Here is a 288,358-nt window from a genome sequence, read left to right as displayed (position 1 = left end):
ATTTAAAGTGTTGGGTGGGCAAGTCCTGAGAGCTTTAGGGGTGTGGCAGATTGGGAGGTGACTTTACATCTGAGAAAAGAGGGCCTTGTGAAAATACATGTTGATTACAATAAGACTATATTTTTTATGATGGAAAAAAAAGATAAAGTTTATGATAATGCTATTAGTGGCAATGTTTTACTGCTGGCCGACATGCTTGACGGAATTCACGGTGATGAGAGAAATGAAAATGCTATTTGATGATACCACTATAAGTTAAAACACACATTTCTGTAAGTGGAATTATTGTAAGTGTAATAAAGTGAAATTTAAAGTATTCATTTATTTATTTTTATTCTTTCAGGCTATGTAATCAATGAACTCAACAGAAATATCTTGGCATCAAATTAGCAAGAGATAAGTTATTTCTTTCTTTGCCTGAAGATTCCAACAGCAGGTATGTATAATTTCTTATAATGTCACAAATATGAGGACGTTTGGCATTCAACCCAAAAGTATGAGGGGTGAGAGTTCCTCGAAAACTATGTACTAAATACAATAATTTTAGAATTGATTTAAGCTTAATGTTTTCTACATGTGAGATGTATGAAGCAGCAGAAGGATTGAGTGGATTGCTGAGTTTCCCATGTATTTCCAGCCAACCCACCGGGTGAGAGGCAAGCTGCATCATGGACAGTATTCGTCTTTTATGTATGATAAATCTGAACCTGCTTATGATCTCATTAGTTTGTTTTATTTAAAATCAAATATTAAATCTAACTTTTTATCAATTGTTTACTAGAGATATTGCATAATAGTAATATATCTATTGATCGATTGATCTATCTATATATATAAAATCACCTGTGCAGAACATTACATTAGATGTACTGAATGTTTGATATGAATAAATATTGACAAGGGCAGCTGTAAAGATTTGTCTTTATGTCCCTCTGTTCCAACAAACTGATAACACCACATATCGGTACAGTCCCTCCTCAACATTATTTCAACTTGAAACTTTTTGAATGTCACATATCTGGACAAGCGCACTATATATTCTGCTGCTTCCTGCGACACTGAAATACAAATCTTTCATAGCAGTTGGCAAGTGTGACTGCGTCATTGTGTTTGACCCTGGCTGCAGGATTTGTTTAACTGTGTGCATGCTAGTGTGCATGTTTGTCTCTGATATCATTTGAAAAATGCTAAAGTTCATAATGTTTCTATTTTCTTGACCTGAATATAATGTAGTCCATTGGATTGCACCACTTTTGTGTTGAAGAATCTTCTCCGAATGACTGACATCTTTTTAAGGCTGCACTGACACTCTGCCAGTCATCTACCTGTGTCAGTGCCCATCAAACAGTGCGCTCCATCTGGCCTCTTAACCTCGCCAACCTCTCCTCCTCCCTCAGGATTACTCGTACAATTTCTTCATTTGCATTCACAGATTTTTCCAAATTCTGTTTCGCAATAAGCACTTCATTTTGGACACCCTACTCTCATCAATACCATATATTCTCACACTTTCAACTTATTGGATGTTTGAGTAATTTTCAAACTATTCCAAAAAGAAAAAAAAAACAAAAAAGTGCTAAAAAGGCCAGGGTGATAGATAATTTCAGATATACCCGAGTCATGGCTGAATTTGCTACAATCACATTCTTCAGTCATTTCTTATGTCAGATGTGAGCATTAACAGGCTCATCCTGACCTGCATTCCCACAATTTGGATTGCATTGCTCTGCTCAATGACTCGGCGACTGTGTAATTGCATGAATAAAGAGGTGTACAGATGGCTCTAATGAAGTGCTTGCTCAGAGTAAAAACAAATAAATATTCCCACTAACCATGGCTGTTCATTGAACAGTGGCATGTGGTGCTCAAGCATATGTTATCACAGGTTACTCGATGTCATTACAAATTCTATAATAATAATAATTTGACTTTTTGCTGACAAAACAAAATATTGTTATTACTTGGGTGGGAGTTTGATAAAACTCTTTAGATTAAATCAAAGTGAGGATTGAATTAAATTTCCATAAAGGTTGTCTTGTAAATGCCAGGTCACCATAACTGTAAATTAATTTCTCAGGTCCTTTTATTTTATTTTATTTTTTACTGCCAGCCCTGCTGATCTCTCATATCCCTCCCTCTTTTGTACTGCAGAGAAATTCAAGCTTGTTCACAACATCTTTTTTTCAGCCTCTCTCCTGCATATGCCTTACTCTGCCAGCAACTGATTTGGTGTCAACATGCAAAGAGGACTTATTAGTAAAAGCTGAATATGTGGTGAACTTTGAAAGCCTTGCAAAATATTGCAGCATCAAGTGAGCTGTACTGCTTATTTATCCAGCGTGTGCAGTTTGCATGTGTTGGAATGTCTGCCGCTGTGGCAAACAACATGGAAGTCAGATTAGTGTCATGGCGGGATCACTTATTAATCATAGAGATTAAAGTACAGCAATGAACATTCCATTCAGTTATTATCACTCTTTATCATGGCGGTTGCTCAAAATTAGCACTTGATTAGTTTTCAATTAAAATAGAAGATGAACTAGTTCTTTGAAAAGTAATGTTTCAAAGGTACGCAAAGCTGTATAATCATACTGTTTGTGTGATACATTGGTTAGGATGTCAGGCTGATAACCTTTGTGAGAGCTCATCGTGTGACTCTGAACACTATTTTGTTCGATGTCGATCCTTGATATCACCTTTTGCTCATCACAGCTCATATCATAACGTACAGTATTGTGTTTCAATCTGACTCTCTAAAAGAAGGCTGAAAGGAAAATTGCCTTCACTTACTTACTTTCAAGGTTTCACAGACATTTTTCCCCCGTGTCCTAAGTTACAATCAATTCTCTGAAAATGTACAAAAGTTATGATTGTTGAGTTCTTATATATTGTACCAATGCACTACCATGTGTATATGTATATATCGTCCTCTCCCCAAAACATTATATTGTCCTGTTGCTTTTGTTTCTTTGACACTGTCCTGTTTTGAATTAATCAAGAGGAATACTAACTCCCACATATCATGCAGAGCTATGCAGAGCTGTGCATTACGCCTGTTCTTTAGAGAAATAGACTCCAAAGGCACCACCAATGACAATAAGAAGAAGCACTCGAAAAACAAGCTAGGATAAATTCTATAAAATCGTTTTATATTTTTTATACTGCTATGTTTCCAGCCTGTGGCCCTCCTTTCAACCCTGGACCTCTCCTCTACATTCCTCAGTGAACCTCCCCGTACCTCTCACCAACATCCGTGAGCGTCCACGAGAGCACAGCACGGCGAGACTGTAGTTGTCCTTCAGACAAAAAATCATATTGTTGCAGGACGTAGAAAGAAAACTCCCATTGTTTGCTCCCAACTCTGTGTTTTCTTGAAGCACGACTGGGTGTTGTGTGCAACTGCAAGATATTGAAGCATATGGTAAAAGAGGCAACTTGGTTTTCTCTCAATTGTATTGCTCACCATCCAGACTGACGTGTCTTGCCCTCCAGCACAACTACCAACATACAAACACCTATTATAAAGGTCTTTAACAACCAGTAATGTAGTAAAGGCCAATAGTGTTAATGAAATAAGTGTGCCAGCATTTTCTCCCCAATAATCTACTAAGTTATTCGGGTTTCATTAAAAAAAAGAAAAGAGCAAACACACGCACACATATATATATAATTTCTGATAATTTTTTCAATACTGTAATTTTACACAAGCAAGACTGAATTTCTTGGAAATCAAACACTTTTAACATGGACAGTGAAAGTCACAGTCATCATACTGATTCCCCGAGGTCACATAATACATACCCTGTCATACCCTCTAGTTTACTCTTCTATTATATTAATTACTGCTTCATTACACTAGAAATGGACAATTATTACATTACTGTTTGCTACATGGTCAGCTAATGTTTATTTCAGGGCTACACTACGAGTCAAACGTTTTTCATGTTGCTGTTCCTCCAGTAAAAAAGTGATTTGTAAAGATGAAGTTGAAAACGTTACACAGACAGCAGGACAAAGAGAAACATCAGCTCCATAGCTGTTTTCATGGACAGTAATAAACAACGACCTCTCAGAAACACTTTTAATTTTATATTAGTAATTAGTTTATACAGGTTAAAAATAGCCTCTCTGAACAAAATGATATTTATTTTGAGATCCATGACCTGCATGAACTGAAGGGATGTATTGAAAAGCAAAAAGTGAGATAACAAACATCAAATTACTATCTTTTATGAAAACTTGTATTGCAGCCATCATAATGACCAACTTCCAAACGGTCTGTCATACCCCTTCCATATCCGCTTAATCCTTTGTGTGGCTCATTTTGTGGTGACCTTCCAGTGAATGTCTATAGTAGTGAGCAATAATAGTCAAGGCTACAGCAGAGGGGACTGGGAACAACAGCATGGATGAAGTGGAGGTTGTCTTTTATTTGCTGCGAGGACCCCAATGCTCTCAATAAGGTTCTGGTAAGACCGAGATTATTAGAAAAGCTCCAAAATGAAGGCAGGCCAGTGTCACTTGGATTTGCAGGGGGCACAACCAATCATTTTCAGCATTTTTGTGTGTGAATGCGTTTGGAGTTTTAGTGCGTGAGAGATGTGGGTGTTTGTGAGTGTGAAATCTCCACGTTTACTTTTGTATGTCTGTGAATTCATATATTTATAACTGTATGCATTCTGAGAAATGCACCGATGCTTCCAGGACCAATTTACTGACTGAGATGACTGGACGTGTTGTTGACCTATAATTCATGCTGAATAATACGATATAGAAATCAGGCACATTAGACCAGATTTACACTGAGGGATGCCAGATAAACGGATGAACAGTCTGATGACTCCTCTTTCTGACATAGCTATTATTAAAGCATATCATAGCACCCAAAAAAAACAAAAAAAACAAACAAACATCTGGGATTCATACCATAACGCTGTTATGAATGTCACTCACAGCCAATTCCCGCCTTTGTTCTGATTCTAGCTTCATGACTCACTTCACGTCGTCTGTACATGGTGGTTCTGGATGCCTTCGTTTGTCCTCATGTTAACATGTGGAGTCACCTCACAACCCGCTTTAAAGGCACAGCTCGGGGCTCGCAGCAGCAGCAGCGGCGGTGCTTCATCCAGAGTCTCTGCAGGAGGCCTGGTTTTCTTTTGAATGCGACGCACGGAGCACTGATAATAGTGCTGATAGTAACATTGATATTAAACCAGGAAGGTGACGTCGTCAGATGACAGTTTCAGTGTCTAAGCACTACTTGTGCATATTTGTGAGGACTTGGAGGCCTTTCTTTGTGCAGTTTAGATGTTCTCCCCATGCATGTGGGAGTTTTCTACAGAGAATTCTGTCTTCCTTCTACAGTCAAAAAACATTTATTCAAGGTTAATTTATGGCTATAAAGTGATATGTGTGTGATTGTGTGTCTTTGTATTTGCACTGTGATAAAGTGACTGCATTCACCACAGTAAGCTGGGGTCAGCTCCAGATGGATAAAGCTGTTTAAAAGATGGATAAATATGAATGTGAAAATTTGCAGAATATAATCAGAATGCTGGCATTCAATAAATGACATAAATATTATAAAGAGACACAGACATGTATGGTGGCTTTCTGTGTCATGGCGACCAACTGGCAGTGTGAGTGAATGAAACAATAATAGCTCACTTGAACCCCAAATGTATTATACCAAGCCTGCCAATCACTCTGCTTTCTGCCAGTTACTGGTACTGAAATATTCCCAGCTGTGCTCCATAGTGATTGGTCAATGAGGAAAGGGGGCTTGACTGGGCTGGATTGGAGGGTCATGAAGTTCTGTTGACGTGGTGCATATGCTTGTAGCCAATATCAGTTGCGAACCAAAGAAAAAGAGGATTGGCTTTTATGCAGGCCTGTTCAGTTGAAGAGATTCGGAGTAAACCATATGCATAACCATCGTTGTCTGATCCGACATGTAACTCCCTCCTGTTGCTGTCTTTTTGGCTTATCACTTTTCTCCAACTTCTTTTCAGTCCTTTTCCTCTTCTCTCCCTCGTCCTTCCCGCCACATTCCCGTCAAAGGAATCCAGCATGGCTGTTAATTTGTCCTCTACCTTGCGACAGCAGAAAATGTTAGATGTCTGCACTACAGGGAAACCATCTCACAGAGAGGCACCAATCTTGTGTTGTTTTTTTTATTTCCACCAGTTTGTTAAGAGACTGATAAAAGTGCTTTATAAAGTTGCATTTGACATTGTTCAGAGCTTCAAAATGTGTGGCCAAGGAGCAGCAGTGGGCAATGTACCTGCCCCTGCGTCTGATAAAAAGTTACTTTTATTGACACCTTGCATGCTGACCGGCGGCGCTGCAAAGCTATGAGAAGTTATTGAGACACACAAACATATGCACTCATAGGACACACACATACAAGCCCTTGTCGGCTGGTGAGATTACATCTTCCTCTGATCTGTGAAGAAAGTGCTGTCCCCTCCCACGGGCCAGACGGTAAACAAAAATCACAAAATGCTATGCTGTCACACAACAACAAACAGATGCCACATTTGACAGACCAAACAAGAATCAACGAATTGTTTATGCTCTCTGGTTTAGATCTGTGTTTTTTATTCTCTCATTATCGGTTATTGCAGAAGTGATTATTAACCAGCGACGGGTGATAGATGGTAGAGAGGGATAAAGGCGGAAAAACAAACAAACCCGGAACATGGGAAACAGATATGATATAAGATAGCGAAGAGAGAGTAAGAAAGAGAGACGATGATGACGACGACGACGATATGAAAAGAGAAAAAGAATAAAAAAAATGACCAGGTTCCGCGAAAGTGTGTGGGTTGATAATGAATGTAATCTCCATTTAGATGATATCAGGCTATGTGGTCATCCCTGATGTGAATTTGCCAGCTGTGATTACATGGTGGTGATTGAAGATATGCTTCAAAGCGGGGCTTGAAGCAGAACTGAGAGGTGTGATGGACATACCTGCACATCAGCACTGTGCATAATGTGCAGTCCTGTCCATTAAGGTAATTACAGACAATGCACAAATAAATGATCACGTATAGTTTGTATACTTGCATACAGACCTCCTTTTTTAAAGACAAAAATATATGTATAAAAAAAAAAAAACATTGTAGAGGTGGGATTCTTATTACATGTACATTATGAATCTAGTCTACAACTGATTTATGCAGTAATCCGACCAGTCATGTGATCATGTCATAATATAAAGCATCATAATGAGATATGCTTCATCTAATAACTGGAGTCACTTGAATGAATCCCCCCCGATTTTATTTCCCTCCAATCTGCTGATTGTGTTTGTGCAAGTACAGTTGTGTATCTGATTGAAGTCATTCTTTCACTTTTGCACACGTGTAAATGAAACATGAGCACAATGCAGGTGTGCAGTTTGTTGTCGCAAAATGACAAAGAGCCATATCAGTAGACGTTAAGTTGAAGGAAACGTTTCAAAAATAGTACAGAGTTTGAGTCTTGATGGAACTATGCCCAAACTCCAAAGGATATCCTAAATAACAGAATGAAATATGTAAATTATGGTTTTAATGAATATGTTTTTAGAGTGCATGTAAACACATCAAATACAAACGTTACTATTATCTGAATACCCCCAGGTATTGAATTCTATTTAAATGTAACTGGACCTGAATAACAGAGCAGGAAGGCCAAAATCATTCTTCCCAGGTTCAATGGATTAAACATTAAAAAAGAACAATATGAATAAACCAAAATGATATTTATTTTTCTTATCAAACCAAAGCCAGATGTTGAAAAAAATAAATACAGAAAAAGTGACTTGATAAAAACTGTTAATTCTAGATTAAATATTACAACGTGTTAGTGAATATTACCGACCGTGCAACAAATGCTCCTTTCAATTGAGTCAGAGCAGTTTTCTTTGTAATACTCATTAAATGTTGTACACCAGCGGCCAAGAAATTGGTTTTTGCTACAGGTGACTTTTAATGGAAAACTTGTCATATTTTTACAATAACAGAAGTGTTCAGGTGCAAAATCATTTAAATGACACTTTTCATTGTAGAGGGTTGAGGTTCACAAAGCTGACAACAGTTTAGAAAGAAGAAAAGACAAAAAAACAACACAATTTGGAGCAGTCGGTTGTGTTGTGATACCTGGCCATCTGATCCAGTGAGGAGGGACTACGAAGAAAGACTCGGTTATTTATTAGTGCCTTCACATACGAATGTGAAGACGGGTTTAAAGCTGGTTTTGTTTGATAAATCTAATGTCAAGTTCTGCTAGTTTTGCCATTTATAATCTTACAAAGCTCATCCCAGTATGGAGTGGGAGTGTTTAGTCCAGAAGTTGCTTTTGCCTTTGGATGTGGACATTAAATATCTCCTTTGCTTTGGTGTAAAAGAGCAGCGTGGCTTTATCTGTATCCACGCAACTGTAATCTGGTAAGATTCATGATATTTAGGACGTTATTGCCAACATTTAACAATTCTAATACATATTAGAAGCAAGATTGCCATCTTGAAGTGTGCTTTTTGAAGGATAGTATCAGTTCTTTGCAGTTGCATTTCCCTTCAGCTTAGCATGATGGGAAACGCTCTGAGAACTAAAGTGACATTAAAGATCTAGGAGCCTCTTTTTGGCAGAAGACATTTTGTGATTCTTTTAAGTAAATATATTGGGATTTTTTTTTTTTTATATATATATAAATAAACAAATTTGACAGTTAATTGCCTTGAGCTGATGTATTTTTAATCTCAGTGAAAATGAATGGAGTATTAAAATCATTCTTGCTTCTTGAACAAAGCAGTTTATTTGTACTGTTAATGTAAGAGTGTCCCTAATGGGCTCTTTTAAACAACTGAATAATTCAACCACTTGTCACCAGTAATACTTAATTTACTAAGAAGAAGAATAATCACACATCTGTTTCTGTTGAAGCTTTGTTTTATCACAGTTTCATTTAGTCCATTTTAAACATGACAACTGGACTCTTGGTATATGAGAGTATAGTTATTTAGAAACAAAACATTAACATTTTATTTTGCCTTTCTTTAGTCAGGAGAACCACACTGAGATTAATAATCTGGCGAGGGTCTTGCTCAGGGACCCCCAATGCACGTTTTTTGGACTGTGTGGGGAAACCGGAGAAAAGATAAAAATTTACTCTGTTTTTCTAAATTGATGACATAATTATCTCATAAATATGAGAAAAAATTAATTATAACACAAATTTGGCTCTGTTTTTCTGAATTTATGAGATAACAGTTTTCTGAAAAAATAATCTGTTTTTTCTGGATTCATGAGATAATTATCTCATAATTCTGAGTTCATTATCTCAAAATTATGAGATAAAAAAAAGAAAATATATAAAAAATAAAATGTGGCTTTGTTTTTCAGAATTTATGAGATAATGTTTTCTGGAGAAAAAAAAATGGTTCAGTTTTTCTGCATTAATGGGACAGTGGTGTGTTATTCCAGGCAGAAGCTCTGCTAGACCATTGTAGGAAACCGGCATGACCCAGCTCTCAAGTTTAATCAAATTTCTTTTCCATTTGGTTTGAGACATTGGGAGATACTCTTCTGTTTAAGTATTGTTGATGGTATTGTTATTAGTTTGTCAACTTTGGACTCTGCCGGTTTATAACTCCAAACTGTAGTTAGGAGACCTGGTTTATTACTGAGCTTCAATTACTCAGCCGTGGCTCGCGTCTGCCGGTAACAAACTTTCAGTCAGGGTATTTCTGCGTGTGGAGTTGGATGGAGGGAAACAGGGAGGACATCCGTAGCTGATGAACACCGGTCTTTTTATTCCTCTTCTGACACTGAACTTAACACTGATCTCAGCACGTGCACACACATCTGCCGCATCGCATGAGGAACAACCCTAACCCTAACACTGTGACCAAGGTGTGTTTTGGGACAAAGCCAGGGCGGGAGGTTATTTCTGTCGGGTGGTTGACTCTGTGGTGGTTGATGTTTTCGCTCCATAATTTATACTTTGACATTCATTAAAAAGAAACGAAAAGGACTAAGTTCAGTTTAAAATGGATTTCTTTTCATTGAAACGCATCTAGAACCGAATTTAGTATATATGTATGGAAAGTAAATTAAAATGGAAGTTAAACGCCATAATCAACAGTTCCACTGGTTTAAATGAGTTTTTATGACCAGAGTAGATCTGGTCGTTGTTTGTTTTGTCCCGTCTACTGGTGAATTAGCTTTACAATCTATTAAGGGCCCATGTGTTTACCCCAAATCCATATCAGCGAAAATAACATTGTATGAATTCAGATAGATGGATAATTTTCAGGCAATACTTTGATGACTATATGTTTGCAGTGATGGCCGTAAAAATAATGTAACATGTCTCTTTTTCTCTGTGGCAGTCTGAGGACTTTTCAGGTTATCCAGCAATAACTCCTTTTTGTGAGTATTGAGGGATCAACCCTTGAGGCTGCGCTGTCTCTGATCCTTTCTTCTTTTTTTCTTTTTTTTTTAACTCCCTCACACTTTAAAGACGTGCTTTCTTTGTCAGGGACTCAGTCTTTCTTGCTTTCTCCCCTTGTCATGCTCATTCTCAAACACAGGCCCGATCCTTCTCTCCCCCTCTCTCTCCTCACATTATTGCTCCTGTCCACTCTCTCTCCCGTAGTTGCCAATCAGTGAAAAGAGCAGACCAGACACACGGGCATCCTCAGAGGGTCATGCAGCGAGGTCATTGCCAGCAGGGCCTGTTGACAGCTTGACGCTCGTTATCCAGACCCGGTACTGGGGACAAATTAGATCCCTGCAGTGGAAAAGGCTTGGTCGGAAGCTCCAGAGGCTCCAGGTGTGGCCGCACAGTGAGGGCGGCCATTCAATCTACACCCATTTAGCTGGACAGAAAACTGATGGGCAGTTCTGCAAAATGACCCATCTTCAGTTTCCTATGCACAAATAATGTGGAGTTGCATATATGAATCCTCGGCACGAGGTAATTCAACTGACCATTAAACATCAGTCACTGTAGAAGTAAACGGTTATTACTCAGGAGCAGTATTTCACATAATGCGCCGTAAATTAATGAATCACACTCCACTTGATTACGATTATGAAACACATCAAGCAATAACTGTGGTTTCTGTGAGCACATTACTTTTGTCTTACATGGACACAGTTGTGGTGCTGCTGTCTCTCTCTCTTCTTCTTTTTTTCAACCTCTGTATCTGCAGTGAGCTTTAGCTGAGGCGAGTGTCTTTGTCAACTTCTGCTTCATGATGGATCCAGGCCTCATTATTCCTGAACATCTCCAGCTGAAAGTAGTAGTGATATTAACTTGTAACCACAGTGCCTGTGTTGAATTAATGAAATTAATATTAGCTACACACGTCTGCCTGCATATAGGGAGTTTCTCTCAGCTGGTCAGTTTCTGCTTCTTAGATCATCAGAGCACTTCTTTCTTTCAAGAAGTGTTTTACTGACCAACTGGAACTTGAGCTTACTTTAAGAGTGACTCACTCATCAGACTGACCCCCACCTTCACTACTTTTCATATCACTGTTACTGTACTCATCTATGAATAGCTTTAACATTCCTGCCCAGTACTGAAACCAATGTGTGACTTTACTCCTTTACTCCTTTGTTGACAAAGTGTTGTGTGTGCTATTACAAAAACTGCATTTCATCTGGCCCTCACCAGGCAAGTCTATAAAATGCAGATTGAGCAGAGTAAGCCAGTTTTGTTTTTTTTACTCACCATGCATATATCTTTTGTTTTTAGTGAGAGCTTATCGTTCAAACTCTAAAAACAGAGTACCAGCAGAACACCATCCTGTCAGTAGCATTGCAGGATAACCTCGGCCTTGTTTCAACTGAATTCAATTCTTGTAAAATTGTTTTATTGTGTGGCTCATTTAAATTATTAGATAGAGAAATAGGATAGAGCACGGATGTAGTCGCTGCATTGGCAAGGAAAAGTGAGGATTTTATTCAGGAAGAACACTAAAAACTAGAACAATAGGCAGTGCATAAAAAAGTGATTTAGTTAGAAATGCTTTCCTGCCATTCACATGGGAATAAATCTCTTGTGTGTCAGAAGGAATTATTTGAATATATTTGAACAGGAGACTACGTAATCCAGCTATACAGTATATGATCACTAAAAATGACTTACATAGAATCTAATTTAAATATCAGTAATGGGCACCTCATTCAACGCTTCAAAAGTGGTTTTTAAATGAACACTGCCAGTGTCTTTGTCTCACTTTCTGTTTATTCAAAACAAAAAGGAAAACAGCAATAACTTTGTATGAATAGTATAAATTATTTACCACACCTGGCAAAGTGCAAAAATGCACGTGTTGATTTATGGCAAGATGAGGCTTCCATTTCATGAGATCCAAACAGCTGACAGAGATGCAACACTTCTGCTCCTTCTTAGGGCTGATATGGCGTCCTCCTGTAAATCTATCTTTGATTTACTGTCTTCTTTCCTGCAACCAAGTTTGTTCTGAGATCAACTAACATCCTTGTAGCTGCCTAGAAGTACCAGAAGAAAACATTTCTCTTCTCAGAAAGACAGAGCATAGTGCTAACATGGTATGGGGAGACTTGAAGAGCGAAAACAGGACAGAGAGCAATGGGTACACCATTAAGAAATAGCCTCTAAACTACATCTGACAATAGCCAAGATTGCACTTGAACCCAATTCATCGAGGTAAAGTGGCCATTTGAGGTGGTGTGGTGGTGAATCGGTGCTCCTGGATTGAGATGGAGAAATACAGAGACTGTGAGTTGCTTTCTATATCTATATGTCACTTCTGTTCATGGCTGCACACGAGCACTGCTGCCAAGTCGCAGGGTGGGGCAAACCAGCATCCACGCAGATGGAGACAGGAGGTTATTGAAGGTAAGAGAGGTCAGTGTATGCTTATCAGATTATGGCTTCTGGTGGATTTGCAATTGAAACAGAGCCGTACTCAAGTGAGAGCTGCCTTAACCTTTGTCTGTGAAGACCCATGGCAGAGTTAGCATAATTTTTCATTACAACTTATTGCAGCATTTGCCTTTTTCTACATTTAGAATTTGATGTAGGTGAAATTCAGAAAGTGTTTTTTTTTTTTTATGTCTTGTGTAGATATTATTTTCATGTTTTAGAGTTCATTATGCAAAATAACTTGTGAAACAACTGAAATGATGACACCTCTGTCACCACCATTTAAATCTGATACAGATAAGTACAATGCATTAGGTCATACGGAATGTTATACAACAGCAATAATAATCAGACTCTTCCACTTACACTAGCTCTAATGGAGGATTATGCAAATGTTGCACTAGTTCTCTATATGTTAAACAGTGTATTATCTCTAATGGGAATGCTCATATGAAGATACTGACACTTCACCAATGTTTGTGCCTATCATTTCAATGAGGCCAATAACTGCCACCCTCGAGCTGCGGCTCAGTTGGTAGAGTGGATCTTCTTTGGGGTTTCAACCCCTATAATAGCCTTGTCCGGATAACGATCTGAGCATATTGCATGGCAGCTGCCATTATTGGTGTGTGAGTTTGTGTGAATGGACGAATATTTAACAGTACTGAGCTGGTGAAGCATTATAAATTAGTATGTACAGTAGCTTTGACTCTGTACCTGAACCCTTCCTGCAGCAGCTGTCCATCATGCTTGTTTTGCCTTTTATGTTATGCCTTTTGTGGTTTTGAAACATTACAATCCAAGATTATCACAATACAGCAGTTCTTAGTAAAACAATAGTGATGCATGGTAATTGAAATCCCCACCACCACCACCCCCCCCGTGTAGTGTTGAAAATGAATATGTATCATGCCTAACTCTGCAGCAAACCTTTTATTAAGTTGCCAGACTTTGTTTTTTGCTAAAGTTGATAAATGACTAAACGGCATATAGTTTGAGCAAAATGACCAGTCCATCCCTCAGGAGTGAGGGATTTATTCCACATTTTAAAATAACCTTAACTTGGAAAGATTGAGCAAAGTGAGTCTTTCTGGGTAGGTAACTGAGTTGCAGTGCTTCAAGAGTATGTGGGCTCGCATGCATTTGCAAGCACACAAATTGCTGCTCTGATGCGACTTTTTTCTGTGTGAGCGCATTTCCTTTAATTTTGCTGGCTCTAAGGCATAACAAAGACCACTGGAGCTAGTATATTGGCAATCACACAAATCTGCCTTCACCTCAATATTTAATGAGCTGCGCAAATTAGCCATACAAAGCAATCTATTGAGCCTTTCCTCCCCACTTTGCTGATACACGCGCGGAGGAAAGCACCTCACAGAAAGCTTATTACAGCTGAGCCAACACTTCGAGGACACTGAAGCCGTGCAAGGTTTATGTGACACAGAAAAAAATCCAGAGCCTCATGCAGAGATACACTCAGGGAAACACTGCTATGTCTCCATTACTTCAAAAGCCATTGCGAGTCGGTCTCAATAATGTGAAGGTAAACAGATTCAACCAGAAGTCATATGTAGCACACCTATATTATACCATTACAAAACATACAGTTTCCATTAGTTCTAACGTCAAGTGTCAATCAGCATCAGCAAACCAGCACAAGGCCACAACGCTGAATCGATGCCATAGCACTCTGTTCTTCTCCGTAAAATAGAGAGCCTTAAAAAGATAATAATGATGATTAGTTGAGTCAATCATATCACAGCAGCCCTGATCAGTGATCCAGTGTGATGCTGTGATTCTTCACTGTTAATTAAAATGTAGCCTGAACCTTGACAAGCCTCTGACTTAAATGGCAAGTTAATTAGCTTGTTAAAAACCGAGCTAAAGAAACATTTATTGGTGAGTGGAGACAGGATTGTTGTTCATGTTGTAATGCTTGTAGGACCACTGCAGGTCATCACATGTGTTTGCTGAATCCAAAGAGATGCTCTGACTCAGAACAATGATGTGGTGCGATGGAGCCGCTCATATGATTCAAATGTTTCTCTCATTTGGGGGTGACTTGTATACCCGACTCAACAAAAATAAACCACAATACTAAATCTAGTATTTAAAACATCGTATTTGGAAAATGAAGGGAAAAGTGTCATAATGACTTTTATTTGATATATGTATGTATAAAAGAGCTGGATAGATGAAGTGTTATATATTCACAACTTCTAAAAGTTGTTGGGGAAAAGCCAAAGAGGAAGTATATTATTCTGTATGCAAGATTATGCCTTTCATGCCATTAGCTGCCTCTGGCATTGCCTCTATACTGTTCCTCTGAATGCATGTTTTCTTGCTGGAGAGTGTGGTCTGGCATAGAGATCCTTCTGTTTAAATACGATATCCCTGTCTAAACAACTACTCCATTTCAGCCTGCAGCGTAATCCCCCACACTCTCTCGGTTTAAACTAATTCACAAAGCTCGGGGGACCTTTGCCTCACTCTCCACCACCGTTTATTTTTACTCAACTTCTCAACGCATTTTTGGATCCTTGTGCGGCAAGATTATATATTTTTTTATTCGAACGAAGACCGGAAGGATCGATCACGAGGGAGACTGACAGACGTTTACTGATCGATTACAGTTTTTTGTTTTTTTATCTGCTCTGTTCATCCCTTAAACAACAATAGTTTCTTGAAATTTGTCCTTATTTTTCGGCGACTGCAGTCAGGGGGACTGCTCTTTGGCCTTGGCTCACACAGACAGAGCCTGGTAGATTACCGCTGGGTGAAGAGAAGACGAGCAGGTGGCAGAGTTTACTTTGGGGCTTGTCAGGTTTGGCCTGTCTGCTGCAAACTTTTCTTTTATTACTGAGCATCTGAGTGTTTCTGACTTCATGTGTGTAAACACTTTCACGGCACATTTATGCTGACTTTTTGCCACAAAGACATCACTTCAACAAGAGAAAAACAATCCGATTTATTCTGAAATCACATTTTGATTGCTGAAAAAGAAGACACTTGTCCCACACTCAAGATACTTAAATGATACTTAATGATTACATAAATATGCCTTTCTAATCTCATGCATTCAAAGTTTGCCATTTTATATATGATTATGTTATGACACAATGATTTGTCTGTAATTCACTATGCCTAAACTATCATCTTTCCTTGAGAATCAATCATGCACAATTTACTTTACACGTACATTATGAAGTAAAATGAAGTAACGATAGAAATAACACATCTTCTGTTCAAATACAAAGCAAAACTTTATCTTTTGTGTGCTTTGCATGTCCTGCATGGCATTTCTGTTTGTGTGCACAGTAAAAATAAAATAGTTGTAGCAGTTCCTGTAACGTTGGCATTGTGTATGCAGATTAGAAGTAAAGTTGCTCTGACGTCTGCTCCCTCTGTGTGTAGCAGAGTCACTCCTTGCAACAAAGAACAGTGTTATTCTATGCAAAACACATGTCAATTTATATATGGCGAACCTGAAAAACCGTGAACTGACAGGGCTTGAAAAGTGAACATTTCCAAGCAAAACAAGACTTTTAGAAACATTTGACACTAATGTAGCTTCGATGATAGATAATCTAAAGATCAGACAGATACAATATTTAGTTTAAAGTGAATTTTTCTTTCATCATAGCAAAAAAGTTGGCAAGAACCCTTAATTTGATGATTTTCAAAACTGGGGTTCAATTCAGTGTATTGTTACAAACTCAATGGGGTTAAAGTTCCTTTGTTCTGACGTTTAGGCATTAAATGCCTGAAGATTCTTCACGTGTTTTTATAAAATTAAAAATTAAAATGGTATAGTGTACATGACCTCCATCTGACCAGTAGAGGACCGGGCTTTATGAACACTGGTTCAGCGGATATTAATTCTATTTAATCTTTACTAAATGTGGGAGAACTGGTTAATGACAGATAATAACTGTGATTATGAAGAACGCTGAAGTTTTCATGACTACACAGCATTGGGATTGCTTTTGTTTGCCAACTACGAAATATTCTTCTATGTTTTTTGATTGTTACCTCCCCACATTTATTCACCATCCAGCTCAATGATGCACCATTCAATAGAGTAAATCTCTAAAACTCCACCTATCAATGGAAATGCAGACGTACACATAGCCGCATCACTTTATATGAACTTGCACCCAATAAAACATCCACATAGTTTTGATTAATGTAAAACATTGAATGAAAGGATTTGAAAGTGAGGTTGTTTTTTTTGTGTTATGTTCCTTGTATTTTCTCCTCACTCCTTCATTGTTCCTCATCTTCATCTGGCACTCTCTTTACCTCTGTGCCACCCCTGTTCTTGGCAGTGGCTCTGCTCCCTGTCTCACCCATCTGTTTCCATTCATTAGGACAGGATTCGCTTCTCTGCTCTTCTGACACCTTTTCACATCGAGCTGCACAATGTAATTAAACAAGGTTGCGGGGGGATGATTTCTGGGCCGAAGCTCCCTCTTTCCTCCTCCATCTACTTCAGCTCTGCCTCGTTTCTTTCTCACAGGGTTGAAACGACACTGTGTGACTGTTGAGACTATCATGCGCCTCCATGTGCTGTCCCCATATTAACATGTGACACACTTTGTGTGTCGTAGGACTCATGTTCCAGTTCTCCAAATACTTGTTTTTGAAGTCATTCATATTTAATACAAAAACCATGCCACCCAGTTGGCAAAAGACATCTGATGAGCGTTGGAAAAAGTCCTTTGAAATCCACCAAATACAACCCTTTGTTGTGTAAATCAGATGTCAAAAATGACTATACAGTATTTGCTTTCAAAGATTTATTGGAATAATTCACACAGGTATTGACTTAACGTGATCATAAGTGTTCATGTTGGTTGAATACGTTGAAGATTCTAACTATGGTCGACTTTGAAATGCTAATTTAAAGGGTTCATTTTTGAAAGTACGTTTTAAAAGTATACAATTTCCAAATGAACACTTATATGTACCATTTATATCTAGTAAAATAATTGTGGCTGATAATGGCCTCAATACCAATTAAATGAGATGATCACACCTGATCATGAAGACAAAAGAGAAAAGAGCAATATAGGTCATATGCAAGTCTTTTGGACAATGGGAGGGAACCTTGGTACCTGGAGAAAACCAACACACACACACACACACACACACACACACACACACACACACACACACACACACACACACACACACACACACACACACACACACACACACACACACACACACACACACACACACACAGGGAGAACATGTAAACTCCACACCCTCCACACTGACGGTGATCATCTCACTGTGAGAAGAGTGCAATAACCACTGCTCCACTGGGCATATTTTAATTGACAATATTAAACTATCTGGTTTAACGTGAAATTCTCTTTATCAACATGTTTAGAGATGTCATAGAATTCCCATAATTCTACATCACTTTGCTACAGGAAGCCTCTGCCAATTAGCTGCAGAGCTCCATGTTGCTCCAGGGCAGCGGGTTGTGGACCTCCGCTGGAGAAGCACTTGGGCTGATAGGTGTGTCACCTGGAGACATGATTATGAAATTACAATGAGCTGCTTTAGAGCTGCCCCCTCTTGTCCCTGCTTGTTCCGTCACACTGTGTCAGGTTGTTCACTAGGAGGTCACGCTTTATCGATTAAGAAATAATCAGGGAACCCGGATACATTCTGATGCGTCCGAGAGAAAGTCAGATCCTAACTTGGAAAGACGCTTGCATCGCTGGAATGTGAATAAAGTTTTTCCAGCGAATTCTTCAGAGTTTACCCTGTCGTTGACCCTGTGTGTCCAGTCGGCTCCAGTTGGCTAAAGTAGGCATAGGTTGATGTATGGATAGATATGTGTGGCCACAACTCCAAAATTGCACAGTATCATCCATGTGCGCTATGGCATTTCAATTTCTGTACATAAAGGAATAGAGTATGAGATGGAAATTGATTCTGTTCTTGTTGTTTTCAGGAAAAAAAAAATAACCCCTATGAATACATAAAAAAGCTGAAATTAGGTGTTTTGACAGTGTTTTTGTTGTTGTTATTCAGCTTGTCCCGAACATTAATAATTACTGCGTAGGTATGTACAAACTGATTAACTGCCATTTATGCCTCGTTTTTATAATGTACGGTATATGTATTCTTTTTTATGTCCAACTGAATGTGTGTGAATTTGTCGAGGTCAATTTGCGATTCGAATAAATTCGTAGAATGGAGCACTGCTCATGCACACCATTCGAATACAAAATGTGGTGGATTCTACTCAATCTCAACTCCCAGATGAAGACTGATCACTGTCTGGAAAAGCAACATTTGATGTGCACAAAGCACACACGGCCACACACAAACCCACAGGGAATAGTCAGATATACAAAGAGAGCAGAAGTGACAGAGAAAAGAGAGTGCTTGGATCTGAGACTGAGTTAATATGAGTGACCTAGCCAGATAAACAGAGACGGACAAACACAGAGGGAAGCATATTTCTAGTCAGACTGTGGGCATTGAGCGGTGACTAGCAGCCAATATGACAGACTGGAAAGAAAGCCTCCTGGGGTAGGAGGGCAGCTTGCGACCATAGGCAGATTCTCTGTCTCGATTTCTTCATCAGCAGGTGACATGGTCCCCTGACACTTGGACACATGCAGCCAGCATGCACACATAATTACACGTATGCATGCATGTACACCGAAATATTCAGTTTTACCCAAACAGGCTGCGGCTGAGACCTCGCGCTCTGGTCACATGCTGAGGCAACACCTGAGCAGTCCATATGAGGATTTGGAGAGACACCTGACCTCTTTAATCATTTCTGCCCTAAGGTGAAGCTCCTTTAATTGTATTGACATGTTTTGATTCTGTGTGTTCCTTCTACTGGTGAGGCTGTGAAATTAGCTTCCTATCAAAACATGACATTAAACACACGGGACATTTATATACCCTGAGGTGTCTCTTTCCTCTGGTGAGCTCACAAATGTGTGTGTGCGCTTGTTCACACCTCACTTATATGTATGCATGTAGTTCTCCCAAGGACTGACCTGACACTTGATTATATCCTTCCTCCTCCGGCCTCTTTGTCACACACAGCATAGGAAGTGGTGAGGGGCACAGGGAGTCCCTCAAGTAAATGATACAAACCATGCATTATGGATCATCACGTTGGTAAACAGGACTCAATGACCTTTTTGGACCACAGAAGGGGCAGCAAATAAAAACTCCCATAGCAAAAAAAAAAATAAAAATAAAAAGGAGAAGGCAGCTTTATCTCTCTCTTTTTTTTTTTTTTTAATTCCACCTGGCTATAGGTGCACAATGGATATGGGCTGATAATATCAATCTGTAACTGAAACAAATAAATACAACATTAAAAAAAGAAAATGATATCACACATATCAACATACTTGCATTACCTTCTTAATTTACTGTGGATTCGAAACACAATATCACTATTTTACATTTACTTAACCATCAATGTCAGTTTAAACTTCAACAGTTATTTAAGTAATAGTTTTTTGTTTTTTTTTAATATTGGAGCTGGCTCAGTTGATGTTGCATCTGATGAAGACACTATAAGAATGAATTACTTTGATATCGACAATGAAAAGATCTATTGATTATAAAGTAATAACTATTGATGGTCACTTCACTGTGCTTGTATGACAAACATTAGGAATTTGACAGTAGAAAAGCAATCTGAACAACACACATTAAGTAAACTGCTACTTTATTCTAGGAATCAACGAAAACCTCAAAACTAAATTTGATGACAATCACACTCGAGGAAAAACGATCTGACGTTGTCGGTATCATTCAACAATCTGTAATAATAGACACTAAGTCAGTGTAATTGTAGAAAAGCAACAAATATCAATCAACTCTCCATCTTTCATGAACAATGACGACTTTTAGATAAACCAGAGATGAAAAGTTAACGAGAACATTTGACCGCAATTTTGAAGTGAGTGATCTTAGAGTTCATTAATTGAGATTTACGCAGCCGTCGCTCACTGCGTGAGTGATGTCAAACGGCAGCTGATGTGCCAGACGCAGACCTATAAAAAGGCACTCACTGATTTTCTGATTTGAGATGAACACACACGTCCGTGTGGAGGATCCACAGTAACAGCTGGGTCTGACTTGTTAGCCTGCGAGTCCCTCGCTTTCTTCTCTCTCATTAACACCGTCACTTGTGCTTGTTGGGACGTCGATCAGAGAAGTGTTTTACATGATGTTCAGACCTAAAAAAGCTACAGAGCAATATTTCACTGTAATGAGGGATTTCTTTTTTTTTCTCCCTTTTTCCTTTGGCATGCGCACACCCTACATAATTTCATGGATGGTCAACTGCCAGTATTGGGTATCTATCGATGTCAGTCTGCACAGTCTCATTTTTTTTTTTTGCTATATTGGCTGTGCCTTTTGCAGGATTATGTTTTCCTGAAATATGACTCTGACTCAAACTGGAAAAAAGAGAGTTTATTACACTGAACAATTATGGTACACATTGATTTATGAACCTGTGTTGACCTGAATAGTGTTTTAGTCGGTAATAGTAAATTAAAGTCAATACCAATTAGTGGGTTTTTTTTGTAAATTGTACACATTCTAAGCAAAGGTTGATCCAACAAATGTATTGTTCCTGCTGTTCCAGAAGAAAACTTGGATAGAAAGCGTGAAACCGAGCCAGTTATCATCCCTTCCTTTGTGGCTCCTTTGTGGATGACTGTGTTGTGTATGACACTGCTCCGAGCAGCTTTGTTCACAATTGCCCAAGTGCCTTTGCGACATATCTGTTCTAAATTAATCAGATAAGAAAGTAAAGAGGTGTGTAAGTCCTAGAGGAGTCACATAAATGCCGCTGAAGGGACGTTGGAAAGGCATTTTTAGCTTTACCAGCAGGTGTTTTATAACCCTTAAGTTGGACTGGAATTTCCAGTGTTGCCTTTATGGCTCCAAATGTAAGAAATTGCAATGTTAAAAGCAGGTGAAATTCATCCGAGGCTTTGAAATGGACCTGGACCAAATCCGTGTGGACTACTAACCCAGTTTCTAAATACATACAAGTTTCTGAGGCAGGTTTAGAACAATGGACCCCAGATTAGAATCATGAAAGGAAAAAAAGAAAAGAAACTAGCTTTGGGTATTTGTCATTGTCATCTATGAGGAGGGCTCCAGATTCAGGGGATTCATTATGACTGTAGAGTATACATTTCCAGTACATTCATCCCAAAACCCATCCCACGACTATGTGATTTCAACTCTTTCTCCTCACGTTGACTACTAGTAGCAGAGGCTAAACCCTTTTTGTGATGGTTATTTTTGACTCAATTTTCTAAACAATTTACATAACCGTGATGCATTCAATAGAACAGTGATTCATGCCAGATGTGGAGTTAGCTACCAAAATCTGAGAACATAACAGGCTGTGTGTGTTTTCATGCAAACAAATTACACCTTTGGTTTGTGTTTATTTCTGCAGGTAGCCGACAGAGAATTATAGTGTGATTGAGAGCACGAGTATTCAATCATGCTTTTGTGTGTGTTACTGCCTGCATACAAATTGCAAACATTGTATGGGGAACAAATTAAAGTTTGATAACATGGACGAAGCAAAGAAATTGGAGAATTACAAAAATTTGGCACATGAAAAAACCTATTATGAGAAACGATCTCTCACAAATTCTGTGGAAGAACATCAAGAGGAAGTTGAACACAGACACAATCACACATAACATAACTGCTTTTAGGCATTGTAAATCATACTGAGTAAATGAATCGATAAGCATATATACTCGTCCCAGCATTCTGGGGTAAATTCTCAGAATTGCATTTTCATGACTGCGTCAAACTCAGATCCTCGAGGGCCAAAGCTCTGCATGTTTTCCATGTCTCCCTCCACGGAATGTCCTGATGGTTCATCACCATGTCCAGCACAAAGCCAGATAATGAGCTGCTCATTGCAATCAGCTGTTTTGAAGCAGGGAGACATGCAAAACATGCAGGGCTGCGGCCCTCGAGGACCGGAGTTCAACACATGTTTAGATTCAGTCATAAGTGTGCCTAGTTTGTATTGTCACAATGGGTAGGATGCTTCACATTAATATGATAACCACATTACAATAGAATAGAATAGAATAGAATAGAATAGAATAGAATAGAATAGAATAGAATAGAGTCTAAATACTCTATAAATCCCAAGGAGAAGTTCCTGTTAGCATTGGTCCAAGGTAAATTGATTACAACAGGAAACACTGGTACAGTATTTAGTGCTCTCATCTTTCTAACAAGAAGGTTCAAATACCAGCCAGACCTTTCTGGGTGGAGTTTGCATGTTCTCATGTGTGCTTGGTTTCTCCAATTTCCTCCCACAGACCACAAAACACGTGTGTAAGCTGACTTGGTGACCCATCCGTGTAAATGCTAATGTTTGTGTGGTTGTCTGCCTCTTTGTGTTTGCTTCCCATAGTTAGCTGAGAATAGCTCCAGCAACCCACAACCCTGAACAGGATAATGCAGTGTAGACGATAAATTAAATACAATACATACAGAAGGGCTTGACAGTAAAAAGATTATATAGAGAAGTTGTGTAGTCTGAGCCCTCTCTGCAGAATGCAAGTGCAAATCGGCCCAGTCTTGATCAAAATAGAAACAAAAACTGTCGCAATCAAACAAGGAAAAACCTTTTCAGACATAGTAAGTCACATTGCATGATGTATATTCATCCGCATAAACTTGTGCCAGTATTTTATGCGATACACATCTGACATTCTGTATTCCTGAAGGCAAATGTGCTAAACAGGTTGTGTATGTTATTTGTGCGTCTGTCAGATGTGATCCTCGGTGTGTCCCGCTAGTAGATCAGATCTGTGTGTGTGGGTGTGTGTGTGTGTGTGTGTGTGTGTGTGTGTGTGTGTGTGTGTCTGTGCATGCCATCTTGCCATTAAACCCCTTTTTATAAACCCGTAGATTATCACCATTGAGTCAGCATCCAGTAGTTGTAACGCGTCTGTGACAAGAGTATCAAGCACAAACCACCATTTCACCAAAGTATAGGTCTACAATCTTTTTGGAATAAGACACTTTGGGAAAGCAATATTTACAGAAGTCTGTGTGAGCATCAGCACGTCATGCAAAACTTAAACATGCAGCACACACAACATCAGGCTCCCATCGCAAGAAAAGTACGTAGCCCTTTGAACAAAAGTATTCACTTACTATCGTGTCGTCGTTTAGTTTGTCTGCTGTGCTGGTTTTATCCAGGACAGGTAAAAGCTTCTACACATTAGGTGCTACCGGCCCGTCGGAATAACAAATATTTGATCATGTAAATTTTAGTACAATCTAGTTGTGCAGTCCTTGTATTTTTTTTTTTTTTTTTTTTTTTTTTTTTTTTATCATGCTACAGAGCTGTGTGCTATATTCTAGGGAATAAAAACATATTTGAAATTCAATGAGAGCGTGTTGATAATCTTGAGTAGCAAAGGCACTGAAATCTGACAGTGAACTTGACAAGCACTTTTGTAACCTGCCGCTTTCTTTTAGCTTTCCTTCAGATCCCAGGATGACCCTTATGAATAATGAGGTGCTCCAAAGGTAACCGTGACAGCGGGTCTACTTTGGAGGCGGTAAATAGGCGCTGGGACGAAGTAATTCAACACCTGACAAGGAAGCTCTGTGTGTTCGCCTCCTTCTCCTCTAAAAAGAAGGATGGAAAGTCTCCTGATTAACGCTGACAATCTGAAGAGCACATTGTGCAAGCACATTAATAATAAACTCTTAAAATGCCTGAGCATGCTTTTAAAGGAGGTTTATACCGCCATGAAAGCAAGGTAAGATGTAGGAATGAACGATGAGAGAGGGATGACAACAAGGTTAAAAGATAACTTGGCTTGGTTTCACACACTTTATTTGCACCGCTTGTCCTATTTAAAGGTCTTAAGAAGAAAAATTACACATTTTTCAGGGTACTAATTAGCTCATTTTTTTTAGTATAGGAGGATATTTTAGTATGTACAAAGTGCATAATTAATAAACCAAGAAACTTAAATGGCTTCTGGGGTGTTCAGCATTAATTGCCTCTGCGAATTAACATATCCGTCCCGTCATTTTCTCCCACTGTGACTTTAACGTTTTAACATTCTTGAATACTCGGGGATAAAAAGAGGTTTTCTCACAGGGGATTGGAGGGGTCATGAACTTTCAAATGTTTTTACCAGATATTGAGTAGGTATGTATGTGTAAAAGATGGTTTAATGCTTGTGCCATTATACTGTTGTGGAAAATCTAAGTTTTTTTTCTGCTTCATGGTGTCACTTTAAGACATTGATGTCTGTAAATACATAAGAGTACATTGGATATCTTGGTCTTTGTGATTACATGGAAAATGCATACCTGAAGCAGAAAAGCTCACTGTGGCATTGTAATGCTTTCAGTTGACATATGAATAACAATGAGAAGAGGAAAAAAAGAAATGACTGGCCCTAATGCTGAGGGTTTGCCCACTACATGTCTCAGATCATAAAAGGTCAGCTTTTAACTGCCTACTTCATTGTACTGTACTCCACAAGAAGCAATAAAATGGCTCAACCCACTCCTACCTTTTCACTGCATTTAAACACAAGTGAAATAGGCATTTTAAAACCACTCAACCTTATGGTACCACGGCTGGTGAGCATATTTCAAATTTGCATTATCCAAGTTACAAAATGTATTTGTTCCATAAAATATTGCATTAAATCTCTGCAACTCAAACGGAAGCAGTAGAAACTACTACAGCCCCTCAAACAAAGTAACAACAATAGTTTACTAATTGACATTATGGACACAGATTTATGTGCATAACTAACATTTATTTTTTTACATAAACACCCTGAACCTGTTGCAAAAGTAGAGTTAAACTTTTTCACAAGATGATCAATAGAAGAAACTGTATCACAGAAAGAATGCAGGCAACCACTTTCAAACTACACAATAAACTTAACAGACAGCAAACAACAAAATGTTTTATCAGCTTCGTAAGTGAAAATTGTGAAAAATTATTATTACATATTTTCACATCATAATATTTGATAAAATAATATAATCTAATTGTGACCATCCAACATGAATTTTCCCCAATAATAATGTGTGGATTAATCCACTGCCATGTAAGTAAGCAAGTAGAAAGCTGTTATTTGTGCTTTTTATCATGGTAGAAAGATTTCATTGATAATTTTTTTCCCCTCCTACAGCTATTTAACATTACTTTTTACGTATCTGCACATCGGTTGTGACCGGCTCGCTCGCAAAACACACAACCTCCACTGAGATGTTATGAGATGGGAGAATGAACCTTGTGTTTGAAATGCAAACTGATCTCGGGAATGTGTGTGTGTGAGTGTGTGTTTGTGTTTGTGTGTGTGTGTGTGTGTGTGTGTGTGTGTGTGTGTGTGTGTGTGTGTATAATATACATTTTCCATACTGTGCATTGGACATGCATTTATTCTGTTTACATTTTACATTTCAGTGCCTACATTGTGCAGTGAACCTTTAATTTTCCGTTCTTTTTATATTAGTATAAATATTAACATACGAGTAAGTAACAGACAAATAATCCAATGTGCATGTATTCTGCTGTGTGTGTATATATATATATGTTGTGTATGCAGCTTTCATAGTCTGATCACATATTTGGCATTTTCAAGTAGAACTGTCGAAATGTTGAATATATCTGGAAGTAACTGTCATCCTACATTTTCTGTTGTCTCCCCTCTACTCTCATGTATTTCTACATAGCACTGACACCAACACTGTATTCATCCTTTAGCTTAGCCAACACACAACTTCAAAACTCCAGATGATATTCGATAAAACCCTAGTTAAACAACTGACCCTGAATATTCACTCAGAAATAGCAGCAGCGTGTTGATGTCACTAAAGCTACTAACATAAGGGCAGAATAAAAGCCAATCAAAGTGAGAGCTTCTTGCCTGGCTTTGTAAATATTTACTGAAACGATAGTTTGGATTAGAACTTAGTTGACTTTACTCTGCGTAGACGCCGTGATGTGTGCCAAATGTGTGAAGTCAATGTGCGAGCACAGTGGGTGCAACTCCCCCATTGTCAGATGACCAGGTTGTGAATCATTGATCTGAGCAAATCAATAGTCAGCACGTCCATCTCCCATCCACTCGCAGTGGGTCACCATCTGTGTGTGTGTGTCCATATCCTGTCCGAAGCCATCGCAGGAGCCCATCAGCGCACTCCAGGTGGCTGCCATCTGGGTCCCGCCGCTTAACACACAGCATGGCTCTGTGTAGGAGAGTGTTGTATGTATGCATGTGTTTGTGAGCGAGAGAGTGACTATTAAATGTCACATTTGTGGGAGTGCATCCACAGTTACAGTGCTATTAGTGTTGGAATGAGTTTGCACATGTGAGGAGATGAAGGTGCACAGCGTGCAGACAGACACGTGCAGACAGCTTTGCGTGGAAGTGGAGGAGCTGTTGGCCAGCACTGAAGAAGGCGGGGGAACAATACAGCAGTAACAAGGTGCTGCTTGTTCTGGCATTACGCCGTCATGACCGTTGGCCTTGGATTATTTTAAAGCACCGAGGCCTTGTGTGTACATGTTTTGTGAGTATACAAACCTAGAAGTTTTGCTGTGTTGGTGTCAGGTTGTGACACTCGTTGACTTGCTCATCTTCACACTGCAGTATCACGGTGCGCTCTGTAGCTGTGGACTTGAGTCATGAAGCTCTCGGCAGTCACTGCTGATGAACTCATACTTTGTTCAGCAAGTTTTCCCTTTTTGTGTTAATCTATTATTCTTTGTGCCTTCTTCAGTTTTAAAAAGTATCTTGCTTGAAATCTTCGTAGTGGTAATAATACTTCTGCAGTTAATATTTTTGGAAGTTGTCCATGCATCTTTGAACCTTATCTTCATTACAGAGTCAAATTTTTTTGCAGATTGATTTTGTGTCTGGATATTAAGTGTGATCTCAGAAAATCCATGTCACAATTTTTAACTAGTATTTGGAAATGCAAAGGATACATTGTAGCCTTCAGCTTAACTTGCTCTACAGGCACCACACCTTCCACACATGAACCACAACATTTTGCCCTGATGGCTGATGGAGTCAACCTCTAACCATGGCTCCATAGCTTTATATATCTTTATCTTTATCTATATCTATATCTATATCTATATCTATATCTATATCTATATCTATATCTATATCTATATCTATATCTATATCTATATCTATATCTATATCTTTATCTTTATCTTTATCTTTATCTATATCTATATCTATATCTATATCTATATATATAGGCTTTTCTGGTGCATGGAATCTTCCTTCCGTGTGCAAGCTTCTTCCTGAAGGTTCACGTGTAGGTGTATACCTTTGCATCGCTAAATGTCTGGCTCTTTACGTTTGCCTTATGACCTGATCAGTACATATCTGCCACCTGGGACTAGCGTTTAGTTCAGACGCATTGGAGGTTGCTCATTGATGGACCAGTGACCAGTAGAAGATGTACCGTGCTTTTGTCTATTGCCAGCTGGAATCGGCTACGTCGCAGTGTTGAAAGCCTTTCTTTTTTTACTTTATTCTTGATAATAACAACAAAACTAAACAAAATAAAAACAAAACAAAAACATAGACTGAAATAGTTTTAAGAAGAATGGGCTTGTCTAAAAATATATGTTTTTAGGTGAGTTTGAAAAGAGTCCAGGGATTGAATGCTTCTTCTGTTGGGTGGGAGGGAGTTCCATAAGGGGCTGAGTGGCTGAAGGCTCAGGACCCCATGGTGGCCATGCGGGCCGGTGGGACAGTGAGAGTGAGAGAGGAGGCAGGTCTGAGCGTGTGACCAGATGTGTGGATGTGGAGGAGGTCAGTGAGGTATGGAGGAGAGAGGTTATGGAGGGCCTGGAATGTCAGGACTAAGATTTTGAAATTGATGCGCTGTTGGATAGGAAGCCAGTGGTGTTTATAAAGCACTGGAGTTATGTGATGAATGGAAGAAGTTCCAGTGGTGATGTGGGCAGCAGCGTTTTGGACCAGCTGGAGTTAATGAAGACATTTGAAATGGAGACGAGACAGAAGGGAGTTGCAGTCGTCCAGGCAGGAGGTGACGAGAGCGCGGACTCGTGTGGCGGTGCTGCTGGGTGAGAGGGAGGGGCGAAGGCGGTTTATTATTATGTAGATGGAAGTAGACTAACCAAGTGATGTTATTGATATGAGCTTGAAATGATAGTGAGTTGTTAAGGATGACATCCAGACTCTTAACCTGAGGTGAGGAGAAAACAGAGGAGCTGTCAGTGGTGACGGAAAAACTGTGAGCTTTAGTGAAGGTGGACTTGGAGCCAATGAGGAGAACGTCTGTTTTGTCACTGTTTAGTTAGAGGAAGTTGAGGGAGAACCACGATTAGATGTTGGGAAGTTGGTGGGAGATAAGAGTAGGAGATATTAATACCTTATATGTGATGAATTCACAACGATCAAAAATACATATCTCAATCAATTGTAGAAAGAAAGAAAGAAAGAAAGAAAGAAAGAAAGAAAGGATGGAAAGAAAGAGAGGAAGAGGAAAATGAACCTATAGCAAGGTAAAAAATGTGTTTTTGTTTGACGTCAAGCTTCTGTATGTCGATAAAATGTATTTGTTATTCTGAATAGTGTGTCGCCTACAGTATGTGCATTACTTATACAAGGTCATACAAATTGTTGGAGCAAATTCAGCTCCTGGCTGCAGTCTGATGTACGTGCATGTGCAGGTCATTGTACACAAGCCAACTGCATGTATTTCTTTCTCTGCAGCATCTATCATTGTCGTAACCACACAAAACATTGATGCACCACACATACTCTTATCGGTGTGTTTGTCTCCATACATACCGTACATGTGCATACATGTGCACATGTGATCTCTGCTTGTGAAGAGTCTTTTCTTTTTTCCCCCCCTCCAAATCCCCAAACAGTGCTACCTGCTATCAGGGTAACAGTTACACAGGCTGCACTGCGGAGCAGAAAAGTAAACACGCTGTGAAACACTGTGAGTCCCATGGTAAAACTAGCAGCAGCCATACATCACAAGAAAATAACTTGAAAAAAAAACCTCACATAAAAACCTGACAGATTCAGGTTCATAGGCAGAGCTTGTTTCACGGCTAAATGGGAGGAAATGAAGCTTCACACTGAACTGTTAGTACAGGGGGAGAAAATGGAAACAGAAATTATGAAAACTCTTCACGTACGTAGTACTGCAGTTTGATTTTAACTCCTGGAGGAGATTTTGGAAATGTGAGCAACATTGCTCTGTTGCGATAACAATAGTGGCTTATACTGGTTGGTCCATTTTCATCAGGACTTTCATCTCTGAGGCATTGTAGACATCTTTGAGCGTACAGGTCTGCTCATATTCTTGCCTGTTGCTGTCTAGATCGTTCACACTGCTGGCCGGCTCAGCTCGGGCGATAGGAAAAGTCAACTTCTCGTCCCGACGTTGGGCTTTGGATCAGTCACCTCTCCTCTGTGTGTCGAAATTAATCATGAGCGAGACATCAACCCCCACAATTTCATCCCAATGATAACTGAGTTCTGAACTGAGTATTTGCAGTTTTATGTTGGCCAAAATATACAGCATGTTTTATTTTGCATTTATTTAAACTCTTTAAATCCCTCTTTGCTGTACAGTTTGCCATTTATCATGTAACTTGTTTGTTTTCTGTGCTGGCACACTGTCATGTTCTGTTTCACGGTGTCAGACTCAAACCACAACTTATTTTAATTACTGAATTTAATGAATTTAGTTAAACATATTTCTTGAGTTGGGTATGGGTTTGCCTTCAAGGAAGCACCGAGGGCCCCAAAGCCGGACCTGTTGAGAACGACTGCTCTCTAAGATTCCGTCTGGTAAAGAGATTACAGATGTGTCTTTAAAATGAGTTATATTGATAAAAGTGGGTTTACTGTATGTAGACCACTTTACTTTAACTGCAGTACTTTACAGAACAACAACCCAAATCTTTTTGAGAACTACTGGAAAGTACTTCTGGTATCACAGATCAAGGTCTGAATAAGATCAATCCTACTTTACTCCTTTAACTTATACTGCATCATGCATCGGATCCTCTTACATTGTCAGAAAATGTCATTCAGGCATTCTTCATTATCTGAATTTGTCGCAATTTATCACCATTGATGTTAAGATGCTTCAGTTTTTCAGTGACAATCATAAGTTTACAAACTAGGATACTGGTTTTTAACTGGAGGTTGGTACCGACACGGTTTCTCCATCCGTCCTCTCAGGGTTACTGTTTAAAGGTTGGAACTTAATAATATGCAAAAATATTTTTTGCATTTATTAGAGGTATTTTCCGCTGTCATGTCAGCTGTGCATTTGTGCAGGTTGGCCTGTCCTTCCCGTCTGACTGGATTCCGGAGGATTTGGGCCCCTCCTTACTTCTAAAAATGAGCATAAGTCCTCTAAAAGCAGGTTGATGATTCACATGCATACATGTACAGTATGCAACTGTGTGCACGTGCATATTCATGTCGGTGGATACTTTGTGTCATTCCTCACTTTCACAAGCTGTTCTACTCTGTCAAGCTCAGCTGACGGGGTCGTCTGTCGTCCCTCTTCTCGCCCTTCTTCAGGTGTCAAACTTAGACAGGAAGTCAGAGGATTTAAGCGCCGCGCTTCCTGCTACAGTGTGGCTCGGTTATCGTTCAAGCACAGCTGTTTTAGCTCACAAGTGTTGTCGTTGTCCTTGTTACAGGATCATTTCGATTTAGGTATCTGTCACCCATACCAGTGTACTTTTTTGATGGTGGAGTTCAAAGAGGGCTGCGCAGAGTGAAAATTCTGACCTTCAAAGTGAATATGGAGTCATTGCTTAACTGAGCAATACTTTATTGAATGCTTCCTCAGGAATGTGACTAATCCATTGACACATCAATATGTGTTTTATTTTGGCGCTTTCATTAATAACGTGTTAATTTAATTAATTGATTTAAAACGCTTAACTTGTTAAAAAAAAAAGGCAGTGCAATTAATGCAGTTTTGTTTACTCCCATTCTTGTTTTTTCACTGCTTTACCGGTACAACACAACTATCTATCTATCGATCTATCAGTCTACCTTTCTTTCTTTCCTAGTTACTTACTTAGTTTATTTATACTAAACAGCATTCAGTCAAAGCTAAAAGTAAGTTGTAAGAATAGTGTTTGATTTAGTTTTTTCTTTAGTTTCTGTGTGTTGCGTCTACATTGACTCCATGGTTTCCCATGAATAGATATGCATTACACACTTCAGTCTTAAGCAGAAAAAAATGTCGAACAGAAAATTGTGTGATTAATTAGTTGTTTTTTAAATCAATTGACAGCACAAGTTCTGTTGTTAGAAATGCTGAGGCACATTGATATTGTAGATATTCAAATGATTCTGACCATCGGGAGGGTGAGTACTGTAAAATACAACACCAGTGCAATATCTTACTGGACATTATAGCTCCTGCTCAAGGTCTGCTTGGCCTTGTTATTGAAAAGCAGAGCAAGAAAAGACTACAAGGACAGAGAATGCAGAGAAAGAGCATATGGTGAAAGCAACAAAGAACATGAAATAAACATGCTTTAATTCAATTTGGACCTTGTAGGTTATTTTCAAACATTTGGTCAATGTTTTAGAGTCCTGTAAATATCTCCATCCTGTCCTGAATTCCCACCTTGTACAGTATTGAATGTTGCCAAACACATTTCACTGGAATGTTTCGTCCTGTTGCAATTAAAGCAGATTTCATATTTGTTCTTGTGATTCATGTGTGTTGCATCCGATTTAATTCACTCATAGATGCTGACCTTTTCCTACTGAATGCATTTTGCATGCAGTTTTTGAGCGTCACAGTTTTGCAGGATTTTGAAGTTATTATAATGATTTTATAGCAGAGCAGAAGATGTGACTGTATTTTCACTGGAAAACGGGAGGTCCACTAGTAATTGACGTTGTGGCACAGCGAGAGAATTCTACCAGGATGTGTCACAAAATGTAAAAATTCAAGGATACATATATTGTTTTGTGGAAAGTTGAGTCTACATTCACTTCACTGTTTGTGGATGCATAATATTCAGAATCACAGATTCAGAAAAGACAAAGATGATACGATGATGAGGTTAAGGCTGGACCTTGATGGTGTGTGAGTTTGAATCTGGGATGCAGCAGAAAGGCCATCTGGCCTGAAAACTTGCCAGGTCGACATCACAAGTTGAAATAACTTTCTAAAACAATTCTTGGTTAATGCACTCAATCTCTACTTCTGCAGGGAGTATCTCCTTCCAGATTCAGCATGGACAGGAGATGATCGCCACAGAGTCCTTTAAGGTACGGCTCATGTTGTTTTGTGGACAGCCATTGTTAATGTCTGAGTCGACGGCGTAGTGCTCAGTTTATAATGTGCTCTCCCACCCTCACCACTTGTTGTGGGTCCTCCCTATTCCTCACTGTTCAGCTGGAGAACCGCACAATGAAGCAGCAGGTCACCTGGTTCTCTGTGGGGGACGGAAATTAATCATGAGTGAGGCGAGCTTGTTTCAGAAGAAGGAATTGCATTGCATGTACTGCATTTGGTTTAAACCTTTCCTTTTTTTTAAGATCTGAAAACTGAGAAAGAAAACATCAGTCCCTACAGAGTCAAGTTTATTGCTGAGTCCAGAGACAAGCTCCAGTAGGTCACCAGCAAGAAAATGTCCAGAACTGGCTTGAAAGTGCTGGAATCATAAGGCTTTTGTTTATCCTTGACTGTTTGACCTTCACAGTGTCGGCTGATTAATGTGCAGTTTGACAGTAGAGTCTGTTTTCACATCCATACTGGAGGGGAACAACATTATACCTGATTCCCGGTTAAATTCAATCTGATTTCAACACATACTGGTGGGAAATTTGCAGCCTTCAATCACAATCAGAAGAACTGCGTTCATCCCCGAGGGGTAATTAGCAAGACAGCACGGCGGCCAGATCGTCACAACATAGTATTGTTAAACATTAAGGACGAGTATTAAAAATGATTAAAATATTGAACGTGTTGAATACTGTTGTGAATTTTATTTCAGATATCTGCCCACAGTACTGGATAATTTGACATTTAGCAAAATGGAATGGGCTGTGTTTTCCTACGCACATTGGAAACTGGTGGTGTTTAAGTATTTTAATGTTCAAAATGCTAATCATTTATTAAATTTAAAGGCATACATCGGTAATTTTCAGTGATATTTGTGACTCCATCGTTAAAAGGATTCTATCATAACCTATACTCAGATGTACAGATAAACACTTTGTTTCAAATAATTCCATTTGAATCATCAGATTATAAAGAACTATATAAGTTTAAATGTTTAAATCCTAAAGTCAATCACTTCTTTACAGCAAAATACACAATAAGAAAACCCATCAAAAGTTTAAAGGAGAGGACTTAGTGGAAGTTTTTAGATGATTGGTACCTGTCGCATTATATTTCACCGTTTGAAACACTAATTCAGGCTCGTGGCCAGAACACATGTTAACTTTAGATGACAGCCATATTTCTAAAACGAACAGGTGAGTATGTACACGATCTAAATAAATGCAGAGGCATTTGAGTGTGCGTTTTGAGTTGTTGTTTTTTTTCCCCATGCAGCTGCCTGCAGCTCAGATGAGAACGTTTCTTCAGGTATTGCCAGCAGCCCTCTTAAGGCACCATTTGTTTCTTTGCTTTAAGCGGATGGGTTATCATTATCAGTATGTTTATCTAAGACAGGCCATTTAAAACTAGCACAAAGTTAATGTATTAATCAAGCTTAATGGAGGACCTTAAGTTCCCCATGAAGAAGTATGTGTTTTATAAGGGCTTTAATGAATGTAGCTTTACTGTTTGCCAGCGGTTTATTGATTGGGAAACCTCATTCGTTTTAAGGGTCTAAGTAGGTTTTTAAGAAGTCTGTTAAATTTGCTTGCTCTCCCAGAGGATACCCGGTGCTTGTTTACCTGATAATAGGAAACTACATAAATGTCACATCTATGTTACATTTAGAAAGAAATTTAGACAGCAGTCAACTTGTCAACGTATGCATCATTCCTTCATAACACTTCTGCTGGTTGCTGGTTCTGGCTGCTGTGACGTGGACCCCCTGGTGAGGTGGAAGGTTCAGACAGTGCCTTGTGGCGCTGATGCTGGGCTCTTCCTCTACCTGGGTTGGGATGTGTCTTCTTGGTGGGCAGCGTGAGCAGCTTCTTCCTGTTGCTGACGGCTCTTTCGCTCACATCTTGATAAATGTTTTTACCATGTAAAGGATTTTGTACTGCATTTCGTTTTACGGAGAGTGCTCGTTAACTAAAGGTTGAATGGTTGCTTTAATCATTCTAGCTCCAATCAATCCATCCAACTTCAAGACCACTTTGTCCAACTGGGTAACCCAAGAGCAGACCGGATGTCCATCACAGGTCAAACAGAGAGACAAACATTTATACCATATAAACAATTGAGAAACCCCAAACTACCCAATACAGGTGTTTGGGATGTATGAGGAAACAGAAGTGCCCGGAGAAAAACCCACACATGCATAGGGAGAACATGCAAACTCCACACAAAAATCCCCCCAAGATAAGAATCAACTTGGGGATAATTCTGGGGACATTATTGGAGCAAACCTATTCGTCAATGGGTACGGAGAGTTGCGGTGACGGCTGGTCAATAGAGGGCGCCGGGTCCGAGATTTGGGGCGCTTTTAAAATCGCCCTTTGCCAGACCTGCTTGGTGATTGGCTTAAAGTCAGTTCTGGTTTGTTCTTGCATGTTTCTACGAGATGTTGAGACGAAGACAACAAGCGGTGAGTCTCTGATTACTAACTCTGTCACATCTCTGCTGCAGGTCAAGTTCAACTTTCTCCATTATAGTTATTTTTAAAAGCACACAAACAGAAATGTGTTCAGAATTTTCCAAATGTGTCCAGGTTTGTTAATGTTTCTAAATGATTAGATATGCTCATATTTATTAATGACTCAAAATCTAAGAGCTAAAAAAAAAAAAAAAGCTGTTTATTTTGCACTTCTCTTTTTTTGAGCATTTTAAAATGTTTTGAAAGATGAATTGATGTGTTGTTTGAAAGTGTACCCGATATACCTTTTTGTTTTCTCTAAACTCAGATTAACTGTCATTTCAAGTAAACCAGCCCCAAAACTCATGTATTGTATTTGTTTACAAGTATGTTTATAAAAGAGTCTTAATAAGCGCTCTCTATTCACTAGCCGCTTCAAAGAACTATAATGCTTCATCACTGGGGGCCTCTCTCAAACTGAAAAAGGCAAGCTTGTTGTAATGCGGTTTCTAAACGCACTGTATTTAAATTAAGTTAACAATAATGAAGAGCCCCACCGAAGAAATGTATCACCAGCCGCCACTGGAGAGTTGTCTGTCTGCGTTTCAACCCGTCTATCCAAAGTTAGAATTGTCATGTTGTAAAAAAGAATTTGTCAATGTGAACCTTAATCTGCAAAGGTCATCTTGTAATTTATCTGTCTGTAATTAGGTATTTAGATATGTACAAAATTAAGAATATGTACATGTAATATGATTTGTCAATACATACAAAGATATTTGTAGTTGAAAAGTCTGTTTTCAGCTTCAAAATGCTGAGGATACAGACAACTCACCAGTCAAGCAGTTTCACAATTGGCTGATTCTTTTTTTTTTTTTTTTTACACATAACCTTTGCTACAGTTCTGCCGTGATAGGATTGGAAGCTGTAAAGCCTGGGCTTTTGCTGCCCATCCGCATTGACAAATAGTTTGGCTGCAATAATGCCCCCATAGATAATCATGCTTTGAGATGGGAATGCCAAACACTTCACCACCATGCAGCCTAGATATAACAGAAAGCTACTCTTCCTTTTTATCTATTGTCTCAATATTTTTCTTTTTAATCGAGATCTATTTGTTTTAAATGAGCTTTTCTGGAAGATGGTCAATCGCTCTGAGGAGAAACTTCAATTGATCCTCTCACTTTGAAATGGATGTATTAATCAAACTGAAGTCAAGGAATGAAATCTCATTTCATTTGGGTAATGGATGTCATCTCATGGTTTTCAGATATGTTGCGTCTGTGTGAACAATAACTATACACATTGTTTTACGATCATGATTCCTTTACTATTTAGTTACAATATTTCTCTCAGTTTCTCTTTTTCTGTACACACGATGAAATCGAATCATTACACACCATTACACACAGCACCTGAAGCACAGTTTGCTCTGACATCGTTACCCTCTCAACATATGACAGACGAAAGAAATGCAACGCATCATTTTAAAACACGGCGATGGAAGAGGAAACAATCTGCCTGCATGTCATTGATGTAGTGAAAAGTTAATTCCACTCACAAAACATAGAATTATTGAGCCCGAATGATGCTTTAGTTATTTAAGTTGTTCTTAAATGTTTATAATATGATGTTTATCAAATGAACCAAAACATATTGGTCAGAAAACATTAAAATATACGCCGCCAGTCCATTGTTTAGTGTTTTATAGAGGCATAAAAGTAGCCGGACACTTACAAGTCAAAGGTAAGGTGAAGTTACCTTTCTTGAGGGGCTTGTTTAAAATCATCTTTGACAACACAAAATTATCTGAGATTGTTTTTTGGTTGTTTTTTTTTTACAGTAAAGAGAATATCTGTCTCAATTCAGAAAGACTCTTTACTGTAGAAGACGCTTGCTCACTGATCCTGGATGTGATTCACTCCTCCTGACAGACAACATGAGAGATGTCCCGCTGTAAGTAACATTAACATTTGGCCATATCCACAGTACCTTTGATGCATTACCAGTCCTTAGTGATAAATGTTACTCTTATAAGACCTTCCTGGTGCTGTCTGGCGTTTAACTCTGCTGATTTGTTCTTGTAATCAGTTTCTTTCAAAAACTGCTGACATTATTATAGAGCATCTTCCCTCAAACAACAGATTAATGCGGGAATCAGTCATGAAGGTGACCCACACGGTGCCGACAACTCAGTCAGCACAGTGATGATACAGCTATTGTGCAGGAAGTAGGCCTGCCTGCAGGAGACAGTTAAAAGTATCTCTGCAAGTAATCGCTTAAGATTTAGTTACTTGAACGAGAAAAGTATCTTCACCCTCTTTTTTTATGAAGCGGCTAGTGAATGGAATCAAATGTTCTTTTCTTAACTAGCACATAAATATGGATTCACAATATGTAGGAAGACGTATACATTTTTATTTTCTTCCAAACGACACTGTCAATAGACTGCGTCAGCCATGACCCTCGTGCTCCATTCTTTGTGGCGATCAAGGTCATTTCAAAACATGGTGACGCAAGGATGGATTTTAATTAACCCCATTTAAAACACGATTGTGTTTATGCCCTACATGTTATAAAACTAGATACATTTTAAATGAGACATTATCAAATGCATGCATTTGAATCTATGAGCTTAATCACAGTTAGCCATTCAGTTAGCTTTTAATAGCTCAAATTTTTTAATTAATGAAATTCTAGTCTACAACGACGTGTAAACGATAAATTTTTGTGGCGCTACCTTGATTGAAGTCGGCCATCCTGGTCTGAATCCCCATCAGTCAGACCAGTTCTCAGCTTTGGGAGTCCATTATATTACATGATGTTAAAGTGCTTGAAGACTCTGTAATTCTTAACTTGGGACATTGTAACAGTGTCCTACCATGTTTTCTTTTCAGATCATCATTTGTTGATGTGGATTGATAAAAAAAATTAAAATGGAGATGGTGTCTTCCCAAACGACCTCGATCGCCTCTTTAGAATATCATGTGACCCACCCTGATGACAGAGTCAGTCTGAGAATGAACTATTTACTATATCTGTTGCTCTTCCAATAATGTATCCTAATATTTGAAATACTGGCATAGTGTGGTAAAATAATATTGTGGCTAAAAACATGCATATTTATGCATATTAGACTGTGTATCCTAAACCATCCTTCAATATGTGAAAAACAATCTTAAAGCCAATGCAGTGAAATTAAATCGTATAATTAAACTGCTAAAAAACATGACATTCAAGAAATGTGTTTTCAGCACCATGTAGATATTAAAACGTGTCGGACATTGTGAAAGTGTAGCACATGTTACGTATCTTATAGCAGGACGCTCACGGTGGTTTCATGAGTTGTAATTATGGTGGATCTGTCCTACTGTGAGTCCAAACACAAGCCTCCCCACAGTGAACACTAAGAATAACAGCTTTGTTGTAGTTTGTTTGTTCCAGTTCCTTAGTTTGCAGCAAGTTATCAAATTTGGTGAATCTTTGCAAAAAAGGCTTTTATATTTGTTGATAGAATATATTTAAATAAATACAACCATGTCCTCTATACTTCATTGCTCACTGTTTTTTTGTTGTTGTCTTTTACTCAGCTTCAGGTGTTACATTATGTGTCATTACCTCTAGATTACGTTTCAGATGCTATAAAGCAGGTGTGTCGAGCTCTTTTAGCTCAAGTGCCACATAATTTGATCTTAAGTGGTTTGACTACTAATAAGATAGAACGCTTACCTCTAGACAACATTCTTTAAGACAAATTAGTGCAATTTTCTTAAACATTTTACTATTTTAGAAAGAAGAAAAAGAGAAAAAAAGAAAAAAGTTTTATGTCCAATTCAAAATAGACTTGAGCTATATGCGGCTCAAATCTGCTGAAAGATCTGAAATCATGTCAGTTCATATCAGAAATCTGTCGCTCCCGGGCCACTCAACTCCTGCTGCCATCAGTGTGTTTATTTGTATAGACTCACTGTCACAATGTGGCTTTAATGCTAATGCCACTTCACTTGTGATAAAGCAGCCAACTTAAACGGATGTATTCCTCATCTCTCAGCTCTTGTGTTGGTTACTCTTTCTACATCCGTGCCATTCCAGGTGAATACCTCACAAAGAGCAGTAGCCTTTTAAATGAAAACAAACTACAGCAAGTGAAAAAACAAAAGCGCAGTTTGCAGTACAATCTTGATTAATACAGCTTCATTATGTGTCAACTTTGCTCTGCGTCTATTCCCTAAAATATGCAGACTTTTCAGCATGACTTATAATTAAAAATCATAAATAAATAAATGACCAAGTGCTCTGTCCCATCCCTATTACCAAACCCCAGTCCTGCCTGAGTTATAGGAAGCTGCCTTCACTTGTTTCAGAAAGGTTTTTTGTCAGCTGCAAGATATTCTTTCAGATTTAGTAAGTAGCTAATTAAGCTCTGATGCTAAAGAGACACACATCATCCTCGTTGAATGCTTTGGCAGACACACTCACTTGTTTTATAAACAGAAGAGCTCACCCCACCGTGAAATGAAAAGGTGTCTCTGCTGGTAAATGTTTGCTTTATTTTGCATATTAGCATGCAAAGTGTAATTAAAAATTGAGGGGAAACTACCTGCACGTGGCTTGTGAAATGGAGTGTGCTGATGAAGCTGCATTAAAGCATTGATTTTTAATTAGCAACTCCCAGAAGAGACATGAGCTGAAACGTGAGTCTGATTAAATATGTTTCCTGATTTTAACTCTTTACCTACAGTATTTGACATTTATTTTTTTATATTTAATCCATTATTTTTTTTGAGTGTTAATAAGGGTCCTGGTCATGATTATGTTACAAAATATTGTTCACACTTAGATATTAATTTTCTTTTCATTTTAATAGCTCACCCTCCATAAGCTTACTGCATTCTTACCAGCAGTGTATTAAATATACAATAGTGACAACATAATGGAGCATATTATTCTTCCTGCTTTCCTAATATCCATTAGCGTAATATAACTGTTGAACTGTTGTGATAAAAAGGGGATCCTGGTAATGAGAAAATCATACTATGCAGCAAATAGCCATTGAGCAAATATCATATGTCACTGTAATTCACTTTTTGCATTATTCATATCATTATAGCTTTGGTAACAGTGTAATGCTGCCTAAGCATTAACAAAAGTGCTTTTAACCTACAGACATTTCCAAACAATGGGCTTGCTGCTTTGTTAAGCCACCAATCGGTTCTTTTTCACTTCTCGGCTTGTGTGAATGCCAGTGTTTTTTTTTGTTTTTTTTGTTTCTGTCAGTTTTTTTAACAGCTCTGTCTGGTCCTGTCAAATGCTCAGCTGGCTTGTATTTTCAAAGTTGTTAGATGGCCATACATTTCAAGCATTTCCCTTAGAATGAGAAAAGCTGTAACTCAAGCAAATGCTTTGGCATAATGGCTGACTTTGAATGAATATGTCCTGCACGGCAGCTTTATTTGCAGAGGATAAGAAGAAAAACAAAATGCTACACTGAAATTAAAATGCACACTTCATTTTGCTCTGGTTTAAATATATTTGAGATTGTGAATTAACAGGGATAAGATGAGGATCATTACAGCAATGACTGTAAGACTGATAATAACCTGCTTAAACTGAAATCAATTGAAAACTTCAAAACACAGCAAGTAATTCACAGTGTTACAACTTGTGACTGTATCCCCACAGTGGCATGAATCCCGTCTTGATGGGTCAGTCTGCGATTGGGTCTTCACCAGTATAGAAAAACAACAACACACACACACACACACACACACACACAAACACACAAACAAATGCAGTCAAATGGAAAATTGTTTGCTGCTGATGTACGACGTGTGGGCAGAAGCACACTGCTTGAGAGACTTCAAGAAAATGTGAGAGTAAGCAGCTGCTGTCTGCTTACAGGTTGATCCATGACACTCTAGTTGTACCCCCCCCCCCCCCCCCCCCCCCCCCCCCCCCATACATACAGTGTACCTTTATAGATCATTATATATTTTACTTAAATGGGAGTATTGATTAGATTTGTATTCACAATCACCTGTTTCCCAACAATTTAAATAATAATTGAACGTCGACAGATGAACAGCATTTTCTGGGGGGTTTTGTTACTCCTTTTTTTTTTTAATACATTTTTTGTCAATTTTCAGATAAATATTCAGACTCTTAACTTATGGCGCACCTTTATTGGTGACAGCAACCTCCTCATGGCTGACAAAGGCTCTAGCAAGCTTGGCCCACATTTTCTTTGGCGTTTCCTCCCCTCCTCCCATTGCAGGACTGTTGAATCACACCCAGGTTGGATGGGCAGCATTCGTGCAAAGCCATGTTTCAAATCCCACCAGAGACGTTTCACTGAATTCAGGCCCAAACTCCAGCTGGGCTACTCTTGGACTGTCAGAGTTTTCCCTGAAGCCAATCCCATATTTCCTTGACCGATCACATTTGATCTTTGTGTTGCTAAAATGTCAACATTCATCCCAGCACTCTTGTTATTTTTCCCACTCAGTATTGCTCTGGATTTCTCTTCATCAGTCTTTAAACTTCTTGCCCTTCGAGCAGGGCAGACCCCCCCCCCCCCCCCCCCCCCCACCCGTGCGATGGCTTCTCCACTGCTCAGTTTCTCACTGTAGCAATAGCATTAATGAGGCTATGCTCAATGTCTTTTTACTTCCACACATTATTTGTTGTTCAACTTTGTCTTCATTGGCAAAAATAATTTGACTTGTCAGTGTCTGAGGTTCATTCAGAAAACTCTTGACGGGCTGTTGTCTCTCAGGGAAGAACCGCTTTCATGTACTCTCTCGACTTCACTGAAAAACTTGTTCAACCTCATGAGCTTTGGAATTTTTAGGACTGTGGACATTTAGAGAAGTTTGTGCATTTAAGTGCAGGTGGATCCCAATCAAAGTGTTACCATCTCAGCCATCTTTAAAATAAAATATCAGCGCAGCATCGTCATCATTCAACTCACTGATGCACTCATGCATTCACAACTGTTCTGTTGACATTAACAGACTGTTTAAAATCAACAGTTGAAAGTGGCACAGCTTCAGTTAACATGCTTACCATAGACTGATATTCATAGAGTCTACGTGCTGATGCTCAGCAAAGCTCATTTTGTTTACTCAGCGTGTGTTTTCTAATTATTTCTGACATGAAATACACCTAATGATGGGGGAAAGATTTGTCGTTATTGTTTTTACCTACCATTGGAGAAGTATTTTTTTTTTTTTTAATCTCACGATGATGGGAGTGCCAGTGAAGAAACAAACACTCCTGTGATAGAACTTGCAAGCATGCCCCAACTGAATGGAAATAAGCATCCATTCACTGATCATTGGGGCATGTTCAAACAACCCAGACCCACTATTCACTGTGATGCATCACATACGATAGTGTTGGTCTTCCTGATAGCTGCTAATATGACTCATCACAGAGTAAATTGCTTCGTCTCACTTGCTTGATACAGTATAAATCCCACTGTCAAAACAAGCCTTTGATAGCATCGCCTCCCCCGCTGGAGTTTGTGTTTCTGAAGGCATGAGTGAGAATGGTGATTTTGTGTTTTTTAATTACGACCGTTGGTTATGTCTTTGGCTTGATTATAACAGAGTGGCACAGCTCTGTTTGCGATGCAAGAAAGAAGCAGCTCCCTCACATCGCTTCTCATTAGAGACACTCCCGGGGCCTCATCAAAGATCTTCCTCCCTCCTTTCTGCCACTTCCCTCCCTCACTTCTTCCATAATGCACGGTTTTCCCAGTACACTGCTCCTTACAGCTCCAGGACATGCTTAACAAACACACCAGCAAAACACTCCTTCTGACGCCAACTTTTCACCGTTTTGCTCCACGATAGAAGGGGGGAAACAAAGACCGCAACTCCTTTGCACTGTGAAGTTATTTTTTTTTTAATAAGGCTCCCAGTAAGTGGGAGAAAGTGCATACATGGTTAGGCAAGGTTTTTATGTATTCTCACACAAGGTTGAGCACGAGTAAAATTTGACCCTTTCAATCTGCATTTTATTGGCATGATGAGTGTGTTTGTCAGACAATAACCCATTTTCCATATCGATGCAACAACAAAAGAAACATTTTTTTGTTAGAATTTATGATGGTAAAATTATATAGTAAAAGTATGAAGCAATTGTTTTGCCAGTCTTGATGAGGGTGCGAAATTTGGTGAACCTTTGAGCGTGTTTAGGGGGTCAGATTTGGGCTCAATCACGTGTCCGCAGTCAAAAAAGAAAAAAAGAATAAGAAGAAACATTACAAAAACAATAGGGTCAGACTCGGTCCCGAGATACAATTATTCACCAACCTTTCTGACTGTTCAATAAACTGTGACAAGACACTGACTGAGTCCTTGTTCAATTGTTTTCTTGATGAACAAGATGTCTGCCTGGGATCATACAACACCTGCTATATTTATTATTTAGGTGTTGAGCTTCACTGAGCCATCAGAGTAGTTTGACACGGGGTTAAATGTCCCAGCTGACTGGGGAAACAGGTAACTCACTCAGTAAAGCAATTCACCGCCTAAACTCAATCCAGCTGAATGTTGTGTGAAGGGGAGTGACAAACAGCACATAATCGTTGTGCATATAAAGACAAGCACACGCCCAATGTTGTGCTAATGCACGTATACAGTAGAAACCGATCTACAAACCGAACAAACTGTTTGCATGGAGTGGTGACCAGCCCGGGGATGTACCCTGCCTTCGCCGATAGTCAGCTGCGATTGGTTCCAGTATCACACAGTCTTCAATGGGATAAAAAGGTTTAGAAGATTGATGGTTGGACAGATGGATGGATATGCCAATAGCATATTAACCTTCATGAATATGGAATCTCGGCCGTGTGGGATGAGTTCATGCTAATAGATTAATGTACAAAGCATAGTGTGACTACAAATAGTGTTTATGTTGTTTCCGATTGTTTCTGTTTTTAATGATTTTAAAAGAACGATCAAATCAGTTCAGCTTAATGTAGAGATGCTTTTATTGTGACGAGAAGCATTTCTTCAGCTGGTTCTTCAGCTGTGGAGTTTATCACTAGATATTTTCTAATGATTTTGGAATCTCTTTGGTTGCTACTACTTTTCCCAAAGTTCAGTATTTAAAAATGATCATCTCCTAGATTATGTTTTTTGGTTGTGTTTTGGGTTTTTCATGCCAAATTCCAATCATTTTCTATTTAAGCTCAATGACTCCATTTCCCGCAAATGAGTCTTGTTAAAAAGGACCAAATTGGATCCATAAAAGTGGATCAAATTCAAGGTTGGATGTATTTGAATCTTAAACAAAGAAATTCACAAACAAATAAATAAAAATTGGGATATAACAATTACAATTTAATGCTTTTTAGATTTTTCCCCCCTAAATGTGTTAGATTGGTGGCTCTGTCTCATCTTCCACCTGTGATGTTATGGTCACATGATATGTCCTGTTGAAGTTGTCTACTCACACACTTATAACATGTAAGCATGCTCTCAATGGAGCACAGATAAAAGTACACCATGAAGTACAAGTTTTGCTCGGTGGAACAGACCAAACACAGGCAGTGTTTTGGCGGCTAAAGCCAGTTTGAGTAGCGGCAGCTCCATTTCAGTCCACTGTTTTAACCAACAAGCTTCAAATCGTCATTTCGACAGTCGATTTTCCAAAAAGACGGCCGGCAAAATAGCACTGCCATAAAGCGGTATAGGTGTCGTGGCTTAGGTGGCAGTTTTAAGAGTATGCGTACAAGTACTCATGCCTGCTATCGAACCGATCCCTAGTTTTGGTGGTAGTTTTCTATAACAACCATTACATTGTGAACAGACGTTGTGCAGATATCATGCAAACATAGTACAAACATTGTAAATATACTATAACAAACATGGTGCAGACATTGTTCACATTGTCATTATAGCTGCAGAAGATTAACTGATTCATTTACTTTCGTTATCTTCACATTAAATTTGTGTTTTTCTCTTATTCACACGTATCAATAACCGTAGTGCTTTGTGTGAGCTTTATTTGCATACTGTGACTCTCCAAAGTTAAAATACTAATATAGTGAACAGATGATAAACATGACTTTAATATTTGTCTCCTCAAATTAAAAAGCTGGCACTATTGTTATGAGAAACTTAAAGGCTGATATGGATATCAAACCTATTAAGATAGGATTTGTTTATTCTATAGTATGAAGTGGAATGTGTTATTACTGCATAGAAGTGCCCGGGGTCATTAAAAATCCATTTGGTGAATATAACATTAAGCATATAGCTGGAGTAATAATGTCGTACGCTTGAAATGATTACTCTGACCACAGTTATTTTCTTAAAGCAATTTAACCAACAGCTAATTTCATTGGTGGTTATTTATTCATTTATTAAGCTTTTTACAGGCAGGTTGCATTACTGTGTGTGTGTGTGGTGCGTGTGTGTGTGCGTGCGTGTTTTGTGACAACAAAGCCAACACAAGAAAAAATTATACCGTATATATATATATATGCACATTTCATGAGCAAAGTCAACAATAGCAAAGAAAGACAGAAGAAAGAAAGCAGTATAAGACTTCTGAGGGTCGTCTCTCACAGTCTGGTCGTCTAATTCTCTTCAGTTCAGTAGTTTGGCTATACGTAAGGAGTTGGAGGGAAAGGGGATTTGTAAGCAGCCTATAGAAGTTTTAAGCAAATACATCACAGAAAACATGGTAAGCCACTCTTTATCAACACTCTCTTGCTCTCACCCCCTTTTTTATATTCCACTCTCCATTCACAGTAAATTGCTCTGAGACTTATAAAGCTCCTCCAGCAGCGCTCACCTGGGAACCGGCCCAGGTCTACGATCTATGCCTCATGCACTTCTAACTTTAAGTGTGTTGCCATCAGCTCAGCCAATTAAGCCTCTTGTTCCCCTGAAGTCCTGCCTTCCTCCTCCAACAGTAGTCATTGGAAATGAAAATAAGGTAGATGGTTTTCCCCAGGCGACAAGAGGGCGAATAGTCCTTCCAAGTCTCTGGCTGCTGTTGGACATATCAAGCTTCTGATATGCGGCTAATCTTCAGCTTTAAGAGTAAGAATAATACCCCCTTGAAAACTGTTCGTTTTTGATCATATGAGGTTAATAAATATCTTGTCACTGAGGCTCGTCACTGCACCCGCTGCTGCTATCAGTAGTCTAATTATGTCTTTTCCCAGGTCTTGCATGGAGATGAGAAGAGAACATTACAGAATACTCGTGTTAACCCCTTGAATGCTCAAACATTTACTACTGAATTGGTGAAGTGCCAAGAGAAGGATGAGAGAGCACATATATTAGGCTCCAGATTTTAAATAGTATCCTCCGAGAAAAACCTGGTATTCCATCTTTGACTTATGAGACGCAGCCGCCTCAGGTTATTCAAAAGAAAACATGAACGAGTATGAAAAATGTGTTGTAGGGCCACATAAAGTATGCATCTTTTATTGACCAACACTGTACATCTGTAAAAATGTTGATTCAGCTGAAGAAAGGAATCTTGAAAATAGGTCCCCTGGGGCACAAATATAGTAGCAGTCGTCTTCCTTTTGTGGTGGTCCCACCGTAGCTGTTTTAATTTTCCCTGTATTATGCTGTTTATTTGAGCTAGGAGAATTAAATGCCCACTTTAATACACCAGTTTTTTTTGTTTTTTTTTTGTTTTGGTGTGTTTTTATTGTTTTGCAAATATAATGTTCACAGAGTGGGAAAATAAAATATACTGTATATAGCCTTTAAGGCTATGATGTGTCCACACATCCAGATAGAAATACACATTCAGGGTGGACACTCAGCAGTATATCAAGGTGAAGCATGTATCATGTACAAAAGTAATTAAATGTCATTGATTTAAAATCAATTAACAATTGGATATTATACATAAAAATCTACTAAGATCTTCCATGCAAACAGATATTCAAATGAAAGCAGTTTTTCTTTCTTTCTGTGACACCATGGAGTTGGACACAGTAAATCAAAAAGTCAAAACTTCAGGCATCACTCACTCCTCCCAATATAACACCGGCGTCTCTGCTAAAGGCTGAGCTGATTTCAACTGCTTGTCGAACATGTCAAACACAGATTTGATTGTAAACAGCCAAAACATTTTCAGACATATTAAATCACATGGCTCATTGCACATTAACCTATTGGGATGTACCCGTATGAGTAGACTGCACTACCGGGTACACACACAATTTTCCATGAAGTCAAACACGATAAATCAAGTATGTGTTATTTTGCATGTCTGCCAGATGCGCGTCATCATCGCTTCACCTTGTACACGAACAAGTTCTCATATGCTACCTTTAATAGATCAGGCCCGACATGTGAAGACTCTTTGGATGTGTGGAATTAAAACGAGCATAATGAGTCATGCTTTTTAAGGTCTATCGTCACAACATCCCAACAATTATACCTCATAATACAATGAAAGGTATTACTATTATTATTATTATTTTGAGGAACAGACAGAAGTCTGGCATTCCACCAATAAAGAAGGGGTTTAATGTGGTTTGACACACTGATGCTCTCGTGACTCTTTGAAAACCCTTTGAATACTAAAACGCCATCTTGTTTTGGAAAAGATCCCAGTCGCGGTCGAAATAGGTATCGATAACGTTATCGTCGTGGTTACACTTATACATTTGGCCAATGACGAACGCGCACAAAACAATACGTTTGACAGGTAATCTGATCAACGGGACCAATTTTTGTGTCTGGCAAGAAATGTGTTGCAGCAGTGCGCGATGGCAGTGGGAGCTTTTCTCTACATGCACATTCATTTTCTCCTTTTTCTCCCTCCCGTTGCCATGATGTTCATTTACGCCCTGTAATTAACTCAGCATATCTCTGTCACGATGTGGAAATAAACCGCAATTTAGCTCACAAGGCAATTTAAACGTGTGTGCGGAGGGGCAATGGTAAAACAAACGATATCAAGAGGTTAATAGGAAGAGAATTAAAAGTGAGATTAGAGCCTGATTAGCTCGTATAGTGTGGCGGGAAGCAGATGAAAGAGGGAGCGAAAGAAAGGAAAAGAACGTCCTGAGGAGGCTTGGGGGGGGTAATGTAGCTTTAAGCAAGCAGAAACTTGTTCTGGGAGGAATGTAGAGCCATGAAGAAGCTCACAATGTAGAGGCTGTCTTTATTTAATAAGAAAAACCCACAACTTCTATGGAAGATTATTCTTAACCACTGTTTGTCGGCGTAACATTTTTGCATCATCTTAAAACAGTGAGAGCAAGCATTAATAACTTGGCGAAAATGTTGTCAAGTGGCATGTTGCAGCTACAGCATCATGTGGCTTCTCTCGCGTCTCATCAGATAATGTTTTTGCAGAGTCAGCTCTAATCACAATGAATAGACACAGCATTCAAAGATGACAAGTCTTTCCTTCCCATGGCGATGCTCTAACGTGTTTGTGTTGAGGAAACGCCTTGGATTTCGGTTTGCGGAGGATTCGTTCTGTGAATTGTGTTGATGCTATCAGGTTTCAGAAGTCTGCCCTGTACGGAGATCAGCAAATGTAAAAAAAAAAAAAAAAAAAAAAGAACCTCAGGGTCCATACTATGTGTCGGTAAATAGCTGCTTTTTAAATGTAGACATCCTTTTAGGAAAATAAATCAAAATATCTGGACATAAACAGTCTGGATCTAAACAACAGACAGCATAGAAAAACAAGGTGCCAAAGCCAAACTATCTCCATTGTTGATCCAGATTCATGAAAGGGGTCATTAAGACAACATGAAGAGACTATAGCACCTTTCTCCTGTGGAATACCTCGTTAAATCGCGCTGTCTCATGAAAGCCAATAGAAAGACAGTATAGACCTGGACCATGAACTCTTCACTCTCCTGCCCTCGGGGAGACGTTACAGAAGCACAAGATACAAAACAAACACAAAATAGTTTCTTCCCCTGAGCTAACAAAACTTAAACTGAAAGTACTTATAGCCAAACATGAATTTATTCCTACTAGAAAAAAAAATAAAACAAAACCTGTTATTTATAGATATTTATTGATTTTGTGATGTGTGTGGGTGCTCTTTTTAAATGTGGTAGCACTGTGTACAATGAAAATCTATCTAATCTATTCTATCCTGTTCTGTTCTACAAGAAGCTCACACTTATGATAAACATATGCTGCACATACTCAGCAGCAGTGATGTGAGTCCAGTAATGAGATGTATTACAGCGCTTTTTCATCTGCAGATTGCTGTTGAGTAGTTTTGCATCAAGATGATTTTAAGCATCTTGGATCCTTTCATGATTTCCTTTGCCGTCAAATTTTTAACGTTGCAGTCTGCCTTATAACTATATATACATTATACAATACTAGCTGGACTTGCTTTCTCTTGCACACAAATGCACTTTCCTCACTTCTCGTCTCCTCCTTCTTCCTCCACTGTGCCTCTGTGCCTCTGTGTGTACTTACTGACTGAGCGTGGTGTGAGTCCGAGCTCTCTTCATTTTCTGCTTCAGCCTAATAGAGACCACTTTCTCTTTCTCATGTCCACCAGCAAGATGCAGAGTAAGATCAAATGAATCCCACGGTGCACAGGTCTTGCAGAGGCTTTCTCAGGTTGACTTGAGTTAAGATTTGTCAGCATGAGCTCAAATGAAGTCTCCATTAGTTGTGTCTGAGTAGCGAAGCTTATTTGTAAGTCTTAAAGTAACAGAGAAAATAAAGCCAGTGAAGGGCTCCATTTTCATGCTGTCAAAGGAGCGCTGAAATTGCAGATGTGTAAAAAAATGGCAATTTTCTGTCTGTGCTTGCTGTGCCTGTGCATATATATGCCAGGGATTTTTTTTTTTATAGGTTTTGAAGTTATTCTACCATGATCCACACGGGAAAAATAGAAAATTGAGGAGCCAGTTTTAGTTCTCGATGTACATCTCTAATACGTTGTCAATAACTTTCTCAAAGGAATTCTTCATTACACCGAGACAAACGTGTATTTACAGCATTTATATTTTGTGAAATATACGCGGGTTTGTTGAAATCTCAGCATCATGGAAATGCCCAAATATTCCCAAAAGCAAGATTCTGTTTGTACACTTGATCTTGCAAGATCACAGAAGCTTTTGCCCAACCATAAAGAATTATTTTGTTAAATGACATATTTTAGTCGGATCCTTGATTGAATAATGCAGCCTTCTTTCTTTTACTGATGAAAGCTCAACGTTTTAAAACCAGCTGTGACTGAGCACTGAGCACTGAGCACTGAGCACTGAGCACTGAGAGACCTTTAAACAAGGTTGTTCAAGTAATATCACACAAGAATGGAATTTTTTTATTTTTTTTTTAAGTGATCAGTATGTTGTTTTTGGTTCCTTTTTCAGAACCTTCAACAGTAATCTGGGGAAAATGTACCACATTATAACACAGCGACTTCTGACTACCTAGGATGAACTGCTCTGTGTCGATATAATACAATCTTCTTTGAAACAACAACAAAAAGACAACAAATTCAAATAAAACAATTATATGGTTGTCTTGCTGGAATATTCTCTACAGTTTCTTCTTGTGTTAAAAGGTTTGAAAAATGTATCAAAACCCCATAAACTTGAATCAAACCTCTTCATTTTCAGCATGCAGAGCTGCAGTCATCTTTTTTTCTTTTTTTTTTTATCAAGCACATCTGAACACAATCAGCCCCAAAGCAGATTTGTTCTTCTTGTTTTATGCATGCACCCCACTTGTTTGTTTGCTGTTATTATTGATGTTTTCCTTTTCTTTTGTATTACCAGAACAAATTTAATTAGAGCTGAAGGAATACAAACCAGAGTTCACCCACCACATCCTATTTTGTCCCCTAATGAAGGACTTTGAATGAGAGGAAGGATTTACAAATGAATTCCTCGAGAAAGAGCTTTGCTTGAGGAATGCAAATCTTTTAACAAATGAATATAATTTTACAAACTGGCCCTCTTGGCCAAGAAAATTGAGCCACAGAGGAATAAAAGGATTGTGTCTCTTCCTCTTGTGCTCTCACATATGTATATTAATATATACAAGAGTATCTATATCGAAATGATCTCCATTCTCCCGTCTTTCCTCTCATTTCCCCAGTTCACACTTTGATCCAAGGTCTTTCCTCTATTCTCCCATCACCAACATTAATTTGTTCATTTCAGTCGATCATGTACAATCCCTATGAAACACATTTACATTTGTGGGGGTATTGTGACAAAATGTAAAAAAAAACAAACAAATACTTTTGCAAGCCACTGTATACCAGAGCCTGGTTGGTAAAACCTTTACATGTTGAAATAATTTTTTTTAACACATATTCTATATTTCACAACAAGCCAACAAAGAGCGAACTAATATAGTTGATATGTGATCTCCCCTACTAGTGCTATTGCAGCATTTAAAACCACTAGGAGACATTTTACAAGAGCTTTTGCACACCCTGATAATAATTAAAATTGTCTAGTCTAGAAGTAACAAATGCAAAGATTAATTTATCCACGTCACTCTGATCCAACATGTTCCTGATTTTCGGGACATCACACAGATGGAAAAAAACAGTCCAGCAGATTCATTTAATGTGGTCTGGGTCAAAAAATACCTCATCACTTAATGGGTAGAGTACACAATTTGTCAGAATCAGTTAGTCAATAATAAAGCCTGGTACTCTCAACTGCAGTCCTGTAAGTGAGTAGCACTTTCTTCAGCACAACACCACTTCCTGACACAAGCGATGACAATGAAATGCAACAACAACACAACTGTTATAAACTACCAACATGCAGTGAGCTCTTTTAAGTCGGCTAAGATTTATTTAGCCCAGTGAACAAGGTTATTGAAACTTTTGTCATTAAAACGGTTTCATTTTAATAATACTCTAGTGTACTCCACCTCACTTTTTGACACCGAACCAAATACCATTCAGGGTCCACAGTTAAACAGTGTTGTTGTTACGCCTTGAGCCCCCATGTTTCCCCCGTTAGTTGTCTTAATGCAGTCATTGTATATGAAGCAGTTTGAGACAATTGGTGGTGGTGGGTGAATTTAGTTTTTGGGAGTATTGTCTTAATTAATTGGCTGGGCTTCGCTCTCGATCATTCGTTTCATCTCTGCTTCCTGGGACGCGCCTCGTCTCCACGCCGCTCCAGCTGTCAGCTGTTGTAAGTCGCTCGTTATGACTTCCTGGTAGCCAGTAGGCTTCCTGGGGTAGTAGTAGTTTTTTGGCTTGGCTCGACCTGCTGTCCTGTTTTCGCTTTTACTTTGATCTGGGTTGAGTCTGTTTGTTTTTTTTTGCCTTAGCCCGGTGTCGGTACTGGCTTCTACGACCCCGTACCGCACCTGTTTGTTTGTTTGTTTGTTTGTTTGTTTATTTGTTTGTTTGTTTGGCCGGACTGTCACACCCATCTTTCAGTTTATACTTTTCCTGTTTTTTTGGGAAACAGGTGGACAAGGGTTTTAGTGTGTACTCCTCCAGTGTACACTCATTTCAACAAACAAGAAGAAAGCAAACAAAGTAAGTTTGAAAATAAATTGAATAGTTAAAAATCCTCCTCTTGTCTCTCGTGTCCAGAATCGCTCTTTCTGTGACAGTAACAGTTGTTTTAGTTGTATCTTATAAGATCCACTGAACACCGGATTCTTTTCGCTATTAATTCATATCCACACCTTTTCTGGCTTTGCTTCAGTTGTTGATGTTGTTGATGTGCACAGCTGATTTTTGAAAAGAAACTGAACCAACTATCCATACAAAGTTGTACATGTAGGTGTAGAGGAGGGTTGTGATGTTGTTGATTCCACATCTCATTTACAGTCCAGCAGACTGGCCAGCAGACAGCTTGACTTTCTCTGCAGTGCTCACCTCGGGCCTCGGCTATATTTACGGACGTGGTCCTGTGTGGATGATACTATTTCCAATTCATTACACAGGGTTTTGTTTCATCAGCCTGCAAATTAAAGTGCCGGACGTGAGTTTGTTTTTTTATTTTATTTTTTTAATTTCCTCCTTGAACCTTTCATCTGTGCTTTTCCTCCCCGGTTCTTACACAGCTGTGTGTGTGTGTGTGTGTGTGTGTGTGTGTGTGTGTGTGTGTGTGTGTGTGTGTGTGTGTGTGTGTGTGTGTGTGTGTGTGTGTGTGTGTGTGTGTGTGTGTGTGTGTGTGGACGGACTCCTTTTCACTTTGCCAAAGGAACTAAGCCCAGCTGAGTTCTCTACCGTTCATTAGCTCCCTGCCAATGCAGCTTTCTACAACAAGTGAAAACACTCTTGTTTGCCATCCAACCACTCAACATGCTTCACAGTGAAACTGATTCAGCAAATAACCCTACGATCTTTTATTCGGTTCTATTCGATATCCTAAACCTTGAGATTTGACAGGTGAATCAATGAATCCAACGAAGCAAACATTTGGAAGCAGATTTCTTTTGTTTTGTTTAGTTTTTGTTTTAGATACTATTTTTTTTTTCTCAGTATCTATAAACTTACCTTTATATGGTGTCAAATGAAAAAAGAAACTTTTTCACATCTTGATCCACCTCAGTGAGGCGCTGGCGGTGATCCCTGCTGACTATGGACGAAGACAGGAGGCTCCTGAACCGATCACAGGTCCATCAAAGGACAAACACAGACTGCAACCTTCTTAACATGACACACCACTTCAATATCCTCTGGTCAATGAGTGTGCCATAACAACAACAACAACAACTAATAATTAAGTCTGACTCAGAACTTTGCTCAGGTGCACTGAGAAATCATCCCAATACACCAGACACATCAGACAACAAACATAGACATGCATGATTAGAAACCTCTCCGACTGCCTCTAGTGTGTTCAGTTTTATTGAAGAAAGAGGTCCTAATAACACACATGAGTTTACAGCACGTTTTCACCAGGTTTGATTCGCGCTCAACACTGCAAATCTCATCTGCTGTTACTGATGACAAATGGAATCCACATGCAAGGATGTAAAGAAACCGCACACACAACACAATCAGTCATGCAGAATTTGAAAGACACTTTACCAGCTCGCTCTCATGTGGTTTATTTTTTTTTGGCAGGAAGTGAATGGAGCAAGTCATCATTGTATCCTGATTGGTTGAAGTTGTTGTCTCTTGTGATTTCCTGCTACCTGTTTGAAATGCTGTATTTTTCAAAATGAAGGTTGTGGAAATACTTCATGCGTGTAAGAGAAAACGTGTTTGCCATTGCAATATCTATTTTCACGAGCATACTTGTGTTTTGCTCCATAAACCAGCACCATTTGGACCAAACTCCATAAACACAAGCTATTCAGAACAAAAACAATTATCACGATTGTGTTGGTCAACCTCAAAGGTTCACTAAATGCCCTGTTCCCTTGTAAAGAGCCCTAGATTTGGGTGACACGTCTCTGGTTGAAGATGAAAATGTCTCTGGTGTTTCGCTTGACACTTTGAACGAGGCGAAGTTTGCTCGACAGACTTCTCCTGACTGGCCATGGCAGAAGAATTGTGGCCTGTTGAGAAATGTCAGCACTTCCTTTAATGTCAGAGACTGCTTGGAAACTATTGACAGATTTACAGAATGGTCAATTCTGATGACTGTGTAACACATTCATGCTATCAGCTTTATTTATTTTCAAAAAAATGTTGATGCTATAAAATTGTGGCTGTTTCTTTCCAACAACTTTACTGAACAACATTAGGTGAACGTGCGATATATCTCTATATATTTTATTGGCTATATTAGGTTTCTTATTATTAGAATTGGCAATTCCATAAACTTTCAATAATTATGAGTTTCTTTAGTTCAAGGCACAAGCATTTTTGGCACAACAATGCTGGCAGTCGTATTGTTCGTTGAGTGTGAACTTGTGTATTTTGCGAGCTGGCACTATGCCTGGGTGTGTGGGAAAGATGAAGTGAAAGCAGGCATTGTATTTGATATGGTATTGATTGTAACATGCAATGTGTCTGTTTACCTGAAATGAAAGACTAATTAATTTTATTTTGCCCTGCTGTAGAATATGAGAGAGTATCGAGAGTGAGCGAGACGAGGCAAGGGAGGGAGGAGGGGGAGAGTACAGAAGGGCAAACAATAATAAGTGAACAGTGAGATGGGAAGAAGTAGTGAAAGAGTAAAGTGTGGGAAAGAAGTGAAGAAGGGTTAGGAAAATCCCCGAAGGTGGATGAATTTAAGAAGATAAGAAGTGAGACACGGAGAGGGAGTAGGAGTAGATGAGAAGTACGACTCTGTCACAGAAGCACAAATGCCATTTTACTCACAAAATCCAGGAAGAATTTCCATTTCTATGCCCCTGTGTCCAAAGCCAAAATGACACAATGGTCCTCTGCACAGTCTGCAAGTCTTGCTTTTCAATTGCTGGTGGAGGTTTTTCTGTGCTCCAGTATCAGCAGGCCACGATGCATAAAAATGCTTTTTAGGAAGAAATCATTCACTTACTACTGCTTCTGTTGCTGAGGCATGAATGCAGAGGCTCCTGGGATATTTCAGAAAAAGACGTGAACAGAACCACAGCGACGTCTCCCATGTGTTTGCTCCCTGGAATATGTGAGGCTTAAACTTTGCTTTATTTCCTTTAGAGCAGTGATAGTAAGAAGTAGGATTTGTAACTCGATTTAGGAGTAGAATTGTTTCAACTTCTCAATATGAAACACTGTCTGGAATGCGTTCAAAAATATTTTGTCCACCTTTTTTATTTTTTACTTCACAATTAAACATTTAATCATTTATGAACAACGCACTGAAAAAAAATGTCCCTGGTTTTCTTTGATAATTCCTGTGACGTTACAATATGGATACCAAAAGCAAACATGATTACTCATTCAATTTGGAAAAAAAAATATGTATTTACTGAACAGGGTTTTTTACTCAACTTCACAAAAGAAATCCAGTTCTTATGTGAAAACCAAACACAATTTGAGTGATTACTTGCTTCTTTAGATTTGATGTGTCATGAAAACAGTACATCTACACTATTTTCATTACAGAGCTATGGTTTCTTATCTTCTTTACGCTGAAACTACCTCATTTATTCCATTCATTGATATACATTTTTGTATGTAGGTGAGCATGCGGGTGACACTTTTACCAGCTGGTGGCGTGGCTTCTTTACATGGGTGGATCTCATGTGTACTCATAAATTTTGACTGAGGTTTGTCCTATGAGGGGGGCCTCTTGCCAGTGTGTCAATGATTGCGCTGGGTTGTGCCTGACCCCTGGGAACCTTTGGCCAAGAGCTTAGAGAAGCGAGCCTGTGGTTGGAGAAGAAGCTCCCCAGGTGCTGCACTGCATCAGTCTTCTTCCGCTAATATGTATATTTCAGGTAAACGATATACAAAGTTGGAGAAATGCAGAGAAATACATTTCAATTACAGATCAATGCAGTATATTGAATTTGAAAAATTAAACCTAAACTGGAATCAATCTAAAGGCTTTTTGTTTATGGCATTGTCAGTACATCTGTAGACTAAGATGAATGTTAAAAACACAGAAACGGAAATGTTGACCTGATGAATGTTCAAAAATCATTGATGTTCAAAATCAGCTGATGTGGGTGAAGTGCATGCTTTTAAAGTAAGATTCATGGGTTATAAAGAGCCCGAGCTAAGTTCTTGTTAGGACAGACAAATCACCGAGCTGTACCAGTAAATCCTTGTAGACCAGTATGTTGGCCTGTTTATCCAAACCTACAATCAACCAAATACGTTTTGTGATCATTTGGTATTTGTTAAAGTGGCCGACTCACTCATTGACTGACAAAAACATAAATCTCATATTTCTGACATTTTGCTTTATTATTACAAAAACAGGTTTTGACCTGGACACAATAACAGGTCGCAAATACATTTTGACTCAAGCTACAGAGAAAGCCAACAATAAATATTGTAGCTTTGACTTTACAGGCACTCTTCTCAGTTTATAGATATATTGTTATTTTTAAACATACTCCTGTGTTTCAGATGAGAATGGTGTTTTTAATATCAACCTCCAGCTCTCTTTTTCCCTCCTCACAATTTCCCTCAATAAATTTGTACAAGCCGTCCAGCTCAGAAAACTAAATAAGCTGGTTCCTGGTGCCACGGGGAGGACGGAGGCAATAAAGTGAGAACTTCAATTTCAAAACAAATGTGTTTTTTTCTTTTGTGGGGGTTCTGCCAACAAAGTCATTTTTGTCTCGGTCCAAGAAGAGCAACAAAGAGTTTTGGTTCTCTAATGAAAGAAGAGCACACAGCATGTTTTACCATGGAAGGAGAGAGAATCAATGGTAGCATGAGGCCAACGGGAAGCAGGATGGCCCACAACATGCAACAAACCTGAGTTTAAACAGAAATGAGAAAAGAACCCACCAGGGAACTGAGCAACACAAAGAAAAACAACAAATGAAAACCTATGAATTTAAGCCAGGAAGGCTTTTCATATCATATATCTTGCTGTATACATGATGATTTGGTGACAAATCAGATTTCGTTTTTAATGGTTTCTGTTCTGGTAATCAAATGAAGAGTTTAAACTAAAGTTGAACTGTGTAACTTTTACAGCAACTTTTCAATAACGGAACAGAGAGATAAGCCAGTCACATTGGTGATTGTAATATCTGTTATCTAGAAATTAGCACCAGTGGAGAGCAAACATACTTAGTAGGGTGTTCTCTATCTGGTCCAGGCTGAGGCAGACGACACAGTTTGTACTGATCACAGCTGTTTGTGTGTCAGTGTGTGTGTTAGCACATTTGTGCAGAGTCTGTGCAAACACAGGAGCAGATAAGCACGAGATTTGGTGCGAGAGGATATCAGACTAATTGGCCAGTAATAAAACCAATGGCTGTATTACTCATAGTGTGCTTGTCAGAGACACAATCACAGGGCCGGATGAAATCTGCACAAGGTCAGCAATAAACTGCAACAACTCTGCAGAAGTGTCACAGCTGCCCTCTCCATCCTCCATCCATCCTACCATCCATCCATCTGAGAAAGCATGCTCCTTTTTACAGACATAATAATAAGATCAGGGGCAGATATTTTCAGTGCGTCCAACTCCTCAGTCAGAAAAGCTATAAGCTATAAGCTGTTTTAAAAGTTGCTAATAATTGGCATTAACTATTTTCCACAATTAGCTAAGTGTATGAAACTTTCATGGAAAAAGAGAAGAGCAATGTCGTGTTAGTAACAAAAATGAATAAAAAAAAAGTAATATATTTCCATCTAAAAATAGAATTTCTAATGTTTCTTATTTCATATGTATTTTTTTTTACTTACTTACGTTACTGCCCTTTTCCCACAACTGTGATTTTATTCGAAAACATTTATCATATTGCATTTTTACTTTTTATTTCTTTTTTTGTTCTGCATATTTCAGATTTGGTTTTTTGCAACAAATGTTCTCAATTTCTTACACATAAACTCCAAAGTCTCACAATGTATTTTGGGCTGTCAGGACTGGAGGAAAAAAAAATCACTAGATTATTCACTTATTGCATCTTTGTAAATATAGTGTCAACTTTGCTGAGGTGATAACATTGAAATGCTGATCAGGCTTACATATTCTCTACATATACTTAATATGTTGGATCTGATCTATGTTACCCAGTCACTGTTCGTAACTTGATACGTTGATGTAAAAAAAAAACATGATATGAAAGTAACATCACAGCTTGTTCATTTTCAAGTTCACAGTAAACTTGACTTGCCACTTTTCTCTCAGACAGAAGCAGCCTGCTTGGCTTGCAGCTTCACCTTGATTCATTCTACCAGTGATGGAAAGTTTAAGAAAATTTAAGAAAATACATACTACGTGCTTACATTTTGTCCTTGTTTTTTTTTCATTTATTATTATTATTATTATTATTATTGGGTTATTTCTAATTGTCTTTTCTTTCTGGCTTTTATCCCAGTTTCACTGGGTGACTTATGTAAAACACTCCTGTACAGCCCTGGAACATTTTCTTCCATAAAGCAACCACTATTACCTTCATATAACCGAGTGTTTATGTTCTTTGTTTGTTTTTTCCTTAATAACAGATATTTATACCTAGCTAAACAATCCTGAATTTGATCTTTTCAGTTTTCAAGTAATTATAATTCAATCCCAATATCAATGCTGAGATTTTTGAGGTATTCTTTCCTCTTAGATTTTTAAGCTTTCATCTGGAAACCAATCAAACCCTCAGATACCACCTGTAGTACCTCTTCTAAAGCTGTTTAATAAATATAGATTCCTCACGTTGAGTCAATTCCATTCATGTTATTATATTGTATGACAATTTTCCCCAGTATACTGAAGTTCAAAAAATGCTTTTATTCCTTCTCAAGCTGCTGCTGAAGAAGCATAAAACACTCGCTGTCAATTAACTCAGCATGTGATCAAACCTTTTTTTATATATTTGTCATTGATAGAACATTGATCATCATCCCTGTTGAGAATACTTCAATGCAGTTGAATCTAATCTAGTCAAGTCTTCTAGTGCATCCCCTAAAATCTGTAGTGGCCTTTAAAAACTCTTTCAAAATTAATTTCTAATAGCTGATTTTCTCTCAGATGTGGAGTCGCTGCAGGCAAGAGTGAGCCATTATTTTTTAAGACTTTCTATGAATGGGAATGGGTTTACAGAAAGAATAAACCTTTGAACAATGTGGATGTGGTTCACAGTGTCAGATGAGAGGGAAAATGGGACTCTGTTTGTGGGTCCTTCTCACCGTTGCAACACATTTCTTATCCTCTAACCCACATGTGTCGAACTCCAGGCCTCGAGGGCCGCAGCCCTGCACGTTTTGCATGTCTCCCAGCTTCAACACAGCTGATTGCAATGAGCAGCTCGTTATCTGGCTTTGTGCTGAATGTGGTGATGAACCATCAGGACATTCAGGGGAGGGAGACATTGAAAACGTGCAGGGCTGCGGCCCACGAGGATCTGAGTTTGACACCCCTGCTCTAACCCCAACGAACCATAACGAGAACCCTTTAAACCGTAACCTGGATCCTAACCTAAATATGACTTCTGCCCTAAAAAACAATCCACAAATAAGACTAAAAAACATACATGCTCATTTGTGTTTTTACTCTTTCACTTATGCCTAGATGAACATGTGATGGGATATCTCTTCAATTTGAATAAAGCTTATATTCCATATGTTAAGCTTATATTTCATATTTTAAAGATAATTCATCATTGTTATTTGTAAGCCTTCTCTAGTTGGTATTCTACATTATGTCTACTGTGTTTGAATGGATGAGTCAGCCAGAACACTGTGAGCATTTACGAATATTTACTTAACTTAAAATATACAAGATGCTTTTATGATTGATGAATATCATTGAGCACAAAAATGTCCATTTAGTATGATTTTTGTGGGATTGACCCAGGATTATGTTGGACTAAATTAAATTGACAGGCTGATGTTGTTTTTGTCTTTCACATCTAAATGTGAGTCAACCTGTTTCCTGTACTGCAGCCATTTTTGTCTCGGTTGTTCTTAGTCGCTTCCTGTTTGACCTTGCCTCTGCAGCACAGACCAATCAATAATTGTGATTATTACAGCGATGTGAGTCACTGTGATTCCAGCGAGATGCCAGCAAACATGATTAAAACCGCTCAGTCCCTGGCCTTTTCCAAAAGTAAATTGCACTGATTGTCTGATTTTTATTTTTACCTTGCTCTTACAAACTTGAATTACATATGGGAAATGGAAATGATTAAATCACAAGTGAATTTAATAAGAAAAATGATCACATAATAAGTGTTCACAGTCAAACCAACAGCTTTCTTCAGCTTCATTTCAGGACATCAGTAATTTGGAAAACTATATAATACAGCTAACACTGGCAGGGTAACCTGACAATATTCTTCTGTAAAAGATATAATATATAACTGCCATGTCTAACATTGATATTAATATTTCCTGTCAGCACTACGCTAAGACACAGCTAAGGTAAAGTTGTTGGATCTATTTGTGCTCGAGCCAAAGGAAAGAAGCAGAAGATGGCACAAGTTGAAGAGTGAAAAGATCATTAAATTGTTCCGATTCATCTTGAGGGGGTATAGATGTCCTCACCAATGTCTTGGCACATTTTATAGAGCACCACATATTTCAAAGATGTTTTTTGTTGGCGTCACCTTAGTATAACAGGTACAGCAAAACAGTCTTTTCCAAACTGTCCAAAAATGCAGGATCCTCTGTGAAGCCAAGCTTTAAAAAGAAAAGTTTAGTCTAAAAAAAAAAAAAAAAAAAAAAGTCAAATTGTTGACATGTTGAGTCTCCACAGTTTTGAACAAAAAAAAAAATATATATATATTTATGTCATCAGTTCTCCTGGATGAACTGGAAACCTGACTTTGTCCATAGTCTGCTGGCATGTAACCGTCAAAACACTACATTACATTTACTCTTTTGACACCCTGGTACATGGCGGTATGTTTTAAAATAGTGCTTGTACATCTACCAACTGTATGGCAAGCTGCCATACAATCCCACCGCACAACCTTCACAGGGATGATCTGTTTTTAATTCTACTTAATATGATATCGCGATCAGGGAGGTCATTGCAATCAGCACCACTGGTGCTTTGTATTTGTATGTGAGTCATAATGTAGAGATCATAATTGATTTTGTTCCACACTGACATTGATGTTTGTGCTCAATAAGATTCCTTTTTTAATTATAATTTTTTTTTCCAGTCTCAGTATCTCTATGGTGTTATCCATTTTCTGTGATCTCATGAAAAAAGTATATAATTTTAGTTAAACTTTGGAAATGATCAAATAAAATTATATACATATACTGTACAACATTACTGAATTCAAAGAGTCAAATATACTGTGTTAAAGAGTCATAAAAGATCTGACCTTTGTTAGATGTTCAGATCATTTGGTGTCCTTTATAGTAAATCGTTCTCATGAGACCCTGAAATATTTATCAGAACAATTCAACATTTTACCTTCAGGTTTCTGCCACTGAGGATGCATTTAAAGCAGTCACAGAAGAGCAGCGTTTGATGAATAATGTAAAGAGGACAACTGTGAGGATGTAGTTTTCTTTTTTTCTTCTTTCTGTACTCAGAGTGTCGAGAATAAAGCTTATAAGATCTCCGGTGGCTGAATATCAAACAAATGGATTTCACTCCTCAAGCATAACAGAATGTTTTCTCTGTAAGTTTATCACTCCTTTGAGAGCAATGCACATGTGAAGTATGTATTTAAAGTGGAGCTTTCATCCATGAGAAACTCGGGCTTTCTCCTGAGCAAAGAAAGGACGGAGCGAAAGAAGGCATTCAGAAGAAGGTTTTTAGAAATTTGGACAAATTTTCTTCTTCTTTTCCTTCTTCTTCAATGCAAGTTTTTAACACACTAGATGAATTTATGCAAAGAGAAGGCAACGTACACTCTAGAGAGAGACAGGCAACCACACACACACACACACACATGCACACAAAGGCCTGGTTTTAATTCAAAGCCATGACCTTTTTGCTATAAGATTAGAGTGGTACTACACCACCATGTAGTCCAAATGTAAAAATAATACTCAGCGATGTAACAAAATTAAAGACAGAGTATATATTTTTGGAAGAAAATCAACTATTTTGCCCTTCCATTCACTTAATTGTGTTTGAATTACTTGTCAAATAATTTAAAGTAAAAACACTTATGTATTGCATAAACTTGTTATACCATATTGGAAGCTTCATGAGCTCAAAGGGTCTGTATTAATACGTTGTTATTGCCTTGGACAGAATATATGCCATTAACAGGTGGTGAAAGCAATTACCTTTCAATTTCTTGGTCTACAGGTGAAGTTAACCCTCCAAAAGTATTGTGAACAGTCCACATGTAATGTTTCCGGTGCATCCTGATGTATACGTTGTGGCAGCTGCTTTCACAGAACCATTGGAGTAAGCTTCTTGAGTTTTCATATTGGTGTCGGTATACTATTATGTAAACACAGATTCATGAAAATATTCCCTATACCAGTGGATAGAGATAGAGTTTTTAAAAAAACTTAAAAAAAATATATATATAAAATGAGATGCTATGATTTCTGATGAAAGCAGAGAATTGAGGTTCTGTTTCTTTTATATTATACCTTTTTTCTTGTAATTTCCATTTATGTAAGAATTTATGTTACAAAGAAATAACCTCATCCATTCCATTAAAAAACATATTTGTAGAAATGAATGTGTTGTAAATAAAATCATGACAATAAATTAAATAATAACATCAATTATATTTAACCATAATGAGTATAACCAGTATGTTACAGTTGTAGGCCTTTATATAAAAGCCTCCCGATCTAACTTTCACTTTCAAAGTGAAACAAACACTCCTTTGATTATGCTTTGTTTTGGGTTTTTTTGTTGTTTTTTTTAGTTTGTGAGACCGAGGATCCCAATTTCATGTGAAGTCTGAAAGTACCTAGAATTTGTCACTTAGTGTGTGATCAGTTAATCAGATGAGCTCAACTCTTAATGTGTGTGAATTGGCATCTTTGCTTTAAATAGATATTCAAATTGATTTGTTTGATGTGTTTTTGTCCAAGCTGCTGTTCAAGTAGCTTTGATTATTGTGAGAGGGAGATAAAATCCCCTTGTCCCCCCCCAGTGATAACACTAATTTAGCAGTGAGGAGGGGGTCTGTTGAAAGGATCCTAGCACTCCCACGGGGCAATGATACAAAGGCAATGCAATTCAAGAACCTATGCAGACTGATTCCAGGCATGTCCTTCTTTGTTTCAGGGATATATGATGTGCAAACCTCCGAGCTATCAGTAATAGGCCTTGGGTAATCTTTGAACATGGTGGGCAGAGTATCAAAGAACGTCTCTGCACCTCAAGCAAATGTGAGACAAGTGCAGTCACAAACTCGGGAAGAAATCCTACCTCCTCGGCGTCGTACACAACAAACGAAGGCGAACGTCACGGCTCTCAACCGTTCTGCCTAAACCCATCCAACTCGCACTTCAATAAGCGGCAGCTCAAAGTAGAAAGCACACATTAATTAGACTTCTATCTCTACATCTCTGACTTCACAATTGAGTAAGAAAGTTGTGAAGAGGAGAAAGGGGAAAAAGATGAGGGAGTAAACTGCTGTACACCGTGCCTGATGCCGTACATGTCAGCTCAAGTTCTTAAATCGACAATAATAAACACAGAGTATATGTGTATATGTCTGAGAGACATGAAGAAACAGGCAAATAGAAATTTCATTTTGCTCGGTGGAGAAGAAGCGACTGCTCTCCTGCCACAAGTCAAAGGCCAAAAATAACTGCAAACGACTTGGACAAAAATAGCTGAAAAACTCAACTATGTGACATCTACCACTTCTCCCAGTTCTCCAGATTCGAGTGACCAAGCTAAGCAAGAACAGTCTATTACAAGAAGGTCAAAAGCAGACGGATCAGTTACACTTACCATAAAACTGAATCAATGGTAAATTCTACTCTGGAACAATACTGGAAGGGAAAAAATTTATAATCCAGGGAGAAAAACACCAAATTGAGAAGAATTTGCAAAACACATCCACAGACAGTGATAATGTCGCTGAAGTGCAACGATAATCACCCGCCCTTGGAGTGTAAATGAGATCTGACTACTGCGTGCGCTGTCAAAGTATAAATTTGTGGTGACATCCTAGAACGAGGTGCCGATAGATGGGTGAAAACCATTTGTGTCACATGGTTGCACTTTTACACATCTCTCACAAATCAGGCACTCATGACTTGGCAGCCCTGACAGCTCTGTCACCAGTGGGCAAACACACATGTTTATTTAGTCATTGAAATATTAACTTAAAAGTAATAAATAAAATAACACCTGGAAAATAACATTCAGGAAGGAATCCATTACCCAAAAGGTTTTGTTTTTTTTAACACGCAGGCAAGCTTTGTTACAGCAGTTAAGTGGCTGCAACTCTAAAAAGAAGAGAGAATAAATAAGAAAAAACAGAGCAATATTTGCTACGTTAATGGTGGGGCTTTACAGATACATCCTTTAATTTATGTGTTCTGTAGTATTGTACTTATTGGTTAAGTAGCTCAAACATGTTGGTCTATTAATCACACATAATGACTGATAAAGTGTACCCTGTAATTAGTATCTTTAGGCACCTGTGACATGCCTGTAATTAGCCCCCTGCTGTTTTGATGTATTTTCCACTAAGGGAAATGGTCTCTCCACTCTGCCTGAGTGCATCTTCCTGGATCCACTTCGCAGTGAAGTTACTCTCATAAAATCTACAGGGAAGCGAGGACTGTTTTGTTTCCTGTCTTTGATGAAAAAACTCCTTCAAATCCTTTAGTTTTTGAGTCGATATTGTCTTGTTGTTAAGCTTTAACTGTAAGGCTAAAAACCTGCTCAATTGCCCCTGATCTGTTGCTAAAGCAGGCCATCTCTCTATGCCTATGGGAATGTTTCAGGTTTGATCTCCCATCTGTCCAAATGTCAAAGTGGTCTTGATTAAAGACACTGAACCCCCAGATGCTCCTAAGTGCATGAACTCATTGGATACAGATCCACTGCGATTTTACAAAATATGGGTTTGATTTCTATCACTATCATTTGTTTCTGAAGCGTCTTAATTCATATAATTCTTTTCTTGAGATTTTACTTTTTTGGTGACATTCTGCTCGTGCCGACAATCAAACATGGTAGTAACTGAGGTTTTTCAGTGGTACTGTAGCATCGTTAGGTGGCCATACAGTGCCATATAGTGTTCCCATATTATCTGAATTGTGCTCTAACTGATTTTCGGCTATGAAGAAATTCTGGTTGAACATGAGACACCTGATGTTCACAAAAGCTCACGGTGATGCCCATCCGCCCCACTCATTGTTTTCTTGCCAAGACTGAGATGAAAGTATTGATGTCACTTTCTGACCTGACTGCTAAATACAGATGTAGCAGCTGGTTAGTAAAACAGCTTTTTGTTGGGACTTAAATGCTGCATGAAAGTACCGTGACTTATCCATTGTTATGCTAAAATCGTGCAGGCTTGGAATCATGTACAGGTCAATAGTCCTTCGCTGGGCTAACACTGAGAAAGAAATACACATTTACACCCAGTCATCTCAAAGTGTTCAAGGCTTTGAACACATCATCCAGATTGTGTTGAACTCAAGCTGACCAAACATGTCAAGGATGTCTGTGATAAGAACCAGCTTGCTGGAGTAGAAACAGGATAAAAAGGTGTCAGATAGCAGCTTGGGGCACTGGAAAACAAATCTTCAGATACTGACCTTGGGGTTGGAGGTTCAGGTGTCCTTCAGGGTTTGGTTCATCTTCTCTCCCTGGAAACTCTCCTCCAGATCATTCGGCTGCTCCAATCAAGAGCAAGTTTTCTCCAGGTAATATTTAGCAGTGCCTTTTATTTTGTCTAAGAGCCACAGTACCAACAAATGATGATAAATACACCTATTTGTTTCATTATTGTTTATTTATACCTTTCAGAGTCATATTTCAAATATATTTTTCCTCTAAAATACATAAGTACATGACAGATATACAACACGCAGCACTGTTTGCTACCTTTGACTGTCTTTTCCCCATTAAAGGTGCGTTTCACATCTTTTGTTCTAAAGTGGATCAATACATTGACTGCTGTATGTTGTTAAACGTGACAGCCAGCATGTGTATCACCACTGTGACCGATGCACTGGTTCCCAAGACTCACCGAGACTCCCAAGACAATGCATGTCACAGTGGAGTTGTAAGAGTCCAATGAGTCATAAAAAGAAAGTGATTCTTAAGATTTTAAGGCTCATTACTTTGAAGTTTCTTTTTATTTATTTTTTATTTTTTTTGGCTGACATGGAAGACCACACATTGTTGATCAGAAGGTCCACTGGTATTGAGTTATTACTGGACCTGTTTATCATTATTGACTTGATGCTGTTTTCTTTGTAAAAAGAAATGAAACTATGACATGAACCCTTCTTAAGGAAACCAGGCAAGGGTCACAGTTTTTAGTGGAAAAGATCCTTCAGGTATGTAAATCAAGACTGTACCACTCATGTTTCATCTAACATTACAGGGAGTGATTCATCATTCAGACACAGCCTGGTTCCACATGAACTCCTCTTCCTCATGAGAAAACTTTTGAATGTATGCCTCATTCTTTCACTGTAGCCAAGAGGAAAACCACCACCACCCAGTTGCTCAGCATACTGGCATCTTGTTAAAGGGGAGACAGAGTGCGACCCTTCAACATCACGTGGCATCAAACCCCCCACCCCCCACCCCCACCCACCTCCACCTTCTGTACGAATTTTATGAACACGGTCTACAGTAGGTGATGGGAGATTAACAGTCAGTTTGTCATTCCAGGTGTTATTATTTACTTGCACTGTGTGTGTGTGTGTGTGTGTGTGTATGAGAAGTGAAAAATGAATAGACATGCTGTCAACAGAAAGTGAAAATGACTGTTTAATGGACACAAACAAGATTCTAGAATTGTGTGATTTTTGTGAAGACTATTGAGCACTGGTGTTTCACAGCTTCACAGATATAACCCACTGCGGGTGTGTGTGTGTGTGTGTGGGGGGGGGGGGGGGGGGGGGGGGGGGGGGGTTGTACAGAAATAATGGTCTTGGCATACTAATCACCTGCTTGATAAGAGAAAATCAAACTGTTGAAATCATTAATCATTATTCCAGTTGGTAAATATTCAAATAGTTGTCTTTGGTTTGACATTATCTACATAGTTCATAACTGAAACTGATTTAATCAGACTTAAGTGTGAATGTGCGCTCAGTCTATTCAATGTACTATTGACAGTTTTTACTTTTGGGCAATCATATTTTAAGATAGCATCGGTGTCACAAAACTGCAAGAATAATAATATGAACAAAAAAAGAGAGAATGTCACTTAGGACTTAACAAAAGTGTATTTGATGCTGATTATCAAATTGTCCATCAATCATAAATTACACTAATAACTATTGTTTTCCAACTTCTGGAGGTCCAGAACATCCACAAAAGTACCATATGCAGTTATGGTGTGTTGTTACATCGGAAAAAAATGTTTACTGATACAATTTTTTTATTTTTTTTACTAATTCAGATTTTATTGGCAGATTGCAACAAAAGGAGCACAAGTGTCTGTTATCGTATACTAAATATAATTAAGATCAAGTGAAATATGATGACATTTATACTTTGGTAAACACAAGATATATGGAGCGCCTCACTTCTCACTGCTTCTCATGTAAATACTGAGTTGTTGCACATGCTTAAGAGCATTTAAAGTGAAATTACACTTCCAGCACATTGCATCTCAAGGATTGTTCATACTGAAACATTTGACTGAGTTTTTGTATTTAACAATCTTTTGAGTACAATGTTTTCCATTTGGATGGTGATTTAACTGTGTTTCAAGAACTCCTGCCAATAAATGTTAACAGTTGATTGTAAGATGCCTCTTTGGAAGTTTTATTGTTCTGATTCATTTCATTTTATTATTCTGGTTTGGATTGACATTAAAGATAATAGTGTTGCTCCATCATATAAAAGTAAGGGCTCAATAGGACCTACTGTTTTTTCTCTATTGAATTATGGTGCTTAGTTTAGTAAAAAAAACAAAAAAAAAAAAACCCACATTGGTTAATATGTTATTATTACATATCAGTTAACTGCCTTGCATGTTGGTTGGATTAAGTTGTGATATCATTTCATCATAAAGAAAGCCTCTTCCCCTTTAAACGTGTATTATAAGTGCCATCCAATACTAAACAAATGCTGATATTTGTGCATGTGTTTGATAGAAATATAAGACATGTTAAACATGATGTTTCTTAAGATGCACATTATTGATTTACACTGGCGTGTTTAACAAAATTATCAATTTTCTCCTGTTTAATGCTATTGGGATGTGAGGTAAAATAAGGAATGGTTTGACAGTAAGCATGATAAAAAAGCCATGCACATCAATGCCAAGTCGTTTTCCTCAGTAGTGGTTTTCAGCATTTTGAAAAAAATGCAACCTATAGTGGACCTGATATCATGCCGACTAATGCCTATGATACTATACCAACCAACTCCCTTTGTCATGTATGGTGGGGGAGCTGGGGGCATTTCAGTCTGTCTAAAAAAAACCCAACATCTTCACCTCGTTTTGAGAAAATGCCAGGATTTCAGAATAACAAAGAAGAAAGACAAAGCTAAGAAGTCTTGTGACTCAAATTGCCCGTAAATAGTTTGTATCATTCAGGTAAAGTCAAGTGCACTCATCAGATGAAAGTTTATATATGTACAGATAAAGCTACAATGCAAGGAGCATTTCTGAAACATTGAAGCTTTCCTTGCAGCAGATTCCAAAGGGACTCCATGATTACACAGTAAACCACTGGCTATTGCGGTCCACAGATTTTCCCGACATGCTTTCCACGACCCTGCATCAATTTTACACTGTGGACTTCCACAAACATCCTGCACAAGCATGGATACTGCCATTCACGGCAAACCGCGCGAGTCAAATAGGCACATAATTTATGTTATGGTAATAAAATGATAATACAATTGATACCAATCACAATAAAGCAAACTGGAAAACAAAAACATTAAAAAAAAGCAAACAGGTGCAATGGTCAACCTAAAGTGAAATGGCACAGACAAAACCTGCAAAACATATAGTGTGTGCTATACTGTTTCACATATTATACACATGGCAATGAGAGGGATCACAATACTCAAATAAATTAAAATCACTGTGACGAGTCCATGTGGCGCTTTTGTAGGTAAGCTCGCTGCTGCATGATGCAGCAAAAATGCAAACACTCAACAAAATTAATACTGCTACAGGTGAAACTCTGCTACCTACATGAAATGTGAGTACATTGATAATTATAAATTAGACAAAGATGAAAAATACCCATTCTGATGAGTGTATTACATGGTGGGTACTTAAATTTTTTTTTAAATGCAATTTAAAATGAACATATGGATATGTCGATATGAGTATTGCTTAACTTTAACAATCATATCTATGAGGTTATGACAACTTTTTACACAGACATTCAACATTGATAAAACCATGACATGGGATCTGAAATGCCATCCACACTGCACGCCGGACAATCCTCTCCTCTTGCTCAGTGGTGTACGGGAAATCCATACATGACATTCAAGTCCTCACACCACCCCATAATTCTTTACATCGGAGGCAAGTCTAGTTGCTCTGTGATTGCTGATCCAGTAGATAAAGATGTGAAATAATGGGATGTGTATGAAAGAGCGGAGTGTGTGTTTGTGTGTGTGTGTGTGTGTGTGTGTGTGTGTGTGTGTGTGTGTGTGTGTGTGTGTGTGTGTGTGTGTGTGTGTGTGTGTGTGTGTGTGTGTGTGTGTGTGTGTGAATGTGTGTGTGGTGTGTATGTGTGTGTGTGTGTGTCTGAGGAAAAGTTGAGCTTGTTCACGATAGCTTGGGCCATTTTTGCATTTCTTCCCATGTGCTCAAATAAGGTTCTGGATCACAAATAATTTTTCTTTGCCTCTCATAAATATTAATATCATACTTTATTACCCATTGCCCTTGACCCGATTGACACCATAACAAAACATAACAAACTGAAAATAAACCAAATTATCAAAAACATTGAATAGGTCTGACAAATTGCAACATCACATAAGTAGAATAAAACCCAAAGGAACAACAGAGTTTGTATAAATGTTGTGCTTTTTTAATTTCACTTTGTAAAGTTCTCCACTGTCCTAGTTGTGTTTTAGTTTAAACTTTGTCATATTTAATATTTATATATATATATATAGATAAATGTACACGTATAATCCGCACTGAGGTTCGTCTCTTGTGGTAAGCAGAGAGGCTACGAAGGGCACCCTTCTTTATCCTCTGTTTCTGGTTTGTCCTTCCCTCAGCCGTTCATTTGTTTGTTCATTCAGCAGTTCTTTTTTTTCTCCATCTGTCTTTGTCATTCAAGAGCTCCTGTAATACCAAAAGCTGGGCCAGGAGGGAGACAGTCTGTGGACAAAAGTTTGATGGGGTTTTTTTTATTTTGTTTTGTTTTTTAACCACATTCTCTCTCACTTTCACGTTCTTCGTGGAATCCCTTTTCCCTCATTATATTCCCTCAGGTCCTTTGTCATCTTTGGTAGAGTGTCCGACACTTTGGTGTGTCTGGGGAATCGGAGTGGCCGTAGGGGAAAGCGGTCCAAGAGGGGTGAAGATACACAGAGGGTGCACGCTTGTATGAAGAAGGCTTATGAAAGGAGAGGAACAGGCGACAAGGTGACGCGGATACAGTGAATCTAATCTAGTGACAAAGAAGAAAATGTCAGATTTGACGCCAAAGACCATCAAGCATGTTAACCTTAAATACAGTATGAGCATCACTTGGTTATACAGACAGACTCAGGTGAGGTGGATCTTCAAAGAAGGCAGAGGATAGAGACCTCGCCAAAGATATAATGTTTCTTTCAATTGAAGCAAGAAAGATAAAATGAATGTTAGAAAGACGTGTGAAGAGAACAGATATGAAGAGGGAGAGGACAAGGAGAAGGGTAGAGAGAGAGAGAGAGAGAGAGAGAGAGAGAGAAGCCAAATAGCGCATATCAGGGCAGTGTCTGTCATCATAGACAGGCGGAGATGGCGCTCATCATCTGTAGAGTAGTGACAGGAAGCAGGAGAGGCCAAAGGTCAGCCAACTGGCCAATGGCAGGGAGTGTGACCCTCCAATCAGAACTGTGGAAATAATCAAAGAGAGAAAGAGTCACATTAGTGAAAGATAACAATATTACAGTGTAAAACACCTTTGACCATCTAGGACTTTGTATTTAATGCAACGGTTACTGCTCATCCTTGAACTAGGATTGTAACACATGTGGTCAAAGCTTATGAACCTGCTGATAGGTGGATTCATTTAGATTCCGCAATTGTAGATTATTTTACATTGCCACTCTCAGTGTTTTTTCAATTGTGCTTGTGTGGAAGACTGTGCAAGACCTGGTGGTCAACATAACAACTACTAGTGTGTGAGTGATTAGACAGGAATATATGGGTAGGTCTCGAGCCTGTCATGCCTCCTGCACACTTACTATATAACTTCTGCTTTGGGACATATGTTTTATTTTTTATCAACCACAATGACGCTCATTGCCTCAATTGGTGTTTCATGAAAGAAACAATATAAAGAATAAACCCAATATGAAACACTATTGAATTTAAATAAATTATTAGGGCAGACTTCTAATATAACAGGACAGATGCATACAAAAAGCCTCAAATATGAACAAAGTCTAATACAGTAGATGTATATATTGCACTTTTCCTTTGTCATCATTTACTGTCTTTATGTCTTCTCTAATCCAAATATCAGTGTAACACCTCACTGGGAAAGTGACTATATTTGGTCATTTTCATATTTCTTACAAAGAAACGATCATAAATTAACGACAGTCTGGCAATATCTGCAAATATGCTAATAACAATGCAATGCTGAACATATCCCCAGTGTGTCCAGTATAATAGATATATACAATATCTGAAACTTTTACCTAATAGTTCATACTGATGTAGGACCAAAGCACTCAATAGTGTATAGGATGTAAAAACAGGGTGTTAAAGCACTTTACCGAAAATCAGAAACAGATGCTTATAAAAAGCATGACTTTGTTTTGTCCTTCCCAGTAAATTCTTTTCTATAATCCATATATATAAATATAATGTAATGGTGTTCATCTTCTCAATAAATCCTCACGTTCTTGTTTCTATCTTTCAATAAAACCTCAGAGTACAATCTTACATGGCGAGTTAAAATTGATAAGCCCATCGCAATTTTTAAAACATACCTAATAAATAGTTTTTAGGTCTGAGATTGTCTTTCAGCCCTGAGGCAGCACATAAGCAATAAAATGAAGTCTTAGTGTTGTGGAGAGCTTCTTAACAAGAAGAATCATTGAACTATATCACAACATGTTTCCAGTGTTGAAAGAAGAAAAGGAAACTGCAGAAGAAAAAAAAATCTTTGTTTTATGGTTTCCTGTGGAGAAAAGAGTGTCAGCGAGGGAAGGATAGGTTGGGTGGAAGAAAGAAGGATAAGAAGACAGATAGGGCCATGGATGAGGGGGCGGATAAGTAAACAAGAGAAACAGAGAGGTTCTCCATTGAAATCCCACACATTGTCATGACAGCTTTGAGATTTTAATGAGAAAAAGAAGTTACAATTGATGTCATCACCATTATGTGATGATTTTTTTTTTTTTTTTTTTTTTTGTTTCCCCCTGCACATTGTGATTGTTTATGTACAAGGAAGCCACACATCTATGCGTATTTATGTGTTGCTGTTCAACAGTTGAGGGCCCATTTACAGATGAAAACAATTGTCAGCTGCATACATGAGCTGAGCTAGAAGTTCCCATTGTTTTCTTTTAAGGTAGAATCTTGCACTGCCATGCAGGAGTGGTACAGAAAAAAACAAAAAACATTTGTTTTCTTCTTTGAAATACACACAGTTTACTCTGTGTTCATGCAAAAAATCACAAATGGAAGCTGCTCAAAAACAGCTTCATATATTAAAAAGCAGGTATTGTATTAAAGAGATCAATATGATTTCATATCATTGAGGCCATCCTCCAGGCTAAAAATCAATATGTATAATAAAGCCTGGATCTGTATGCAGCACAATGCACAACACAACACACACACACACACACACAGACACACACACACACACACACACACACACACACACACACACACACACACACACACACACACACACACACACGTTTCTGTCTTGGTGGGTCCAGCACATTGACATATTGCATCCCCCTGCCCTTCACCTTTACCTTCACTAATACAAACTGACCACCTTTGACCCTCACCGTAACCTCGCATTAACCTCAGTCGTGTATCACCCACCTTGTTTTTTTATGTGTATTTAGTTATTTTACTCTTTCTACATTTTTTTCTGACTACAACATACGATGCTGGGTTGTGTTGCTTCAACAGAATTCCGTTGTATTTACATGACAATGACAATAAAGCGATTGATTGATCTTTTAGACAAACATCAAAACAATCAAACCTGCTACACCATAATCTTCTGGTGCAATCCTTGTAGTCAAACAACATATTTAATACATTAGTATATCACTGGAATGAATGAGATTATGTCAGATATCCCTTTTCTCGAGATATACTTTTGGATGACTATTTCCAAGACCAAAGACAATGCATGTTAAGCTTTGAATGGAGTTGAAGCTGATTTCAAATGTGGTCATGATGTTGGATGCAAAAAAATTATTTCAGTACTTGAAAATATCAACCATGTTTATCGTTGTTATCCAGTACACCTGCTCTGATTAAATTACCTATTCTGTCACTCCAGTGCGGACATGTAGGTCCTGTAGAGGGCACTTAAAATGCTAATATATGGCACTTGAGAAGCCAATCAAAATTGATTTTAGGAGACGGTGTTATAAAATCTAAACTGAAATGAATTAGATGTAGCACAACATCTCTAAAACCTTTTTGTCCTGCGATGTATTATCCTGTTGCAGCTTTTACACAATCACCTTCATTGGAACCTTAAAAATCACAATAAAATTATTTTAGTAGCACGCTAACATCTTTCAAATAAACGGTTCTTTGGTTGCCAGGACTTGATATTCAGAATAAAGGGAGAACCGTGAGAAACAGGCTCACCTTCCATCGCCTCATATCGTCTCCTGCAAACACACATCTGAGCCAGGTGGAGCTCTGCGAATTGGGCAAGTGGAGTTACACTCCATTTGTCAAAGGCAATCATCCTTCATTTAGCATACCAGTCCCCTGAGTGTGTGCATATTTAACCTGAAGAAAATTCACATGTGAGTGATACTGCCGCAGTCAGTTGTGCACTCGCAATGTGTACGGGTTACTACATATACAGTATAAATATCCAGTCATACCATTTGAGGGTGGACACACAGGCATGCGTGTTAGAAAATGTGTGTTCATTTGGTATGTGTGAAGAGACACAAGTGTGATGAATCAGCTGGGCGATGCTGCCAAGCTGACTGACTCCCTCCACATCCTGTGAGGTGCAAGGAGCAGCAGCAAACTCTCATTGGTGAAGTGCCCTCAGGCTTAGTATCGTCCTGCTCCCTCTCACTTCACTCCTCTTTCTCTATCTATGTATCTGTCTGTATTTGTTGACACTGTAGCCCAGCAACAGTGGCAAACATCTGTATCTACCTTTACAAAAGTTCTTCAGACTGAAATGAACCCGGTATATTAAAAACTACCTTGACACAACATTTCTGTATTTCTGCAAATATGGACTTAAACCTGACTGCCGGTAAGCCTTAATGTTGCTTGCATTTTAGCTTTAATTCATATTTCTTAAAGGGAAGAGAAAAAAAAACTCACAAAAGAAAGATTAATTAAATTTTTCACTGATCCTCATTTTAGCTTTGTGGTAAAATCTGTACTCAAGATGCATTATGTTTTTTTTTTGTTTTTTTTACTGTAGCAAAGACTCTTTAGTCGCCTGCCTGATAATTACCCATCTGTCTGCACTGTATGCCTTTGCCTGCACAAAACCTGCAGGACACACACACACACACACACACACACACACACACACACACACACACACACACACACACACACACACACACACACACACACACACACACACACACACACACACACACACACACACACGCAGGCTCGCATGCTCGGAGAGCTCCAGTGCCTTCCTTTTCCTGTTTATACCTTCATCCATTATTCACTTCATCCCCCAGCGTTGTAACATGTACATGAGTGTGAGATTGCACTACACATCCAAGCAAAGAGTCATAAGCACACCCGTACACAGACGCCTCATACTGAATGGTTTTAAAAGGTAAAAGAAGGTTGTTAATAATACAGTAGTGTGCGTGTGCGTGTGCGGTCTGTTTTATGCTATTTAAATGGCTTTAATATTTCCTCTAATATATCGGAAACAAAATTTAATGAGACTATGCAGATTCAATGACATTCGCTCATATTGAAACCTCATGGTAGGTCCGTCCTTTTAAATCCCCAAAATGCCTGGGTGTCTGATTTACAACCCAAACAGCACAGCATGTCGACGGCAGGAGAGATCCACACATGCAGACCTTTATTGTCATGGTAACGATAACAAAAGATAAAGAAGAAATGCTGTCTGGTGAAGTTTGAGTCCCGGTTTGGATTTGAAAATTTTACTAATTTTAACTGGTGACCGGGAGAGGAAATCAAACCGAGGTTGTCAGCTCGTCCTCATTATTGTCGTATGAATGTCAAAACACTGATATTCTGAGAAGAACTTCAAAAATAAACCAATAGCTCGTTTGTCCCTACACAGGATTCATGTGAAATGAATTGTGCACAATTCTCCACCTGAAGTCAAAACTTACCCGAAAATACTTTTAGGTATCGTAATTTCATAAATATACCACATTCGATTAAAATCGATGAAATGTATGTCTGAGAATGTTGAATCATGTGGCAACCTGTCTTCCAGGGTGCAGCACAGCATTGAACGAGATGAACTGTTGCCACAAATCTTCATGTTTGAACTCTGACTATTCATATTTCTCAGTTTATCCTCCGTCTGAGTCACACTAATAAAATAAAATTGTCTTTAAGTTTTATCACAATGTTCCTTTTGAATCATACTGTCTGTTAAGCTACTTAACTTTTTATCCATACTTCCTGGGATCCCTTATCTGTTCCCTCTTCTTTTGGAAAGTATATATACACATACATAGTTCCTGAATCAAGGGTTCAGTGATGGATGATATTGTAAACTACACAGATGGCAAAGCCATTTGAGACTTGGTTGTGGGTTGAGCAATGGATATATAATTCATCACATCAAACTAATGTAACTAACTCAGATTGTACTTACATTAAAAGAAAGTCTGTCTAGTTTACTGTTAACAGATCAGTTACGTGTACTCCCAATGTCAGTCCACATGTTTTACCCCCACATGTGCATATCGTTCTCATTCGCCTGACAGTGATATCTGTGTGTACATATGATACCGGCTAGTTGTGCATGTGTGGACAGACAGAATGAAAGTTGATATGAATTTTTAATGATGCATATGCATGTGTATGGCCTAGCTGGCAGAGGACTGCACGTAAGCCCGGGTGACACTGAGAAATCGGTGAGTTTACGGGGTTGAAGAAGCTTGTTCTCACAGGAGTTTCATCATTTTCTACAACTCTTGCTTTTCTTCTCCGTGTTGTTTTTTTCTCTTTGTTTCTGTGATATCTTGCCATCTCTTTAAAATACTCTGACGAGAAGTGTGCCATTATATACAAATTTAAATATTTAAATCATGTTGATAGATAATGTGGAATGGGAGGGGGGAGCATGTGGTGTCCACTTGTCTCCATACAGCCCCCACAAAGACAATGACATTTCTCTGGATTCCTATACCTCTCAAACACCAAATGTACTTCAAATACTGTATGCTCTTTATACCAAATTCCTCGTCTACTGCTCCCTAACTGTTATATTTCAGTTTAGATCAATTCAGCTTCTTAATAAGTGCTTTTTTGGCATTCAGAAAAATAGTCTCCAAACAAATTTAAGAACTTTGACCGTGTCTATTGATCACAACCAGATGAGGTTTGCGTTTATGTGTGTGTGTTTGACTAAACACTCGCACGCACGCACACACACACACACACACACACACACACACACACACACACACACACACACACACAAAGTCACATTCTACCTTACCTGTCTTACCTGCGTTGGCTACAGTGTTTTCTTGTTTGCATTTTCCTATGGTGATGGATACGTCATCGATGGCAATGTCCCCCTCAAAGCTTGGGCCTCGAATTCCTTCAAACACAATCTGTTGAGGAAACAAGCACAGACACCAACAGACATTGGACGAGTATGTCAGATGCAAACTGCACCCCCTCTGAAGAGACTCCCTGTAGGTTCATAGAATTATAGAATTACATGTACATTAGTTTAACAGATATATAGCTTCATTTTGCAATCTGCATTTTGAAAATTACACGTTTTACAGCTCAGAACATTTTCTTTTGACAATTGTGATTTATGTTGAAATATTAGCCCCACACACACCTTCACGTTAAAATGTATCACGTGTATCAATCACAGAAGCATTTTACAGGTAGCAGTATCCTCAGGTGTTACTGTAAGTCTTTAGAACTTGCATTTCCTTAGCCCTGAATCATTGGTGTACCCAGAACAACAAAACAAAACAGGAGACTCATCTGAAAAGTTCTCCATTTTAGCCACCAGCCATCTGGTTTTGACTGACAGCCTAATTACTATGGTGTACCGAGGCACCAAAAGCCCATCGCACCCAGCTAATCAAAACCAAGCGTATTCTGTCTGCCATCCGAGGAGGGAGAAAATGCAAGTAAACAAGGAAACTTTGTTGGTCCAAAATAACAACAGAAGCTACTCTTCCAACTCTAGTTGTTATTGACATTTTTTTATTTTTTTTTATTTTATTGCAGACACTGCGGCTTTCAAATTTTTAATTTAAAATATGGTAACCAAAGTGCAGGCTGTGTAATCATGTCTGAGGGACATCCACTGCCCTGCTAATATTGTTTCATTTGATCTATTGACTAGTTTCTACATAAGTCCTCTACATGCACAAATTGGTGCACAGGCCATAAAATACAGGGACATTGTTGACTCCATCTGCCAAACAGCCCTTGAGCAATGCACTTAACCCTTAAGATATTCCAAAATACCAGAAAGTGTTAAGTTACGTTTGACCAATGGCTGTACCTACTGGTTAACAAGAGAGTGAGCAGGTGCAAACATAGAGGGGTGGCACATATGCATGACTGACCTCACTTTAGAAACTCCATCTGTTAACACCGACAAGCTGCCCTTAAAGTATTAACAGAGCAGGGCTGCCATCAATTTGTGTGTAAACATTTCAAGCCTGTGCAAGAGGGGGTTCAATTAACCTGTTTGTGACCTTTCCAAGGAAAAAAGCCCAACCTATCCCCATACATGCTCCAAGTAAATGAAAGGGTGGAGAGGTGGCACAAACACCATCCCTCTCAGCAGAGGCAGTCCATTACTTGTGTTTTAATCTGCAAGTGTTGTGCTGTTAGTGCGTAACAGCAATGTCAAGTTGAAGTATCAAACAGTAATTCATGGGGCAGATACCAATAACCTATTCATTGCCTAAGACAAGGAGCACCACACGAGTGTGCATGAGAGGAAATTTGTCCAATTCAACTCTGCAACGTAATCATGAAAAACCAAGTTATAGGGGAATAGAAAAATACTGTGCAAAATGTCTTTTCCCAGTTAGACTACCCTCTGAAGTCTAGATCCAACAAGAAAATGTATGAACATTTCTTTCCTTGGTGTATTTGTTTCAACTAACAACTGTGCAACATATGTGCATTTGTGTGATGGCTAAAGATGTTCGAAACCCCATACTCATAGTGTGTATACAAGTACCCTGAACCAATTTCTTTCAGTTTTTTCTCTCTGTTCTTTGAAAATAGAGCCAATTCAATTACATTCATAAAGAGGAGGGAAACACAAGAGCAGTACCATCTTTTTCCCATTTACTTTCCAATTTAGTCCCGGAATGAGAGATCTTCTTTGAATGAATAAATAAAATAATTGGGCGAACCTTGAAGCTGATTGGGCCATGTTGAGGGACAAAGAAAAGAAGTCCAGCAGCTCAAGCAGGATGGATTTAGCTGCACAGCTCATTTGTGCAAAGGGGTTATTTGATTTATCAGGCAGATGTGATAGTTGGCGGGGGGGGGGGGGGGGGGGGGGGGGGGGATTTCAGGGGTAGTGGAGAGAAGAGGCTAATTGGTCAAAAGGCCATGGCACTCTAATTTTAAAAAAGCCAGAATGCTGTGTCTTCACTGTGTGGTAAACATTTTTGTTTTCATTACTGTACAGTCCTCTTGCAGTCCTTTTGCTTATTTGCGTCACAAATAGGACAAACCAGCATGTGTTTGCATTCAATTTTTACACGCGCACACAAACACACCTCAAATGACAAAGAGATATACACACACGCCTGTACACCTGCAAGTGCGCCTGCATGAAACAAGACAGCAGATTGTTTTATAATTAAGAGCCAATGAGATAATAATTAATAATTGAGTGATGGGAGGCTGTACAATAACACTGGCATTGATGTATAAAACCCCAGCATAAATGTCCATCTCCATTACGTATATACTAACACAATCAGGCCAATCAATATAATTTAGTTTAACACAACAAACAGAATTGCACAGCACAAAGCAGTGCAGTAATGCAGAACTGACAGATAATAATTTTGTTTGTGTATTTTACAAGAGAGGATCAGGAAAATAGGCCTCTGCCCTGTGTGAGCTGATGGTACCAATGCTAACACTTAACATCAAATATTTCCCCAAGTTTCTCAAACATGAGAGCAGCAAGTTTGCTGATATGCAGCCATGAAATGTTTTCGTGCCAATATAGAATAATAGCATTGGAAGAAAAAACCCAAACTGTATATTTATCTAAGATAGATAGATAGATAGATAGATAGATAGATAGATAGATAGATAGATAGATAGATAGATATTGATATACAACTTATTGAAAAATTATCTCTGTGAAATCTACCTTGTATTAAACAAAACCTGAGATCTATGCAAATGAGACACTTGGGGAAGGGGCCACATGAGACTAATTTTATACATACTACAGATGATATGTCACTCTGACATTTAGTATTAAATAAGTGCTTCAAAAACATTAAGCTCTTTTAGAAGATTGAGACTACAATGTTGATATTTTATTCCCAAACAAATTGTGTTGAAGTTTCAAAAGTTACAGTTGTTTTCATCCCACTGCTTTCTGTGTGATGCAGAGGCTGGCTGGGGAAGTAGTAGAAGCACTAGTAGTATAGTGTGCGTGTGTGTGTGTATGTGTGTGTGTGTGTGTGTGTGTGTGTGTGTGTGTGTGTGTGTGTGTGTGTGTGTGTGTGTGTGTGCGTGCGTGCGGCTGCAGGATCAAAGGTTGTACAGTAAAGTGTCAAGTTGAAGTTGTGAGTGTGTCATTTTGTCGAGACTTGTAACCTTTAATGTTCCTATTGATGTGCTATCCACATGCCAGAGGGGACACAGAGGAAACAAGCCTCTATGGTGTGAGGCACACAAATGTGGGTTGTCCTGGTTTCCAACAAGCCCCCCAGGTACCAAACACTATGAGGAACACAGATGCCCTCTGGGTAATCCACAGAGGAGCGAATGGGGACACAAATAATCTACTACAACATGTTACCCATTTTTTGTAACTCAATTGCTTGCATGATAAGCTTGTCTCGATATGCAACCACTACCAAACTGAAAAAAAAACGTACAGGAATGTGGCTGATGTATTGCTGTGGGCGAAACAGTAACAACAGATGGCAGCAATCGGCATATTTTAGTAATAGACAACATAAAGGGGCTTATTCAATTGGCCTGGTTGCCTTCACCGACAAAACTTGGGTGAAGGTTATGTTTTTGGCCGGGTGTATTTATTTATTGGTTTATATGTATGTATTTGACCAACTTTTCGCAAAAAGGATTGACCTGAATTGAATGAAATTTGGGATAGTTATCTGTAATTTACCTTCGTACTTGAAGCATTTGGGCGGCGAGCAGTGCTGGTCATATATACGTTTTTTGTTATTCCAAAAATCAAGTAAATATCAAAAAATGTCTATAATTGGACCAAAAAAACGAGGTTGCGGAGGGGTCTGGGGGCCTCCCCTGGCAAAGTTTTGGAAAGAATTGTGTACGACTAAATACTACATTGTGACGTGATAAATTGCAGGACTTGTTGATATTGAAGGAACCAAACACCAAATATATTATAGAAGAAATATACCTATTTAAAAGCACATAACTGAACCGACATATTTCCATATATACATGTGCATAATATATACAAAGAGGTATACAAAAGAACCACCGCCTGTGGGAGAGGCTGTCCGCTGATTAAGGCTCAGTAACTCGTGTCCGTTCCTGGGTTCCCTCGTCCGAGGTTCTACTGAACACATATTTTAGATGGCTTTGAGCAAACCCTCCGCTATTTTTCCGTCCGTCTTTCTCAAAAATTGACCGTCCAAATGACAACTGGATGGCTCGCCGCCGAACACTGTGCACTGAAATGGACCTGCGGCTTGCGAGTACCCGACCCCCCACCCCAAAGTGAATGTCGAGGAAACACTGTCTTCTGCAACAGCTCTTGTTTCGGATAGGCGAGAAGGAAAAGTGTTCTTAAAGACATCATTAGTTTTGCTGGCTAGAGCACAAAGAGACACAAACTGCAGAGACGAGTGGCAGCACCTCAAAGGCCCGCGGTGTGTGCAGTCAGTTGGCTGTGCACAGGACTAGAAAGTCGGTGTTCTCCGTGGACATGCTCTCAGCAGATGAGCAAATGAAACAAGCGTCAATCTACAGTAAACTCCTGCACTCGGTGGAACCAAATGACATCCACTTCAAAAACCAACACAGGGGAATAAAGTGAATTAGGAAATCAGACAAATCTTGTTGAAAGAGTTCAAAGGGGGAAATATGAGAATAACAGATGATGGACACAGCAAGAATCTTCCTGTTTATATTTTTGTAAATTAGATTTATGGGAACATTTTCTGTAACACACACACACACACACACACACACACACACACACACACACACACACACACACACACACACACACACACACACACACACACACACACACACACACACACACACACACACACACACACACACACACACACACACACACACACACAAACGGACTACTTACTGCTCCATAGTTTCTAACCACACAATGATGCTGGGATATACACAATATATTGATATAGCTTTATCTGTTTCTTTCCATCTGGAGTAGTGAAGAGAGAATATCTGATCAAGTTGCAATTTGTAAAATGCATAGTTTAGAATATTTTTTTCACATTTGAAGAATTGCAACTAGGATATGATAAATGTGTTTCCTTGTAGTTCCTTAAAACCCAAATTACGTCTTCCTCATCATAAAAACCCCCCAAATTTTTAGTACATATATGTTTCAACATACTGTCTTAAAACTAATACTTTAACAACAATTTATGCCTGCAAATAGACATGTGCTTTATAAAACAAAGGTTTGAAAGTCAGTTGCAGTCATGGGATTGGGAACAGACTCATATCGCCTGCAGTTGTCTCAACCTCTACCCTTCTACAACAAATGCACCTGACCAGTACTTGTGTTGGACTGAAAATATGCAGTAGAAATGGACTATTGTCTGGATACCGTTCAGCTGCGAAAGGCTGCTTGTTCTTGCGTCACATTCTTCTCAAAAGCTCAGCACAGCCCAACTCGACCCCAGCAGCCAAAAACACAATCCCCAAATCACCTTTAACAGTCATCTTCTCCTCCCGGCACATCACCACCAGGAGCGTCTGAAGCAGCGAGCTGATAGCAATTTGAGCTAAATAACTTTGATAGGGGAGTTCCTTGCGATTTCAACTTGTTGTAAAGAAGTAAAATAGCAGATTGCGACTACATCAATCGCATGGTGTAATTCCCATTGTCAACAGCAGACAGCTCAATCATTAATATCGAGTGTGAGGAAACCTGCTCTTTTGACACAAAGAGGCAGATAAAGAATGGTTAAAGACAGTGTTTGGTAGAACAACATGAGCAAGTGGGGACATTTTTACACTCAGACTGAGTAGTACTTCAGCGTTTTAACTATTAGTTGCTTATTGAAGTAATCAGTTGATGAAAAACACAAGAAGCATTTCTGCTAACTTATGAGCCATTTTATTACCACTGAGGAATAAAAAACTTTCTCTTCACGTCAAACTTTAGTTTCAGTATCATAAGATGCTCTTTTGCTTTTTGGGGCATTTTTGATTTATGTCTTGGGGTTTTTATGTCAGGTCTCATTGCGCATGGTCTCTTTTCCTGATTTGTATAATATTTAGTAATCTCCTTTCGGCCCTGTTCACGCAACATTTTCAAGTGAAAACTTTCATTGCATTTTGCGTGTTGAGTTGCGATGACAACAAGTGATCTTGGAGCCACTGAAAAGGCAACAATCTGAAAATTGCGTCCAATTTAGAACTTTTCAAAACGCTCCAACTCCATCTCCATGTGGACAGAAAAACATTATTAATTGGAACTTACCTGTACTTTTCAGTGTTTCTGCCATTTCTGTGTGAACAGGCATCATTTCCAAAACGTTGCCAGACAAACGCACAACTTTTCTGAAACCAAAATGCGAAAATGATGCCTTTTCGCTTGAAACACTGTCGTGTAAACGTGGCCTTCATGTTTTTGGACTTTAGTCTCATTATTTAGTTTTACTCTCATCCAGCCCCTTTGTATATCTATATTTTCACCTGTTTGTGTATTAAACCTCTCTGTATCTGACCTTATTCTTTGAAATAACAAATGTATTTTACAGTTTTCTTATGACCATTTCACGTATACCAATATGTGGTAACGGTTTGAAGTAATCTGATACCAGCCAATACAAGCGGTAACAATATGAAACATCACATTTTAGATCTTGTGCAGTAGTTGAATGCATGCATTATTAAATCACCTGGAGGCTTTTCACCCCTTTGTCACCTCTGTTGGTAATCCAGCCTTCATGTTAGGAGAGGCAGAAGTAGGAGCAGAGTTTGGAAGGCAGTAGTAAAACTCAAACTTACAGACAGGTGAAAAGTAATTTCTTCTGAGTTTATTCCACCTGGCCTTTAGAAAGTTTGATAGAAAATGCCAAGTAGTAAGAATTTAACCCCCCCAAAAAAGACTATTATAATGCTACTCACCTCTTTTGGCGTTTGCTTGGATCAAGCCTTCATGCTCTCCACATTATTTAACAGCTTTATTTGTAACAGAGCTGTGGTTTGCATGTGTACATGCTCGGGCTGAGTAGGTAGATAATATCTCTTCATTTAGCGTGAAAGGTTGATAAAGGTTACAAATGTTTTGACCGCATGCAAATTTATTTACCCATTAATCCATTTTGACCAACTTATCTGATTTAGACTTGCGGGGTAATGGAGCTGACACCAGTCTATCCCAAGGCAAACACAAAGACAGAGACAATCATACACATTCACTCTTCCACAATTGCATAATTCATAACTGTGGAAGGAAACCAGAGAGACTGGACTGAATCCATGCACGCATGGGGAGAACATTTAGACTCCCCAAGCTTGGATTTGAACCACAATATTCCTGTAGTGAGGACAGAATGCCAACCACTTTAGCAGCATGTGATCACTGCATTTCAGTCATGCCACCAAATAAAGGGTAAACAACAACACAACACACTGTAATGCCTCATTTCAGCATTGTGAGCCTGTATGCCACTGTTTAAAACAGTTTGCGATACCTAAACTTGGTAGGGTTGTTTCCAGGCATTAAATAATACAGGGTGCATGTGTGATTTTTTATTTTTTTTTCTTCTCAGAACCATCAACAGGTATTTGAAATCATGTGCAATCACCAGAAGATGATACTCCAGCCAGACGACACACACTCACATGAACACTGCGGGCTACTCGACCTTGATGAAGCATGACTGAGCAACATTCCATGATGGAGTTGACAAAAATACATCGATAACCAAGGACAGACGAATATGATGAATTGTGATCTTTTTCTCAAAAAACTATGAAAAATTCAGTTTTTCCAGTTGATATCATGGAGCGGGAAAAAAAACTAAAGATGCATGCGCACGCACAAAAAAAAAAGCCCACAACAAAGAGAGAGATGAGAGAAAAGCGCCATAACTGAGGCAAACCTGTAGTTACCAAGGCGACGGCTCTGTCGAGCACGCATCCTTCCTCATTCATCTATCCTGTTTCACCTACCTTTACCCGAGTCACGATACAAATGGGGGTATGAATATTTAAGCTGCATTAAGTGCTTTATTGACGACATAAACACACAAACTCTCACAACTCATTCCCTCTTGTTCACACACACTTTGTCTAACCCTTACTTTGCTCTCTCGCAAAGACGTTTTGTCTCATGCTTGACTGTGTAATTCCTTTTTAATTACCAGCATGTTACGATGTCAGGAACAATTAGATTGCTTGCGCTAAACACCATGCTGAAGGGACAAAGCAGTACTTTTCAACTCCGATGGCTTAACTTCAATTTCCCAAATAGTTGACTTTGTTTTCACCACTTTTTAGCAGTCGGAAAGGCTGTCATGGAAAGCACTCCCACACATTGGGAGCAACTTAAGTGCCTTTTCCAAGGATGCCTTGATTTATTCAAGTAGACATGGGGATTAAACCGCTACTATCCACAATGGAGGACAACCCGTTTCACCAGCCAAGCCACAGCTCCCCCATTTACCATAAGGCCCTTGAGCTACCGATTCAGTCTTTTATTTTCCATTTGTTGTATTTATCAATGTAGAAATCACAGGTTAATACAAGGGAAATGAAGCTTGAAATACTATGTGTGACAAATAAAACATAATTTTTCCCTTCTAACTATGTAAAAAAGAGGATGTTTTTGAGTGCTAGGTAGCATCTATAGCTACATCTCCAACCTACAAATTTAAGGAAAAATAACGGGGACCGTATATTTTCAAATCTAATAAAGCTGCATTATATTGACTGTATAACATGGACGACATATTAAACACTGAAGGAAAAAACATTTCACCATTCCCTGAAATATATCACACCATATTGAATATGGCAACAACTTTTATCAAAAAATGTTGTGAGAAGGCCACATTTTCCAATATGTATCAATCGTCTGTAAAGTGAGGGTACCAATTTCCACTTTCCAATATAGAGAGATGCCTCTTCTTGATGTGGTGTCACTGACAATCACCAGCATTCAAATGTGACCTCTCTTTAACACAGAGAGTTTTTCCTGCACTCTCTATATGGTTTAGTTAAATTATGAACCGCAATTTTAAATTCATATTTTTTTTTATTTTTTTTTTACATACAGGTAACTCCATGCCCATCATTACTCCAGAAAATGTTTGTGTCTGTGATGTGCACTTTATATACACACTTGTGTTACTCATCTGGTGCCAAAAAATATGGCTCACTTGTCAGTTTCAAGTAGTGTACAACTTATGTAACATTGAATTCAAACCTCACTGAAGTAATTTGAGTTTTAATTACTGCCCCCAACCACCTCCAAGTGAAGCGTTCAGCCAGCAGGTAACAGTGTTGCTGACAGGCCAAAGTAGACCACAATGTATTGCACTTAGGCCCTTTATGTTTATCAAATGAAGTTGAACAAAACAACTACAAATGTGCAAATAATACATTATTTAATAACTGTCTCCAATAGCAGCTCTAATTTAATATGATCTGTAATAATTTACAGTAAATAGAATGTATTATGTTATTGTTTTTATAGTTTGTCAATTGTATTCATACCAATGACAATTTGGAATTTCAACATAAAAAGAAATTACAGGTACATTTGATTTTTCAGTTTAAAACAGATTCTGAAAAAAATGATGAGCATAACTTATGGTTTCATTATGCCCAAAGCAATTAAGAAATCAGACTGTCCGGAAAGAAAGACACATTTATGTGTTACAAGCTTATACCAAATAAAGCACATACATGAAAACGCATTGATTATTCTGTTCACTCAGTGCATGAGTGTTTAGCAGTTTACAACTAAAATGGTCTGAGTAACTTGTTAACATGCAAAGACAATGAAGTCTACACTGTCCACCACCACAGCCTGAGAACGTACAGTATGACCCCTGTTTCAGCCCTCTCAGTGGTGTAAGAAACATGGTATTGCATAGGCATGGTTAATGAAGAGCAAATGCAGCCCCCAGCAAAGGCCTTCAGCCCACATTCATCTTGAATTCAATTTCCCCCATGCACGTACAGAGAATATCTGAAATCATTACAAGACAACTAGCAGGCATCCCTTGCTCATAAATAAGCCTGTTAATTGACCTGTCATAGCTAATTGCTGCAGGGGATAGGAGACTGGTGTGTGAGTGTATGTTTAAAAAAAATAGTTTATCTGTGTGTGTGTGTGTGTGTGTGTGTGTTCAAAACAGTGTCTGCAGACAAAACAGTGTCTGCAGACACATGTAAAGTGAAGGTATAAACAGTGTGGGGAGTAGTGGCTACAAATTGTTGGGTAGTTAAAAGAGTTTCTTTTCAGGGATTGTTGATTTTAGTGCCATTAGTCATGAGCCTTGAGAGAGGGGAGTGTAAGGTAGACCAGGGCAACGGATCGACCCAGGTGGTTTATTGTCTCAGCACTGGGCCAGAGAGAAAGAGAAGTCGAGACAAAGAAAGAAAAAAAAGAAAGAGAAACACACACAAGAGGAAACTAAACCATCATCATTTTCAGCACTTCTCCTCCCTATCTGCTGGGTTATAAACCCTGTGAGGTAGGCACGGATACACACCAACACACCACACAATCAGACACGTTGAGGAAGAAAGGTTGGCAAAATGAGAGGGAGCATCATGTCCACTCAGAAAGGAAAACTGAGTCATCTAGTTTACACATGCCAACAGGGAAAAGCTAACTGCAAGCGCAGCTGCCAAGGAGCCAAAGGGACCTCAGTGATGTGTCAACAGACAGTGTTCAAACAGAGGCGTTTCTTCTACTCTACCTCCCAGACTATTTTCTCCCACTACCGACTCGATGCATAGAGTTAAGTTAAACTTTGAACTTCTGAGAAGCTTGAAGAAGGTACAATGATCATGCAACTTGAAGCGTTAAGACTCCACCACTTGAGCTTTACCTGCGTTTTAATGGAGACTCGGGCATGAGGACTCGTCCAAGTCGCTTTCTATTTAGGTGGGACACATTTCGAAATAGATTTACATTTGTAACTGTCATAATAGAAGCAAATATGACACACACACCCAAGATTTTATTGTAGCTATTCGATTTCCACAATGGTTGGTTATCACCGGTTTCATCAAAAGCCATGATGCTTTCACCAACACTGGCATTATCTGGACTGTGGTCGATGCTAAATAGAAAATAGACATAAATGGATAATCTATTGGTACTAACAAACAATGTAACAGTTTGCTTGACCAAATGGTTCAAGAAACAAATCTAGTGCCAGTACCTTTGAGAGTTTTCTCATTACTTTGGGGGTGATGACATGGTGTGATATTTTGCTTTTACAGATATTTTTAGAAAACCTTGTTTGCTACACATTGTGAATGAGGATAATAATCCGGTCACTGTGTGGATTGGCTCGCTGCTGACATTCAGCAGAAAATGAGCTGAATGTCCACTCAGAAGCCCTCATTTATCAATACTCTCCTCAGAGCTAAAATGTCAAAACGCCGTATCAAAAGTTATTTCATAAATGATAAATACACTAATGCCACTCATGTAAAGTCTCAGGCTTAATTCATCTAAATAATACCTTCCACTGCCTTTGTAAGTCACATGTCTTGCAAGCATTTGTGCAGCCTAATAAATAATACTGTGATATCATATTGATTCCAAAGTACATCTCTGATATTGCAAATAGTCTAAGCATGTGAACACCTGCAGAAACCCAGAAACTGGCAGGGGCACTGAGTGGTACTTGCCAAAACAGAGCTTGAGCTACCTCTCTAACCTTCCCACCCACTGCAACAAAGTCCAGTTATCTTGGACAGCAACATGAGGCTTGAAGACGTATTAACATCTGGCATTGCTGCTTTCCAAAGTGATTTTGAGTGAAATTTCTGTCAACCCAATATTATTTTGAGAACTTCCTCTGGTTCTGTTGAGCTTAAATGCCACTGTGAATAATGTAAGGAGGAGAATCAATTGAAACAGAAACGAAATCCACAAACTAATTCTTGGAGTAAATGCCCTGTTTCTGTGAAAACAGGATATACAGCCCTTTGCTCTGCCTCGCCTGCAGTGGAGGTCTTCCTCTTGGGAAATACATGGTAGAAAGGATATGGCTGCAACAATGGGAATGTGGGGGGAAAAAAACAAACCCTTTTTTTGGGGGGGGTTTCTTGTTCTTTTAGCAGTCCAAAGGGAACCTGACCATAGTGTTGGCACGTCTTGAAGGACGATCAGGGCAGAGTTCTTTCAGCATCATGTTAACACTACAGAGCATACTCAAGTTTGCTGCTCAACAAATAAGCAGGCGATATCTCAAGGCCAGGTTGTAATTTGTCAGTAACATCACTGAGGGGGCAGAAGGGCAGCAGGTGGTGAATATTATCTCGATGGAAAAAAAAGTACCTGGGCTTTGTCCTCTGCTGTCTTGAATATTGAGTGATGCAATACTGTGAGAAACTGTTAATATCATGGAGTATATGAAAAAAAAAAAAAAAAAAAAGCATTGTCATTCACACCATGCTCCTACCTGAAAGGGTCCGCTCGGGCTGATGTCAAAGAAAGCTCTCTTCCAGTCTGGACCCTGATGACCAGACTTCGTCCAGATCACTGAGTCCACGGAGGCAATGCTTCTTACTCTCAGCAGAACATTCAGAGTCCCTGTGAAGAGAGATGGCCAGCACACACACACACACACACACACACACACACACACACACACACACACACACACACACACACACACACACACACACACACACACACACCATTAGAAACCATCAGTGGAGATGCAAGTGATTGGTTTTATGGTGATTTGAATACATTTCTTTACCTTCAGAGATAAGTGGACAATTGATGATAGAATCCTAGAATCCCATGTATTTACAAAAATATAATAGATTGTTTACAGTCACAAAAGAAACAAGGTCGTTTTTACAGTCATGATTGTTTCAAATTCCCAAACACGGAAAACTGATATATGTTATAATCTACAATGTGTGTGTGTGACAATTTCTTCACTGCTAGTTGTGCTGTTATGTTACACATGGCAACCCATTTTGAGTCATTTAATTTACAATTGCAAAAACTGCAGTCAATAATATGATTTTACATGCTGCCCCACGTTGCACCACCCACATTCAATTTGACGTGTTCATTTTGATCAGTGATGGAAACAATTGCATATACTGTTGTATGCAGAAGTCTTAAGGTCAGAGACTGTAGGTGCATGACATTTAGGTGAAAGTTGAATGTGTGAAGTCCCTTAGGAATATGCAATATGTCATGGCCTCTACAGTGACAGTCCACTGGGCAGTTTTATTTCAGAGTGACAGGAAGAAAAAGAACAGAAGACAGAAGATTAAAGAGAAAATGTCACACAGATATAGTGGAGGTGAGAAAATGAAGTGAAGTGGCAAGACAAGAAAGATATAATGGAATGATTACTTGCTATATACAGTAAATAACACATTATTGGGGAACCATGGGGAAGTGATCCAAATAGGTTGCTTGTGTTTCTCTCTCAGGTCTCTGAGGTATGAGGGAAACATTCATCTTTTTAACGATCTCCAGCCAGCTCCTAATTGGAACATTAACCAACCACGAGTCTCTTAAACAAATACGCAAGTAGGGGGCCCATTACCTGTGCTATATACTGCACTACCTCAAACGTATGCTTCAATATGTGAATTAATCACTCTGTCGTGTCCATGTGTGTGCAAGTTAACGCTATTCAAACTCTGACAAACAAACTGTAGTGATACCCTCCCTCGCCCTACTGTGTCACAGAATAGGTGAGACTCCTGCCCAGACGTCTTTACACGGCAAGGTTTTCAAGTGAAAACGCAAAACTTTTGGAGCATTCCGGGGGTCCATCCGGTGGATGACAACGATGCTCGGAGTCACTGAAAACAAATCTTTTTGAAACAGACCCACAAGGTGGAAATCTCTGGAAACACTTGGAAGTGCACAGCAGAAGTGCTGGAACTACGCATATGCTCTGCGGCCGAATAAAAATGGCTCTTTTGCACATGTGCTAGTTAATGGACAATAACAACAAAGCCGGAGTGTCATGACTCCCAGTACATATACTCCTGAGACTTGGTGGTTTTATAGTTAAGAGTTAATAGCCATCGAACTTGGTCGCCTCTCCATTCAAATGTCTGTGTACTTGGCGCTGTTAATATTTAAAGTGTATTGTTCTATGTGTGCATGGTGTGCGGTTTCATAACAAAAACAAACAACAGCGCCACCTCGTGGCCCGACATGCTAACTTCATCATTTTCAGTGTTTCTGCAGTTTCCGAGTAAATGACATTGGTTTCCAGTGTTGCTTTGTCAACGCAAAACTTTTCTCAAGTGAAAATGCAATGCGTTGTTCACTTGAAACGTTGTAATGGAAACAGGGACTAAAATGTCTTCTTGCTTCAAAAGAAGTCTTAAGCTTTACATGTGAAAAGGGTCAAATAAACATAATGGATAAAAAAATGAATTGAACCAAACCATCTTCATTACTGCTTTATCCAACTCAGCGGGGGCCTGTGGCGCCCAGCTGAGTACAAACAAACGGCAGGACACAGCCTGGACGGACTGACAACCAGCTCATCACAGGTAAAACACACTCACATATACACATAAGGGCAATTACAATCATCATATAATTAAAAAAAAAAAAACATCTTGAAGAAAGCCTCCTGAAAGCACAACTAGAGCCTGAACCATCGACATTCGCTATGGCGTAAGAATGCTTTCCACTCCACCACCGAGCAGCAACCAAAATGTATTTTTATGAATTGAAATAAAAAACAAGATGCTGCCATCACATAGATTTTCTCTTAACCATTGGCCTGCAGGAAACTCTTTACTGGACCAAATTAACTCAATGAGATGAAATTGGACTGCAGTGATTGTTCCTATGATTCAAATGACTTTACCAATCAGTGGGGAAACTGATGAACTGATATCGATTGAAATGCACGGGATAATTTTGATGTTGCCCAATTTGATCTTTATCTGCCCACATCTCTTGCTTCACTTCTATGTCCGTGTGTGTGATTGGTCAGACACTGAAAACTCCAATTCCATGTGAACGCACACACGTAGGTCTGGGTTGAACTAGTGAGTTGATAACCTGCTTCGTAGTAGCGGTATGTCCGGATTAGTCAACCCATGAAACAGAGAGAGATCCTGGATATGTTTATCACGGTTCATAGTCCAGGCCTCAGGGCTACTTGTCTGTAGTATTATGAGTGAGGAAGACATAGATACATACATACGGAGTGACAGAGATACACAGCAATATGTTGGTTTTTATCACTTGTATGTCTAAATTAAGTAAATTTTGTCTTCAGTTTTGATGTAAGCCTAAAACTATACTGTGACAACTGCTTTAGTCACCAAGCAAACAGATTTTAGACAGGTTTCATAATTTTCCAAAAACATTAATTAACGAGATACAACTTTTGGACTTCATAATGAAAGATATACTACATTTCTGAATGATATAAAAATAGCAATACATGGGCTGCACTGTGGTGTAGTGTTTGTATGCTCCCCCTTGTGCATCTTTAAAAATTGTTTTGTCTGGTTTCTCTCATTTCCTCCCACGGCACAACAGCTATGTGTTTGAGGTCAAATGTCTTATATGCCCATTTGTGTGAAAGTGTGTGTTCCAGCATCTAACAATCACAAATAAGGTAAAGTGATAACGAATATGCATGATTGGATGGATAACATTATAATATAAGAACATTTTACTGTAAGCATTCATATCAAACTTGTTTAAAGTTTGACTTGATAAAAGTCTTTAAATACTATACAAGGCGTGCATTCTCATAAAACCCCGAATTCTAATTCGGCTGCCATCACTCTGAACTGAAAATAATCCTGTAATTCCAAGTAAGCTTGCCAGTGGCACTCTGCAAACCTGAGCCAGTCTAGAATATCCTGCAATGCCAAAGAAAACTAATTAAATGTTGTTTATTGTTACTGCCAGCAAACCCAAAAAGAACATATTAAGGTGAACCACAAAACACATTACCAGGGGAGGTCTTTAAACACGGTGCAGCCCTATTCCACTCCGAAAACCCAAAGCCAAGGCAAAGAACATTAGGCAGTTTTTCCTTGTTTCGCAAACCTTCAAACAATACTTGTTTTATATTTTCTCCCCCGTAGGATTACAGAAGAGCTTACCGAGATGAGGGTCAGAAAAGGGGAACATTTGAACAACATTTCTAAAAATTGCGCTCGGTAAAAGTGCATGAACGCGTTACAACACGTACAGCTCTTTGAACACTCTACAGGACATTAACGCTATACGTTCAAGTACATGACAACGAGCCACACTACTTCAGCATCTTCCCTCTATCTTTGAACATCACCAGGTTGATGGCCTCTCCTGGAAACCTACCACTCGTTTTTTTTTTTACTTTATCTCTTCATTTTAAGGTATTTTTTGGCTCATGCTTTATTTCTTTATCCTACCATCCTCCTTGGTCCCTCTTTCTCAAGGATGACTGACCCTCATCCTCCCCGCGCTTCTCTCCCCACATGTTTCCTCTCGCTGACCTCTTCAGTCTTATCCTCGTCTTGTCCTGCCATTAAGAGTCACACCGTGTCTCTCCGGCAAGAGTGTTAGCTCTGGCAAAGTGAGGCAATTAAAGGAACAACAAATTGGAACCGACTTGTAGAACAACGTTGAGAAATTGAGAGGTAGCTTGTAGTAGAGCTGGAGAACAGATTACTAATCTCCCCTGAGCGCCTTGTGTCTGATGTTGCTCGGTCTTACTACATTGCTTTGGTTGTAAACCATCTACAACACATTTGGCCAAATATGCAGAGTGAAGGAATTGTTGCAGTGTCGGCTATAAGTAAGCTTCTCATTGAGGATTATTACACTGTGTGACATGCAAACATTTTTCATTGATAAAGATAGTGAAGACTTAAAGACCGCTTATGTGTAGGTCTGATGACGATAACCTGTACGTGTACATTCTGTCCTGGCAGCATTTTTCCTGCTACTCAATCTTATTTGTCACTGCAACTTTGTCACACCTGACTGTCAATCTGTTCATCGTTACTCTGCGTCCAATTATCTTTATACATGCAAATCTGGAGCCAATCCACTCTCTCTTTAAAATTTAACAAAGCTTTTTATTCTACTCTAATACAGCTTGAGCACAAGAGACCTCCTCCCGAGCACCACTTTCAGATATGTACCGCTCAACACCTACCAGACCCTGTGGTGGGGTGGGGTCACTCTTTGCTTGTCACCAGAGCCTGATTTCCAAACTCAAAATTCAATTAATGTCCTTCCATTACTTACCTGACCTCTCCTCATTGGAATGCCATATATATACAAACGAAAAGGGGTTGCACTTAAACCTCAACACTTTAGCAGTTTGAAAGTGCCTTACACAATAAATCACACCCATACACGGACACACCGATAGTGACGGAGCTGCAGTGCAAGATGCTTTCACCTTGAAACACAAAAGTTGGGGTTCATTGGCTCACTAAAGGCTGTCTTATAAAGAAATTAAAAAAACGTAATTTAGCTTTTCTGAATAGCACTTCTAAGATAGAGCATCAACATGTGGGCTGTTTGTTCGTGGCTCAGTTATATATTAAATCTATAATAGCCCCGTTTCCATACCTATTTACATATACTACACGTGTCTACTCTTATAAAATACACACCTTCAGGAGACATGTGAGGTGACCATGGGAACAAATGTGCTGTGGAAACATAAATCAATATTGCATATACTGTATGTGGGCATGCCTGTATGTATTTGCTAGTTGTGCTTTTTTTTTTTTTTTTTTTTTTTTTGGGTGGGGAAACTATCTGTGAATGCAAGTGTTTTGTTGTGTGTGTGCGCACATGCCGAGTGTGCAGGTGTGTAGGATTTTAGATGTATGCATTCTGACTGTGTGACAGAGCATATTATGATGAACAGCTCCCCCAAATGACTGATTGTGTCTTGCCACCGCCATAAATCACACACCCACTGCCCCTTTCAACCATCTCAGAGCACACTCAAACGCACACACACTGAGGATCAAGCAGAGACCGACGAGCAAGAACTTTTGTAACACCCCACCCTACTGCCTTCCCCTCCAGCCACCCTCAAGCCCCTTTCTCCTGTACAAAGATTTTTTTTTTTACACGCACGCACGCGCGCACGCATGCGAATACCACAAAGTTGTGTGACAGGCTCTACAAGCGAGGGGTCGAGCAAAGTGTTCAGCTTTTGACAGAAGCCAGGTGATATGAGAACCCTGATAGCAGGTGTACTCTTGACTGTATATCCACGTGAGCCTCTGTGTTCCTGTGAAAAGCTCTCACAAGGTAGAAGATCCTGTGTATGTGTGGTGCGCGCGTACGTGGGTGTGTTAATGTTTTTTGATGTAGCACTCACCAATGTGTTTGCCCTTCATATGATAGTAGAAGGAGACGCAGTACGGGACTCTGCCGGAGCCCTTGGGTCCCCTGATTGAGGACACATTGAAAAGAGGAGACAGTAAACGTGCCTTGTCCCCCTGAACACGTGGGCGTGACGCTTCAATGTACATGTAGTAGCCTGCAATCAACAAGACAACACAAAAGCAAAGAAGGAAAGTCACAATGAAGACATTTTTCATTAACAGTAAAGTCGAGTCCAGAACAAAAAAATATTGGGAAGTTTACACATTTAGGGAACTATGAACATATTGAAGCGAAATTTTTTTAATTTCAATAGGTTTACAAAAGTATGGAGTGAATTGTGTCAGCAATATTTCCACATGTAACGACTTGTCATATCATTTTTGACATTGACAAACGGCACAATGATACACATCGACCCCAGAAGCATATAGTACGTACAGTTACTGGAAATATAAATCCAGACTTGATGCTTTGATATAGTTTATGTGTTATTTTGTATTGCTGTGGATTAGAGATACAAAAAGAAAATGCCTTTAAGTATATCGTCTGGTTAAGGAATGTTTCATTTTACGCTCCACACACTTTTTACGAGCTCCAATATTTTTTCTCACACTGCTAAATTCCCCTACATGGCTGTGATCTGTTTCTCACCCTCCTTGGTTCCACTGCGATCCGTCTCCGGGCCGGTGTTGGCAGATCGTTTGGGATTCTGTGTCAGGTGATTTTGTCTCGTCCAGTCGAAGATGTCACTTCGGTCCTGAGAGAACCCACAAATTCGCTCATCCTCAAAGCCACATACATGGTCTGAGGTATGTGCATGGAGAGGAAAGCAAAACACACTTAGTCAATGGCATGTCACGGCAGGTGACTTGTTACAGTACAAGTTGCGAGTGACATAACCTATATTTCCCTTTTCTTTTGTACCCACTTTTCTTGAAAATAAATGGCAACAATTTAGGTCTGTAATGGCCTTTACAATGTGCACTTTAAGCCAGACAGAGGGCCAATTAGTGTCAAATTGATGGGCACAGTGTGGGAGTCAGGGTATATAACCTGAAATCCCACATTCTAGCATGCTATAATGTATGACTCCCAATGGAGGATATTTTTGAAGAGATCAATGAGTGATCGGCCGAAAACTAAACAAAATAGCTCAAATTGTTTTACTCTCTAAAGATTTAAAAGGTAAACCAAACCCATTATTTAAAAACTACTTTATTCGAAGTGCGTTTCAGAAATACTTCTTTGTTCAATATTGTCTAGAATGTAGGGATCCACTGATAATCTTAGTGATCTGGCTACTGGTGACTTGATGCGGTAAAGTTCAAGTGAATATTAAATAAGTAAATAGTATTGTTCCGTGGTAACGTTGCACATATTTAATTTAGAAATGTTTACATGTAATCAATGAAAAGGAGATCATTTTTAAGCATTCCTCAATGATGCTGTTGAGTTGGGAAGTAAAAACAAGGGGCAGCACGTCATTCAATTCAAACACTTTGAGAAACACTTTTTTTCTCATCAAGGACAAAAAAGATATTCTGCAAAAGGCCTTTAGTTTTGTCACTCTTGAAGCTGACGTCTCTTGTTAGTCAAGTTAAAGGAAGAGCTCTCCATGGAGTTGTCACCTTCATTAGCCCATCTGGAGGCTCCTGCCTTTTTCAGAGATCCACTAAACAAATGGAAATCAAGCCGAGAGAGTGTAACATCACCCATCTGAAACTGTCCAAGCTGACAGCGCCAGTGAAACCTTCCTGGCCACGTGCACAGCTCGCTGCAGATGCATATGGCTCGAGCTCCCCAGGAGGATAGCTCTTTGTTTCAGTGAGCTAATCTATTACCATTCACACCCTGCCCCAGTACATGCGCTTCTTTCAATTTTCACTGTTGTTCTCGCAGCCTGTTCCAATCTGCTGTTGTTTTAATTGCTTCACCCTGATGGAGCCAACTGCCACTCCTGCCAAAACAATCTCTTAATGAAGAAAATAGACAAGATGCAACTGAGTGAGAAAGAAGGAGGGATGGCAAGCTGAATGGTGAGCGCCAGAGAAAGAACGACCTCGCTCATGCAAAGAAAAATGGCTGTGGAAAAGAAAGACGGTAATGGCCGAACACAAGAACGACGCATCCCATTTGAGGTAAGGTGCACTGTAGTTTGGTCACATGTGCTTTCAGCCGTCATACAGAACCACAGACCAGGGTCATAATCTGGGATCATAGCCAGCTGTGACCGTTCATGACAACTTCACGGTTCACTTTCTACTTTATCATCTTTGACAGGATAAACTTGCGCTGACACTTTGTAGCAAACATACTAACGTATCGCTCATCAAAATTCAACCTGCCTTCCTAATTTCATCACCATGTCATCAATCAGGTGGAAACAGCAAGCTGAGATTCTAAAACCTGGAAGAGCAGAGGACTTTGGTTAATGCTCACCTGAAGGTCGTGGGTAGGTGTATGCTGTAAAGACATGAAAGACAGATAACACTGATCACTACATTAATCTTTTAGTTTATCAATGCTCTTTCTAAATGATAATCGAACAGCACAGACAGAAACGATATCACAGAAAGGATTTCAAATTGGACTCACGTTCAGAATACTGGATGATTCGACTGATGTACTCCCCTATGCTGTAGGTTGTGATGGGGACCAGTCGGACCTCGTAGGACAGAGGGATTCTCAGGTCTGATATTGTGTGGGACAGCAGCATGCCTTTCTCTGGCTCCTTCCCCTTGAGATCGATCTGTTTTGTCAGCAGATTCTGCTTGTTCTGAATTTACACAGGTAAACAAAGAAACACGGGACATACAGTAAAAAATTTGGAACAGTAAATATCAGAGTGAGAAGTAGAAAGAGTAAGAGACACACATGGTGATGCCATAACTGCCAAGCATATCTTATGCATCTGCTCCTATACTCTGTTTGTTCACTTTCTTTTCATCGACTCAGATTTTTCCAGTTTAGTTTGATTCCAAAATTTTGACCCCCACCGCCTCAATTAACAACTCCAGCTTATTTCCCATCTGGAGGGTTTTCGCTGCAATCTGATTTGATCTGACAGCAACAATGAATACACGCTCAGCAATTCTATGTGAACAAGAAGGAAAAAAATATAACGGCATGAAGGTTTGTTAATATCGTTCAGCCAGAACATTATAACAACTGACCAGGATGGGGTGGTTGAGTGAACATTCTGTCTTCAATGCTGATGTGGTGAAAGCAGAAACAATGGGAAACCTTAAGGACTTCTCTCCTTAAAACTACAAATTGTTACTCGTTTGCAGTGGTCAATATCCACCGAAAGGTTTCTTAGTAAGGAAAACCATCATCAAACCTCGGCTCATTGATGCACCGGGTCCCACAGAGGCCCCACTGTCTACTGAGTCTATGTCTCTACAAAAAGAAGCTTGGTAATTATAGCAAATAATGTAATTTCTATCGTAAGAAAGACTTAATGATGGTTATGTTAATTACACATATGAAATATTGTTTTTATGTTGCTACTTAATTAACCCATGCATTTATTCAAAACTATACTGTGGACCTTACTCAAATTAAACACAGAATGTAATATATCGGGAGGGGAAATGACATTGAAAAAAATGTAAATCCTTATGATTTTTTTTCTTGTCTGCACATTTAATAGAGCTATCGCTGTGTTATTCCACCCACGGAGAAAAGGATCCATTAGCTGTGTATCTGCCTCTGATCCCAGCTACTTAAAGACCTGACAGTGAGCTCAATCTAATGCATTAGGTCAGCCACTCCAGCATAACAACTTAGTACACCCACAGCATGCCATTATCAGGTAGCACATGCAGAAGAGGTGTGTGTGTGTGTGTGTGTGTCTACATATTCCTTAAAAAGTCAGCAATCAGAGCTTTGAGCACATAATGTGCTCACCAGCACATTTTCTGTCCTCGTTGGTGGATTCAGATTTATGATGAACTGGTCGTGTCATAAAGTATCTGTTGATTAATTATACACATGTACTCTCGATTGATAGATGCAATGATTTCAAAAAATAATTATCAGACCCTTTTGTGCATACCTGCTATTTCACTTCAACTCAGCTCCTATCAAAAGAGTCACAGAGGTGATGATGCATTTCATAACTTCCCCAATAATTGCCACAGAGCTGTATGCTTTGATATCTCCACTCGGCTTTCCCTCCTGTCCTCTGACACTCCAGTTGATGTGTGTTGGTCTCATTGGATGTCTTCACACCAATGTGAATTCACACCCAGGTAGGCCGAGCTGATCATTTTTATTGACGAGACCAGAGTGACTCCTGCCCAGGTACAACTCCAATTACTGTGCGAGTCCCTCATGGCAGCTACAATCCGATGCCTCCAAGTATTTGCCTGGCAACATACTTGCAATCACATCCTGCCTTCGTCACGAGAACCCGTGTCACTAATGGCTGTTCAATATGCGCTTCTCAATACCGTTCTGGCTGTTTACATATCATAATTGTGAGAAGAGTTGTCTCCTTCTCTCTCCAACAACAGGCGAATCAATGGCTTCTACAAGACAATCAGTAGAAGTGCTTAAAATATAGTACATATCTCGTTTGCTCTTTCATAAAATGTTATAGTCTCTGTTTTTCCTTACTTTTTAAAATTGTTTCAGTTTCTATAGACTCAGATTTTTAATATAAATAATACTATTATACATTCCATATGAATATGTTTGGCAGTGGTGGCCTTGTAGTTGAAGAAGATGACTTTCAATGTGCGAATTTGCGAGTTTGTTGGTTTAAGTCCCACAGCGGAGAGGTCACAACTGTGGTTCCTTGAGCAAGACCTTTAACCCTCATCTGATCATTATTATTATTATCGTCATCATCATTATTATTAATATTAATATTAATATTAATATTAATAATAATAATAATAATAATAATAATAATAATAATAATAATAATAATAATAATAATAATAATAATAATTTACCAACATGCAGTAGTGTGTATAGTAATGCTGGGTTATTAGGAAGAATTAGGCTGTTTAGGCTACCTCCATCCTCTCTGTAAATGTATGGGACTTCTTTAGCAATATTTTCTATCCAGAATTACCAAGTGGCCTTTGTGAATCTGCTTGTTGGTGCTATTTCAAAAAAACATCAAAAACCCTAGAAGTTCCAATGATGTCACCCAGAGACTCGGTGACTGTTTTACTCTGATTTGGTAAATAATAACATACAAGAATAAGAAGACAGATAAAAATGTTTTTATGTTCCTGACTTTTCTTTAAAATGCTATTTTTGTTGAACAACACTGTCTCCTGCAAAACCGACCATGAAAAATGTTGTCAAAGACTACATAATACTTTACATGGTAGCCGTAACGTAGTAAAATGAATCATGGTCTTTTAACACCAACTTACATTCACATTCAGCCGTATAAACATTTACAAACTGCTCGTGCACCAGATGCATAATTATGTGGAATATGGCAGGAAAGTAAAGCTATCCTCATCCAATATTCATTGGGTGTGTGTTAGCAGGAAGATATGAGTTATATTTATAGTTAGGATCGAGGAGTATGAGCTTTACCAAACGAACACATTTTTCTGTTTTCATGAGTGTCCATGCAATTATGGGATGGAATCAAAATATTCCATGACTTTTTTCATAAAAAAGCCAAAAGATTTCAATCATCATTACCCTGCTACTACACACTGGCAATGATGATTCAAATCATCAATGCCAGTGTGTAGTAACAGAGTAATCCAGCCTTGCTTGTTACCATCTGCAAATCAAGTAGCCTGCAATCTGCTCTGGGATCTGTTCTCCACCACAGCAACAAGAAGCTGCATAAAGGTACATCCAGCAGGTAGTTGGAGGAGGGGGGAGGGCAGTGGGTTGTCGGTGAGGCTGGAAATGGTATGCATTTCTAATGCATTGTAACTGGCACCTATTCATGATGGAGCACCCCAGTGGCATCCAGGCAAATTACAGGTGGTATGTGACAAATGTTGCCCCTCAGACACTTTAGAACTTTACATTACGACTTTCAGGGGCATTCACAATGCAAATCTACAAAAAAGACAGTGCCAGTAATGACTAAGGTGCTGGTTTGCACTTCTAGCATGTCTTTTCTTGCTTTGGTGCAGGTTCTTCCACAGCAAAGGCTACTCCCCGGTCTCTGGTACACCACAGATATCAGCCGAGGTTAAAGGAGTGTCGATCGACATAAAGGTTGAGTCAGATCACAGAAAGCCTTGCCGATTCTGACACAGCATTGAGTAATATGTGCATAAACCTATTATGGCAACACCTGCATATGGTCACAAAAAGACTTTTAATTCAGCCTGTCATGCATCCAAGCGTGACGTTCGATGTGACAGCTGCTCACATGTGGCACACGAGTGACCGTGCTGGATCCAGTGTACTTGTTTACGAACACATCTCATACACTTGTTTTGGCTCATATGTGCGAGTGGGCAACAGATGAAAACGGAAAAACAAACAATAAAAAAAACTCCTACAAAAACAAAGAATAACTGGACAAGAGTATGTATAAACACAAACAAATGCACTGTTGTAACCAGAAGCCGACACTGGATCAATTAGGTGCTAAAGTGTGACTCAGAGAAACTGGCTGCCACTATGCTGGGTCCACTGCCTCTCTGCCGCTCTCTACTTCCTGCAGCAGGTCAGCCTGTGTGTCTGCATGTGTCCAAGTGACAGGAAAAGGGAACGAGGGAGAGTAAGAAAGATGCTGGGCATGTACAGAGAGGACCAACAGAAGGCAAGAGTCAAAGTGACAGGAGTGAGTGACTGACATATTTAAAGAGGTAAAGTGCTGGTTGGCTGATAGAGTGATATGAAACCCCATCTAATGCTTTTGACGTGTGTGTGTGTGTGTGTGTGTGTGTGTGTGTGTGTGTGTGTGTGTGTGTGTGTGTGTGTGTGTGTGTGTGTGTGTGTGTGTGTGTGTGTGTGTGTGTGTGTGTTTGCCTCTTTGCCACATGGATGCATTTAGGGATTGCTGTCAGTGTTTTCAGCTGTGTCTCCATCACATCAGATTGTCAGCAAAGACACAACACGATGACGAACGTGTGAAAAGGGGCGAAGGCAGCGGAGCAGCCATAAGAAAACACAGCGTAATGCCTATGTGAGAGAGATATAAATTGACAGCACAAGAGAAAGTGGTTTCTTATGACAAAGGGGAATGTGGGGTTAATTTTTCTGTTATCCTCTATTAAGGAATCTCTTTCGTGACTAATTTAGCAATTTACTGATATTGTGCATGTGTGAATCAGAAATCCGGTCAGTGTGTTCTCTTTGTAGCCTTGTCCATGAATATCCAAATATATCTGCATGCTTGGGCTGGTTAGAGATATAAATTATTCATACATTTGATTTAACGTACAACTCTAATTTATCATGAATATTTTTAATCTCTCATATATATGATAATAAGGGATGTGTGTTTGCATTGCAGCGCTGTGTGTGGCTGTGTTTAGACTGGCTGAATGCAGGAGAAAAGCTTGCTGTGGTTGTTATGATGAACTGCGAGTTGCAAAACTACAGTCATAGAGGACACACGGCTTCATAGCCAGAGACAGAGCACAGGTGTATTCAGACATGATGGTTCGATTCAAAGGGAGAGACGAAGAAATGAGATAAATACAGAAGAAAGAATAAAAAATGCAGGCACACATGAGTTTATTCTTTAACGTCAGTTCTCTGCCGTGTCGATAGTCCAGATTTACAGCTCGTGTGATAGAGCTATAAGATACACACATTCTTTAGGGATGTTTTAAGCCTTGCTATGGACTAGATAATTAAACATATACATGGAAATATTCTTTCAAAATTTTTTCAAATCCAACATAATGTTTATTAGATATAAGAGTAACTGAAACGGCTTAGTAAGAAAATACCCATTTCTAACTCGCGAGGACAATTTTCGAGACCATGAGATGGTGGACAAAAATAGATGAAAGATGCACCTTGATGTAGATGCACTGAATGAAATGAAACTCAAACGCTTAAGTGCAAGATTCAAACTATTGGGTTAGAAAGAACAAAAAAAAAACTTCATAAGTGAGCTTATACAAAAGGAACAAATGTCTGCAGTAGTTCAAGGCCGAAGTTGAAGATATACAAGAAACAAGTGAACCTTAGATAAAGAGACATTCACTGAACAGTATTAAGGCGGACATTACTTGAGAACCATTCTTCCAATCATTGGATGTTGACCATATAACTAGGTGCTTTGTGAGTTGTTTTTAAAATATGTTTTTTTTTGTGTGTTTGTTTTTTTTTTCAAATACAGTCGATGCACTGCAGTGAACTTGTCCACTCTTCTGTGTTTGTCTAAAGAAATAATTTGACAATCTGGAGCCATTTATTTTCAATGAGGTAAAATATGCAATGCACGTTACAAAATTATGACTTTTTTCAGACTGAGTAGCATAATGTTCACAAGTTATAGGCTTTTGATACCTGCATGTTGACAGTATACAAAACAAACACTTTCTTTAAATTAAATTACCTCAAAATGATGAGATGAAGAAAGTGGACTAGTTTAGTGAAAAGGTTAGTTGATAAACATAATTCAGTAGAAGCAGAGCTAGGTGCTCCGTGTAGGCGCAAATCTTTTACGTGGCACTCGGGTCAGACTCAGGAGAGCGGGGGATTGCCAGCTACTCTTTGCAGAGATCTTTACACAGGGTAGTTTCCCCAAATTTGATCATTGCAGAATAAGTATTCCTGTTACTATGAGATGAACTGAAGCAACTATGACTGCATCAAATTCTAGTATCATTCTTAGTTGCAAAGGGAGTAGTAGTAAAATTGCTTCCTCTCTTATACTGATTAAACCCACATTATATTCAAGAATTTTCCTCTGGGATTAATAGAATATTTATATTCTATTCTATTCTATTCTATTCTATTCTATCAGAAGACCAGGCCAAATCCATTGATTTTTTTAAACAATAAAGAAGAGGTTTATATGTAAAGTTGAACTCCAAACTCACACTTACACCACACATGTTCCTCCCAGTGCCTCATTGTATATTCACAATAAAACATATCGTCAATGGCTAACTGCCTCCTTTTTGCCACCAACATGTTTCAAGTTGCACTTTCACATGCAATTTTAGCATCTGTATGAAAATGGACCCCATCAGAACAAAAGTCCTGCAGATCATTTAAGATTTATAAGACTTAATTATATATACAAGCAAATTTTTTTAAATCATTCATTGAGAAGGGATTCATTACAACTTTATGCAAGCATTAACTGCCTCATAGAGGACCGCTGCATTACTAAATTAGAATCAGATAAGACACAAAGAAACCTAAGCTTTGCCACCCCCCCCCCCCCCCCCCCCCCCCCCAAAAAAAAAAATGCAAACAAATGGGTCAATAAATTATCTCTTGTTGTAAGAGAGGTAAAATAATATGATGAATGTGATATTAATTATCACTCACAAATCAAAGTACTTTTTAAAAAGATTGTCAGGGTCGAGGTTGAGCTGTGATGAGTAAAGCGGTGTTCAGACAGCTTCATTATAAAGAAAAAAGAAAAAAAGAACTGTTAATTCCTGCACAGGGAAACCCCCCACAGGGAAAAAAAGAACTAAATCAAGAAGTATAAAAAGGGTTTTCATAGCCTGCCAATGAACCACAATACAAGCCATGTCACACACACACACACACACACACACACACACACACACACACACACACACACACACGCGCGCGCGCGTGCTAACGGGAAAACTCTACAAGCAGGTCAACTGTTATTTATGCGTACATGAAGGCATGAAGCCAAATAAATGAACATAAACTTACATGAGAAAAACACAAAATGCAAGTTGAAGCAAATGGGCCAAAGTTGCAGACATGTGTCAGATCTACATTCAAGAGCACTGATCTAGATGAAATGATCAGAGTCTTTTCGTATTCCCCTCTGTGTCTGAAATTCTCCCCGGAGACTCCTACCCCAACATCATTTTCAATGTGCTAAAAAGATAGAGTGTTAAAGCGTTAAAAGGATGAGCTGAAGAAAATGCAGCAGAAATAGATGGGTTGTGAAATTGAGATGGTATTACATTTGAGCGTCCTCATACTCTATTTAATAGTCGAGAGGACCAGTGAGATTTCGTGTTTTTCTTTAATTTGCACAGTACTTCTCTCTCACACTCTTTCTTTGGTTCCCTCACTCACTCACTCTCTTCCACTTTCCTGTCTTTTTCTGGAAGCGCTCTAATGCACACATAAAACATGCAGGTAAAATCCCTGAAATTAAATTTAGGTTTAATAACATTTAAGAGTTTCTAAACTGCCACTTAATGCCCACTCATTATTTTAACACCGTCTGGATGGCAACTTGTAGCAACTATTTATCAGAGCTATTTCTGTCACTATGGTTCACCCAACATTAAGTGCAGTAAGGTTTGCACTTATACGACAGTAACTCACGGCAGGAAAATGGAAATTGAAAACCGGATAGATATATAGAGAGGGAATAAAATCAGTAAAGTAAGATGAAGACAAGTGAGAATAGAGAAAAGTGTGGAGGGGGGATAAATAAGGATACATAAAAGCAGGTAGCAAGAGAGAGGAGAACAGGACAGAAAGGCTGAACAAAAGAGAGGTAGAGGGAAACTTTCTCCAGAGCGTCAGCATGCAATCTAATGTGCATCATGGGAAGACCCGTGCTCATTTTCTGTGTCCCTGCAGAGTCTTACTTAATAAGGTAAGCAGCCAAGTGCTAAAGTAGGAGGGGAATTAGCTATTCATCCGCACAAAAGCAAGCTGGCAGACCCTGCATCCCCTCTCTTTCAGTGTTTGTCTCGCACACATGCATATACACCCCCAGCCAGTTGTGTATAATTCACTATTGTCCTTTCTGTCTTCTGACTCATGCCCAGTAATCTATGAATAGATGCACAAACTAAGGGTTGGTGGCCTGAGGTTGCTCTCTTGTTGTGTGAAGGCCCAAGAAATTCAAATAAATGTCACATGACAATATTAATCACATATTCTAGGAGTATAGGTTTACCTACATGGTTGTCAGGTTGAAAATCTTAGGAGGATGTTCCAAGTTAATCCTAACAGGGTTGTGAAAATGAAGTCACATCCATGCACAGCAAATCCTTCAAGAACAAGCTAACATATGAAAATTACTTCATAAAAGAAAATATATAGACTGTAAACATTTTAGTCACACAATTGTGAAAAAAATAAATGGCACTCAGACTCAGAAAAAGGACTGCTTGCAGAAAGTTTGGATGATGTGAGGCTCTGTGACCACAGGTGCAGCCCTTAAAAGACGGCCGCTCATCTTTACGTCTCACCTCGGCCCTATAAAGTTAACCAGCTCCTATTTAATAAAAGTAAGTGATGTGAGCAAACTATTGAAAGAGATTTGACTAATAACTCAGATAAGGGAGAAAAAAAAAAAAACAATAGAAGAGGTAACAAAGAAAAAGAGAAAAGTCCAAAGAGTTGATGGAAAAAAAGAAAAAAAATTTTTTAATCAGTACAGAAATGCCAGACATCAGAAAACATCTGAAAACTCAATCAAACATTGATAAAATTGTACATAAATTGTGCTTTATCTGATTTTTTTTTTTTTTACTTTTTGTTGTCTTTCATTTATCTTATATATGTTTTAAGATCTCTGTGAACATTGTGAAGTGACTGTCAATGTTAACAAGATTAAGTATAAGCTCAACAAATAGAAGCAATTCAGGGAAGCTCGAGGAAAGGAGGGGTTTTGTTGATTCAGTTCAGGTTTGTATTGATTGATCACACATGCCTGACACTCCAAAGCTTAGACAGCCCATGTTTACTTAGCATGCAAACGTCACTACATATAGACTGGAGTGTTTGTGTGTGTGTTCATGTCTATATAGGCTGTGAGGATGCTCAGTCAAGGTGATTCTCACAAACGAGAGGTGACCGACGTTTGCCTTGGTTTAAGCCAGACTGATCAATGTCAGTCTCTTGAGTATTCAATAAACAATGTCAGTGAGTCCCTGTTTGTCCAACTATGTGCCTGCATGTTATCCTGATTACATGAATTACATTGAACATGAGTACAGTACACAGAGGTTTGTGTGTGTCTGAGTGCATACTGAAAGTGCTCTGTGTGTGTAAAGGAGTAGTTTACCTTTCGGACATTAATCCAGTAGCCAATGATTTGGTCCGTAGCTTCAGGATCTCTCTGTGTCCATTGCAGGTTGTAGGAATAGTTATTTCCTTTCTGAATCCGAACTGGATTTGGTGTATCAAAGTAAAACTCAGCATTGTAAGGTTGTGCTGTAAGAAAGAGGTGAAAGAAATTCAGACACAAAGTAAAACCATAAAATACCTTCACTAAGTCACATATGAATAGAAGATTGGTTAGGTGATAAACAAATGAATAAGTTAACACTTTAACACAAAAGGGTATAAAGCCAAAAGCTAATTTGTTTTCAATTACCAGACACATTGAATGTGCATGTTGAGGTCCCTGCGATATTGCTGACCCGGCACTCATAAGTGCCGTTGTTGGCAGGTTCGAGCTTGAACTTTAGCTCTGGTGTCTCCTTCAGGTCCGGCATGGGCATCCGGATTGCGTCTCCATTTCGGAACCAGCGGACATCTGTCAGGCGAGGCGGGTTCCAGCGCAGGATGGCACACCTCAGAGTCACTGTCTGATAGTTCCTGGAGCGTACGTCCTGAAAGACCGGGTCCAAAGCGGGAGGGACTGTGGAGACAACACACACTTTGTGACCTTTAGTCCACTGAATGACTTCTTTTTGGACTTTGTTAGATGCTGTTAAGAATATATTTATGTAATGTTTCTATCAATACTTTACTGTGAAAAAACTCATAATATAAGTTGGCTATTAAAAATATGTTTTAGCAACCAAAACAGAAAACCCACATTTAATTTTATTGAATGGCCATAAAATCAAAGGTAATTACTCGTAAGCCTTCACATCAGTTGATATTCAAAAGCATAAATACTATTACTGACCTCACAAATGTGGGGAAATTGCATTTCATGTATCATATATTTACGCAACAGTTGTTTGTACTGTTGTCACCTTTGCCATCAACTGATATTGTGTAACCAAATAATGTACATGATGGTTGTAGTAGGCAGGAAAAAGGACTCGCACTCACAGCTACAAGCTATTTATAGCACCATTTGTTTAACTGTGGGAGGTCTTGGGTGGGGAAAATAACATGCAAGTGCAGGAAGAGCAAACTCCACTAGGAAAGGCCTCACATGGCATCAGATTCAAACCAGGAGATACATTATTGTGAGTTAACAGCTCTCCACTGTAACACCATCTGAACTGACCATCAAAGATCTCATCAAAACATTCACATGATCGATTCTAAAGACAAACGGCATGAGGCTGTTTCCCTATTTCGTTAAAGAAATGCTGTCAATTATATATTATATAGCAGGGACAACAATACTCCGCAGTGAGTCAGTGTCAAGTCAAATATCCATTATCTTGCTCTGTTCTTCTCCACTGGAGCAGCTCTGTAAATGTTTAACTATATTTACTATAAGTACACTTTATCTACTTTTGTAAAACCTCATATATGGCCACTGTACATCAGGGACTCCATGATTATGCAAAGCAGTGGGGTGATTCCATGTAAAATATATTTTTCCCAATCGGTCTCCAATCTAAAAAACTGTCTCATCATAAGAGAAAGGCAGTGTTAAAGTGAAGTACATACATTTGTTAAGGGGTTTTAGGCTTAGAGACAAAGTTTGAGGCATATGGACGTTGCCAAATGGATTGCAATGGTGGTGCTCATACATCACCATCATCAAAGTCCCATTTCTCTTGCTACTGATCTTTTTCACTGCAGCACAACTTTCCTTGGAGCATCAGAAATCACAAGTTTTGAAAAATCATGACACAAAACAACTGTTACTGCCACAGGGGTTCCAGCACTAAAAGGCACAATCCCATCCTTCCCACTAACCTATTCTAACCAGTTGTAATTAACCTGTCAGCAGCGATGTGTCGCTCTGCGGTTAATGACTGACAAGGTACTGTTGCCCTGGGGTCAGTCAAGACACAACACCGCCAAATTACTCCACTCTTACGCCACGAATCTCCAGCTGGCTAGTTCACCCCTGGCTAATCATGTAGATAATAGACAAGATGCTTATAGTGGCATCGCCGTTCCAACGGTGATGAGATCTTGTGTTCAGGCCCCCTGAGGTGAGGCAGCATGACTAGAGCCCCTTATGAATCAAGTTTATCAGACACAGATGTGTAATTACGGTCTAATCTATGTTATGCATGTAATTTAGACAGATAGGGATACAGAATAAGCTCCACCAGGAGGAGATAAAATGACAGTCGGATAGATCGTGTATAGTTTGAAGCAGGAGAGGAGAGACACACTCTCACTGTGGTTTATATATAATAAAGCATCTGAGAGACTGATAGTGGAGATGCTTATGAAATCTGTACGATCAAACATAGACAGCAGAATGACTACGTTTAAAGGGTGCTTCAAAGCATTGAAATGTGGATTGTATGACATACTTCATGATAGCAAGGATATATTGTGCACTACATGGAGATTAGTACATTTTTAGTATGAAGATGTACTCACACAGAGGCAAAGTAATGTACTGCTGTGGACAGGCTCAGCAACTAATATCATCAACTTGAAAAAAAAGTCTTAAATGTACAATGTATTTCAATAATCCTTCACTGCGGAGTGGAGCAAACGTTGGGGCGAACGTTTAGGAATGTGGGCAGAGTCAAACGTTTGTGGCATTTACGGTCCGGAGAGTGAAACGGAGATACTAATTTAACTTATTCAGGCCCCTGCATACTCCCATAAAAAAAGCTTTTTCGGCAGTAGAGTTCATACTCTGTGAAGAAGCTGTCAAACTTTTAGGCCACGCCCCCTCACATTAGCCACACTTCTGTGAAGCAGCCTTGGAACTTTTCAACTGCACAGCTTACTTCTCCCTTCCAATGTTTTCAGAAAAACATTTCGCTGAACTGTTTCAGTAATAAAAGAAAGGTTGTGTCTGAGCCGCCACGTTGGCCCAGTTTCAACCGCAGGTTTTAATTATAGGAGTCGACAGCTTTTAGTGATGCGTTCAGGTGCATCATGTAAGTCCGCCCTCTGACATGTTAACGGGCTGCAGGGCTCATCAGTAGCGAGGCTACTGACGAAACAGGATAAAAATATGACTGATAGTCAATAGCGAGCTGGAAAGTGGATGCATAGCAGATGGCAGTGCCGAAGGTTCGCCAGTGCGGCACAGACGTACTTCGGCCTGGATGGTTGGCACGGCCGAACCAAATTTCTTTGGCCAGAGGGAGCTGGCCGAAGAAAATGACGCCATTTTGTTCAGCAGTGCCAAACTTTCTTCTTTTTCTTATGGAGTATGAATTGGCCTTATTGCGACACGCTGCACAAGCACATCGCCCACAAACTCAACCCACATCAACGTTGACTCCGCCTATATTGACGCAGCCAGCGGCTTGTCATGCGTTTCGAATATGCTCATGACTTTGACTTGAGATCATACAGCTAATTTTAAATGGCAAACTGTGGTGACACATCATTGTCTCCACAGCTACTGAAAATTATTTACACAAATAATACATTTGACATTTAATAACTTTGGTGTGAACTCTACAAAGTGCGTTATGTTTTTAACAAATCACAAAAAACAGTTCAAGCCCTGCCTGCTGAGATTACTGTTTTCTTTTCTTTTTTCAATTAAAGAACAATATTTAAAGAGAGAACAACTTTCCAGTAGTTTTCAGAAAAGGCTGTGTGACAAGATGAAGTGCTTAAAATATGAATATAAATCTAAATATATAAAACTGTAATTCAACCTGTAACAGGATTTTTCTGTGCTGAGCATGCTAATTGGTTTAGCTTCATTGCTATTGCAGCTTTCTATTTTTTCCAAAGCAAAACCACAATGACCCCAATCTACTGTCAACTATGCTGGAAATTCGTATTCAATAGAGGTTTTATTTTTTGATTTTAGCACGGCTTCTTGGCTGTATATTTTATGCCACTGAATAGATTACTTTCCTTTTAAATGGTGCGACAATCGAGATGAACATGAATTCACCAGATGCACAGCAGAGCCGACCAGTACAATACAGCTTTGTCAGTATGGCCTCCCAGCAGTTCCAAGCTCAACCCTATTGAACAGTTGTGTTTTCAGCTTGGAAGTACTTCTTGTGCCAGAGTGACCAATGCCACTGTGTTGGTATGACAACTGCTGGTCTCTTGTGGCTCTGTATATTTCTTCCACATGGTCCTCTGGCTCCTGCTTGTTAAACGACAAAAACTGTTTCTTCAGACTTCAGTCAGCCAATCCACCCAAAAAAACCCAAAGACAAGTTGTCAGCACGGAAAAGTTTTTTGGCATTGGCAGAGAGAAGGAACCCGAAGACTCAGGTCCGCTGCCCATCCCACAAATGCATGTCCCAAACCCCATTTAAAAATGGAGAAATAAAAGACTTTGCCTAGGTTTTAGGGTTACATTAATGAGTAATCAATTCTTCTGTTAGCTGTCATCACCTTACTGCATATGAACAAGTTTCAAATCATGCAAAGTGGTTTTGAGGATTGGGGGGGGGGGGGGGGGGGGGGGTCGAGCTGTTTTTTCTTTTGTTTTCTGTTGTTTCGAAGCATTTTGCATCTGCTTGCTAGTCCAGTTTCTCCAAACGCCATTCTCATTGATCTTCCGGGGTCCTTTCTTTTCTTACTTTAAATTACCTGCACTAACTGGGGAATAGGTCCTTTTAATAAGCTTTAGGAAGCAACCGCGATCACATTTTACACAGGCTGAGTTAATAAAAGTTTAAATGTTGTAACCTTCTAAAAGATAATCTATACATATTTGAGTAATCTGAAGAGCTTGGAAAATGTCTCTATCTTCACAGAGTGTGAAATTGTATGTTTTATCGATTAATATGTTTTTTTTATTTTCAGCTATATACAGGTAGATGCCGTCAAACTCATTTTTGGAATCGGTTTATCATTCTGTGCTTGCACTCCAGTCGGAGTTACATGGGTGAGCACCTGAATGCTAAAGAGCCTGGAAACCTCCACAGCATTTAACTTCTCAGCTTTTGTAGCCAGGCTGTTTTCAGTCCAGAGTCTTGTTTTGGTTTTTTTCTTCTTCTTCTTTTTTTTTCTCTTTGTCATTTTCCCACAGTTGTTATTAAAGTATTGTGTTGAATATTTGTTACGTCTCAACGACCTCCTGGACGCACTGTGCAGGCACCTAATTCAACTACAGCCATCTGATAGAGCTGAGGGATGAGCCAGTAGTCAAAGGTCACCTTGTAATCCTATGGATTTATTAGTGTATGGTCATATACCTTGCCCCTACTTACAGACGCGCATGTGCATACTGATGACTGACTTTGGAAACAAGTGACAAGGTGAAAGAAAAACAGACAAACTGTGAAGCAAAGGTGTTATGGGAGAGATAGAATAAAAGTAAACTATAAGCTACTTGAGCAGTTGATAAATCATTTCATACCCTGTAGAATTGTACACAAGGCATTATTAAACCCTTATATGACCATATGCACTTATTGTAACTGTCACAAATGTTCCTGGGCAGTAGATTTCAACCTATCCAGCTGTTGGAGTACTCTCCACTCTAGAGTCTCTCTTATTTGTTCATCATATTGGTCTCGCAGCACCACACGACCATGCTTCATATTCAGTAGACCATAATCCATGTAATCCATATAAACACGCCATCGCTATCTGTCTTACTAAATGGAAAATGGATTCCATCCAGGAATGCAACACTGACCAAGGCAAACTGTTACAGGACAAAAAGAAAAAATCAATTTACATGAGAGTGCAGGAGACGAGTGGCGTGTACAGGATAGAGGAGGGGGGAGGAGAAACAGCTCTTAAAGAAAAAGACAATGAGGAAGACGAATGATGAGAAAAGTGAAAGAAAGAGAAGCAAGTGATTGAGTATGGGAGGTGGGGAGAGAATGAGAGAATGCAGGATGCAGAAAGGGAATGACAAGACAGAGGGAGGGATTCTCTCATGGCCAGCAGTTAGCTGATTGATGATGATGAGAATGGCAATGAGGAAGAACAACCACCTCTCTAGGAGGGAAGAACTGAGACTGGACTCCTGAAGAAATAAGACACGGCGAACGAGTGTACTCATTTAATTATCACAGGGATAAAAAATTATCCCTTTTTTCCTCTCTCATTGATCAACAGTGATCAATGAAAGAGGCAAAAACAACCCTGATAGAATAAACAAATGTGAGGGCCAGGCACAACAAGAAAGGAAGGATGTGTTTATCCACACTCTTTTGGCTGCAGCTAAACAGCAATATGTTCTCCTTTATGGTGTTTCTCTCTCAGCTAACCGGTTTCTCTCTTATATTTGCACCTCCTCATGCCCACCTCCTCTGCTTTCCACAATCCCTCGCTCTGTTCCTCGGTTTCACACTCTCTCTTAACCCCATTTCTCTCAGTCTCAGTCTCCGTCCTGCTCATGTATCTGTCTCATCGCTCTGTTTCCCTCTCTGTCCATAGTGGGGTGGCCACCTGGTCCATTAATCAGAGTTGGCCAGTGCGAACGAAGTGTTGCCCTTCCACCCTGCCTGCATTAGCAGGCCGGGGAAATTTGTCTTGCAGGGGGAGAAGAGTAGAGCAGAAGAGTGGGAAACTACTTCATTGTACACTTTACGTGGGGCTCAATCGTTTTACAGATATTTTTAGATTTTGTTCAAATGAATACTTGCTGCACAATTCACTAAGATAGTTACAATTCTATTTACCTTAAGTGGTCTATAATATTAACTCTGCACACTGTTAACTATGTCGGTAAAACTGAGAATTTCACAGCATTCACAAATGCATTCATGTTAAGTTTACTGAGATGTCTCAACATGGCAGCGGTTGCAGAGTTTGCAGTGATGTTGCATTGCTTGCATTATATTGAGAGGTTGTACTTTGTCCCTCTTATGAGCCTAACTGGGTTAGATAAAACATTAGAAGCACCTCTTTACTTGATGAAGTCGGTCACAACACCACTGCCAACTAGTGCTTGAAAGAAAATGATACAGCATTTCTACATGGGAATGTGAGGTGATCACAGTGGCGAATGATGCAACAATTCAAGTGTTTCAGAAGTGAAAGTAAGTGACCTCATGAGATAAAAAAAAAAAGTAATTATCAAGTGTTCCACCTGCTGCAAAGACTTTTCTTGAAACTGGAGGTTTTATAATGAAAGACCACTGTGGAGTGGCCACAATGGTAGAGGCTGAGAAAAAAACAGCCTTTCAGCAATCTTCAGTGTCCTTTACTCTCTCCATTTGCATTCTTTACACTACCATACATTGCTCGTCTCTCTTGTAGGTGCATAGTTTTGCACAAAGTGAGAGTAATATGTCATTAGTGGGGGTGGAGCACATGGAAAGTGCAAATAAATGGAGCTCTGACAGCTCGGCGTTTCATGCCTTTAGAACTCAGTATAGAGCCACAATAATCTGAAAGTATATTTATTTGTTGAACTGTTTCTTTAAAAAAAAAAGTTGACCAAAAAAATCCTATCAAAGCCCTTTCAATGGGAATCTTTTACTGACAATGATCCTCTTATGAGCCACTTCATTTGATATAATACAATTGTGTTTATTCTTGTATACTCTACTTCTAGTGTTGAGTGGGGCTTATTTTTGTGATATATTTGTTTTGTTGTTATTTATAATGCAATTTATTTTGTACTACAAGGACAATAAATATTTAAACTACTCTTTGCTTCTACTGCTGTTGCCCTCAAATCATTAAAGTTTAATTTAATCGTGTCTTATCTTAATAGTTCACAAGATGCTCTTATAACAGTATTTGAAAATATTGATTTACTCTCAATAAACTGCACTGCAAGTTGTTCTTCGATTACTTTCAATGTTTGATGCCTGGCCATTACAAACTGTTTTATGGCGAGGATCTCGGTAAAAAAAAAAGAAAAAAAAAGAAAAAGAAAGAAAGCTTTTCACACTTACAGAGCACATTAAGTTGAACCTGTGCCTCTCTGCGCTTGATGTTTAGCCCGTTGTATGGAGCCGTCTGACAGCGGTACACTCCCATCATGTCCCGGCTCACATTCTTCAGCCTCAATCGACCGTCGGGCGTTTCCACCATGGTCTTTCCAGATGGCATGAGAAGGTCCTTGTCTGCCCGCGACCACAGTATAGGTGGACGTGGTTTGCCATCTACTACTAGACACACCAGCTCGGCAGTTCCTCCCTCTCGAACACTGACAACTTGACCTCCCGGAGGAACGGCCAGCATCGGAGGAGAGACTGCAAAGACAGGCAGAGAGACAGAGTTATAAAGACATTAACAAGTCTGATTTTATTGGACAATCGCACAGTTTGAACGAAACATGGCGATCAAGGTAAGATTCACTTTCTTGTACAAAAGGAGAACCAACAATATATAGTTAATATTTTCATCATAAATACATCCTTCCAAAAATTGAGAAAAACTATTATTATTTTTAATATTATGTAGCCTGAAAATGACTCGTAAATGGGAGCAGAAAGATGACAAGAGCACCCGTTTTGCCAAGAAGAAATCATCAGACTCGTTGAGCCTTAAAAAGGCCTGAGTGATACTTAAATTTAAATTTAGCCTGATTGACATTGTAAATTAGTGAGTAATTAGCAGAATTATTAGAATAATTACGTCTGAAACAGTTCTCAATGTCACTCGCCCTCAGGTTTACTCAATAGAGGTAAGATAAACTGTACTTCCATTGAAGTGGTAGTAGGTGATTTTAAAAGGCTGGCAAACTATGAGAAACTGTGACATTTCCACAACAGATGTGCAGTATGTGGTTTAGTCTTGCTCAGAGGCCTGTAAGCTCAGTTAAAATCACTTGCAAAATTGTATGACCTCCTTAACTGTCGTAGGTAGCAAAGTCTATGCTTAAGTACACTGAAATGAAAAAGAAGTAATGAGTCAGGCGGTGGGCATAGCGCCACAGTTTCCAACGGTGCGGACAGACAAAGCGAATAAGAGACAGATGGAGAATAAACTGGTATGACAGAAGCCGACATTAACAAGACTGATTTTATTGGACAATCGCACAGTTTGAATGAAACATGGGGATATTAAAGGAGATCACAGCTTAGTATTAAGTGCTAACATTATGGTTATCCACACACGAGCCTCCACGCACGAAACATGCTTTACATCCCTCAATACTCTGCGGAGAGACAGCGGGGCAAGACTGCACACAGAGGCACACTGGGAGCAAAGGAGATGAATGCTGAGCATTGAAATGACTATATTACAGTTCATATATTTTATTAAATGTTAAACTCATTTGAATTAGAAAAAAAAAACCAAACATGTTAATGACTTGTTTGTATTTGCAATTTACAACTATAAACTTAGCGAGCTCTGCGCTGCATACCAATGTGTTCCCCAAGGTGCCCAGTATATCTGATCGTTTTCATGTTGCACAGTGGACTAAGCCACTGTTCTATGGTTATTCTCATTATATGAACAGTATGAACAAATTAACTGCTGGTCTGAACACATTTGCAAGAGCAGATAGTTGTGTTTCGGTGCCGTGTGATATTTTTCCAGCATACTGAATACCACAGGCCACTTGTTAGGGGAGGAAGGAAATAAGTTTATGGGTCTGTGTAATTACTAGGTAAAGTAATATGTGTGTTTTTTTACAGTTGACACTTGCTTATAATCTTGTGATAATATCTGTGACATATATCAGAAATAAGCAACAGAACATCTCACCACTGTTCTGAGAGATGTTGATGTCCACCCGGAGCTCTGGCACCCTGCTGCTTGGAAAGTTTGCCACACAGCTGTAGGTGGCCAAGTCTCTGAACTTCATGTCCACGATCTCCAAGCTGCTGGTGCCGGGGGCCATATCTGGGTCACTGCGCAGTAGGATCAGGCTGTCCGTGTTGAAGACCGGCGCACCGTTCTTGTACCAGGTGTAGTTGACTTTGTCCTGCGGGGTGGCGTCAACGTGACACGACAGCTTGAGGTCTCGACGCATTTGGATTGTCTCACTGTCCTTGTTGGAGTCCGGGGTGATCTGGAAAGTCAGATTGCTCATTGCTGCGTGTGGGGAGAGAAAATAAAAAAGGGGGGGAAAGTTTATTCATATGACCGCATGAAGCACGGTTAGAAAATAAACTGGAAAAACTGATAGACATTTTTTAATGACCAACTTATCCTGCGTCTGTGATGATTCGATTCCAACGCTAATTTTGTAAAAAATCATTTCCAGTATGCAAATAAATGCTTTTAATCACCGATTCTTACTCTGTCTTCACTGAAATATTCATATTCTTACACATACAGCCAGCCAAGCATACCAGGCAGCATATACTCACTGAAACAAAAAATATGTTCATCCAATAAGACATTCAAACATATTTCAACAAACATTCAATCTGTCTAGATGAAGACAAAAGTTCCTATTCACATAAACCCAAAGAAAAAAAAATAATGAAAAGATATGACATCATTTTAGCACAAAAATAGAATTGCAGAGAGCCATAAGTTCACCATAGGCCTCAGTAAATACTTCAATACTGACTAGTTCAGAGATGATAACTTGTACTTTGTGATACTTGTCAAACACAATGCATATTGTGCTAAACTGCCACATGTTTTAATGCAGTCACTTATAGTTCTGAATCTCCTTGAACCATCGAAATGATATGCAGCTGCTCAATTTTGTGTGTGTGTGTGTGTGTGTGTGTGTGTGTGTGTGTGTGTGTGTGTGTGTGGGTGTGTGTGTGTGTGGGTGTAATTGTTGTTGCGCTGAATCAGTGAAACGATTCTATAACATTGAAATCATCACTGCCAGCAAACACAGATGTGGATGAATACAAGTAAAGTGACCTTTAAAGAAGATGAAGTTAAAGACGACAGAAAGAAAAAGGCAGACTCCAAAATCAATACAAGAGAAAAGTATAAGGAGTAAGAACCAGAAGGAAAACAAGGCAGACGCGGTAACAAGTAGAAGTGAGAACAAAGCCGTGATGTAAAGAGGCGAAATGTCAACTAACAAGACTGAGGACAACACGCAGGGAGAGGGGAGTTAACAACCTTTGCTCATTTTATCAAGGCACCAAAAACAATGTTAGCGTTGGGCAGGATGGTTTATACTTCATGAAGAAGTCAAGTACAGAACAGTACTTGGACAGAACAGAGGAATTGGAAAAAAAAAGTAGCTGGGTGGCATTTCGTTTTTTACATTAACCACGGCCACACAGTAGTTGTTGAACACCAAATGAGGGAAAAATGTTTTGTGCAGGTTTTTGAAGGAAAGAATACCTTTCTCCAAGGGGATCAATTAAATATGATTAGTCCACTTTAGTTATTTTGAGCTGCCCTAATTAAAATACAAGACAAGGAAAGGACAACAAATGTAAAGTACGATTCATTTAGTTTAGTTTACATGAACACAAGAAACCACGAGGAGAAAACACATCAGGATACACAGACTGATGAAAATAACCGGGAAGACACAAAATATGACAGAATAAAAACTACTCCCTCTGGAGCTTTACACACCACAGGTGCCTTTCCTTTGCAATTTAGCTCTTTGTTTGTATTTGAAAAAATTGCTTATGTAAAACACAGCAACAACAATGATAATAAGAATAAGAATAATTCTTATTTTTATTATTTTTATTATAACAAGATACATGTGATGACTCTCTCTCTCTCTCTCTCTCTCTCTCTCTCTCTCTCTCTCTCTCTCTCTCTCTCTCTCTCTAAGATTTAAAGGGAGATTTTTGTTATGTATCAACCCTATGCCTAATAAATAAAATAAAAACAATGAAAAAGTGAATGTGAACAACATAAACTTTATCATGGTGCTTTTAAAGGTAGATACATTTTCTGAAGGAACAGAGAAATCTGTTCATTCTGTCACTGTGCACTACACGAGAACAAGGTTAGTTCTGATCAGCTGAGGCTTTGTGACGAGGGAGACAAGGTGAACCATTGTTTTCGCCCTTGAACCTGAAGAAGGCTCTTAGAGGGCTCACATTGATCGGTATAATGGAATCCCTTTGCTTTGACCGTCTGCAACCAGAGAAATATGTTGGAAATCCCCCCTTCCAGAAGGAGGCCTCCATGGCGGCTGACATTTGGTCCAAATCATTGATAACAACCTCGAATCCCTTCACAATGCAATAACACGTGAGGAAGCTCACTATTGGCCCCCCTGCCAGCCGCTTGTTACTTGCTTGGTACTTGCTTGCTGCTTCCTGCCTGCTGCTGTGAAACAAGTAGAAAAATGAATGGGCTTGGACATTCTGCCTGCTGGCCTTTTCATACTCCAGGAGAAACTCAAGTGCAGACTCCCAGGGAGGAGTGTGTGTGAGTGTGTGTGAGTGTGTGTGTGTGTGTGTGGGGGGGGGGGGGGGGGGGGGGGGGGGGGGGGACAACGACATAGGTGGCATGCTCATATTTCCACATTAACCATGAACACTTTATGACCAATTACATGGTAGTTGTTGGACACTACATGGGAAAAAGGAGGTTTTTTGCCCAAAAGATCAGTTGAAAACAAGCTGCGAGAACTTTAAAACCAAGGCAATAAGGAGATTGTTCAGCCCAGAGTGAGGGAACAAATCTCTGTGTTCTAGCGGAGTATGTACAGACCTTTAGGAAGACCAGAAGATAAAACAACCTAATATATAGATATGTTCACATAGAGAAAAACAAGATGGAAAATTCGGAGAGGTAGTTGTGCGACACTGGATGACTTAAGGAGGGGATAGTATGACAAACAGAAACCCAAAATAAAAAGAAATTGGAGAAGAAAGTGAGAGTGAAAGATAGAGGAAGAAGCAAATTGTGAGGGAGTGTTAGACAAAAGGAGCCTGATACAGAATGAAATAACAAGGAGGAGGGGTGGAAGCAAAATCAAGGACAAAGAGTAACTCTCACACTGTCACATTTAATTTTCTGTTTCAAAGGCTGCGTTTCCCCCAACAGATTTCCATGTTGAATACAAAACAGCTCTCTACTTCCCCACCAAGACACAGAGGAGAGGGAAGCTTGATTCAGACTACGATCAAGCTTGTTAACAAGATACTTGGGCGGAGCCATGACTATGAGAGAGTGACCATAAGGCCAACGATAAAACCTGCAACTTCACTACATTTGCGTGAGAGACAGAGAGACGGGGGTCTGCATTCATGCACACGTGCCTCCTGCCTACCTGCAGTGCTCCTCTGTACTCACTGCCACTGTGTGTCTCCTTCAGCGTCTCGCCACCTGGGCTCGTGTGACAATGTGTTCAGGCCCATTAAGCTAACAGAAGAAAACCATCCCGCATGCGTTCTCTACAGTGTTAACTAACAGAAGAGACTGTCGCTAATTGCTTCCACTCCAGTCTAACTAATTGAAGTGAATAAAGATGATTAAAGGGGCTAAAAATAGCCGGAGGAGAGGGAATATAGATGGCTCTTGCTTTAACGGCAGGGAAATTACAAAAAGAGCAATACTTAAACCGCTCATTCTGACAAGATTCACATCTGCTTTCTGTAATGATGGATCAACCGCCTTCTGCCAGGACATATTATATATAACACACATAAACACACAGTGATGGGGCTGCCTCAACACTTAATGATGCTGCTATGAACTGAAAATACATTATTCTATTTCTGATAGTAAAATAGTCTTAAGCTTTCATACCGTACTTTGAGTAATATCTGATATTCAAAAAATGTAATAATTCTTTTGGCCAGTGTATGAGTGTTCTTTAAAGACATTTTTAAATAAGTGAATGATTGATTGTACAAACTCCTGATAGATTATGTATTGCACTCTCAACAAATAAATAATGATGAATGCGTCAAATGTTTCTGAGTCGAAACAAACCCTAAATGACAAGAATTTTTTATATCTTTTGTGACCGTGTGCAAAAAGTCCAAAGCTTTATGTTTCAAGAAAAAAAAGAAGATATCTGGATACTTGTCCTACTGGATTCAGAATAAAGACAGCAAAAAGCTTTTTGATCAGTACACCTAAAATGTGCATCTATTTACTTTATTTAATCTTTTATAAATACTGTGACATTGGAGGAGTTTTTCTGTATTTTTTTAAATACCATAACAACTGATGTAAATGTAATTACTGTCCATCAGTTCATTTTTTAAATATTCTAATAATTGCATGTATTTCTACTCTGAAGAAAACTACAGTACTTTGTACAACCTTCAATCAAGCACTTTGCATTCAAGCATGCTATCCAAAAACACCAATAAACCCCCTGACTGCCATCCGTCCTTCCCCTGTGAACAAACACACACGTTACTTACTCCTGACCACCAGATTGACGTTCTTGCGAGCCGGGTTGCCGACATTGTTGACAGCCGAGCAGTTATAGAAGCCTGCATCCGCCGGTGTGACAGCTCGCAGAATCAGTTTCGACCCTCGAACTTGTGCACTGAGGGGAAGAAGACCGGGGTAACGCGACCACGTCACGTTGGGCGTGGGAAACCCGGCAGTCACATCACAGCTCAGGGGCACATCCTGCCCAGGATCCACCACCACCGTGTCATTGACTGACAGCCGGATCATTGGGGGACCTGCGGGGGAGAGGCACAGGGGAGGAAATCACTTTCTCTGTGAGAAACGTGGAACAGAAATAAACTGATGTCCATTGTGCTTTTCCTGTGTATGGGTTAAGAACAGAGGCATAAACAGAATGGGAAACATATACTGAAGTAGTACAACTACAGTTACTTTTCGAGAAAGTGCAATTTCTAGGCTGGTAATTTTCTCGCTGTGAGATGATAGTTGCACTCGCTGCCCCGCTGTGGCCTGACTCTTGAAAATGCGAAAAAATAAAAACTCAATAAAAGAATTCAGTGGGGTTGTTACCGACTTTTAAGTAACAATATGGATTAAATTCACCTGGAAATTGCTACTTAAAATGTTCTATACTGTGTGCCTGATAGAAATGGAGTCTTCAGAAATGAATTAGTTAACATGTCAGGCACACTGGGCATCAAACACTGCAGTCAGTGTAGATTCTCATTTGTCCAGGTAGGAGGCATCTGAAAATAAATTAAATTAGGTCAACTGGATTAGCCGAGGCGAGTGACCTGCATGAACTGATGAAGCCACTTGGATAAGGGCTAAAACATCTTCCAAGCCATATGTCCAAGTCAAATTGACCTGATTGGATTTGGTTTCAGACCATAAGTAATGCTTTCATGTGACGATTATTATAAATATGTTTTTCACAACTAGGCTACTTGATGTTTTCTCACCAAAGTTGAAACTAAAAAAACTGTGCATTTGGTAAACGTATCCCAGCAGCAATGAGCTAAAATAAATAAATAAATGCAATCGGTATTGGCTGTTTATGAGAGAGTTTCAGCATTCCACTTCAACATTTCACAATGTCAGTGCCAACAAAACAAGTCAGAAACCTCTTTTCAAGTTTGTTCTGACAGCAAATTCAATGTAGTGTATCGTTAAAATTAAATATGTGGCAGAGCATATTTTCTCACTTTAAGTGAATGTTGTGTTTTTGCCTGTTAATCATTATGCATCACTGGCTGCATTTCCAGCACATTCTGAGCACACACTAATTATTATAGAAATGGTATTTCATGTCCCCATTTCCCTGCTCACATCGTCCCCTGACCACTACATCCATTTCCTACATCTGACCCAACAGGAAAAAAGTATGGGATGACCCAAAATGCAACCGCAAAAGGCAACAAAAGATCCTGTTGCCAGAGACAGAGATCGATTGGGCCTCAGCAGTTTAAAAAACAAACAAACAAACAAACACACAAAAGGGGCAGAGTACTGGCAGTGGGAGCGAGCTTCCTGCATACAGCACGGTGCATTACACAACTAAATGGAAGGAAAGAAATAAAAGCGGAAGAGGGACAAAAGGCAAACTGGAAAAAAAAAGATCTATTATGTAAGAGAAAGTCTGACAAACAACACAGATGACACCACAGCATGCTTTCTGTTTGCACCATTACCTGAGATAAATATTGAGACTTTTAAAATGTTGATTTTATGGCTGGAACAAAAAAATGCTACATAAGTGAAATCCATTTACCATCTGTAACAGTAAACTCAATAACATGTTGTACTTAGCTATTCCAAGAGTTTTTGTGCATTTTAAGCGTTAATTGATGTAACACAGTGCTTCTTGAACTTTAGCTTTTTTTTTCTTCCTCAGAAAACATTGAGTACCTCGGCTATGACCAGCCTGAACACACAGCAGACGAAGCTTAGCTGATTGGCTATGTATAGTTCACAGAGGAGACATGTTTACCCCTAACAGGAGGATTATTTATTGATCTTTTTTTTTTCCCGACCGCAGTCGCACTGTGCAGAGCAGCAGCATTTTAACAACCTTTTCAACTCATCTTAGGCGCAGCACTTCTGTATCTCACAACTAGAGCAAGCAAGAACATTACAATTAACTGAAACCTTTCATTTAAAATGTTTTTCTCAAATGTGAATTTTACTATGCCCATAAATGGAGATGTTTTAAGTGTATCTTATTTTAAAAATAGAGTTTATTTTAACTGCAGCTTTTACAGTAATATCAATAACTACATAGGGCCAACGCTGCTTTATTTTTTTGTGGAACATTAAATATGGCTCACCGCATGGTCTAATGATGGTGAAATATCTGCTTCATATGGTCATAATGTTAAATTCAATCTAAAGAACTGAGTACTACTGAAGGATTTGAAATGATCCCAGATCAAGTAGGTGGCAATTCAATCTGCAATATCATGTAATAGGCTTTTGCATATCTTGCCAAAGGGTGTAAATGGGGTGACAGGAGGGTAACGTCAGAAGAAAATGAGTTTTTGACCAAAATGTTGCCGGTTTAAATCCCTGGAGAGGCTGCTAGACTCTTTTTGGTTCAATAATAGAGAAAAGGATTCTAGTCCTTCATCAGCAACAGTAAAGAAACTCCGGGGCAAAGCAGTCGGCCCCATTTCTTTACAGGAGCTGCTTCACTGGCCACCAGTTTCTGATCTGAAGTTGTATTGTACAGCTCTCTTGTTAGAATTTGTCTACATTTGTGCAACTTTAAGTCTTTTTTTTTGCCATCAGGTCAAGATGAGACGACAAAAAGAAAGAGATATTTCTATTAAAAAAGTTTGACTCAAAAAGAGCAAACTAAATCTTACTCTTGAGCTTGATAAATTACTTGATATACCAAATTTTCTGGACTATTGAGTGCACCTGAATATAAGCCGCACATGCAAAATAAAGTGCAGGAAATCCCTGAACACAAAACAGCAACCCCGGACAACTCGTCCATTTCAGAATATTTTTGAGAAAATAAATCCTTTTACATATTATTTCTGATTGATATTTTATAAGTTTTTCATATATCTAATATATGTCCATATATATTTAGTATAGTAACATATGGCTTTGTTTCTAACGAAGAATGGTCTTCTTTGCGTACATGACGCCCGCCCCCCCCCCGAAACTTCCGCACTGCCGTGTGCTGCGCATGCACGTTCCTGCCCGCTAACGACTGTATCAGTCATATTTCAATCGTGTTTATCAAGTAACGTCGCTACTGTATCAGCCCCGCAGCTCATTAACATGTCGGAAGGTGAGCTTACGTGATGCACCTGAACCCATCACTCAAAGCTGTCAGTTACAAAGTGGCGTTTTAACTTTTTAACTGCACAGCTTATTTCTTTGCAGAAATACATTTCTGAAAACCGTATCTGAGCCGGTGCACCCCTCTTGAGTTTGCGCTCTGGGCAGCTGCCAACATGGCCCCTAGCAAAATCAACCACTGCTTATGTTTTTGTGTCAAATATACTTAATATCTTATGTTTTTTTTGTCAAATATACTTTGAAATCCAATCCTTCAAATCAGTAATGTTGTATAAAATAGTTGTGGATGAGTTGAAAGGAATCACATAGACGAGTTGTCCGGGGTTGCAGTTTTGTGGACGGGCTGTCCGTTCACCGCACACAGCGCTTTGTGTGTGTGAGCGCGTCGTCTGCTGCTGAGAAGTCCGCGGAGAGCGAGAAACAGAGAGAGAGAGAGAGAGAGAGAGAGAGAGAGAGAGAGAAGAAGAAATACACAATCACAGGGTTTGATCTCTGTTGATAAAGTATTTTATCGTTTTTTGCTGACTGTGATTCTGAGGAGGCAGATTTCTCAGCCACAAAGTCCAGCAGGGCGGATTTATGTGATGCACCTGAACGCATCACTCACGGTCGTCATCTGCTGGATTTCCAGTCCACGGAAAGCAGCACAAGACGAGGTCACGAAGAGCAGAAATATCACTTTTAGGGCAAGTTTTGCAGAAGCAGAGGTGCTCAAAACAGCATGTATCTACATGCGGAAGTAGAATCTGGCGGCATGAAGCCCAATAACCCGTAAAAATCCATAAATTTGCCGCGTCATCATATAAGCCGCAGGGTTCAATGCGTGTCAATGCGGGTTTATATTCCGGAAATTAGAGGTAACTTGATATATGTTCCTGCCTAGATGATTCTCACAGTTTATGATTCTTCTGCGTCTCACACAATCACTGATGGGCAGTAACGCGTTACAAGTAATATATGACTGTAATCTGATTACTTTTACCAAGTAACAAGTAAAGTAAGGGATCCCTTTTGCAAAAACAACAATTGGATTATTGTTACTTTCCTACTTGCGATTACTTGGTTTCTGCGTTAACAAACAATGATTTTGTCTTGTGAAACTGTCTTGTAACAATGACGTATCAGCCGTGCGACGTCACTGTAAATAACAGAAGACAACATGGAGCGGAAGAGAGAGCAGGACCGCGCAGCTTTTAATGCTCAGAAATACCGACATCACTTTAACGTCGACTCAGTAAAAGGTGAGAAAAAAACCTTTGCGTCCCACTGTGCACTCTGCCTGGGAAGAACTTTTTTATTCACGGCGAAAAATTTGAGCGAACAGCGAGAAAGCGGCACAGGAAAGTGTAACTCAGTGAGAAAACTCCGGATGAAAGTTAAATCAAGTTAAAAGATTGAAATGAACAAAACAGGTTTAAAAAAAAAAAAAAGACAGTGTTTCATGTGATTCAGTTTTATATGATGGAATCTGCAGAATGATGATAATGCAGCTGAAAAGGTATATCGCTTTATTCAGGCTGTGCCTCATGTTTTTGAAAAGTAACTAAAGTAAAGTTTGAAAAGGTGAATGTCCATTGACACCTAAAGGGATTTGCCACAAGTAGAAATTAAAAAGCTGGAGCTACTGTAATGAAAACATATTTTTTGCTTGTTCACTCCAGATCGGATCCAACATGAGTTTGAATCATGAGCCCACAATTATGTGAGAAAAAATGATCTACACTAATGCTACAATCTGATTTTAAGGGTCAAAAAGTATTTTATTTCACTTGTGATAGAGACATACTGGCCACGAATGTCTTTAGGTACAGAAAATGGATTTTAGCCATTGTCTCTCTTGCCTCAAAAATACACATCAAATCTCAGAAAACAAAACGTATCAGGTTTTCTGGTTCAAAGGTTGAAGTTCAAGTTCCAGTTGACCACAAGTGTTGAAATGTATGAAGCTACATATAAAGGAAAGCTTGAAACAAACATGAAAAAGCCAGATTTCAGTGGTTTAAAGATCACGATGAGGTGCTATGTTTTAATATATGTATGCCTACACACAAACATCCCAAACAGTCGATGCAACTGTTATTCTAAGTCCACTTTCTGGTGGAACAGAAAGCTTTTGTTGTAAGGAGTAATACCGTAACTATATTTTTATGGTAATAGTATACAGTTTACAATATACAACTCAGACTCAATTGACTGATAAGAAATGTATAGTCAACAATAATCTCACACAAGTAAAACAATTGAAGGTGCAAAAACTTAAAATTTATGTCCAGAGACTTTGAATTGTGACATTAATATCTTTCAAAGTGGCCCAGCAAATAAAAGAAAATATAACTAACCAAACAGAAGGTCATGAAATGTTGTAAAACACATTTGTTAATGGTTTATGATAAATAATTGTTACGTTACAAACCTGAAAATGTGTTTTATCCAAAAGAAAATCTATTGAATGAATAAATAAATGATATTGCTGTATTGTCTTTGTATCTAAAAGTAAATATTGAAGCGATTTATGATGCAACATTCATTATTGGTTTTTGTTTACCACTGATGTGCCCTTGAGCAACTGGTTAATCCGATTTGTTGCAGTTTCACTTGTCCAAGGGCAAACGGATCAGGTTGTGGTTGTTCTGACAACCTTCATATAGAAATTAGTATTTGAGTTTAACAGTGTGAGTGGTTTACGCACAGAAAATGTATCTGAGGTCAGATTATTGAGATAATTTGAGATTACATGGATTGTATGATTTTGACAGTAGTATTGATATTATGGACTGTACATGTTTTACCACCTGTAACTGTTGTACAGATTATTGTTGTGACTTGTTATCTCTCTACCATGCTCGACCACTTTTGCTTAACAGCTGTGACCCACAGAAACATGGACTCTATCGCTTAAATCTATCTAAAAATCTAAACCAATATTGAACCATGCACCTACATTAGTTCATGCCTGAGTTGCCTGAGTTGTCCCTTAAAATGTATTTGATGTGAAACATGCTGGACACTGAAAAAAAAAAAAAAAAATAGTATAAGCTTATAGATATTCAGGTGCATACTGCTGACATGTTTTTTTTTTTTTTTTCCCTTTAATGGGTTTCTAGAGGACAAGAATGAGGGGAATCCAGACTTCTATCAACCTGAAAGAGAGTTAATCCTCTGTGAGCGACTGAACCAATGCAGTAGAGGAACCAATTCATTCCTCTAATAGACTCTCCACAGTACATCCTCTCATTTAATCTCTTTTTTAACAGATTGCAATCGCCATAATGAAAAAGGCTTGCAGAGGCTCAACAAACTAGTTTACACATCATGCTTCTACTAATACAAGAATATGCACGATGAAATGCAAACACACACACACACACACACACACACACACACACACACACACACACACACACACACACACACACACACACACACACACACACACACACACACACAGACACAGACACAGACACACACACACACACACACCTAACATGTGACAAATATGCACGCAGAAGCAAGCGCATTAATGGGATAGCTCCTTAGCTAACTTTGCTCTTGATGACTCCAGTGCTGACATAAAAATTCACTGCTATAACAGCTGCAATCAGCACATAAATAGCACTGTCTCCTCCCATTGTATCAAATCACAGCACCAGCAAAGTAAACCTCTGTGGGGCTGTAAAGCTTTCCCTACATTGAACAAACCACGATGGAAAGTGTTTTACATGGTTATTTATATGTTTGTTAAATATAGTTACAGTGAAATAAGCAAAGCCGTGTATGTTGGTATAATTTATTACAGCATTAAAAGTGCCATATGTGCCAAAGAGAGTTTGGATGAGGCTCTTTTTTTTTTTTTCCTTCTTTTTTCTGGAACATATATTTAAAAGAAATACGAGTTCGGGACACATTAGAATGGCTGTGAGTAAATGTCGGAACGTGTATATGTTTTATACATGTATCTGAGTGGAGTCTATGCCTGTGCAAGAGCAGTCTCATTGTCTTTAAATCAATATGTACCGAATATATGAATTATTTGCATCAGTTTGTGCTTATTCATTGGAAAAGCAAGAAAAACTGAGACCATGGTGGTTTTTGTTAATGTGGTCGTTGTTTTGCAAGCGGGGGACAAAACGACGAGGCTGCTACTTGAAGATTAATAAGAAATAATTGTATTCCGATTCACTGAAGAATAGCATCTGGAAAACTGAACAGCTGTGTGTTCATTAACAGCACGCATCACATCAAAGACATCATGGATAGTTTGAAAAGAAGCATCTGCACACTCACTTCGGCAAAAAAAAAAAAAAAAGACAAAAAACAAAACCTTCACAAGGTGAAGCATGGGGGCTGTAAAGGAGTTTCACCCTCATTGGATCCCTACTACATAAATCATGTGCTTTTTCTTGCATATATCTAAAGGCTCTAATACTGATTAGTGAAAAGGGTAAAAGACTACAATTAAACAAGTAATCCCTAAGTAAGAGAGAAGATAAACATTCTGGGAAGAAGAGAAAAGGAGAGAGTGAAGGAGGTGGGGGGGAAGTGAGGATTTGAGAATTATAGCTTCAATTTCCTGGGGATGCGTGGGTGATGGCAACGGTGGGATCAGCCAGCGCTCTTCCCAAAGTAATGGGATTTATGTGCAGCACAGCGGTTTACAACCAGGTAACAAATGCCTCTCTCCTCCATGCTTGCACTTTCTCTTTTCCTTTTCTTTATGCCAGTTTGTCGCCACAGTATCTTCAATATCTGTCTTTTTACCGCTCCTTGTCCCCGTCTCCATACCTGGGCCTCATCTGTCCCTCTCTCCACACGTTCTGTTCTGTATACGATCTGACTCCTCTGTCACTACCATACTGTGCTACCTGTGCTCGACATGATTTATCAATAAGGTAAAGGCAGAGGTGATGTGAGAGAGGACGTTGGCTGGGAATTAAATCTGAAAGTTTCAGACACAAGCATGTACTGACACGAGATGTTCGTGTGTTGTAGAGCGGCGCTTGCCATCATCGCGTCAGTCCAAACTATGGCGGCGCTGCAGGTTGGCCTAGGGGCTGGAAGATTGACAAGCAACAGCATCTTTGCTGTTGATCCCAGCAGCCGACAGGACGAAATGTTCCAGGTGTGATCCGGAAAATGGAGGATTGGTGGTTATTACCGCCGACAAGATACCCTGAAGCAAGGTGAGGAGATGAACCCTTAAGTAAGTGCATTGCACTGTGACCAACCCGGCGCTCTGGCCTTCAGCTGTGCTGCTTATCTGGGAATAATATTCCGTGTTCGAGCTGCTGGAAAATCTTCAAATGTTAATGACATGTTGACATGAACTACACACCTGCAGGTGGAAAAGAAAGACAATATTGGCAATGGGGACAGGTCATGTTAACCATCTTTGTTTAGAAGACTAAAAGGTAAACGGTGGACTGGCTTCAACCAGAGCAGGTTTTATATGAGACACACTTGATGAACGATTAGACGTTTCTGAGCACGTTTTTTTTCCCTTTAGTTTGTGAGGAGGAGTAATGATGGATAGAAATAAGTGGAGGTGAAACTATTCCACGTAGAACCATGAAAGTCACAATAGTTGCAGATGACATATAGCAATTTACCGGGTAGTCGAACTAAAATTAGAAGAGTAATGTACATGAAACTTATAAGGTGAGAAACTTCACAAAGTCTGACATTCAGCCATTCTCACACTCTCACGTTATCCACAACAGAGCGACACAAAATAAAAGGCTACCGGTTGGTAATTGATAGTGCGCTGCCACTAAAAGAAGTAAAAAATAAATAAATAAATAAAAATCTGGTGGTCAAGTTCTTTCCAAAATGTTTTTCTTGTACTTGTTTGTAGAGGGCTGTTTATATGTGAAGAATAGGATTTTCAGTGACGTGAAGATTGTAAATGTGCTGTCTGCTCTTTCAAACATTCTTCAGTAATTAAAGCATTCTGTTTCAAGACTGCAAAGGTCAAACTCAGGGAGCGCAGAAGTAGAATCTTGAAGCTCTTACCGCTCCAACCAATGACCTCACAAAAAAAATGATCAAAGCAGCCTTGCAAGCAAATTGATTCTCGCCTGTGGTGTAGCTGTATATTCCCACCGTGATCCCCTGACTCGACTGGATTTGAGGCTGATGAAGGAATGTCAGAGAAGTTTACGAACACAGCTGTGAAATAATTCCTGTCAGAGGCCCATGTGCATGCAGCGAAGACACGCACCATCAGTTTGCATTTATAGGGAAATAACCAAATTATGATAATGTAAACTAAACAAACCGCGAGTATTGAAATGTATGGGCATGCAACAGCTTTAAATCATCCCTTCCTGTTTAGATGATGTGTGTGACTAGTCTCTCCATCTATTTTTCATCATTCTCTCTCTCTTTCACATAACCCCTCACAGACATGGATTACAGCCTTACATAAAAATGCCTGCACGGATGCAGTTCAATGTCCTGGCAGAGGTTTTACCCCACAAAGGATTATTGCAGATTGCCCATTGATCTTCAAATGTTCAAGTGAGAATTCATACGCCTTAGGACTTGCCACCTATTGATCTAATCATATATATTAGGCCCTTGTACGACTGTCATATTAGTGTAAAGGCATACTGTAGTAAGTGTTACAATAATCGATAAATTGAATAAACCCACCCATATTTCACTTTTACTAGTTAACTCTGTCTGACAATGGCTGTGAACAGATTTTAAATCACAGTGTGTCTTTGTGTTTCCTGTTTGCACCCAACACAGCCGCTTCCTTTATTTATGGATGTGTGCATTCCTTAAACATTTTTTCATGATGTAGCATCTGATCCATTTATGTCAACAGACTAAAAAGTGAAAAACTCTGTTTCAGAATCATCACCTAGGATGACACCTGGAGCTGGGTTATAATGATTATTTTTTTAATCCAAATTATTCAAAGTCACAGCACTTAGAGACTGTAAGAAAGACTCTGACATACGTATATTCCCTGCAAATTATCTAACTGAAGTCACAATTACTTGATAGTAAAAAAAAAGTAAGTTACAGTTTGGCTTTTTTTTTTTTTTCTTTTGTGGAGGAACTCTTACTCACCTTCCCATTTCACGACAGTGATTACACATGCAAGTTTTATGATTTAATTATAAATACCTAGACCTTTGGTTTAGCTCACTCCTAGAAAACATTTTGGGTGGGATTAATAATTTACCTTATGGCAAAAGCTATTAGATTCAAATGATCTTGCTGAAATAAATTTCCCTGTCTCCTTTCTTTTTGTTCTGGGGTAAAATTAAGTGTCACATTATGATGAGAAGATATGAATAAAAAAAAAAAATGATTTTCAGAACTTTGAAAATTAAAAAAGCAGGAGTTTACAAGGCGTGACATTACAACTGATGTGTGATTTCTATTTTTTCTTTTTTTTATCATACTCACTTCCTAATACATTTCTGTTCATTTCATTCAGCTGTGTGTAAGTCACTGCAATGCTCCTGTTTACTCCATCCCTTTGCATATTCTGCTGTTGTTCCATTAGCCCCTCCACCCCGCTATGCCACCACTTTAAATAACACACCAGGCTCCGGAGCACTGCCCCGATGTTCGTTTTTATGAGAGGCAAGGGAAGAGGATTTGGTTGCTGCCGACAGTTACTGGACGGCAGGAGCCTCGGACTCAAATCCCAGGCTGGGATTATGATATGAAAATCAATCAATCCCCTTGTCCCAGTGTGGTGAATCAGCAATGATGGGGTGACCTAGTTGGATGAATCTAATCTACGCAGTGACTGACGGCACAAGGACAAACATGCAGCTCAGAGGGGAATAACAAAATATGCTCATTAGATAAATATTATAGAGGATAAAAAAACTAAGCAACTCAACTGTTTGTTTTCCTATTTTTACAATCTCTCTATCTCAGTTGTTACGGCCATCTGTTTTTTTCCCCCTCCCTGTCGATGCCCCCTGTGTATTTCTCTGTTCTGTATCTCTGTTGTAAATCATTTTTTCCTGGTCTGTCACTCTGCTCCTTTCAATGTAATTTTTGAGATGCTATCACCATGTTTACACGTGTCAGATTTCTTTAAACATTATGAAACCTTTCATTTTCATTTCACGTCATTTCTTTTGTCTCTGGTGTAATTATCCCAAAATTGTAGAGTATTTATTTCCAATGGTAACATGTAAAGTAGCATGAAATGCCACTATTTTACTATTGTCAGAGAAAGTGTAAACAATTCAGTTTTCAAATGTTATCTGTTCTCTTCAGTTCATTATAATATCGGAGTCTGACAGTTGGATATCTCCAAACTCTGAATTGGGAAACTTACAATAAACTTCAAAGGGTCTGGTTCTTAAATAGATGTCCTGCTAATTAGAATTAAATGTCAACTGATCTTTTTCTTTTAAAACTGCAGAGATCAGAAAGAGTTCAAGGTGTTTTCCAGCATACCTATCCTGAAGTCATGATGAAACAACACTTAAATGATGTGGGTTATTTAATTAAAACACACATTTTGGGATTGGAATATAATGCAAGCATAACAAAGATGAACTAAAATGACTAAGCAGCTATGGGGTAAACGATAAGACAGTCACAGCCCTACATATGATAACATAACCACATAACTTCCCTATTCAAAGAAAAAGCCATTTAAATAGTATACCAACAGTGATTAACAACAAAATCTTTTAACGATAAAATCATCAAGAAGAGCAATGTTAATCAACATTTCCTACTAAGTGTGGGTCCTGATTTCTAGATTTCACAGTAAGTTTCACTTTTGATCAGCAACAGTGGTCAACTTTGCTTTATTTGGGCATTAAAATACAATATTATGATGTTCTTTGTCCAGTCTGCTGATGAGGGAGCTTCAATCACTCTGACAGGGACCTGGAGGCCATGTGGCGACAACCTACAAATAGGTCTAAAGGGAATAAAAGGGGATAGCTCTCCTCCACCTTACCTGGCAATCCCACTCTGGTTGTCTTTTACTTTATTTCAGAAAATATATGTAATCACAAATAATAAATCAAGTCCCCCTAATTCTTTACTGATATTCATCTCATTAGTTATCTGTCAGGTTACGAGTAGAGACGAGTGTGCAATAACACATTAACAACCTTGCATGCCTTTGTCCAAGATACTTTCAGTTTGGCAGTGTTTTGTGTGCGTGCGTGCGTACGTGCGTGTGTGTGCGCGTGTGTGTGCGTGTGTGTGTGTGGGTGGGTGTGTGTGTGTGTGTGTGTGTGGGGGGGGGGGGGGGGGGGGGGGGGGATACACATTGATAAACACTCTCAGGCAGACTAAGCAGCGTGTTTTCCATCATGCTGTGAGGTCCAGACAGATTGGCTGTTTTGGCAAGTGTCTGAGTCCTGATGCCAGCACCAGGCAGACACTCATTGTTGTGTGTCTGTGTGTGTCTTTCTGTGTGTTGACTGCACTGTGGGGGATACAATTGATCTCAGCCATGGGAGCGCAACAAAGAAGGAGAGGGAAGGCTTGGGCAATGAGAGTAAAGAACACCTACAACACACAACACAAGCCTCAACACCTGTTTGTTTTTCCTAACCACCAGTTGATTTCAACACTGCTAAAAGTTTAAGTATTTTTTTTCAAAAAGTATTTGAAACTGAACTGAAATACTTCTTCTTTTTTGGGGGAGGGGGGGGGGGGTTACATTTTTTCTTCAATTTGATTATTTTCTAATGTTTTTTTTATGATTATTATCATAACCCACCATTTATCATTTCTGGTCCAATGTGTTGTCTGCAGTAATTAATTGCTTGTCTGTTCACCCGAGGCTGATTCATTAGCATCACTCTGTTTTCCAGGGCACTTCAGCAAGCCATGGCCATCTCTCATTTTCTGTCTAGTTCTTTTCTTTTCTTTTGCAGTATCACAGCCAAACTTGCTTTTTCTGTTCGCCTATTTTCATCAGGCACTTAGGTCTTTGGGATTTGTGTCTGTCCCGCCTTCATTTCACTTCAGATTTCACTTTTCTCCGTCAGTCAGTAACCTCTTCTTTATGAGGAAGTTTGTGAATACTTTTCAACTACTTAATGAAACATGTACTGCACATGTGAAAAACTGTTCTGTATTCGGCTGGACCCACTGTGTTATACGGTGCTTTCATAAGTAACTGAGAGATTGGAAAATCTTCCAATTGTAGAAAAAAAATAAAAAAACAACAACAGAAAAACTAACGCTAAATAGGAGTTTTCAGAGAGCTGCAAGAAGCCAGAAGCAAATCTGATGTAATTTACACTTAAGAAATATACTCACTTCATACACAAATAAGTTACTTTAACGTTATTTTGAACAGTTACAGACATACAGTAAATCACAACCTGTTACCACTTAAGTGACATAAACTTGGTGTTTGTAATTCTAAAGCTATATCGCAATGGTTCTGATGCTTGTTATACATATTAATGGCAGAAAAAAAGGTGACTGCTGTTCAAAAAAATTAGTGAGAAAACAAATTGCTCCTGCCAAGCTTTATTTCACCGCCCTATTGATTGATTTATGTGAAGACAAGCTTATTTGTCTGTTTTCTGGACCTTGAAAGAAGCAATGAAATGGCTATGGCAGAGATGGCCATGTTGCTCGTTTTAGATTTTCATGTAAACACAGAAAACCTCCAATCAAGGAACTGCCCCAGTTCCCAACAACATAAAGACTTAGATGACGACATAATCATTAAATATAATCTGTACAGGTATCTTCCATTTCTTTAAGCATTTTATCATGGACATGATGCACTTTTCACCAAATGCCAAAATCCCGAAGTACATTTCCCTCAAAGCTGATCCGGTTTCGTGCCTGGCTCATGGGCAGCTTGATGTAAGAGGAGACAAACACGGAAACAATAGACTGTTGTTTTCTGGGTGTAAAATTGATATCAACTTCAATTTCAGCGGATATGAAACAGACGCCAGACTATGTGTTGGTTCTGATTTTTGACTTCCCGAATGCCCAGTTGCCTTTTGAAATTCTAGACATGCTTTGCTTTTTAAACAGTTGTATTTAACAACCTACATCATTTTAATTACTTCGCTTTAGAAGTGCGAGCAGATTAAGCTATCTTTGATCACAAGTGAAATAGTTTTTGTCCTGCTTTAGCTTCGTGTCTCAGTGACGGCCAGCAGGTTGTTCAACCTCCTCATCTACCTTAGTGGGAGGTGAAGTATTAGTTAAGAATACTTTAAGTACCAACCTTTTGTTGTAACAGATTTCAAGATTTATTAACGTTACATTCAGCTTGTCAGGCAGCCCCTTCTTAGATAAATCCGTCATTATAAGTTTGCTTTCTTCACATTTGCTGCAGTGCCCTTACTGACCGTGAGAGAGATTAAGACGCGAAGCCCCAAACAGTCCTCTTATCTTCAAACAGCTATTGAACATTAAGACAAAAGAAAATTCTGCACTCTTGTTTTGTGGGAAGCTTCATTAAATTCAACAAGGACCTTGCTGTCAAATTAATACAGTCAATCTACTGAAATGAATCAAATTTAACTCATTAACAGGCTCGAAATATATTCCTGTAAACTGCTATAAAGTGCTTATTTGTTTAACAAGATTTACTAATAGGCTACAAACAGGAGCCGGCTGTCATTTAGAAAATGAGGCTGGGACAAACAAACACAGGAGGAAAACCAAACTGAGTAGAATAGAAATGTTAGTGTGGCTGCACAAGCATGGGTCTTTCCCTTGTGGTATATCACTTTGACCGTAACAAACCTGACAGGCTTGTCAACGCCAACAGTGTTGTCGTAAGTAACAGAGTTGCTGGGCAGTGGCACAGAGATGGACAGAGCGGTGCAGAGTGAATTGGAGATAACAGGGAGTGTGACAACTGAATTACAGCTGACGGCCCTGAGATGAGCTCTCAGCAACAGAAAAACAAGACAGATAGACAATATGGCATGCTGGGAGGCAAGCGAGAGGATGGAGAGACCGAGTGAATTCTTGTGGTGAGTCAATTGCTGGGGGGGGAAAAACAAAAACAAAAAAAAACGGGGAAAGAAAAACGGGTGGAGAGAAAGAGAGGCATACTGAAAGAAGTGAGAAGATGAGAAGATGAAAGGAAAATGCTATTTCCTGCACGAGTAAAGATGGCATACGTATTACCAATGTGAGAAGGAGGGTAAGGGATTCCCGTGCTGAGACCCTGTGAGCATGCAGAGAAAAGTTAAATGAGATGAGAGTATCAAAGAAAGAGAGCGAGTGTGTGAATATCAAAAAAGAAATACAGAACGAAGGTTTTCAAATCTTAACACAGTAAGGTCATGTACATGTCCTTGTGATTGTTTGTCTTTGGTGGAAAAAAAGAGTTAGATAGAACCCCCCCCCCCCCAAAAAAAAAACACACCCAAAAACTTACTTGTAGCATTGGTGAGCCTGAAGGTGACCGACTTATCTTCGATGTTACACACATTGCGGACAGACACCTGGCAGGTGTAATCAGCGAAGTCCTTGGGTCTTAAGTTTTTCAGCTTCAGCACCTTGGTCTCACCCTAGCGAGGACAAAAAAAAACACCCACAGCAACAACATGCTGAAACAGCACAAGAACGTCTGAACACTTATCTAATATGACCACAATTCCATGTGCATTAACCGCAAGGTTTGATCAGCGAGGAAAACTCTGAGGTTTTATTTTGGTCTCCTCAGAACTGGGTTGTAATCTTGTGTAAAAAGTCACTTCAATTTTTGATGAGCTGCGGTGTGATAAACAAGGTCAGATACACACACAGACGAGCACACGTCGACATAAACACATGCATGTACACAGCCACGGGCACACACACTGCTCGTTTGACATGCCCTGATTATAAACTGAAGCATTGATCTACATATGGAGTCATATGAATGATGATTTGCATGAAATCATGTGGAGAATGGAGCTACCCTGAATGTCAGGACCGGAAAGAAATCAGTTTATCTCTCCTCATGCTCCATGTGCTTCTTGTGTAGAAACACATGCCATTTTGGACACACAAAAGCAGCAACATATATATATATATTTTTTTTTACCATCGCCGAAGATTAATCAGTTTGGGACTTTGTCTCTGATACAGTATTCAATGGAGTAACAGAGTCTAAGGCAGTGCTGGGAAGAGCTCAGCTGGCTGGTTAATTGAACTCCAGGGGCTCTGCTTTGTGGCTGACTGATGCTTTGATATAAATGCACAAAAGAAAAAGGGAAGCGTTGTACTCGTGCAGCTATTGTGTGATTGGCTTGGGGATCAGGCTTAGGGACTGTTTTTGTGGTCATTTTGTTTACTCACAGGGCATTTTGCTCTCCGAGTACACCCTGACTGACTGGATCATCTGTTGGTTTCTGACGGTTACCTGATGTCAAAACCTGAAGGCCTGAAGGACTATTTCTAAAAACCTCATTCACTGCAACACTGAACCTATTACTGTGCAATTTGACCATTTACCACTAACGCGCAAAAAAAAAAAAAGAAAGAAAGAATCTGTATCCATCCAACAACAATTACTTTCTCAACTAAATGACAGCACATTTGGTTAAACGCCACAACAGATAAAGGAAGTAATGAAGAGGTGTGCATGTTGAAAAGCAAGGACAACTAATACAAAGCTGAGATCAATGCATTTTTGCTTATATTGACGTTCATTTTCCACAAAATAAATAGTGGAGCTTCAGGGTGCATTTGACCAATGTTGCATTATCTCAGAGAACTCAAAGAATAAGCTCAGCTGGTCAACTAGATCACGTGACCAAAATAAATCATTCTCTCTTTTGGGGGTAAAATATAGATTTTTCTCTTGTTCTATCTGTATCTACCTGTGTCCATTCTAAAACTCAGTAACAAAGATATTTTGGCCCACCATGGAGTAAAAATCCCAGCGTGAGGAAGATGATAATCAAGATGGGTGGGTTTCAGTGAGGCACAACTGGGAGTGACGGAATCCTTGCCAGTGTGTCTGTGCTGTGGATGTGCTCGTGTGTACCTGAGTGTAAAGAGGCTCGTAGATGTCCACTCCATTGTCCTTGCTCTGCTCGATGAGCATATTCCCACGTTTCCAGATGAATCTTGCAGGAGGGTTGGAGTTGACGGTGCAGCGCAGGAACACCGTCTTTTCCTGGTAGTAACTGCCGCGGACATCGCTGATGGTCTGGTGCACCGTCAGAACCGGTGTGTCAAGGTCTGCAAAAAACACAAGGAAAGAAAGAAAATATATAACTAAGATTCTGAAGCCTTTGATATTGCTACTGGGGGATATTACATAATAAATAAATCCAAGAAAAAAAGAACTCATGGAAAATATTGCACTTCATGCAAAAATACAATCCAACCACAAGAGACAGTTTTGTAAAAACACCATTTTGCATACTGTGTAGTTAATTTTCATTATTCTTTCTTGTTTTCTGTGAAAGAAAAACAGACGTATTAAGTGTGGCAGGCACAGGATTTGGTAACTGGAACACAGCTGTGCATAAAGGCAAACAAGTATAGTTTGTGGATTGGATTGTCCACCCACACTGGCCAAAACTGCCCAAACATTCATCTATTTATCATTGCGTCTAACGAGCAAATGTCCAAACAATCTGTGCGCTTTGCCGTTTCCTTCGCCTGCCGAGACTCCGGCACGTGCTGCATCTGTGAATTTTTTCTGTCACTTTTATCTCTTTGCCCCAACTCGCCTCGCTTTCCCGTGCATTTCCTTCACGGGAGTGTCGTCTTCCTTTTCCTCCAGTGGATAGGATTTCAGCCGCTGTCACGAGCACGGAGGCGGCTCTCCCCTGGTTTCTGCCATCTCTCCAAAACTCACTGCCACTTTCACTCCACATCACAAGCCCACTCTTCTTCCCTGCACTCTGTATGCCTCTATCTTTCACAGTGCAGGATTGTTACGTGTGTGTGTGTGTGTGTGTGTGTGTGTGTGTGTGTGTGTGTGTGTGTGTGTGTGTGTGTGTAATCCTGATTTTTGCAGGCTAATTGGACTGTTGCAAACTTCAAACACTATGGAAACAATTTGTACCAACACCATGGTTTCCTCCTTTTCCCCGCCTTTCCATTTATCTCACTTCTTCCTACTTACCTCCATTTTTCCCTCTTTGCTGCTCCTGTCCCGCACAACCAGTCTCACCTTAGCAAACAGGCTCAGTGCAAGCTACAGAAAAGAGGTCAAATATGAGTGTGGCTAATTCAGTTCCCTGAATCCACTGTATATTTTACAGGAATGGGAAAAAAAAAATAATAATAATTTCATTAATTGTTTGTGTGATTAGGGATTTCTCTCTAAAAGAAAAATCTTATGTTCATACTTGACTCTGTGTTGTTACTGTGAGGAGGCAGAAGCCAAACCACCTAACACGCACGCACACACACACCAGTCATAGTCCTATCTATTTTATAAACATTCTTTTTTATTAGGGACCAAGCCCAAAAGGCATGGCCTCCAAACGTCCAAAAGGAGGCCTTGCCTGGAGGCAAGGACCCTATTGTATTTATCATTGTGATTGATTAATGCTGAATCGGTTCTGGTTTTAATATATGTTTAGGTTTCATATACATGTGAATGCATTATAAATGTCTCATTTTGTTTTTCATTGCCGCAAACCACTTTCCTTTAGGGGGAAATAAAGCTCATCTTGATGTTTGTTCTTGAACACACACATACAAGCGGACAGTAGTTTTTTCATAAAAACAAAAAACAAGATTAGTTAAACTTAGAAATAATAATAAAGTACTTCTTGCCCTCAATCTAACCTGTCCCAGAGTCTTGTCCGACTTAAACCATAGAGGTGAGAAGTTCTCCTTAGAATAATAATGAACCACCAAATAAACGTGTGTGTGTGTGTGTGTGTGTTCGTTCGTATATTTTGAGATGTTTAACAAGCATGAACATGAGGGAATCAGTTGATTTAAGTCACTACAGTGTTGGCAGAATCCTGGTTGGTCTGAGTGTTTCAGTAATATGTACAGTGGTGGCCGAGTGGTTAAGGAAGTGGATCCTGATTCTTGGGTTTGCTGGTTTGAATCACACAGCTGGAAGGGTCACCAATGTGGGTTCTTGAGCAAGACCCTTAACCCCATCACCTCTCTGGAGTGTTGTAATGTGGCTGGAAAAAGGAATTATTATTCCTGATCTACTGGTGATTTTTATGCACAATTGTTTCTGGCATTCATAATGAATGGTCTGAAAAAGGGAAAATATTTCTCAGGTTTTTGGCTGAACGTGGTGATGTCACCATCATGATATTAAGGTTAAAGAAGGGAGACATGAAAAACATGCAGGGAAGTGGACTCCCCTGCGTATAGGATGAGGCCTCCAGTATGACCTGCAATGGTCTGAAATTGAGTCCTTCAAGGCAGTGGTTGCTTCAGGCAAAGGCAGGAGCATGTCAGTTTCATAAAGGTGGAGAGAAACTACCCTCGGTGAATGAATTCTAGTGTCTCAGGATCTTATTCAGAGTACTGGGAAAAGAAATTGTGAGACTGTCCACGGGCAGAAGTAATATAGTTGCTGTTGCAGACTACTGTGGTAAAGGAAGCTGAGAGAAAAGGAAAACTGGTCAGCCTCCATCCTTACTCTCACCTCTGGTCATGAAATTTCAGGTATTGACCGAAAGATTAAAACTTTAGATACAAGTAGCTCCAAGAGGAACATCTACACATGGTTATAACTCACGGGTAACAGAGAGCTGAGACAGAAGGGGAGCTCTCAGGGGGGAATCGGAGTAGAACCTGAATGTTGAGGGGCCATTAAAAGTACTACAGGCTCCTCATTAGGATGCCCTTCGGTTGGCTTCAGTCTGAGATTATACCAGGCTCTGCAACCTGGTATTAGACCCCGAGGTTGGTTCAAAACTCACAGGATAAATGAAATCTCTCAGTTGGTCAAATAACCTCTTGGGCTCTTTATAGATGGGCTGGAGGGAGTTTCAGGGAAGAAACATATACAATCAACTGTTCTCTTTGTGTTGTTGTTGGACAGAACAGGTAAAGAAGATAAATGGATGTTATAAACAAACTATCCGTAGCTTATAGCTCTGAAACCTTTGGAACAAACCAATGTGCATGCAATCTTGGTTAAATAAAAAAAACAAAAAAAAAACCTGGTGAATCAGGAAGGGTATATTCAATCAATTTCAAATCTTTTTCACATCAACAAAAGAATCAATGATTTTCCCAGATTTAGGTGACATAAGGATGAGAAAGGAATATCAAAAAAGTGTTTATGCACTACCAAAACAGATCAGATCCTGCAATGACCTTCAGAGCTGCTTTTCAAGAATAACATTATGCTTATACTTTAATATAGCAATGACGTGTATTGAAATGGGCGAAGTCCGCAATGGATATCAACCCTTGAGCTTAGAATGTTTATTAAAATATATTGAAGGTATAGATTGTGGTTAAAGTGTGGGTTGCACTGCCTGACTGGACTAACCTACTTCTTTCAATTAAGAAGATTCTTGTATCTCTTATGTGGTTTTGATTTCTGTAATTTAGTTCAGTGTCAGCCTGTTGTCCAGCTCTCACGATGCCACTAACAACACACAGACTGGGACAAAAGGTTCTGGACGTGTCTGGACCACCAGACAATCTCCTAGAGCTTGTGCCGGCAGCTGGCCTTTACCCTGGGCAGCCATCAAAGACATCTACTAACCAGTTCTGCCATCAGTGTGAAAAAGGGCAAACTGCTCTGTACAGTTTGGGAATGTGTGTATGCATGCTTGTGTGTTTGACTAAAACTCACATTAGAATTCTGTATTTTCACAGGTCATTTGAAGCTCAGTAGGAATCTTTGTGGACCAATACCCAGTTGCGCGCGTGTGTGTGTGTGTGTGTGTGTGTGTGTGTGTGTGTGTGTGTGTGTGTGTGTGTGTGTGTGTGTGTGTGTGTGTGTGTGTGTGTGTGTGTGTGTGTGTGTGTGTGTGTGTGTGTGTGTGTGTGTGTGTGTGTGTGTGTGTGGTCAACCTGTTTATTTCATGACGCTGTGTGAATGTGAAGAGAGTGCAAAGTGACAGACATGTGGAGAAGCAGACATAAAGAGGTAGATTCTCCACTAAAAGGCACAGCACATGGCTAAAATAAAATGGCATCTTCAAAGATGGATTATTCACTATGTGATTGTGCCATTAAAAAAACAAACAAACAAACAAACAAATTTCTATTGGGATATTTTCAACATCTGTTTACTGAGTTCATTTTTAAAACATTAGCCAAACTTAAACAGATTGTTTTTTTACATGACAACCCTATTGTTCACACTGTTGTACTGTTAACTCCCTGGGTGGGTCTAACTTTACTCAGTTTGGGCTTTTAAGTAAACAGAGACATGAGATGAATCTGCAAGTGTACAGAAATACAATATGAAACTTTAATGAAGCCTCTGATTTCCCCACAGCCCTGCCTTTGCACACAGCTTAGATCAATTGCATCGCGCTGCTTTTGTTTTTCCACGGCTTCTAATGTACATTTGCACTTTCAAATTTCAAGCTGCTCTGGAGGTCTTGCATTGTTTTGTGCTAAGACACCAGTCAGTAGTGCTGACAAACAGATCGGTTTAGACTTAGAGTGGCCCTTAGTGTGGACAGGAGCATATGACTAAATGAGGATCTAATCCAGAAACCTGAAACATGAAAAAAAGTGTTCCTTCTGCTTCTGTGGCTCCGCTCTGGGTGTCATGATCATTAATTTGAGCTTGATAGGACACTCAAAATTCCATGTCAGTCAGAAAGGGTTTGTAGGTCTGTCATTTTCTCTCTGTGTTTGGTCTGAGATCCACAGGGTTGTGATGGCAAAATTCACTTTAGTCTTGTTTTTACAGAGAAAGCAGGAACAATAAGCAGTCACAACATTTTCTACTTGAAGAAGTGCCACTTTATCTGCTACCAGGATTTTAAGGATGTTACCATTTGATTAACAGTAAACACCTCAGCTATTCATGAGTAATTTCACCACATTTAATTTATTAGATGAGGTAAATAGAAAAAAAACTAATCTTGAGCACACAGTCTTATGTAGTTTACATAAATAATTTCAAAAGGGAGTTTCAACATTGTATTTTCTACAGTTTTGATCAGGTTACCAGATCCTATCAGAGCAGCTCCCTGCTAATGAAATAATTTTTTCATTATTAAAACCTGCAGAGAGAAAAGTATTTCTCTTCTTTGTATTCCAAATTCCTCAGGTGCCAGTTTTTCTTGATAATAACTGTGCTTCAAAATTAACAAACTCATTGGAGGTGTCCCCTAAAGATTTGGGCAGATTGTACATTTCATCAAGTATTGCAGTTTTGGTATCCTTCTAAAGATGCTTTTCATTAAAGCTTTAATGGTGTAAACCAATAAGAAAGGCATACTCCTGTACAAACAGGAGTTAGGACAGGTAATAGTTTTTATAGGACTGAGATAAATTACACTTTGTTGGCACAACAACCACAACAAATATTAAGATAGATTATCTCTGTATAATCAAGTCTTTAGGGTTTCTCCCAATGAAAACAGGTTATGCAATACAATTTTGAGTGGCATTAACGAAAGGAAATCATCTAGTTTGACATTACAGCTGTATGCAAGAATGTTCTATAAATCCAAAATGTCCTTTTTCAATTGTGACTGAGCCCCATCCCCGAAATAACTAAACCAACCATGGCAAATGATGGAATCAGAGGTTTACCCAGAAGCAATCCATCCTGCCGGTCAGAGTTGACCGAGTGTGTTTTTGTAAGAAGTTGACCTCTGCTGGGTACTTTCCCCTGCAGGAGGACACCCTGGACTCCAAATCCTCTTTGATTTCCAATAACATGTCCTGTACTCTAATAGCTCTCCAGGAGTAGACGCCCATTAGGGGACCAAAGAGAAGATGACAGGTTCAATTGAGTGTGAGTGTGCAACGGCGGACGTGCGGTGCGTGTGTGTGTGTGTGTGTGTGTGTGTGTGTGTGTGTGTGTGTGTGTGTGTGTGTGTGTGTGTGTGTGTGTGTGTGTGTGTGGTCAGGTGAGTGGATGTGATGGCGAGAGTAATAGGTTCAGTACCTATTGTACAGCATAGAACAGCAAGTGTATTATCCTCAATGAAAAAGAACTGTAATTGCTATAAACCACTGAAAGTCACATTGGAAAACAATTGGGTATCTGCAAAATAATAATGAGTTGATATAACAAACAGAAAAACAAACAGCATACGTGTACATAAGACTGAACAAGACAAAAAAAAAGAGAGACCCACAGTTATCTACCAGATCTGAATCATAGCACATTTAAGATACAAGGCTGCGAATATGTATCAGTATGTTGCTTTAGTACTGACGGCGGATCTTGTAGTGAGTGAACTGCAGTTTCCGATGAGAGCTTTATAAACCGTTGCGGTTAATTCAACACTTCACCGTTTGTAGCAGGGGCGCAACACAATGTGTCTGCATGCAATCAATAGAAACTTGTTTCTCAGGGATTTAACCATTTCAATCTGAGCATGTGGACACAAGCAATGTTTTCTGCCTTAGGCAGAGCCACAAATACAGTTTCCTCAGATAAGCAGACTTTTACTTTAACTGCAATTTTTTACCATTTGATCCGTCTCAGAAGGTTTTACATGATCAGTAACAGTGACTCATTCACGAACATTAATGCACACACACCAATGTGAGTAACCTGGGGTTCAGTGACTTCCAAAATGTATATATCGACACAAAGAGCAGTTTTTCTTTCTTCTCTTTTTAATGGCATAGTGAATCTTTGCTGGTTTGATTAAAAGGACCGTGGGCCAATTATTGTGCTTGTATAGTCAGCGTGTGCAGGTTTGATAGCTGCCATCAAAAACCTGCACACAAGTGAGCTCAGACCCCGTGAAAAAAGGGTCACAGTCCACCTCCAAGCAAACTTTGGAGTGGTTCGGTCGAAGTATAATGGCATGACAGACCCAAGACAAACAGAGGATGTGACTGGCGTCAGGCCAGAGGACGTCTTGTTGCTGTCATATGTGTCATATCGCAACACCGTACATTTTTTATTTTTTTTTTATCAAACTTGCATTTAATAAAGCCATCATTGTCAACTTAGCCTGTTAAACCGAGGCGAAAAAAATACAAGTGATATTTGTTTTTTTTAACTGTTTTGGTCAGCTTGTGATGATGAATAAAATAACTGTTACTGTGCTTTTCTTCATTGACTCCTTGCAGCTGATGATGCTCAGACAATCAACAATGTACCAAACAATAGCTGTGTTAAGCAGCTCTGTGAGCAAATATCGTATAATGGTGTCAAGCTTTGTGTTTTCTAATAACTGGGAGTCACATCTTTGGAAAATGAAATGTTATTTCACTGTATTTTATTTACTATTTTTAGTTAATCGGCGTGTACAATTTTAGAAAATCAGAGATGTTGTGACTGGCAAGTATTTGTATTTGACACTCTTATTGGTCGCATTTGGTCTCGACTGCAAATATGTATCCAGACAAGTGGACAGAAACTGTATTTATATCAGTCTGTAGACATGTGGATAAGTCCATATACAAACAGATTTTCTCCCGTTTCTTTGCGCTGTGCTAAAGCATGGACGCAGGTTTCAACGCGATTATGTGTGTCTCAAGAGGACTGGATGAAGTTAACTCCGAGCATCATAACAGGGAAGAAGGAACGTAATATTGTTGTTGCTGCCATTCAAGCTAATCTAAGTAATCCTGGTCTACTGAGATATTCATTAACAGTTGGTGGTTTTCTCCAAAATAGAGAAAGTGTGCACCAGAGGGCTGAAGTTCACTGAATGGAGATGCTTTGTTGAGACATTAACTGTTTCCATTGTCACTTTTCTTTTTCTTTTTTTTCTTGTTTTTTTGTGATTGAATTCTTTGTGATTGAGATCAAATCTCCCTTTGACATAACCATTCGTTGAAATCATCATATTGGTTTATGTGCATCAGAAATATTATGCACTTCATTCATTGGCTCAATCCCATAATGCGTTGCACTGTGATATTGGCCCTCTGTGACATGTGCACATGATTCCACATTCTGCTTTCACTGTCAGCCCTCCAGTATTGAAAATCAATTTATTATCTTCAAACTCTGTTAGCTTCTCATTGACTGGGTTAAATAAGTCACTACTGCAAACATCATGTCGGTCTATGACTATTTTTAAAACCAGCATTGTCAAATGCACCTAACAATTGTGTTTTGCTGCTAGTTTTATCAAAACACTGTGCGTGAAGCGTCATGACGTTACGCAACAGAGATGCACACAGATCTCTGAGCAGAAAACAATCTTATGTGTCACTTAAACAAAGAGTAACACCGTCTCCTCAGTTTGAACATGACTTCAGTTGTATACGGCCAATCTGATCAGCTACAAGAGACACATGATGATACCTGATAATTCAACCGGACTGACATTTGATCAGATTGTTTATGGTCCATTTGACTGAAAGGAATGCAACCTACAAAACCATGGCATGTTGGTGGTTTTATTTAAACATAGTTTAACAATGAGATCCAGTGTTTTATAATGGAATAAAAGGCTAATTTACAAATTAAATGAGATCTAAGGTAATTCTGGTTCTGTGTAGCAATTCTGAATTTGATTCTCATAGATCAACAGAGTATAACTTGTAATCGTAGGCTGTTTCAGAACGTCCTATATTTTGTCTTGCCTTAAAGACAATTTAAGCAGCTCAGTCATCGTAAATATGTCACTAAAGCACGGAAGATATATGGAACTTTTCTGACACAGGATGTCTCTTTGTGTGTAATTAAATAATAGCATGACAGCTAAAATATAATCTGAAATATCGTTTGTCAGGGAGAAAACAACTGTCAGCTAAAAACAGTGAGACAACCGGCTGTAATATTTCAGTATACATTAATAGGTGATTATCACACCACAAACCAAAAAATAAAAACAACCCAGTCGTTTTATCTTACACACACACACACACACACACACACACACACAAACAGACTGAAAACACATCCTTATAGATGATCGACCCCACTTGCGAACACTGACGGATGCATACAGAAACGTGCACAGAGAAAAGTCTGTGCATACAGAGAGGCACAAACAGAGGCAGACTTGCCGTTTGATCCAGCTTCGCGTCTCGTCAATTATTCAGCATTCTGCTCATAGACATCGCCTTAAAGACGGCATAAAACATGCACGAGGCCCACATTTTGAAATAACAAGAACATTGCCAGTGTTTAAAATTCCTATGTTCCGAAGTAAAGATTGATTTAGACTGAATTTCCCTGCTCAGTTTGTTGGTCTAATAACAAAAATCATAGTTTTTAATGTTGCATCTCTGTTTCTTCTCTCTCTGTCTTGGTTGATTACCAACGCCCACAGAAGAAGCTTCAGTAATGCGGTAATTACACTACAGCACTCATTCTACACTGATGAATCCTAATTCAATTATATTTCAATCGTTGTGAAGATACATGCAATCAGGTATGTGGAACTGACACAGACGGAAATCTTCAGTTATAACAACCACTGGAGTCAACAAAGGAAAACTAGAGACACATAGTGAACATCTGATTATTTATACAGATTTAGTTCAGTTGAGTCTAAAAATGATACCTAATGATGTGAGTGAAGTAATGCAAAACTGAATATGCTTTTTATAGCACTTTCTCAGAGACTGGAGCCAAATGTAGCAGACCATGGGTGATGTGGGTGAAAATATCAGCAGATCTAAAATAACCAGACCTGTCTGGCAGGAACAGCAGGAGTGAATTGTTTCTTCCTCATTGTGATGCTCAAGCTTAACTCCATCCATCAATTCATCCCTCAATTCATCCATCCAACAAACAAGAGAGAGACAGCCACACATACTCACAATCACACCTATGGTCTAATTAGAAGAATCTCTCGTCTAATATGCATGTTATATGACTGGGATGAAAAGTGGCATGAACCTGCATAAAATTCACATGCATATGAACAACCTGCAAAATCTGCTGGGAAAGGCCCTCAAGCATGGAATCAAACTGGTGTTTTTGTCAAGGTGACCTCCAAGTACTAACCACTATACCACAGTGCATTCCTACAATCACCACCTTTGTCATTGAAATAATTATTCAAACTGATGAAAACTTCCAGTGAAGCATTAGAAAATAATAGGATCACTGGAGAAGATGGAGAAACAGGGTTTACACAAGTCTAAACATCTGAATTAATTTGACTCTGGCATGAATGACAGCAATTTTGTCCAACTTTCTGTCATTCCTCAAAGCACGAAATACCTTTAGCTGTTTTACAGAAGACATCATTTCAAAGTCTTATTTTTTCTATAATTACAAACAGAGCAAAGAATAATACAATCTAGCCACATTGCATCCTGTGTACATCTTGTATTGTTAAATTTACTCAAAAGGAACAGGAACATTTGTTAAGAAGAATTACACAGTGAGTGTTTTTCCAACCAAACACCCATGAATTTGCTGAAAATGGTGCGTTTTCGTTGAGCCAGCGTGTTACGTACAAGCTTTAATTATGCCTTTGTCAGCAGAGAGCCTGGGAAAAGGTATTAAACATTCATGATGCTGTAACTCTATTATTTTAGGCCATAAAAAGACTAATATAGGCACGGTTATTTACCGTGAATGCGACAGTGGCTGTACAGCAGTGGTGACAGCAAAGTAGGGTGTTAAGGGACACAAAGGCAAAGTTCACTCAGCCTCTGGGCTGAAATAACACACGTGTGAAAACACAGGAGCGAAGTTGCTCAATGACACACAAACAGTTACGCAATAGCATGCACACGCACTTCCAAGACATGTATTTGCCTCCACATGAGTCTGCACTCAGCAACAAACACACAAATTCCTGAGGGCCAAAACAACACATGAATCTCAGTTCCTCTGCTACAGTGCCCAAGGGCAGAAACAAGAAAGTCCTTCTGTGTCCCTGTAAGAGCCTTCAGAAGTTATGTGCGGGGAGCAGAGTGGATAAAGGATGTCCCTCCTACCCCCGCTGTGTTTAGAAGATCCTTGGGTCATGGTATGAGAGGGGCACTTCAAGGATTACAGTTCGACTGTCTTAAACGCAGATTTAACAGACGTAGCATTAGCATTAACATGCAGCTGTTTCCTAAAGAAAGCTTGGACAACAAAAGACACAATGTCACATTCCTGTGGATGCTGCCCAACCCTTTGGTTTGTTGTATATTCAATAAAGCCTGTGGCATGCAGGGCACTGTGGAAAACAGCAATAATATTTATGGAGAACATATATAGACACATACCTCATAATATAGGCTGCTACAGCTCCCAAAAATATTAAATTGCAAGGGTTTTATTGTGTTGTGTTACGGGGCGAATGCTACACTCAAGGGTAATTCACACAGTGGCTTTATTAAAACAACTCAAAGCCACATCTGTGGGATCCTGCTCAGGTACAAAAGTGGTACTCTGGCTGAACTTCACTTTTGATATTTCATGAATATTAGAAAAACGGAAGAAAATAAATAAATAACTACAGATAGAACTTCAATGCCCTACATTATCTTGGAAGTCTATCACCTGTCTTAGTGGGTTCACGCTTGTCACATTTTGTCGGACTGATGCCTCATTGCAGTGTATTTGACAAAGTGTGAATGCTGCCATCCACTCATGGTGCCAACAAAGGAATGGGCCGAGTCCATTTGAAAAGTATGTGTACTCTGGCGTAGTTAAATTAAAGTTCAATCAGAGTCCAAACGCAGCATGGACCAACACAAACAGTGGACAAAACACGGAACATGGCATTCTAATTGTCACTTCATAACAGTTCATTATGACTAATGTACAAAATAATTACTAACGTTGAGCGCGCCACACAGCATCGTCGTGCTGTGAGAGAATGCATGTAAGATGAAAAGAAGCCGAGTGCGAACTCGTCTTAGGTCTTTACTCATATCTTCCTATCAGTACCCTGTACAAGCCGCCAATAACTGATCCGATCGGCATTCATGGCGGGTCAGTGAATGCACTGGTGCGTATAGGCACTATAGACCTGTAGATTAAAGTTGGCTGATTAAAGTGAGTAATCACAAGAATAAATAAAAAAAACAACTAATAGAGACTTGTATTGGTGGAAAAATTGCTGGTGTCTCTCTTCTGTGGAAGAAGCATTTCAGTACTGTGGACTGATGCATCCATCCATATGCTGCCATCTCTGACACCATTTCACAAACGTCTGAATCCAGACGTTTGTGAAATAGTGTCACAAACGTCTGCATCCTGAGTCCTTGGAGATTTAAGGTTTCCCTTGGAGTTTTCGCTGAGATTTAAATTTGGCAGCAAAGTTCTCACTGAACCTCAACCTGGTGTGTTTGATCTCTCTGTTGGACGATGAGTGCACTTTTTTGCAAACTCAACGGTTAATATTTTAAGGTATTTCCAGTGGCAGACAGCCCTATTTACACAACAACAATTGATTGGACGCTGTCATTTTTGTTTCAGCAAGGTTTTACATTCAGATAGCAATGTTTTGAAAAGGATCACAAAACTGCGCATTTCAGAAAAGTTGCATTTTCCCTGATTACATTGAGACGGTAAAACAGTTTGCCTCAAAAAAACATTGATTTATGTGTAATAAATCAGGGACAAACAATGTCATTGTCATTTAAACAAGCAACTAAAAAGCGCTAAAAAATCTGCCAATTTACGATTGGATCATCAATCAGCCCAAACCTAGCGCGATTCTTTTCTTTGAAACTTTGGTCGGGACACGGTAGGAACATGACCTTATAAAGAAGAAGGGATTGTTCGCTTTTTGGAAATAATTAGAACAAAACACAACATGTTAAAAGCTGCAGAGAAATGCCACGTATGCTGTGTAACGTAAACTCACACTGTGGAGGACTAAACTTTCACATCTCCATGCTCTTCAGAAAACACATAAAAGAAATACTATTGCAGTTTATGTGGATGCTAAAAGCAAAGTTTATGTGGTGTGTTTTGTTCTTACTAGTTTTACCACAGCCATAAGCTGGCCTCACAAAGTTGCAAAGGTTGCTATAAGAAGTGAATAAGGACACATGACTGGTCCGAGCTTTCAGTCAGTGGATGGGCTCTTTCTTTGTTGAGTGACCACATCCTCGGCCTCTCTTTGGCTAAATGAGACCACCAGTTTATCTTCCGCTTGTTACATCCATTAAACCATATTCCAGTTAGTGTAACCACACATTTATAATGTATGTGGGTCCCTTCATAATATAAGCAGTTTCAAATGGTCAACATTTATCATGTTTACGATTTACCAGATAGTCCATTATAATTATTTGAGTTACTGAAAACCATAATGGCAGCTTGGTAAATATTGCAGTGAATAGCCCGCGGAGACTGATTTTATTGTTGTTTTGATAAACACAGATCTAGCTGTTGTGTAAGTCCTGAACACATTTTTCTTTGCTTAAAAATGACTAAATGTGCAATACTTTTATAGAATTGCGACGGTCATTGAACTGGATGAGCGAATTACGTGATTTCCACCTTTTAATAGCTGGTGGGAGGTCAAAGGTTCACTTGATAAATTGTGACAAGAAGCCTTCACGCAAGATAAAACCTCACTTGCTAACTCAATTCATCTTCAATAACGCACTTTAAAATACTTGAAATGTACACTTGAGTTTAAATGACCATAATAAATGCTGTGAAAATGTTTTATTTTACATTTACCTTCAGCTTGATATGTAACTTTAACTTATCTTAGATATTGCTTTTGATGAGAATAGTTTCTGCTCAGGTCAAATCGACCATTAGAGGGCCTTCTGGGAGCACTGTCAGTCTCATTGTGTCTTTCGATCATATGGCCCACAAACCCTTTATTCACTCTAAATGTGAGGGCATTTATACGTGGCCATTGTAACTGTCATGAGGTTAAAGGTTAAGAAAAGTCAGTTTATGACAGTATATGTGATATTATGAGCTCAGTTGTGGATGCCAGAGAAATAAAGTCTCTCGAAAAATGCCAAAACATAAAGAGAATTTATGACTGATGATTGCACCTCATTAAACTATAGACAATGAGATGCTTGAGATGAGTGGATTGCAATGTTCATGCACACGTGAGCTGCTTTGCTCAAACAATTTGAAAAATTTGGTAATATAAATCTTTTTTTTGTAAAATATCTTTGGAATAGTGCACAAGAGCAACTGCTGTGGATACAGCTGTGATTCGGTCGTAGGTATGAGGCAAACAAAAGTTTTTCTCAACAATGTTTCCTTATTAGGATTTATTTATACTTTTGCGTGAGGACAGATATGTTTGCTCCACAGGGTGTAAATGTCAAAGAGCAGAGTTTGTTTCTAGAAAAATGAAGTGGGAAGTCAGCATTGGTCTGTGAGAAAGTCAAATGTCTCTCATCATTATTAAGCTGCTCTTAAAACGTTTTGTGTCTTTTGCTTATTTGCTTCTAATCTAAACACTGCCCCCATGGCTCCTGGCAGTACTGCAAAGTGTAAGCTTGCATATCAATAAGCTTCCAGGAGAAGGAGGGCTCATTTAAACAACAACGTTCTCAAGTGAAAAGAGAAAACATTTGTTGCATTTTAGGCGCTTGGAGCCACAGAAAAGGCAAATTCTTTGAAACGCAGCGACTGTACATGCGCGCCACATCTCTAGTAAATAGTCATTCTTCACATGCTCGAGTAGGTGGACATTGACAACAATGGCAGCCTCCAGAGTGGCACGGCTCCCAGTCCATATTCTCCTGGGACTTGGTAGTTTTATAAAGTACCTGAGAATCACCGGAAATAGTGATCTAAGGTGGTCTACTCATGAATACAGAACTTGGACTGACGAGTCTAGCGCAGAGCCTTCCCCGTATTTCACTGTTCTGTTCCATTGAATCATGTAGCCTACATTTCTATCTCTACGGAACCCCCCCCCCCCCCCCCCGAAAAACAAACAAACAAAAAAAAACGCCATGACATTAGAATTCTATTACAAAAAAGAATTAGAATATTAACATTTGAAACTGTTGCTAGGTGCAACAATACAGCTCTAAAGAGTTAAACACGACTGTGAATATCTGCATCCTTTTATTGCAACTCACTTTTGTATGACAGACAATACTACTTGTAAGACTATGAAAAGAAAATGTAAGTGTGTTTGACCTGACAAATAGGACAAAAGCGTGTCGCCAGTGGAGTCAAACTATGTCAGAATATTCTCTAAACTCAAACTTTGTTTTAGGTGTTAAGATGCAAGTGGTTTTTTTGGAAAGTACCCACACTGAAACCCTTCACATAGCTTATTAGCCAATGATTTGAGAGTAAATAACCACACCTGCCCATGGCTGTGATGGTTATCACCTACTCCCCGGACTGATTTGTGTGATACTCCAGCCTGCACCCAAAAAGTGCTGAGTTAGCCCACGCCCAAAGGAAATTAACACCTTGAGTCTGGAGTAGTGCACCCATGCAGTTCACACTTTTGCTGACCCTCTTTTCTGGCTTCTTAACTCCTTTCTTTACATTTTCTTTAGTTTGTGTTTCTCAGCTATTTCTCCCTATGTTTTCTACAGAGACTCTTCCCCATGCTGAAAGCTATACAAAACAGACTTAATGTGGTGTATTTTTTTATTTAATGTGATCCAGCATATATCCAGATATGATCTGGTTTACAATGTATTTATTTATTTATTGCTGAACTAAACAAGTCAACTTACATTTCCAACACAGTGCACCTTTCTCCATCGAAGTTCATTAAAATCTCATCACTCTTTCTGCATATTTTCTTTCCAAACTGTATCTTTCCTCAGACTGACAACACTAAACAGATCAATGGATGCATAAATGTTTTCTCAGGTGATGTCAATACTGTATTGGTGTATTTTCTGCATTGAAAAGATATTGATCTTTTGTTCTATTTTGCCATTGTCCTGCTCCTTTCCTGATTAAATTACAGTGAGTTTACAGTAGATGAACAACAAATGAAAACCATCCGCACAATAGCATGTCCAGTCCTTTTTCCTGTCATACTTTTCCTAATCTTGGATCTTTTTCATGTTTCCACAGCCTTCTAATCCTCCAGCCTCTGCCCTTCTGTTTCTATCCTATTTCAATTTTTTTCTCTCTGCCGATATACAGACGTGTGAGTCTGCCTCAAGGCACATCCCATACTTTACAACACTGCCTTCATTACCCAGGCCGCTGCAGCTGGTCATAAATGAAAAAAATAAATATATAAAAAGAAAATAAAGAAAGAAGATGGGGGAGGAGGGAAAGGGAGGAGAAGAGCAAAGGAAGCAGTATAGGAGAGTAGAAAAAAGGGTCAAAACCTATACGATGAGTCAATTGCGAGAAGTCAGGCGGGTTAGAGAGCAATAGAGATGTAGAATTGAGGAGATAAGAGTGAGCAGAAGGTATGCAGGAGCAAGGAAGAAGAAGGGAAGAACAAAGCTATAAAATCTAAGTTGGAAGTTATTGGAGAATGGCGGGATGAAAAATGCCACGGCCATAAAATAATATTAGAATTGGTCTGGCCTCATGGCGTTGACGAATACAGATGCTGCCCGGCGGGGACTTTGGCTGTGGGAAACTAGCTAATTTGAGCAGCCGTCCTACCTGAAAGGGGAGTAAAAAATATTAAAGGAAATTAAATAAAAAGTTCGATGTCAGTTGTTTAGTTTATAGCGGCACATTTCCATGTCATCTCGCAGGTTTAGGCATTAGGGCGGAAGACCCACTCACTGAAATTAGCTACCGGCAGGGAAGTTAGCCACATGCGCAGGATTTATTGATAATTGCTATGTAAGGAAACTACAATCCGAACAACCATGGACCCGTGGCCCCCTTAAACAAACACAATGTATGACAAGAATTAAACTTTCTCTCAACCTTGCAAACTGAAATTAGAGCCTTTTCCATCGTCGTGCTCTTCCATCATACTGTCAATAATTGGCCAAGAGGGACCATGAATACCGTCAAATTGATGACGGCTGAGTGAAAAGGGACCAGCTGCAATTTGATCAGCTATATTGACTGGAGAATATTGAAAAGACAGCTGGATATCTTAATTACTGCAATGTCGTGGTAAAGCCCATTTTTATCACATTTGAACTGGATTTAGAGACAGCCTTCGGCACGCCATCCAATCCTGATGTCCTCTTTGCAAAAATCAATGGTACAACCTCTGATTGACAAAGGTGGAGAACAACAAGAGAGTCCCATGCAGAGTGTAATCTAATTTTGTTTAAAAAAAAAACAAAAAAAACTGGTGGGTTTATAACAAATAAGAAATTATATTTGCACTCTTTATGAACATTCCCTCATAGAAATACTGAAATAACCCCCCTGATGCATCTCAGGGCACGTTTGGTTGCAAACCAACATTGTGCTTCTCAGACCTTTGCTCTACTTCCATCCATCTTCTATATTGCTTTATCCAATTCAGGTCAATTCTGGAGATGAGGGCAGCTGACGATGGGTGAAGTCTATGATCTGACACTGTGGTCAGCCCAACAGTCCATCACTGGGCAAACACAGTGTGCCGGAGGACCACACACACATTCACACCTACAGGCAATTTACAATGAACAGGTTTTCTACTTTTTTTGGAGAAAGCTTGGGAACTCAAAGAAAAACACCTACTAAACATGGAGAGAATATGCACACTCCATGCTGAAATACCCCCGACAGGACTCAAAGGAATTTTGTTGCCGTGAAGTACAACCACTAATCCATCTCACACACATAATTACAACTCTTCCATTACATATACGTCTTTCTTACAGTTCCATTATCTGTCTTTGTGTGATGTTGACAACATCCCCAAAAAAGCCCACTACAAACACTAGATTTATGCTTCATTCCAGTGTAATGGCTATTCTCCTGGAGAAAAAATATCAGTGTGGGCTACAAGAGCCAACGGTAAGGTCAAGATAATTTCAAGCCTGCACTGCATTGTATAACCTTCATAGAGAAGAGGGAGTCAATAAATAAAGGATGGAAAAACAAACAGGGAAGAAAAACACACACCCGCAGTTTAGATAAGGGTGCCAAATGATGGGAACAAGTGGAGTGGTCTTATCTGCTCATGGTGGGCAGGACAGCTTATAACTAAACTGTTCTTCACACTGTGTGTGTGTGTGTGTGTGTGTGTGTGTGTGTGTGTGTGTGTGTGTGTGTGTGTGTGTGTGCGTGTGTACACTTTATGATTGATGGTTTCTCTGTCAAATGAAGGTAAAAGTAGATTTTAAAAAAATTGACAAAATTCAAGAAGTAAATACAGTATTTTCTGCCTTTCAGTATTCGGTATCATTGAATTTAATACATTTACACGACTATTTCTGCCTGTCAGAATATCTCTGGCTGATATATTCCTTTATGTCACTCTACCTCCCACCAACACTCTATCATTGTCTGACAGTCAGCCTTTCTGATCTGCAAAACACAGCTTTCTTATCTTGTCTTCACCCTGCAAAATGATATAAAAGCCTCACCTTACTTGACTGCAGATGAGAAATTGGCCAAATAAAATACACATTCCTTCTGGACATTTCTGATATCTACAGCTATGGTATGATGCTTAAAACCTTACATCGGCTTGTATGATTTTTCAGCCGTACTACAATTCGTCTGTCTTTTGTGTCAGTTTCACCACTCTGTCGCTGAAGATTCTACTTAAATCCTGCCCCCGACTCTTCTCAAAGCTGCCTTTTTTCCCCCCTCTTCCTTCCTCCTGACGTTCTCGCTTCGCATAGTTCTTTACATTTCCTTCAACAATGTACTTTTGTCTCAATCCAATGTTTCACAAAACATTCACATTGCTGTATTCCTGAAGGAGCTAACTGTGGTGTATTAGCTCGATGAAGGGACAAAAGCGACCCCAAACTGTCACGATACCATGTTACATGTTATCAGTGACTTATCTCACTCTACCACCAGGTACCTCGGGTAAGGAAATGAGGGAGAGATTACGGTGGATGTATACAGTGTGGTTAATTCTGTGAACAAACCTCATAATATTAACCAATCACTAAAGGCACATATGTAATATTATTATTATTATTATTATTATTATTATTATTATTATTATTATTATTATTATCATCATGATTTAATATAAACACCAATCCTCACAAAATGTCAGAAATAGGCTTTTTGTTCTAATTTTATTGGGTCTGAACTGAAAACAAATTGCAGGAACTTATACTGAACAGGATAAGCAATTTAAAAATGTTGCAAAGTACAATTTTAATGAGGGCTAAATACACTTTAGACACAGCGAAGTCTTTCACTTTACATTTCATTCAGTCTCAAACTATGCTGTTAAGATAAAGAAAAACATATTGTAATGTCACATATCTCTGTACATACTGCTATTCCGACACAGCTAGATGGGACCTAAAATTTGGATAAATGAGACTTTATTATGGCGGTGTAATTGTAACGTGTCATATTAAGCATATGGCTGGAAAGTAATGGCAGGCTGATTGTGGTTTGTGCTCATCACCTCCATCTGTTCATCCATCTGGCTTGACAAAAAACAAAACAGCTGATTTGCAAGCAAACTATGAAACTTCTCGAGTCACACTAATTGGGCACCTCTGATCAGGTTGTGTCAACATAACCTTAAATATTGCTGTTATGCAGTTTTTATCCCCCCATAATAAAATAAAATGCTGTGCTCTGTGTTTTAACAAGTGTTCTGTCTTCTTGAAAATGACAACTTATATGTCAATGAGTTTACCTGTATAAACAAAGGTCAAATAAAACTTTAAAAAATCATGATTAGAATACTGCAATAGAAAGTGTCTATTATCTGTTCCTATCTCCCTCATTGAGGCTTGGAAAATAACTCAGTTCAGGTAAGGGGCAGAGTCAAAACCTTCCCAAATAGTAGCCTCCCGCATTGAAATTCTTTCTGATTGACAAATCTGAGACGTGCCAGAGAAGCATATCACTTTACCTGTTAGATTCTAAACTATTTGCTTGGATCCCCCCCCCCCCCCCCCCCCCCCCCCCCCCAAAATGAAGGGATGATCCCAGTGACAAGATCATGGTTAGTTTGTGAAGAACACATCTTGCATTGTCAGGAAAATGCAAGATTCTTGAGTTTGTTTCATTCAAGGCGTGTTTACATGCTTGAACTGTTAGATATTGTTAATCCATTACATTGACTTTTCCCTTGCAGCCGCATAGTGTCCTTTTTATGTTTTACTGTGACCTCTGCACTAAGATACTGTTCCTCACACCAGCTCTAATAATATATATTTGAATGAAGAAAATTTTTTAAATTCAACTAAATTCAAATCACAAACGTATTTCAGTTCTTTGAAATCTGCTCTGGTTTGTACAGTTCCAATTCCTTTTCGTTGCTATTTTATCACTATGTCTCCCAAATTTTTAGTAACCGGTGTTCTGCGATCTCCGACTTACAACACCAAGTTGGTAGTACTGCGTGTGTTTCTATTATCTACTTGTTTTGATGTGTTCTGTTTGTGGCTAGTCTATTGCTAATGTGGGTTTTGCCCATGCACCCCCAACTGTTGTCTTCTGTCGTTGTCTAAATCTGCACACATTTTTGACACAAAAACTATTGTTGATCATACATCTTACATATAATTTCGAAGAAATTTTAAGCTTTTTTTTTCTTGTATGGCACACTCCAACCAGGGATTCAGGTGTCAGTAATATCCCTATAAAAATGCCAAAGCCACATGAAGTGAGTTCCTCATTCAGTCTCCAACTAAACTTTAACATGAGGTCATCTTCCTGCGGTTTGGTGCTCCATGATTGACGAAACTATCAAATCTTATTTGTTCTTTTACCCTGCTTAGCATCACTGGGCAATGGAGCCAATCACAGGTAAATTCTTGGGAAAGCAAGGTAATCCTTTGTCACCACCTACCCTACATTTATTTCCTGGGAGAAAGTAGAGTACCCAAAGAAAACCAACACATGCACATAGGGAGCATGCAAAGTCCATGGACAAAGGCCCCAAAAGCTAAAAATTGAACCAGGAAATTGCTTCCTTTCAGGTATGCCTCTTGAAACAGCCCAAATGCACTTGAAGACAATGAATGCATATGTCATTAGTCAACCCCCCAACTGGCGCTCGCAAAGAACAATCTTCTTTGTGCACATGACTGCAAAGCCCCCACCTCCCAGGCGGGTGCTTGGGGACCCTCAAGGGGGCGGGGGATGTAGGTTGTGTGCGTACTATGAAACTGAATCCTGGTGGCGCCACTGCTACAGCTCACTAAAGTCCTGCCAGAAGGAGTCCAGCAAATTCAAAGTGGAACACCAAAGAGATAAAGACGGAGAGGCATTAAAGTCTTTCAGGCCAAAGATGGAACCAGGTACTAGCTCCGCGGGGTGTTTACACGTTAACACACAACAGTGCGCTTATTGCATGCAAGCATGGACAGATATCTGAGGGCAGAAGTTTCGTGAGTTAACAGGAGCACAGTGAGTGTGAGGAGGAGAGGTTAACTTGGAGCAAAGAAAATCTTTGCAAGCAGCAGAGGAACTGATTGCAGATGTGCACTTAAAAAAAAAAGGAGCAGAGCAATGCTGTGTGAGTGCTTATTTAACTCCAAGGGCAAAGTTTTAGGGAAGAGTATCTCTGTAGCTCAGCCTACAAAGAAGAAATGAGGACACTGGTTAAAAGACAAAGCCCTTGAGCAAAGATATCAATACATAGTAGTATTCTACATGCAGTACAGTGACCACTAATAACACTGTTATCTCTGAGGACAGTTTCACTCAGTAGCTGACGCAAACTGTTTACCATATAATTTCCTTAATAGAACGTAGTGTGACAGTTAACACTTTATGTCACACTGTTTATTGAGGAAATGGCACCAACCTAATTAAAGCAGTGTCTCCATGACTGTCACGGGCTGTTTTTCAAGCTGCTCACACCCAGTCTGTGAGAGGTGAATCAATACAGTTCAATACTGACAAGAGTGATGTAGCATCAGCTTTAGTTACAATAAAAGCATCTTAAAGCAGTGCTGTTATGAGACCATTTCTTTGTATTTAACATTTTAGATTGCCCTCTCCACCATTTAAACTAGGACAAGACAGCATTGAAAAGCCCATCTCTTTTTTTTTGGTTTGTTTGTTGCTGGGACATAGACAAAACAAGGAAAAGTGTCAAATGTGTAGCACTTCTCAAATGAATCCAAAACATCACCATGAAAACCCTCTCAGACAGAATGACACAGAATTTTCCCCAACGAGAAGCTGGTGAGGCTTTAAGTTTGAGCCAAAAGGAAAGAGCGGTGGTCATGTGCAGGCTCAGTGTGTGTCGTTAAAGGCTGCTTGCAAAGCACTTTAATATAACTTCATTCTTTTAGGACGCTCAAAAGAGAAGACAACAGCACTTTAAGCTACCGGCCACAACAAAAAAAACAAAAGTTTCCTCAGTGTACTAAAGTGGCATGCAAATGTACAGTTAGGTGCGTTAAGTGCTTAATGGACGGATAAAAACATGCAGCTCCTTAAAAAATGACAATAGAAAATGAACAAACAAGAGAGTTCATTAAAGAGCCTAACCTGAGATTAGCATGCAGCCTCCATGGAAATGAGGTTGAAAATCAAATACATACCTTTAAAGGTTTGACCTATAGCAGCCCCATTATGCAAATCACACTAATTTGAAAGCTTAGCTTTATGTGAGCTGCAATTTCAATGTTAGCCAATGTGAAACAGTAAGAATTGCTGCCTTCTCAGGATTAAAACAGAGACCAGCAATTATGTAACTCCCTATTGAGCCCAAAAAAAAAAAAGAAGAAAAATCTCTATTGTCACATCACAATGCAATAGACCATTAAGCTATTAAAACGCAGCATAATCTATGACTTCACATTCGATACAAAATAGAGACCAGTAGTGCTGGAATAACAGTGATCAAGAAAACACATTTGATAAAAACAAAATAAAGGAGGCACACCAGGAGTGTATTGGATGTAAAATGTTGGCAGGATATACGACATTGGCTTCCTTTGTCTAGATGTTTCTGCAGACTGAGCGTGGCATTATCCAAGTGAAAGCTTCCTCTTTTGTAGACATTGTCTCTGCTGAATATTTTACACAACAAGCATTTAACTAAATGTTGCTCAATATAGAAAATTTTAAGTACAATAGCTATATCTCTTTTACATGGTTTTTATCTGTAACATGACAGAAATTCCTACTTGAGCCATAGATAGAGCAGAAAATGCTTCTCATACAACATGGAGCACTGATGGTCTTACATTTTTCTTATTTCTCGGAAAAGAAAAAAAAACGGTGCTTCTTTTTTGTGATCAAGAGGAATTGTGGGAAGCATTTAAGTGCTTTTCCCTGTTTGGCTTGATCCATATTTCCACGGACACAGAGAAGCCATTATCTGCTGTTGGGGCTTCTTTAGTCTCTGCGTACATTTTTCCATCAAGGTGACACCAACACACATGTCAGGGAACGCACATGTCAGGCTGTCAAAGATGCTTTTTGCTTGAAGGCAGAGGTTCTGCAGAAGACTCAATCTCACCCTCCCTCTCGACCTTTGTGCGCTCACACACAGAATCTGGCAGCAAGAGGAAATAATTAGACCAAGGTGGCTGTCTGAAGCATACTAATCCATTAGTGACAGATTTTACACGTTACAGTTTGCCTGTTCAAAGGTAACTGGGGACCAATGAGCAGGGCGAGCATAAAGGAGCAACACTCTGTTGGAAGATGTAGGGTTGCAGTCTATGTTCTCCATGTTAGAATGTATTTTATTTTATTTTATTTTTTTAAACCTATGTGTAGCAGAGCCATGAATATTATATCAGTGTAAATGCAAAACACATTGTTAGCTTGACACATTCAACACCCCCACCCCCAAATAAATCATGGTATGCATTTTCAGAATCGTCTCCGTTGACTTTTGAACACATCCACACCTGCTAACAATTACCAAGAAAGACCTAACCTGGCTGCGTCTTTAAAGGTGCCATGTCATAACTTTGTACTGAAACCATGTCTTACCTTCATATTAACACCTGAAAACTAAAATGGCAGGTATCTTGAAGCCCTGGGGTTTTGTAATTTGCTGTCTACAAAACAGAATAGGGGAGATGTGGGTAAGTGAATTTAACTTGACACAAGTATGAAAAAGACAAACGTCTAATCAAGTTGTTTAAATAATTACTATGACGACTTTGAGTGATGAACCCAATCTAACATTGAATCTGACAAAATTAATGAAAGTCAACATTTGAGGTCAAATTGACCCTCAGACTGTGATTGTAGTGACCTTAAAGATGTATCATCTGGTACAATGTGCGACATGAACGGCGCAACAATATGTTTGAATGCCTCCCTCCACTGAATCTGAATTGGCAGACTGTAAACCTGTGCAGGATCTATTCATCATCAGAAAACAAGGTTTTTATTCACCTGTCTGGCTCTTTTTTCCAGCGAGCAAAATGTGCATGGAATTTACCAAAGATAAAGTGGCAACTGAAAATAAATACACACCATCCCAGATTACCAACATATATCGATCCATCCATCCATCCATCCATCCATCCATCCATCCATCCATCCATCCACCCATCCAGTTTAGGGTGCTGCAGGTCTAAGGAGATATAAGGTGTGACAAGATAGTGTCCGTAAAGTCTTGAGATATTTGAGATACTTACTTGTAAAAAAGACAACCGTTTTATATTTACGGATAAGTATGCAACTTGTGTATGTTAATAGGAGAACAAGAGGAGAAAACATGGAAAAAGTATTCAATAAATAATTATCCAGTGATTGAATTCAGAGTTTGTAGCTATTTCATTACATAAAACTTCTTGAAGACACACACAAATACAAGCATGCTACGCATAATGCAGAAGGTATTTTTCAATAAACACACCCAGGAGAAGACTGTCTCTGCCTTCTCAGGATGAAAAATAACTTCAAGGTCAGCAAGCTTCCATTAGCAGTTTATAGTGTAGCAAAGTGATAATTAATACATTTTAATGTGAAACATTGGAATTGTCTGCTTTCTTGTGGGAGTTACCATTGCAATGCACTGCTGGTTCTTCAGGAGCTACTTTAGGTCAAATAAAACCCTTTTATGTATTAATTCTACTTGTAAGCATTTGAGCTTTTTCCACACTGTTTTGCAGTCATGCCTCAGTAAACTCACATTATGGACGAGCAGCTTCACTGTATCACTTGGGAAATGTGTTTCCAGCCAACATGGCTGAAGAGAACAGTTATGTAGTAATGAAACTTTGCGAGAGTGGCGCTGTAGTGACACAATTGGCATCACCGTTTGGGTGGGACGCTTTTCAACATGGCGTTGTTAGTTCGACTGAGTTGAGGTTCAGGAGTGTGCGGCGGCAGCATCGATTTTTAACACCGCACTCAGACCAGCCTCACCAGGACCAACCTGAAGGGGTTGTCTCACTGAGGCTCCGTCAACTGCTTCAGATTGTGGAAGATTCAACTAAAAAGGCTCCAGTCATCTCATGAGGTAAGCATTACGTCTAAAATTATAATTAGACATGGCGAAGGTATTTAACAACAAATGGACTAAGTGAGAAAAAAACAACAGCGTTATAAACACACAACTACCAACAACTCTTATGAACAGTGATGTTGTGTTCAGTAAACGCCTCATAGAAAGGCGCTCCAGACTCTTGGTCAAACACGGCAGCAAAAAACACCAAAGAAGTGTGAACTGAATTATGACGTGTGGTTCATTGTTGGTGTGTGCACCTTGAGGGGGCGCTACCCACGTCTAGGCTGCCGCTTTCTCTTTCATTCTCCCTCTTTCTGTTTTTCACAGATTTACAACCTGCAGAGAAATGGCAGTCAGGAGTTAATGAGAAGAGGCGTGGAGATCGGGGGGGCTCTCTCTGGCACTGTTTTCCTGGGGGGAGTCTTTGGCCACAGCAGCTTATTTTTGTCCCTCTCAGTTTGCTTTAGTTTTCTTCCTTAAGCTTTGGTTAGAGATCTCCAGTCGTCTTGTTTTAGGGCTTTGGTTTCCTGGTAGACTTTGTCTGGGTTTTTTTAGGTTTAGGGGGAAAGAGCTGGGTCTGCCCACGTCCACTTTTTTGTTACTTTTGGCCGTGATCTCCTTCCCCTATTGTTTCAGTCATTAGATTATGCTTTGTTGCATGTATTTAATAAACACTGTATTACGAGGTAAGTTGGACTTCGCAGACTCAATTTGACCCATGAGACCCGAACTGGAATGTATCAAAAAGGGATAAGTCTCTTTCCTTTATGAAACATGAGAAATTCTGTTCAATTTCTTAAAAAATCATATACAAGCTGATATATTTTGCATGCAGAGCGCATAAAGAGTGGAATCACAAATATATGGCAGACGTGTATGATCATTACACAAACATGTTTTGACAGCTGACCTGTAAAAGACCCAAGATTGTGCATATTTCAATCCTTTTGTCATTTACAAATTGTCAAGTTAAATATTTTTGAATTTGGTTTGTCTCTATTGATTATCATAGCTGTGTTTATTTCTTTTCAAGCTGCCTTGGATTTGTTTGTTTTTTATTGGATGTCGCAGGTTGTGATTACGACACACGAGCTGTATTCATTTCTGTCAATAGCTTCATTAGCAAGACAACTTGAAACTAACTGGCAAAAATCATGTATTTGTTTTTTTAATCCGCTTTGTGCTGTGCACTGAACCACGCTGACACAAGAGGCAAAGCTGGTCAAGTAAACAGCAGGATAAATTTTGAGCTTTCCGAGAAGACAGATATGAGGAAAACCTTGAAACTGAATATTAAAGCAGAGTGACATCTTTCTTCTTTGCTTTTACCCCAAATGACATTAAATATTAGAAAGATGAGCTTAATCAAAAATATGTATTCATGAGGATCAGGACAATAGCTCCTTCACCTTTTCATACCTCTCTGCATTCGTATATCTGTGGAACATCTTATGCCCGTTGAGTCAAAGAATACTGCGCACTACAGAACTAAATTAGATTTGATAGAAAAAGAGGTGTATGGGTTTTTTTTTTTTTCCCCAACAACAAAAGCTCTCCTGGAGCTGGTTTGCATACACACTCTCAAACATACACTCACTTACTAGATCACACTGAACAAATGTGTTTCTGTCTGAGACACATTATAAAACATGCAGCCCCATTTGCTCATAAACCAGGACCTGCACACAGCGACTCGCACAAACACATGAGTCAAGCCCATTTATTTGGAAGACACTGTGGGAATATGTGTGATAGAGTCTGAAATATACCCGCGCACTCCCTCATATTAGTTTTCAAGTGGATCTGACAATGAGCTGATGATAATGTGGAAGCAGTGGAGTTGATAATCATCATATTCTTCTTGTTACAAAGATTAAATGAGAACGGCGAGTGATGCAGGTGTATTTTCATTTCATATTGTGAACCAAATTATTTAATTTACATATTTGACTGGAGGTGAGATAGTGGTAATGAGAATCTATTAAATGCACAGAAAGAGTAGAAAAGAGGGCCAACGGGCACGTCCATCACTCCATATCCTACCTGCTGTTACTGAAGGACGGGAGGGGCCGGGGTTATGTTAAATTCATATAATATAGCTATTGCATATGTGTCTTTTTTATGTCAGTATCAACTATCAACAACAATGAATGAATTGCAAGAAAACCAATTATACAGACATTTAAGCTCACACTGCATTGTTGCAAAGGCCCATAACAGTTAGAATTAAAATGTTTTCTGATTTGTTGGTAATGTATTATTGCATAATCTGCAGCCTGATGGAAAACAACTGATCTTCTTGAAAATCAGATGGCAGTGATCAGTCAGGACTGCATCTGCTCAGAGGTAAAATGCCGATTGACCCATAACCATATATGAGTGAGCTCAGACTAAACATCACCACGAAACAAAACATTTCCATCCAAATGTTTCTGAATTAAAATTAAGTAGGTGTGGGTCAAAGGTCAACTTGTTATCAATTGCAGTGATGAGATGATTATATTGTTTGACACCATCGACTGACTGCTCACCAGACACTACAGGGTTGTTGGCTGGTCAGGAGGCAACAGAAAAGTACCTCAAAATAGCCTTAGATATCTTTTTTATTGTCAATGCGGGATTCTGTATGTAAAAACTCATTTTCAGGCCAGTGAACATATGGATCATCGTAACTACTGCGGTGTCTTTCATGTGGTTTAAACCGAAAACTTGAAACACGTTTTATCAACAGGATGACAGAACCTCTCATAAACCTTGGATGTCAAAGGAAACCATAAAAAAGACAACGTCTCTTTTTGTGGTGTTGCACTGAGACTGTTCCTCCTTCAGATTCTGCACCTCCTGGCTAAACTTCAACAACATCCTGCTGGCAGCCATTTGAAGCTGTTTATGTATCATCAACCACTGGGCAACTCAAACAAAGCATTAAGGAGCCAGCGCATACTGAATAAACCAAAAGAGTTTTACACTTATTTTTCTGTATCGTGTGAAGAAATGACAACTTCCAGTTATGCATCAGTTCTTCTAACCCTATTTCGTAACTGTAACTTTTGCCTCTGTGCTGTTCCAGGTAGTAATCAATGCTTGCAACATCCTTGATATAGTGGAGAGGTGTGTGATATATTTACATTTGAACTGAAGCATGAATACTATGAGTTTTAACAACGCACTCAGCATACAGAACTCCACTTAGTGTAGATGTTTTAATCCAAAGTGCAGTCCAGCTATATGAGTGCTTACATTTTTGGCAGACGGGCCCAGTGGGACCAGGACCTCTAACCTTGACAGTGTTAGCACTGTATTAAACTCACTGAGCAACTGAACAGAAGCACCATATATCATTTAAGTGGAACAATTTCACTTTGAAGCATCTAGCCTTTGGTACTGACTGACCCAGATTTCTGACAGCTCACAATGTGTGAATCACAATGCAGATGTTCTCTCTCAGTATTCAACTGTGGATGCTGCTTTCATCTGGACATAGATCCTTAAAAAAATTAATAAAAAAAACCCCAAAAGACCAAGGTCTAACATTCAGATGTGTCTAATACAGAAGTGAAGAACAATTATTCCCATAAAAAAACAAGGTTTGCCTATTTTAATTCACCTTTCTTTTTATGTCATTCACATACATTTCATCATACAAACATATACTTCAGTTACTTTTAACATATAAATGAATGGGTCAGAACAGTTTGAAAAGTTTGGCCCAGACTGTTGATAAAAAATATGTATTGACAGGCTTAGATTAGCCATTTCACAACTTTTATATGTTTGTGCTTTTCAAAAGTATGTTGAAATAAACTTCATGTAGAAGTGCTAATCAAAATAAATCAAAACAAAAATACCACCAGAAACAATTAATTCGAGTAATTGTTGACGGCATTTTTATGTGTGTGTGTGTGTGTGTGTGTGTGTGTGTGTGTGTGTGTGTGTGTGTGTGTGTGTGTGTGTGTGTGTGTGTGTGTGTGTGTGTGTGTGTGTGTGTGTGTGTGTGTGTGTGTGTGTGTGTGTGTGTGTGTGTGTGTTTATCTTGTAACTTCACTTCTAAAATCCTTTCACTTCTTTGGTGTTTTGTGGTCCATTTCTATTACTCATCTGTGAACCAAATACCACCAAAGTTTAATTTTACATCAGTTACTTCACTCCTACACCCACCCACTAATCTGGTGGCATTCCCCCTACAACTCCTCAGTAGTTCCATCAGTTACTTCCACTTCCCATGAGTCACCGTCTTCCACTGTCACGTAATCGTCAGTTTCAATATCAAGTCTCTACACTGGTCTGACCTGCAGCCAGATAAGTTTGCGTTCACATTCTAGATTTTGCATATAATTCCGAACTGTACAAGAATAAAATGACATGTTTCCCAAAACTGATACAAATCAATAATAATAATCTATGATGAAAACAAGGAAAACACAATTTTCTTTTACTGTGAAGAACCTTCAAGGCAAATCAGTGTGAATCAAAGCAGCAGAGAACAAACAAAACCCCTGCAAGATCAATACATGAGGGCACATGTAAAATAACAGCATTTTCACTGTATTTAACAGGGATGTTAGATGTTTTTTTTACATTTTTAGATTGAGTTATCGCATTTAAAAGAAGGAAAAACACATCCGAGTGCAAGCTTCATGGACTGTTTGGTTACTTAATGTTATTTTGAAATTGTTAAAGGACGAATTATACAAAAAGGTCCCAAACACAAGCACTAAGTCTACAGAGCAGCAGTCATTCAGGATCGGAACTTCTAATCATTGTCTCTTATGTCCTTCTGCATTGTAAAGACATTACCCTGAGATGTCTCTCAAGTGTTCAGAGGCAAATAATCGCGTATCCATGTAAAAAGAAATGCACCCACTCATCTTAAGGACATTTTTTGATTTCAGACTATGCTTCTCCCTCCACTCTTTACTCTTTCAGGTCTCTTTCATCTGTGAGTATCCACTTCACTTAACCTCCATAACAGTGGACCATCACTGGGAGGGCCATGAGGAGAGCTTAAGTGCTGCATTTTGGTTCAAATCTATACCTCTGGTGCAGTGCAGTGACACTGGTAACCCCTGAGCCTCTTTGCTTTCCTTCATTACACACTGTCTAGAAAATTCAAGCTTTTCAGCTTGGGCAGATGATTGAGATGTTCTGAATAAAGAAAATAAATACATGTTTATGTTACACACATGTCAGGAGGAAAAGAGTAACGGATACATGCGCATTTCATTATATGATAGCTAAATGTAATGTTGAATAAAAACATTGTAGTTGGTGTTTGACAGTAATAAACATTTTTGAAACAAGATTACTTTTCTCGTCATACTGTTTAAATGTCAGTTTCCTGCTGCTGAGTCATGATGGTGAATCAGTTTAGACAAAACAGGAAAACATGTTACACCACTGATGGAGAAGATTGGGAATGTATTGACACCACTCACAAACAATTAACTGAAAGATTTGTAGCACTAAACTTATTAAATTTAACCACATCTAAAGCACTGTTATAACATAAGCAGATGTTTTCACATATGGAATCAATAAAAGGGAACATTGCCAAAAAAGACCTTATTTCTTTGCATGTTGTTGCTGGATTAAACACATACTGGATTTCAAGGTGGAGCAATGCAATGTAGGAGAAGCTGTACAGCTAAAATCACAGCATGAAAATGAATTTCTGCAGAATTAAGAAGACTAAGGATCTGATTTAGTAAGATCCCAAATAAAGACTAAGTGCTAATGATTGCACTTTCAGTTTGCATGCACTTTCCGGGTGATACACTACAATGTAGTGTATACATTGCATTACTTGCAACACACACAGATCTTTCAGAGGAAGAGCTACTTAAAAGACAATTCTGCAAGACTGGATGAAGAGCTGATTGCGCGCAAGCATAAAATGAGATGTAATACCCATGACTTGTGAGTGTGGACACTGCAGTTATGCAGATATGAATGAATGAAACATGTTACGTACAGACAAAATCATAAACAGCGTAATTGCTTTTGAGCACTATTAGGCTGAGTTGAATTAGTTTGTTAGCTCCTCTCAGTATTTTGCCAGTGAAAACATCCAATTACCTATTTTCATTAAGAACATTCCCTACTGGCTGGGCCTTTCTGTGTGGAGTTTGCATGTTCCCTCCGTGTGTGTGTGTGTGTGTGTGGGTTTCCGCTGGGTAACCCAGTTTCACCACCACATCGCAAATACAGAGGCACACAGCGAAAGGTAATTTAAAGCGACTATTTCATCTCAAATGCATGCCTTGGACTGTGTTTGGAAACTTGAGGAAGCCAATGACACACTGAGAGAACAGCCCCGAACTTGACCTCGAGCCAGGTATATTTACACTGCAAGGCGTGAACAACAACCGCTACAGGTATATCACTGCATGTTAGAGAGTCATAACAACACTTACTTTTAGCAGCAAAATAACATACACCTCGTAAAGTGTCACATCCCTAATCTATTACTTAGGCAAAGAGGTTTACAACAAAATGTTACCGGTTCATGTGGACACATGCTCAAACATGCACAATATAATTTACACAAAGTACAAATATGAGCACTCACTTTGCTTAAAAGTGGTATAAACTACACAGTGTGATTGTAGAGCACAGGCAGATATAACAGGAGACATGTGTCTGTGCAGAGTGAATGTCTATTTGATGTATTTATGTAATGCATGCTATATGACATCAGGAGTGTTAAGACCACAGCCAAAGATTCAAGCACAAGTGCCACATTTGTATCAGATGGTGCACATTCAACCAGCAGCACACAACTTTAAACACACAGCAAGTCACAAAATTGACTTGTTATGACTTTGCAGCAAACTGCACCAAAAGAGGCCAACTCTTTTGTATTCCTGTGTCTGTTCTTCACAGTCGTCCACACTGGGCAGCAGTTACAATTACACAAACTTGTTATCTAAAGTTAATTTCCGTTGCTAGTTAATGTCTCTTCTTTTGTGAGGTTCTTATTCAGGGCAATAAAAGTTTCTTAGAGGAACTACTCTGGCCCCAGTAGTGAACATTTTTTAAAGTACTGGACTTAACTTTGTGGAATAGAATATATTTTGCTAAATCAACAATGCCATGAAATATCTATCTATGTCACTTCTAGAACTGCCCCGTCCAATTGTCACTTCTTCATAAGGGGGACAGAATGATGAAAGCAGGCAAGGGACTAAACATACAGAAGGATGTTGCAAATGCTAATTCTACAGAGAAGTGGCCTATAAATTCAGAAAACACAAACAGGCTGAGGACATCACAATGTTGCATACACAAGCAGAAATACACACTTAAAGAGAATAAGAGGGAACTCACTGAGAGGGGGTTACAAAGGGCCATGGAAAAACAAAAAGATAGAAAGTGAAAAATACATGAAATCCACAGGAAATGTGAAAGTGATACTGGGAAGAGTGGGGAAAAAAAAAAACTTTGTGTGAGCATTTGCCATGCTGTGTGACCGTGGTGTGGTGTCCCAGTGATTCCCCCCGTGGCTTCAACTTCAGTCCCACTGGAAGGTCAAAGCTTCTTTTAAACTACCTGCTTCTGTTACTTTCCTCTGAATATTGGATAAACTGCTGCTGTTGCTTTGTCTCTTAATAAATTCTGTGCATGCATGAATGCATCACAATTTTCACCAGCAGTGTCATGTTGCCAATTTCTATGGGTTTTGTGTCACCCGGAATCAAGTTTCTCGTGACGGTTTGGCCCACAAATGGACAAAATTAACTCCACGCATAAGCCTGCTGTTTATGGTGAGGAAAATGTGTGCTTGCTGCTGTCAAAAACACATATTTCAGAATACTTGTACTGCTGAACTGAGACTCTTTCTGAAGCCACAGTGGAGGAATAATAGATTACACATTCTTCTACTGACTCCGTTAGCCAAGTGACAGTTCGGGTGATAACTGCCAAGGCTGTGAAAGAGCTTGTGTACGTTTGGAGATTCATGGTTTTGTACTTCATTCACTTGCAGTCATTACTGACAGTGCCACGGCAGGTTAGTGTCAATTTCGGTGAAAAGTCAGAGTCCCTGAAAGAGCTATATTTTCCTTTTGGCTTTCTAACGCTCTTGTTAAAATGCACTTCATTTCACATTTCTTACAATAACTGTAAATCTTGGTGAATATTCCTATTTCACTGTGTCTATTTTATTACACTATTGATTCTTCAGATGACTGGAAAATATCAGCTAAACGATCTGCATTGATACACTCCAAGTCCTTTGTGTTGAAACCAAACTAAAAACACTGTGACATTGTTGTAGTTATCGATCAAGTTGTTGGATACTCGTGTCAAATTCAAACCAAAGATATAGAAAGGTAGCTCAGATTATGTCAGCAAACCCGACTGTGTATATTAAATTATATTAACCTGCAAATTTGCGGTGTGTAGCAATAAAGATAGACAGCTCAGGAAAAGACAAATTTCACCAAAGAACGGACAAAGTGTTCGTCAGATTAAGCAGATTAAGCATCACAAAAGCAGGACGTAGCAGACAAGTTAAACCAGTCAAGCAAGAGCACACCTGCGCCTTTGAATCATTCATCATTCAAGCTGTCACAACACTGCCAATATCATTAATATAATCATCACAGTGATTAACATCAGTATTGTCATCATGATTTTGATTGCCCCCCATCAATTTTCCACTTACCTTGTTCTGTCCTGGGGAGAATGTTAAATCCACAGAGGAATATGAGCTGCGATCTCAGCTGAAACACCCACTTTTATTGTTTATCGACCATTTTATTATGATCGCCACCAAAGTCTCACCAGTTGGGTTTCTGAACCAAGTCCATCCCATCAGTAGAGGCTACTCAAAGTTAAACCCGCCTGCTCACTGTCCCACTGTCTCAGTGGTTAGCGTGCCAGGTCATTGGTCGGCTGGTGTATGGCGTGTGATGGAGGTGTGACGAGGACGCTAGCTATAATGGCCGAGGGGTGGATGGGAGATAGCTGGGTGGCCGGCACAGGAGAAGTCAATCTGAGTGGCAGTAGATCAATGAAAAGGTTCCTGTGTGTGCTTTCAGTGAAAATGGGAGAGGGGGACTTAGTAAACGGAAGAGAAATAGCGAAGCTTTTATATTGGATGGAAATAAACAAAACCCATATACTTAATCTATAATTAGTCTGGTAATGGTCTAGTGTGTACTGGTGCAGCTGGTAGGCTGCTGTGCTTACAGAAAATGACCAGAAACTAAAGAATGTAAAAAGAATGACTGAGGAGGAGGTGTTATATATATATATATATATATATATATATATATATATATACGTACATATATATGAGTAACTTCAGCTGTATATGTCTTCAATTCACAATCGGATATTAGGATATCAAGTTTGTACCTTTGTTCCAGTCCTGCAACCCTCCACTAATCTTCCCCGCTATCTATTGAGCTTCCACCTATCTCTCTCTTTACCTCATTCTCATAGTTTTTCACTGCCTCTCACACATTGAGGTGTGACTGTGTGTGTGCTGTCGAGCTCACTGTAGCCCTGCAAAAGTGCTGATGTGAGTGTGATATGATGTGCATGTTCATACATGCGCTGTAAATATATAACATATGTGTGCTGCATGCAAGTGTGTGAAGTGCAGGCGTCTTTGTGGATGCCTGTCTACATCTGCACTGGAGCAGAGATAACCAACATACAGGGTAAATGACCTCCAGTAAAACCACTGCTCTGTTTGACTGAGCCTTACTGTGGAGAGAAAAAAAGACTCCAGTTGACTCACTTCTTATGCCTTCAGACATGCACACTGTTTTATCATGTGCTGGTGCGTAAGTATGTATTTCACATACAAAGGCCAGAGAGAATAAAGAATAACTTTTTTTTTTTTTTTTAAAGATAGGAAAAATAAAAAGAGGATCCAAAGTAGTGTTTTTTGTCATTCCTCTTTTCCTTGTTTTTTTTTTTTTTTTTTTTTTAAATAAGGTGCAACATGAGAAAAGAAATAATGTGATTTTAAAAAAGGAGACAAGGAGAGCCGAACATTTGTACCTGATGCAGATAACAGCATGTTCTAACCTCTCGTCCAATAACAGGTCTGTTGGATGCATCCAAATTGTAAAGCACGAGTGCATCTACCTTATTATGTACGTCGCTCCCTCCCTCTCATTTCCCTCCTCAGATTCTACTTCTCTCTTTCGGTGTCTTCATTTGTCTTTTAGCCTCCCTATCCATCTGCCTTATATTTCCTTTACTTCTCCTTCCCTCCTTGGGTGAAAATTTCACCAATTTAATACTACAATCTATTCAGCTGCAATCTATCACCATTACTTCAGCTTTCTCCCCAAGCTTGCGGTTCAGTTTATCCTGAAAAGGTCAAGAGCTCCTTAGATATGGTCTGACCTACACATCCAATAGACAGCATTCAGGTCAGCATTCACACGTACTGTGTATATTATTTTCCCCCTCTCACTGTGTGATGGTGTTAAAGTGAAACATAATTTTCATAAGCTTCACATATCTTTCCATCTTTCTAGCAATTTCTATGGAATATCATTTTATTGGGGGGGGGGGGGGGGGGGGGGCAAGGCCACATAAAATTGAAAAGACAGTTGTATAGGATTTTCAATCGTCAAATTACATAATGCTTGAATGCTTCAAAAGATAATAAGTTAATTCTCTGTGAGAACTATGTGGCACATATATGTATGCAGACAAAAAGGAGTACATTTTAGGAGACAAACAGAAAATGTCCAGTCATAATCTGATTCCAGGCTAATACTGAAAGGGATGCTTAAAAATGACAAACAGTTTTTGACATTACATGAGCAGCTTTTCAATTTTAGTGAGGCAAATATTTTCTGTGTCCTCTAAATGATGATGACAAAGACAATTACTGAGAGGGGTGTTTTATAGTCAATAAGCTTCTCTCGCTGATAAATTGTTTCGACGGGTCACCGAATAGTTTGATCATTATTAAAATAATGTACACGATACACTAGGGTATTGGCGGTGTTGAGTATTCAATAAAAAGAGCACTTACAGGAGATCTTGGAGCTTCACTTTCATGTTACCACTAAAGTCCCGTTTACACGACAACGCTTCGTATGACAACACCGAATCTGTTAAAAAAAAAAAATGGTGCTGCTACATCCACAAGGCCGCAACTGTGTTCTCTTTTTATTTGGAATAGTATCGAAAAGTATCGAAATACATGGGGGTATCGGTATCGATACCAAAATGTTGGTATCGTGACACTAACCCTAACAGGGGCTGCCATGTTTGTTTACTGGCACATGAGCAGAAAGAACTATTTACAACATGACGGGAACGGGGGAGATGCGCATGCGCAGTAACAATGCTCCATGGCCTCCGGCAGTCTGTGCAGAGGGGGAATCGCGACCGTGAAGGAAACGTTCCACGTTGGGAGCCGGTACAAAAACTTCATGGATGCAGTGGATTCGTACACCAGTGTCGTGTAAACGGACTCCCCAAAAGTGAAGAAAATTTTGCAGATACACTCGTATTCGTTGTCGTGTGAACGGGGCCTAAGCCAAACTTGGTTGGTGCTTCTCTGCCTCCTCTTTCCTGGTTATGCCCCCGCGCCCCCTTCTCCCCACACCCCCCCACCCACTCACCCATTCAATCTCCCTCTCACTTTCATGTATTTCTCTCTCTCGCCCTCTCTCGTTTCTCCCCGGTAGCATGGGCTAATTGTTACATCGTTCTAACACTAAAGTCGCCCAGTGGAGGAAGCGTGGCTGATCGCCGCTGGGTCTAACACAGCATGGGGGAAGGGGAATTGAACAAGCATTGGCCGTCAGAGCTGGTTAGCTTCACGGAGCTCCTGTCACAACTACACTCACAATGCAACCTGTTTACTACCAAGGCCCCCTGCAATTACCAGCTCCCCTGCAGAGGCCAAGCTAGCGCCTGGGGAGAACTAACACTATCATCAGAAAGGGTGGAGGTACAGGAGGAGGAGGGAGAGACCGCTCCACTAAGTGCCGATGCAGGGTGGTGTGTGTGTGTGTGTGACAAATTCTTTGGGGAAAAGCGTTGGGCACTCCTGTGTCTCTGTGCATGCCTGTAAATCCGTGTGAGACTGGGTATGCATAGTTAAAAACAAAAAAGCTCTAGAGATTTGATGCCAAATGATATAGGCCATAGTATTGTATTTTGCACAAAGAGAAAATAAAAAGGTTAGAGATGAATCTACTAAATTAAATGCATGTAATTGATGTTTACGGCCCTTCGGAAAGCAGCCTTTTTCTATTAGTCCATAAACGCACCATTACAATGATTGAATCAATGAGGGAAAGCTCTATTTACACAATAAGCAGTGGTAACAAATGGGTAAGGACTTTGGGGTACTGGCAATGAAATAAAAGGGTCTAATGGTATTGATGTGTTGAGCATGAGGTTGCATGTGAATTAGCCGATTGCCATGACATGGCCGCTGACTCACAGGGACAGTGGGGCAGTGAAACAAGCAGCAGCACGAGACCCCTACAGCACAATGCTGCTTCTCAACTCTCACATGGTAGGAAATGTGGGTACAATTAAAATTTGTTAAGAATATATACCTAAAATCAAGTAACATATAAAGATAGACATGGTACTGTTGTGAAATATAATTAAATTTATATTTTTAGTTTTTAGAGTTTAGCTTTACTGTCATTTTTAGAGTTTAGCTTCACTGTCACTCGTGTTTTCTAATCATTGGAAGCGTCGTTAATCTGTTAACCTTCAACTTGAAAAGTCACCTGAAAGAATTTTCTGAAATGTTACCCTTGACTACATGAGAACACATTTTGAAAAGTTTTTCATAAGAAGTAAGGATAGAACTTGAAGCAAGGTCAACAAACTGTGTCTTATCTTGACATATTCAGGCTATTTAATCAGTTACAGCAGCAGCACAAACAAGCCGATCCAGCATTACACAGCCTTGTGAGTCACTTCTTGTCTCTCTCCATGAATGCCAGGAGATAGATTTCTTTTTCATTTATATCAAACCACTGTGTCATAGGCAGTCATTGTCACAGGTTAAACACTTGATTCTGAAGTGTCTATCTGGGAAAGTACTGGTGCCTGCTCAGGATAAACAGATTTGCAATAAAATGTAGCATGTTCCTGTGTTAAAAACAATACCCACTTTGACGACTCATATTACAGAGACATCAAATCATTTCTGAAAAGGAAAAGGAATCTCTTACTTATCAGACTGTAGATAAGTTGCATTGTAATTGTGTTCACAGTGTCAGTTTAGAGAAGCCACAAATCTAAACTGAAGAATTTACGGGTGTCAATGGTTCTCCCTACAATAATGTAAGGACCACTGTGATTTGGATTAGTTGAGAAGCAGTGTGTTAGGGAGCTCGTACTGCCTGGACTAACTGTTCACAAACTCTCAATATGTCCAACAGACTTCACTTTTAACAAGAGTATCTGACCTCTTACACAATTATTACCATAATTGGTGGAGTAAACTAGCAATACCACATTTTCAAGTGGATAAACAAAACCGATTTTTTTTACTCTTTAAATAATTGTTGCACCTTTTCTATACCCCCTCTTAATAAACAGTTCTATTGGGTTTATCCCTCCTGTGCACCTAATCCTCCCGTCATGCTTTTGATCGTCTCCACCGTAATTCATCAGATACTCTTGGAAACCATTCCCACCTGAAATCTCATCCTTCATCCAATCTGTCTTTCATCTTTCCTCTTGCAATCTTTCCATCTCAGCCCATCTTGGCCTTCTCTAACGGTGGGAACGGCCGTTGTGAAAGTCAGCTAGAAGTCTAGAAGTGAAAGGAGTTTTTTTCTCTCACTCTCTCTCTCTCTCTCTCTCTCTCCATCTCCCTGCCAACTTACACTGCACATCTACGCGGATGGACTTGATGGCAGCCACCCCCACCCCGTTGTCGGCCTTGCAGTAGTAGCGACCCCCCTGCACCCTCTGGATGCCCTCGATGCGTAGTGTTTCATTGTAGATGGATGTTTCCTGGAACTTGTCTGAAGCACTGCCTGCTGTCTTTGTCCACCGCACCTGTGAAGGATGAAGGAGAGAAAAAGACAAAGAAGCCGTCTGTGAAAGTGCACTGCAGGACAGGATTTGCTAAGTGTGAAAAAGTGAGAAAAGGCAAAAAAGCATTTTGCTTTATTAATCCTATCAGAAAAAATAGACCCAATGTCAAGTCATCTCCACATAAAAAGCTCATGTGTGTATGAACTGTTAAGACAACATAATTGGTAATGTCATACAAAATGCAACAAGGTAAAATTGGCCACCGACACTGAGAAGTAGTAATGAGATGTAAAGCAATGACTCGCTGCCTTTTCTAATTGAGAGCTTTAAGTATAACCCTTATTTTGGCAAGCTGCTGACTGCAGGCTGCACCCTGATTATGGGGCTTACCAAAGGTTTCACAAGATTTAAAGAAAAATGTCCAAAGAGCAAATTGAGAAAAATCAACATAACATTCTTACTAAAGGAGAATCTCACACTGAACTGCACCCATGCAGCATGTATAACTCTGTAACGGCTATATGCAGTCTTTGGTTGATCGGGGGCGAGTATCTAGACAAAACAGGTGAAATATAAAGTGTGTATAGGGTTTCCCAGTACTCTTTTTCTTTCACCGGTTTCACTTATTTATTTTTTTATTCTGGACTTCGGAGATCTTTCTGTCCAGAGTTTTTACATTCTCCCTTTAGATGGATGCATTTTCTCTGAGCTTGCCTGTCTTTCCACATCCATATAAAAATGCCTGTGCACTAAATTGCCTGTATGTCGACATGATTGTCTGTCTTTTATGTTTGATTCATACATAAAATGACAGCATCTTCAATGTGTATTCTGTTTTTCACAGAGAGTGAGGCAACTTCAGCTCATGCTTTTACATTGTAGTAGAGCACCGCAGTAACGGGGGTGGGGGGGTGGACCTGCACAAGTAAAAAAATAAATAACAAACAAGCACGCAAACTACATAAGAAACAGTACTACTATAAAGTGGATTGATGCCATGAACCTGTGAGAAGACTGCACTAATCTGAGCCCAACAACCCCACTTTCAAGTCCATCCGTAGTCATCTTGTATGAAAATATTTTCTATCATAAATTATAGTAAAGTGGCTGTGAGCTGATGAAACACATGTCTGCTGCATGAAGAAAATTAGATGACACAAAGATAAAGAGGAAGTGCATTAGAAAGACGGGCAGGAAGAGTCTTAATTTCACTAAGCAAGTGATTAAATTGTCTGAATTTGAAGTGATCAAAATTATGAATGTCGTTATCTTTCTGTCTCCTCCACAGAGTGGAAGTTAATGACACTAAGTGCTGTACTCATGGTGTCCCTGACGCTTACACTATTAAGAGTTTTGACAAACTCTATAAGGCTTTTTCACGCTTCAATTATCCCATCAAGCCATGGGAACGCTGCCCAGCCGACAGCAACACGATACTTTCACACAAATCAAATTTGCACGCACACGCGAGCGTGTGCGCACACACACACACACACACACACACACACACACACACACACACACACACAGCAGAATAATATTCCAATGTTGATGAGTTTACAGGCTTCCATGTGTCTCTGAAGTGTGTGTGTGTGTGTGTGTGTGTGTGTGTGTGTGTGTGTGTGTGTGTGTGTGTGTGTGTGTGTGTGTGTGTGTGTGTGTGTGTGTGTGTGTGTGTGTGTGTGTGTGTGTGTGTGTGTGTGTGTGTGTGTATCAGACAACTTTGTGTGTACAGTCCATTAATCCCTATTAACCCTTCTGTCTGTTATCAACTTCAATGAGACTATCAACTGTGTCCCGCTGAGGAGGTCACAGAGGATAATAGGCAAAAGTCACTGATAACTGTGTGTGTATGCAAAAATGCAAATGTTTGTGTGCATCTCTGTTTTCATGCACACTTGTCTGCCTGTGTTCCTGGATACGTCTACCGTATCATTGCACTCAATCACCACTGTGCACGTCAGTGCGCGTGCATCTGTATATGTGTGTTGATTAGAAAGCAGGTTATATGGATTAGCGGATTATCGGGGGCTGTGTAAATGCTTTCTGCCTGTTTATTCAGCTCTGTTTGTAGGAGGGATTTGGAGGAGGCAGGCTGCCATTGATCAGACCAGCCAAGGTGAGCAATGAACCGAACCCTGTCTCTCCATGGTTTAGTGACTCCTGTTCAGTGTGTGTGCGCGCACGTGTGTGTGTGTGTGTGTGTGTGTGTGTGTGTGTGTGTGTGTGTGTGTGTGTGTGTGTGTGTGTGTGTGTGTGTGTGTGTGTGTGTGTGTGTGTGTGTGTGTGTGTGTGTGTGTGTGTGTAGCTTTGCGGGAGACACAAACAGGGTGAGGGTGAAAGTGAGCATGAAGTGTGCGTCTGTGTCTGACTGCTTTTATCCTTTCCTATTCAAGGATTAAAAGATGAGTGAAAAATCTTCCGAATTATGGACATTATGTTTGCTGCAGCTTTAAAAAGAGAGCGTTTTAGAGTGAATCCATAGGATTATAGTTCAGGAACAGTAAGATTTGGCTCAAGTTCCTAATGACAAGATTGGAGGATAAGGGCTTTGGAAAAAATGAAGAGTAGTAATACTACATTAGAGTTAAAAGCAGCTTTAGAAGGTTTGCTTTCCGAAGTGTATGACAACATAAGGCCAATATGTACATGAAATCATCTTGGTGGGCTACACTCAAAATATGACATGAAGTCTCTGGAGATGGAAGCGATGTGATGTTACCATACTATATACACTGTGGGATATTCTTGGATAAGGACAGCTTTTCTGCAGCTGAAGAAACAGTCACAAGATCTGCAAGCAAAAGTAGCGAGAGCTGATGAGGAATGCAGCAGGTATTTCTGTATTTAAAAACAAACAAAAAAAAACTGCATGTGTAAGTGAGGTCTATTTTTTTTTCCACTCTGTGAGAGCAAGAAGGAGGAAAAAAAATGAGAGGGAATGATATATAGAGTATCGCTGGCAGCTGTGTGATGGGGAGGGAAAAGGTACATCACACTGGGAGTTGCTCCACCAGGGTGGCAGATAAAGCAAAATAGAGAGAGGTGATATAGCGAATAAAGGGGATATTGTGTGTGATGCAGATGACAGCCAGCCGGCAGAGGAGCCTTTATCTGCCTGTGACACCAGCAGCTTAAAACCATCACCTGCGCTCTCTTTCTTTGACCTCTTTCACTCTACCTCCACACCCCTTTCTTCTTCCTGCCATCAATAGACGCGTGACGCTGCTTTTTCTTTTTTTTTATCTTTATTCTTCGGTCCTGACGGATTTGTCTGGATATCTCGTTCAGTCCCTCTTTTCTCTCCTTCATCTCATCCCAGGCTGAATGCCTTCCTATACCTCGTCTTTTATTTCTTTACAAAGTACAGGGAAGCCAAACACATGCTTGTCATTACATCTTGGGTGAAAATACTTATTCAATGACGCATATAAACACACATTAATTCCCCCAGACTATCTTTCTCTCTCTCACACACACACACACACACACACACACACACACACACACACACACACACACACACACACACACACACACACACACACACACACACACACACACACACACACACACACACACACACACACACACACACACACACACACACACACACACACACACACAGGGAGATAAAGATACATTTGTTGAGTAAGACACTTTTGTAATAATACCTCTTACAATTTGTTAGAAGTGTAATGCGAGGGGACGTCTTGGTGTCCCCTGGGATCCTGCTCGACATGAAAAGCAGCAGCTTTTGTTCGCTGTTTCTGTATTCAGCTGGGGCTTTGTATGCTGTCTAGGACACAGATGTTTCAAGAGGAGAACAGAAACAGCTCAGAGAAAAGAAGAAGATCTCTGTCAGAGCAATGAGGGAGGATCACGAGGATCACTCTCTGTTTTTCGTTTTTCAGGAGACTGAGTTGCAGGAGCCAGCCAGAACTCGATGGACTGGTAAATATTCCACTATCGGTCATGTGTCTGATCCTTGTGTGCAATAGTTGGAAAACAGTGATGATTTCTACCTTGAACCTTGTAACATGTGAAAGTCAGAACAGATGATTTAAGGTTCTTTTGAGCAACATCTGATAAATGTGCAAAACCTAAGAAAGACACAAACCAAATATCGCAATAGCTCACTTATCAAACTACTATATTACGGCTTAAACACCTTCAAGTCTGGTGACATGTTCAGGGTGTAACCTGCCTTTTCCCAGAGTCCTCTGGGATTTAGGTTCATAACGTAGGTAAAATGGCATCAGTCCATCCATCTTCTTTCCCACTTAGTCTGTTTTTTGTCGCGGTGGCAGACCGCGCTTTCTATACTTCCCAAAATGGTATCAGTGAATTTAAAAAAAAAATAAAAAATTATATCTATACTCAAAACAGATTCAATTACTAATGAAATCTCTTGTTTATCTTTAAATTCTCCTTCGCTTAAATCTCTTTCCCATGTACAAAATTTTCACTTCCTATATGTAGATATTCACCACATACATTTGTCACTTAACCTATAAAAGAATGAAATCCCCACCTTCATAAAACCTTGCAACATGAACACACAAGAAGAAACTTGATAGGAAATGTCAACTAAACAATGACTGGAGATCCTTTACAACCCTTATAACAAACTTACACAGATTAGAGCACATTTGGTGGTGAATGTATTTTTAACCACATGTCATGAGGAAACATGTGGTGTCTCCTCTTGAACACATTTAAAGGTTCTCGCTGTAGTGTTTTGGTAGAATCGGCAGCGAGCCTCTCCATCCGTGCCCATACAGCAGCAGATGTTTTTCTGTTACTGAATACAATGTAAAGCCCAGATCATTATAGGAATCAAATAAGCAGCTCCATTGTCTTTGTCGAGCATGTTGCACTATTAGAAGCAGGTCAACATTTTCAGAGCAGCTCCAGTCAGACTAAATGTGTTGTACTCAACAACACAGCTGGATATTTTGACAACAGCAGGTGCCACTTTATTAGGTGTATACCCCCTTGCTAAATCCACCAAAATCCTATACAACAGCCCTGCGATAAAACCAACTTTTATGGAGCTTATAATGTTCAGCTGACATATTACTAGATACTCTCAATGTTCAGGCTCCTAAACGCAAGTGGAGCTGAATGAACATCTCCGCAACACATTGTAAAATAAGAATGACTACACATCACGTGTTTTTAAAAAGAAAAGAAAAGAAAAGAAAAGAAAAGAGAAAACTAATGTCTGTCAACTATACTGACAGGTCAATGGTCTGCAGCAATTTGCATTCCTCCATCCTCTTGAACTCTTTCTTCCTTTGTGTCTTGAGTCCACATCTCTCTGCCCCCCCCGCTCTCTCTCTCCCCTTTTCCTTCTACAAGTCTGCTCGCTGTTCACCTCTTTCATCTACCTTCCATCCTCCCGGTCTCCGTCTGTTGCATGCACAGCCTGTCCTTCCCTCTCCTGGTCTGTCTCTCAGCCCAAGTCTGTCTCGGAGTGACACATCACATAGGATCAACGGCATCGGGCAGACGTGGTCCGATGGCTGTCAGACCCCTTTGCCCTGTTGTCCAAACCAGGAAGTGTCAACGATACACAACGATACATGAAAGGCCCTAAAGAATGGTGTTCGTTGGCCTCGGAGAAAGAGATTGCAATGGTTCTTACATCTTCCCTTCATTATCCAGCACAGCTGTCAGAAATAGTCAGATGGTGAAATAAAGCACACTCATACAGAGAAAAGGAAAATGATCATCTTATATTAATAAAAACATATATGCTCAAAACTGAATAGTGAATCTGCTAAAGAGAAGAAAAAAAAAAAAAATTCCCAAAAGAGGCTTGCACACCTCCAATGTAGTTAATTTCCTTACCGCATACCCTACCCTTGCCTAAGCATCTCCTCTACTACTATCCCCCAAAAAACAAATAAATAAATGAAAATATAAATCAATAAAAAATTAACACAGCAGTGATATTGTTTCCATCTGATTCTCGGGAAGGTCCTCATGCATGTGAAATCGTCATTCTAATATTAGCGTTTGCACGCATAATTCTCATGGTCTTATTCGCAGATCAAACCACACGCAAAATGAAACCACAGTCTATTAACACAAGTGTGAAATGTAGCATTCTTTATATTCTGTGGGTAGTAAATCAGGCCCAGTATGTAATCCTCAATCTGTCATAACATCAATCCAACAATAACCTTATCCATGTGATATTTTCAGCCTTAAAAACAATTAGACAGAGGAGTCCAGCGTTTTGGGCTCCACATTGTTGAGCTCAGGTTTAGTGTGTAGGCAAAAAATGAATTAATCTGATCCTTTTTTTAACCTGTGATGTTAAATGCAGATACCCTGTATAAGAAGGGCCAGAGAGGACTCTGTCTGCTGAGAAGTCTGAGGTCCTTCAGAGTCTGCAGGACTCTGTTAAAGAGAATTTATGACACTGTGGTAGCATCAGCTACTCTCTATGCAATGGTCTGCTGGTGCTTCTCTGCTATAGTCAGGGACAGACTCAGATGCAATGTTGAGCTGCTGTGATGGCTGAATTTCCCCTTATGGGATTAATAAAGTCTGATCTTATCTTATCTTAAAAGTCTAATAAAAGAAAAAAAATCAAAGGCTGCAAATCTACATTGATAGTCTTTCCCCTGATCTGAGAAAATTGTCGCAAACACACAAAGCATAACAAGAAGTTAAACCTTTTGTTGTTTGGTAAGCAACGTTTACCGTGCAAGGCATTTCCTCTCTCCACAGCACGTCGGGGTCCTGTGGCGTTACAGAGTTTGACTCTTTTATATTTGTTATATTTGCTCTCAATAACTCTCAGTGAGCCTTCTATTCCTGCCTTCTACAATTTTACCAACTCTTTTCTTGATATAACGCCAGCAGAGTTGACGATACAGTGCTTTATCCGTCCAACTGGCTCACTTACCGTGAATAGGCTTAAGATGGTAATCCTGTTATCGGGGAATACTACTTGGCGCACGCACGCACACACGCACGCACACACACACACACACACACGTACAAGAATGTGTGTCCAAGCACAGAAGACGTAACGTCAGAGGAAAAATGTGCCAGATGACTAAAAGAAATAAACAAAACAAGAGAGCAGTACATCTTGACAATACTCGATTAAAGGTGGGGTTTGTAAAACGACTCGTTGGTCAGTCCAGTCGGCTGTCAGTCCAGCTCCTCAGAGTTCTGTCAGAAGTACTTAAATAAGCTTTTGGTTTTAACAAAAAACACTTAACAGAGTGACTCACACAATATGCAAAAACTACAATTTGCAACTGAATTCAGTGTCATATGAAGGGGGTGGTAGTTTTACTTGCTAATGTAAATCTTGCTAATTTATGCACAATTAAGATCACATCATGTCAGAACTTATCTTGTGTCTCTTGTAAAGTCTGCATGCCTAAGCTGTTTTGTCTTTTCCTCTTTTATTTTGATACTCACCTGTCACCTCTCTGTCGATGCGCACGTACGCTGCCAGTCTGTCTGACCTCTGTTAACTGTTGCATTTCACCCGTCCTCCCCTTCCCCAGTGGATATAAATCCCTTTCTCCCTTAACTCAGTGCAAGATCATCATTGCACCATGTGTCCCGACACCCTGCGGTCCCCCGTTTCTCGTGCTTTTTGTACTACACGTATTAATGGACCTTTGCCTGTGTTTCGGACAAAGTTTTTGATTACCTCTTCAGGATACGTCTGCCGCGGACTTAACTTATGCAAGTCTGCTTTTGGGTTCAACCTGTGTATCATTATACATCATAATTCTGTGATTTTATTATTGTTTAAAGTTTCTATATGAAACAACTACAGTACATACTTTACCTTGAAAGGGTTAGAAATTATAAAAGCAAATAAATAATGGCAAGAATATGCATGACCTACGACAGGTGATGCACAACAGCATCACTGCATCTGTCAAAAATTGTATTATCACTGAATGCACAGATGAAAAAGAGATAAAAAAGACATCTGGAAAGACATTGAGAATAAATTGGTGGTTTAAGAGCTGACACAAGTAATATCTGTCATTGGAAGCATCACCACTTGAGAGGACGCTGTTTTCTTAGGTGCATTAGGTTGTAAAGGGTATGTAGGAGAGGATATATCACTTCTCGGTTTATTTGGAAATATGCGAAAATAAACAAGTACAAGATAAGAAATAAACAAAAGTGTACAGACAAAAGAAAAGTGATTAAAGGAGAGACAGAAGACAGAAAATATGAAAATCAAAAAGGGAGTTGAGTTCAGAAAAATAGTAAATTCAGAAAAGGAGTGGAGCAGAGAAGTGATGGTAAAACAGGGAGAACAGACAGAGGTAATAAAGGAAAACAAAAATTAAAAGCAATGGGAAAGTAAAAAATAAATTGAACCATTGCAAAAAAAAAAAACTGTGGAGACGATCAAAGCAGAAGAGAAATCCAGCAGAGAAAACCGTATCGAAAAGACGAGACAGATGTTCATCCATAATGTCAGTTAAATGGCATTTTCATTATGGGATCTCAGTGGGAACGCAAAGTAATTGACAAGAGTACTTTGAACCATAAGCGTAACTTGATTATTGTCAATAAGCTTGTTACTAAGCTCTTACGCATGTCATTTACTGTATCAGCTCTTGTCTCTATAGGAAAAATGGACATTTACTGCAGTTTCTTTCTGTGTGCATGCGTGTGTGTGTGTGTGTGTGAGACTCCCTCCTCCCAGTCTCAGCACAAACACCACAGAGAAAAAAGTTCAATAAACCTGACTCATTGATATTGAACACGCCATCTAACCTTGTCACACAATATGAATGTCTTTATCGCTCTTTTTTTTTGCCTCGGTAATATGAAACCGGGTTTGAGGCCAAATTACAGGAAGCAATTGAATCATCAGTGTTCACAATAACATAATCATGTTGAAAAGAATAAAGATGTTGACAATTTGGGTTGTAATTCCAATAAATAAGTTACTATTTGATACAAAAAGCCAACAGCTGCATAAAAACATTTGATTCATCATCATATTAAAAAAACAAAAACGATTGTCTTTAAAGTGAGGCAATATGAATAATTCATGCTTTTGGAAATGTTTGAAGGGTTTTCCCAGCATTTGCTTGACCATCAGATGGTTGAGTCAGAGCAGAACAAACGGGGGCAGACAGACTCAGCAGACACACGCTACTCTTTCCAATGTGTCAACAGCCGTCAGCTGCAGTGTCAGCCGCTACCTTACACGCTCTGCCCATGTTGAATGTGTTAGTTGTAATAAGCAACGGCTAATTAGCACAAGCAGGGCATGAGGCGGAGAAATGTGAGCCCTCTTCTCTTTCTCTTTTTTTTTTTTTTTTTGGGAGTAGGCGCAGAGATGGTGATGTCATTGCTGAGTGGCATGATGATGCCAGGCTGCTGAGAAATGAGAAATTAAAGGAGAGGAATACACAGGGGAAGTGGGGGGAAAAAAAAGAAGCAAAAAGCCAGAGAGGTAACAGTGTTACAACGCATGCTAAAGAAATACAGATTACGCCATTAGTATCCAGTTAAAGGAGACAAACCTACTGGTTTAACTAAAGTTCCTCACTGTAAGAAGGATCTGAATATTGGAATTTAGTTATTAAGTACATCTTTGTTGCACCTATAAACATGTGTCTATCTACTGCGGCTTTGTGTTTATAACAATGAGAACCAAGTAAATGTTCTGGTGACACAGCGGATGTAACTCAAATATCACATCTTTGATATCCGACCTTCAAGTTGTCATAAATGTACAGACAACTAAATCAACAAGCAAAGACGTTTGTGCTGGAATCCGTTCCATCCATAAAACTCATCAGAAACACCCAAGAAAAATGGTCCTAGTTCTCAACTAAATGCTTGACAAACTATGTGTTTGTACTCGCAAAAACAATACTATTGATCAATCTTAACCATTTATGGGCACGTTAACAAATTTGGAAATCCCTAAAATCCTTAAATACTATCAAGTCATACATTTGCATGCAGGAACACACATATATGCATTCAGTAGATGTTCATTAAAAGATTAGCAATATTATGTTTTTACATTTTTTGGGGAAATATTCAACAATCCTGTCACCAAATCCAATACATTTTACAAGTTAACTATCACAAAATATAATATCCCAAAATTTCACATGGTCACATGGTGCTGGAGACAAAGTGAGCCAACTGATCATTGGTTCATCGTAGGATAAACGCAGACACTCACTTATGGGCAAGTTTGAGTCCCCGATCAGCCTCAAACACTTGAACTGAGATAAAAAAAACAATGTGCCCAGAGGCAAACATGCAAACGCCACATAGCAAGGACTTGAACCAAGTATGTGCTCGCTGTGAGTTGAGACTAACAACCATTAAAGAGCTCTGTGGTGTAAAATAAGATTAGTAGTTTGCAAAACAAAAATGACGATGGTACTTACAGTAGTTTTAACTGCACGGCAAATATCAGTTAAATGTTTCCAAATTCTCACAAATGTTAATGTGACGCATCAAATAGATGCACTGAATGGAAAGAGTTTCCGAAGCACAACAGTGTTTATGTCAGCGTGAGAAGTTTAAAGCGGCAGTGTCATGCACCGTCATTATTTTCCTCGACTGAAAATAAACAGTCAAAGGACCACAGCTAATTAACCTCGCATTTTGCAACTTAATGGATTGCGGAGGTTGTCAAACTTTCCCAACAAATGGTTAAGAAAAATGCATAAAATCCACATAAAGCACCTTTTCATTTCTCTCTCGCTGCCTCTGCTCACCCTCTTTTTTAATAGTCTACTTCCTTTCCACCGCTCCATTTTAGTTTGTGAGCACAGACATACAGTACAGACACTTAGACCTTATCTTTATTATTTTTAGTCTCAGAGAGAGGTCTGTCGACAAAGTACAGTGCGTTACCACGGCAGCAGACACTCCAGAGACACTCAAACGTAGAGACGAGGTAGAGCAGAGTCCAGTTTAGAAATTGTGCATCCAGACACATCATCACCAAGCACCAGTGTTTTCGTTTTCTGATCAAACTTGATTTGGTCTTTGTTGACTTTCTGTCTGCCCGGCGTAGCCAAGGACACACAGTTCATGCTTACTCAAAAAGCACTTTGAGTGTTTTAATCCTGAACAAAAGTTAAATATCAACACCAAAACTTCACATGAACTTCATTAAGTTCAAGACACTTAATTGAGGCGACAAAAGTGGGATGGCAAGTTGAAGGCCTCAAAGCACTTATTGAGTTAAAAAGATACACATGGCACGAGGAGGCAATATATCACCAACATTAGATCAAATTTAAAATACAGCAGAGAAACAACTCAAGTACAGTTATAATTGAGATAAGTGATAAAAAAGCCTCATTGTGAATGCAGGTTGATTGAAAGCGAATGAAAACATAAAAAAGTGGTTTTCAAAGTGCCTATTTAAGCTGTTGGCTTCCAAATGATATGATTTGCACTGATTTGTTTGACCAACAATTTCAGTAAGAAATAGCCAAAAATGGGAGAACTGTTAGTTCTGAATAGTACTTTGGAAGTTCCGATACAAACTTAATCTGCAATAACAAGCAAAAAAGGGAAGGGAAAAAGCCTTATGCTCATATTCCAAAATGTAAAATCACAAAAGCTTTTTTTCCTGCGGCTTTCTCCACTTAGAAGGTGTCTTACTGAGAGTCATACAAATAGAAGGTCAACAAAAAATCTTGTCTGCTAAGTTACAAATTATCTGGTTAATTATTTAAACCCCATCAACTCAAGGTGTTCAGAGCTTTTAATGACTTTCTGGTTATGAGTAAGTGAATAATAAGGGTCTTTATCAGGTAGGTTAAGAGCTTTACAAGTTTGCTGCAGGGATAGTAAGACTTCATCAGGTACAACAGCGAGATGAAGATACTCTCGATGAAGGGAAATACAGGCTATGTTTTCTTACTTTTAAACAATAACTAATCTGTTCTGCTCTGTGGGGAAAATAATTGTCTGGTTAATACAGCTCAGTGAAATATGGGGGTGGCAGCATGATGCCGACATATTTCTTTGGAAGCAGTGACAGGGAGAACTAGTCAGAGTTGATGCAAGGTCAAATTCAGCAAAATACATAGAGGAACTTGAGTTCAGGATAAAGAGACTTGACACTGGAATAATGGCTCACCTTTAAACATGACAGTGAAGCACAGCATGCAACTAATGTCAACCTACGTCTCTGCAACATGGATCCTGTAATCCTGGGTACAATTAGGCCCCGTTTACACGACAGCGAGTACGAGCGAATCCGCAAAACTTCCTACACTTTTGGGGGGGCATATCTCTCCCCCTAACTCCCCTTCCTTCTGGTCATGTACTAGTAAACAAACATGGCGGCCGCGTAGTGGTATGACTCGCGGTCCATATTCTAGTTTTATCGTCCATATCAGTAGTTTTACAGTTGTCGTGTGCTCTCCATTTTCTTCCCGTTTATAGCATATTGTCCCCTGCACGCATGTCTGTGTGGTTTCATTACAAAATCAAGCAACAGCACCCTCCCGTGGCCCGGCATACTAACTACATCGCTGTCTCTGTGTCCGCTGCTGCAGCGTAAACGCACTCCTTTTTTTTAACAGATTAGGCTTTGTCACGTGAAACGTTGTTGTGTAAACGGGGCTTTAGTCTGATGTGTACAGGATGTCAACCTGAACTGAAGGGCAGAAAAGGAGCGTAAATAAATAAATAAATAAATAAATAAATAAATAAATAAATAAATAAATAAAATGTTTTGTACAATGTGACAACTGACCTTTCCGCTGTGATTGTATGTCAGTAGGATCTTTGGCAGCAAACCAACCCACCAAAACATTGAACGAGGAGTGAACAATGTCTTTCAGTGGAGCAAAACGACTACACAAGATGCAGAGTTGCCAAAAGATATGAAGCAGATGCTGCATCTTCCTGTATCTTCCATTGAACGTTTCCAGGAAATACTCGCAGATATATTGTCATCTGGTCTTGAGTCATGAAAACACTCCAGTGGCCCACATACAGCAAGCACAGTAAACAAAAAAACACAAGCCAGTTCATTCTGCCTTGATTCCGTCTTTACCTTACATGTGTGGCCAATCTATACTTCTTATTCAGCCCATTACTGCCATTCATCAACATTTTTTTTCTTATCATGTCTTTCTATTGTCCAAGCCCTTTGCTTCTTTTCATACTAAAGAACACATTCATGTTTCATAAACTCGCCATATGGTTGTGGAAAAAACAACATGGGTGCTTTTTTTCTGAAGCATGTTATTGAAGTTTTTTTTCTTCAGTTTAAAAGGGAGTGTCCTCAAAGCTAGCCCAAAAAAAGAAATCACTTTTGAGGGTTTTTCGTTCTTTTCATAAAATATGCCTCACTATAAATGATACTAATTGTTTTATGTTCACAGATGGCGCATGTTCTGTTCAATCAATATATGTTTATTTCTTTTATCACTCATCATTCATTTTAATTTTGAAAATGTCCATCTTGATCATTTCTCTTTTCATTCTCCTCTTTTTTTTTTTTCTTTCTTCATCCTCCTAGGGGTCAAACAGTGACCTTGTTTGTGTCTCGGTCGTGTTCCCACTGAGTGCCTGTGCAGCCTCATGCTGCCACCCGATCGGCCTTGCTTTCAGCCTCACTATCGATCGCCTTCCACTCACCCCTCAAGGACGGAAATCCAAACCCGTATTCCAGACCGCAGCGCCTCATCTCCCTCCCTCCATCCCTCCCTCTTCCCCACTCCTTCCTTTTCTCAACCTCGCTACTTTTTTCATCTATAGCTCTCTCCACCTCTCCTTTTTTTTTCTTGTATAGGATTCATCACATACGCACACACTCATGCAAGTCTCAAGGTTGCAATGACCAGCAGACCCATGAATAAATAATAAGGAGGTAGGAATCACTTTCAGAAAAACCATTTACTCTCCTATTGTGTTCTTGAAGAAACGAGGAGAGTGTGTGTGTGTGTGTGTGTGTGTGTGTGTGTGTGTGTGTGTGTGTGTGTGTGTGTGTGTGTGTGTGTGTGTGTGTGTGTGTGTGTGTGTGTGTGTGTGTGTGTGTGTGTGTGTGTGTGTGTGTGTGTGTGTGTGTGTGTGTGTGTGTATGTGTGCGCACACGCGCGCGCAACAAGAAAAGCTTTGTTGGTAAGACTACAGTGCTTTGTTAACTAAAAGCCTTGCTGTCCCTGGAGTTAACTTGAGCAATGCTACAAACGTCTTGTAGGTGACCTCTAACATAAAGGTTTCATTCTTGTGTTTAAACTTTGATTTTTTTTTACTTTTTCTCCATGGTTCTCAGGCATATAATCAATAAGGTCGTCAGCAGGACTATACAGGAGGTGGTCATCACTTCCATCTTTTTGCTGCCATTTTTCAATGATCCATTAGCGTCAGTTTGGACCGGCACTTCGCTTCCCACCAACACCATATGCACACAAAATCCACTTTTCCCAATCCCAACTGCTCCTCAGGTGAACTAAGTGTTTCTGACTTGATGTATGGTTTGCTGCAGCTGGTGTGAAGTGTAGAGAAGATAGAGCAGGGAGAAAGCCAAAAATAAACAGAGGAAGAGACAGAGGGGGAAAGAGAAATTAGGAGAGCTCGGTGGGCACAGGATGAAGGAGTGAGAGATCAGTTTGGAAGAGAAAAGAAATAAGACAAGAATGAAAGAAAAGTGGACAGGAGAAAGACACAAAGAGCAGACAATTTGTGGTGGGAGAAGAAAAAGAGACAGATACAGAAATAATATGAAGGTAAAGGCTGCGTTAGAAAGAGGACGAAAGGCGCACAGACAATGGACAGAAAGTGAGAGAAACGATTAGATTTCTCTCTTCTCTGTATGGATCAAGGTGAGGGCTCCCTTTTCAATCCAATCTAGCTCAGGCAAAGGTAAACAATCAGTCTTGATAAAGGATTGGATAAATCCTCAATCAGACTCATTCTCAGTAAAGCAGCAGTTTATTGCTCTGGCTTCACATGGCCAAATTGGATCCCCCCCCCATTTTTGCTGGGAGAGGTGACAAGAGAGAGGAAGAGCACAAAAAGTGGACGGAAAGTCTACATCGTTACACCTCGAGATGGCTCATATTAAAGTTTTTGTGGAGATGACGGTCTCTGCATTAAAAAATAATACAGACTATAAAAGTCTGCACTCGTAATTCGTTTGGACTGAAAATGTAGGAAGATCGTCTGCCAATCAGAACTCATACATCATATTCCTATGATCTTAAATAGACCCATCAAAATGTGGGACACGAGCAGCTCCCTCGCAAAGCCAGAAACCAGAGCGATAAAAGATTCTGAACTGCTAGGAAACAGCACATCTGATTAATAAAAGATAACGCTCTAATGTTTTTTAAAGAGCCGGTGTGGCCTTCTCCTCAGTGAGTGTGTTTATCAATAAATGTGTTATGAAATGTCGTCAGCACAAATTTGTCAGAGTATTGTTTCTCAGAAGAGTGAATCCAGAGCGCATTAGGAGGACAACCACGCTGGAGCAAAGCACATCCATAAATGATAACCGAACTGCCATGAAACTTGCACACTGTAAATGTCTGCCAACACCTGGCGGCGAAGACAAAACTTCTCAGTGAGGCGGAGTTCAATGCAGCATGAGCTACAACTTTTGTCTGTCTTGTCCTTCTTCTGGTTAATACTCACAATTGGATTGTACAAAATGTCACGTCGGCCATCTTTCAAAATGTAGCTCAAGCTGAGTAATAATCTTTTTCGTGAAGTTGCTTTGGGTTTGGTGGTTTTTACACTCTCAAGTAAACAAGATGTTTGTCTCACATCAATGCTAATGAAGCTTCTGTGCAAGTTCAATGAGGAAGATCTGTTCAATCCTGAACTTCTTCTCCCTCAAGAAAATGTGCATATTCCAGCTGCTGTTTTCTTAATTTGTTACGCTTTCCCAACATGCATCCTGATAGACACATTTGATGCTATTTCTTTAATAAAATAACATTATTTTTTTATAGTTTTGTCATAAAAATATTTGGTCAGAATTTCAGAATTTTGTATCACTTGAACAGGCATTGATGTTATTTTCTTCTGTTTAAAGCTGGGTAATTTACGTCAAGAACCTAACAACAAACAGTTAAAATGCAAAACACCAGATGTACCAGATACAGACAAAGAAAGAAACTTTTACACTTTTGCCAAAACAACACAAACTGACAACCACATTGTTGTCACTCAGACCTCTGAAAATCCAGGTTTGGATTTTGTCTCTGGATGTGAAGAAAAAAAAAAACCAAACAAAAAACATGCAGAGAGAAGAAAAATAATCTATGATATGTCATTTTTTTACTCAGAGTGACAAGAAAATAGGATGGAGAAAAAATCCCATGCAATGTTAAAAAAAATCTGTTTGCTTGAGTGCAGGAAAAAGGAGGGATGTGGAGATGTGAGGCTGGATGAAGGAGAAGTTGGGGTGACAAGGATCAGGTTATCAATACAGCCAGTGAAGTGCAGTGGAAACTCTGTAAGCCCAATGGGACCCAGTGCAGAGTGCTGCAGTGTGCTGCTCATGCAGAAAGTACCAGGACAGAGGTCAGCACACTCACTGTTTATTTCCACTGTCACAGGCTTGTAATCCTAACGATCTCATTGTTGTTATTGCAGGTTATCTGCCTCTTGGTGGCTTTTATGAAGACACTGTAGAAGAGTAATATATTTATGAAATAATACATCAGTGTGTCTATTTTACATGAACTGGTTCACTTAGCTTTTTGTATCTATCCAATCATGTGGCAGCAGCACAATGCATATAGTCATTCAGCGTGCCATCGCTGGTCTTACAATTCAACGGACCTGAGTCCAGCACGTCACCTTTGGAACGAGGAATACGACATTTAAAGTAAGAACTAACAAATTAACAGGACACATGTAACATAGGATAACTCATGACTCGTGGGTTTGGAAAGGCTATGGTGATAAAAAAAAAAGATGAATATTATGAAGGTGCATTGTTCTTTCATCTTTTGTGATTTGCACACTTGTTAGTTTTAGTTTGGCTATCTTTGCTTTCTTCAAGCTTGATTTAGTTAAATAAACACACATCCCCGCGGGCCAATACTTCCTTAAGGTGAAAGAAATGTAAAAAATCTTCATTGAAATGTAAAGCAACAAAGATTCATATTCCATTCACACTCACACAATACAGACCTGCTTTGAATGATATGTATAATTTCTGCTCATGTTTTTGGTCCAAATGAATGTGGAGCTGAAATGTTATCTGTTTGTCTTCTTTTGTTAGTGTGTGCCTACAAAACACATCTTCTCACTCACTCACACACACACACACACACACACACACACACACACACACACACACACACACACACACACACACACACACACACACACACACACACACACACACACACACACCCCCACACACACACACACACACACACACACACACACACACACACACACACACACACACACACACACACACACCCGCACAAGCGCGAGCACATGCACTTACTTAACCAATGTCTTTCTGCCGGCGGCAGTGTAAGTCTTGTTTGCTAACGCATCATATATTTTACATTCTGACAATGTGACCAAAAGTGATCATTATTCAAAATACACTCCCACCTCCGACCTGGAGAACAAGCAATCACTGACGCAATTTCCTACATCTTTGAACAGCTCCGGGGGAATGAACTCGTGTAGTGTGTGTTTTTCAGAGTATGTTTTGTATAATGATCATTGTTCTAGCGCTGGTGAAAACAAAAGTTCTATTTAAAGTTGTATTTGTTTTTTCCGCACATGGGTCGTGAATGGGATGTGCGTGTGCATGCGTGCGTGTCTATATAGGGAGAAATGGGGGTGAATGCATGCGTGAAAAAGACGGAGAAGGCTGAGTGAAATAAGAGAGAGAGGATGCCGATAGTTTGTGTAGACAGGTGAGGTCAACAGTTCAGTGTGTAATTAAACGCTGGAGTGTCAAACAAATTATTTGGCATCAGCAAAATCACATTATCAAGGAACTTCTCAAATGTGCACACACACATGCACGTGCACACGCAGACACAAACCGAAGTCAACTATGCCTACACACAAGCCCTTCATGCTGATGTAATGCCACTGGACATGCACCCCTGAGGAACACTGCTTTTTCTCACCTCACACACACACACACACACACACACACACACACACACACACACACACACACACACACACACACACGCAGTACCTCCACAGTCGCCTCAATTCATTTTACATCTACCTCTATAAACCAGCGCACGCACGCACCCTGGTCCTGCTTTTACTGGACTTGACCCAGGAGACGACATACGTTCTCTGTTGGACGACTAAGAAGTAGCGTGTGTGACATGAGTGACAGACCAACAGAGAACTAGAGAGATGTATACAGTATGCAAAAACAATTATTAGAGTAGCCTATATTTCTTGAGAGGAATTAAAGGAATTATTCACATTAAAAATATTCACTGATGACTCTATGAGAGCAAGAGCTGAACTCTTCTTCTTCACTTCTCTCTAATGGTGTTGAGAGGAACAGACTTACATCAGCAGTGTATTGAAGTGGAGTCCAAATAATTTCATGGTGTGATTGTTCATATGCTAATTAATTACTTATTCGTATACATACGATCATCTGTGTGTCACACTTGCGTAATATTATTATTGCAGCTGCTTTTTTTGCCTTGCTACAGGCGAATGATGTAATTGCAACTGTTTACTGCAGAGAGCACATTAACCCGGCCGGTTGTGCTGTGGAGATAAATCCTGACATTTAAGAAACATCTTGCCTTCATTGTGCTGCCCCTATTCATCTGTACAATGAAAAAAACAAATAAACTGGTAGTGCCACCAACAAGACAATGGGCAGAGGACAGAGCCAGTCTCCATCAGTGTTCAGTTGGTTGTAAAAATGTGGGTATGATATGGTAGGTATGTAATGCAACACAACTACAAAATCTATGACACCAAAAACGTGACCTCAGAGTGGACGCATCCATGAAAGTGTTCTTGCCAGTACACGTCATGTTGTGTAACTGAAGCCAATCATACAAAATGTCCACAATGCCTGCAGTACTTTTAGTCACCAGTGTGTTTGGCCTGAAGTGCTTGTGTGAGAGCAGGCGCAATTTGTAAACAAAGCTAATTTGGCCAGATTTAAGGAGGTGCTCAAGCATAATAACAACATCAGCAGCGTGATCAGACCTTAGGCTTTGCCATATTCATGTTATGTAATTGGGGCTAATGTAAATATAAAAAAAAAAAAAACAGGCTTGAAACTTAGACCACATGCAGAAGGAAAAGTACTGAAAACACTGAGATTATTGTCAGTACTGTTGAAAAGTAATTGATGAAACTGCAAAAAGGTACAAGCAGCTCTGAATGGAGAATGAAACAGAATTATTTAGGAGATGTGCCAACAAATTTCATTTGCACTAATATATGACCATGTGTATGCAACCTAACACAAAATAATCTTCAAAAACAATATTAATATGTTTATAGGTCTCTCTCTGTGTTTCATGTTTCTCATGGGCAAACTGATGAGGTAGTGTAACGTTTCTTATAGATTTCTTTCAGAGCTACTTGAAGCATCTCTTACAAGGTTTACTTGAGCAGGAGTACCATCTGTTTGCTCAGTAAAAGTCTATGAACATACATGTGAAGCTGCGTACATTATTCAATGTTGTGTGGCAGGTGTTGCAGGAGCTTACCTGTGGTCGCGGGTGTCCTTTAACAATACACTGAAGCACTAGCGTGTCTCCTTCTTTGATAGTGTAGATTCTTTCGCTGATGTTATCGTCCTTGACATTACATGCTGCGCCTGAGTGCACGATCTGGGCGTTGGCTGGAGCTGTGAATGAATGTATGGGTGCGCGCACACACACACACACACACACACACACACACACACACACACACACACACACACACACACACACACACACACACACACACACACACACACACACACACACACACACACACACACACACACACACACACACACAAATAGTCAAGCCATACAGATGCACACATGTACACACACAGAGAGAAAGAAGAAACACATTACATATTTAGTAACATCTCCACAGAAGAAAAATAAGGCCATTGTCTTGTGCATGGATAATACTAGTGCCTGTGTTGAGAAATCTGATAAATCTTTCACATTATTACTGCATCACACTAACAGAGCTTTTCATAAAATATGCCTGAGTGCCACAAATATCATCATCCGACAGGTATTGGGGAATTGAAATGTTGGCATTCATTCATGGGTGGGAAATTCCTTTTACTGAGGGAGCCTACAGTATATGTGGAGGCTGGAGCCATTGGTTGGACCCTTTTGTGAATAAAAAGCAGAATGTTGCATAGTTCAGAACGGCGCCTCAACTTGTTCTCCACCAACCCGCCACGTCTTGCTAAAAAACTTAATATACTGCATCAGTCTTTGTTTTCTGACAATTTAAATATGTGTCAGTTGATAACTGCTTGCATAGTAAAGACAGCTAAAGCTCAAAAATTAGCTATGTACACCAAGTCACTGTTCACCTGACAACCATTGACTGCAAATGGCGTTATTTTTCATTTTTTGTTCCAGAATAATTTCACATTCAAACAATCGCCATACGCATGGAAACACTGTCGTTTGCATAATCAGCCACTTTGCATGTGTTTGTTGTCATACAACCACACACGCAAACACACCAAATATAGTACTTTATAAACATTGGGGCTTCTTTAAACTGCCTTCTTTCATTGCTTCGGCACACTCTGTAGGTTGTCTTAACCTCCGAAGACCTGAACTAGTGTAGTATTGTGGTCTGGACAACCCAAACTAATGTTCACATATATGTGGACACCAGGTCTGGGAAGGTTGAAATGAAAAGAAATCGTTTAAAAACAACGGTTTTCAGTGAAAATTGCTTGTTAAAGTTGTAAAAACAATAATCCAGCCAACTACTGCATAACCCAAAATAATGTCCGCATGTGTGGACACCAGGTCTTAAGACACTACCATTTTAACAATCGGGGTCATGGCGCAGAGAGAGAGGACAACCTGGAGAGTAGTGTTGTAACAGGAGCTTGAAGTAAGTACTTGTTAGCATCTATTAGCATCTACTAGCATTTTACTTTAGCATTTCCTGTTGTAGTCTTTAATTTTTCAACAAAACACTCTCTGTGTAAATGAAATTTATTTTTTTTAAAAAGGCAGCAGGTTGCGGCAGGTTGCGGCAGGTTGCGGCAGGTTGCGGCAGGTTGCGGCAGGTTGCGGCAGGTTGCGGCAGGTTGCGGCAGGTTGCGGCAGGTTGCGGCAGGTTGCGGCAGGTTGCGGCAGGTTGCGGCAGGTTGCGGCAGGTTGCGGCAGCTACGATTGCGTCAAAAAAAAAGGCACTGTCCGGTAATGATCGCAGGCTTACGAGCACCGACTCCGCAGTCTAGTGAGCCTTGCACATGGTGCGATGTATGGCTAACAACGATTCTCCCAAGATCCAATCTTTCATCTCCAACAGCCGAAAATCGCAAAGTATATTTGAGCCTTTAGTGGGAAATGTGTCTGCACATGTTATCTGAATAATGCTTTAGTAAATAGACATTGCTGGAGTAAAGTAAACTGAAAAGAGTGAGCAGCACAAGAGTTATTCTGGAATCCACCATTGACATAACCACACACGAGCAGAAACATTATTAAACGTGATCGCAGCGTGCAAATGCAGTGCTGCAAGTTTGACAAAAAATGCATTTTTTCCATTTAAGCTGTCTTCAAAAAGGGCATTTTTTAATGACTCTCAATGCCACTGTGTGTGGAAAAGAAGTTTTTAATGTTCTGTCTGCCTGATAAATGTCTAATGAGTTAATTGCTTGTCTCACGTTACAAAATGCACCTAATGAAGTCATAGATGTGTACGACAGCACATCCAAGCACGTCAGATGTTGTGATAAATGAATGTAGAGATGATGCAGCAGAAGCCAAAACAAAATGCAGATATTAAACTGAAAGTGATTCCAAGCTATAGCTTGCAAGTAAAGTCTGCATCACGGCAGGTTTCATCGTTTTTGACCTCAAGCCAGAGCTGCCTTCACACTGAGAAATTTGTCGAAGCTGTCAAGTTTGTTGCAGCGCGAATTCAGATCCCAAAGATCCGAGTTGAAGTCTGAGAGGACTCAAAGGGCAACTGAAGGCCACCAACATACCAACTTATGTGAGGCAACACTTAACAACTGTATAAAGTCAAATATTACTGTCGTCGAGCCACTTCAATCTGAGGATGTTCAAAAAGTTTTCAAAACATTTTTATCTAATTTGTTCTAAGTGACTTTATCACATTAATCTTCAACAAATTCACTCCGCACTCATGCAAACTTTACAGCACCGTGGACACAACAAGCTGTGATGGCTGCTGCAAAACTAATAGATGATAGATGCATGAGTGAGCTTTCTGCAAACGACAACTACAATATCTGAGTCTGCACAGGGCTGACCCTTGTGGAGGCCTGGCTTGCGTGCGAGTAGCCTCAGATGGCTTCACCTCCGCTATGATGAGGGGAGACAAGAGAGAAGAGGGGAGGGATGGAGACAAAGTGAGAGAAGCAGCGGGTGAGGAGGAAAAGGCCAGAGAGGAGCATGAAACCCCAGAGAGAGGCGTGGGGGGACAGGGCGGCACGATGATGTGATTAGCATCGATTCATGGGGAGAAGAAATCTTCACTGCACTCCACGACTGTTATCATTGGACAGACAGGAAGAAAGTGGGTGGCCTGTTCACCTTAAACATCAATGCGATCGGACACAACGACGGCTGGCACAATCTGGGGCCAGAAATAATGTTCTAAGAAAAAATAAAAAAGGTCTAAATATACATCTGCTCCAGCATGTTTTTCTCTTATGGAACAAGTTGGAGTTGCTAATAGCTTCAGGTATCAGGACACAGTGTTCCTACCCACATGCATTTAAACATTTCTGCTTAACTCGAGAAGATATAATTTCTCCTACTCCAAAAGAAGTAAAAGAAATCGACTGTAAGTCCAGTACCGTTGGCTTAAAACCAGCCTGAAAAATGTACAAACCCTATGCCCAATCAAAGCATCTGTGCTGTAATGTTTCTGACAACTATAAGAAATCCTTCCAGTCTTTTTTTTGTTGCACAGCTGTTGTAGCCTAATTTTCTGCATGGGCATGTTTAAAAAATGCTAAAAACAACACATGGCTGTTTGTGGTATGCTTTACTCTCCGCTGCCAGTACGTCATTGCTGAGCTCCATGTATTTTAAGTAAATGTTGGCTGGTTTTAGAGCGTAGATTTTGACAATGTGTGATAATAAACTGTCTTGAAATTCATATTTAATTGTATTCCACAAGGTCGACAACAGAGCAGTCAATCATTTACTCAAGTCTCTCGATTATCCTTCCAAACGACAAATTAAGACTAAGCTAAACTAATCACACTTTATCAATCCCCTTGGGAAAATACATATTTTTTCCTCGGCATTGACTAATCCGATTTCTCGGATGTGGAGGGGCAGCCTCATTACAGCGCTTCAGGAAGCTGATGGGGGTCAAGGATTATGGGGACCAACAGTGGTGACACTTCAGCCGGGGGATTCGAACCTGGGAACTCCCAATCCCAAGTCAGTTTTTATAACCTCTCGAATCACCCCGGTAACCTTCTGATTGAAAACGACCACTCCAACAACTGCACTCCAGCCACCCCAAATTGTATTCACCATGACACAGACATTTCTCCACTGCTGTTGCAATATGCACACATGCACGCTTGTCTTTTCTGAGTGCAGTTTTTTTAAACAAGTGTCTTTCTATTGCTGGGAAACTTGCTAAAAGAAATCATTTGAAGAAACTTCAAACTACACTTGACGACAAATCCCAAGACAGATGAGAAAGTTGTAAATCTGAATTGAGTTTAAACAGTAAGCCACCCAATATGGGATGTGAGATTTTAACTGATTCGATTTGAGTTCTAAGTATAAACTTCACATTTGCCCACAGCTTAATCAGAACAAGTAATTTTCCATACTACTGCTGCGTCAAATTCATTCTCACACAAGGGAGCTGCTCAGTGTAAATACAGACTTCATACTGGATTCGGAGTGGATCCAGTGGAGTGGATGGGGGTTAAGTGCCTTGCTGAAGGGCACACTGAAAGCTGTTAGTGTAAGAGAGGAGATCATGTCTTATTTATCTTCCCTCCCCATCTCTAACAGTTTCCCAGTTAGTTTACTTTTCAGTAACGAGCAAACTGTAACCTCTGGACAACAGCTTCTCTTTCGCAAATCTCCACCAATCAGTCAAAGGAAATGTAACTGATGAAAAGATTAAAGTCTAAAGACACAGCGTGGGCTCAGCGGAGCTTTGTTCCAGTGGTGTGTTGCACATCTCTGAAAGACGAAGGGCTGATATAAATGGTGAATAATTGTCTCCTTACAGCTTATTGGCGTGTCTGCATTAGTTTGCCTCTCTGGAGAGGGAGGGAGGTCGGACAGAGCGGCTCCTCTGTCTGCTCTCGCCTCCAGCAGCTTGGCTGCTTCAACTGTCTGATCGACTAGAGAAAGGCAGTGAGAAAGAGGTGGAGGAGAGAAAGGAGAGGAGAAGAAAAGGCAAAGATAGGTAGGAAAGGGTGAAATAAGCGGAAGATAACAAAGGGAATTGCGAAAAACAGAGAAATATAGGTGAGGAAAGACTGAACGGAAACAGTAGACCCAGGGAGGAAAGTGAAACTATAGATAGAAATACCACAGAGGTAAACAGTCAGAATGAATCAGAATGAGAAAGGGAGGCAGGCTTGAAGAGGCAAACGAGGGATTTGAGAACGAACCTGAGAAGGGATCAATGGGTAAAAGCATTTATTGTGGGAGAAAAGCATCGAGGCAGATGGTAATAATACAGTCAAATGAATGGAGAGAAAGTCAAAGAAAGGAGACTGAGTAAGAAGAGGTTGGAAAGGTGGAACACTCCCGAAGCACTGCCGGTCAAAAACTGCCAAAAGCAAAACAAAAGAATGACGCAAACAAGAGAACTTAGCCTGTTAGAAAGGCATCTTCCTGTCTACTCTCTCAAAGATGAACTGGGTATAATTAACAACCACAAGGAGAAATAAAATCACCACAGTAATTTAATCCACGTGATTACATTTGTATGACAAGTGTCAACTTATTTGCTGCAAAACAAAATCCAAACTTGGACTGTTAACACCGGATTCTATCTATCTATAGCATATTACATCCACTGCTTAGGTGTGTTGTTGCTTAGCAACATAAAACACACATTACTTATCTCATTTTATGATCAAAGTGCTGAAAAGGGCTCAATTAGTCAGTTAATGAATTAGTTTAATCTTTTTCCCCGTCTTTCTTAACATACCTGCAGACTTGATGGTATCCATGCACTTCTGTGACAGACATGTTTTCAAACTACACATTGTATGATAGAACTAGAGGAGACAAATCTCTCTTCAGGGTGATGTACATGTAAGCAATGAGCCAGAAGACCTGGGTTCAACGCCATTCTGCATGCAGTTTCACTGTACTGCGTTTCTCTGAGTATATTTAATCTGGACATTCTTGGCTCCTCCAACAATTAAACTGGAACATGCTCATTTGGTTACCACTATTATGAGTATTGTTTTAATTATTATGTTTGGACTGATTTCAATGTTATGGCTGTAACCATGTCATCAAATGTGCAATGTGGAATTGTAAGCACTTCTGTCTGTTTTTACATGTTTATTCTTAATTTTCAATATTGAAAGTAATGTTGTTTTTTGTTTTTTTTTATTGTGTGACATATAAATGTGTGGCATGTAGTGAAACTTACTTATGATTGAACATCATGAGCACAATTTTTGAGATACAATAAAAGGGTTCGGAGTTATGGTTACAGGAGTATATAAACACAGAAACACAATATGAAAGGCTGCCGGTAGTCCAAACAAATGGCAAAAGTCCAAACGGAGAAAAGGAGAGTCGCAAGGAAGTTATTAACACAAAAACTGGACAAATATTTTGTCCTGCTGAAAGTGCATCAATTCAGTAAGTATAGAAGCTGATCATCAGTCATAAAGGGCTGCTGTTTTGACGGCAATCTATCAGGCTCTGATGAATCATCGATCAAAACTCTTCTGGGAGATGCCGATTGAAAGTGTTGCCCATGCATTATTGGAAACTTTTCTGAGACACTCAATGCACATTAGTTGTAAGTGAAATATAACTATCGGCAAATGCCCCGTCTGATTAATTGATTTGTCACCGCCTGCCATGTTTGTTTTTGTTGAGGGGACAGGACATCTCTCAGTAAAACTAATGATGAGACAGGAGAGCCGGTGTCAAACCACACTGACAACTTGACGGAGTGCTGAGCAGCGTGTGTGATTGTGGCTGAAAGAGTGAATGAATGCGTACACGCTGGTGAAATGTGAGTGTGCATACATGAGTGTGTCCGTGTTTGTGTGCATCTCTGTGGACGTTACACTGTATCTTGCCTGAGGAATCCCACGGAAGGTCATGAATCCTGTCGAACATAGAGCCACGCAGAGCATGATTGATATGCGTAGTTACTTTATGGGGGTTGCTCATGCATGCAGATGAGCTCTGTCTCAATTCGCTTCATTCACCAGAGATCGTTTAGATGCTTTGGCCCTTCCTCTGCCGTCACAAGCAGAATGGCAAAAGGAAACTACAAGGCAAAAGCGAGATAAGAGTGCTGGAGAGTGCGTACCCACGAGAAAAGTCAAAGAATTTATTGATTAACTGCAATGGAGGGAAGTGTTCATTTGACCCAGAGAAACACTCTGTCACACACACACACACACACACACACACACACACACACACACACACACACACACACACACACACACACACACACACACACACACACACACACACACACACACACACACACACGCAGAGGGAAAAAAAACAGGCTTATGACTAAAAGTCCTGGGGACTCACGTTGCCTCAGCGTTTTATCAGGATTCCTCAGTGCAGACAGGGTGGTGGGAGATCAAATGGTTGATGTCATGACCTCGTCCTTTTCATTTTGGCTCGATTGGAGCTCCAGATATCAAAACGCATCAGGAACATTGATTTAACTTTTGACCTGACCATTTAATGGCTGTTATAAATGAATGGACTAACCTTCAGCTCCCTCTCTGATGCTTCCAATCAACAGTAAATTGCTGTTTGTCTGCTAACACGCTCAAATAACCATCAATGTTATTGCTACTAGATTCGTTGACTGATCCAAAATCTTGATTGTGTCTGGATGAAGAGAAAGCTGAAGGCAAAAATTTTGTTTGTTTCTGCTGTCTTGTGTCTCTTTTTGAATAAGTTTTATGGATCATCAACTGTACCTATAAATAATTCACTTCCTGGCCGGTCTCACTTGAATCAACAATAAAAAATAAAAAAAAGATGCCTTACAAAGGAAGATAATTACTTGCAGGCATATCACTGAAGTCAGTTACTGTCAACATAAAAAGAGACACACTCAAGAAAAGACAAAAGAAAATGTTCTCCGAAGCGCTTTAAAAATGTGTCATATAAGTTTTCTTCTATTAGTTACTATCAGATCTGAAGTTAAGAAAACCATTGCATAACATTTGTGCTAATTAATGTTGTTTGCTCATTTGCACAAATATCCCAAGAAGAAACATCTAGCTTTGATATCTATTTGAAAACGCCATTAAAATCAAAGCCTTGTTATTGAAAGTGCGTGGGTTTTTTTTTAACTATTATATGAAAAAGTGCATGTTTTTTTAAAAAAAAAACTATTATATGAATCTATGATAACACTGACATTCGACAGTATTCATTTTGGGGCCAAACAACACACATTCACTCAGTATATTATAATGTTCCTCCTTTTTAATTTAATTTAGTACATGTTAAATGTTAGACCAGACCTATTTATAGGCGGGCAGGAGCATTCAAAGAAGAAAATACTCCAAAAAACTAAACACTAACCAAAATTGCTGTTGTTTCATATGGATGACCAGGAAAGGCTGCAGACTTCATACAGTCAAACTACAGCCAGTTGAGTGCTTTGTCAAGGATAAAGAAAAATGGCCCATCAGAGTGTTTGGGGAGGCTGGTTGGTATAGGCTGTCATACCATGTGCGTGAGTGTGTTTTCCATCAGAATAACTGTAAGAAGACATTTACAGTGTTTGAGCCAACAAACATAAAAAAAAAACAAAAAAAAAAAAACAGCACAAGTAAATAAAAATGGAATAATTGGAAAGCAGAGGAAGATCTAGATAGGAGAGTCCAGGCAACATGTGCTCTTAATATCTAGGGGCAATATCAATCTCTGGCAGTCAGAAATCACTGAACTATTGGAGGAAAGAGGAACAAAAAAGTGAAATACTTTGACTTTTCCTACATTGTTTCTTCAATACATTCTCTCATACCTTTACTGGGAACTGCTTCACCCTGATACAATTTACAAAATCTTTTTGCACCATAGCTATGTGGACTGCTGCAGAGGCACCAAGAAGTTACCAAAAACAAGTCAAGAAACAAATGTAATAAATTCAGCTAAAACAAGCAGAGGGCAACCTAATGCTGGAAGATAAAGGGACATGAGGTCACTGCCTCGCCTATAAGCAGGCACATTCCTGATGTTCTGAAAAGGACAGTGGTTACATGTAGACAGAAAGATGCAGAAAGACCAAAGAAAAACAAGCCAGAGGTGAAGAAGTCAGGGTTGTGACTGCGGTGGAAGACTGGAGTGATGTGAAGTGATTGGAGGTTTGTAGAGCGCGGTCAAACATGATTTGTACTCCTCCATAGGAGTGTGTTTGCCGCACTTGAACTTTCTCAGGATGAAAAGATAAAGAGAAGAGTGAGAGGGTGAGTTTCGACAAAGAGATGAAAACCGCTTAGATCTTTGGCACAGACAGAGGAGTGAGAGAGAGAGAGGGGAGGAGAAGAAGGGGGAGGTGGGGAGGGAGGGCAGGGGGGAGAACGGAGAAGACGAGAAAGTGAAGAGAAATGTGTGACTGGCATTCTCTTTGTTAGAGCTCCATTCAAAAAGCCTGTCGTATTCAATATATACTCCGCTGGAATAGACAGACTGAGAAGAGAAGAGAAGAGAAGAGAAGAGAAGAGAAGAGAAGAGAAGAGAAGAGAAGAGAAGAGAAGAGTGTTTGTTTCACATTTTGTTGGAGTTATTCTTTTAGCATAGTGTGAGCATCATTTAGCAGTCGTGTCGATATGCTGGTAAAAGCATTGCACCAACTAAATGGCCACATTTGTATCTGCTACATTAATTCAACAGGTTCAAAAAGCACCTGAGCATATTAACAATCGAACAACGGCGCGGGAACAGATCGAGGCTGGGTGTCAATGCAGAGCCGGTAATGGCTCTCACTTTACCACGGGACATGCACATAAATGCAACTCAGCGTAAAGTGGTTTATCTTTAAACCTGCCTGTAATAACACCGTAGCAGATACTTATTCTCTGCTACGTGCAACTTTGACTATACAACCAACTTGGATAGTGTGCATGCTATAATGCTGAATTTCACTGCAGATGTTCATCTGATGTTTCACTGGTATTGGAAGAAATTATGTTTCAAGTCATTAATATTTTTGTTTTGGTGATTTTTACTTCAATTTGTTACCATGAGCAGCAAAGCTGTTCACCTTTCTGTTTTGATCCAAAAATAAATTAAATGACTGATGGGTAGATTAATAGATCAAGCAAAACATGTTGGAATATGCTTTTCATAAATATAATAGGTATTAAAAACATTCTGATTAGTGTTGCTGTGGATATTGAAGTTGTCGATGCAATTCAGCTGTAACTGAACAAGATCTCCAATCACCATTAATCTGAAAGGCAGCAAAGCATCATTATTAAAACAACACATATTGATACCTTGATTACACTTTAAAATGTTTGGAGACAGCAATCGACTAATCTCTGCTCATGCACACTCGGACAGAAATAAGAAAATAAACGCTCCAGACGTACACTTCTCTCAATGGCGCTCCGTCGTGGTATAGCCATCAGCCTCAGGGTGGAAAAACCAAACAACTAACCTTGAAGTGATTAACTTATTGTTTTCCTCAAGTGTAGGAACTCCACGTTTAATAAAATCCACACAAAGTAATGACACTCCTTAAGGTTTGTCATGGTTGTTCTTAGCTGAACAAGAGTTTCATTGCATGAAATGTTGTTGCTCTGATGATAGGCCCACTGTATCATTTGGACGTCTCGGCTTCTACCTGACCTGTCTCACAGACATGGAGTTCTCCTTTTAAACACTAAGCTCCCCCCAGGGGGCTTTCAGGATATATCTTCATTGACATATTTTAATAGTCGGAGACTGAGCTTAATTGGGCACCCTGATGAGGAAACTAAGAAGCCCCGCTATCTAATGTGCCCTCTTCTCTATGACTGTCGCCCTGTTTGATGCGAGCAGTCCCATTACATTTCACATTACTCACAGTAAAAATAGCAGGATTGTAAAACTGAAAAAAACCAAGTAATGCGTCACTTGGGAATAAGTTGATGCTGAAGCTCGGCTCCAACCACTTGCTTCGTTTCAGTTAACCCCTCGGCCTTTTAAAGAGACACAAACATCTGCTCAGAGCAGAGAATTTCAGATTAGGCAGGAAACACAAGAAAAGACCACTGACAGCAGCTGAAGTTTTGAAGTTCCCTTGAAGGTTTGACTCCTGTTATTGCATGTGTGTGTTCACAATGTGTGGTTGTGTGTTTTTTGCTTATTTCTTTGGTTATATGACATGCAAAGCACCTTGGGTGTAACATATGGTTTGTCAAGTGAATGTTACATATTTGGAGGGCAATGTGCATGATGAGGGGAAGAGGAGAAGGAGGAGGATGTTTCTGCTCTCTGAAACAAAGAAGAGAGGGGAGGACTGGAGGCAGGAAGAGGATATTTCCCACAGAACATTGAGCGCAAAATGTAAAATGAAAAGAAGTTAAGACAAATGAGTGCAGTGTGGGGGTCGTGTGTCTCACGTCATCTGTCGACCTGACCTAAGCATCATGTTTCAGCTCCCAAACAGAAATGTTCACATTCATACAGAGAGTGAGTGTACCAAATAACCAGGAACAAACGTAATTCCTACACAACTCCAAATATAACGGGTGAAGCCATAAAACTGAATGTCTTTCAAGGTCCATCAAAATGTTTTGTCTATTTAAGAGTAAAGGTGTAGATGCAGTTTGTTTAAGGTTAGAATCAGGGTGTATAAACAAACTCAAACAATTACTTATGATGGTCAAGGTTAGTGGTGAGAAGCTAAAACCTGAAGGATGCTTTATGTCAATGAGATTGTCTCATAAAGCTAGAACCATGAGAGAGACTGTGCATGTGCACGTGCGTGCCTTTCCAAGGAAACTGCATCAGAGCGGCCAACAATGCGGAGCGGTCAGTCCAGGTGAAGCGGAAGGAAGGAAGGTGGTACCAAGAAAGAATGTCGATAAAGAAGAGAGCGAGAAGCAACGCTTGAATAAAAGGTCAGAGTAAGAGCTGGAGGTAAGGAAGCAGGCAGGAGTGTGAGCGTGTGGTGGGGAAACCTCACAAGCAGAGTAGAGACATGATGTGGAGCGAAGGGACGACATTATGCATTTCATCTGTTTTAACGGCCATGCCAATAAAGTGACTGAAATTGGAAAGTTCAAATTTAGAGCAAATAGGGTGAGAGACAGCCAAAGAGAGACTGTCGGAGAAATTCTGAGGTGGACTGCAGTACAGATAGACAGACAGGGGAAGAAAGGAAGTGATCCTAACCAGTGCGGTGGGTACATCACGTAGCGAGGGAGACTGAGAAAAGGTGAAAAGGAGAAAGCATTAACAGTAGGCAGAGACAGAGACTAAATGACGGCCGCATGGAGAGTGGGTGAAAAAATATGAAAGACTGCAATCATCACACGTCTCAAATGGAACTCCTTGTGAGCCTGTCAAAACAGCCAGACTTTGGATATTGATATTAGTTTCACATTGAACTGCAGAAGCTATTTGACTCATTGATAAATAATACTTCATTAATGTGTCACACTTTGTTTCACGCTGGCCTTTTTCAGCTGCTATTGAGATTTAATGAAGTGCCGGCACACCATTAAGGTGGGGCAAAGCCTCTCCGTGAACAGAAAGAGAGCGACAGAGACCGAGAGGGAGCACTTTTTCATGCTCAGCAGCAAAAGGGAAGGAAAGCATGGAAGCATAGAAACTAAAGACAAATCCTTTTGAAAGTTCGATAAAAAAAAAAAATAGGAAAACAGGCTGTATTTATACCTTAATGTTTTGTTTTTTGATGATTTTTAAAAACTTTTGTGAACGGTCCAGGTAGGTTCATGTCACTCACGATCAGGTTAACATGACATATGTGGCACTTTTGTCAAGTGGTGACACAAGTTGTGATCAATACACTCAGGAACATGATTTTATTGTCGTCTTGCAATTTTGATTTGTTCTTCCATCTAGAAGTACCCTTTCTCTTGTCCGTAATTTGTTGTGGCTTGGTTGCATGTGTGTTGTTGTTGTTGTCTTTCTCTTTAAACACTTCATAGTCTCAGCCACTCACATCTGCCCATTGGGTGGACATCTTGGGCAGTAGACTGACCAAACTGCGTGATAGATTCCACTTTGTCATTCAACAAGGGCTATTATAAGGACACACCATCCATTACCCAAACTGCAAAATAAACAATAAATGAGCACATAAAACAGCATGGTTTGCCTCTATACGTTCTTGACGATAGCTGCATTCTTTGAAAATGTATTTATCAATGTATAGTTGCTGTGACGCTGAGGTTAAATCAGCTAGTTGGCAGTCAGATCTTGGTGCACACGGTTAATTTGGTCTGTTTGAGTCAATCAGTCGTTAATAAAGTTCAGCACGGTGAACTGCAAACAGCCATCCCATGAGTGGGATACACTGCTTGGCTGCCGTGCAGAACTCAACATAACACCGCTTCCTTTCAGAAGTCGATTAATGAATCACTGAGAAAAGCCGACAGCAGGTGAGTTAATGTATGTTTAGAGTTGTGGATACATCGAAGCTACCGAGAAGGAAAAAAAAAATACCTCCTTGTTCCACTTCACCATAATTCATTTGAAGCTCTGCTGTAATAACATTTCCAGAGCAGGCACTTGGCTAATGTACCTTTCATTTCTGTTCAGTCAATAAGCAAGTATGCCTCAAATCTCTGCGTCCTCTCTTGTTTTGTTTTTTTTGTTTGAAAGTGTCATTTCTTACAACATGCAACTAATAAACCTCACTTTTTTTTTTTTTTTTAATTAAGCTCATGATTTGAAAATGATTTATTTTTGTCAAAATTAGCTGGTTAAATAGAATCTAATTGGATTTTAGATACTATTGCAACATGCATCAAGATCAAAAGAGAATAACATTAATTTTTTTCATATTGTACAGTCTCACATTTCTTTTTTCATTACTAGAAGGTGACTCAAGGTCACTGTTGCACTCTTTCCTATCAACAGTCAATCTCATGGTTTATAGATGCAGCTACGTGCCACATAAATTAAATTTTTCTTTGACTTGATGCATCTCGCAGATTTAAGACGGCCCACTCTGTTTAGTTTATCTTTTAGTCTGTTTTTGCAACTGTGTGACACAGCTGAAAGGTGACTAACTGGAAGACGCTAGAAATTAATATGAATACAAATTAGTGTTGTGCAGACTGCAATGAAGATGCACATGCAATCTACTTTAAGCCAATGCTGAACAAAACAACCAATCGAATTGTTCTACACGATATTTATTTATCAGTAAATTAAAGAGCTAAAAACATAATAACGTAGGAAGAGGACATTTTTTGACAAGGGTGTAAAGTGATGCTGTTTAGACACACGCCAAACTGTTTATCATTCAGAGCAAGAGAATGATGAGAGACTGTTAAGGTGTACAGGAGGATAACATCTGGAGTATTTGGCAAAGACAAGCTGTGATAATTAGTTACTGACGGTGTGCGTGGAGGGGAGAAGGGAAGGAGAAAAAGAAGACGATGCATGTTAACAACTATTTTTTTTTTGTAAACCAGAAATCAGTAAATCAACTGAAAACAACTTAGCGTGTAATGCGCTTGACAAAATTCTTCCTCTTATACTGAGCTATTATTGAAATCACCACATGGCTGAGAGCTTTATAATTCACTGCAAATATAACCCTTCTAAAAATAGTCGCCCCACTTCTTTTGCATGATGTCCAGTATGAACAATGTCAAGAGTCTATGTGGACAAAACAAGGCCGAGACGAATCAGAGAGCAGGAGAGGTTTTAAAGAATAACCGCAAGTGTGAGATGTCTTATGAACAACCTAAAAACAAGTTACAATAAATGTGTTGTGCTTTGTGAATTGAATTCTGTGTGATAAGGAAAAGGAGAAGAGCAGAGGTAAGAAACTTCATGACACTGTAAAACCATACAAGGTCACACCCAATACATACTGACACTATTCCTAACTATATTTTTGTGATTTACCTGCTGTGAATCACAAAAAACACTAAACTTTGTATGGAACAGTACACACGTGGCGGCCAGTACCATCAGCTGGGATGAAATATCCACTATAGACTCTGTGGTTGAGCCTTTAGATGGAATTGGAGCAATAAGCAGTGCGCCAAAATCCGACAGCTGGCCGGGAATAACCTTGATCTCTTTAGTTTGAAGTTAAGTCACTGGAGTTTGTCCACCTTTATGCTTGTTTATGTTTTGGGTCAGTATTTGCTGATAAAGAATAGAATATGGTATGGTAGGATGAAAACTGAGTTTTGCAGGAACGACAATGACAAAGTCCCCAACAGATTGAGATGAAATTGTGGCAACTGAAGTCGATGATGCTTTGCTCTTATCTAAAATGTAATCCCTGTGTTTATATGTAGTTCATGTTTGTGGGTGTTCCTTTACTCATCTTGTTTGAGACAAAGCTAATCAAGCAAAAATATTAACTGATATTAAAAAACAAAGTCTATTTACTGAAGTCACAATGTTCTGAAAAAGGATTGCAATTATCAAGAATCCCATTAGCAAAGGCATACAGGAACCTGCCAGAGTGGGAATCATAGCTTATTAAAAAGATTTTTATTATTCAACATATCTCTTTTTATTAAGAGATATGTTGAGTGCGGCTCAGTATTCCACAATAGTCCTAGATTTATTTTAATGCGGCCACTTATTGAAATGACTCCCCCAATCTACAGTCAGTTTCTCCAGCGAATTAATATCTTTGCAATGATGGTAATTTTAAACAAATTCAACAAAACTCTGCAATATTCATTAGGAAGTGCCACGTTGCTTTAGCATAAAAATACACTCAAGACGAAACAGAAGTCACTACACTCGTAGCATGAGTCGAGCCCTCATCTCATTGCGGCAGCTGGAATTAGAGTTTTGTCAAACGGACGTTTTGAAAATACAACAGGACAAACTTTATGTTTGCAGAAGTACGGTGAAAATATCCTAATCTACCTAAGAAGGGAACGCCCTGCTTGGTTAAAAATGAGACACAAAACGACAGCACAAAGCATGAAACTTGCTTGAAATTTGGGCAAGCCACTGTTTTAAACTTTGTGTGGGACATAAATAGAATTATCTTTGTACAATGCCGACAAAATGGTCTTGTGGCTCAGCTTAAACTGGAACAAAATCAATAACTCACATTACGTTGCTCTCTGTTTATTATCTGCACATTATTGACATCATCATTTACATTCACATGCCAATGATCTTTTAACATCACTACCATTAAGTCCACATATTGAAGCTAAGTATATCAGAAAACCTTCAATATTTATAATGAGTAGTGCTCATTATATAAAATATATTCCTTTGTTTGTTTAATGCAGTTAGTTCAAACTTTCTATCAAAGGAAACATAATTCTGCAAATAACATCACAATGTGAGTCATAATGGACACAAACCAAGCACGACGATAACAATAAGACAAAGTCCTTGAGACAGGTCCCCTGAAACAGGTCAACCATCCATTGCAGGGAAAACATGCAGACAAACACATTTACAACTCACGACTTTTGATTATTTCTAGTTCACGTAAACTGTATATGGTCAGGGGAACAAAGTGAAGATGGACAAAGACAGCTTTAATCTCATGTGATTACTTGTTTGAAAGCATCCTAATGAGTGATATTCTGATATTTACAACTGTAATATCCCGTTCACTTCTCTGTAATTAGCAGTCGGCTCTTTTTTTTTTTTTTTTTCTTTCCTTTTTTTTTTACTTTTAATACCGACCAGTAACCTAGCAACGTATATGGTCAGCCACCTGCTGCGATACACAAACCTGCCAGCAACACAATCTTTGACTAACCTTTTGAACATCTAAAAATGTCTCGCACACGGATGAAGCCAAATAAGCCAGAATAAGATTCAGATTCTAGTATTCATTGCTAATAAAAAAGACACTGTGCCACATGCTGCCACAGGTCAACCAGACACTTCCAATACAAGCCGCAATGATAAATATAAAAAACACAAATCTAAAGACAATGGCAACTGTCCTAATTCTATTATTCTTAAATCACTCATTAAAAAAAGATTTCTTGGATGATTTGTTTTGATGTTGTAATCACTTCAACCTTCTGTTCCTGAAGTGTTTGAGCAGGTGTTGACATGACATCCTGAGACAGAATGATTGGACAATCGGACCAAAAGCTTTTCATCCTCACCACGCTCAGAGTTCTATCGTACTTTAAGCAGACTGCACCACAGCTCATTTGGGAGCTAAATGACACTTCACATAGAAACTCAGTCTGCTTGATTGGCCTGTAACAATCCATGTTCATGTTTTTACAACAAGACCACTCTCATGAGCCCGCCGCTAAAGTCTTGTACTATTTCCCCTTTGAGACGTTCAGTCTGTCCATAATTTAACAATGACAAATACATCATTTGCTTGGAATAAAAACATACATGTGACACTTTTAATAAAGAGAGTGTCATAGAACAAAAGGTTTAGTGCGAAAAGCCATTGTAACAACCAATGACGTAATAATGACCAATGATGTAATAACAACCAATAACGTAATAATTTTGCCCAGTATGAAGATAATAAAGCCAATAATGTAATGAAGAAGTAAAATATGTTTTACACTAATGACTTGATGCATTGTTACTTTATTGGCCGCAGTTTTTACATTGTGGAAGAATTCTTACTTCAATCATCTAATAACTTATTTTAATATTTGAAAAAAAATGTATTACAACAATGGATCAAATATTCTAGGACACTTTGGTCGTTTATTTCCTTATTGGATTTGTTACACTAAAAAAGCTGAAATAATTACATTGTTGGCATGTATTGCGATATTGGCCATTATTACATTATTACAATAAAACATGCTGATTCTACAGAGAGACAGTTGTTACATTTCTCAATCTTTGTCAATCTAAAATGTCAAATTAACATAGATGTAATGGTAGATGAAAACATGGTATAAAACAGTAATAACATGAAAATGGAATTGCCAGATTAAGGAAGTCCTCTGGATACCCTGTCCTCTATGAACCAAAAACATGATTCATTTCCTGTCTTTTCTAAAATCCTAATCTGTTCTTCATGTGATAAGCCCTCCTGAAGCATGAGGAACCTGTAAGAATCGAGAGCTGGAACATTTCACCCAAACAAATCTATCCAACGCTGAAAACGATTGAGGCTCACGGCGTGATGGGGAGTTGATTCCACCTGACTGTGGGTGAAGAGTACAGCTTGGACAGGTTACCAGTCCATCACAGGGCAAACAGAGCGAGACAGACAGAGACACATGTAAACAACCACACCTAATCTTCCTCAAATGCAAAACCTTGAAGCATGCCTTTCAACTGTTAACTCTCAGAGAACGTGCAAACTCCTCACAGGAAGGCCTGCAATAGACTTGAACCACTGTGAGGAAGGAGCACTAACCACAATCCACCCCTTCCAAGCCACATCTGCCTTAACCGAGTAAGGAAATAAGCTTTTAATCACCTTGGAACTGAATTTTAGCTTCTTCCCTGTTAAAGTTGGGGGAAACCAATATATTACGTAATAGCTTATATCACTCCAGAAAGAATGAAAGCGTGCGACTGTGAGGAGGGGGAAACAAAAGAATCCAAGAAAAGAAAGTCTGACACTCTGAGAAAATATTCCTTTCAGTCTCTTTGTCTGCTGCAGGTACATTAGATCTTTTATATGTGATAATGTCCCTGTCCTCCATGACATATTAGATGTAATATATAACCGCCAACCTGCAATCTTGCACAGAGAGACTAACACTGGGGGTGTATAAAGGTCCCAGCAGATCACTTCAATTGAAGATGCATCACATTCTGATTTAGCTGACAGGAGCGCAAGCCTAAAAATTCATTGCCAGAATAAGTTAGCACATCCAAACAAGGCTTATAGCTGGGGGGGGGGGGGGGGGGGGGGGGGGGGGGGGGGGGGGTGTAAGCACAAAGACAGAATGGACATCTGCTTGTGCTTCTTAATTGACTGCATGATGTTGTGCACATGGTCTGTCACAATCTGTGACAATATGTTCAGCATCCTTTCTCTCCTGATATTTTTTTAAAATGGGAGCGAATTGACTTCACATATCACGTATACTGAGTCTATTCACTTTCTTTTCTCTCCCTAAGAGTGTCTTTTTATACTAGCTTTATGGTAAGAATATAATGTGTATTATGAGCAATAACAAAAGGTGCAAAGCACCAAGTATTTCAGGAGAACAACTTTTCTTGTGTTCTCGTGTATTTTTTAACACTGCGGTTCATAAGCCCAAACATTGCGGGGAATCGGTGCCTGGAGGATCCCGGTGGCTTTAAAAGATTTCCGACATGTTTCCCAAGGCCGTTTTTAGAGGATGAAAAAAAATAATAAAAATTTCCCAGATTTGCAATATAAGCCACAAAAAAAAAACACACCCTGTAACAAAATGCATCCGCGAGTCATCAACAATGTGTTATTTAACAGCAAATTAAATATTAACTAGCAGCTGAGAACAGTCAGCCTCAGGACCCCTGAGGAGGGTGCATAGTAAGGCAATAACAGATTGACGGAATTGAGGAAGAAGGTGCGATAACAAGCGACAGAGAAAGGAACAAGAGGACGGATGGTAGAAATAAGAAGTCAGAAATAGTAAGATTAGAATATAAAGACAAGAGATTCAAGACAAGAGAAACGATGGACCTGTTTATATCCACTGTGCACCAGCATGTCAGATGCAGATTGTTTTTGATCATTTGATGAAACCAGCCAGGAAACCACAGCAAAATGTCATAACTACCGATAAAAAGTCCAAGAGTTGATTGATTGTGTGAATAAAACCTAAATGACGTAAAAGCACACTATCATGAAAGTTTAATGAAGGCAATTAACATGGCGTTCTCCAAACGTTGCCAATTACAAAATAGAGAAGGAGAAAATGCTTCTCTGAAGGGGAAATCACACCGAGTGCCACTCTGCATCCGTCAAAAGGCCTGTAATGAATTAAAAGATTGTGTGAATCCGTGATGAGAGAGAACCACAAGGCTACTGAATCATATTTAATCATCATATTACCAAAAATGTAACACTTCAGTGTAGCACACAGCACAGGAAGCAGTTTAACAATGATCCTACAAAGAAAACTACTGAAATGAACTAAATGGAGTAAGACAAATGTCCTGCAACATTGTAGTGTAGCTATGCTGCTGCTTGTCCCTGCGATTCATAGACTGTGTCTACAATTAGGAACACTTTGAGTGATGCTGAGGAATCAGTCCATGCATTTGTTTCTTCCTCCAACCCAGGAAGCACCAGAGGAAGAAGACAAGCCAGCAGACAGAAACCGGACAGGACCCGGAGCTCCCGGGGGCCACGCCTGAGATGAAGGGCCAAGCACACAGTTCAGTAGCCTCGACCCCCGACTCCAGGCACCTCCTCGAAAAGCCTTATAGTTGAATGGGGTGTGGTGATGTAAGATAAAGGTGCTATGAGGGAGGAGGAATGTATTCTTCCGTTCACTGAGGCCAGTTTCCAGGCTGGCCCCCAGACCCCAAATTGAATCGAAATGAATATCATCTTTCTATCCCTTATGATCCTATTACATTCATTTCTAAAATATATGCTTATCCAAATAGATATAAAAACTCTGCTTTTTGCTTTTTCAGCAAAGTTTGTAGTCATAGTTTTTTTTGTTTGAACAGCACCATGAGTTAGATGAACTGCTACTTCTCTCATCTCCATAAATATTAGGACAGAAACAATTCAGGAAGTGTGTCTGGACAGACTGGCCATGCTTTTATCATACACGCAAATGATCAAATGATAAATATGCATTCACCTCGATTCTGGTATTTTTTCAGACCCTTGAGCATCAATGAACCACTGTGGTTTACCTCAGGTTAAGTTGTGTAAGTGAGAAAGTGAGGCGGGATTCCAACAGAGCCTTTTGATGTCTGCACTCACCGATTTTGTCAAAGAATTTGACAAGAGTGGAGAAGGAACGTTGATGAGAGCAAGAGGAGATGACTCCCTGTTTCACACTAATTGACTGAATGAAGAAAGCGGGAACGTTTCCTTTTTTTAATGACTGACAACATCGACGTGTGCGTCCACCCACAACTCGCAAAAGACACGCCCGTAGTGCCTCTTGCAGAATTGCATTGTTACCAACTGCCACGTCACACTAGTTCAACTTAAACTTAAGAAACTAACAAAACAAATGGACGTGCTTATTGGGATTAACCCTCTCTGCAGTGATTTAGTTCAGGATATACAAAAATTGTACATTTAACTCTTCGAGTGCTCTTTGTGATTTTAACCTTTCCCCTGCTTGTGTTGAAAGTTCTTTTTTTTAATTTAACTACTTTGTCTCACACACACACACAAACACACTGAAATTCCCAGACACCACTTAATTCCCACGAGCAACTTTTAAACACTACTATTGGAAACTATCCCATGGGCAGCGATTGAGATGAAGAAGACAGATATGTTAAAAAAGGGAAAAAAGGAAAGGCAGAGAAAGAAGATGTAAACTAAAGGTCCAGAAACACAAAGTGCCAAAAATTGGGGGGGGGGGGGGGGTACAAAAATAGAGCACAGAAGAAGTGGAGTAAAAGGAGGAGAGAGAAGAGCAGACAGGGCACTCCAACGAGAGAGAAAGCAATGACAAAAACAAGGAGAGAGTAGGGAAAGTGTAAGTGGAGAACGAGCGATGTGCTGTCACTGAGTGAAATGCCACCCGGCCTGTCACATATCTCTACAATATTAATTACACTGTGCCACACTTCTGAATAATGGAACAGCCCTATTTAACCAGAATGAATAATTTAGCAGCTGCTTGGCCTAGTGTATATAACAGGATCAATAAGCACCGAGTACAGGTAATGAAATTCCAAAGGGAACCTGAAGGAGGAAAGTTACGTTCACCTGTACTCAGACTTGGACGTGCGGTGTGTGTGTGTCTGTGTGTGTGTGTGTGTGTGTGTGTGTGTGTGTGTGTGTGTGTGTGTGTGTGTGTGTGTGTGTGTGTGTGTGTGTGTGTGTGTGTGTGTGTTTGCAATCACACTTGTGTTTAAGCACATATGGTGTCTTGCAGCTCAAGGTTAAGCCCTTTGTGTGTAAAATGCTGTAATTGAATGAAATTCTTTAACATTTTATATCGCGTGAAGTCCTCAAATGGACCTAAGTGAAGGGGATTCTGAGATGTATTTGACAAACAATTTATTGAACTGTTCTGAACTTTTCTGGGGAACCCATGCAAGAGTGTTTCTCCAAGGTTGGGGAAAGATTTTGATCAACAGCAGGAATATCTTGGGGTCAAGGGGGAGGCTATTTCTCAGTTTGAGTTTTTCTTTTATTGAAAAGAAATCTTGCTAAAATGAAACAACTTAAAAACCTTAAGTTATTATTATTATTTTAGTTTAGTCAAACACAAATTTCCATGCTTGATGTATTGCGAGTGTAACGGCGACAAATTCATACCATAAATGACATTTAGTGTAAAAGTTGCCGAAGTCACAGGCATAAAGATAAAGATATTTCAAGTTGCAGAAGTCATACTGTCATGAAGCCTCATTTGATCCTTTTATTGAATAAGCATCCCAACATCAATTAACCTCAATATGTTTTGAAGTGAAAGGCACTCGCAAGTAGGGCAAAAAACTAAACCCCACAGAGTTAGAAAGTATACACATTTGTTCTTGTCTCAGTTACAGTATATCATAAGAATCTTTATGCCTAAGCAAAACCTCAGCCAGAGCACAACCACCCTATAAAACTGATTTACTCTTTAAGAGTGATTTGTATTGGTTTGGAAGTCATAGATGACAGATGATGTTGTCCTGCCGGTGGGTGCGAGGGATCAATGAATGCTTCTCAGTGACACTCTGGAGAGCATTGCTAATGGCTTACGTAGTTCTGCAGTTTGTTGGGCTGGTGGGTATCTCCACAAAATAGCTGTAAGACGTTGATGAACACTTTTCCATCTTGATAATAATAATAATAATAATAATAATAATAATAATAATGAATTTAATTTCTAATGCACTTTCATTTAAAAATCTCAAAGTGCTAACCTTTAACTACAAACTTAACCATTGACTCGTCTCTTCTTATATGTTTCCATAGATTAATGAAGAAAGAAAAGATGAGAAAAATTGATTTCATCTACCTTCCTTTAACGAGATGCAGAAATATAATATACCTCCAGTGTTGTAGAGGCTGCGTATACCGATTCAGTGTAAATAAATAAATAAATAAATAAAATATACAGACTATTCTTTTGACTTAATCATTCATCACATGTAGTCCATGACATAAATATAGAAGATGTCCTCTGGTTCTGTTCTTGCCAGCTGTCAAAGGGTATTTTGTTTGTGTCATAACAGGAATTAATCCAGCAAAACAATTGTACCTATCTAGACTATGAGAAAGTTTTAGATATTCAAACTTGTGATGGGTAAACATTTGATGTAAGTTTTCTCATGGAAGGTACAGTATGTTTGTTGGAAGTCCCTTGTGTTTGTGCAATGCCAAACACAATTGCTTAGCATGACTGTTCAGCTGAAGCAGCATATATCACACTAATTATTCCACATTTTATACAGCCCAACCTTGGCTTCTGCAATGTAAACACACACACACGATGGTCTCAGTAGAGAAGTGAGTTGCATGTAAGCTCATTCTTTTTTTCAAGATTAAACATTCAGATAGGCCAGTACCCATGAGAGAAACCCGCTCTCCTGGAAAAAGGTTGAGGCAATAATGGCATTGTCCTTCAAGTGAATGCGTATTTGTGATGGCATTGTGCGTGTTCCCTCGGTAAAGCAGCTCCGTGTGTGCATCCGCGTGTGAATAAAGGTCTATGCAAATCTCTTAAAGCGTGTGTGTGTGTGTGTGTGTGTGTGTGTGTGTGTGTGTGTGTGTGTGTGTGTGTGTGTGTGTGTGTGTGTGTGTGTGTGTGTGTGTGTGTGTGTGTGTGTGTGTGTGTGTGTGTGTGTGTGTGTGTGTGTGTGTGTGTGTGTCTAACCCTCCTCACAATTAATCAGACATGCCACCATTCCCTCCCTGGGAAATGGATGTAAGTAAAAAGTTAAAAGACTTAATTCATAAATAAATCACTCAGTAAATAATAGGTGTTTGTGTTGCCGGCGACAGTAGACAAGGCTGTATGTAAGCCTGGGGAAGGAGAAGATTTACTTTCACATGCCGCACATGCTGGATGAGGTAGGACCGCTGAAGACGATAAATATGCATTACTAGTGGCTGGTAGTGTACACAACAGGTACGCCGAGCTGAAAATACAGGAAGAGATGGAGGAGAAGAAGGTAACAGGGCGGTGAAAAGTGTTTGATGCAACAAGATAGAAAGTAAAACACAAAAAGATATGATGTGAGAAAAAGAAGGTGAGGTGTTGGTTGGGTGGGGGGGTGGGGGGGTGGGGGGTGCAGGAGCTACTTTTCCTGTAGGTGAAATATAGAGCCAGTTCTAAAGTACCAGCAGATAAAACTGCTCACACTATAAATGGTCTCGGGGGAACATCTCAGGTATTTTCCCAGAAAAAATTAGACAGCATCATGGCACAAAGTTTTCATTTTACCCCTGTGAAGTGTGAACCATTTCATAGCTTTAAGCATCTTAAAAGTCTCACTTGTTTTTCCATAAGTCCAGGTGGCATGCCAATACAAGTCAGTAGATGACACAGGAAGCACAGCCACCATCGCTTTACTTTTTAAACACACTTACTCGCTTACACTTACAGCACATGCCTAACACGCCATGAAACGATTAAATATTCACACATAAAGAGGAAAGGGGGGAGAGAGATAATGACATGCATGCACAATCTACTTACTCAAGCGTATATTTTCCAGTTTGACAAGAATCCTTGCAGGCATTGAGCCATAACCTATGGAGTCATTACACTTCCACATCCTCTTACTAAGTCTGGCCCTCTGTCTTTCTCCCTTTCCCCAGTAATCACCTCATTCTCAGCTCAGTTTCTCTCCCAACTCATCTGGAAAATGCTGCCATTGTCGAGGTCATTGTGTCTCAATGAACGGTCATCAATTTTGGTATAAACACACTTCTGAGCACCGCTTGGGGCCACAACAACCTGGTCTATTAGGTGCCTGTCTTTTTAGTAGCCATTTAAATCAGTCAGCATTAGTCAGCTTCTTGGGATTTCATGCCTCAATATGAAGCAATAAAATTTAAATGCACACAAAGTAAAGTGTGCTCTGTGTCACAATACTTTTAAAGTAAAAATGAAGGATGTTCATTGTGACTAACTTCGATGATGACAAAAAGAAATTCTCAATTAAGATTAGCGGACTTCTCTAAAATGTCAAAAATCTTATAAAACAGTCAAAGCAAAATGTATAGTTAGGTGTGACTAAAAACCTAAGAGATTGGGTTAGATGTCTATACAGCTCAGTAACTGGCTGTGCACATTCCCGTAAATACGCACATAGCCTATATATATATATATAATTATTTATAACCAAAATAATTTTGGTTTGACGACAGTATCAATCACAACAGGATGCACCTGAATGCATCAGCATCCTACGCATCATCATCATTCTAAGGAACGCTTCCCTTCTTTCTTTTTTTTCTTTTCAACTCGCCCTGTGGCTAAGTCAAGTTGAAAGAACAAGTAATAAGGTGTATTTGTTATTTTTAAGTATTTTGACACCTCCTAAAAGAGGTGTCCAAATTTTCTATTTCATATGAGCAGCTAAGAGTAAGATAAGCTATGGGAAACATTATCTGCTTCAAGTACAACATGTGACTATTATTGCACTCCAGTCATTTTGGAATTGGCCATTTCCAACTCTGAATGACGTCGCTTTAAACTTCCCTGTTAGCAGCAACATTGGTGAATAAAAAAAAAAAAAAATTTCTTGGATCCAAGAAAGCTGTTTTTGCATTGGCAGTTCCTGAACTGCCTGCAGGATTAAATAAAGAAAAAAACATTCTAATTGTGATAATAATATTTTTAAACTGCTAATTAAGCTGTCACACTGGGCTTAATATTAACTCATTCTGTCTGACTTCAAAGCTCAAGGACGCACATTTTTTCCAACTCAGAAAACTCAGAACTGTCTACATTTATTAGTTAACAGACTATCTTTACCATACTATAGGTGAAAAGATTACATGTTGGTTATGAATTATATCTCACTCACGCACACACGCACACTCATATAACTGTCCATGTCTTCAATATCCCTCCCTGAATCCCCTTGGAGCCTGTCGTTTTCCCAATGACTTTCATTTTTATTAGAGCACTGGCATCTGATTAAGTCCCATTTGGAGTGTTAATTAGCTGAGCTGCTCTGTTCCAACCGATGATACGTTGAATAAGGTCAAGACAACAATGACAAAACCATCAAGTGTCTTAGAGAGCGACTGAGATGTTCAGTAACTGTGACGATAACAAAAACATTTTTGTTTTAACTTGAAAATGTTTCTAATGAAAAAAGGCCCATTAACTGAATGGGGCAGCTGTTTGAAGGAGGCTCACGGCACACCCCAACAAAGAAAATATTAGTATTTTGAATTTTATTACAAAAGTGGTATATATCTTTAAAGGGCCTTTTGCAGTTGTAGCAGTACTGACTGTCTTTTTCAAAGGTCACACTTTTCTGCAATAGTTAAATTAAAGAGTAAAAAGATTGAGGAAGTGGTTCTACGTGACACTTGAATCTATTTTGCTGTTTAAAAATTTTTTTTTAACACGAGTGGTCCACAAGAACATGGTATTTTGCAATTATTGCTGAAAAAAAGATGCTTAGAAATAAAACAAAAAGTCATTTAAATTTGTTATTTCTATGTTGAGAGTAAAAAATGTTTAGCCCATCTTGATAAAAGAGACCCAGCAGCTTTTTCACCAACGTTTATGTTTCCTTGTTCAATCTCATTGAAGAGCTGGTCAAGACTGGATTTCCTTACGATAAAAGTAAAATCCAAAAAGTTTGTATTTGTTTGTTTTGTATTCCAGCTTGGAGTGGAAAAGCCCACTTGAGTAAATGGATCACTGATTTCCCCACCAGCACCAACCAAATTTGAGAAGTCAAAATGTTTTTTGGTGATGTTAAAAATATTGTCAATATGTACCACATAAGGTGCCTGTGACTATAGTTGACTATAAGAAGAAAGTATAAATTGTATCTATGAAAAATATTTCATAAAGAGAAAAAAAAAATTATATATATATATATACAGGTCCCACTGGTGTATAAGACACTTTTAGTTTTCCTGCTGCTGCTGTAGATATGACAGAATTCTGTTATAATACCACCTCCATTACTGCCATGTTGGGTCATTTTTTGTCCTGTTAAAGCAGGAAATTAAGAGGCAAAAATTCATGGATGGATGGATGGATGGATGGATGGATGGATGGATGGATGGATGGATGGATGGATGGATGGATGGATGGATGGATGGATGGATGGATGGATGGATGGATGGCATGCTTTTTTGTCTGCTAATTTCCTGCTTTTACAGGACAAAAAAGACCAAAGCTGTTGTGTTTTGGGTGTTTTTCTTATTTTTCCCCTCTGTGTCTGCAGAATCTATGCTGAGGAGAAAGAGAAGAGGGGGTTGTGCCAAAGCTCTATGCCGAAGCAAGAGATTTTGCTCCATTTCTGCTGTCCATTATTATGGGGAATGTAAGGTCTCTCCCCAACAAGATGGATGGGTTAACAGGGCTGACCTGGCATCAAAGCGAGTACAGCAACAGCAGCAACGTGGTGTTTACGGAGACATGGCTGGACTCATTAACTCCGGACACTAACACCACTCTGGAAGGATTTACTGTGAAACAGGGGGACGGGGCATGGGAGAGCCGTAAGAGGAAGGAAGGAGGGGCTGAATGTGTTTGGGAGAAACAAGTGGTGTCATCCCAGACACACCACTGTTAAAGAGCAGCTCTGCTGTAAGGATATTGAACTGCTAACTGTTGGCAGGTGGCCAGAATATCTGCACAGGGATTTTTCACATGTGGTTATGGTGGCAGTATGTAAACCTCCTGCTGATAATATCAATACAGTTCCTGGTGCTTTGCACTAAGCGGTGAGCAGGCTGCAGAAACAGCACCCACAGTCCTGCTCTTATAACAGGGGACTTCCATCATACCTCTCTTTCCTCTACCCTGCCAAAAAGTCTCACCGTATGTTACCTGGCCCACCAAACAGAAGAACACTGGACTTTATTCATGCCAGTATCAAGGAGGCATATAACTCATCACCCCTACCTCCTGCCAGTGGGATCTGACCACGACCTGCTGAATCTCCTGCCTGTGGACACATCCTTGGTGCACGGGCAACCAGCTGTGGCCCGCGCAGTCAGAAGATGGTCCAAAGAGACTAGATCGGCTCTGAAAGACTGTTTTAAGATGACTGTGTTGGGAAGAAGTCTGTAATCGTCACAGGGAGGATGACAGAGAGTACAGAGAACGAACCCAGGATTTTGTAGACTGGTGCCAGCAGAACTCCCTACAGCTCAATGAAGGGAAAACCAAAGAGTTGGTGGTAGATTTCTGCCAATCACTCCCCCTGATACCAGTGATTGTCTATGAACATTGAGAGAGTGGACTCCTGTGAGTACCTGGGTGTTCACCTGAACCATAAATGGGACGGGTCTCATGACAATGATGACAGAGAAGAAGAAGTTCTCCTCAGGTCCTTCTACAAAACTATGTGCATTTTTCTCTAGTGTTGTTTGCTGGAGCAGCAGCATCTCTACTGTGGACAGAAAGAGACTGGATAAGCTGATCAGGGGAGCCCATTCAGCCTGCTGCCTCAACTCAGTGCAAGAGGTAAGAGATAGGAGAGCGATGACATAACTGGCGTCACTGGAGAGAAACTCCCAACCTGTGCATGAGACTATAACATCACTGAGCAGCTCAAACAGCAATGGACTTCTGAGAGAGGCATTGAAGGTGCATATGCCTTGGCCGGAGACAGTTTTTCATTTGAACCATAAAAATTCACTGTAGCAACAGAATATGTTGCCATGGCGATTAACAAGACTTGTGAAAATCAAAGTCGCAGAGACAAGAGGCTTATGACTTTCATACAGGGAGATCATTCAGCTGACAAATGGTTTAATCAAAGCTTCAACTTACATTTACCCAGGAAGTTGTACTTGTAATATTCCCCATGATCTAAAGCAAACAGAGCCGTCTTACCAGTATCCGCATTCTACAGCCTTAGTGATATTCCCAGGTGTTTTATATTATATTTCTTTTCTGTGGGGGAACATGAGCTCTATTGTTCTTCTATTTTCACGGTAGTTAATCTGAGTGGAAGTCTTCAAAGTCATATATTTTAAGGAAGTGATGTGATTAAGGACTTTGATTGAGCATTGAAGGAATACTTCAACATTTTAGACAATGTGTTTTGTCACCAAAAAAAAAGGAAGGTCAGCACCATCCTATGTGTCTTCCTCTTAGAAATAAAGCGACTGACAGAAAGAAGCTGAGCTCAGCATAAAGTCTGAGAACAGGGAGAAATGGTTAGCCCGGTTCTGTCTGGCCATCCTGTACACAGGTGAAATACGATCATCAAGGTTGATTTTGCAAATAGGAAATATGACCCATTTTATATATACTGCAACCTCTAATAGCCATGGTTATCATGATATAAGCAAATACGAACCTGGACTGTTGTGTACTGCAAAGAGCAGAAAATGATGCCGGGAGAGGATGGTACCACAGTGGGATTGTAAGGTAATAGAGGCCAAAGGCAACAACTTACACCACAGTCAAAAAGATGAAAACGAAGAAACCTCAAAGTCTTCATAAAAATTTCAAAACAAAAGAACATAAAAGGGAACCCACCTCACACCAAGGATAAGTGAAACCTTACAGGGGACGCAAGGGGGCAGGCAAGAAGACAGAAATACTGCATATTCCAACTAGAAACCCAGCAATGAATAAGCATAGAAGGAGCACAAGGATGTGCTGGGACTTCCAGCCCAAGTAAAACAGAGGTAGTTTGACATAGTAGCCAGTATTTTTTTTTTCCCTCTGGTAACTGTAGTTACAATCTGCGAGTATGCGTACTGCAGATACTCTTTAGCAAGAAAAAGTCTTATTGTGCAGTTGTTTTGTGATGTCCTACAGGAAGCATTTATTTTCTGATGTCTTCAAAACCATCCGTGGAAAATAACTTATTGTTTTGGTTCAGTGTAAAGATATGCACCAATCAAAAGTATCTGACTGATGAAGTAAATATCACAGATGTTCTTTCTACCATGACATTCATTAGTGGGTGGGACATATTAGGCAGCACTTTTGCCCTCAATGGTGACGTGAGGAGTACAAACGTGGCGGAGTAAGGATTTTGACAAAGACCTCATTGTGATGGCTGACGGAGTGGGTATTAGTCTATATGAAGCGGGAGAACAGGTCACATACTCGCAGGCATCCAAGGGTCACTGATGCATGTGGGAGAGTTGAAACCCGGCACATGTGTGTGAAGATTACAGTCTGTTGTGTTTAGAAAGCAAAACAACAACCTACATATTATTAGATCATAATTTTATGGTGGATCTGCACAATAACCTTAAAGCATAAAAAACAAAAAATGGAAGAAAAAAAAAAAAAAAAGGTTTCAACTTCTAATGCCTAAAACCACTACAATTATTTAGATTCCAGAACATCCTTTTCAACGAGCTACAGATGCTGTTGCGTTTGCCGGCAGTTTGTGCAAAATACTTTTCGCAGCATTGAAAAAAAACATTAAAGGTTAAAGATTTTTGAAAAACTGGGTGAGCTAACTCATGGAAATGCCAGTGAGTATATCATAATACAATAATATCATCTAATATCACTACAAAATTGCTTTAAACAAAACTTTTTTTCGTCGGGGGTGTTGCACTTGATTACATTAGTTTTAGCGAGCGGAGGCAACTGGTGGCAGATTAGGGTTGGACAAATACTGCTGGTGCTGTGCCGTTGGCTGGCCGCGAGAATCTGGGGGAGAGAACGACCTGCAAGCAAAGCAAGGGCTGTAAAACAATTTGTGCATTTCGGTGTATGTGTGTTAGTGCATGTGTGTATAATAGCTCCAGGTTTTGCTCCCTTTGCCGAGTGTATAAGCAGAGCACACGGTGAATAATGAGGCTATTACAACCACAGCAGACCACAGAACACCTTCCTGCTCTCATTCAATAATGTGTGTGTAGGCCTGTTGCACAGTCATGTATGTGTGCGTGCGTGCGTGCGCGCAATCCTTCCAATCAATATGCCTGATGGTCCCTATCTTTTCTTCTTATGAAACATTCCTCCTGGAGCATCAAAAGTAATAGTTTATGAAATGAGTCCTGTGGATAATTCAGAAATATGACTTGCATGTATGTTTGTTCAAATGTGTGTCTGGAATTAAATAAAACATTTTAAATATCAAGAGCAAACACCTCTTTCAAAGACATTTACCTAAAATATATCCCTCACCCTTGGCCTTATTTTACATTTCCTAGCACCTATTTGTAACCTCGTCCCATAATTTAAAATACCTCCTGCCCTCTAGAGGACCAGCAACATTGCTCCAGTTAAGTCAGTCTCTGCAGTACAGCCACACGTGCTCGGATGTCAAGACCTATAACAATCAAAATGAGATACAAATAAGGTTTTACTTATGGAAAGTACCCACTTAAAACCTCATTTGTGCACAATTGCACTCTACCTTTGTTTGCTTTACATGAGTTATGTGCTTTAGATTGGAAAACAGTCAGACATTGCCCTTTGTAGACATTGTTTGGGATCAATGACAAAACTTCAGGTTTGAGTGCAGACCATTCCTCACAACCCACAGCACTGTGGCCAAATGCCACATATGCCAATAAGCTCAACGCGGTTAGTGCGTCTATGTGTGTGGGACAGGCAGAAAGAGACACACATTAGAGCTCCCAGTGTGTTGTATTTACTGTGATATGTGAAGCCCCTTTTTCTCTTTCATGCGTTTCAGGATTTTTAACTAATATTTTATGGGGTAACATAAATGTGAAGTTTGGATTTTATATATATGAGAAAACAAAGTACAGAATACAGAACTTCAAAACCAGTGTTAGATATATTTTTTTTTATAAACGTTACCAATGAGTTGTCAGGATAAAAAGAGACAGGTGCTCACAAGCTTAAAAGTGTGCTGACTTGTGTTAAAGACACCATAAAGACAGTACATATGACCTTGTCACCCCCTGCTGCTTCTGATAATAGCTGCTCTGTGATCAGCTCCCTTGTGTAAAGACATCTTTACACTCTCCCACCCCCCCAAACACCCCCACCGCCAGTCGCTGGCTTCACGTCTGTCCCAATTCGGCTTTGAGCTATGTGATAAGACAGGAAACGTGAAAATTCAGCCTCAAAGACAATTCATTATGACAGACAGTGGGAGTGTCACAGGCGGGCTACTGAACTTCTCTTTGTCTCATTTCAAGCTGTTGTGGCTGCTGTGTGAAGTACAAAAGCCTGTTGTGTCATTAAATTCTGATGTTGGGCCCCATGAGCGCAGCCACGTCGTTGCAGTTGTCACATCTTTTTAGCATAGTGCAAAAGTTGCACACTTTCAACGTAATGTGAGAAATGAGGAGTCGAAAATTAGCTCAATGAATTTCCATGTCTCTGTTGAGGTCCAACCACCTCCACTTAATGTCACCAGTATTAATATCAGTTATTTATAGCTTGCAGTTCTGAATCTATTTTGGTTCCGTTTCTAGTGCAAAACAGGAAAGAAACACAATCATAATGACACTGCTGCATTCAAAAGTTGCAAAAACAAACAAAACCTCATGCAACTTAAATATATAATAATGTATAACTGGCTAAATATTAGAGGAAGCAAAAGTTAAAAAAAAAAAATAATTTGATGCAGAAACAGATCATTTAGTGCTCACACAAAAGTAAGAAAGTAGAAATTCTGACATATACTTAAGCGCAAAAGTAAACTAGTAATTGTAACACACAATAGCTTTTTTGAGGCATGTTTTGTTGATGGGGGAATAATTGAAATTGGCTCACATTTTTGACTCACATGCGAAAGAAAAAGAAAACACAAACAGGGTAAGCTGTATATTGCTGTTGAAAACATTGTGAAACACATAAAGTAATTTATAATACAAACCGTATGTGTCACATGCATAACGAGTGTCAGGAAATACAGAATTGCCTTTTTTTTGTTTTTCAAAGTAAAATCTTTCTTTGACTTTGATACTCAGTGTCGTATGTCCATGTGCCTGCATGCATTTCTCTTTATCGCAAACTGGAACCCAATGAATTTGACTTCCCCTAATGAGACAGTTATGATGATGTAAGTCAAAAGTTTGAGATATTTGTTTTAAAATGTGCAGAATAAAAGTAATGGCATTACAGTAGAAATAGTAGAGATGAGTATAGCGCCCTGAAAAACAATCTACAGCAGTACAGTAACAAAGTAATGGTGTATTCCATTACCCCCCACCTCGGGTTAGTAGTTATTGACATCGTCATGGATATCAACCAGCCAAAGTGTCTTTGGCTGATTGAGACCACATGATATAATAGCAGGTCAAAAAAAAAAAAGGAGGCTAAAACAGAAAGGTGCAAGAGGAGAAGAGAAGTGTAATCCAACACATTCAGGAACTGAACACACCTTTTACCACAAATAGATACTGACTTTCACAAGCCCACAAAGCAAGCCAGGAACAGAGATGAAAACACTTCAAATGCAGCTGCAACAGTTCCTCTGTGACTGACATTGGTAATAATGATGTGATTGCATTGTGTTGTATTGATCTTTCTCCAGGGGTGATGTCTTCGAAGTCAGAGATTATGTTCAGCAACAGTATCCGACTATGTGATACAAGACGGGCCCTCATATGACCATGTACTGTATAACAAAGACGATACATTAATCACACATTAATAGGACTTTCAATAAAGACGCACATTTCATCCAGTCTCCACAACTAAAAATATTCCATTAGCTTTATGAGCTTTAATAAAAGACTTCGTCGGGAATCAGTTGTCAGGCTCAAGGACAACTACTGATGCTTGAAGTTAACCCGGGATGCCCACAAACATCCGAAGAGGTAGTATCCGCTCCAAACCGGAGCCAAACTACATTCATCAACACTCTGGCACACAGCCGGGACTGTGGTGAGGCACATTTATGTTGCATCAACAATTTTCAATTCAATTTGGCAGCAATAAAAAACATATTTTCTTGGGCATGGATTCAAACAGCTTACTGCCAAACAAAAAGCAGCAATTAGAGAAGTGGGAATCTTCAGAGACGATGAAAGTGTAGGAATTCCTGCAGTTATCATTTACAACATTCATATCTCTTATGGGTACCACGCTCTTAGTCTCAGCAGGCTTTCAACCCAAACATAAATCACGTCTTTTTATGTTCACCCTGTAATCGTATAGCATTTGTTCTTCTTTGCCCCCAAATCAGGAGGTGTTTATTTAGAGTCAAGTGTCTGTGATTCTGTTCTTGGCAGTTTGGACAAGCGTCCTTCAGCTCCACTCTTGAGGGTCATTGTGTGTTTCATTTCTTTTTTTTTTACTTTGATTCTTTTTTCTTTTTTTTTACACATTTGAAAAAAAGAAATCATTCAATCATTCATTCTCTTCTCTGGTGGATTTGTTTTCATTATTTGCTCTCTCCAAATAAAAGATTATTATAGACTGCTGGTAAAAAAAAAAAAAATTCACATCCTCCTGATTTTCATCCTTTTCATTTGGTATCTCAGAATAAGCTGTAATTCCTTCATAGTAAAATTACATTGAAAAAAAAATTAATCCAAGAAAACCAACTATGAGCTTTGAGTTCCAGCTTTCCGACTATTTGAAGGGGTCTTTTGAAAACTGTCGGTGAAAAAGCCTTGGAATTGATAAACTGCATTGATAACAGGTTGCAGCTGGACTAGTACCCCCCCCACACACACACACACACACACACACACACACACACACCTCATCAGCAGCCCCCAGTTCAATCAAATCATCAAGCACCGTTTTCAGAAGCATCAGTTGTCTACAAAAACTCATCAGCAGCACAATTTGCTATAATCAAAAATATTTCCGAGGAGAAGAGGATGATGATTGAAATATCAGCCTGGAAAGACACTGGATCCCCAATGAGAGGGTTTGTACAAATGGATAAGCCGTGGAAGAATGAAGGAAGTTTTCAAATGTATCCTGACAACATCGAGCAACTCCAGCTAACAATATATCCAACATATCAGACTTCCAGGAACCGTCAGTGTAGTGGTCCCGTCCTACACCTTCATTGAAGTGGACACAAGTTTATACTTCTTCCTACTTCTCTTCATTCATGTAAATTTAGACTTACACATATTATGCGGTCCCTTTGAAATAAAGATATCAATCAATCAATCAATCAATCAATCAACGTAAGCATTCATTGCATTGATCATCAAGAGAAAATAGTGAAACAAACTTAATAGTCAATCTAATCATTAAAGTTTTGGTTTTCAGGAGAATTGACCAGCCAACAATGAACTCTTCAACATTTAGTTTTATATGGTTTTTTTTATGTGGGAAGTTTGGAATTTCTTGATCCCCGACACCCAGATTTTTTTTGACACGGCCTGCAGCTCTCTGGTGCCCTCCATGGGAAGTCAACCCAACAATTTGAAAACTGCTGGAATAAGATCAGCCATAATGAGAGAAAATATGAATTCCATTGATCAGGTCATCAGTGTCTGAGAGTGACAGCTTAAATATATTGTTTTTAAGCAGCAAGACAATTCCACCTTCCGATGGCTCAGAAGGAAATTTAGAGTTATAGCACAGCTTAGTCACGTCCTTCAGCCACAATTATTAAGTTATAAAGGTGGAAATTGCTTTTGAGTAGCTCTTTGTTATGAAGAGTTCTTTTCGTTGTAGGCTGCATAATTCCAAAGTGTATATGCAGCATGTTTGTGTTATAAGAAGGGAAGAAGTGACCTCTGTAGCAGTGTATATATAAAAATCTTTTTTTCCTATCCAAGCTGGGAAAACAACGATGAGCACAAGAAGACTTGTTTTCCTATCAGCCTAGAAGTCTGATTGAACACAGCATCACAGCTACTGTCTGAGTGTGTAAGGCTCTACACAAAAGAGCACTGAGGCTGGTATATGCTTCTGCAGCTCACACATTAAACCAAACTCTTGCAGTGTCATAATATAACCCCCACAGTCTATTCATATCACCACAATATGATATTCTCCATCATACATGAACAGCTATTGTTGATTCCTTTCTTTTCTTTTCTATTTTTTATTATTATTTTTTGATCCATTGGTCTCTTTCACATCAGTGAATTTTCATCACCTGTACATTTGGAGTCCAGGCATCACCGGCAGAAAATAGAGTGGATGCTGGTGCATTCATGAGCTGCGCACAGATCCACTCTGTGGTTCACCTCAGCCATTATTCACATCACTACTTTGACATGGATGTTATAGCAAGAGAGGTACATACTCCAAATGCTGTTTGAGAAACCGCCGGATCTGGTTTAACATCATACTGAAACAGACTGAAAATGAGCACCGGGTTCACTTGTTGAAGTTGTTGTACGCAAAAGAAAATGTCAGCGTAACACTGCGCTGACACACCCTGCAATCAGGGATTTATGTGCAAAGGTATTTCTCATCTGTGGTTACAAAAATAGCGTAATTTCCACTGAGGATGGAAGACAGGCCCCCTATCCTTTCAGGATCCTATTTTTGACTACTTCTATTTCTTTCTCACAAAAATAGTTGTGCCGTTCAGCCACCACAGAGAAGATGAAAGAAAAAAGTTGATTAAAAAAAATGTTCATAAAGCCATTTAAGTCACCTTCCATTTACTATTCTCTCCAAGCAATAAGCTTAAAAAGTATGAAAAAGCAGTGAAGCCAGTGTCTAATAAAGTTTTCTTGCCCTGGGCTTCGCCTCTCAGGCTGCACACTCCCTGCACGTACAGGCCTGTGGAGGTAGCCGCACCCAAAGGAGATCACAGTGAATAACAGGAGACTCAGGGAGGAGGCGAAACAGTACATCCACCAGCTCATCATTTAGAATTAAATTGGAATTGTCCATGTGTATATACCTTTGTTTGCAAATCTAGAAATGCAAAGACACCTATTATGCCGTGTCAAACAGATGGAAAGTTTATCCACACGGTGCAATATGCATCTCAATTTCGGGTAGATTTAATTCTGCAGATACTGCACATATATATATGTATAGGATACACGAGATGGCTTTGGGGGCATCAATACAAATAACATGGAAAAAAAATTCATTTTTTATTTTTTTTACTTGCATGAAATCAACCTCTCTTTTAATGACCTTAAATAAATAAATAATCTCTATTTGTGTATCGTTCACATTCTGCTTAAAAGTCTTCTAAATGACACTACAAGCAAAACTAATGAAGTAAAAAGAAGAACAAAGGAAAACACATTATTATATAAATTATCTATCAACATCTCTCACACACACACAATTCCTAGGTTTTCTTGGTGACTTTGCCCAGTTATTTAGATGAAAATATCCCAATAATGGAGAAACTATAACGCCTGTTAAAAAGTGCTTAAAGCTTTTTCACACACACACACACACACACACACACACACACACACACACACACACACACACACACACACACACACACACACACACACACACACACACACACACACACACACACACACACACACACACACACACACACACACACACACACACACACACACACACACACACACACAAATGAATATAGTTTGTCCTGTTTTAGCTAAAGAATTAAATTTTTTCAAATTAAACAAGAACAATTTGACTGAAAGGAAAAAGGAACATGCAGTGTCATGGAATCTATTTGAAACAGGCAAGCCAGTGAGATAAAGTGAAAGTGCACGACAAAGAAATGGGGCCCATCCCCATAAAGTCAAAAAATGGCTCAGACAGCAACAGTGTCGCAGACAAAGACAGATAATGTTGAATGAGTCACGGCGTCTAGTGTCAGCCCCACTTTACCAAGTGTTTCCATAAAACAAAACAAAAAGCTGTCTCATATTTTGGCCTGTATAAGTATGTCTGGCAAACCCTGCGTAGAAGAAGATCTAAAACACATTCATTTGAACATCATTTCCATAATTGACCTCCCTCTTTCACGTCTCTGTTCCTATTTTCAACAATGTGCCATATGAAAAACCAAGTAAACAAAATTGGATTTCTCTGCATTTTTGTGCCCTGAACTCCTCCAACCTTCATCCTTACAAATCTATCCTCTCCGTTTCTTTTATCCACCCTTATTCCCCTCTCTGTTCCCTCTGTCCTTCCTCTCCAGCCCACTTCTGCACAGAGGGAATGGCAGCAGCAGCTTCAATAATTCACTTCCCCTCGGAACAGGTTGTGTTTGCATTGCATGGTGCTGCAGGCGAGAATAGAGAGGCCGAGGAAGAAAGATTAAAAACAAGGAGGAATGAAGAATGAAGTTGAAATGGATGAAGACTTTGAGTACAAAGATGGAACAAAAGTTGTAAAAGAATGCAGCGGAGGAGAAACCTTGTTGTGAGTAATCATAATGTGGAAAAACAGAGGAGTATGGGAAAAGAGTAAGCGGTTTATAGGGGATAAGTTAGTTTCATCTATGCATCCTGGAACACATGCACTCTCAAGTGTTTGTTTTAAAATGTGAGAAAGTGTAAGATAATGAAAAATAAAGGGGGATTTCTGTCCTATTAGGTTATATAATGTGAAGGAAAGCCTCTGCAGACAGAAAATAGAAGTGATGTGAATCTGATCGAAGCCACATCTCTGCCAGCATCTCTCACTGATATATCATTTGTGCTGAAACCTGTGAATACCCCACTATTATACAGCGAATCTCAGAAGCCCCTGCCTCCAGCTGCTTCTGTTCTGCAAACTGCTTGTCCAGTATAAAGCATTCAACTTTGGAAAAAAATATGTTGATCAATGAATATGTTTAACAAGGACAGCAGTTAGTTTTTTTTTAACCAGTATTTTAACATGTTCATGATGTATCTTGACCCTGGATGTCCTCGAAGACACTGAAAAATGAAATGCATTATTAATATCATTATGAAGGTCGATTTCATTCTCCAGTATTTCCACTTATTTTCCACACATGTAACACAGCGCACTGTGTGAGAGATGAGAAGCGTCAATAAGGCCCTACACTGGAATCCTACACATTGTTACGAGGCTGCTATGCACTTTCTCCCCCACATGATGTTATCACCAACATACAACAAGATGTTTCAGTTGGTAAAACTTTATAATATGTTATAATCCAACAAATTCACCGATGACATGATGTACATCCCAAACAAGCATCTATCTGGATTTCCCAGAGCACATGCAGCCTTGCACACTTGCAGTGCATACAGTCTGCATGGTTATACGTTTTGAGAGGCAGTCAAACATCTGCACAACGATCCCCACAGGCCTTTGTGGATTAGGAGGAAATGATTAAACTGATGTCACACTGATCCTTTTGGACTCTTACTGACACAGAGACTAAACCATGAATTGGCTGTTGATGTTCAGGAAAATGTCATTTATATTCTAACAACAAGCAGCAGAAGGTTTCACAAATAAAATTCTGCACGGAGTGTTTTTTTGTTTTTTTTTTGAATTTTGGCTTGATTTTTGTTAAATTTGACAAATTTAACAACATGCAGGTTTCACATTGACTGCTATTCATTCTAAATAAACCAGGCAACAAAACTGAATATTAAAGGAAGACTAATGATAAATTCATATTTGCCTATTTGTTTTGAGGATGTTAACTTTATTTTTGATAACATCAGAGCTGAGGTTTCATGTTTTTTTGTTGTTGGGTTTTCTTTGGTTTTGTAAAGTCAATTGGAATCAGTATCTGGCAAATTATTAGGATTTATACTTGAATAAAGGTCGGCCTTTGAAGAAGTATCACGCAATTGTTTCTAGTTACTTGAACATAAAATGAATATTTACTTGGCAAAGTAACTCCTGCACGTTTATGTTATGTTTATTTTTCTCTCTCTAGGATGTCTTCATACGTTTGCATGTGTGTTTCTGTGACAACTTAAGAGAGCCGTCAGTACTGACAAGTACGTCAGTCCGTTTGAAGTCAGATGGTGGGTAACACATGTTGTTATTGAACTGTGTGAGTTAATCAGCCATCATTGATGTCCGCTATTTCCAACTGCAAGCACTCCACTGCACGCAGGTCTGGAGGTAGGATACAATCATCAGCAGTCATGCAAAACCAAACTCTGCATAACACCTGTTCTCGAAAGAAATCAATGAACGTAGCAGCAAAGATAAAACGCCGACATGCAGAATGCAGCAGACAGCTTTTGTAAAAAGGTAAGCCAATGTTTATTGAGGCTTTTTGGGGAGGCAGGACAATATTAATGCTAAAGCTACCAAAAGAAGCAGTATGGAGAGAGACGGCAGCTTTTCAACAAATATGATGAGAGACAGTCTTATATTTAACAGTTGTTGGCATGCTGCCCCCAACAGTAGTCGTATTATAGCAACATGTTATTCTGAACCTTGGCCCTAACAAAGAATATTATTAGTGTGCATAAAAAATGTACATTAAGAGATCGAAGACATTTGAAAACAATAAATTAAGCGGAAGTATGTCTCATTTTGATTGACAATTTCTTTTAAAACATTATTCTACAGAAAGGAACCAAATGTGAAAGTACTTTTTTTTCATATTTTGGTCTAAGTTGAAGCGAATAAAGTTTGGATCTTACCCTCATAGCACTTTCTCTCTCCCAGTGATTTGTTCCCTCCATTTCTGTCTCATTGTTTGAGCTCCTGCCAGTCTACCTCTCTGTCTCTAGGGAAGCCTTTCTTCTTTTAGCTGCCCTGTATCTGGCCCTGCCTTTTTCAATGTCATTCTCACAGTGTCTCTCCCTGTTTTTTAATACGAGCCTTTTGTTCGGCCATGTGTCCTTTTTTTCTTCTTCTCTTTCTTCCATGAGTCAGATCTATGCCGTTTCAAGAATGTCAAAATCCAATTCGATTTTTGGCAGATTTTCGAAAATGATCAGTTGTTGCCTAAACATTGTTGTGTTGCTAGATTATATAACAGATTTCTTCCTTAAAGCCTTCACAATTTGCAGTGAAACCTTTGCTTCTGTCTGCATAACTTGTGAGATCAGCTGACAAAAGACAACACTGTCAATATCGCTGATTTCTAAGGATGAAAGTGTGGAATTTACCTGATGCATTAATATTTCTCTCTGTAACTCATCCCATAAATGAAGGATGTGTGAAGAAATTACTTCAATGGATGGGTAGCAAGTCCTAACAGAGCCACCGGCATTGAACTGATTGAGTTCAAAATAATATTCTTATACATGATCCTGGAAATAGCGGATCTCATTAGTTTTCTATCGTTACAGAAAAACCTTCCACAGGATTGCCACCGTCGGAGATCCATTTTACACCTGCACAAATTAAGTCTTGTATCATCTCCATCTTAGAAAAATTAGATTAAGCAAAGACGACCGAACCCAAATGTTAATTTACAGTTGTACATCTGATGTCTACGCTGCCATGAGGATCTGCAGTTCTGCACTGCTTTGCGGTTCAACTATGAAAACATGAGCTGGCACATTGGTCTCTGCAGCTGTGAGAGCAAATTCAATTGTATCAATTTTTTAACGGAAATTTCATCAGCATAGAAAAAAAGAAATGATGTCAAAAGAGGAAAGGTAGACCAATAAAAGCCTTTGCAGTATGGTTTGCCGACAGGCTCCATTGGTCTCTGCTGTAGATTATTTGCAGACATGTAGGAAAACACGGATGAATGACAAATCATTTTAGATAAAACATAGATGCCACAATCATGCACCGATCAGCTATAACATTATGACCACCTTGCAATTTGTTGTGTATTGTGACACCATTCAGTCAGAAATCAGAACCAGCCTTAACTTCTGCTAGTCACAGCAATTTGTTCTGGATTGGACCCACATAGCTCCCAATGGACCACCACCAGTCAGTTGACAGGTTTTATCATTAGGAATGCCAACCCGCCGCTTAAAGTTCTTCTCCTATGCATTGCTGCATATAGATTTTCACAGATGCAGCAGAAGTTGGGACGTTGCTATTCTGATGAATTTGTGGTTCATAGTCATCTGACAAAATATATCCTTCAACGCCCCATTTGGACAAGTTAGTGTGGTGGCTGTGGGAGCCAATCCCAGCTGACGTTCAACAATGGGATTCACCCGCACTCACGTACAGCTCAGGGCAAGTCAGAGTCTCTAATTAACCTAATAAGTATGACTTTGGATTCTGGGCAACACAGATCTGATCAGATTACCTATCCCAAGCTTCACTATCCAGGCACTATGGCGTGATACATTTTAAATGCATTCCTCAATCACTACAGGATTAAAGTCTTCAGTCACCAAAAGTCTTGGTCAGAACAGGGTCAGCAGGGTGTGGTTCACAGGAAGTCTGTCAGACAGACAAACTCGAAAGGAAAATGATGGAACACTTGAAGCAGAGGACAAAGACGAGCTGGCAACGGGCACAAGGTAAGACGCGAACAAAATGCACAAAGAGAGCAGGAGGAAAAGAGACAGCGATGCCAAAAACTCAATCAGAAAGAGCAGCGAGGAGACAGGACTGTGGAAGGGGGAAAAAATGAAGTACAGAGACAACCAAGAGGGACGAGTGACTGAACATCCGAAAGGAAATAAAAGCAGACATAGTAGTGCCTATGTATGACATTATTATGTAATAAGGATTACAGAATCAGGTACGCTCAGATCTGTCATGTAAACGGAGCAGTGTGGTGGATGCATGTACATTTTGAAACTTTATGTTAAGACTATTTAAGTAACATAAATTACAACTTTTTTTTTTTTTTTTTTTTTTTTACAAACAAGCCAACTGCTACATCAGTGTCATGTGTCTGTTTTGGCAAATTTTCAAAGTATTCACACCCCTACCCAGCATTAAATTCAAAACATATTTTCTCTCTCTTTTTTTTTTTTTACCTCTGCCCTCTTTTCTCAGCGGTTGCTGCATGCCCAGGTTGTCTCCTTGCTCACTGGTGTCAGCCATCCTCCCGCTTCCCGAAAGCCTACATGCAGCTTGCAATGACAGCGTGCACTATGTCCTATATATGCCGTAAGTGGAGTGGTGGGTGGATGCTTGCCACTGAATCAGAGTATGATAGTGAGAAGATGACAGAGCTTTGGAGGAGAGGATGCTGGGTGAAAAGAAAGAGAGGGAGAGTGAGGAGAGAGGACGAGAAGGGAGAGGGCAAGGAAGCGAGGAAGAGAAGTGATGAGGAGAATTAAAGAGTTGCATCTGCTGAAAGGGTTAGGATGAAGGGAAGGATGGAAAGCACAAAATGGTAACATTTTACTTGACATGCTGGGGGTAGATATATGGATGGGAAAAAAAGAATCATTGAGAGGAGCAAAAAAGGGACGAGAGAAAGATGGCAGAACATCTTTTTTGACAGATAAAAGTTTAGCAGATGGGTAAAGACCGGATGAGCGAGGCAGCAGAGGAGGAGAGGGATCCGGATGTGTAGCTGGTGGCAGGTAAATTGCTACACTGAGAACATGGGAGGTTTTCAACATTTCCGACAGATTATACCCCATCTCCTCTGAGCCGGCTGAGACGCATGGTAAAAACCAACCGGCAAGGTGTGAGAGCAAGCGAGTTAAAAAATTTCAAACATTTAAAGTGCCAGAATTTTTTTTACTAAAACTGCCATGACCTGACAAGGGGGAAGAGAGGGGGTTTTCCACACAGGGAGAGCCAGTCTGAACGAGAGGGAAAGAGGGAGAGGGCGAGATCCCAGTGTTGCATGCATCGCTGAATTATTGAGGCCCGACGTGTGTAGGAGTAAAAGATAGATTTCCGGCGTTGATCATTTCCCACCGTCAGAAAGTTCTGCTGGCCAACTCCACCAGCAGTGGAGTGTTTTGTTGTTGTTTGGTGGGCTCGCTGCATACCACAGGGAAGGCTAAAGGAAGGTGGGAGGAGCAGCCGTGGAAACTGTGGTTTTAGCAGCGTGTGAGCTTCCTGCTTCCCTGTAAATCAGAAGATATCTGTCTTAACGATATTCCAGCGTTTCCAGTTAGTATGGGGTTTTCCTGTAGTGACTATACAGATCTCATTGTGCATGCTCTCATAATCTGTGATAACCAATATTTCTATCATGTGAGTTTCAAATCCTTCAAAGCTCCCAGAGGAGATGAATAAGAGATGTCGGACACAGTCTGCCAATGAAAAAAAATAAGTAAATATGTAAGTTAATGATGAAAAGACCAAAAATAATCATTGGAGACAGTTTGCAACTAACAGACCAGGACACAATGAACTACGATGCACAGTTTGATCAAAGTATCAGCATCAGTTCAGAAACAAAACAGCTGTTGACTTGTAACTTTTGGTTATTTTTTTCTAAAAATGTTTTACTTTTGGAGTTTGTGATATTTTTGAATTAATGATGTTAAAGATGATACCCAGTCAACAGGAGATGTTGTAGGCCTCCTGTGTGGGCGTGTCCTCTCTGGCTCCATCTCCTCAATGCAATTTCCAAAACCTCTGGGAGCATCGTCAAAGGAAAAAAACCAAAACGATTGTTCATAGCTTCAAATATCAGAACCAGCAGTATCTTCTGCTATTATTTAAGTTGCAATCGCTTGTTTGGCGAATTGGCCAACACACACAAACCTTTACTCGCCACATGCATCAGTGAGACTTGACGTCTGGTGACCCCAGTGTCGGTATGAAGCTTTTTCTTTTGTGGGCCGAGCCTGAAAGGGACTGATCACTGCAGACTGAGGAAACCCTACAAATCCTGTGGTTTTGGAAATCCAGAGTTTGGTGTTCGAGGAGCTTCAAATGGAGTCGATGACTAAACACAGATATCAAAAGGAAATTTGCTAAAAGTGGCACATTCTTCTTGTCAGAGCACCTGTGAGTCAAAAGCAATATAAAAGTATTCTCATCTGGACAATGAAGAAGAAAAAAATAAATAAAGTGGATCATTGGTTCATAGTCGTCTTTGCTGATCCGAGAAAATGAAAGAAATTCATTTAAATTAGGGCCCCAGGGGGCGAAGCAGGAGTGGAGATGTTTAGAAACAAAGATGCTTTCATTCTATTGTAAAGACTCTGCAGTCAGCAATGATTTGAGGAATTACATCATCTGAGATTGGTTAAAGTCTTTCGTGCGTCAGTCTGCTGACAAGCTTCATGGAGATGCTGGTTGCCTTCACTTTTCCATTTCCATTTTCAGAAGGTTAGTTCACGAATGTCATAAACTTTAAAATAGATATAACTGAAACAAAAAACTAATCTTGAAATATTAAGATTTCTCAGAATCTTTGGAAAAAATAGACAAACATTTCATTGAATAAATTAAAGTGCAGGATCCATATCCTCTAAAAACATGGATTTTCTGCTATTGCTTCAACTGAGTGCATGGACCTCACCTTGTAGGATAACGTATTTGAACGATTCTGAAACAGATGGCTGCCTGCAACTTGCTCTGCTGAAGAGAAAAAAGGCTTGTCTGAAACAAAAATGTGTTTCTCAGCATCTTCTTGTAACATTACAACTATTTTACTGGTTATTGTAGACATGTATGGACATGTCAAGATGCAGTCTGTCTGGCATAATAAAAACACTTCAGTGAAAAAATATTAAACTGTATCAGTGTAAGGCAGAAACGCATCTCCTTATATTACAAGGACTGGGACAGCCCTCAACATGTGTTCACAATATGAGTTAACCAATCACAACATTGGTTAACTCAACATGTGTTCACAATATGAGTTAACCAATGTTGTGATTTCAACACTAAATAGTGTTGAGCATTTCACAAAAGCAGTCTAAAGCCAAAGAAATAGAAATGCACCGAGGACAAATGTTGACGACAAAAGAGACGACAGTGAAAGAGAGAGAGACGTGAAGGAAGAGAGCGTGACAGTGCGAGAGATGTGCAAGTGGAGGCAGACGGTCTCTGATGTAAGCCATGTTCTCACCGCTGTTCACAACCGTCCTGTCGCGTTCATGAATAAGTTTGATGCCAAATGTTTCCTCCCGCTCATGGCCGCGCAGCGAGCGCACGCGCACGCACACGCACACGCGCACGCACACGCACACGCACACGCACACGCACACGCACACGCACACGCACACGCACACACACACGCACACACACACACACACACACACACACACACACACACACACACACACACACACAGCTTACCGTTTTTTTTAAATTCCTGAGACATTTAGATCAAACACACAATAGGTCATCATTAAACACTTTTAAATGCCAATACGTTTTTCAACACAGGCTCTCAGTTTTGAAACAGAGAGAGAGCGAGAGCGAGCGAGAGAGAGAGAGAGAGCGAGAGAGAGAGTCCCTCCTGAAGCACCGCCAGTAAGAGGTGCTTGATAATGTCTGACAGAGTGACAGGACTACAGAGGAGAAAAGTGAAGTTTCTCTGACAGTTTTTGCTACCCACAGGGCACCCACGTCGTCCTGTTAAGCTCTGGACCACTCTTATCGAAGAAGTGTGCGCGACGTGTGTGTCCGTGTGTGTGTGTGTGTGTGTGTGTGTGTGTGTGTGTGTGTGTGTGTGTGTGTGTGTGTGTGTGTGTGTGTGTGTGTGTGTGTGTGTGTGTGTGTGTGTGTGTGTGTGTGTGTGTGTGTGTGTGTGTGTGTGTGAAACTGACTACCATCACTGCAAAGAAATGAGAGTGGATGAGACTTAAGGGAATGATCTATTAATTCAGCACAAGGTACAGGCAACAATGTTTTGCTTTTGTTTTTCTTGCCAAATGCATGTCTATTTGTGCTTGGGAAAGAAAACCTGTATGGGCTCTTGTTCATATGACTAAATGAGATTCCTGAACATAAATATCAAAGAGAATGGATGAACAGTTTCAAGACAAAATTCAGTGGAGGCTCGCAGAAAGTACAGTGTGTCCAAACATAGCAGGGCACAACCCTCGGGGAAAAAAGAAAGAAAAAAAACAAAACAGAAGTTTGCAAGTGAACCCAGGTGTTTTTACTCTTATTGCTAAACATACTTGAGAATTATATTAATTATCTAATTTATCTCCCTGCAATAAAATTAAATATTTCTCTAAAGGCCCAAACAATTTTGTGTAATTCAGATTGTCCTTCTGACTTTGTTCTAAAATTATGTATAACCAATATCCCATCCTTGCTTTCCTCACATTGTTTCTCTGCACCCATAATTAAAATGAGTACGTGGGAACACAGATTTATGCCTTTCTAAACAAGACTCGCCTGACCACGATTTCTATTGAGGCACTTCACTCAGGGCCTCCATGTCCGAAGCTGGCGAGCTCTACCTGCTGCCCCGTGCCCACCCTGGGCTGAGAGTGCAACATGTTGGAGGAAGGGTGATAAATCAGATCCCCCACGACATTGTCTTAGTGCTCTTATCCTTTACCCCCAGGTAGCAAAGCTGGTGTAAACCAGAGTCAACATATCACCGTGGCTATAAGCCTATGGCTCTGCTGCTGACCTGTAGGTTAATTGAAATGTTGTCAGGCTTTAATATCCGGTGAGCCATACAGGAGAGGAGAGGAGAGGAGAGGAGAGGAGAGGAGAGGAGAGGAGAGGAGAGGAGAGGAGAGGAGAGGATTAAGGGCCATATGGGCCCAAAATAAATATCATCTGAGAGAGCATCTCAACAAGAAGGTTGTGTACTGTATTATGTGGGTGTTCTCAGTGCATAACCCTTTTATTATTAGCAGCAAGGTCTATGTTACAACACACAAGCGAAACTAAAAGAAAGAAAAATATTAAATATATCAGAAATGCTGGGAACGGAGAGATGAGTGACGACAGACAAAAAGAGCACAGAACAATGAGGTGAAAAACTCAAGAGGAGCTTGAGAGTCTGATGTCGTTTACGCCTTTGCAGCTACTAAACTTTTCATTATTACAACTTAAAATTTCAGCAGCTTTGGTTCCATCCCTTTCATTGGTTCGGTTAGAAAAAACAGGACCATTTAAATCCAAAGGATTTTTAATTAAAAGTAAGGTGGACAGAAAGGTCACCCAACAATTATCGACACAGCAAATCGGATTCACAAGGCAAATAGGGAAGGTGGTGTGTGTGCGTGTGTGTGTGTGCCTGCCTGCGTGCTAGATTTGTGTAGTTGCTTGTTGCTTTGGCTCCAGCTGGGGTGGAGGAGGCAGTGGTGGTGGGCAGGGGCAGGCAGGGTGTAGGAGGAGCACAGTTTGCAAATTGTGGGAGGTATGAGATTATCATCATCTCGGGCTTAATCTCCTTTCATCACTGTCGCTCCCCTTCTCCTCTCCTCTATTGCCTCAAAGCCACCAATAAATTATGGATGCTTATTAGAAAAGGGCAATATTCAACATCAAAAATAAGCTCAGCTGCATGAGACATGAGACATCACACGCGCACACACACACACACACACACACACACACACGCACACAGAAAAAGTGCTGACATGCGGAGAGGAAGTTAAAGTCACAGGGGAGCCAGTGGCCAGGCCAGTTAAACCTAGAATGATCCCTTTCTAGGTCACCACATGCAACCCATGCACCATGGCAAGCTAATGTACTGTGGCAAGTGGAGGAAGAAGTACTCAGATCTTTTTTTACTTTCATGGGATGGATATTACTGCCACATGCATAATGTGCCAGCCTGGTGAGGATGTATGAGAAATGTAGTGGAGGAAGAAACTTTTAAACTGTAATTAAGACTTGGAAGAGGGAAACACTTGAGTTGAGTACAACAATGTGTACTTCAGAGTATTTGAGTAAATTAGTCCCCATTACAATGGTTGTGATTGCAGATTAAGAAATACTGTTTCAAGATAAGAAAAAAAAAGAAAAAAAAAGAGAAATGTTTTCCAAGACGTTCATTGTTCCTTGGGCCACATCTTCAAAGTGATGTTAAATTTGTGAGCAATTTAAGGATATCAAACTTTTTTACTTTGTGCATCTCTGGTAGTGCTTTGTTCAATGGCCAGTGGCAAGGCCTCATCTCTGCTGCTGTTCAGGCTTGCTTACGCCTCATAAAAAAATAAAAGCACTGTTGAGCAAAATCATTGATTTAAGTTCATTAAATTTCCTGTTAACAAGCACATAATGAAGCATCACGTTGCAGGCCTATCCAGTTTGGATTCCATCTGCACCAACCAGCTAATGGCTTTGTGTGACTTTGTCAAGCGATCAATAATTTGGTGTCTCTGTGAACTCTGTTGCTTCACACAGTCTGATGCTTTGTAGTTCCACGAAGACGGAGAGACACTCTTTCTGGTACACTGTGTGTGTTGAGTCCTTCAGCCGAGGAGTCAAATCCTGCGAGAGTGTCTCGAAATTTTCTGAACCTCCCACTAATCCTTAAGTGTGGTGAGTGTGGATGCACATGAACGCCACATCAAGCTTGTAATTCCCCTTGGATTAAAGTATATCCATATGAAATGGAATTTTTAAAAAACCATAACTGCATGTAAGGGTGTCTGTGATCAGTGTGTACAGATGCATATGTATTCTCAAGAGTAAACAGACTGACAAAGAGGAAAGGGACCAGAAAGAAAAGACATATCTGAAGTCATGTTGTTAGATTTGCATGGCTAATCTCCCTGTGATTGTGACAAAACATGTCGTGCGTGTCTTATCCTTTACGCCGACATTTTCTTGGTGCCACAGTGCCCAATTGCAATTTGACAGACAGGTGTTACAAGCTTTTTGACAGCCTATCAGAATTCAGAGACGCACAATCAATACGACACTGCTGCGAGAGAAACAGCGACTGATCCACAAGTCCCTGCTGAGCCAGCGAACTGTTGCAATGGGAAGAATAGTGTATCTGCACACATCCCACTTACGCACACGCTCAGGGGCTCACACGCAGGCACATTTCACACATTCGCATATACACCTGCACACACAGATTCATAGGCGTGAACTGATAAAAACACACACACACACACCCCAACACACCCCAGAGAAGGCTACAGTAAATGAACCTCACAGCCGTCCAAAGCGCTGACATCAATCAGGCATGCTTTCACCGTCAGGCTCCCGGCGGACGGTGAGTCGCATCTGTCTGCGAGAGCAAGTGCTAAACAATTCCAAAGTGACGGAAACCATTTTATGCGTATCTGCATACACGGCGTGCCAAAGTCGTTGGCTCCCTTCCCAATTTTCCCTGCTCGAGTTGTTTACTGAAACTGTGTAAATTGCGAAACAATTTGCGCTTTCTGAATGACTCTTTTTAGGGATGATGATTTACCTACACCAAACTGTTGTAACATAGGTAGGCACAGCTGAGCATCATCACCACTCGATCGGCGGGGGAGCAGGGAGCCTGCCAGTGCAAGGAAGTACAATTCCCACAAACCCTTGGGATTCTTCCCTCAGCAGCGACTGAAAGGATGCTGTAGCAGATGAGACAAATACCCTACAATACTGGAGAGAGCAGCGACCACTGACTGCGTAGCTGCTTCAAACCCATGCATATTTGTTACAGAGCCCCTGAGGCACAGACGCATGCGTTTCATGTCAGTCACATTGTCCTGAAAAATAAAAAAAATAAAAAAAATAACTATTTCATACAGCCATAATTTAAGGAAATTAACAGACGAGAGTGAACCAGGGCACACTGGAGATATGATCTCTTTACAAGACAGTGTGAGAAAATAAGAAATGTCCCCTTATGAGAAGGAACTTATCAAACTAATGAAGAGGCAGCTGGCACTAAAAGACAAAATCAAACTAATACGTTTTAAAAAACTCTGCAACTTTCTTTGGTGAGATATTTTCAGAGACATACCGGTAAATTTAAGTTGCAACAAAGCCTATAATTGATGGAATAAAAATCTTAATAATTCTTGTAAGATATCCTAAAAACAGATAAAATCACCTGTGCAAATGCATCCCATCTCACTGAGCGAAGACACTGCTCTGTGAGGTGTGAGCTACCAAATTCCCTTTTTGTTTTTTTAGATTTTTTTAAATAAAAAACGGACCAACAGAATCAGTGAAATGGTAGTTGCATTGCAGCATTTAGAGTCATTATTAAAGGTAAATATAGGATCTGAAAACTGCCCTTGTACAGTGGTTACAGTTTACACTAATACCGACATGTCAGCGTCAATGTGAGGTATTAGGTACAAGCCACATTAGTTAGCAGGGACTTTAACATGCGCCTATATGCTTCAGCAAATGACAGATTGTCAGCATTTCTCAGTGTGACAGTAGAACTGCGGGATTGCTGATGACAACAGCACTCTGTGCTACTATGACTAAACAGACCTTGCTTTCAATGGCTGCCACACGCCTTCAAATGTCAGAATCAAAGTATCACAGCTGACAGATCAGTTTGTGTGCTTGCCTTGCCCGAAGGGACAGGAAGATGCATATCTGGCCAGACGCCTGTAGCTGAAGAAATTCCGCTTCTGTAATACAGTGAGACTGTCGTAAGGAGGGACAAATCTCAGTATCCTCAAAAGCGCAGGCTGATTGTCCGGTTTAACCCAGCAAAGATGGGCTTCGTCTCAGAGAGCTCTTCCTCTCATCCCCTTGTTGAAACATGAGTGTTTCTGTGCGGCTGATTTAGTGCTTTCAAGACAAAACGGTAACTTAAATCCTGGCCAAAGTGTGACCTTTGTTCGGTTCTTATCGTAAACCTCAGCCAACTATAATCACACTTTGTGTAATAAAGCACTAATCCAATTCAGTCTACTTCTTGTAATGCATAATTTTGACTGCAAAGATTTATTCCTGCATTAAAAATGGAATTAAAATGGATTTACAGTATGTGGGTTTCCCCTTAACTATATTGTTGGATGTTTTCCCGACTTCAGTCTTGTGACTTCAAAGAGGTAATATCTCCCTTTCAGGATAATTTGCTGTCTATCGCCCAGAAGATATTCGTGTAGTGGTTTAAACAGCAGTTATTACACCACCTCCTATTTGTGTCTGGTGCTGAGAGGCGGACAGTATGGGGCACAGAGCAGCCCTTAATTAAGCTTATAGTCTAATAACTGAACCAATTGTCATCACTGCTGCCAATGAGCAAGGTCAATCTGTACTGATAAAAAAAAAAAGATTGGTTGATGTAATAATATTAATGCATGAGCAAATAATGTATTCTTACCGTAAACTCCTTGGCCAGAGGCAAGCGGACACAGACTAGAAAATAACAAAATCCAGAAAAACTCCATGTTCAGCTCCGTGCCGTCATTACCTGAGGAGTGGGAGACAGACTGGTGACACACAGGCACAGCGCTGGGATTTATGGAAAACAAGAGGTCAACCTGCTTTAAACTGTTGTTTCGTGACCAACTATCACTTTAACGTGCGTCCAGGGAAAACACCACCGAGCAATTCGGACGACATCGTTTCATTCAACTTAAAGGGCGGGTAATTCAATCAGGGGAATCGTGGATGATGGGAAGCTTACAAGAAGCATGTGTGTTGTAGAATCGCAGATTGACAGGAATGGCTGTGTCTGCTGTTTTGGCGTGACTAAACTTCATCTGTCCTCTCCCTGGCTGGGGCGCAGTGTGTAGTCCAGGCAGGAGGAAAAACTAAGGATTAGACTGCAGCTTTCAGGTAGGCTTAACTACAACAAGTAGGGTTGTGCACTTTAGACCCCAGAAGCCCACACGTACACACACAACACCTTTCCTTCAGATCAATATGATGGTGTTCCTACTAATAGGAGGTGATAGGTGACACTGCCCTTAGGGGAGAAAATGCACTTTCATTTTTATTTTCACGTGCAGCTCCTTCTTTTTTTTTTTTTTCTAATTTGTCAGTTGTGCACAAATATTAGGTCTATTCTGTGCAAGATTAAGATTCAGATGAAAAGTAGCGGGAGACCTGGTATAATCACCTCTCTTCTGGGGTTTCCTCAGACGCCTGACTCACCGTGTAATGACTCAGTCATCTGTATTGACAGCTCACGTTATAATGCGCGCAGTTATCCAAGTTGAATCATTTGTCGGTGTGTTTGGTCACGGTGCCATTTGCGGGGAATACATTTCCTTTGTGCATTAAGTGGAGTAAGCCCGACATTGAAGTGGGATCTCACTGGCCCTGGAGCAGGGACGATCAACTTATTGTTGTGGGGCAAGACTGAAATTATTCTGAGGTTTGGGCTTGCTCGAAGTAACTGTGTAATTCATCTAACGAAATTACGCGTGGAGACGGTGGAAATCCCGTAATCGCGGGGTCGTACCTTGTCTCCAAGGTGCCGTGCTTCGGGTCAGTGCGCCACGGAGGGCGGCGCGCACTCTTCCAGGCTTCAGCTCCGACGACGCCTCCGCTCTCCACTGAACCAACCCGCCTCCGTGCCTCTCCGTAAAAAAAAAAACTGTTGAAAAGTTGTATATCCTCCTCCACTCGGCGTACAAAGGGGGCTTTACAATTCCAGGAGAGTGAGATGTGGACTTTGTCGTGCTCCCAAACCTCTGAAATATTCTCCACGGAGTGTTAAACTTTTACGCACAGAGAAGCGGTCAGCAGACTGTCCCCGCTGCTCGATCCCAAACAGTCCCTCTTCCCAGAGATGGAGATAAAAGCACTTTCCCTTTGGAAGAAAAAGAAAAGAAACTCGAGCACTGCAAGGTGGGGGGGGGGGGGGGGATTCTATACACCCAGACGCCCTTTTAATAGAACATTTAGTCTTAAATGCGTTGTTAGAATGGCTTTACTGTCTGTCCCTCTTTGCTTGTGGCCGTTGACAGTCCAGTGGAGCCCTTCTAACACATTCATGCGCTCTGAAAATGAGCTCCTCCGCTCCGCTCGTTCAATCAGGGCTGTGTCTGTGGACTCAAGTGAGGCTGGCCAAGTAGAATATGTGCGCAGACTGAGAACGACCGCCCCTGTCTGTGAGGAGAGAGAGAGAGAGAGAGAGAGAGAGAGAGAGAGAGAGAGAGAGAGAGAGAGAGAGAGAGAGAGCTGAACAGGTTGTCAAGAAGACCACCACCGTTTTCTCTATTCTTCTCCAACTCCGTGTCTATCACTCACTCTTTGAAAATAGCTGTTAAGCCCCGCTGGGTGCCACAGGATGTCGAAGGGGTAACAGTGGGTTTTTGTGTGGTTTTCTCTGTTGTCGACACCAAGGTGGAGTTGGAGTTTGCCAGCTGCGGTGCCACCAAGAGCTGGTGCCAATTTAAAAGTCAGAAACGCGCTCCCAAAGTTTTTCTTTTTTTTTTTTTTTTCTTTTCCCTCCCAGCTTAATGGAGGCGCCCTTAACATCACCACCCATCTGCGTGGACCAATTATTTATGACAGCGGCATAACACAGTGCGCCTGTTGAACAACCCCTACCCGCCAGCCCCATTCACAGTTTCTAACACACACACACACACACACACACACACACACACACACACACACACACACACACACACACACACACACACACACACACACACACACACACACACACACACACACACTCGCTTTTTCCTCACGCGGTGTGCTCCCAGCGCGGCCACCGGAGGGCGCGTTTCAGCTCACCCGAAGCTGCTGGGGCGCACGTGCGCGTGTGCATGCACGCGCGCACATGGAGATAAGGTCTGAAAACAGTGTGTCTTAAAGATCCTCGTATTTCTAGTCTTCCTGGGAAGCGTGTTGGTTTATCGCAAAGCTACGCCTCTATGTGCAGCTGGATGGAGAAATAGACACTTCAGATATCACAAAGCCTGCTCTTATCTGAAGACAGAAAAGAATAAGCTTTGATATTGATAAAACGAATATTATGCAATACAGCTGCTGAAAGCAACCTTTGAGTCTTCAAAAATACAAATTAGAATATTACTGGATTACCCAATTTAGTCTTGCCAGATGACAACATAGAAGTGGGAGAAAAATTGAAATTCTACATGGGAAATGTATAATTTTCAGCAGAAGTCGTAGGAATAAAGGCACAGCGAGTTTATTTAAACTGGAATCTTTGAAAGAATAAAGTGGTCTAATGAATAGATGGATATCAAACCACCAAGTTTTTCTTTTTCCTCTCTCTCATCTTTTTCATGTGAACGACTGTGCTTATCCTGGTAATTATGTCTGACAAAGACATAAATCCACATTTTAACCTTGAGGATGTATTTCAGATGAATTTCTGTTTGGGTAATGGTTCTTAGTCTGCCTGAAATACCGTGTGGGTGGATTGTAAGGTTATTTAAGTGTGCTGTAATGTTTAAAACACACATTTATGAAAAAACAAACACACAGAAAAACTGGATGCAGTGATTCATTTAAAAGCCTCTGCAAACATTAACAATGAATGTAAATGAAAGAGTAGCCCAAATATGATACCTTGATGGTTCACGTTGCCTTTTAATTCGGAATTGCATTGTGAGATCTCTGACGTTCAAAAAAAAAGGAATAGCATCTCCTATTTTCCTTTTTTCTTGTTTAAAGTATTTTGTTTGAGCCATCCCAGCTTATATCTCAACAAATGAATAGAACATAATAAATTAAACTAGCTCTTGCTAGAAGTGGAACCATTTAAAGAGGAGCACTTGTGTGAGATGTTTGTGGCACCTTGGTTGCTGAAGCAGCTACTTTTATTTATTTGTTGAGGCATTTAAGTGTCTGCATCTCCTTTCAAAGGGCAACGGAGAGGATAGGTGATGTTTAGGATGGGTGGGGTCCTTCAAAGTACAGATGAAGTTTCCTCTCAGACACCGTCTGTCAGTGTCTGAGAGGGTTAGTGGTCTGTTTATGATGTTGTCTGTCACCTTCTCCAATGTACCACTGGAGATCCACATTGTGCAGCGGGAAGCCTCTCCATAGTTCAGGGGAGTTCAGCTGCGATGTGAACACCAAAGAATTTTATGCTTATCCTCCATCTACTTCCTCCCCGAGCACTCCGAGGGCAGAGTGCTCAGTGTGCTTCCATCCATCATTTTATTGGTCTTCGTGGTGTTCATTTCCAAGATATTGTCAGAACATCTTATCATATCTGGAATTTCTTCCATGAATGATGCTTGCTTTCACTCAGTTCAGTGTTATCTGCAACAGAAGTGCTCATATATGGACCTGTTCGTTTCATCCAGCCAGACCACATATGCAGTTGTAGGAGTTATGCTTGTTCAGACGATCATGAGTAGTTGCTGGGGTGAAACACACTTCTCATTCTGCTGAGGCACCAATACTTTCCCAGACTGTTTGGTTTTAGAACCGGCAACCCTCCAGTCAAATGTCCATCTGTCTAATCTGCAGGCGCTCAAAGTCTCAGATGTTGAACTTCAAAGTGGGCTTTTTCTTCTGCAGCACTCTGAATGGCTTCTGCACAGAGTGATTAATTCTGCTGAGACAGGCAATGTTAATTAATCCCACATGACAGTTTGGAATAAGTTTCTCGAGATAAAATCTTCCAAATGATTTCTTTTGCATCAGTGAATCAATCATCTACAATGTTACCTGTGTGACAGCAACAGGCTGCCTTTTTTTAAGTCTTTTAAGCTTATTGGCCTATAAATGTGGAGTTTGAAAGATTGATTGTGGCAGCTTGCACAAAAAGAAAGAATCGAAACGTGTGTTTATATTGTACAAGTGTCGAAAGTGAAGTTTTTGTTTAATGAACCAAATAATTTTTTGTTTATTCGGCTGTATCGTTATGGTATAAATCAAAGTTTTTAGAAGAGAAAACTTTTTATACGGATTGTTCAGTGCCAAACATGGGAGTAACATTTGTACACTTCAATCATCTCTGGGCAACAGTGAGCAGTAAACATTTGGGGATTTTCATCTGACATTCCTAAACAGAATCAAGACACTCGGTAATTGCCGAGCACTCTCGCCTCAAATGAATCTTTTATTGAAAGTAAACAAAATCATGGGATCTGGCTCAAGTATCTGTCTCTTTCCTTCCTTTTTTGCCCCTCATTTGAGTTGCAGCCAGCAGTCTTGGCATGTCTCGCTGAGAGTGCATCATTGCTGCTTAAGGCAATGAATCTCAAAAGACAACATGTTGTAGGAACAACCTTGGGTGGGAGCCACGCACTCACACCCACCCACGTGCACACGCACACACGCACTACAAGAAACCATGTTGCTCCCAAGAGTTGCTGTGGATTCTGAGAGAAGCAGTAATTGCAAGGGGTGTCGAGCGCCAACAAAGAAGTGAACACGGACAACAAGAACACACAAGCCAACTTCACAACTTTAGCACTGCACAATATCACAGACACACACTTCCTACCTTTTACTTACTTGGTGAAGCTGCACAATGAGGATGACAAGGGCCCCTGTCACCTGATTCCCAGCGAGTACGGTCTTCTGTGGGTTTTATATGTGTAACTGCTTGTAGACATCCACCTTTGTCACTCGTGAGTTTATGAGTTTTTGAATTGTTTGATGATAAATGTTATTACATCCTTTTATATAAACTAATATACAAGGAAATGTTCCCATGCTCAAGTTAACTTCCTGAGATTTATGAATTTAACTTGCTAAAAGTAAAAATAGATTCCACCAAAGAGAGAACCTTGTGTTTGTACTGCAGAATGGAGTGTAGGCTGGAGTTACTTTAGATTAACTGCATTCATGCCTTAAGCATGACCCAAGCACACGGCCAAATCAAATTACACCAATATTTATACTTATTTAAAGGGGTCTTACTATACGGCTTTTCAACACTCACAGGGGTCTTTTTGATCCAAAAACTTTGTATTCAAAGTTTATTGCCCCAAATCCAGCTTTGCCTTGATTTTCTGCCATTTGAATATTGGATCATAGGAGTTGCATTCAGAAGCTGCTGTGTCTGTGTGAGCTGGACTGGCTCCGCCCACACATGCCCATCTTGGGAAGAGGAGGAAGTGCCACGTGCCAGAGCACCGTATGTCACAATTTGGCTGTTCACATACTCAGCTGTCATGCTGCCAGGCTTCTTTTAGTAATCTATTTAAAAATGGTGTTAATTGCATGAACAGTACAAGTATATATATATACCAACCAACTCTTCAACCAAGCCTGCTCCCAGTAGACCACTGACACACCACAACCGGACAATATCACTCCACACCAACTGTGCAATAATCTATAAAAGCGTATTTACTATTTACTATGTGCAATACATCCACCCTCATATTCTGTACATGTCCACACTTATAGGCACCATGTGCATATTTTTATTATATTGTATTTTTATCTGCTTTTTTAGTTTCTGCTATGTGTGCTTCTTTCTCTTTACTATCCTGTTGTACCGCTGCAAATTTCTCCACATGTGAGATAAATAAAGGATATCTTATATAGAGAGAGAGAGAGAGAGAGAGAGAGAGAGAGAGAGAGAGAGAGAGAGAGAAAGTACATGTGACAAACGTGCTTGTTATGAAGTAAATCTGAACTTTTGCAATTAAAAACAAAACATCTTCCAGGGCTAATATTTTGGCACCCCGTCAGCGCACCAGAGGCAGACTGTAATCTGATCTATGGTGCTCTGAGGGACTTTCAGTTTTTTTTTCTGGTACCATGCTCTGTAATTGATGTTCCCATCAGTGTAATTCAATCAGAGCTCAAAGTGCTGTATATCAGCGCCAAGCACTTTCCCACATAGAAACAGCTAAATGGACAGAAACGATGCACTTGAGACTGCCGATAATTTCATTGTGGTGTGTGTGTGTGTGTGTGTGTGTGTGTGTGTGTGTGTGTGTGTGTGTGTGTGTGTGTGTGTGTGTGTGTGTGTGTGTGTGTGTGTGTGTGTGTGGGTGTGTGTGTGTGTGTGTGTGTGTAAGATAAATTTGGCAGAAGAAGCCAATATAACTTTGTTAAACAGTTATGTGATAACAAGTGTCTCAATTTGACAAATAAACACGCTCAAAACCAGCCAAGCAAAGTGGAGAGAGAGCAATAAATGTGGTTGAATCTGAATAACTGAGACTGAAAAAGTCTTAGTGTTAATTTCCCTGCATGGTGAAACTCAAGGTAACTATCCACTATTAGCAACACCTTTTATACAACACCTTGTTTTTTTGTCAACCGAGTTATCGCGTAACCAAAAGCTGATGATAAACTGACATGAAAGTAGACCACCTATGACCACTGGACTGGCCTCTCGGAGATTAGCCCACCAATGTGGTTGACCATGGCACAATTAGACAGCAGTGTCTGATATTCTACCTTACAAAATAACGTATTACTTTAACTCTGACTCCAATAATAAAACTGTTGACCGCTGTTACAATTACTGAAGGAACTATGCCTCATTAATCGTGAACAAACTCAGTCCTACTGACTCCAACACCAAAGATGTTCAACTGTGAGAAAAACATGAGCACACGCTGAAACCTTTTTTTTTTTTTTTGCCAACGTCTACATTTGTAGTTTATCTCAGCTGTTGTGTTAATACTTCTTCTCACCATCATAAGTTCATAACTGTGATTCTTTTAATAACTTGTCTTATGTTTAGTTTTGCAAGATTGCCACAAAAAATAAAAAACATGCTGGATTACTTGCAGCTGAAAATACCAAATTTTGATCATGACTGATAAACATAAACAGACCAAAGAAGAGTGTGTGCAACACCGTTTGACTTCCAACTAACTGATGGAATTGCAGCTGAACTTAATGTGTGACTCAGTCATCAGACTCACCCACAGAGTACTTACAGCCCAGCTCACGTGTCACAGCTACACAAATATATGCACAATATCAAAAGTTTGATGAAAATCCTGAGTGAGAGCGACATTTAGAATTCCAGCTACTAGTAAATGACCACAAGAATCAAGGCTTAACCCAATGTACCATGAGAGAGATTTAACTGGAGTCAAGAACTCATTTTAAGTAAAATGCATAAGAATGCGAGACACACCCACAATATCAATACATTTGTAGGACTACATTCTCCCACCAATCATGACGAATACCAAAAGATCACTTCAATACTTCAAACAAATCTGGCAAATGTTTCACAACTTAAATGGTACATTTCAGGGTGTGTGTGCGTGTGTGTGGGGTTTTCTTCCATTTTCCTCAAGTGAATGTTCTGATTATAACATTTGTGTAATTTTCTTAACGACTCCTTTTTTTCCAGAAGTGGTGTGATTCTGTCTCTGTGCCCCCCCCCCCCCCCCCCCCCCCCCCCCCCCCCCCCCCCTTGCTGGTTACGGCTCCTCGTCTACCTGAGCCTCGTTAATTCCTTACACTGCCGGTGTGCTTTTTTTAATGTGCTTTTCCCTTCACTTCATTATGTTTCATTAGCCTAGCATGCTCTCCATTTAGCCTGTCATGTTTTGTCAAGATTCCCATTTGGCCACTCGTTGCTCACAGCTCATTGCTCCAACACATCTGACATGACAACAGGTAGTGGAGTCATTTGCTCCTAATCGGTGTGTACAACTGAGAAATGTTTCAATGCTCTTTGTGAGACATCTTAAATACATCATACATCATCTTTGTGTTAACACTATCTCACACTGACAGACTTTCTTCCATTGGTGATCTATAAAGGTAGTGTTTTTTTGGTTTTTTTAAAGATATGAAGTATAATCTGCTACTTTCAATGAGCAAAACAGCACAAGATTCAACATATGGGCACACTGATCAGTGGATCACAGATAGATGTGTCATGACTGATGTCTACTGAAATGCTCTTTAACTTGTTGCCCATGAGAGCAATGGTGTGCTACCCAAAACTGATCACCAGCAGCCAAAAAGGCTGCTTTCCTTTGCACGCCGTAAGCACAGGAATTTTGTGGTCCTCCAAAGCTATGGATCATTTGTTGTACCCGCCTAGCCTCCAAAAAAGCAACCAGAGAAAGAAATGGTCATCATTAGTCACATTCTGTGTGTGTGTGTCTCTGTGTGTGTACGTGTGTGTGTGTGTGAGACATAGAGACAGAAAGAGGAGGTATAGCTGTCCACAACTGTGTGACACCAGCTGGTCCGTGTCAAACTCTCCTCTCCAGCCAACCCAGACCCACACATCTGCACAAACACACACACTTATGTCCAAGAAAGGGTCATTTTTCACTGGGTAATTGGCGGCAAGGCACATTGCCCTTGGGATTCGATAATTCATAACCTCCTCCCATCCGATATCGGATAGCGAGTAGAAATGGGCTGAGACAAGGGGTGTTGTGTGTGGAGAGAGAAGGAGGGGGTGGCTGCATCATTAGAGAGGAGAGGTAATGGCTCTTATTGATTCCGCCCCGCTGGGCCCCCTCACCATTTCATGTTTAAAACAACACTGATCCTCATTACCCAGGCAGCCGCCACTGCCCTGATAAGGAAGAGAGGAAAGACACGACGAGATGAGATGAGGAGGAGACCGAGGTGAGATGGGCAGCGGGGAGGGGCAATAGGGAATATGTGAAGTGAGGAGGAAGGAAATGACAGTGGTGGAAGGAAGGAAACAAGCAGGGTAAAAGGGGGAAGAGATGAAAGTGAGTGAACCCCTTGTGTTTTGCCGTTCTAATGCACCAGTTTGAGTGGTATAAGTAATTACTGTCACCCTTTAATGCGTGTAATGCAGAATTACTTGTTTAAATCTTTTCCCCTGTTTCTCTCTCCTCCCCCACCCCCTGCAGTGTGTAATAAGACTAAGGAATTGACTCGAACAGAGACTGTGAGGATCTGTCTCATAATTCTCTGTGCTATTATCCTCTCTTAGCTGCTAAAACACAGCGCTCTCTGCGTGTTTGGCCACCGGCAAACACTATCATTACTGCAACAGTGGTATGAAACCAGCTCTAATGTCTTTTCTCTCCCTCACTCCTTACTCTCTCCTTGACTCGTCCAAATTTGAGTTTTTATTAGAAGAGGGTAATTTGCGAGATCAAACTACTGCAAAACAACAGCTGAAGGATCCTTTTTTTTTTTTTTTTTACTCCTTTCCAAACCTTATTACCACGACTCAGTGACTAATTTCTGTGTTTGTTTAGCTCATCTTTCACTCAGTTGCTTGTCCAATTGGCCCATGAATGCAGTTGTGAAATGTCTTTTAGAAGAAGCATTTTTAATCAAGTTATAATGGCCCTTTGCTATGAAATCCTGTTGACAATGGCATCTGGGCCAAACTATGAAATGTTTCCTTCTACGTGAAGCTTAAAATAGCTGCACAGAGATGTTAGCCACTTACGACCTACATAACAACCCAACTGCGTGTGGGGTGAACATGGTAGCATAATAGAGCAATCTTCATAGGACAGCTACTGTAGATACTAAGAAAAACCATTATAACTTCTGCAACTTGTTTTTATTGATTTTTTAAAATTAATTTATTATTTGATTAAGTCATAGAAGTATTATACAACAGGGTGTAATATAATGTCAAAGTGCTGTTTCAAAACTTAAGACCTCAAGCTGTTCCCAGGCCAACTGCGACACAATCTCCCCAGCACCTTCTGGGGCCACCCCTGCTCCTCCTCCCGGTTGAATGTGTCTGTTACAACTCTAATTGAGACGCAACCACAAAGCATCCTAATCAGATGCCTGAACCACCTCAACTGGCTCTTTCTAATGTAGCGGAGTAACGGCTCTACCAGATGGTTGATCTCCTCCCTCCATCCCCACCATCCTATGAAGAATCCTAACCCATGATCATATTCTTTTAGTCATGACCAAAGGTTTGTGACTATAGGTAAAGAAGGGAATGTAGACTGCAGTAAAGTAAGGTTTTTTGCTTTACTGCTCAGCTTCCTGTTCTCTAGAAGTCTGGTACTTGTCTGAACCTGTTGACAATCTCCCAATTTCTCCTTTTGCTATTAAGTTATTGGATAACACCCTGAAACCCTCATCTTACTAGTGAATACACCGAGAACAGCTTTTAATATTTTTAAAATGATACAGGTTAACAGTCCGTTTAATAAGCAGTTTGTTTTGTGATACTTGGAGTTTTCCACCAACTATGTTGAGAACTGTTCCAGCGTATATTGAAGAATGCCATGTAATGCTGCTAAAGGGACAACATCCTCGGCAAAGTACAGGAGGCAGGAGCACAACATGTGGAATGTGAAGTAGGAATGATGAATGAATCACAGAAAAAATATTTGTTAAAAAGGATTAATGATTAATTACGCCAATCATAGCCATCCAACCTGATGTTAAGGTTGTGCTTAAATGTCAGATATGGACATATAGAGCACTTTTTCACTGCGTTAGTTCTCTAGAATTGCATTGCACACATACACACACTCACTCACTCACACACGCCGACGTCACTGGGGGTTATTAGAAGTTGGTGTTTTTTTAAACACAGAATAAATAAACATGATTTTGTTGTATAAATATATTTAAGTCTATTTATTGACTCATTCATAAACCGAAATCAGTTTGATCTGAAAAACATTGCTTCTTTGTCAAATACTGATGCAATCTGATTGCAATTGATTGTGATGAATTAATAAAGTCCCTAAATAATAAAAAAAAATGTCATGGTGTTCCAACACTAATTTGAGAACAAAAGAAGCCCAGCACTCTTCATCATTCCTATGAACTCTCAAAATGATGCTATTCTTGATTTAGCTTTTCCATATAAATGTAATAAAAAATAATTGATTTCAGTTATTGATTTAACAATTGATTTATTGGTGGACTTGTGACCAGTTCGAGGTGTAGTCTGCCCTCGTCCATAGTTACCCGGGATCGAATCCAGTACTCTGAGACCTTGACCAGGATAAAGCACTATAGAAGATGGATGGATGGATGGATGGATGGATGGATGGATGGATGGATTCAACACCATTCAACAATATATCCAGTAAACCTTCAGCTTGTTTTATACTGTAATCACGTAGTTATCACTGCTACATATTTCCAAAACCATAGAAAAATGTATTATTGTACGTTCATCTTTTGTCATTTTTGGTGATGCAGCTGCTACAAAACACCTGTCATAAATCATACATCAAATCATATATCTTGTCTGTTAATCGGGAGGTTGCAGGTTCGATCTCCCACCTGTTTGTATGTTAAAGTATCCTTGAGCAAGACACTATGGAATTCCCAATTTTACCAAATGAATGGATTGAGCGCCTTGTATGGCAGCCACATCCAAATGTGAATTGGTAAATGTGACTAAGACTGTAGAGTGCTTTTGGGGCTGTTAAATAATTTTGAAAAAAAAGTGCGATATAGCTGAACTCCATTTAACAGTAATGGGACAGAAAAGATATCACACTGACCGCTACACTTGCATAGTTTGCAGCTGTCACTTCAATCATGTTTTGGGCCAACCTGCTCCCAGATCAAACATCACATGTAACACTAGCTGTGTACTGTTCATTTGTTTTCAGTTAACAATTGCATAGAAAAAAAAATGGATACAAGTTGTCATTCAAACATGTCATAAAGGAGTATTTGGATCAGAAGCACTGTGATCAGTTACGCCTTCTGACAGGCTCATGATGAGCTCACCACATCAAGCTTTGCAATGACTTAGAGGTGATAAATTACCATGCGTGACTATTAATCTGCTTTACGCACAAACATACAGTATTTGTGTATCTTTGATGCATTGCAGGTTTGCCTCCTGTTTATCCCTTCAAGCGATCATCACCCACATGATCACTCGCAGCACTTTAACACATAGAAGATAATGCAAAGTTTTGCACATATAAAAGATTGCACACGGTTGTCATTTTAAAAGTATTCATTGGAAGCTTTTGTTGTTGTCACAGGTCCGGTCAGGGTACGTCACCAGTCAGGCGGCCCACCTGTGGCGGCAACATGACAATTAATTCATTGAGTATGGTGCAATATATGTAATATGAGAGTAGCTGATTCCTGCAGGTGTTGATCAGGATGTGTTGAATGTTTTGTGGTGTGTTAGTGTAATCTTTCAGCTCACCTTGTCCTCTTGTGTTCAGGCCTGCGTCTCCACAAAAGATTCCCCCAGGGAGCAGACACTTTTAAAATGGTTCCGGGCTGGACCAGGAGGAAGAACAAGCTGGGGGTGTTGCATTTAGTTTTAGCAGGGTTTAGAATTTAGTTTATCATTTAGATGTTTGGTCTGAAGGTTTATTTGTTAAATGAGCTTTCTTTGATTTAACTTATGATTATGGGTATTGTTTGGGAGGATTTTAACATAGTTTTAACTGACTTATATTATATTTTATCACCTGTGGAGTTTGTAATGGTTTGATCCAGTTGAGTGGAACGTATTTAAGGTGCCTGTTATCGTCATTCTCTGGTCTGCTGCTGGAGAAGCCACACTCCTGAAATCCTCCAACGCACTTTACTCTTTTGGAAAGTAAAAAGCAAAAAAATGTGGACCACCTGCCTCGTCATATCCTTTTGCTACTCACTGACCCGACCGCTCTCCAGCCAGTCTGGGCCACATCGGGGAAGCGAGTGATAACAAGCAACATAGATCGGCCATAACATTATGACTTGCATGCACATGAAGGGTTCTCTAGTTCACCTGTTGCTTGGTGGGATTTGCTGCACGAAATGACTGGTGATAATTATGTCTAAATGACTCATCCATTCATGTGGTCCAATACAGGCCCAACCTTGGAGCCTCCAGGACTGAAAGAAATGGCAAACATCGAGATGCTACAGCATAGCGTTAGAGGTCTAGTCGTGTCCAAGTCTTGATGGTCAGGGGCCTCATTTCTTTCTTTTTTTTTTTCTTTTTTTTTTTCTTTTTGCCCTTGTCCTGTTCGGCAGCTTGGGCCAACAATATGATGTGATTGAGAGCCTTCGGAGTCAGAACAGATTTTGGTCTTGCAACAGGGAGAGACCTGGAGTCTCCTCCTGTTGCCTTCTCCGTCAGAAGATGGCATGGCTGCCGTACACGACCGGGGGGGAACGCTCAAAGAGAGAGAGAAGAGAAAAGAGAGAAAAAGGTTGAGGGAGGAGGGGGGAGGGGGGAGGGGGTAGGGGGATAACATACAATATCCTTGTTGTGCTACATATATTATTTGCAGTTATCACACTGATCCAAATATTTTCCAACTGTTTTTGGATTAAACCAGCCTGAGCTGCTCTATCTAGACAGTAAAATGATTTCTTAGATTAACCAGCCTGAGCAGCTCTATCTAGACAGTAACGTGAAGCAGGAACATGAATTAACAAAGAGGCGACAACAAAAGAGGAACATGACCTCCAAAGTTTGAGCAAATGATGATAGAGAACAAGCAACTTCAGAAGCACCTTTCGTGAGGAGTGGAAGTGTGTGTGTGTGTGTGTGTGTGTGTGTGTGTGTGTGTGTGTGTGTGTGTGTGTGTGTGTGTGTGTGTGTGTGTGTGTGTGTGTGTGTGTGTGTGTGTGCGTGTGTGTGTGTGTGCGTGTGGTTTGTCCACTGGGTGGGACCGGAACTGCTGTGGGGGGACCCGTGGCGAGACCCCGGGGTCCGAGGCCATCGGGCCCGGACACCGCCACCCCGGCAGACGGAAGCCCCCCAGGCCCGGGGAGACCCCAGCGAACCACCCCAGAGAGCCACGTCCCCGCCCAAAAAGCACCCGACGGAGAATGCAGAGAGGAATCCCCCCCAGGCAAGAGGGGCCCACAAGAGAAGGATAAAGGGCACAGGGCCCCAGGCCCCGACCCAAGCCGCCAAGCCGAGAAAAGGCCGGAGCAGGGCCCCCGGGCCGAGCGGGTCGAGAGCCCCCCCAACCCCGGCGGCGAGTCCCGCCGCACCCCCGGGAACAGGCCCACCCACCGCCCCCCCCCAACCCGGCAAGGCAGAGACGGCCCCAGCCGCCGCGCCCCGGACCAGCCCCGCCCCCAGACCCAGGAAAGCGAAGGCCGGCGCAGGCCCCGGTCGGAGGACAGTCAACTCTACACCCCCAGGAGCCTCATATCCCACCCGCCCCATGATCCTCCCCCCGGTTTTAATTGAAATACCCAACCCCTGACCCACCCCCCACAGACACCCACCCCTGACGCAGACGCAGATGCACACACACACACACAGGGGCCTCATTTCTAAAGGTTGCTTACGCACAAAGCGGGTCCTGAAGGATGTGTACACCACTTCCCACACAAAGTTTGTGATCTAAAAAGTCCCTGTTCAAACATTTAATTCAAACAGATAAAATTTTACTTTAAAGGTCCACTGTGTCCCCACCAAAAAGTCTCCTTCCCTCTCCATCACTCATGGTTGCCGTCACAACCATGGGGGCTGTTTTAGGGTCCAGCGGTGAGCTCTGGTGCTGCCCCCATGATGTCACTCTCCTCTGACCTCCACCTTCAGATCGGATTCTTCTTCTCCACCTCTGCAGTCTCAGATCTCTCTGTGGCTCTGATACTATATACAGCGGTGACAATGCGCTGCCAATCAATTGTTTTTTCTTTTCTTAGTGATTCCACTACCGTCACCACAAAATAATATCATTTTCCTGACCTCCACCTCCTCCACAACTTATAGTAAAAAGTGGGCATGTTGAGGGCGGGATATGAACTGCGCAGCCTTCCAGGTAGACTGTGCAGATGTGCGTACGCATGGTTTTACCGATCCAAATTTTTTGTGGTGCACGCCATTTTCAGCTTTTGGCCGCAGGTACATTTTTAGTAGGATTTCTTACGCAATGTTTTATAAATGAGGTCCCTGGGCTGTTGGAGGACCTGCACAATATTCGGCAAGTGTTCTTAATGTTATGGCTGATAACTGTACGAAGCCGTATAAAATGAAATATTTGTGGTACTTAAAATTAACTAAATTACAAGGACTTGACATTATAAGCAATTAGTTATTTTGTTATTTAGTGCAGCTGTCACTGGTGCTTTCAGACAGTCATTACCTGCTCTCCTTCAAACAGATCGGCCATGTAGAACGCTGTTTTGGAAATCATTGGAAATTTATGTCCCTTGTTATTTTTGATTTGTTGCTTTACTCTTCACTGATTGAGTAACAGGGACTAAACTTGGTATATGACTGCAAAAGAATGTATTGTGAAACTGAGGGCAAGTACAGTATATTGGATCAGTCTTGCTACACACATGTTAGAAGGGAACCGCAACTCTGTTTACTACTTTTAAACATGAATTGAGTCTGTTTTTGTCTGGATAAAAGTTATTCAGAGAAACTACACAAGCTTCAATTCAAATCCCTGCTTTTCTCAGCCCACACTGACAGCAGAGGCGTCTGTGCTAATAAAACAGTCACTCCACTCTTGCCCATGCCCTCAACCCTGCCTCGTCTCTGATGCCCTCTCACTTGCCCTTGTTCACTGACAACAAACAAGCAGTCAACACTCTTCACTCCCTTTCAATTACAAAGCTATTCTGATGCTCGCTATCCCCACACAGGCCTGTTAGCAGGGCAGAGAAGGAGAAGAAAAAGACAGTAAATTGGAGAGGCCAACCCCCGAGGGGATAATCCTTGTTCTGTGGCATGTTGAGGGTCAGCCCTTTGCATCCTGCATAGTAACTAGAAGAGCATGAGAAAGAGACTGAAGAGAAACTGATTTTTCTGATTAGCTTGACATTCCTCCATCCATCCAGTGCAGTGCAGCGCTGCCGCCATTCACACATGCACTCTCAAACTCGCACAAAGCCTTACCAGGCAGCCTGCAGATCCCGGGATAAGCCAGCTAAAGGGCACATTGTCCACAAAGAAGAATTTACACAGAAAGTCATCAGTGCTGAGCCTTGGCGGTTCTCATCCTTTGACCTCACAGATAAACCACTAGCTCTATCAGCTCAGTAGCAGCCTGAACCGCCATCATGCTCCCAAAGTGGCATGACTGCTTTAACATCAAACACTGTGTGTGAATTTGACTCAGGCATTAATAAATAATGATTCGCTACAAAGACTGTCTGGGTCCCCACGTTCCCATCTCTCAGATGTGCAGTTGCCTCTGTGTGTGTGTGTGTGTGTGTGTGTGTGTGTGTGCGTGCGTGCGTGCGTGCGTGCGTGCGTGAGTGCGTGCATGCATGTACTAGTGGAGACATACTTTCTCAAAATGCCTCTATTGATGGTAGTCAAGTCAATGGCATCCTTGCAATAGTAATCCACACAGTCAATTACCTCACAGAAAGGCGGGTTATCTTCCAGATAGTCCGAGCTGCTGCTGGCTCTTTGCCCAGAGTGCCTGTTAGGAATGAATGTCCTTCTTGAAAGCCTCCTTTTTTTTTGGATATCATAAAAAAAAATCTAATATTGGGCCAGTCTGCAATTGACACTGGAAGTGAGGTCAAGTGAGGAGAACAGTTTTATGATGTATTTTTTGCTTATTAAATTCTAAACCCAAGCCTTCAGCTCTCATTATGTGGATTTTTGTTTTTCATTACTTATCTTACTCATGATCATCTTAGGTGGATCAGATTTGACCAGTTTAGAAACATTGACTTTAATCTCACGATTGATAACATAGCCCAGGGGTGGTCATACTTCTCCACACCGGAGCCCCAAATTAGTTTTTTAATCTTACCCCAGGAGTTTGGCCCATGATTTAGTGTGCTAGACTTAGTTAATAAGAGACATACAAAGGCTGGCTCACTCCTTCCTGCTTGTGTTTTTCACCCTATTTCTTAAAAACCTAACAGACATGGCTTAGACTACAATGTGCTTTTGTTACCAACAATTTGTTGATTAGTTAGTTAAACAGTATCATTTCATATGAAAGTCCAGGTCGTTTCTTCAGACTTCAACTGCAAAGCCACATTACCAAGAAGCTTCATATTCACTGAGGACACAAAAGGTTCATTGTTTGCTACCAGTCTGTCCGTGGTTTTGAGTTTTTAACAGTCCTTCAAGACCTCAAAGCTTCTTTTTTGCAAAGACCTGTTAATATTTTTAGTGTCTGATGCATTTCTTTATACTTTAAAACCATATGGTGCAATGTGATTATGCTGGAATGGCAGTGAACATATGGTTGTTGTTTTTTCCTGATTCAGCACATTACTGTAGAAAAATTAGGAAAACCTTAATAAAGTGGTGATCCTTGCCTATACTGTAGGATTCATGGTTTGCTTTCATTGCACAATCAGAAAACAGTAACCCACTAACTCAAGACCAGGTTTGACAGAAATGATAGGTGGAAGAATAATATGAATACAAGCCTCCCAGGAAACTGTACCGAGCATGTCTTAATTGAGCGCTACAACAAATAAGCACGACTCAGATGAGACCTTCCCTCTCAGGCTTTGATCAGCGATGAGAGAGTGATGAGAATCGACTGAGAGTCTCAATTTCCAATAGCAATCACAGTGTGGCTTCTCTCTCTTCATTTAGATCTGGAGAGAAGAAGACATGAATCCACTGGGGGGCTGATGTTGGTTTGAATAAGCTATTGTTTTCTTTAACCGTATTTGTCTCTGTCTCTGTGACCTGTAAATGAGGTGGAGTCGGTTGAGCCCACGGACCTGATTTGCCCGCCTCTATTGTGGGCCGCTGGGTAAATTACATTCTAAATATAGTGCTGCTTTTACACAAATAATGTTTTTCTCTCAAATATCTTCTTTACTTGAGATGAACTGTAAACACTTTGGCTTCACGGAGAGTGTTCATCATCAGAAAACCTGAATTTGTTCTGGTGCAGACCAGAAGTATGTCTGTAGCTTCACAAGGAACTTTGACAAATTAAAGTTTTTGGAACAGTTGAGTAGAATAGAATGAATAGAATAGAATGCCTTTTATTGTCACATGTACAAGTACAGTGAGATTAAAAACAACTCCAGAAGTGAGCTACAACAAGCATTTGTGTAGAGACTGTTGCAGAAGGTCAATACTCTGTAGTTTGGAAATATTTATGAATTATACATTTTTCACTAGAGCCACATGGACCACGTGTGAAAACAAATGGTTAAAGTCACATTAAAGCAATTCAGTACATCCCCTGCAAGAATTCTTTGGACTCTGTGTGACTTCCATAGTAAAATGTCACCGTTCACACTGCTGGCCATATTTTTTATTCATCACTTTGTATGGGATTTTATCTTGGATGCCAGCGTGCATATTATAGTATTACTTTATTACTGCAGCTATAAAACACAGTGATGCAAAGTTAAAACAAGAGCCATCAGAAATTTCTGGTGTCTGACCTGGACTCGGAAAAAAAAAAAAGTTTCCGGATCACCTCCAAATTTTCATGGGATCTTTTGACAAAATCGGTGCAGTAGTTTTGATTAAATCTTGCTAACAGGCATGCACACAGACAAACAAATATACACTGGTGATTGTATTATGTCCTTTATGAAAGAAAAGGGTGGAATGGGGAATTAAAGTTATTGCCATACAAATTGTTCCAGTCAACTTGAATAATGTTTTAAAAGTGAAATTTATTTGACTTGAGTCCTTATTGTAAACACTAATGCAAGCCTGTTACTATATGTATCAGCGATATTTGTGCAAATATGTTTTTTTTATATTTACTTTTAGTTGATATGTTGTTTCATTAAGTGCAATATAATTTGTTTGATAATGAATATAATGAAGGTGACAGCTTGAATTAATGCACCAAGACCATTATAACACAACACTACTGACAAAGCTGCTCTCAAATTTATTAAAATTTACCAAAATGGAATGAACCAAAGCAAAATATCAGCTGCCTAACTAATATGTTATTGCTAATTAGCAGATCACATTAAGTGTTTATACTGCAGGAACCTTCAAGTGTCAATTGGAAAACAAATTAAACATATTTACCACCACATACCACATTTAATGGCGATATAGACATTTTCTTTCTGATTGCTTTTGTTTCCTAACCAAACAATCACATGAGGTGAATACAGCTTCATAAAATGAATGAATTCAATTAATAACAATGTGGTGGAAATTGTGAAAATAGATGATCGAAATAAAAAAATAGAGACGCTTAAAATCCTTTAAAATCCGTAAAGTCATAAAAGAAATGTGTTCACATCAAGGTTCAGTTCAAGGACCTGAAACTATGATGTAGAAACCAGCAGGTAATGTTTCACAGTGATTTATTTGGTGTTGCTAAAGGTTATTAAACAAGGCTGTAGCACTATGCAGGCTGCTAGACATGAGGAGTAAACAAAGATAGAGTTCAAAAACAGGCAAGATCAGAAACAAAGTCACCACAGACATTAAATACACAAAGTACAAGGTAATGTGCTGAGAATAACAACATCACTCCCAACAATTTGGGAAGTGAGTTGGGCAAACTGGGGATGTAATTATTGTGCGAGTGAAAGAGAGGTGTACTTATTGCGGAAATCAGGAGAGAGTGAGATAGAAGTGGCAGAAAGCAGACTGGGCAAGGACAAGAATGAGAAAGATCTAGGTGACTGAGGAACAGGTGCACGAGGGACCTCACCAGAAAGACAACAGGTGGAGGCATCAAGGTGGATTGCAGGAGGCCAGAAATAAAGGTCAAGCCCATCTGGGAAGCAGGCAGGTTACAGGATGGGAGCTTAGCAGGGGGACCTCAGGAGGGCAACCGAATGCTGGGCTTCAGCTGAGGACGCGGGGCAGACAGAAGGCTGGAGGGTAGGAGGCTAGCTACCTTCAATTGGTGGCTAGTGGGTCAGACTTCAGACCTCAGCTTTGGCTTTGGCAGTACATTGATGGTATTAAGGAAGCCCTGACATTTTGATTTGGTGCTTCTTTTTTGTCATGTTGTCTGCAAAGATGGTGTAGTATGTATCAGTTGGTCAGTCTACAACTAACTACAGTATCCAAACAGTTTTAAATCAGCAACTATCTATGTGTTGAGCAGATGATGGGTGAATCTTACTCATTCTTGAGGTCTGCCAAACCTTCCTAGTGTTTGTTGTTCAGAGTAAAATTGTTTGGCAACTCTTGGTGGATCTGTACAAAACCCCCACATTTATTTCACTAATCTGGTGAGTTCTGTGATGAATATGTGTAATATCTCATCCCTTAACCCCTATACTAAACAGACAGGGACAATGTTGCCACATGCATCAATCACAACAGTGTGGCTTTGCAGTAGGAGAACGCCGCTTAAAAGACGAAAGACTGGAGCAGCTGGAATCAGACATCAGGAGGAACAATTCCCTTTCATGAAACTCAAGTTGCTCCATCCATCTCGTTTATTGGTTTATCCACCTTAGTGATGTGGGGCATTGAAACGGAATCAGCCGACTTAAGGCAAATGCCGTGTTCATCCTGAACAGGTCGTCATCGCAGAGAAAGAGACAACCAAACACTCTCACATTGACACCTTCCAGCAACTTAACTCCAGTTGGTCCTCTCAATATCCCAATGTTTCCAGATGGTTGTTAAAAGAAGAGGGAATACTAACAATGGTGAATATTGCTCTTTCCAATTCTTTGTGGCATGTGTTTTTTTCATGATATAATACAATATGTTACTTTCAACATTGAGCCTCACGGGGGTCAGTGTCTTCACCTTAAGTGGAGAATATCATTGATTTGATTCTGAGCTTGGGGGCCTTTCTGTGTGGAGTTTTCATGTTCTCCCTGTGGATGTATCAACCCACAGGTCAAGATTTTCAACATTTGATGTGCTGTCTGCGGTTTATAGGGAATATGTTCTGGGTTTCTGCAAGTCATTGTATCCTGTTTTTTATTTTGCATTTTGCACATAATCTGGCATCTTTTGTGGACATAGGGTTGGACTGACATAAAATCGGCAGTTGTATTTGCAAAGGTAAAGACTTTAGCTTTCTCAGGTGAAGATCAACACGCTTTCATTATGTGCATCCAAGCATGTTGAATCTTTCAATGCATTTATATTTTTTCTATAAATGACTCACCCACAGCACTGGGTCAGGGACAGAACACTGCACTGTTCTCTAATCATTTTGTTCTTGAGCACCATGCATTCAAGCATAACATGTAACAGCAACTTCTCTGCTCGGCCATCCTCACTCCTGTCTGACTCGCCCGCTATAAACAGAAGCCAGTTGTCAGGTGTTTTCCATTTGGGGTTTAAAAGCAGTCTTTCAGGCCCCACTGACTGTGTGGTCAGACAACGTCATGAATCCCCCCCACCCTTTCAAACAAAAGCAAAGACAGTAAGCTTTGTAGGTCCAAGCAGCAGGTAGAAATCTTGCTTTCCTTTTCGGGCACTCATTTAGTTTCCAAGGTAACCTTAAACTTGCATTCTCCAGAAAGCTAGTAGACATCGCCCAGTGGCGCCTCAGTGGGCAGTAAAATTGAATAGTCCATCCAGAACTCATAACAGGTTTATGTTAATCAGCTGTGTGCACCAGAAGTGTGGTTCATCACACTGTGGGTTTTGGTGTGTTTGTAACACAATTTTCTATTAAATAACTATGACAAATAATGTTAACATAACAAGCACAGGATGGAGAAAGCCTCGTTGGATGAAACAAGACCAACTGTTAAATAAGTAATAATATTTCAGCACCTGAATCAAAAATTGGATTTGTGCCTTGGAAGCCTGAGATGTCGGAGAAACGGCTGAGAGCAATATCTCTGCTTCTAATTGTTATGCCAGCACAGCCACACACAAAAAGTCTACTTAGTTATAGCTACATCACCAATCCATTCAAACGCCTAATTGTTGCTCAGTCAAACCAAAAAAACAAGTTTGATGTGTCACTTCCAAAGGTTGTTAGAGCCTGTCATTCATTATACCCTTTATTTTTAATTGGATAAAACTGGCATGTCTGGCCTTTTCCTGTCACTCCAGACTTGTCCTAAAGTCATTCCTGCTGTTGTCTTGGCTGTGTGCGTTAAGTCATGCTGAAGGGTGAATCATCACCCCAGTCCGAGGGTGCATGACTTCTGGAGCAGGTCATCTCTGCATTTGGCTGCATTTATTCTCTCTTCAGATCTGACCAGCCTCTATGTCCCTGCAGCTGAGAAGCACCTCTATGGTGTGACGCTGCCATAACCATTTTTCACTGAACTAAGGGCATTAGGCAGATGATAAGCACTGCCTGGTGTATGCCAGATATAGTACTTGGAGTTATGCCCCTAAATAGTTTGCTTTTTTTTTTGCTCATCAGACAAGAGAATATTTTTGGACATTTCCAAACAGGTTATCATGGCTTTTGCTCAGTGTGGCATTTGTCTACTCCTCTACCATAAAGGCATGATTAAAGTGCTACTAAAAAGGTCATCCTATTCGCCCGCTTCCTCGGTTTCGCCAAGCATCTCTATGAAGAGTCCTGTTCTGCTGGCTTCGAACTTTTTCCATTTCACATTTATTGAGGTCACTGTGCTCCTGAGAACACCCCGCGCTTTAGAAATGGTCTTATACCCTCACTCTGATCTGCACCATACCACAATTTTATTGTGGCGGTCTACAGGGAGTTCTTAGACTTCAGGGCTTGGTTTTTCTGCCCTGACACGCAGTGTGAATTTCTGAATCTTATATAAGCAGGTGCTTTTGTATGCTATGTCCAATCTATTCAATTTGCCTGAAATGAGAGTACCCCATATGTATTAACCATTATTAAAAACAAAGGAATGGCAGCTGACCACAATTTTAACATTCTTTCATAACTGACAGAAACAATTATGCAAAAATCTATTATAACTGTGTCATTATGGATTACTGAGTGCCCTGGATATCATACTCAGTTATTTTAGAAAACAATGATATTGCTGGCTCATGCCCAAATGGCATTGCACCAGACTTGATTTGACAGTCAGAGGACACAGGCCCTAAACACAAAGGCTGAAAGAGTCAAGTCGGCAAGCCGAACTGAGTTGATGAACAGGTCAGGGTTAGATCCAGTGGAAACTTTCACAAGACTCACCTAAAACAGGAGGAGAGTTACTGGGGAGCACAGTCACAACAAGAAAGCATAAAACAGACTTGACAAGCAGTTATGCCAGTAACCTGTTAACTAGTAACATGTTACTCTCATATGACCACTTTTTTCCAGTAACGAGTGATCTAACGTGCTACTATTTCTAAACCAGTAATCAGATTAAAGTTACTTCTCCAAGGGAGTAACTAGCAATCACTAATCAGATTACTTTTTCAAGGGAACTATGGCAAGGAAGAGGAGACAGGAAGAAAAAACCCGAAACTAGAGATATGAACAAGTTCTAGTATCAGAAATCAGTGATCTTTGATGTAGTGAGGCAAAGGGTGTGGAGAAGGTGGAGAGTTTTTCTAGAGTCTTTGGTGTCCACATGTCAGCTGGCCCTCATCATAAACCTCCCATCAGATGAAGAACACCCAACTGGACTCCCTCAGGAAGCTGAAGCAAGCACACCTCACTCACCACACTCACTGATGAATTTGTATAGCTATCCTTCTAACTTACCGTACCGTAACGCTCATAGATGTTTCTACCGAGCAACCATGAAAATACAGCAGCCTAATCTTAAATAATCCTACAGTTTAAACTGCGACAGTCACCAGAGCATGTGTATCTGGTTTCATAAGCAGTGTGGTCACTCGCCTACAAAACAACACCTGCGTGGATATGAAGCAAACAATGACACTATCTATGTGTTGTTGTGAATCCACATGAGCACACAGCCACACTCTCATTAGCATCTAGAACCCTGGTGCTGTTAGTCTTTTCGCTGACTAATCAAATCAACCTTCCACAAATCTTAGCATTGGCTTCCGCTTCAAGCACAAATAATTCTTTTATTTGAAAACATAAACTTTGTTCTACCAACTGTGGGTGAAACTGTCAATGAGAAACCTCCACATTGACAACACTCAGCTGGTTTACCTGAAACTAGCTTTTGAGGAGCTTTGCCTTTTGCTCTGTCCAATCAGCAAAGAGGAGATTTACCTCTGTGTGGGGAAACAGCAGCAGCTATGGTTCGACTCCCAAACCTCTCCGTTGTTTTATAGCATTTAGACGCAGGAAGTCTTCTACGCTTTGTAACCTTCCCTGGATCAATAAAGGTTTACAGTACTTTGAGAATGTTTTGCTTGATTACATATATTCTGTGTGTGCAGGTTAACATTCATGTTCCATAGTATTTTCAGTGCTATTTATTTATTATCATCTCATAATTTATAAGCTCAGTTTATGATTTCCTTTGGAATACAAATCATCCTCTCACTCAGGCACGACAGTAAAAACACTGCTTGCCTCTGCGAAACTCAACCTGCTCTGTGTTGTTTAATATCTCTGATGAAAAAGTTTTCTCCACCACTTCCTCCCCGCTCACTCTCGTCTCTTCACCCCCCCCCCCCCACACACACACACACACCACAGGCCGCTGGAAACTGTTAGAACCTGATGCCTGTAATGTGATGTTGCAACAATTAACAGTGAGACACCGTACAACAGTGGTACATTAAATTTATGTTGCTGTCTCGGGCTCTTGTAGAGCCGATGGTGCCGGGTGTCATGGGGAAATTTTATCACGGGTTGGGTAATGGAATCGAGGAGAGAGGAAGGAGCGGTCAGAGAGATTGTGTTGTCAGAGCTTCCTGACAGACGAGCCGAGCTCTTCCTAGCAGACCCCTCTCACCATCATCCTCCTCCCCCCTTTCGACCTCCTACTGTTTCTCTGTTCGCTTTGAAATTGCATAAGCAAGCAATATTACTAAGCAATTAGGAACAATTGCAATCATGATCTTGCGTATGGTAAACATTTTATAGAGTTGGGTTCACACCAGAAAGAAATGGATAGAATAATGGAGCGATTACAGCATAATGGCAGCTTATAAATATGAAAGCAAAAAACCAGATGATGAGAAGAGTAATGGTTTCCATGTGTTGATGAAACACTTTTCTTTCTGTTCATGGAAAACACAGGGTTATTCTTTCTGGAAGGCTTTTCTTTTCTCTGAGGAGTTATTAGCTTTTGAATTGATGAGAGAACACATCAAGTGTTTCCACCTATATATTATTCCAATAGATAACCTTATTTATATATATTTTTTTCTAAATACATTGAAGTGTATTTTTTTCATTCGTGTTTAAAACAAACCCATCTTTTACGAGTCAATGCTTCACTTTCTTACGAAGCAGCTTCCCTAATCAGATTGCATTCTAAACTGAAATTCATATGTATTTTATTTTCAGCACAGTTCATCAAAAACTGGTTTGAGAAGACTTGTGTGGATGTAATCTATAAAGAAAGCAGAAGGGGGGTGGTTTCTGACATGTTGGAGTGTGTGTGTGTGTGTGTGTGTGTGTGTGTGTGTGTGTGTGTGTGTGTGTGTGTGTGTGTGTGTGTGTGTGTGTGTGTGTGTGTGTGTGTGTGTGTGTGTGTGTGTGTGTGTGTGTGTGTGTGTGTGTGGTTGTGTGTGTGGTTGTGTGTGTGGTTGGTGGCCTTGTGGCAGAGTGGTGGGATTTGTGGGCAGAGAGAATCTCACCGCTGATGGTTCACTACTCCTGAAATAAGACCATTAACCATTAACTGCGAGCATACAATATACTATCTAACATTCAATATGAATAAGATGGCCAAAGAAACCAATTCTTTAACACATTTCGTCAGGTGAATATTAGAAGGAAGAATAGTTGGACGATAGGGATGGTGTATCCCTCCCATCCCCCCAGCAAATAGATATAATTAACTAATTCTGAAAAATCAACACATATGTGTTTGGACATTCTATTCATATTTGTTTTTAATACGAACTGTTTACAGGGACAACACAGCACAGAATCAATTAAATATATCATATGTTTGTATTATAGTTTCAGTCGTTAGTATTATTGCCTCACATTTTAGAAGCACAGCTTCAACTCTAGTACAACTGAGTGATTTGAGATTTGACTGCCCAGTGTCTGCTGGATCCGTACACATGCAAACATTCCCAGGAAAGTTTGCTCCATAAATTGGTCTATATTGTGTTTCCTCTCTCCTGAAGAGTCCCCATCCTAGTCATTGAGCTCATGTTCACATAAGAGACAGAAAAGGAAAGGACCTGCAAGACAGGCCATCATCAAATCTGAAGTAGAAACAAAAATCATATTTTCAAAGATCTTTAAGATGCTTTGACAGTGATGGAAGATCATAAATGTTACCTGCTCATCAAGTCAGTAATTCCTAGTATTATAAGTGGAGTATTATTATCTACAATGCGGCGTCATTCGAACAGTGATGGAGGCAGCTAATAACAGAAAATATGTCAATGACAACAGTGGCAGTATGTAATCAGCCACAAAGACAACAGATATATAAAGGTGACCTCTTAACCCTGTGAGAAACTATGTTTGCTACAGTGCTGCAGCATATTCTTTACATAACAATAATGCAGTTATGTGGGAAACAGAAAAACTCTACCTTTCAATAATAGTACAAAACAGGTGGTTCAATGAAATAATACATTTGATACACAGGCACAAAATACTATTGTCTCTGAGATTCATCACAGAATTTCAGTTCCCATTTCACATCGGACCCTGCTCAACTGGAAACTATGACTTGGGAGTGAGTGAGTGAGTGAGTGAGTGAGTGAGTGAGTGAGTGAGTGAGTGAGTGAGTGAGTGAGTGAGTGAGTGACTGACTGACTGACTGACTGACTGACTGACTGACTGTGATAAGGTGCTACATGTTTTCTCATTTTGCTCTTGTCTTATTGCAAGTGTGCATTTTCTCCATGTACTCCAGTTTCCTTCCGCAGTTCAATTCTATTCTATTCACTGACTTTGTCAGGGGATTCTGGAATCTTGGTAATCATCAGAGAAAAAAAAGAAGATGTGAGACTGTAGTTAAATTATATTCTTTCTATTTTTGTTTTTGCAACACACTTATTTCATTCAGCCCTTTGGAGGCTTCTTCTTTTCAAGGATGGACTAATGGGAATGGCTCCTTACTCGAGTCTTGCATGTCTAAAAAGAATATCCCATCACAAAGGAGTTATTTTGTTTTGCAAAAGGAATTTTTCTACTGCTCCTTGTTGCTTCCCATAGATCTTACAGCAATAGCACACAACTCTCGGTTGACATGAACAAGTAAAATGTCTGTTTAACAGTAATTGGCACTGTAGAACGCAAGAAAGAAAGAAAGAAAGAAAGAAAGAAAGAAAGGAAGAAAAAAAGAACAAGGCCAAGGGGAAATGCCGTGGGAAAGGATCACTGTCACTTCTGTAATTGTAAGATGTGCCACAACACGATTTGCCTGACTAATTCATGGATCTGCAATTCAAATGAGATGATATCACCATTAGATTTATACCAACTCACAAACATCTATTCATAGACAATTCCAAGGTTTGCTTGCTGACTTGGTCCAGTAATTTCAATGAAAATATTGCAATAATGGAAAAACTATGCAAGATTTTTCACACACACACACACACACACACACACACACACACACACACACACACACACACACACACACACACACACACACACACACACACACACACACACACACACACACACACACACACACACACAAAGGAAAAAAAATCACACTGTGGTAAATTGTACTTAGGTAGTGAAGTGGAACTTACTAGTCCTCTGAAGTACTACTTAATGACAGTTTTGCATGTATGTTTGATTTGTTACTTTCATCGAGTCTCACTGCGGATAACATTTGCTGCTCATGTAAACTGTCATGACTATATACTTGGATTCAGTTCCATGTCTTTTACTGTCAGTTTGCGTCCATGTGAGTGTGAGCTCACACTGATCAAGCCTCCTGAACCAGCCTAAAGCATATTCTTCCTCTTTAGCGTTTAATAACAGCCGGTATCCCTAATGTTGTAATACTGGTTTTTGTGATCTTTCCTATTGTGCCCAGAAACTTAAAGAAACACATTTTGTCGTTTGATTCATTTCCACCCGCCCGATTTCTGCACTTTCTCCAAAGGCACTTTTCTCTCATCCTCCTTCCGCTGGCATGAAACCAGGACCCGCTCCACAGTCTTCCTAACCCTGAACCGGTCACTGTCACTAGTTGGCTGCCTTCCTAAAATCAACAGTCTACAATTTAAAGTTTTTTTTTATCTTGCCTATAGTTAGTTTACTATCAATAAACTCCAACATGAAGCAGTGTTCAAGTGTCAGGTGACATAGGAACATAGTAAACATTCAATTTTTCCCTGTATTACAATAGTTTTTCAGTGAATCAAAAAATAAGAACAATAATTAATCCAGAGACTTGTTTTCTCCAAGCTGGAGTATTATAACTCCATTTTGACAGGAATAAAGCAAACTGCAGCTGGAGGGTTATTTTCGTTTGTTAGTTTTTAGTACTGTTTGGAAGATAGCCATAATAAACTTTGAAATTCATCTTAACTGTGGCTATGATATGTGACTAGAAGAGAGTACAAGCAGACCTCAGCCATACTGTGTACTTAATCTCAAAACAGATGTTTTTATGAATGTCATCCATACACTTCCGTGACCTGCCCTTCCTGTCCATCTGTTTGTCTTCTTTACCCACTTTTTCCAAGCCGGGGTCACAGGGATGGAGCCTCTTTGCGTTAACACTTGGCCAAGCTGCATCGTGCTCCCACGTCAGCGTCAACAGTTCGCATCAGGGCTAATCACCAAGTCATCATTTTCTCCCAACGACAATCGGTCTGAGTTGTGGAAGAGGCATGAATACCTGGAGAAAATGGACACAGGTGGAAGGAGAACATGGAAACGCTGCTCAGAAGTCCACTCAGCTCCCACATCTGTGCTGTCTGCTGCCACGCAGCTGTTCTGCTCTGTTCTGTCAGATGTTTTTACGCTCATAGCATAAAAACTGAAATATTTAAAGCACTCTGAAACATTTTCATAATGATAATTTCATTTGTAAGGCTCATCAGATTAAATTATAAAAGAAGAAAACCTTTAAAAGCTCAAAATATGTTATTTTGCGTGTGAATTTGAAATACGTCACAAAAACTGAATTTCTTCATTCTGTTTTAATTCTTCAAGATGCTCTCTGGTCAGGCTCCAGTTGTGCCATTAAAGTGTATTTGTTTTCCTTCATGGTACCTTTGACTTTATTTTGAATTCCATGCAGAGACATGTTGCTTTAGCAGTTTCCTTTTGAAAAAAAGCCAGACACTCTTGAGTGACTCTTTTTTTTTTTGATATCAGCTTCCAAATAAAGGGCATCTCGCTGTATGTCTGTCTGTGGAGGAGGTGTTCTCAGCACTTGGTCAATTGTATACATACATACATACATACATACATACATACATACATACATCATCAAAGGTCACAGGATTGTATCAAGCACACGGATGAGCGAGTGGCTGAGAGACATTATCTCTTCCTGCAGCAGGTGTTATCTAAGGAGCGGCCTCCCAAGCTGCTCTGCACTGCTGCTAACAGTGGAGGCCTGTGGCAGCGAGACAGAGGCAGCACCCTGCTGTGATAGGAGCACATTTTACAGGGCAGAAAAAAAAGAGTGTGCATGCTTTAAAAAAAACTGCCAAGGGAACACACTTTTGAGATTGATGTAATCTCGAATCTGAAGCGCATCAGGTGACTTTGAATCCTTAATGTTTTTGAGATTTTTGAAGAAAAGGAAATGATAATACCCCTCAGATCATCATTGTGGTTTTACTTTGTGTTTCTATGAGCTGTCAATGCTCACTGATCCACAAATGGCAACATCTTAACAAATTCGTTGAAAACTAATCATTGCTTGGGTCAAAATCAGTTGAGGCCGTGTCTTCTTATAAATGATGCCAAATTTTAGTCTTTATAAACAGAGAACACATTTACATAATGTATAGCTCTTTTAACATGCCGAGACGGTGTCGGTGTAGTTCAGTAAACACATACTACTTTACATTCGTTTTCTGCTCCATCAGACTAGAATTCATTTCAGAAGGATTTGAACCTGAAGGAATTGGTCTCTTTAAATGCTTTGAAGGCCATTTTAAAAGGTTGTGTGCAAGAGACTTCTGACATTTTTCTATTGATAAAAAGAGTACAAGTTGTTCTGTGATGACTGTTTTATTTTTTTGAGCCGTTTTTGTGTTGCTTCCATTCTTGGCCAGGACTCTTTTTGGAAAAGAAATTCTTGATCACAGCGAGATTTTCCTGGACAAATAAGGTTGGTAAATGAATGGACTCCACTTATGTAGCACTTTTTTTCTTTTTTCCTTCTCCAGTGATCTTAAAGCATGTTACACTGTGAGTCACATTCACGCACTCACACACAGTAATGCAAGTTGCTCAATCTCCCATGGGAGCCATCTGGGGTTAAATTTTGTGCTCAAAGACACCTCAACATATGGATAGGGACTAAACCCCAACCTGACATCCCACTCTATCAAATCAGCCATTGCACCCATCAAAGATTAAAGCTTACTACTTACAGTTGACTACTAGTTACTTCTCTAAACTTTAGTGGAGTTTCTTTACTAGTTACTTGAAAATGTGATTTGTGTGGTTCTTTTCATTGCCTATCATATGCATATAGTTGTTTTTGCTGGGTTTCAGTGAGTTAATCATTTATGATCAAAGTCAAGAATATTCTCCTGCAAAGCGTCCCCATGAATGGATCACGTTTTTAGAAGTTCTGCAGAACTGAGTGTAACACCCGTTTCCCGTTCTTTAAAGTAACAAATTAACGAAGGAACAACAACTGAGATAAACAACGTGTAGACAGCCGGCAGCTCCTGGTAAGTGAAGCCCAAAGCTAGCAGGGGACCAGGATGACAACATCTCTACAACAGTACAAATCAGCTTGCAAACTTCAGTCAGTGATTGTAACTGCACTATTAGGTTGAACTAGTATCCAGATTACTCAGGTTCTTGCCATAAGTCGTGGTGTTATAATAACGCGTTACTTTATAATGCTCGCCAATGACAGCCAAAGATTTTCTGGTGATTAACACAAATGCAAACAAATGAACATATTTTCCTTAAAATGCTAAATGATTATTAAAGCTGTTGTTGTGATAAGAGCAAAAATAAATATTTCCAAAGAAAAGAGGCCCAAGTTTCACATATTTCAGCCACTGACTTACTTACCCTTCCAAATGTTATTTTTGAGACATAAAGTAATACTGAGTCCCAGTCAGCCAGGGATGTTCTTCCAACATTGGATGCACTTCTGTTTGCACTGCCACACATCCACTTCGAATGTCTGTCATGCTCTCTGAAGATTCTGAATGCGGAGTCTTGTGTCAGAATCGGCAAACAGCAGGATGGCTGTATATCTGCCCTGCCAGAACCTCACAGCAAGGTGTTCTCCACATACTGAATCAGCACTGCTTAACTTTACTCGCAGCAGAGAACGATTTGTCATGCCTACACTCTCGATCCATTATAGTTACAGAGTACACTGATGTTCATAAGAGCTAATAACATTTCAAGGTTTACCGCTCTGTCAACGCGCCTCATCGAGTCGTCTTCACTTGGTAAGATCTTCTAATATAAGTTCAGAGCCTTGCCCCAACAAGATTTGTAAACCTTTGATCTGAGGCATGTGGTTTAACCCCTGAACCACCATGGCAATGGATTACTGGTGGTGTACTCCAGCATTGTCAATCACTTTGTTCCCACCCCTGCTGAAGAAGAGACAAGAGCTGGGTGAGGGGGGGCAGAAAGAGAAAGAGAAGAGAGAGAGAGAGAGAGAGAGAGAGAGAGAGAGAGAGAGAGAGAGAGAGAGAGAAATACAAACGTACCACCAGTTTGCTTGCAGTTAAGCAGGACTGAGAAACAAAGCAGTCCCATAACAGTGACTTTGAGGTGGCGCATCACATACAATGACCATACTTTTAGGGGCCAAGTGTCAGATGCCATCTTATTCTGCTTTATGTCTGGAATGAAAAACAGACATGCAAAAGAATGAATACATAAAGATCAATAAAGATCTAAAATCAAGATTTACGAGGGTGACCTTCGGGAGAATAGACGTGAACAAGTCAAAAAAATAAATGAATAAAATAACATGAAAAGGTATTTGTTACATTGTGGTGATACCATTTGTGTTCAGTTATGGAAAACACCACTGTCTTTTCTGTGATGATCTCTATTTGTGGGTCTGAGGAGACCAAGGTGTTATCCATGTGTTTTGGTGTAGGAGTGGAAACAAAGGAACGGTGGCTGGTTGGGGTTGAACCATAACTTTTGCTCTTTGCAGCACTATTGATGTGATGTCTCATTCAATTTGAGGTTAGTGTGTTTTTAGTCACTCATGGTGGTATATCTAGATAGTGGTGAAACATGTGCTGTGGTTGCTGGGGGCTGGCAGAAATCTTCTTCAGCCAAAAGTGAAGGATCTGTTTGGGCACTTTCACATCTGCCATGGTCATTCCTTTACAAACAATAGTGCTGGTTACATTGTCTAGAATCCTTAAGACAGAGCATATGTCTTCCTATGAAAGCTTGAAAACCTTTCAGACGTATTCTTAATGCTCTTCCAGGACACACATGTACCTGCTGTAGATGACTCTCAGCTTATCCCCTTCAAGCAGGGTGGAGAGTAAAACTCACAGCACCAAGATTTCCCTTTGGGTACTTGGGTAAGACTCTATTCTGGAGTCTGTCTCCACTGGCACATTTAAAGCCATGGCTGATCTCAGAGTCAGTGTCTGCTTTTGGTGGAAAAGAGAATGCTTAATAGCAATAATGTGAACCCAATATGACAGAGCAAACCTGAAGAGCAGACGTTGAGCAGAGAAAATCCCACAGAGCTTATTGCAAAGTCTTCAGTCAAAGTCTCGAAATCAATCTGCAATTATCTGAACGAATTAGCTTTGGTTTGTTGCCAATCTGCTCAGTCAATAAGAGTGATCAAACTAAACACCTTGCAAATGTGCAAATTGAAGTTGAAAGTAATCATACGTGTTCATACAACCGTACATTTTATTATGTTGTGATGCTGGTGCTCCTGCTTGTATTGTGGTCAAGCTTATGCAGTTTACTTTCTAATAAAACATGCCAAGTATATATTAGGTTTTCTATATGATTCATTTCATGACACTGCATCAGTTGGGCCAATTACAGCTTTGTTTGGCATAATCACAAGCATTTAACAAAGCACAATAAACACTATTCTACATTTTCAGTGATTTTAAAAGCATTTCTTTGGTCAAAAATGTCAAGGAAAGGGATATTAAACATATAATTAATTACAGCAGTATAACGTAAAAATGTCTCACTGGCATTACAATTGCAGACTGATGTGGGAGTCATCAAGTTGCAACAGTCACTGAAAAGTGGTCTGTGTCAGTGGTTTACCATTCAAAAGCACTCTGTCAGCGTCACTCCTCTCCCTTCTTGTCAAAACAAGGCTGCCCCCTGTCCCCTCCTGTGAGTTATGCAAGTACTGACTAATGTAGCCTTGAAACTTTTAGTCTTAAACCACAAGTGACACTAGCACAAATGAATTGACATAGTTTGCCAGACTCCTGCAGTGCATAATGGAACAACTGAAGGTTTTACCAAGTCTTTTTTTCCCCCCCATTTTCAGCAGTAGGTAGGCTGGTACACACTAAATTAACAACAAATCTGCTGTATTAATTTATTATGGTTTCACGTTGTCGTGTTGTTCAAATATGAATAGGGCATCTGTGAAATTCAAAATGCAACACTTCCATTTGAGGACTGCTCTGGCTTGCCATCGTTTGTAACGGCTCTCGCTGTATTACGAACTTCTAAATTGATTGGAAATTCTTCATTAAATTCTCACCCACTCACTCTTCACCTCACTCAGTTGAAGCCGGCGAGCGACAGAAGAGAAGTGTGCAGTCAGCTTCTTCCTTAAAGGTCAGGTTGAAAAAAAAAAATGTAAAAATGTTCAACAGACAGTAATAGCTATATTGGGATTGAATCTTCCACTGCAGCTGCTAATTTCCTGTGAAAGCTGACCAAATGCCACCAGTATGCTGGTTTGAAGCTTGAAGGTTCTGCTGGTTGAATCTGGTTTTTGGTGGTAATGAATGGTGTCATTAGCCATGGTAGGGGGGTGGGGTGGGAGGTTACACCCGACATGTCTCAGACAGTTACCCTGGAGGAATACTAAACAATTCCTCAACATATGATGCATACTAATAACTCACCTTAACTTGGGAAGGATGCCTGAACTTATTGTTCTTTTATCATTGCTTTAAAGATAAACTAAGACCTACTAATACAGGGGTGTCCAACCTCGGTCCTGGAGGGCCCCTGTCCTGCATGTTTTAGCTCTCTCCTAGCTGCAGCACACCTGATCGCAATGAGGGGCTCGTTATTGGGCTTTTTCACAACCTTGGTGATGACATCATCATTAGATTCAGGTATGCTGAAGCAGGGAGAGAACTAAAACATGCAGGACACCGGCCCTCCAGGCCCAGGGTTGGGCACCCCTGTGTTAGTAGGTCTTAATTTATTTACTTGGATTTAGGCTTTGGCCACCTGCTAAAAAATTAATGACAGTCCGATTGCAAAGTGCTTTTTTTTTTCTTTTTTTTTTTTGCATTTCAGCCTAACAGGGATACATTTATAGTGAATTTACCACAAACAAATTTAGGAGAAAAACCAAAACCATCCATCTTTTACACTGCTTCTTCCAACTAAGGGTGAATGGGTGCATTGTTAGCTTCTCCCAGCTAACAATGGGAGAAGGCAGGTTACTCCTTGGTCCGGTCACTAGTCCATCACAGGGCAAACACCGAAAGACACAGACAATCTCACACACACACTCGCATTCACACCTGAAGGTGTTTTCAATACACCAATTTGCTCAAAATCCATAGATTTAAACTGCACAGGAAGCTCCACCGGTCTAACAAGATGAAACCAGATGGTTCCAAAATGTTACAGAGTTGTCAAGTTGAGGCGAGTTATGTGGTGGTTTCATCACTGTTTTTTTTTTTTCACATACTGTCTCTCAATATTTTAGTCATTTGCCACAATTGTGGTTGAGACACACTCAGGTTTTTCACATCTGGGATAGACATGGGAAATTCTAATTTGGTTGTTGATTAACTCTTAGAGTAACACACAGGCTACACTTGTCATTAAACAGTTGTATCATGTAACTTTATTATATAATGTAACAGAAAGCCACCAATTCTGAGCCTTGCTCAGCAGGAAAAATATTTTTCTTTTTTTTCTTTTCCACAGTCGCTTATGCTTGCTCATGATTAGAATTAGGTTCTTGTCAAACTTGCCAAAATCCTTACTCTGTATTTTACATGCTTTTGATATGTGCATCCTCACGTGTAGTGGTTATAACACAGCGAGACACACTGGGGCTTTTCTGTGTGAAGTTGGTATGTTTTAATGATACATACGTAGGTTTTCTTTTTCAGGTGATATGGTGACTTCAAATTGCCCAAATGTGTCTATATGAGTGCCTCTCCATGTTTGCTCTGTGAGAGACTGGTGACCTGCCCTGGATGTATAACAAGAGTTATTGACTTAACCTGACATCAGTTCTTCCAGTCTGTCATTTATTTGCATGCTAAATGAGAAGGATACATCATCTGTGCTCAAGTAGTTGCAATATGTCAGCTGTAATTACAGACATGCTTTCACACTGACGCCTGTTCATCAAATTTAACAGGACAAATAAGTGGCTTTACTTTAAACACCGGATAAGACCGGCTTTGCCTGGAAAACCGTCTGTGACGCATCAGGCAGTGAAAGTGATCCTGTGCTCACTTTGGACATCGTTATCCTTGATTGCATTTACTGTATATCTGAGATCGAGTTTTCTCCAACCTTTGATTCAAACTAGTGTCTCCTCTTTGAAGCTGGAACAAACAGGTCAGCGCTTTCCTCATTCGTTAGTCGGGAAATAGCTGTGTGCCTGTGTGTGTGTGTGAGAGAGAGAGAGAGAGAGAGAGAGAGAGAGAGAGAGAGAGAGAGAGAGAGAGAGAGAGAGAGAGAGAGAGAGAGAGAGAGAGAGAGAGAGAGAGAGAGAGAGAGAGAGAGAGAGAGAGAGAGGGTGGGGGGAGTGGTAACAGTAAAGACAGAAAAGCAGAGACAGAGAGGTAACAAAAGAAGACAGAGCATTCAACAAGGCGATACTCAGCAAAAGAATGGTGTCTACAGCTGATGGGAGCCAATGAAAGCAGAGAGAATGACAGGCTTCCTTGTTTGTTGAGCTGTAAGGAGATTACTTACCACCGGCCACAACATCTTATCCTTTAAATCCATCTCTAACACTAGACAGCCTCCAGCAAACACAGATCTCATGGTCCTCATTGCCTCCCAATCCTGGCTACAGCGCTGCATCCTGGGTGTCAGGATATAA

General features: G+C 39.8%; 1 protein-coding gene across 2 annotated transcripts; it reads right to left on the bottom strand.

Annotated features, from left to right (window-relative positions):
* Positions 1-71,716: 71,716 nt before the first annotated feature.
* mdga1 (MAM domain containing glycosylphosphatidylinositol anchor 1) lies at positions 71,717-253,279 on the bottom strand. Of its 2 annotated transcripts, none has more exons than XM_080458769.1 (18): positions 252,690-253,279; positions 251,604-251,693; positions 199,651-199,790; positions 179,803-179,977; positions 140,548-140,744; positions 138,952-139,084; positions 123,278-123,547; positions 118,716-119,045; positions 116,954-117,253; positions 109,381-109,647; positions 109,069-109,217; positions 99,519-99,699; positions 99,363-99,386; positions 97,575-97,727; positions 96,916-97,077; positions 91,027-91,157; positions 78,414-78,531; positions 71,717-72,388 (listed from the first exon to the last, which is right to left on the bottom strand). In XM_080458769.1, the coding sequence occupies exons 2-18, from the start codon at positions 251,668-251,670 to the stop codon at positions 72,303-72,305; spliced, it is 2,883 nt and encodes a 960-aa protein (XP_080314895.1). In that variant the 5' UTR covers positions 251,671-251,693; positions 252,690-253,279; the 3' UTR covers positions 71,717-72,302. The 2 variants fall into 2 exon arrangements, with proteins under 2 accessions (XP_080314895.1, XP_080314896.1); XM_080458770.1 differs by having other exon boundaries at positions 78,423-78,531.
* Between the last annotated feature and the right edge of the window lie 35,079 nt (positions 253,280-288,358).

This window comes from Lipophrys pholis (genome assembly GCF_963383615.2).
Source record: "Lipophrys pholis genome assembly, chromosome: 2".
Classification (NCBI taxonomy): Eukaryota; Metazoa; Chordata; class Actinopteri; order Blenniiformes; family Blenniidae; genus Lipophrys; species Lipophrys pholis.
The sequence above is the reverse complement of the archived record's forward strand: the minus strand, read 5'-3'. Positions and strand labels throughout refer to the sequence as shown.

Bases quoted from the DNA above. Each gene is read 5' to 3' on its own strand.
- mdga1 (XM_080458769.1), bottom strand. From the start codon at position 251,670: ATGGAGTTTTTCTGGATTTTGTTATTTTCTAGTCTGTGTCCGCTTGCC. The intron at 140,745-179,802 runs GTAAGTTGGCAG...TGTTTTTTGCAG, and splicing joins CATCCGCGTAGATGTGCAGT to ACCTTGACACACCGGTTCTG. The intron at 109,218-109,380 runs GTAATTGAAAAC...TCTTTCTTACAG, and splicing joins ATGCACATTCAATGTGTCTG to CACAACCTTACAATGCTGAG.